This window comes from Xiphophorus hellerii, chromosome 17 (assembly GCF_003331165.1).
Source record: "Xiphophorus hellerii strain 12219 chromosome 17, Xiphophorus_hellerii-4.1, whole genome shotgun sequence".
Lineage (NCBI taxonomy): Eukaryota > Metazoa > Chordata > Actinopteri > Cyprinodontiformes > Poeciliidae > Xiphophorus > Xiphophorus hellerii.
The window spans coordinates 17,221,718-17,503,439 of record NC_045688.1 but is presented as its reverse complement, the minus strand read 5'-3'; the positions used below and the strand labels follow the sequence as shown (position 1 = coordinate 17,503,439).

The 281,722-nt window shown below is 40.7% G+C and overlaps 8 protein-coding genes across 19 annotated transcripts; 3 read left to right on the top strand and 5 right to left on the bottom strand.

The window, feature by feature from the left end:
• Positions 1-9,354: 9,354 nt before the first annotated feature.
• On the bottom strand, positions 9,355-75,613 carry ano2b (anoctamin 2b). 2 transcript variants are annotated; one of them, XM_032589541.1, is made up of 25 exons: positions 75,266-75,613; positions 72,202-72,591; positions 62,063-62,161; positions 60,768-60,919; positions 57,320-57,374; positions 56,667-56,718; positions 53,942-53,997; positions 53,397-53,444; positions 51,706-51,770; positions 50,019-50,153; positions 49,354-49,514; positions 48,301-48,383; positions 47,999-48,091; positions 46,811-46,894; positions 42,270-42,344; positions 41,958-42,159; positions 40,381-40,492; positions 40,040-40,097; positions 39,852-39,952; positions 34,173-34,315; positions 29,044-29,196; positions 28,353-28,405; positions 26,218-26,396; positions 12,475-12,580; positions 9,355-11,327 (listed from the first exon to the last, which is right to left on the bottom strand). In XM_032589541.1, exons 1-25 carry the CDS (start codon positions 75,296-75,298, stop codon positions 10,971-10,973), a joined length of 3,045 nt encoding a protein of 1,014 aa, XP_032445432.1. In that variant the 5' UTR covers positions 75,299-75,613; the 3' UTR covers positions 9,355-10,970. The 2 variants fall into 2 exon arrangements, with proteins under 2 accessions (XP_032445432.1, XP_032445433.1); XM_032589542.1 differs by lacking the exon at positions 46,811-46,894 and having other exon boundaries at positions 75,266-75,612.
• Positions 75,614-86,759: 11,146 nt separating this feature from the next.
• On the bottom strand, positions 86,760-104,117 carry pik3cg (phosphatidylinositol-4,5-bisphosphate 3-kinase, catalytic subunit gamma). 2 transcript variants are annotated; one of them, XM_032589540.1, is made up of 24 exons: positions 103,903-104,117; positions 102,082-102,301; positions 101,816-101,987; positions 100,630-100,892; positions 100,027-100,113; positions 99,834-99,934; positions 99,570-99,739; positions 99,304-99,491; positions 98,281-98,388; positions 98,101-98,182; positions 96,993-97,422; positions 96,819-96,917; positions 96,603-96,738; positions 93,874-93,939; positions 93,202-93,345; positions 92,900-92,981; positions 91,841-91,944; positions 91,594-91,740; positions 91,423-91,513; positions 90,506-90,636; positions 89,764-89,875; positions 89,518-89,675; positions 89,339-89,420; positions 86,760-88,374 (listed from the first exon to the last, which is right to left on the bottom strand). In XM_032589540.1, the coding sequence occupies exons 2-24, from the start codon at positions 102,292-102,294 to the stop codon at positions 88,175-88,177; spliced, it is 3,366 nt and encodes a 1,121-aa protein (XP_032445431.1). In that variant the 5' UTR covers positions 102,295-102,301; positions 103,903-104,117; the 3' UTR covers positions 86,760-88,174. The 2 variants fall into 2 exon arrangements, with proteins under 2 accessions (XP_032445431.1, XP_032445430.1); XM_032589539.1 differs by having other exon boundaries at positions 102,082-102,297.
• Positions 104,118-104,930: 813 nt separating this feature from the next.
• On the top strand, positions 104,931-114,343 carry LOC116736804 (HMG box-containing protein 1-like). 2 transcript variants are annotated; one of them, XM_032589585.1, is made up of 13 exons: positions 104,931-105,045; positions 105,871-105,968; positions 106,702-106,806; positions 106,913-107,093; positions 108,589-108,712; positions 108,808-108,919; positions 109,197-109,306; positions 109,788-109,944; positions 110,022-110,166; positions 110,321-110,439; positions 110,559-110,733; positions 111,059-111,200; positions 111,301-114,343. In XM_032589585.1, the coding sequence occupies exons 2-13, from the start codon at positions 105,878-105,880 to the stop codon at positions 111,322-111,324; spliced, it is 1,485 nt and encodes a 494-aa protein (XP_032445476.1). In that variant the 5' UTR covers positions 104,931-105,045; positions 105,871-105,877; the 3' UTR covers positions 111,325-114,343. The 2 variants fall into 2 exon arrangements, with proteins under 2 accessions (XP_032445476.1, XP_032445477.1); XM_032589586.1 differs by lacking the exon at positions 104,931-105,045 and adding an exon at positions 105,059-105,668.
• Positions 114,344-116,862: 2,519 nt separating this feature from the next.
• Positions 116,863-175,531, bottom strand: ptprz1b (protein tyrosine phosphatase receptor type Z1b). 2 transcript variants are annotated; one of them, XM_032589531.1, is made up of 32 exons: positions 175,141-175,531; positions 153,525-153,593; positions 141,243-141,422; positions 138,331-138,482; positions 138,164-138,259; positions 138,010-138,076; positions 137,232-137,389; positions 136,556-136,706; positions 135,551-135,735; positions 134,748-134,874; positions 134,615-134,667; positions 133,919-134,422; positions 133,597-133,774; positions 132,567-132,794; positions 129,259-129,403; positions 129,090-129,181; positions 128,928-129,013; positions 127,448-127,468; positions 127,120-127,216; positions 126,963-127,045; positions 125,563-125,697; positions 125,350-125,481; positions 125,092-125,249; positions 124,877-125,012; positions 124,042-124,188; positions 123,870-123,963; positions 123,435-123,508; positions 122,675-122,803; positions 122,445-122,597; positions 122,224-122,366; positions 122,016-122,151; positions 116,863-121,213 (listed from the first exon to the last, which is right to left on the bottom strand). In XM_032589531.1, exons 1-32 carry the CDS (start codon positions 175,202-175,204, stop codon positions 121,070-121,072), a joined length of 4,317 nt encoding a protein of 1,438 aa, XP_032445422.1. In that variant the 5' UTR covers positions 175,205-175,531; the 3' UTR covers positions 116,863-121,069. The 2 variants fall into 2 exon arrangements, with proteins under 2 accessions (XP_032445422.1, XP_032445423.1); XM_032589532.1 differs by lacking the exon at positions 127,448-127,468 and having other exon boundaries at positions 175,141-175,530.
• A 7,926-nt stretch (positions 175,532-183,457) lies between these two features.
• coa6 (cytochrome c oxidase assembly factor 6) lies at positions 183,458-186,240 on the top strand. Its single transcript, XM_032589622.1, has 3 exons — positions 183,458-183,635; positions 183,851-184,004; positions 185,027-186,240. The coding sequence occupies exons 2-3, from the start codon at positions 183,861-183,863 to the stop codon at positions 185,123-185,125; spliced, it is 243 nt and encodes an 80-aa protein (XP_032445513.1). The 5' UTR covers positions 183,458-183,635; positions 183,851-183,860; the 3' UTR covers positions 185,126-186,240.
• Positions 186,241-188,985: 2,745 nt separating this feature from the next.
• Positions 188,986-223,445, bottom strand: slc13a4 (solute carrier family 13 member 4). Of its 2 annotated transcripts, none has more exons than XM_032589571.1 (16): positions 214,969-215,091; positions 205,141-205,269; positions 201,982-202,118; positions 201,147-201,322; positions 200,372-200,435; positions 199,398-199,437; positions 198,311-198,397; positions 198,026-198,210; positions 194,934-195,053; positions 194,674-194,775; positions 193,848-193,949; positions 193,605-193,714; positions 193,290-193,411; positions 192,959-193,120; positions 189,478-189,615; positions 188,986-189,299 (listed from the first exon to the last, which is right to left on the bottom strand). In XM_032589571.1, the coding sequence occupies exons 1-16, from the start codon at positions 215,089-215,091 to the stop codon at positions 189,162-189,164; spliced, it is 1,935 nt and encodes a 644-aa protein (XP_032445462.1). In that variant the 3' UTR covers positions 188,986-189,161. The 2 variants fall into 2 exon arrangements, with proteins under 2 accessions (XP_032445462.1, XP_032445464.1); XM_032589573.1 differs by lacking the exon at positions 214,969-215,091 and adding an exon at positions 222,680-223,445 and having other exon boundaries at positions 189,162-189,299.
• On the top strand, positions 214,502-256,301 carry LOC116736808 (sushi domain-containing protein 3). Of its 6 annotated transcripts, none has more exons than XM_032589594.1 (6): positions 214,502-214,575; positions 232,279-232,790; positions 253,160-253,351; positions 253,503-253,656; positions 253,730-253,915; positions 254,723-256,301. In XM_032589594.1, the coding sequence occupies exons 2-6, from the start codon at positions 232,496-232,498 to the stop codon at positions 255,057-255,059; spliced, it is 1,164 nt and encodes a 387-aa protein (XP_032445485.1). In that variant the 5' UTR covers positions 214,502-214,575; positions 232,279-232,495; the 3' UTR covers positions 255,060-256,301. The 6 variants fall into 6 exon arrangements, with proteins under 6 accessions (XP_032445485.1, XP_032445487.1, XP_032445486.1 ...); XM_032589596.1 differs by having other exon boundaries at positions 214,507-214,575; positions 232,425-232,790; XM_032589595.1 differs by lacking the exon at positions 214,502-214,575 and adding an exon at positions 215,062-215,172 and having other exon boundaries at positions 232,425-232,790.
• A 3,968-nt stretch (positions 256,302-260,269) lies between these two features.
• On the bottom strand, positions 260,270-277,858 carry LOC116736796 (aryl hydrocarbon receptor nuclear translocator-like protein 2). Of its 2 annotated transcripts, none has more exons than XM_032589574.1 (17): positions 277,661-277,858; positions 270,441-270,555; positions 270,262-270,300; positions 270,144-270,185; positions 269,826-269,983; positions 269,667-269,749; positions 267,945-268,037; positions 267,252-267,369; positions 267,017-267,166; positions 265,681-265,918; positions 265,123-265,229; positions 264,854-265,004; positions 264,717-264,772; positions 264,414-264,525; positions 263,242-263,320; positions 263,032-263,134; positions 260,270-262,419 (listed from the first exon to the last, which is right to left on the bottom strand). In XM_032589574.1, exons 1-17 carry the CDS (start codon positions 277,788-277,790, stop codon positions 262,271-262,273), a joined length of 1,923 nt encoding a protein of 640 aa, XP_032445465.1. In that variant the 5' UTR covers positions 277,791-277,858; the 3' UTR covers positions 260,270-262,270. The 2 variants fall into 2 exon arrangements, with proteins under 2 accessions (XP_032445465.1, XP_032445466.1); XM_032589575.1 differs by having other exon boundaries at positions 270,459-270,555; positions 277,661-277,857.
• Between the last annotated feature and the right edge of the window lie 3,864 nt (positions 277,859-281,722).

Here is a 281,722-nt window from a genome sequence, read left to right as displayed (position 1 = left end):
GCAATTATCAAATAATAATATAATTTGTGAGAAGCAAGTAACCAACTTTTTTTTTTTTTTTGCCTAAAATATCTTTTTGAAAGTAAATAGGTGGTGATTTTTTTCCCCTCCAAAATCACTTTTGGCAAAATGACTTAGTCTGTTATTTTAGGAAGGCGACAATAATCCATACAGGTCTTAGCAAATATTTTATTTTCTAGTTGTTGGTTGTCCCTCCCTTTCTGCTATCCTGGGCGACTGCCCGTATGGCCCACATTAAAAACCACCACTGGTCACAGAAACCTACTTGAATAAAATAAAACTGGTCAATTAATGTAGACCGTTCCCAGCATTACTAAGTAGCTCGGGATATCCATCTACGTAACTATGGCAATAGAGCCATGAAAAAAATGATCTTAAAACTATGGGACCATAAAGCATATGGAGCATTACCTGTGTTTTTTTTTTTCTCCTGTCCTAATTCTGCTCTTTTCCTTTTTGCTTGGAAAATCTCTAAATAAGACATGAGAGCGGACGGCAGATCTGTCATACCAAATCAAAACTCCATGCTCATCCATCAGGAGACGGAATCAGCCCTGACAGAAGCCAGGCATTCTGATAGGGTGTGTGTGTGTGTGGGTGCACGTGTGTGTGTGTGTTTCTGGGATGGGAATGCTTTGACCTTGTTTGTCTGTAAATACATTCTGGGATCCCAGGAGGCACGATGTTGGAAGCAGTAACTCCTGAACACACACACCCACACCCACATGAGATTCACACATTTGACCTTTAATCCATGAATTATAAAAAACCATAATCACATTTCAATTCAGTTCAAATCACCTGAAAATTGATGCTATTAGAATAAGTTTGATCTATTTTAGCAAAGAGAATTGGAGAATTTCTTGTCCATCCGTTTTGGAATTGTTTTCTACTCTGTGTTGGTTTGTTACATAAAATGTCCATAACAAAAACTGAAGTTTGTGATCTGTGTTCTCTGGTTATCTAGAGCTAAACATCCTTTAAAATAAAATCCCTTAACTTCTCAGCTCTCCCGTTTCGTCCTTTAGGAATTCCAGAGGAAGGTGTTGGCGGAGGAGGAGGGGATGGAGGGCGCCGCCGTCCACCAGCTTGTTACCAGGATGTAGACGATTCCCAGGTCACCGGAGCGAAGGAGTGAAGAGTTTCTTTAAGAGTCATAGCTGTAACTGTATGATGTAAGCATAAGGTTAGAAATTACAAGTTTCCGTACAGCGTTCCATTGATGAGACATGGAGCCATTTTATTCACATTATACTGAAAATTAAAGATGTGGCAACAGATCGAGTTCACGAGGTTTTTGAGCTTTCAAAATACAGCAAACGAAACGCTTTATATGTTTATGTGTTTTCCAGGCACATAATTCCATTTTATAGCATAATAAACTAACTATGTTACCTTCAGCTGCTACAAAAAATACTGTGTATATCAAACACAACTTAAAAGAAATTTGACTTCATAATTTAACTTCTTGAAATTGGGCCTCTGTCTCTTTAAGAAGCTCCTGCTCTTTCAGAAACTCCGCCTTCAGGAAGTCATCACATTATGGCTCCTCTATTAACCCTTTTGCAACGTTTTTGCCAGCGTTGCACTGAGAAGCAGCTCCTATAATGAGCTCAGCGGATGACTTTGCTAATTGCTGCTGGCTAGTCTGAAGGAGCTGAGTGGAGGAGTCGCTGGGAGGGCAGAAGCTTGGAAACTGCAGATCAGAGGAGGAGCTTCGTACTCGAAGGCGGAGCGAGGTCCAACCAGGCGTTTTGCACAGCCGAATGGTTGCCATGGAGATTAAAAGGATTTCTTAAACATGCGTGAAAGAATCAAAGCAACGCTCCAGATATGTTTTTGATGAGGGAATAACAATACAACATGATGGAAAGCGTAAAAAATGTCATTCTTTACAACTGGATTGACCCAGTCCGAACAACAGCTGTTCAACAGCCACTTCCTTTCTTACTTCAGAATAAAAGTCTCAGAAATAGATAGAGGACGTCTATTGCTTTTTTGTGTCCATCTTGTCTTCCATGTGTCTGTACGTCCTTTCCTTTCTTCCTAAAATACTTCCTTCCATCCTTACTTCTGTTTCCTCTGTCCCTGATAAAACGGATAGTCTTTCTTTCCTTCCTTGTATCCTTCCTCCCTTCATTACTTGAGCCCTTCCTCCTTGCCTGTGTTAGTTCCAGTTCTCACATTAAAAAAAAAAAAAAACAATAATGGCAGAAATATCTACCCTATATGTTTATCTATATTTTGTGTATCATTGTGTATTTCAAAAGAAGAGTAAAGAACTCAGGATGAGTTTGGAAAAGAGGAACGTTTAAATGAATCGTGGGTCCAAACCCTCGGCTTGTCCCACAGCGTGATTAAAGTGTCAGCGGTTCATGTTTCTTAACCTCAATTTAATGTCAAAATCAAAGATGAGATAAAAAGTCTCAGTGAATTAGAAGAGGAGTTCTGATCAGGCTGGTTTATCAGATTGAAAGTGGCTTTTGAAAATAATATACTACCATTTATAGGGCCACACTAAGAACACTAACCACACTAAAAGAAAATTCAAGAACAAACTCATAGCCGGGAATAAAGTCATAATGGTCCTTTATTTCATGTATCAATTGTCTTATCCACGTAATCTTCATGGCTTTATGCTCCTTATTTTGACTGTATTCTTGTACAATGATGCTAGTTTTTTTTTTTAGCATTGATCACCACAAACAAATTCCTTGTAGATGCCATAACCCTAACGAGGTTTTCAGGGCCTTTTACGGCGTAACACAGCCTGACGTGTTCTTCACCGTGATCAACTGTGGAAACATGCAGTTTTTTCCCCAACATATCCACGCTTCGTCTCACAACAAACCAACCAAAATATTCGTTTTATCAGTAGGAAAACCTCAACCCCAGTCTGAACGACCACGAAATCTAAAAGTAATAATAATAAAAAAAACATTTCAGGGTTATCTGTCTTTGTTTTATTTCAGTTTTTAGTGTTCAAAGATGAGCCTAACCTAAGTTTAGAAAGAAAATCATTTTTGGAAGAGTTCTAGAAAGACTGAGTAACCCACGCACCCTGGTTTCATACTTCCAAAAGTTAATGTATTTTGCACAGATGGATGGACAGCAGGTGTGTCCCCAGCTGGGCTCCCTATACTGCAGAGCGTGGGTGTTGAAGTTCCTGCTTTGTCTGCACTTCCTTTATTGTAGAAAACGTGCAAACACACATACAGAAGCACTTTTTCACCTGTACATCTGCGTGGATGTTTTATGTGCGGAGTGTAGCTGAGTGCGTTTAAGGTGTGACCTGGTCATGAATCCAACTGACATGTGAAAGAACTCGTATCGGTGCGGCAGAAAACGTTAAGTGGTGTACAGCAAGGTCAAGTGTGCCAAGAGAAGTTACAGGAATATTGGACCAAATAGGATTATGCAAAAAATAGAAAGTGACTTGGAGAAGACTGTTACACATTTTGTAGAGATTAAAAATCGGTTTTAAGTGATTGGTCAGCTCCAGAGTAAACCCACTTATGAACATGAGTTAGCCATGGGGAGCCGTTTTGTAACGTTACACACACAGGCTAAAAACATTTAGCTAGCACAGAGCTAAATATTTAGGCTAGACTTAAATCTTTCTCTTGTTTGCTTAATATTTAACTTCAAACAAAATTTTTAGTTAAGCTAAATATTTAGCAAGCTCACGGTTAATATTAGGTTAGAATTAAATAGACTGTAAACTAGATACTGAGCTTTTTTTATTAAATATTTAGCTAGTAAGTTGAATTTTTAGTTAAGCTAAATACTTAGCTAGCTCAGAGCTAACTATTTAAGTGAGAGTTAAATATGCTGTTTGTATAGATATTTTTGTCAAACAATTAGCTTCCTCGCTAATTATGTAGCTTCAAATTAACTGCCTGGTTAGCAAAATATTTTTTCACTAAATATTTAGCTAGTAAGCAAAAATTTTTAGTTAAGCTTAAAAATTCAGCTAAATATTAGGATAGATCTAAATATTTCAATTGTAAACTAGATATTAAGCCTTTTCATTTAAATATTGAGCTATCAAGCTAAATGTATTCATTCCGCTAATTATATATTTAATTTGGAGCTAAATAAACCTCTGCTGGGCCGTTTTAGGACCCGGTTGAATTTGATTGTAAAGAATGTAGGTTGGAGTTTAGGATTTCCGGCTCCATCACATGGTTATAGTAGCTCTATGTTTTTGCCACTCATTCTCTGGAATGATATCAGCTTCACTTAATTAATTAATTAGACACACGTGTTGGTGAACATGTACAAGCTCTTCTCGAGTCGGTTGTGACGTGGATATTAACGTGAATATTAATGCGTGATCTATGCTGAGTGAACAGCTACGCTACGCCGCCAGTCACAGAGTTCACGGATGATTTCAAAAAATATCTAAACCAGTCATTGTAGATGTGGGGATTCATATAGGATTCTGTTTTTCATGTTCAGGTTGATTCTTTTATTTCAGCAGGAAGCAGTCTGGGTGAACCCGTTTGGTTTTCCAGAGTTAAAGAGGAGTTTGGATGAAACGAATCTGGGCAGGCCAGGAATTAGCCGGAGGCAGGAAACAATGGCAGGGAACAGTACAGATGGATGACGTTTCACTTTCTGACGCTCATCTTTCTAATCAGGCTCATTTAGGAGTAGGCTTCTGTTCCCAAACAGATAGAAAATACAATCATTTCAATTTAAAAAGCCATGTAAAGTTTAATAAACCTATTCTGCAGAATGCTTTAAATATTATGCAAGGGTCTGGGATTGTGTTTTTTTTTATTATTAACAAATAAACACTAACAGCCACTTTTCTACAGTCCAACAGAGGCCAATGTGAACACTGTGCTGTGTTAACATATACAGTAAGTCGACCAGCAGCAGCAGGTCCTTCCACCACCACGTAATGAAAAGCTGTTAGCTTTACCCTTTAGCCTCGTCTGTCTGCAGAATATTTTTCCCAAAATGTTTGCAGGTCAGGATGTTTGTTTGGAATTGGGCTTTGTTTTGCTCGGCGGTGGTTTTGGTGCTGGATGCGGTTATTGTCCACTGTGTTAAATCATGAACACTGACCATAACGGAGGCGAGCTTCAGATGTTGCTCTGGATTTTTCCGTTCTTGGGTGATTCACTCAATGTTCCCTTTGAGTAATTTTGATTGGCTGACCACTCCTGGGAAAAGTTCCCCACTGTTCCACTATTTCTCCCTCAGTGGATATTTGTGGTGGAAATAGCTTTGCAATTCCTTCCAGACTGACGGCTGTCAGGGACTTTAGTTTCTCACGTATTTTAGAATTTCCTCCTATTGAGACACAATAACTGCCTTTCCACTGAGCATATATTTGCACAAATTGGAATTACGAAAATATATTCACTTAGTGGGAGCATGTTAATTAAAAAAATATATATTTATTTTTGATACGTTTCTGTGCTAGGATGCGGTGGCTTTTCGGCCATATTGAATTTTGTGGATTTTGCAAAACTGCAATGGAAACACTTTGTCTTTTGAGAGGAAGACAACAGGAAGTGGCTGGAGGACGATGCTGCTGCATGTTTTTCAATGACGCATCACTTGAACAAAGTTATTCACATGCGACTTTAATTGCTTCTTCTTTTAAACACGTCAGTTGCTAAATTGTGTTGATTTTCTTTGACGTTAGCGACAGAGTTTTACGCACATCGGTAAATGGAAACGCAGCCACTGACTCACCGGTGAACACAAGTTTTGTTCTTTTAAAAAACAAAAACCAATTGTTTGGAAACGTGAATTTGGAAAGCTGGGAAAATACTTTCTCGTGTGTTGCCGTTTATGAAAGATTCCCTCTCGCTCACTGCTTCCACTTCCTGTATCTCTACTCCCAAGTAATCCCGTTTCTCCGAATTGTGTTTTCAAACAGGACAGATCAGGATCACTTATCGGCTTGAAGTCTGTCGGTGTCTCATGTAATACGATAAATATTCACATGCCTTCAGTCACTGACAGGGTGGGACTAAACGTTCGAACAGCCCAGGTGACTCTTTCAAATCTTCGAATAGCTGATGGATATCAGAACGGAAAAGAAAACTGCTGTACATCCAGATGTAGTTTACAAGGACATACCAGCAGTTCCTGGGACATGACATCTCCTTCATTAGTGCATGGCAGTGTTCCTCCTACAGAGCAGTAAATGTCAGGAATGCGAGTCCCAGAATGCCACTTTCAGGATGTCGGTTTGCTCAACCGCCGTGGCAGCTGGGTGGCGGTTAAAAGCGTCCCGCTGTAAAAGCAAGTAGCTCGCGATGCGATGCTGTAGCTGCGGAGTTCCGCATGTCGCGTTCACATCTGGAACCGAATCGCACACGGAGGCCGCGGCTTGAATTTATGATGGTTTCACTCTCGTTTTCAGACGAGGAAGCAGAAACCTCGAAGACTCAGAGAGAAATGAAAACATTGTCCTTTATCAGGGGGGGAAAAAAACATCATGTTCAGAAGTTTATTTGACGGTTGAAAAAAAAAATGCAACAAATCTTTCCATATTGTTGGAAAGATTGATCAGATTGTGGTTTTGAGTTTTACCCGATAATTTGAGCTATTAAGAGGTAACCTTATAAATATTAAATTACCCAATAAATGTTTGTATTTTTCAACATCTCCATAAAAAAAGGAACATAAGAGAAGGGAAAAAAATGCACTTGAATCCATTTAAACAAATCTGTATTTAGGAATTTGTACACCAGCTTAGGTAAGGATCAACAACAGAAACTTATATAACAAATATACCTTTTATCACAATTTCCTAAAGTAAGATTTCAATACATGGAAAGATAACAGTCTGTGACTGAGTCCTGTCTGGACAGACGCATGTTGTCTTCAGTTGGAAATAAGGAACAGTTACCAAGGCGCGAGGGACAGAATCGAAGGTTTTTACAGCATTTCGGCAGTTTGTGGAGTTAAGGACGACCCGCAATCACTTCCTCATCCACACTCCAACTACTTTTTCCTTCTTTCATTTGCCCTTACCTCCCTTTTAAACTCCAGTGAGGACATTTTGAGCTGGTACACTGTGGTGGTAAAAACGTCTATCTTCTTTGTTTGTCTTCAGCTCACTTTGAACCCGATGAAACAAGCTGTCGCTCGGTGTTTGAGATGTCCCCGTGTTGGTTTGAGTCATTGTGAAAGCTGACATGAAGTCTAATTTACAAGTATATGTATGTTGGAGTAATCTTTAAGAGTTAACAACCATAAACTAATGGAATGAATGGAAGCTGGTCCCTTGTTTGGAAAAAGTCAACATTATCACAGCACCAGCACTTCTAGCGTAAAATCATCCAATCAACTAAAGAGTTTGACCCCCCAAAAAAGTCACTTTTATGGAGAAATGACCTGGACCATTGTTTTAGGAAGGTGATAATATTTGACTTTATTTTTTCTTTTAGAAACCCCATCTGTTTTTTCTCTAATAGACCAAAAACATGCAGGTTAGGTTTATAGGTGATTCTTAGTTAGTCTTACCTTGTGCTTTGAACAACAACGAATGCCCTTAAACTTACATTCTCAGGGATCGGGGACGTCTCAACACTCACTGACAAAAATCTTGAGCACTTGGAAGGACTGGTCTGAGTCGGACACAATTTTCAAGAGAGATTAAAGTCTCCCACAAACTCGGGCATACAGTGCGTACGCTGTGAGCCGTGCAGACTACGCTTTTTGCTATTCTTCTCACATGAAATGAATTGCATGACTTGTGTCACACCAAATATATGGGCTGTCCTCAAGGCCAAAAGGGGTGCTGAACCCAGACATAATGGGCTTGACGTATGAGAGGGGATGTCGTTTCCTCTCTATTCATTTCCTAAGGAACCTGCGCGATAAGGCGTCAACCACTTGCTCTCCTCCAGCCAAGCGACCAACGAAATCCGTGCGTGTTAAATTTCAAGCTCATACACGTAGAAGAGCAAATGCGGGCTAGCATCGCGACACGAGGAAGTTGGGAAAATGTTGGCGCCGCTGAGGTTGCTATCGTGTCCCGTGTGTCGGGTTCACCCCAAATGATGGAAAGCTGTCACGTTATGTGCGGTTCGTCGCTAACCATGTGTCGAGCCCATTAGGCTGTTGCTGTATCCGTACAGCAAACCCTCTCATCCATTTGGTCCAAGATCCTAGGTATTGTAATACTCCTCTACAGGATCCAATTCAATGTATTTCCGGACCTTCATCTGGGCGTTCACGCTTGGTTGTCGATGAGCATGTTCTCCACAATAATGATCCTTTTAGATAGCAGTAGCAGTGGAAAGTTCATCTTTGTTTAAATATTGGTTATAGAGCTAATCACCTGGTCGTAAAACGAGCCTACTTCAACATAACATCGGACAATTAGCTTTAACATTACTCCATGGACAAACAGTACGGTAGGTTTCTCACGAATACTGAGTACAGCAGAACGTTTCACAGACTTACAAAACTTAATAGAAATTGTTCAGAAAACGTCTGCTCTGTCGCAGCTTGTAGAATACCTAATCATAAAGCTTAGCAATAAAAACACTCTTGCAACGGCTCCAAAAGGCCTCGTGGACTGAACGCTGACGAGCGTCGCTGCCGTTCCGAAAAGCTTTCCCTTCACAATAGCTGCGGTATCTCTAGCGCTTACAGCTAAACTACGGCTTAGATTTCAGTTCCACTTTAACATACAACAACTATATTGTGTCATGTTTTTCTTCTCAAAACCACTGCTGTAAAAAATTTAGTTTATGGTTTGCTAGAGAACTCTTACTAAAAGCAACAGATGAACAGTGCCTTGCTAGTCTTTAAATGCCTTATGCTGTTCTACACTTGACATGTTAGAACCACCACCTTCAGAGTGCTTTAATGTGGTTTTATATGATAGACCAACACAGCGTAAGGTCATTTATGAAGTGAAAGAAATATAATATTTAAGTATAAAAAGAAAAATCACTCTCTAGATGTTGAGACACACCTTACAAGCCTTGCAGATAGATGGTTCTTTGGATAGTTTTGCTGGAGACAAACTATCTATTGTCTTGTCCTTGCAGGATCATGAGGGGGTCATCTTCAGCGGTCATTGGGGCAGAAGATGGAGTCCCCCTTAGATCAGTCTGGTCATTGCTTTCCAAAGCAATTCCACTCAATTCTCATCTCCCTTCAGTGTTTCTCCGATTGAGCTCGAATTATACAGATGAATTTCACTCGGGCCAATCAGCGAACAGAAGGACTTATGGACAAAGTTGATTTTAGAACTAGATTCTGCTTCTATAGGGCTGAAGCTTGGCAAATGAGGAAGTGGCAGCGGAGGAAGTGAACGACGCATCGAGCAATTAAAGTCGGAGCGAGACGAATGTTTAAGACATTTTATGCTGGCAAAGATGTCTTGGCATTACTCCCCACGGAGTTGTTTACAGCGCACACAATTTCCGGTAAGCTTGATCAAGCTAGAGCATTACATATATGTCACAGCCAAATGATAGCGACTGGGTAAAATGAGATCCAGTTGCTTAAAACTCCTCCAGCAAAGCTATTGTTTCCCAACAGTCGAGAGCCCAGACTCTCTGGACAAAGCGAAGTCCAGAACTAGGGCTGGCTTTTACCAGGCGAGTTCCCAGTACATCTCAGCGCAACACAAATGCACAGAACAAGGGAACCATGGACGCCCACACTCATACCTAAGGACAATTTAGATAAACTGATTAACTGAAGAGTTATGTTTCTGGACTGTGTGAGGAAGTAGGAGTACCCGGAGAGAATCTATGCTTGAACTGCGAGAGCATGCAAACTCAATGCAGAAAAACGTCTTCTTGCTCCAAGGAAACACAACAATGTGTCCTTTTCTTTCTTCCACTTCACGATCATGAACTGCTTTGTGTTGTTCTATCACATAAGATCCTAATAGACATTCAAATTTGTGGATGCGATGTGACAAAATGTGAAAAAAAACTCGAGGGGTGCGAATTCTTGGAAGAACCTGTGAAGCGTCTCTGAAGAATCGAAGACTTTGAAGTTCACCAACGCAACATAAAGGTCATCGGTCAGAACCCTGATCCAGGAGAACTCCACTGCTTCATTATAAAGGAATGTGGATGTAGTTTTTCTTTAATTTAGCATAAACACAGTGAGTGTAGTTCAGCTCTGTCTCATTCACAGGTGGCCGTCCTCGTGCATTATTGTCATGGTGAGTACAGCAAAAGTTCCTTATGGCTCAGAAGAGATTTTCAGCCTCACAGATCATGGAGTTCTGATACTACAGCTTAGAAGGAGGTGAACGGCACCAGAGTGTGCCATATTGGCATTTTCCCATTCCATCAGTACCTAGAGCGGGGCGGAAAGAACCAACCAGCAGCCGTCATCACCGGTCACGATCGGTTGGGTAAACCGCTTTTAAAGTTTTTTCTAATTTATAAAGAGAATTAAAAACAGTCCAGAAAATGTGGAATGTCATGAGAGCTACAAAATCTGTAAACAAAAATACACAAAGTAGGAAAATCACAGATCAGACAGCCCTAAAGTTTAAGCCACGATGTTCGTCAGTCTGTTGGTGGGTTAGTGTTTCCTATCGAAGCAGCCCGTCAGTTTGCAGTTCTTCCAGGGTCCTGATCACTTATTCGACCTAATATAGTAATTATTGCTTCTCTACGCTATGAAGCTCATGTGCCTCACTAAATAGTTTGTACGGAAAAAAATGACAACACTTTGTCAGGTGAACAGTCGTGCGAGTCGGAACAGCACACTCACACAGCCGTTCGTTCAGGGCTGACCGTTAAAGAGCCATACACTGAGGCCAGCAAGGACCAGTTTATACTTCTGCAGGAGACCTGTGATGACTTCACCACCGCACTACCGTGTCACACACACCAGGACACAAACGATACAGGTAACACACAGGAAAGGGCCGAGTTCGTTGGCTTACAGGCCCCGTTTAAGCTTAATCCACCCCGCCCCGATCGGGACGGAACGCGTCACACCGCCGTGTGCTTTGAGTTTGCGTTTTCTTTCCTGGGCAACGAAGACATCTTGTCGCTGAACTGACTGAAGCTGGCGGCCCTGCACCTCGCCCTCGGCCCCCCTCCGTCTCCGGCCGTGGGGCCCGAGGGCAGGGTGCTGTATTTGCCCAGAACGGGGAAGGCCTGGCCCGCCGTGGGCGACTGGCTGTTGGGCTTGACGAAGAGGCTCTGGATGAGCTGGAATTTCTCCTTCTCCTCCTGCAGAAACAGATCCACCAGGAGCTTCTTTTCCCGTTTGAGCTGCTCCACGATGGTCTTGGGGACGTCTGGGATCACCCAGGCAACCATGAGGCTGAGGAACATCACCAAGTTCTGGGAGGGAGAGGGAAGCATGGGTTAACATACAGTTGAAATGAGGTATTTACATAAACTGAACCTTTTTTCCTCATTAGCTGCGTTTCCATTGCAAATGTGCGCAAGACCTTGTCAATATTCCGCTAGTGTCGAAAGACCACAATTTGCAATTGTGTCACTGTTACATAAGAAACACAATTAAATCAAAGATGAATAAGTTTGTTCGCATGACAAGAAATGAAAAGCTGGAAGTCGTTGGCCTCATTCTCCAACCACTTCCTGTCGTTGTCTTCTTCGTGGTTTCTGCCAGCAGTAACGTCCGGTTGTTGATCATGTGACTCGTTTGATGCAAAAACAGTGTTTCCATTTCAGTTTTGCAAAGTAATCCAATTTCTATAGAAAACCCACCTCATCCTTGTGTCAAAACTTTTTAGCGAAAAATGTGAGTTCTCTTTAAAGGAAACATTGGCATGCTGGGTAAGGTCGCTCTGTTTCATTCTTAGAAGTTTTCTCTTATGGAAATTGTGTGATTTGGAATCAACAGCAGCCTTTTTATAAAACCCAGAATTGATGAAAGGATCTACAATTTCCATAGTAATTTCGCACACAGACGGTTGTTTACGGTAGGTAAGCTAATGGTGCACATCATGCTAACCGCTAACATAAGATGCTAAAGACAGTTTTATTCAACTCAATTCAATTAAAAATACTTCATTGATCCTGAGGGAAAATTAAATGTTGTTGCATCTCAAATTAATTCAAAATTCTTCAGAGTTATTATAGATCCGTAGACATATTTACACCCTGGTGACTTGGCTCTCATACACACAGTGTGACGTCGCCTCTGCAGATGGAAAGCCAGAAAAACAATGAGTCTTAAAGTGAAATTGGAGACTGTATCTCCATCTTGAAGTCCTGTAATAGTTTGGCAGAAAAAAAGTAAGCAGCCAAATATGTGCGAAAAGCATTCTAGAGTAATAAATCCACAACATTTAGCCTAACATTTGGTCGCCACATGTTTGCGTACCAGACAACAAAAGCTGTTTACTGTCTGTCTGAGATCATTTAGTGCATACGAGCACATTGTGAGCACATTAGCTATACGTGTTCTCTGAATTATTGCTGCGTGAATGGCAGGCATTAGGGGAACACAACAAACCCATACCTGGAACAAAATGACAAAGGCCAGTCTTGCAGACAGGACGGACCAGTACTGCTTGGAGAACTGGTACGCATCAGAAGACCAGGGGGGCTCCCTGTAGTCCTTGTACCTAAAACAAGAAACACAAACAAGTAGTACCTTTGTGTTTTTAAAACCCAGAGGGAAAGTAAGGTAGTAAATAAAATGAATAGAGCAGGAAACCCCAAACAGGCCACCGTCCTGTAAGACGTCTGGGCTCTAAACGCAGCCAACTTTATTTGCATTCTTCTCTTTCGTTTTCCTTGTTGTAAAATCATCTTCACGGTGCAGGCGAAAATAAACAGTAGACGACCTGAAGCGCATGCCAAGAAAGAGCCAACGCGCTCAGAGTGAAGAAGGGGGGGAAAAAAAGGGTGGAAAGGAAAAGAAGACGTCTGACGCCGACGGAGAGAGAGAAGAAAGAAATTCAAAGTAAAATGCTGCTTATCCACTTTAAGAAGATAAGAATAGTCAAAACTTTAAATCTAGAGATTACTATCTCTAGATTTAAAGAGATAGTAATCTCTTTAAACCTCTAGTAATCTCTAGATTACTAATCTAGAGATAGTAATCTAGAGATTACTATCTCTAGATTTCTCAATGGAATGCTTTCACTTTGAACACAAACATCTATGAGTTTTATGTCACTTATCCAAACACTTATCATGAAGTATTTACATTTCATGCAATGAAAAATGATTAAACAGGAACAAAAGACAAAACAGAGTAGTCGAGTGAAAACTGTATTTATAGCTCCAACAGGCTGTTCATCAGCTGACCAAAAGTTTAAGCTCCAGTCGGTTCATCTCTGCTGAGGACACAGCAGTTCAATGAAGAGAACTTTATCAATGGCAAAGGGAAATTTAACGTTGTAATTTCAACTAGGTTACTTGGTTCAAGCTACACGATAACCGGAGTGTAGTTGGCCGGTCGGTTAGACTCATGAGAGGAAATCTGAGGGACAAATACAGACTGGGCGGAAACAGAAAACCTGTTAGTTAGCACAGGTAAGCTAACACAGGACTGCTAAAACCACATGCTGCAAGCTAGCACGTTACATCTGAAAACAGACATATTGTGAAAAAAATAAGCCTGTTATTGGATCAGATTGGACTAGGACAGCTATAAACTAAAGGTAACGTCCTGAACACCTTCAGGACATTTGGAGCTGACGCCAAAGCTAGAGGTTTTTGAAATCTGAAATGCCGACTCATCTACTGCAAAAACACTAAATCTTACCAAGTATTTGTTTGGTCTAGTTTCTAGTGCAAATATCTTCGGAAACTTCTTTTTCTTTTTTATTAATACTCAGGAATTATTGACTTAAAACAAGCTCCTATATCTTGCTAAAAACTTACTTCTAAGTTAGTGTTGTTGCATTTCAAGTGCACTAAGATATTTGTAGTAGAAATTGACACGAATGCTTGGTAAGATTTTGTGTTTTTGCAATGTACCAATATTTTAATAGGAGCAGCACCAAATCAGTCCCTCGGCATGATGCTACCACCACCATGCTAGATAGTTGGTACAGCATTCTTGGTTTTTACCTCAAACTGCTTGAACTAGTGACCTTGGAATTAACAGCGTTTTAGAAACAGGCACCAATAACTTTCACTAACTGATGCAAACATATAATTCTATATGTTGACTTGATTTTCTCATTGTTTTGAGAGTCGCTTATTAAAATATTTAGGTAAATGTATGTATGTGGTTAAGCCTGTTAGCTTAATTTTGAGCCTATGTGATTATCAAAAAACCCCCCAATAAATTCAAACTTGTGCAGCCAGTTCTTGTTTGTTTTTATGTTCTTTTTAATCGCCGCACTGTTATGTTTACACATTAAAATATAAAACTGTCCAAAATAAGTCGAACCAGTAATAAATCAATGTGCATAACTGACCTGAGATATGTACAAGAGCTTTCGTTAGTGAAGACGAGGGTAAAAACAATCGCAATCATAAAAACATTAAGAAAGTAAGTTTATGTATGTATGAATGATGGCTGGAGAAGTAGAAACAAAACGTCTAGACTGTGTTTTAACAAATATGTCTAAAAGTATCTGTCCTTCCCCGTGAGATGTGGAATAAAAGATGCATTTTTCCTTCCAAGGCCAACCTTGGCACAGCTCGGCTCATTGTGAACCATAAGAGAATCTTTGAGCAACGAATCGTCTCGGAGTAATCAATACACAGAGGTTTCAGTGGTTATGAAACAAAGGCTGGCATTGTAAACCCATTGCTTTCTACAGAGCAAACTGTTCAGCCAGCATTAAGTTAAATTACTGCGTTTGGGATACAAGGAGAGGCAACAAAGGAAGCAGTTAAGACCAAGAAAATCAATCACAGAGAACAAATCCAAACTGTCTCACAATCAGCCAAAAATCACTTGGAAGGATAAAAATGAAAAGCATGAAAATGCAACAGTTGATATATTGTTTGTTTACAGATAGTCAGCCAAGAGAATCAGTGAAAAATAGAATTAGAGTACTAAGTGTAATTAATCCTTTTTAGGCATTTTTTCTCTGAATAGACGTGGATTTAAGTGTAGCAGGTGGTGTGTGTCTGTGTAATGATGGAGGGGTGTGGCCTAAAGGCCCCAACATACTCGGGCGCACTTCAGTCCGCGTGGACTCGAAGCGGACGTCCGCCGGACATTGTCCGCGCAAGGATAGATTTTTATGACCGCGTACTCGGTGTCGCACATTAAACCACCCGGTGGAAACAGTGTTCACATCGAACTGGTTTTCATGTGACACCGGGCTGATAAGGTTGAGAATAGGGGTTATATGAGTTCGTGTTGTTTCAAAGTTGACATCAATATGATAACAGTCAATATAAAGTTGCCACGGGGACGTGATAGGCACGTCAGCGAAAATGCTTAACAGCAACAGGCTTTATATATTCACGCAAATATTGACATGGTGAATTATGCAGAATTATAAGAACAATTGAGTGAAATAAAGGAATTTGCACGAGAGAATTTTAGGTAATCAGTACGCTAGAGTATGAAGACCTAACCGTCCGCGGACAGTAGGCCTGAGTATGTGGGGGCTTTGAGGAGGTCAACACTCTATATTAAGGTGTGTGTAATTATTAGGCAGCTTCTTTTCTTCAGGCAAAACGAGCCAAAAGAAAGATTTAGTTGAGACTTAAGAGTCAAAAACGATCAAAAGTTTCTCTGAGGGATGTAGAACTCTTTAAATCGCTGAGTTAATTGGGGAAACTTATCGAGAAAAAAAAAAAGACACAAACAAACTGCCAAGGATTTGAGAAGAATCAAGTGTGAAGCTACCAGAAGCCATTAACATTCTAGTTCTGTCATATTCCAGAGCTGCCACCTACCTGGAATACAAGATGTTCAGAGCTCAGAGACATGACCAAGGTAAGAAGGGCTGAAACCCAACCACCACCAAACAAGACAAAAAGTATCTATAGACAGATTTAATGTCTTTTTTTTAATGATTTATTGGATGATACAATGAAAGTGACTCCTGACGGACCAGAAGAAGCAACTAAAGCCCCTTCACTATTGTCAAGGGCCACAGTAGGTGGTTAACATCCGATTCAGTCCTAACCAAGTTGGTTGTGTCTCCATTGGCAAAGTGTCCGTTACCATGAGGACGTGAATATGGGCGGGGATGTGGGCGGGACCATGAGAGAGCAGGAGCATTGGTTGGTGGCATTTTACGTGTACCCTTGGTCGACCAATTTGACGCTGGATGCGTTCTTCCGCCATAATTATTAACAAGGTCTGGATCTCGAGGAGATATCGATTTTCAGCGCGTCATCTTGTCAACTACTGCAGTCTCGTTGTGGAATCCACACGCCAATCAGTGAACGCAGTCTGCACCAATCACGCAAAAGTCTTGCGCGCGTCTCCAAGACTTTTATCACGTCTTGGAGAGGTTCCTAAAAACGTAGAAGAGCCACTCAATGTACGGAAATGTAGATGAATCTGACTGAGACTGACGGAGGAAGAGCCAGTTAGAGCCACGTCTGTGGAGAAGGGCTTTAGATGTACACACACTCGTTTACTACGAGACTGATTCATCACCGGTCTGTTGCGACCTGGCCGCAACGGACTGTTTCATACTCTCACTCTGTTCTTCTCAATAAACTTGTATAATCTATTTTTGTAACTCACTGTTTTACACTGGCAGGATTTGAATTAAATGTTAAAATGTAAAATTATGTTTCCAATCATTTTTATTGCTACTCAAGTTTCCTGTCAAGCCAAGTCAGGAAAAAAAAAAAAAAGGACTACTTTCCCTTTTAAGGATTAACGACTGTCAAACATTTCAGCTTACATCACAGAGCTCCTGCATTTCTTCTGTCATCCATCAATCACGTTTCTCAAATGTATTAAATCAAGAGCATATTCTCTCCAAAACAAACCCCAAAAAAGGTTGTGCGGCCCGACATGAAGCGCCATCAGGTTTAGACAAAGTCGCTCACGACGCAAACAATTTAAAGACTCTTTAGGCGAGAGTCGGCTGTGGTGACAGGAACACAGGAAGCGGCGGAGCTCACCAGTTAACCACGTCACATTAATGTGAGCGCTCGGATCACGGTGCAGCGTAGAGCGTCGCTCACATGTACACACCCTGCCATGCAAAAATTCCTCTGAAGATAAAACACTCTGAGTGAGGCGTCTCACTGAGGCCGACATGAAGGGGACGCAGCTAACAGAGAGGAGGATGAACACTAAGCGTGTGTGTGAGAGGGGGTGTGTGTGTGTGTCGTAGCAGGGTCTTATGATGGCTGACTCCTTCTCCTTATACAGTCATAAATGAGGAATGTTTCTTGAGACTGAGCTCCTCTCCCCTCTTTTTCTCCTTTAATCTATTCATCTTTCACTGGACAATATTTTACAGTGTTTTACTCGAAGGTCGGCTTCTAATGTGACCTGGACTTCACTTCCTGTCGTTCTCCTAGCATTTCAAGCTAATCTATCTCAACTGAATTAAAGAGGAAATGCATATGTTTCTGTTATTAAAAAAATGATAGGACTATCTGTGTGTTTTTCGCAATCACAGAGGTTTTCCACAGCAACTGGGGCGTCTCACTCCGTATTGTTTCATAAGACGAATCAGTGAGACGTTGGGTTTTGTAGTTATCTCTTTTGAACATGCTTGTTTAAAAGTTGGGTTTTTTTTTATAAAGACAGCTAACTCAAAAGGAGTGGTGGGCACCGCTAACTAAAAAGCTAGTTATGCTAATCCTGACACGCTGATCATAAATATTAGCTCCGCTAACAGTAAAGAAATACGCCAACACGGCATTTGGTGTGTGTTAAAGCTAAAGCGCTAACTTCAATTTAAATTCCATCTGCCCGAAAAAGACTACAATCAATTTAAGTTTGACGTAATTTACAAGTTCTAAAATGTCCTCAGATGTTGTATTTATGTCTATACTTTGTTCTCTGGCGCCCGTGTTTCATTTTGGACCTGCATCTTTTTTTTTTTTGTTTGAAATTCAATTGGGGGAACGAATGTGAATGTGAACAAATAGACTAACTGAGGAATTCTTGAGGAGTCAAAAAGTATCTGATGTCTTATTTTTATGATTTATTGGCTGATACAATGAAAGTGACCAGAAGAAGCAACTAAAGCCCCTCCTCTATTGTCAAGAGAAGGGGCTTTAGTCCTCAACACGCCTCAACACAGATGTTGACTTTTATTCAACTAAAAGTTCACAAAAAACGCCAGATGCTAAACAAAATAATTAGCTGTGCTATTAGCGTTTTAGCCTATTAGCGGAAGTGTCCCCGCTACCTGTGGAATGCAATGTCATTTCATAAACTACAGTGATGTGAAGAATTAGGACGCCCCACAACAGCTTAAATTATGCATCATCTGTTATATTATTTCAATCTTTCTATCTGAGATTTTTGATTTGAAAGGCTGAAGCACATTGCATAGCTAAGATCTGCAGCTCGGTTGTTGGAGCTCATCTCTTAGCTAAGTATTCAATCTGTTGCCATTGTAATGAATATTGTAAAAAAAAAAAAAAAAAATGTGTGTCTGCTTTATGTTATTTTACAGTTCTCTCTTAGTATATGAGTTGACATACAAATTACAGAAACATTTCTTAGAATGTAAAGAATTCTTCATAAGATAAAGAAAATTACAGACAATCCTGACCATCCTTTGTATGAAATTGTCACATAATAATAAGTGTCTTCAGTCAGAGGCCTCTTCAGAACTGCTGTAGTACAGACTTCAACAGCAGATCCTTCCTGCCCACAGCCATCAGCGTCTGCAACAACTCTTTCAAGATAATTGTATAATAAGAGTAACAACATTTACTTTCCCTCTGGGATTAATAAAGTACTGTTTTGATTTGAACTGAATTGAAATGTGATTATGGTTTTTTATAATTCATGGATTAAAGGTCAAATGTGTGAATCTCATGTGGGTGTGCGGGTGTGTGTGTTCAGGAGTTACTGCTTCCAACATCGTGCCTCCTGGGATCCCAGAATGTATTTACAGACAAACAAGGGTCAAAGCATTCCCATCCCAGAAACACACACACACACGTGCACCCACACACACACACACCCTATCAGAATGCCTGGCTTCTGTCAGGGCTGATTCCGTCTCCTGATGGATGAGCATGGAGTTTTGATTTGGTATGACAGATCTGCCGTCCGCTCTCATGTCTTATTTAGAGATTTTCCAAGCAAAAAAGGAAAAGAGCAGAATTAGGACAGGAGAAAAAAAAAAACACAGGTAATGCTCCATACTGCTTTATGGTCCCATAGTTTTTAAGATCATTTTTTTCATGGCTCTATTGCCATAGTTACGTAGATGGATAATCCCGAGCTACTTAGTAATGCTGGGAACGGTCTACATTAATTGACCAGTTTTATTTTATTCAAGTAGGTTTCTGTGACCAGTGGTGGTTTTTAATGTGGGCCATACGGGCAGTCGCCCAGGATAGCAGAAAGGGGAGGGACAACCAACAACTAGAAAATAAAATATTTGCTAAGACCTGTATGGATTATTGTCGCCTTCCTAAAATAACAGACTAAGTCATTTTTGCCAAAAGTGATTTTGGAGGGGAAAAAAATCACCACCTATTTACTTTCAAAAGATATTTTAGGCAAAAAAAAAAAAAAAGTTGGTTACTTGCTTCTCACAAATTATTATTATTATTTGATAATTGCATTTTAATCAGTTTGGGGGCCTCATGAAAACTTGGTTGTTGTTTTTTCTGTTTATTTAGCAAATTTTCAAACTCAGACATTTACAAATTTCTTTCTTGAAAAAAAAAAACATTTTTTTGAGATTAACCTAAAAGCTTATGAGTTTTGTTCTAGCAATTTTCCACTTTTCAAACTCAGACGTTTCTAAGTTTTTCTTAGAAAATTTGAGAGATTCTTTTGACGGAAATGCCCTCCTCTTGTTTTTCTAACTACAATACGCTGTCGTAATTTCTGGTGCTTCTTCTGCTTCGTTTGTGTCACCTTACTTGATGCCCCATGGCGCCTATACTGAGATCCAGGTTTTGAGGCCTTGTTGATGTAAGCCTAGTTCTCTAGTGGTGATTTTCAACAATGTCGTGCTTCCTCTCTCATCTCAGCAGTGATTTGTAAAACATAAATGTAACTCTAAGTGAACACAAGGTTCAAATTGAAGGAAGTTGCATGCGAGTTTGCGGATTAATTCCAAAAGCCTTCTTACAAGTGTTTTTGTGGATAATGAAAAAGGCAGACATCCATTTTCTGCCAGTCTCAGATAATGCAAATCAGCAACAACAACAATAAAGCATGTGGTTTTAGAAAGAGGAAAACGGGTTAACATCTGACTGCTTGGGTTTTTGAACGTGAAAAAGGGGTAAATAACTCACGTCAAAATGTCACATACGCGGAAATAATTTAGCAAGTCGAGCAAAATCCAAAATCTGCGGTATGATGCCTACTGGATTCCCTCTTATTAGTTCTGCGGTAATAATTTTCTGAGCAGAGCTCATCTCTGCAGCTCATGAGATGAAGAGTAAATATTTTCGCCTGATGCACAAAGAACAGATGTCCAATAATAAACCTCCCAATAATCCTTCACAGAGCTGCTTGGCCCTCGGTTGACTTCAGGGCGATAAGAACATAAACACAGGCAGCCTGATGTCAGAGCAGCGAACTTTACACAATGATTTATAGACGTCGACGAAGCCAGAAGAAGAACCTTCATGAAGGACTTTGTATTGTGTCTGTCACCCTGTATCTGCTGGAGAAGCTTTTGTTGAAAACAGGAAGCAGTTCATAAGTAACAGCTCTATCTCAGTTGCTTGCCAAAAACACACAGTCATTTGCAAAAATTTTCTAATAGGACCCACCATGCTTTAAACCAGTGGTCCCCAACCCCTGGGCCGCGGACCGGTACCGGTCCGTGGACCAATTGGTGCCGGGCCGCGCAAGAAGTAATTAAATATTTCCGTTTTATGTATTATTTGAGTCTGGAGCATCTTTTATTTTGAAAATCCTTTAGCCGGATTCTCTCGGTTACGTCTTGCGCCAACATTGAGCCACAAGCAGCAACATGAGTAAGAAACAGATCAGATGTATTTGGAAAGTTTCTTTGTGAAGAAAAAGGCCCAGAGAAGAGACAGGAGGATGGATTTATCCCGGTAGGTGATTCCCACAGTCCAACCCCGCTCTGCATGATATGGTGACCGGCTCGTTAATGAAGCTTCAAACTGCTTCTCCACTAGAGACCAGGCGCCCTGTGCATCAGCAACACTTTGGGTGTCATTGTCTTTCATCATTCCCAGATGGGACCGTCTCGTTGCAGAGAAACAAGCTCAGGGCTCCATTAGTCGTTATCGTGAGTTAAAATTTTCATGAAAGTAAAATGTTCGTTTTTGTGGCCCATCTGTATCTTATTTTGAGGGGATGTGTAAATGTTACCATAGCGACCAGAGTCAGAGAGCGTTAGGGCAGTGGTCGAGACGAGAGGAGAGGAGTAGAGCTTGTGAGTTTTAGGTCTGGTTCACACGGCACGATTTAAGGATTGTGGGCCGATTTTCCAAACCTCTGTGACCACAGAGCCGATAAAAGTCCAACAGGTTCGATCGGTTGGTGTGTCCAGCCACACGGCAGGAGCAACACACCACAAGAACCGATTCCACTCACGAACATCCCGGTTCCTGAAGACAATCCAGTAAAAACCCCCAACATAAAATACGTGAATTTAGAGTAAACAAACACGGATGACGATGTAGAAACAGCAGTGATAGTTTGTGGATTCATTTTAAGCAAAAAAAGACGTAACAAAAAGAAAAGGCGTTTGATAAAAGACAGCGGGAGCAGCCGCTCTATTTGCTGCACTATGATTTGGAGGAGAGTTATGTTTTTTCGTAGTTAACATTTTAACTGACTAAACATAACCACTTGAATATGTCTGACTTTGAATCGGGCAAATTCAACACACCACCAAAAAACACACCACACACTGCAGGACGCTGTAAGATTGTCGTAAAGGGAAAATCGGGGCAGCAAAAAAAAAAAAAAGGCTTTAGCGGGAACACCAACATGCAGAAGCATTATCTGACGGTATCCTCCCCCTCCACCCTGGGCCGCAGCAAAATTGTCAAGTCTTGACCGGTCCGCGGTAATAAGATGGTTGGGGACCACTGCTTTAAACTATTTGTGTAGCAGTATTTTTGATACTTGACAAAACAAAACAAAAAAAAAGGGCAAAAATGCCTGTTCGTAATCCACCAAACAGAGAAATGTATTCTTTCGTTCGAGGCAGTGGGAAGCAGAACAACGTTCTTTCTGGTCAGGACGTTTCGCACTTTATGAGAACTCCAGTGTAAAACTCTTGGGAAGCCTTCAAACGTCCTACTTCATAAATCCCAGAAGATCTGTCGGACACGGCGCGCGAGAGAAAACAGAAATTTATGTCTCAAGTAACAAGCTGAAAGAACTCCTAAACACAGCTACAAGACCAAAACGATGTTTTTCTCTTTTGTGTTGGTTTTTACAGCATCTGAATGCTGTAAAATCATCGCAAAAATACTGAGGCTTGCTAACTGTTAGCCACTAGTGACATTAACTCTTAAGAGATGTCTTTGTCTAGACATTTTGTGCACTTTGGCTCTTTATTTTCTTGGTTGGGTCTACTGTTTTCAGTGGTTCTGAGATGTAGTTTTTAAGCTTTGCCTCTAATACTAGCAAAGTTTCCATATAATATTAGAACAGAAGGTGGAGGAATATTAAAATCCTTAGCTTCTTGTAAATGGAGAAGATGGGCGATGCTATCTCGGTATGCTATTGCTAAGCTAGCTCACTTGAAGATACTTGAGTACAAACTGAGCACAAAACCTTCTAAAACACAAACCACACGGCAAATGTTTGTTACGATTGTAAAATAGCTCAAAGACAGAGTGTTGATAGATGAGCTTAACTAAGTTTGTACCGTACACAGACGCACTAACAGTTTGTCAGTAATTTAGAAAGTAGCTCTAAGCTAATCAGGATGAACGTCACCTACAGATTCATTACCACCAACTAAAACTTGTAGTGAAGAATTACAAGTACAGAGCTCTCTTTAAGCTGAGCCCACACAAACACACACGGAGCGGTTAATTGGGTCTAAAATGTACACGTGCACATTTGTAATCTATTTTAACTAACTCAAATTAAGTAACTGGCTGTTTGAGTGACGCCCACGGCTTATAGAGCACTCCATGCTTAGCTCCGTGATTCAGATGACGACTTTAAGTATTCTTTTTCCAAGAAGACCTACTTCTAGTCAGGCTTCTCGTATTCACCATAATTCACATTTCTACTCCTTTATTCTTACAACATTTTTCCCTATCTTCTGTGGGAGTGCTGCAAAGGACAGTATAATTGTGAAGTTAAAGGAAAAATGATAAACAGTTCTCAACGTTATTTAGAAAAACCTTCGGCACTGAATTCAAGCCACGAGAAGCTTCTTTCTACTTTGTGCCAACCGTCACGTAAAAATCACGTAAAATGTCACGTGAAATCCCAGAATAATACAAAACGTTGGAGCTCTGACGACAACATTACTGAAGAGATGTGCGGTCCACTGATGCGGAAATGATTATTTAGTCTGTCATACTGCTGCTTTTAAATCTGATTAAAAATTGAAACGGTTCTGTCACACCGGCTATCTTTTTAAAACCACCCAGAGTGGCTACGCTCCTCCTCTGCTCTCTGCCACGCCGGTATCTTTCCATCGTACTTAATCTCTTCCTCGTTATAAAAGAAGCCTAGTTTCTTTGCCTTCTTATCTGATCATTTCATCAATGCTGTCAGCCCCCTCGCCCTTCCTTTCTACTCAGCTTGACACTACCATGCATCCATTCATTCGCCTGTCCTGTGACATATATTCATCCATACAACCACAATCACAACATCAACGTGGGACGACAAAAGGGATATAAAAAGACATTAACTCCATGGAGTTTTTGACATCAAGAGCTGGATGACTGGCTCTTGAACCAAGAAACAGCTGCTGTACACAGAGATGAACATGTTGGACACAAAAAAACCCCTTCTTGGGACATTTGCTACCAATTTCACGCCTAATAACCGTTACAGGCGTAAAGCGTCTCGTCATACTTTTGGCGTGACGCATCAAGGCGCTCCAGCACAAAGATGGTATTCTTGCTTCGCCAACTTATGTAACTGCAGGTCGGCCTTGGCTGTCTGTGGCCGCTATCATCCGTGACCTTTCCCACTACAGTGCTTTATTTTAACATTCTAAAGGAGATTCTTGCCATTGGCACCAGCAAAAATGCGTGGAATATACAATGGTGGACTGTATTTGGCAGTCATTGACATTATTGAATTCAAAAAGCTGTACTGTTGGCAGTAAGGTGTTTTCAACCTTAAACCTTTTCTGTTTCATATGTAGAAGGTGCTTGTTACATCTGCAGTTGATGTAAAGTTGTCGGTAGCTGAAAAGAAAACCGAGGAATCAGTGGAAAGTTGCTAGAAGTCACTTTTTAAGTCGAAGAAGCAACTATGGTGAAAACCCCCCCCCCGATAAACCCGGTGTGTATTTTCCGCAAAAGGGTCTAGACCATATTTAGATGCCAAGGCTAAACTCCATGTTTTTTGGAACTACCTGTGGTGCTGGCCAGGAATTGTGCGCAAGAGATTCGATTGGCAGCAGACTGCGTTCCTCGATTGGCTCATGGATTTACGTGATTGGATGATCTAAGGCGGCACTTATAGCTCGTTGCAACTGGACGGAGCAACTCGCAACGAACAATTATAGCGAGAGATTTTTCAGAAACTGGCCGCCCAAAGTTACAGACGCAAAATGACATCTTCAAGAGTCTCGACCACAGATCCTGTGTGCTCACGTTCCCACATTCCCGCCCAAGTTCCTATAAGTATTCACACCCACATAGTGAGGGATACGCTGCCAGTGGAGAGGCACCCAACGTGGCTGGAACTGAATAATAAATGAGACTTAACAATGGAGAGGGGGCTTCAGCAAATTAAATTAGTAGACATTCCGGTTGAGTTTTAGAAGTTTAGGTTCCAACACTTACAGGATTATAACTGTAACTGCAGCTTTAGAAATAGTGAAGTACAGCTTCTATATAAAACACAATACACATCACATTCCAAAAATATGCCGTTGTTATTTTCTCCCAAGCAGCTCACACCGGCAGCATCGGGTCTGTGGCCAACACTAAGACTATTGAGAAAAGTTATGGTGGTTAAAAAAACAAACAAAAGTGTCATAATCTTGTTTTTATGGAATTGCATATTCTAATTTCCTGGAGTTCTGTTACCACAGACATTTTTAAGTCATTTTGATAACATTTCCATCCCCCACCTGTTGCTGCGCACTGCTTGTCGGCTGCCTGAATGAAGGGTTGACGTTGTTCCCTCACTTTTCAGAAACCTCAATAAAACTCAAACTGATATGAGCTAAAGGAGGACAAACCACTTTCATTAAAGTGACACCGATTTAAAACTCCAGTAAACAAACTACAAAGGCTACAAAGTCATGTAAGCAGTGGTTTGCATCTAGCTGGCAGAGAAGCTAACAATGCTAATTACCAAGCTAATAGCAGATTGTTGTACTTATTTTACGTTCCAAAGAGCAGAATTGCAAATAAATAAATAAAAAGTATATTTAATGCAATAAACATTTGAAAACTAAATAAATGCATGTTTATTTTATTGACTGCATCTGCAACTCAAAATTAAAGTACAATGAATAAGTGCTTTAGATAATATTTGAAATCCAGTTAAACCAGCTAGACAACTCAGCATCTGCACAAAGCTGTTCTGGACTGCAGATTATGATGATTGCCCTTTAAATACACCAGAATACACATAAATTTGCAAGATTTTCCTTGCTTTTAGTATGACTTTTAGGTTTTCTTCACAGAATGACTTGGAGGTTCCTTGTGACACATAACTGTCTCTCTGAATAAAGTCGCTTCCAAATACTAAGAAAAGGTTCCTCCCTCGACCGAAACAAGATAATTACATTTTCAACATGTCATCACATTCATTCATCCATCGTCTACTCCTCATTATTTGAGAATGGCTAATAATCATGTTATGAACTGACCTATTTCTAATATTTATTTTTGCCGAAGGTACAATACAAGTAAAGATCTTTGTCATACATGTAAAGAGTGTTTTGTTTCTGAACGGCAAACATTGTAACGACTGGGAGTATTTGATAAGACACAAGAGGCCTGAGTGTTTTTTTTGTGGTGGGATTCGTACCGGCAGACAGTGATGTCTCCTTGGTCCGAGCTGTGTGGCGCGGTGCCAGGCTTGAAATTGGAAACGTTGAAGAAGGAGAGCGTGTGGTCGATGAATCCGTGCATGGTGCCCGTCTGGCTGTACATGTACTGGTAGACGAGCCGAGGGACGAAGTCTGACGTGAAGGAGATCACAAAGGCCTAACCAGAGAAAAAAAACTGAGTCAGACTATTTCATTTTTTATGGGATTATTCCTTTAAAATCTTAAATCAATCTTGAAGTTGGCACCGGCACCCTACTGGACCCAAACATACCAAACTATCTGTAGTGATTCCTTTGCTAGTAGCTCCATTTTGACAAAATTTGTATGAAAAAAAATATAATGGAGTATGGAGGTTCTTTGTTTTGTCTGGATTGAATTTGATCTGTGGCTGGTTTTGTGCGTCAGTCATGGAAAAGGTCGAGAACTTTTAAAGTTACGATACGGACAAAGCTATCCACAACAGAGCCAATGTGAAAGTATGATAGAGACTAAAACACGTTGGTGTCCAGAAGATGTCCAAAAAGTCCTCCAGTTGAAAACATTGACTAGACATCATCTTGTCTAGACCAGCTGGGTTTCCATAACAGATCTGTGCAAAATGTTGTCAATATTCTGCTAATGTAAAAAAAAAACTCACTTTTGCAATGGCTGTGTTTCTGTTAAAAAAGAAACGCAATGAAAAATCACATATGAATAAGTTTGTTCACGTGGCAAGTCATTAAAAAACATGCCGTGTCGTCATCCTCTAGCCACTTCTGGTCGTCTTCTTTACGTTTTGCACCAGTGGCGACATTCGGTTGTTGATCACATGACTCCTGCGATGCAGTTTTGCCAAATAAACCAAAAGAAATCCACCTCATCCTAACGGAAAACTTTTTATTGGAAAAATTAGAGGGGTTTTTTTTTTTTTCAAAGTTGTCGTGTTTCTATTAAATTTATTTTCGATGTCAAATCACGCAATTTTATGGTCAATGGAAGCGCAGCCACTGTCTTGTTTGAACTGGGCCACTTCAAGTGAAGGCCAGTCAACTTCTTGATGGTGGGCAGTTTCTCTTTGCCAGTCCAAAAGAGGTGTTCTTGCAGCCCTCTCTAATTTATGCAATGCTCAAAGCAATAGGAAACTTAAGACACTTATTGAAGATTTATGAAGGAGAATAGTACATTTACACAACCTGGAAAAGTCTTCTGCACAAATTAGCTGCCGACAATAAAAAAGGAAACGGGCTCCAAAACTAAAACCTTCACACTTAAATAAAATTTGCTGAAGCCTAAATGGACTTTGAATGTAGACGGATGACCTGCGTTCCCTTTCCACTGCATTCCATCTCCTTGTTTTTACAGCGCTATGAAGGAGTGCAGTCCTTTCGTCCATCTCTCCACCTTATTCAAACTCCTGTCCTTTGATTTGGAACCCTTCAGAAATCTCTTCAGTATTAAAGTAAACAGAAAAGGATTTGGTTGGTTGGACAATCCCCAGCCCAAAGCTGACCTCACCAGTTTTACATTTCTGAACGCTTCAGCAGGAGAGCATCATATATTAAATGGTGACTAGCTGACTCACACTTTCAGAAGTTAGCTATTGTATGGTCCCACTTGTGAATTCCAAGGCAAATGCATTTTTCTCCAATCTGAGCTCAATATTTGGCCACAAAGTTGTTTTTTTTTTATGTTTTTAGAATCCGTAAAAATCACCATCAACTAACAAATCCAAAGTCCACTAATAAAAGGACTTTGGATTTAGTTCTTCAGGATATTTTACCTTTCGATCATTAAGCTTCTTAATTTCACCATCTTTGTTTATCAAAAAGGGGGGGAAAAAAACTCATTGGCTGAAGAAGCGATGACTAAGAATATTTACCAGCAGGTCATGTGGGAAAACAGAGAGATTCCTCCCAAGTTCTTATTATTTAATTACATCGCATAATTGTGTTTGAAAATAATTTGTTTAACCTGGAGACTGGACGAACTGGGAAGGAATGCGAGCTGAATGCTAATAGCATTAAGCTAAAGTATGATTATGTGATAGAGATGTTGCTTCCGGAGCTTCAGAGGGAGGTTTCAACTGTAATAAACTAACTGTTAATAAAAATACTGCAGTTATGTTCATACTTACATTTATTATTACTGACAGTTTGCCCATTCCGCTCAAAATGTTGTACCATATGCCTGGAGAAGAGAGAGAGAGAAGCAGCAGAAGAAGAACAGTGGCGTTAGCTTTACAGCAGCGTGATCGTCGTTTAGAGTATTTTCATTCAGGTGAAATCATTTCTAAGTTGTTTGCGAGAATGTTCTTGGTTTCTCTGAGTGTGTGCCTGCTAAACTTTGAGAGATATTTCTGCTAAAGTGGGGTTGTGTGAAGTATTAATGAGTAGTAAGTAGGTCAGCCGCGCTCGGAGGAGGTTCTCACGCGCAGGCGGAGGTTTAGTCTCGGTTACGTGGAACTGGGCCAAATGTTAGAGATGTTATGAAAATGTTGAAATAATACAAACTAAAACTGATACGAAAAACTGACGCAACGAAAAACTCAAGAGGTTCATTTTGCTTACAAGCCAAAACATTTCTCTCTTTGGAGGCTACAAAGAGTGTGTGTGAACAGTAGCTTTCAAGTATCGCCACAGACTGGAATTGGATTTAGGACTGGCCTTTGACTAGGCTGTTCTATGACAAAAATATACTTTAAGCTGAATTATTCCCATCAGATCGTCAGTTCCCGAAACTGACGGTCTGATGGGAGTTTATGTTTGACTCCAATTTTTTTTTCTTATACGTTGGTACCAGTCTGTTAGTAAGTTGGATGAGCTTACCGATGTCTTTAGCCCGTGCAGTGACTGGCCTGCGTAACTCTGTGACGAACTTCCTGGCATCCAGCCTGATCTCAATGACGTTGTTCAACAGGGCAAAGAGCGGGGCCAGGGGGAACGACGCCACGAACAGAGACACAAAACCAAACTGGATAACTGTGGAGAGACGCAGAACAAAACAAAACAATAATTATTTGCTTCTGTTAAAACAGTTTAAAACTAATTCACTGTGTTATGGGAAAGACAGTTGTAGATCCATGAAACTTTTATTCCACTGGAGAAAACACGCAAAGAAAGAATTTAAAATGAAAACACTGAAACAAAATGGGAGGAATCATTTTCTAAAACATGCTGCTTCGTCATATTTTTCATAAATGCAACATTATGGATTTTCTGCAGTCTCTGGTCCTGAAATTCTTTTAAGCTGAAATAGATCTTTAGAGATTAGCACCAAATTAGAATTATGAATTTCATTCAGATACAATTCACACACACACACACACACCCCTCATGAACATGTTTAGGATGCCACTCATCGTCATATTCAATAAATCAGAATGTGTCCTGATGAGGCTCATAACCTTTTGAGAAATTGACAACATTTAAGCAGGTATTAAAAATATTTTTTTATTTAAAAAAAAAAATTAAATCATTTTTGTATTCAAAATATTACTTTCATTAGTCTGAAGTAACATTTCAACTTTAAATGAATTCTGATTTTTAAATTATAATAATTAACAGGCATAAAGGCATTTCAACATCCATCTGTATGCAATGAATCTATATAATGTGTGAAAATGTTCCTGAAATAAATTAACTTTTCAATAAAGTACTAATTTGTTGAACAGAAAAAGTAAAAGCTTCATTTCTATTTTAACATGATTTCTTTCTAGATGTGAACGATTCCGTTTTTGTTTTGTTTTTTTTAAGGAAAAACATTCAGCTGTAAATTAAAATAACTCGGCGTTGGATCTGTGATTCTTTTCTGCTACAAAGTGAAACAAGTGAATGTTTTGTTTCCTCCGAGTTCTCCCTCAAAGAGCAAAAAAAGATTGGATCTTTCTTGCCAGTGATTGGAGAATATTGCTGGTAAATATCAGGTGCTAGATTTCACCATGATAAACGTGAATATTTAGCATCTGCTGCCAACGGGGGAAGCATGTCTGATCAATGAGAACGTTGTGTCTCTCTCGGCTGATTAACGATCGGTTCGCCTCCGTCTTAAGAATGCCCAGAAGGAAACCCGAGACAGACGCAGCAGTCGGACAGCCGGGGCCCCCCCGACGCGTTGCTGCGACCGGAGCGCTGGAACCTAAGCAGTGTGGGAACGGGGATTTCCAGCGAGCCGGAGACTGACGGCTTCACCTCGGGACACCACGCCGAGACAAAGAGCGGCCGGGAAGAGAATACGGCAGCGGCGCAGCGAGCGCTACGGGGCAGGCTCAGAGTAACCTCGCCGTCTACCTGAGCCGAGGTCGCCGGGTCCGGCCCAGCCACACAAAGGCGGCGCAGGAACAGACAGGCCCCACGTAGAAAAACGACTGTTGCAAACGGCAACAGTCCGCTCATAGTCATGACTGTCAGAGAGAGAAGGCGTGTGTGTGTGTGTGTGTGTGTGTTTTCCATGCGGAGCGCAGACATTTCTGACATTCTGCGATGCGCCCCGAGGCAGATTTCCTCCCACCCTGCTGTGTCAAACAAAATCTCCCTTTTCAACACATAAAATTGACTTTTCAAGCTGTAAAATTTTTAATGCAATTAAAAGACCCAAACGTTTGCCCCATACCTCCACGTTCCCATGTTACAAAACGCCTCGCCACGTTTTTGCACGTTGTAGTTCGGAGAATAAAAACAAAACAACAACAACACCATTTACATTTAGATGTTTCTGCTGTCCTGCTGCTGAACTTCGACCCCCATCAGCATGGAGAAAAGCATCAAAGATATCAACCTGTGGTGGCATCTTTTTTTTTTAACGTGACAGCGTGGAACCGTCAGCCACCGCTCTGTTTTAACGTCTTTCAACTAAATCAAACGTCTTCATCCTGCCCGGCTGTTGAATGAAGAAGTCATTCTCCATCTTGAAATGTTATAGAGGATTTATGTTGTTGAAAACATTCCTTCAGTCCACTGAGGTCACAGCATGTTAGCTGAGTTGAGGTCTGGACTTTGACTGTTAGAGTGTAGCAACTTCATTCATTTCTTGGTTGGTTGTTCTGTTGCCGTGTTCGTTATCATTGTCCTTCTAATGACTGAACTACAGTTGACCCCTCAATATTCACAGGTTTGTGTCCACAGCTGTCAAGAAATAGATCAAATCCACAAATACTTGAGATACCCTTAAAAAACACCTATAACCACGACAGGATAGTCAGGGGTCATTGTACAAAAAAAAGAAGAAGTAAATTTTACCCCCAAAAAACTCAGAAATATTAGGATTAACCTAGAAAAAATGTTCTAGAAAAAAAAAAAGCAAGAACATTTCTGAATTTGAAAAGTCAAAAAAAGTTGCTCAGAAATTTTTAGATTAATCTCAGAAATTGTCGAGGAAAAAACTTGGAAATTTCTGAGTTTCAAAACGTGACATTTTTCAATTTTGGAAACAGAGATGTCCGAGTTTGTTCTAGTTTACCTGACTATCAGGTAAGAAGACTCCCTAATTTGGCCTTCGTTCTTACTTACTTCATTGCTGGTGTTTTGGGGTTCATTTAACTGCAACTCCGTCACAGTTGTCAAGTCTTCAAGTGAACCCAGTACGAGGTGCATCATTTTTCAAAAATCCGTTTCTATTTACTCTTTAACAGCATAGGCTGAATTTTATTTACAGCATTCTTTACGAACAATATGAAAACTCATAACATTACAGCAATCAAGCTGGGCAGCATTTTTAAACGTCTCCTCTGGTATTTCTGACATTTCATCTTTGATGAAATGAGGCGTTCTCATGGTAACCCTTCCAAACAAGTTATACTCCTCTAGGCTGTTTCTGAGGAAACAGCAGCTGCAGGTATAGAAACAGTAAAGCTTGGTCCAAACTGAGTCACATAGCAGAACAACAGAATAGCAGATTCTCTACAACAGAAAGTCTTAAAAAATGTAAAAAAATAAAATAAAATCATGTGAAAGTCTGATCGTAAGAATAAAACTGTCCAAAATCTATAACCTTCAACCTCAATAAACTGAAGCAATGTTAGCTGAAACTCCTCCACAAACAGAGACTGATAAGTTCCCAGAGAAGACAAATACTTCCTCTGATCCTCCTAAAGTCTTTGGTTGCATGTTGTTACTTGTAATGCTGTTAACTTATGAGATTTGGATACTTGTTGACAGATCGCAATAGTTTCTTGGCTTCTGTTCAAAACACAGACACATAAAAAAGTGTTTACCCTTTGACGGATTTCCTTTTTTATATATTTTTTTGGGGCTTTTGTTTAGCTCTTAAGTGTTTCAGATTAAAAATGTTTTAATATCAGACAAAAACATCCAGACCAAATACGGAATAAGGTTTAAAATGATGCCTTCATCTTGGAAAGTGAAAACTTTCACTGCGTTAACTGTAATTACCAACGTCGTTAAATCAACAATGAGATAGGAAAGCTGAGCTAATCTTTATTAGCCTCTAACCACACCTGTTCATTCCAGAAATTACTTAAATAGAACCTGTCTGACGACATGAAGCAGGATCAAAGATCTCATCTCATGGAACACCATTTAAAAGAAATTAATTTCTAATCAATTCTAAAAGATTTGGACTTCAGTGAAACCACAATGAAAATAAATTTGCTTAATGGAGCAGAATTATATAAAATGGACCTTTTTTTTAGCTTTACCATCATGTTATGATGTCATTTTCTCATCAGAAACATACCTGGAGTGTTGCCTTCATTCTTTCATACATGTTTGAGAAATCCTTAATCTCCCGTGGCAACCATTCATCTGTGCAAAAATGCCTGGGAGGACATAGCCCCGCCTTCGAGACAAAGCTCCTCATCTGAGCTCCTTCAGACTAGTCAGCAGCAATTAGCAAACACCTGGTGGAACTGCACATCTGCTGAACATTTCACATGTCAGTGAAACGCTGGTAAAAACGTTAAAGGGTTAATAGAGGAGCCATGTTGTGATGACTTCCTGAAGGCGGCGTTTCAGAAAGATCAGCAGCTTCTTAAAGAGACAGAAGCCCAATTGTAAGGTCTTTATAAATGGAATCATGAGATGGAAACTGCTTTGTTATGTTTGTTGTTTGCACTTTATATATTGTTAGTTTATTTGTCTTTGCCCACTATCCGTGTGCTGCTGCCTTTCTCAACCAGGTCACCTTTGTGGAAGAAAATCTTAATCTCCATTACTTTCTTTTTTTTAATCTGCTTATATAAAGGTGTAGTAACAATAAACTGTTAAAATTCAACATTCGTTTGATCATTATTTGAGTGTGGCAAACGATCAAAAATAGAAAGTGTCAAAACACTTTTCACCGAAACTATTTTTAGGTCTGTCCTGAACAAAAAGTTGAGATTCTTTTCAAATGACAGCAAAAAACCCATTTTTACTATTTAACAACAAGACCATGAGGGTGAAATCTAACATTAGAGAGATGTTAAGTCATTTGTCTCAATGAACATGTATCCATCGGAGAAAGGAAAGCTTTTATCTGCCTGTGTTTATGCGCTGCGGTTTCTGGCTGACATGGACACACTGTGGTTCGGTGTAAACACCGAGCGTATCTGCTCACTTAGAGCTTCCAGAAAGCAGCACATATACGTGGTTGAGTATCTATTACCGTTTTCTCTCTTTCTTTTTTTTTTCTTTTTGAAGATTTCACCATTTGCTTAGTGAAATGAGATCCAAACAACTTCCATCAGTTTCAAAGAGCGGTTCCCATCCAAACAATTCCAGAACATCCTGGATCCATAAGCTCTTCGGTCCGACGGCGTGTGTTTACGAGCGAGGTGGGGGTGGGGAGGGGGGTGGAGAGGGTGCGCGTGTGTGTGTGGAGGAGGTCGGATTATGTAAGAGTCCTCTGTGATCTTCAGGGAAACTCAATTAAAATGATTGTTGGTTTCTCATTGTCCCCGAGGCAGTTTCCTCTCTCTCTGTGTGTGTGTGTGCGTGTGTGTGTGTGAATGCAGACTCACTCATCTCCATGTACTCTGGTGTGAGGCCTTCAAACGGAGCCAGAGCGTAGTCCAGGTTCCACTGCTTGGGAGGCCGCTCCTCGTCCTTCTCCTTCTGAGTCGTCTCCTTCTCCTTCAGCGCGTGGATCAGCTTCTTCAACTTCCTGTTCAGATTGAGCCAACGACATAGAGAACTGTTCAACGCAAGTGTTAAAACTATGCCGCTTTGCAGGGATTCTGCGTTTCCCTGTGAGGTTTAAGTATTTCTGACTGTTTGTAGACCACACAGTTAGATGGAAATTCTCATAAAAGAGTCAAGCTAGCATCATCTTGGATCTTAAAGACGTTGCCATCTTAAAAAAGAAAAGTTCAATGACAAAAAGTCTGGTACTTGTAAAGCGAATGTTATGTAAAGTGTTTTATGAGAAGTGATGTTTGCACGAAATATAGTAGCTTAGGACGTTTCCTGCGGCAACCAAATGAGTCAAGCAGTTCAGTTTCTCTTAAAACGGGTTTTTGCTTGGTGAAATGTGGCCTGAATGAAGCTGCTGTGTGTCTTTGTATTCCAATGGTGTCAGGAGATACAGCTCTGGAAAAAATTTATAGACCACTTAAAATGATCGGTTTCTCTGACTTTACTTTTTATAAGTATATGTTTGAGTAAAATGAACATTGTTCTTTTATCCTATGAACTACTGACAACACGTCTCCCAAATTCCAAGCAAAACTTTCGTATTTATTTGCAGAAAATGAGAAATGGTCAAAATAACGAAGAAGATGCAGCGCTTTCAGACCTCAACTAATGCAAAGAAAACACGCTAATATTCATTTGGAAACAACAATACTAATGTTTGAATGCAGGAAGAGTTCAGAAATCAATATTTGGTGGAAAAACCAGGAGGTTTTCAATGTGGTCCACTGCAGTGGGCTCTTAGTAGTTTTTTTCCCAGAGCTATATGTGGCATGTAGGATGTGCAATCTAATCTTTGTCTAAGCAAGGCTGCCGCAAAATGTTTGAATGTATCGGAAAAGTCCTGTGTAATGAGAACGGCACCTTTGTGGCGTAATATATGTTGCAGTTATAGCTAATGACATCACCAGATCTCATGCGAGACTATGCAGAAGCTCTAACTGCACTGACACTGATTGATTGATTACATTATCTTGAAACTTTGCAGTGGTCAAATATTTCATTAAGGTCTGAACTTAACAAACGTTTACATTCTTTTCAAGTGACTGTAAAAACGTATCTTTACATTTTGTCGAGAAGCTGAGAGTGAAAGCGATTAAAAGTTAGTTATGCAACTATGAAGTTAGTTGTGCTAACCCTGAAGCACTAAGCATGAACAGAATGTTCCGCTAACATTACAGCGCTACACGGAAGCTAATGCTAGTGCGCTAATCCTATAAAATCGCCGCGTTAGTGAGAATTGCCTCACATTGATTTACCTTTACAATTTGACAACGAGAAGCTACGAGTGAAAATGAAATAAAATGAGAGTAATTTAGTTGTGCATACCACTAACTCAAACGTTAGCTCTGTTAACCCTTAAAGCCCTACACGAACACAGATTTAACGGAGACTAATGCTAACACGCTAAATCGGTAAAATCAACCATATTAGTGAGGATTACCTCACATTGATTCACCTCTACCATTTCGACCAATTGGTAACAATCCCAAGCTGTAAATGGCAAATTGAACTTTAAGACCAAAATGGTCGAGCCATTTTTAATTTCTGAAAATGAACAGGTATGTCCCTGCAAATATTAATTCAGTCTCTACATCCGACAAAAATGCTACCTTTCCTCGTCACGACACACAATCAATATGCTAAAGCTCATAGACACGACAGGGCCTGATGGTACTTCCTTTCTTCACATTTTGACACAATGTTTTAGTAATAAAAAGCCGTGACGGTTTGTTTTCCCTGATACTTTCAGCAGCCTTGGCATTACGCATTTTAACAGAATGAAAATAAGGCACAAAACTCATAAGGTCAGAAAACATTCAGTGCTGTTGTAAGATTCTGACATGTTCCTAGTGGATTGAACCTATCCTGCAAGATACTAAGAAAAATTTGTATTCAAATTTATGAACATTAATTGACTCAAAAAGCAGAGACGTAACAGGAAAACATGTAACGTGTGTTTTTGCTCAAGTCAACATTGTCAACATGCTGCATTAACTGTAAAACGACATTATTTTCAGTGAATCATAGCAGGTCTGCAGCACTCTGTCATGAGCTAAGTCTAAATGTTTACAGCGCCTCAGAAGCAAACATCTCAGTGGAATCCCATCGCTCTAACAACCAGAGGCTGACTGCTTCTAAAGGCAAGTTACGGCAGGAAGACTGGCTCATATCAGACATGCAAACCTGAATCAGTGCAAAAGAAATTAGCAGGGGAAACGGAGACGGGGGGTTTCATTACTTCTGATTCTTCCGATTTGAACGGCGCAAACAGTAGAGACGTGTTCTCTCTGAGTGTGAAGACATATCAATAATCCCTGTGCAAAGTCACACAAGTCTGACATTGTGTGCAGGCTGTATGGTGGGTGTGTGGTTGGGTGTTTGTATCAATTTGAAACTTGTAAAACCTGTAGTGAACGTGGAAAAATGTGTGGTTGTTCTTTTTACAGTGCATACATAAACAATCAATCTATATCCCTCACAGAGGAGGAGGAGAAACTGAGGCTCTGTGAGGATCATTTCATCTGTTTTCTCATTCATCAGACTGTGGCGGTTTTAAGTTAGTCCATCTCAGAGCCATGTTGGTTCTCAGAAGGACGTCACTGTGAATATTCCACAGAAATGTATCCTCTGGGAGGATACATAGGCCTGGCCTAGCAACCATATGTTGCCTTGAGAATACACTCTCCCTTATTTGTGTTCTGTGAAGGGAATCTGTTGTTAGAAGCTGTCAAACCAAGACGTTCAGTTAAAAGATTTCAACTCGCAAAGTAATTTGTGTTGCTTAAAAACTTTGTATTTCTGGCTTTTATGGTGACTGCATTGTTTAACTTTATAGATTATTAAGATGCAGATTTTTACTTGCATTTGGACATCTAAAACTGACATTATACCTCCAAGGAAACATGTATTCATAGTGTTATATTGTTTTTGCCAAATGTCTCATCTCAATGTCCCAGCCGAAAGCTAGACTCACTGACGAAGGAAACATTTTTTCAGTCTTCCAGTCTTAGACAATCTGTTCCAAGGTGTGTATTTCAAGTGTTGATGTAAGAGAAACATTCTTTCATAATTGTTCAATTTAGCAACAGGACGCTCAAGCTCAAAATTCTGCCCTCGAGCTAAAATAGACCTAGTTTGCATCCTTCTCCTCTAGCTCACTCTTTGCCATCAGTTTGGCTTTGTCTTGCAGAAGGTTGGGTAATAGTCTTGATTGTTGGAAGGCCTGACCTTGGTGACCTTAGATAGGGTCTCGGTCTTGACAGGTCTGGTCTCGGTCCTAGAAAGTTCAGTCTTGGTCATAGAAGGTCTGCTCTTGTTTTTGGGAAGTTTGGTCATAGTCTTTATCTTGGAAGGTCAGGTATTGGTCTTGATTTATCAAAGGTCCAGTGTCTTGGTGTTGGTAGATTGGTCTTAGAAGGTCCGTTCTTGATCCTGGAAGGTCCGGTCTTGGACTTGGTCTGGAAGGTCAGATCTTGGAAGATCCGGTCTTGATCTTGGAAGGTCTGGTTGTGATCTTGATCTTGGAATGTTGAGTATTGGTCTTGGAAGGTCTGGTTTTTGAAGGTTTGGTTTTGCTCTGAGCCTTGGAGGGTGCCGTCTTAGTTTTGGTCTCAGAAGAACTGGCCTTGACTTTGTGACTGTTTAGCAGGTCAACTAACTCTAAACATCATCCAAAACACACAATCCTTTTGTTGAAACACAATAGTACTAGCATCATCTTGTGGAGCTTTCATCAGTGGCTCAAATATTAGAGCATTTGAATTTTGGATCTTTGGCTTCCCAAACCCTAAGTGCTTATACGTTACAACATGTCAGTCCTAAAAATTCAAGTGGACAAGACATTGTGTTCAAGTCCGAGCTCTAATCAGACAAGAAGTGACCACCATTAATTAGAATTTGGTGGAGATGATATGAACCACATCAGAGTAAAATCAAAGTTCTGAACAAGATCCCAGTAAATACTCTAGAATAAATCAAAAGATTTTGAACATTTTATAGCCAGAGGACACATTTTTCAGCCTCAAAACATTTGGCCATGACTTCACAGGCTTGCTGAGTAGCTTAACTGTAACCCCTGAATTCCTCTTAAACCAGAACTCTGATGTTGAGTTCCTCAGTAAACCACTGGATGCCTACCAGGCGTCAACACTTTGAAGCATATGAATGTGACACAGACCACTTGACGGAACGTAGTAAGTCGTGTTGCGTGTGTCACGGCTCGTTGACCACGCGTACTAGAACTTTTGATGAGGCCAATCAAACAGGTCACAGGGTCATAGCAACAGTAACAACGCTGCCTCAGGCCAGGTGCTGTTATAAACAAAGCTGACCTCTGACCCTTTGGATCTGCTTGTAAAAACAGAGCTATAATTAGACAAAATGGTGCACCTCCGTTCTGACCCAGAGGAAATGTTATTAGAAGGAATCTTGTGCAATACTGTGATCGAGCATGGGTGAGTGAGTGGGAGCTTCATGGTAAGTGCACAGAAACAACAGAGACATTGTTGTGTTACAGTCAGAAACACAATTTTACTCTGAATACCACAAAATAAAACAAAGTGCCTTCAGGAGAGCAGCCAAGAGGCCAAAGGTACAGAGCTGTTCCATCTTCTCCTTTTGTAGAACAAGCATTAGAATCTAATGTTCGCAGAGGAACTGAGATGTTCTGTTTCACTGGGAAAACAGTCGGAAGGTTTTTGAGTTCAAGTCCAGATTGTTGGCAAAACACTGAACCCCAAGTCGTCCACCGGAATACGTTTTGGTGTATGGGGACTTACCTTCTGGGACAAAAGGTCAACATGACTACGCTATTGAAATTCAGATGATTTACTGTAAAGAGCGGCCAGAAGAAAGCCATCATTGAAAGAAAAGCAAATTAAGTCTTGTTTGCAGAAAAATAGCTGAAAATGCACAGCACCCTCAACATGCAACAATGATAATAACATGACGTGGGTGGCAGGATGCTTTTCGTCTGCAGCCACGGAAGATGTTTAGCTCTAATGGGAAAATGTATGAAGCTGCATACAGTGGAATCCTGCACTTAGATAGAAAAATCCCTTCAAGCAGGACAAACAACAGGATCCTAAACACACACCACTTCAGTTTAGTGCTTGAAGTCAAAGTATCTTCGTGTGTTAGAGTGGTTGCAGTCAAAGTACCGACCTAAATCCAACTGAGAATATGTGGAAGGACTTGGAAACTGTTGTTCACACACTGTCTTCATTAAAGCTGACAAAGTTTGAGCCACTTTGCAAATGTAAACTGCAAAAAAGCAGATGGATGGCTGGATCATTTTCCTTACATTTAAAAGTTATCCACTACTTCGCAATGAAACGCATTAAAGTTTGTAGTTGTAAAGTGACAAAATGTAAAAACGGTCCGTTAGTGTGAATACTTCTGCATAGGTTTTGTCTCACAGCTACCCTCTTTGCTGGTTTAGACCGTCAGACTTCTAAGTCTCGGATCCAATGATGCAGCAGAAAGCAAAAAGAAAGCGGTCGACTCACGGGATCCCGATTTCGAAGATGTTGTTCTGGATCAGCTGCTTGCCCAGCATGATGATGCTGAGCTGAATGCACAACTCGATGAGGCAGCCTCCTGGTGCGCACTAAGGGAAACACAGAGGGTCGGTTCCAGAACCGTGCAGGATCCTCGTATACTTGACCTTCTTAGCTAAGGTTTTACAGGAACAAACCTCCTCCATGCGATAATCATTGAAGACGTACACATAACTTCCAGGTCGACCCGCAAACCTACAGCAGCAAACAAAAGATAACATTCATGGAGTAAAGTTTTTGTTGTTTTACCAAAATTAATGAATCATTTCTTTTATTTGCAGATGTTTAAGAAATAGGACATATTTCTTGTTTAAGAAAAGACTCTTCTTGGCATGACATAAATATTTAAAAATCAAAGACAGGCCTTTTTTTTTTTCTTTATTAATAATTTATGTTTTTGCATGAATACACGGTTCCCACAGCTCAACATCATGTCACACTACACACAGGAACGTGCGCATGAGGACTCGTGTCTTACCGTCCCTTGAAGAAAGCCACATAAAATATGGGAGCGTATGCGTTCATAAACTTGAGCAGGAAGGCCTTAAGGATGAGGCGCTCTTCGAAGTTGGTTTCCGTTTTAGGAATCTCTGAAAATAAAAAGTTAATATTACTGTTTGTGTAAAGTTTTAGGAGGACAGTACTTTAGTATGCACATTGACTTTTGAAGATAAAACTTGACCCCAAATCATATTTTTATTTTATTTGTGAATAAAGCTTTTTAGCCCCATCTGCCTCACTCGTCTTTGGAGAACAGTTTTAATTCACCAACATTAGGGAGGTTTTTAAGCCGGAGCTGCTGGTTTAGGGTCACTCTTAACCTTTCAGAGGTGAACTTGGATGCAGCACACACATCAGTGGAAGTAGGTTAGCGTACTGGCACTTCTCTTTTTGATTCCACACACACACCCACACACGCGCGAGCGCACCCCCTCTTTACACGCCTGAATTCTGCCTCTATTTCTGGGGTTGGGAATATCGATGTGAATGTCGTAGAAACCTCTGGGGACGACTGGTGAGAGAGCTGGAGCATGAAAACATCAAAGTTTTATCACACTGTCCAAGAAGAAGAAGAGGACGGGAGAAAAAACGACATTTCTCTCAAATATGCAGACACATGCTCACTGTGTAAAACAAATGTTTAAAAACATATTTTGCAGTGTGCGTGTGTGTGTTAAGATTTTTTTAAACTAGTCCCTCTGGGGCTCAAGTTCAGTTGGCCACCCCTTCAAACTTACATTTTTTACTCTTAAAAAATGTCAGAGTTTATTAGTCTCTGTAGAGAAGTCATTTCAAGAATTACTGCAATCAGCAGCAAGAAAACCGACCCCCTCCCAAGCATAAGTTAAGTAAATTGTGTGTTATTTCCTGAAAATCTTGTATCGCGCCCTAATATTTATTTTGATCCTGATTCCCACTTGTGCCAATTATGCCTCCTACTCAAGTAAAAATAACTAAAAATACGCAATATATTGGATATATTGTCACCAACATCGGTATTGGCTGATATTAGTCATTTTTTAACATATTGGTATCAGCCCGATAAATAAAACTCAGTTTAAGTCAGCAGTGTGGTCCATTCTTAAGGCGTCAAAAGGTAAATCATATTGTTATATGATATTGGTAAATACTGGTTATCGGCCATAACAGCAATATTAAAATCGGAAGCATGTAGAAGCAGACTTATACAGTGTTTTCTTGTTTTCTCCTCTACTCTCATCTCCTTCATTCCCTTTAAACCTTTTTCTCCACCTTTCTCAATTTTTTCCCCCCGTTTTTTTCTGTGTCTGTGCCCATTATGTTCAAAATAAACTCAAAGGAATTTTTTATGTTCAGGTTTTATATATATATATATATATATATATATATATATATATATATATATATCAAGTACGGTATATGGAAAGCTGTAATGCTCCACCTAGACAGCCATATTTGTGTGATTCTTCTGAGTTGCCCTGATTTTAAACATGTAGGATTTTTGTGTCCTGCATAACTGAGAATTTACACCAATGAAAACGGCTTTAGATGTGAGGTCAGCGGCTCTTTCCGTACCTAGCTCAGTCAGCCACAGTGCCACGGCGCCATAGATTTCATCCAGGATCAGGATGACCACGAGGTTGATGATGACAGCGGTGGCCGTCACGGTCACCCGGACATTGGACTTGGTCTCGGGGTCCGGGCTCATCGCCATCAAGGCCGAGACCGTGATGCGGTAGACGATTACGCCGAAAACTGCAGAAAACGTCAGTCCAAACTGACAGCAAAGCGAGAAGTAAATGCTTTGATAATTAATTAGTTAACGTACGATGAATACTAAGGAAGTGTATTGTAGACAGCACAGCACAGCACTTGCACTCGACTTGCCATGAAAAGGATAGAGGAAATGTTCATGAAGTATCCAGGGAGACGGTCTTTCCACGTCAACTTCTCGGCGACCGTCTGAGTGAAAAGACGAGAGGGAGACAGAGCAGAGAAAAGAGTGAGAGAGTTCCCAGTTTGGCAAGCAATGGGTCAAGGTTGTTCAACTTCACTGGAAGATCAGGAGTGAAGAAAACAAAAAAAAACACAGCTCAAAGGAAGAAGAATCAGACCAACAAGCGCAGACCTCTATTTGCTGAATCGGCGCTAGATAAGCGGAAGGTAAAGGAAGGATGGAAGAAAGGTCAAGGGGTGTAAATAAAATGTACTTACTGGAGTTATGGTAAATATAGAACTAAATAAAGACGTAGTTCTAATAAAAAGTAACTTCAAAAGAGATAATGAGGAAAAAAATGACAGAAACAGGAGAGAAAAGTCTCAACTGAGCCTCTATTGCCATTACAGAATGTTCTCATATTTGCAGGATTTGGGGATAATTTCTTTAAAACAAACAAAAAAGTCCTAATTTGTTTCAAGTCAACTCAACTTATGTGACCTGATTCACATCATGGAGTAATTTCACATATTTAATAATATATATAATAATAAGCAGGAATAGCAAGCAAGTGGCGATCACTCCTAATGCAACGCCGCCATCTAGTGAACATAAAGGGACAGTACAACCCGCACTTGAAGCTGCCTGGATGTCACTCAGAAGAGAGCATCCTCACACGGACGTAAACAGCTATATTGAATTTGAATGGAAACTGGAAGTTCAAGCTTTTGCTTTTTTTTTTATCCTCAAGCCACAACCAAGAGAAACTGGCACAAGAGGACAAAGTCAAAAGAGAGGAAAGACAAATTTATAGTCTGAGTGTGTGTGAGCATGTGTGTGTGGTGGGGACAGCCATCAGCGGGGGAGGTAGTAAATTAGGTCAGGTGTTATATTTGGCTTGTGGAGTCCACTGAGGAGAGCCCGACAAAGCTCTCATGCCAGGAGACCCAGGGACAGCTTTTTATTTTCTCTGTTATTAGCTGTCTTTCTGACTAGCCTGCTCCTGCGCTGCCTTTTATGCAAAACAGGAAGTCAAAATAAACATTTCCTTCATCATGTAAACACTAAACAATTGCTTTATTTCATCCTGAGACCTAACAGAAATCTGCTAATCTTCATTGGGGGTTTGGGGGAGTTTTTGGGGGGCAGATTTGTTTCATCTACCACTCCGGCATGTCAAATTTTGAACCAATAGCCGCTCTCACAAGCGCACAAACGCATATCAAAATGCTTGGGCTTTGAGAGTATAACATTTTTTTTATGCATAATTTTGAAAGTCTAAAAAGAAAATTTAGAGAGTTTAAGTTATGAATCAAACTGGTGTGGAACAAAAAAAGCGAACTCTACACCTACAAAACCTCGGTCTCGGCTCGGTTGAAGTGAACTCCGCTGCGGTTTGAATGCATATGTGAACGCCGAGATAACCAGAGACTGCTCCAAAAGCAGGAAGTGGACTACAGCACAGGGAATTCTGGGCAAATACAACCAAAAACAAACAAGTCTAGCACTAGCGGGAGAAATGACTGGTGGTGTTTCACCAAAGACAAAAGAGAAATCCTACAAGCGCTAAAATCTGACGCCACTCCATTTTGTTTACATTTCCTGAAGTAGAAAGTTGTGCTCAGTGTCTTCTCCAGAGGTTTTTGTGTCGTTTCCTTCAGTAGTTCTTTGTGCAGCACCACCACAGATGGGGGGATGAAAATGTTTTTCAAGTAGTTTGGCTCATTTCACTCAGTGAAGTGTGGAAGTAAAACGTACCAGCTAATAAATTAACAAGTATTACAATTTTGCTCCCAAATCAAACCAAGTCCACCAGACTATCAGGTCTGAAAACACCCTGTACATCTAGAATGGTGAACTTTAATCCCTTCTGCTCACTAAAATGAGCAAAAGTGAATTGGAATGAAAAAATTGCCCCACTGTCTTAAACATAATACTGTCTTTAGATGAGTTGGACTGACCCCAAAAATAGATGGCTGGCTTTATTTGTACTGAGTGCTGAAAATGTTCTGCACTGATTCCACAAAGCGGTGAAACATGCAGCTCTGTCTGACTTTTGAAAGCTAATTTGGTTTGAACCTATAACACAATTTTTGTGTCTCAGGTAATAAAGCCAAGGGCTGCTAAGTGTGCGTGAGAGGGAGAGTTGTGTGTCGCCATAGTGACGGTCACTAATCTTACCCCTGGCTTCCTGCCCAGCATGCATCACTCCCACTCAGGCGCTCTCCCTCTGTTTTTCTTCCTACCTCCACTTCCCCAAGCCTCTCAGTCTCTTGTGCTTTGTGTTTCTTTGTCTTGTATCTCTCTCTGTTTTTTTTTTTGTTTTATTTTGTACACAAATAAGCATTGACTGACAAGCTGTAAGGTGATATACTGTATGTTCACAAAGTGGCAAGTTGAATAACCTTTGAAAAAAGCTTGAGTCCCAATTACAGCATTCAGAAAAATTATATTTAACCTTCTTGCCATTAATTAATTTATATTAGCACTTGATTTTATGTTTACTTTTAACCTTTGTTTAATTTTATTGTCTTCATTTAATCGATTTAAATTGAAATTAGTTAACAGCTAGCTTGTTGTATTAGCAATTAGCTCGATTAGCATGGTTAGAACTGCTAGCAATAAACACGAGTCTTGTGGTTTAGCTATTCCCAGGTAATAGAGACCTTCATACTAATAGAATCTCTATCAGAACTCTGACAACATTTTCTAGTTCAGAACATACCATAAAAACACAGACTGAATAAACAAAAGCATAAAATATAGACAGGTTCGCTGTAAAGTATTTTGCTAACGGCAGAACTATGTCAATTCACCTCTTTTGACTTATGCTTACCCGAATATCACTCAAGTGGGTCCAAACTAATGAGGTTGATGGCTTTTTTGTGTGAGGAAAAAACGACTAAACTTAGCTACTTTGAAAAGAAGCTGAACGATTAGCATCTGCTGAAGCTAAGCTCTCTAGTGCAGTGGTTCCGAACCCCCGGGCCGCGGACCGGTACCGCGTAATAAACATTACTAGTAGTAAGTAATAGTAATAAACATTTCCACATATCACTTCCGATGTCCACCGAACTCTCAGTTGCCATGTCAACTGTTTGAGGTTCCTCTCCGTTCTTACGTTACCGCGCTTTCTGATTGGCTACCTGTCACGTTCAACAGGCTGCGATAAAAGGGCCAAGACAATGTTGAATATGGCCGATTTTAGATCGGGCATATTCAACACACCACCACGTAACACGCCACACACTGCAGGACGTTGTAAGATTGTCGTAAAGGGAAAATTGGGGCAACCCCCCACCAAAAAAACAAAACAAACAACAGCAAAAAATAAGGCTTATCTGACGGTCTCCACCTCCCCCCACCCGGGCCGCAGGAAAATGACCAAATCTTGACCGGTCTGCAGTAATAAAAAGGTTGGGAAAAAGGTTGCCTGCTCTAGTGTAGCAGCTTGACTGAAAAACCTGATGGTTTAAGCAACTTCCTGTTACCAAAAATAGCTAACTCTGAGTCCCCAACCAATAATAAGAACCTAGCATGACTTGGTAGCCTCTACGAAAAATATTTCTTAATTCTGGTTAGCAGCCAGAATATACTGAAATGTAGATGCGCCAACCAGTTTTGTGGCTTTCAGTTTATGGGTGGGTGATGTGGACTTAAAATTTTACCATGATATTTTAAGATGCTATTGTGATAATAAAGATGATGATAAAAAACTATATTACCTCTTTGCAGTTTTCTTTTTTTTTCTTTTACCAACAACAGACCAAAAAACTAACAGAACTATTCCTCTTGAAAAAAAGAGCTTAAAATTTTAAACAGACTTCTTCAGCACATGAAAAATGTGAATCTTATCACTGAGCCACACAAAGTCACTGTATTAAATCAAATTTTGAAATGTTGTTGATAATGTAGATACAGTGAGTTTTTTGTGGTTTTGAAACATTAACTGGAAGTTACTATTGTCATGATAAATTAAAAAAAATTCCAGAATATACAATGTGATTATTGCCCACCCCTACTTTCAATCTCAGTTGGGATTTTTGTCCAGTTTTGACTTGCAAATTCAGATTTTTTTCTTATTTCTGATTACAGAACTGATATTTTAAACTGCCTCGTAAGTGAGCAAGTTGCCTGTGGGCAGTTATCAAAGTGTGGGTAGCTTCAATAACAACTGACAACATCAGGCTACATGTGTGCTGCCTTATGTGTTGCATGAAAATAAAAAAAAACTAAGTTTGAAAACTCAAAAGGATAAATAGGAAATTTAGGACCATCAGCAGGATGGGTTAACCAAATAATAAATGAAAAAAAGCAAAAGGAAACAGATACCTGAGCAGATGAAACCACAGCAGCCAGAGGATGGGACAGGAAGAGAAGAACAGAGAGACAGCAGCCTGCTGGAAAGGAAACGAAGGGAGAGGAAAATGGGGAAAAGGAGGGAAAAGAAGGAAGGCATGCTAAGGAGAAAAGAGGAGAGAGGGAGGGTTACCGGTACTCCTGCAGCCATGGCAGACAGCAGTTTTTGTCTCCATCTGTCCTTCCCTGTCACTGTCCCGTCCTCCTGCTTCTCTGGCTACGAGACAGAGGGACGAGTCACAAACACACACATATGGCTTCGCATCAGCCGCTGGGGCCAGGTTTGAGCCGCAGGGCATCCCCTATTCATCCTAACCCTAACCCACACCCATAAACTATAGAAGTGGGCAAGTCAAAATTATGAAAATAAATTTGATTAATGGAAACGCGACAACTTCAAAAACAAAACTCTGGTTTTTCGCTTGAAGGTTCTTGCACTGGGATGTGGTGGTTTTTCAAACGTGTCAAACTCGATGTATGTTGCAAATCGGCCATACAGTAGAAACCCATTTTTTCGCATCACACGAGTTACGTGATCAACAGCCGGATGTTGCTGCTGCCGGAAACGACAAAGAAGACAACAGGGAGTGGTAGGAGGATGATGGTTTGTTTTTGTTTTTTCCAGGCAATGTGCAGCTGGCTCCACCAGAGACCTCACAGCGTCACACAGTTCAGAAAAAGCTGTGTGTCATTCCAACCTGTTGAATCCATAGCTCTTATGTAAAATGTCTGACTACAATTTGCCCAAAACAACAAATACCAAAGTAGGCGAGGCTTGTTGCTCCAACTTGAATAAGACACCAACGTCTCTTCTGATTGGCTGATAGATGATGAGCCCTAATTATGGCTTCTTGGCCTCTTTAACACTCGAGTTAGGTTTCCTTTAAAGGGATCATTAAGGAAACCAAATAGCAAGCAGACAAGTTGAAGTGTATTTGTGAAGGGGAAAGAAAATTCCATTAAAGCATATTCTTGTGTTAGAAATGGTTTAGTCAAACCCCAGACCTGAAAGACCTGCAGCTCTATTCGCGTCAAAATGGCGATTTTTATAAAGTATTGAATGAGAAGTGGCATAATAAAACACCAGCTTGGTCGTTTTCTGAAAGCAACTGGTTGGACTTTTATTTGGTGGTGTGAGAGTAAAGGGGACTCATGCAAAGGAACGCGGAACTTGAGAGCTGCTAGAAATCACAGAGGATTTTCCTTTCACTTTGCAATTATGCGCTGGTTTGTGTCTATCATAAGGTACTTGAAAAAATGGGGCTGTAACGAGAAAAAAAAAAATTTAATTCTTTTTCCGATCATGTTTTAAAGTTCCTACCTCGTTCTTTTTCTTCTTCTTTTTCTTCTTCTGCTGCCGCTTCCTCTGTCGCTTCTCCAGGAGGATAGTCTCGTATTTTGGCCGGGGATGTTCCTGACAACAAAACGGGAGCTGGTTTACGGAACAACATTCCCATGATGCATCTGTGCAGCTGATTTAGTGCTTAGTAAAAAGTCGCACACATGACTCCCTGTTCTCATCAATTATCCCTGTAGATCTGAGCTGATCTGTATGGGAACGTCTACGTCTGAGTTTCTAGATGGTTTGGTGTTTTTTTTCTTTGTTTGGTTTTTTTTTTTTACCTCATCCTCCTCGATTCCTGTCAGATCCCAGCTGAAACTCAGGCTGATCTGTCGCCGTTTCCACTGCTCCAGGAACAACACAGCTGCACACGCACACACACACACACGCACACACACAGAGAAATTCAGTCAATCATTCTATCAAAAACTCTGCTGCCTACAAACTAAAAAACAGGATTTTACTGCTAAAAAAACAGAAAAATATGGGGGAAAAAACTCAACTTTTTATTAAGCCCAAAAGTTTTCATACCCCTAGCAAATTTAGATTTAATTTTATTATGACTGAAGCAAAAAGTTTGTTTCCAGACCACTCAAAAGATATTGAAACATTGTTAAAGTTTGGTATTTTATTTAGGTTCTAAAATGGCAGATAATTTTTTTTTTACATCATTTTCAATACTAAATGGAGAGATATTTATTATTTCTTACAGATGTTGACCAACTTTCTGTAGCTTTTCCAGTCACTCTGGCTAAACAGAAAATAACTTATCCAATATGTGCTTTCCATCGGATCTGCAGAGTAAATAAAATAAAATAAAATCTGAACACATCGGTTTGGCAAAACCAAAACATCGCCCACTTTCATTTTAGTTCCATCAGAACACTATATGTATCACCAAAAATGTAAGTTCTTCTCCCTGAGTCTCTCTGCAAACAGCAACCTGAGTTTTTATATCATGGCTTCTTCCTTTCTGAGTGGCATTTCAGCCCCTGTGGGTGCAGAGCGTTTTTCCTGGAGGATAACGACACCCACACAGCAATCTTAGCTTATGTAAACCTCTGATTTTTTTTTAAAAAAGGTGTATTTTCAAACAGTAAATGTAAATATCTGACTTTAACTGTACATTTTTATTGTGTGCGGGGTTTTTTTTCGTTTTTTTTTTTTACTCCTGAAACTTTACTCCCGTGCCGATTTAGCTTGTCGCCACAGGCGTCCGCCTCCGCTTGAGGCGAGAGAGGATGTAAGATATTTATGAGCACCTTCACGTTCACCCAACCTGTCCTCTTTCGTCTCCCTCTCACTCACACTCCCACACAAACCCAAAACCTCACCCCACAGAGACATGAAGATGGCGAAGAAGACGGTGGCGGGGTTATCGAAGAGGTGCGAAGCCCTGGCCGTGCCGCAGGCCGTGCTGAGGTGCCAGTAGTCGCAGGCGCCGTCGCACAGCGGACACATGGTGAAGTTGAGACGCTCGTTGCACATCTCCAAACTGCAAAGAGGGAGGAAAGGAAGGGCGTAAACTTCAACCTGCCGATAGGCGTCCCAACGCTTATTGTGCGCAGCATGAAAACGAAACCGTGATTACAATCCCCGCAAAAAAAAAAAAAAAAGACTTTAACAGATGCTCATGTCTGTTACATGTGCGTACAAGAAATGAATGGGACTTTTAACTCCTGACTACCACACAAGCTTTTGTACTTTGACCCTGTTCATAGTCGGTGTGGGCTGAATCCATGACACTCGCGCACACACTGCCAGCCGTACCTTCTGTGTGCCTCCCACACAGCCGTGACTAAAGCCAGATACAGCAGGTATCTGGGCAATCCCTGTCTAGTGGAGTGTGTGAGTGTGGCTCGTGAACATGAGCGCTCGCTGAAAAGAGATCCCTCATTTTCAGACTCTTCCTGTGTTTTACGGCAAGCCTCCATCCCGCTCCGTTTTACACGTTCGACTAAAATCTGCGAGAGAACGACTCGAGGTTTTCGCGGTGTACCTGGGGATGTTGGTGTCCACCGTCGCCACGCCGTATCCAAACACGATGATTCCCACAATGGAGGCCGGGATGAGCAGCTGGGTGTAAACACCGAGCCAGGCAAAATACAGGCCGATCTTCTCCCCAAAGTACTTCCTGCGGAAAAACAGGATAGGCTCACGTGAGACGGGGATGAGTTTGCAAACCTCTGCATTCCTATAAATGTACTATTTGTCTAAATGGAAGGAAAATTAACTTCTCCTCTTGTTACCCTTCATCCAAAAGGCTTCCTCAGTTCATGAGTGAGAATTATCCCAGTACCTGAGCGTTTTGTTTTCGGTTTAGAACTGTTCACCAAGGAGTCAGCTTATTGAGACGAGGCTCAACGCTTCATCTATATCTCAGACAGGAAACACTCTTTGGAAGAGAACGATATTCACATTTTGGACAGGGAAGACCGGTGGTTTGGAAGAGCACTTAGAAAAAAAATCTACATGAAGCAAAAAAAACAACAAAAACCAAGAGTAAAACGAGGAGGTGATCTACGGTTTAATCTTTCTACAGTGCAGGACAAATCAAGAATAAATCATGCTCTGTTAATACTTCTGTTTTTCTTCTACATGGAGGAATGTTGTTTGAATTTGCTAGTCGGATCTTTGTCTGTCAGTGTTTATAGCGATAAAAGTGCACATGCGAGCAACACTGCTGGTCAAAACCAGAGCAGGAAGTAAATATATCAAAAAGATTTCAGGTTTTTGTATCAAAATGTTTGTAACAATCACTCTTTCAGATAAGCTAGATTAGCAACAGAGCGCTTTTAAATCCTAGGGTAGGGTGTCTGTTTGTTGGGTTTCCAAGCTGCTGCTTAATGCATAGACAGTCAGTAGCTGTGATTCCATTACAAATATTCATCAAAACCTTATCAATATTCCGCTAATGTCGAAAGAACACAATTTTGCAATTAAATAAAAAACGGACTTAAAGTTTGTTTGTAGTTTTGATAAGTCATTAAAAAAACACGTCACACCATCATCCTCCCTACTACTTCCTGTCGTCTTCTTCTTCATGGTTTGCACAAAGCTTTTTTCATGTGATGTAAAAAAAAAAAAAAAGTGCTTCCATTTCAATTTTGCCAAATGAGCCACTTTCAGTATGGCCAAAAAAAAAACAAAACACACTCACATAAAAAAACACCTCATCCAAGAGCCATAACTTTTGATAATAAAACAAGTGTTTTCGAAATTAGCGCATTTCCATCAAGTGGATTTATTTTCGAAATGTCGAATTGCGCAATTACACGGTCAACGGGAACACAGCTAAAGAAATGTTTGACTTATAAACTCGCATTTGAACTAAAAAGATTGTTACATCTGAGTTTCCCATGAAAAATATCGACGTTGCCGTTAGCTGCTTTTTTTTTCTTTTTTTTACGCATCTCCAGATTGTAGCTTTAAAAATAAATAGAATAAGTCACAAACCTGAACTCAGTTGGAAAAAAAAGTCAAAATGTATGAGGAATAGCCAGTTAGCTAGTTGTTGAGAAAACATTAATTATGCATTTCTGAGTATGATTAAATATCAACTGACTGACTGAAGTACTTTCTATAACCATAGAAACGGTGGTAGTTAGACAATCCACCTCCTAGTTGGTAGGATGAGCTGAAACCTGTTCAGAGGTGTAGCCGGCTCTTCTGTTTTGCAACATTACCTGACCAGATCAATGGGCTGGTACTTGTAGAAGGCCGAGTATTTTGCCCACTCTTCGAAGAGAACCTGACAGCACGCACACACACCCACACACAGAGAGAGAGAGAGAGAGAGAGAGAGAGAGAGAGAGAGAGAGAAACATTCAGAGTCAAGTCAATGTGGGTGTATGTTGTCAAAAAAATTTTTTTTTATTTTTATTTTTTCGGAGGCACAGCTGATACGGAGGCAGGCGCCTCCTGATTGGCCGAGCTGGGCCTCGGAGGAGCTGCGGTGTAAGTAACTCCATCCTGAAGACGAGTGAAACCCGGTACGGTGGGAGGAAGACGGCCCGACAGAAACACGGTGTCGGGTTCGAGTGCATCCACCGCACGCGGAGCGCCAGAAACGCTTTGTGTTGACGCCCAGAAACGCAGAGAGAGAAGTGAAGCTACTGTCACTCTGGCTTTGTGATTACTTCTCCGTTCCTCCAAGCAGACATTGCAAGTGTTTCAAAATATTCCAGGTTTATCCACTTAGTGATGTTATTCCTTATTGCAGCATCTAGGAGACGCATTCTGGCTTTAACCATTGCAAACCTTGAACTGATCAAACCATTTTGCCATTTTTCTCGTAGCCACAAAGTTCAACGTATTTGACGAGTTTTCGCTTTTCCCTGACATTTCTGATAAAGCTCAGTAGGATTCAGGTCTGGGATTTGATTAGGCCATTTGATCTGAGACATTTGTTTGGAGTTGTGGTTGCGTGGCCTCCAAACCAGTAAAGACCAGAGTTAGCCGTCTTCTCTACCTAGGCCAAAAACATCAATAAAGTAGATCATAACTTTTCTTTTGTGCTGCATCTATCGGATATTTTTTTAAATATACAAAGTATGTAAAATATCTCTGCTCTCTGGGCTATCCTTCATTTTTATTTTTTAATTAGTTTTATTTAACCAGGTCAGTTGATTGAGAACAAATTCAACACCGATATGTTCAGAAAGCATTAGAACAGAACATGAGAAAACAGAGAAAAAACTGAATTAGTGTCATATTAATACTGACTAAACATGCTATAATACATCTTATGAGTCATGAGTTTAAAAGCAGGTACATTAATCATTCGTTCTTCTTTACAATCAGCTTCATAGCACAAAAAACTGTTAAATAAATGTTAAATTCTGAAACCGAGGCAGAAATCTAAGACATAATGCCGGCTGGGTTGAAATGAAAGCCCTTGTAGCAACTGAAAAAGGTTTTGTTTATCCTAATTTACATTCCCATCCCTGCTTGTTCTGTTATGTTGTGGTTTACTTTGGACAGATTTATTTACCGCGGGTTTATTTCCAGTCTGGACTTTCAACAGTCAACAGACCGTCTCTCTCTCTCTCTCCGCCTCGGAGGAACGTTTGCTCGCCTTAAACTCCAATCTGTGCCGGTGTTAGGCAGATGGGACGACGTACGAATGCGAACGAAAGGAGAACAGAACCGCCGTTGTTCGGAAACGCCCGTGTGTTCCGTCGACCGAGGCTTAAATGTCCGCCGGGGCCGGGATTCGAGCTGCGAGCGGCCGACCGCGGGCCCCAGCCGGGGTCGCGTTCGACGTCGAAGTTTAGCGTCTCTTTTACGGGCAGATGAAACAGGGGAGGAGGAGGGAAACGGAGGGTTAAGCCAAACTGAACGAAAAGGCAGAGCTGTGAAAGCGGAGCGGCAGCACCTGTCTGTCGGTGCGTTCCTCCAGGGGTCCAGTGACCTTAAAGTCGCCCTGCGGAGCAAAAGGACAAGCATGAGGAAACACCAGAACACCGTAAATAGAACTAATCACACTTAAAAGCTCAAATGATTGTTAATGGGAAAAAAAAATCTATATGAATAAACATCAACATGAAGGAAGGAAATCTGCCAAATGCAAATACAAAAAATGTAAACTGATAGTTTATTTTACAAGAAATGCAATCAGGAGAAATGATAAATTTTTTACAAGAAAAAATTGGAATATATGTTGACTTTTATAATAATATTCCTTTTAGATACTTGTTGAAAATGTCACAACATAGTGACAGTTTAATATGAGACAGATAATCTGTGAAAAAAAAAAAAAGTATCTTCTCTGCCTTCACGGCAAAATCACAAAATCCCACCCGGCAGTTTCTGCTGCCAATCTCAGAACGCTTGAAATGAGAGAAAACTGAATTACATGTGGTTTTTCAGCAAGATATAGAAAATTGTTTTTGAAGTCAGTACTTCACGGCTCACACTTACGTCATGAAGAGGGAAGGCGGCGTCATATACGCCTTTGGCTATCAAAGTGCTGATGCCTGGAAAAGACAGGAGGGGCGTCGGTGAGGTCAGGTCACATCACGTCTCGCGTTTTGTTTCAAATGGAGCAGGTTTTAAATCAGAAACTCAGACCACTGGTCAGAGTGAAAGAACAGATAGTAAAGCAGTTCTGTTAACTGAGCTTTTCAGACGCGGTCCGATGAATGGCCCGGTCCATAAATGTAAATGTCAACCTATGTCGACAAGTTCGACACGTCTTTATATTTTGAATTTTGCAACCTTTTATTCCAAACTCTGAAGAGCTTACGAAGAAGACTTGTTGTATTTTATTGGGTTTTGTGAGCTGATGCATGTAGAAATGATTGTGTCAGAAGGGCATATTTTACCGCATCACATGTATCGGAGATTTGTGAATTGAACTGAACTGAAATCACATTGTGACATACCTTGTGATATCTGCAAACATTGTAATGTCGTCTAAACAACACAATTTAATGTTGCATAATAGCGATTGAGACCGCTAGTCTAAGAGTTTATATCTCAACTTTAGTAACACAAATTTCGGTATATTTGGTTGGAATTTTATGTGATAAACATCCACAAGGCAGTACAAATTACAATTCTGCTAATGTTAAAGCGCTAAACCAACACTGTATTTAGCAGATGCTAATGCTAAAGTGCTAACTTCAATTCAGGTTATTTCTGCCCTTGAAAGACTGCAACTGTCAATCACCAATTTCATTTTAACATCATAATTTATATGTTCTACATCGCTTTAAGATATTGTTTCTGTGTGTCGTTTGTTTGAAATAAAGTTATTTGGGGGGGGTGGGGGGAGAGTACATGAGGTGAGGAAACAGAACTGAAGCACCCACTTCAAAATAAGAGCCTGAATGTACAACTAAATACATGAAGATAACCTAAATTTTGACACAGACTTTGAACTTTATCAAACTGAGAGTGTACAAAAACAGTCAGGTAAGATAGAACTTCAGAATTGATTTGGACAACTTAATTTAGGGGAAGCTCAGCGCACTAAACGTTTTCAAAGTTGGCAAAAGAGCTAACACGCTTAACAAAAAATCAGCTCTGCTATTAGCACATTACCGGGTTAGCAGGAATGTTCCCACCTCTGACTACTTGTTACTAAAATGATAGATATGTTTTTTTGGGATAATGTTTGATATTTTTTTGTCGTTTTCTTCTGTGCAAAATATTTCAAACTCGGTAGATTAGGTGAGAACATATATTTTCACGTTTTACTGCATATTACTTATAAGATTTAGATGAAGATTTAGACGGTCTGGGTGTTGACAAAGATGTTCTATTACATGAATATGTGTTGATCTAAATATTCCATTATAGGTCAGGCTAAATCCAAAGCAAAATCAATACAGTCCAAAGACACTGTAAGTTTTATTAGTCCATGGTAGGAGATTCGTTATCAAGCAGAGAACACCTGTGTGGTTAACAAACACCACACCCAGGAAACACCCATCCTCACGCATGAGCACACACTCAGCCAGCCAGAAACAACCGCATCTCCCAGGGGCCCCTGCTTCCAATCTTTAGCTGACCTAGGAAGTGTGACCCACTTGTGGAGGAGATGGTTCAGAGCAACAGAGTGTGTGTGTGTTGCTGCGCCGAGGAAGGAAGGGAATAGAGGAAAAGCAAGGTCAGAGAGAGAGAGATGAAGCTCTGTTTTCTCTACCGTTCCTCCCCTGCAGCTCTGTGAGAACCTGCTGGCTGAGGCCGTCTGCTGCCATGGGCCAGCCAACCAGACATATGGGGGACACTGGACATGAAAAGGGTGTCAGCTCATCTCCACAGAGGAACCACGGCTCGCACAAAGTACGTCAACGCCACGTCATGTCATACATGCAGCTAACCCGCTTCCTAGCACGGCTGCTTGGGAGAGCTGGTGCTTTTTCCTGCTTTGCTAGCAACAGCAAACATTAACGGCAAGGTAATATTATTATATTTATAATTATCACAGTCCTGATATTGGTGGAACATCTAAGGAGCTGCTGTGTTTCTGTGGAGAGTCAAACAAAACTGAGGTGTTGGTACCGAGCAACTGTTTGCGTAGAAATATTCAGGGAGAAATATTCCCAGCTAACCTAGCCTAGCTCTAGATGCAGCTAAATGGAATAAATACTGAGGTATTTCATTAAGTGATAGACCAACACAAAGTAGGGGATGCATTTTAGGTAAAGGGAAAATGAGAAAGTTGACTTTAGGAAAATGGTGGTGGCAGCATCATGCTGAGGGAATGCTTTTGTTTCAGATTGAATACACTGAATCTGGATGGATGGATGGAGGTGAAAAGTAAAATAAAAATCAGAATCTAAATAGTGCGTGGTATATTTTTTGCAGTAATTACTTTAGAAAAATAGTGGTGGCAGCATCATGATGTGGGGATGCAGGAGCAGGGAAGCTGGTCGTGTTGGTCTGTCACACTAAACACCCAGTTTGTGGTTGTGATGCAACGACATCACAAGACAGTTTGTCTGCTTTGGGTTCATTTGGTTTTACTCAAATATCAACTTTCGGGTACCCAAGACTTTATCTTTCTTCACAAAGGTTTTTTTTTTAATTCTGCTTTGTGGCAGAAAACTACTCTAAATTCTAGCAAAGTGGTGGAGTTCTCATTAAGCGTTTTGCTACCAAAGGAAAGTAACATCATCTGTCAGTCCAGCTTCCTCACCTACAGTTTGACATGTTCGTACACACACCGTCCGCCTCAGGATCTCATAGACCTGGAAAAGATTTCAAGTTTGGAAATAAATAAAGAGCTAGTCATTGTGGATAATCGAAAAATAGAACGTGGCAACAGAGGAGTACATTTCTGACAAAAGCTCTACAATTTCTAGACTAATTTAATGCATTTCAGGGGAAAAACTTGAATATTTTCCAACGTGAGAAGAAAAAGATTACAATTTTCCGTGACTGAAGGCATACATTTACAAACTACGTTTTAAATATTTTAAAATCAGAAATTGAAAAAAAAAAAAAAAACACCTTAAAAATAAACAAATTTGCACGAATTCCCATAAAGCACTTTTCATGTAAATTTTTGATTTTACATCACAGAACATTTTAGTCGGAATATCTCAAGTTGATGCCTTCAATCATGGAAAACTGCTTCTTTTTCATGCAAATGCACAACTTTTCAAATTAGGGTATATGTTTATAAAAATCTAAATATGTGAAATTAATCTAGAAATTTCTACATTTTTTGTGGAACATTTACTCCTCCGTTCTCCACATATTTCTTTTTCCTTTACTTCACTCTTTATACTCCATCACAGGTTAATAAATGGTTATAACACATGGTGAACTCATTAAAGACACACTTACTATTCTGCCTCTTGTGGCGTTGTCAAAGAACGTGTCCTTAGATGTGATGTTGTACCTGAAGTAAACACAGCCGGTAGATAAAAGCCATCAGGTTATTGTGGATGACTGTCTTTGTACTGAAATCATCCGAATCAAGTGATGAGAGTTTATGTAGGAGGAGTGAATGTACTGTGCCAATCTGAGGGGAACCATTTTCATTTCACAACTAAGGAACAATAAAAAGAAAAGGAAAAAAAAAGCTGTCAAACGGTTAAACCTCATGTAAAAACATTCATAGAATTTCTCCGTGCCTTTTAATCCCGTTTTGACAAGCCCAAATTAGAAGTCAGAAAGAAAGAAAAAAAGATAAGGTGCCATTACCTTCGTCTGAAACTGTATTTAGTCAGTCAAGAGCAAAGGTAGCTGTGCTTGAAAAACTTATAGATCCGTAAAAACACCACACCAGAACCTGTCGAGTCTGAAGTGATTTATTTAAATCATTCTCTGTCCACAAATCTGGAAAAGAGTTGGAGTTGTGAAGCTTAAAGTAAACCTGATTTAGACTCCAAATCATGTTTTGATGCATTTTTTAAGATCCCTGTCCTGTTGGAGCTTCCAGTTGTGTCCAAATGGAGTTTAGGAAACGGGAAGTAATCGTTTGTCTTCGTTTCTTCATCCGCTCTGGACATCGGTGACAGCAGCTACATTTAGATACGGTTGCTAACTGTTAAAATGTGGCGATGTTCCACCTACTGGTTTGGAACGAACCAAGCAGGCTACGCTAAGCGTCATTTCGTCAGATGTTGACGCAATGCACGGCTGTAACAAAACAGGAAGTGCAGGGTGCTAACTATCATGGATCAGTCATTTGCTACATCAAATGCTGCCATCTCCCCTTTAGCATTTTAACTCATTTCGGAAAAACTCCAAGCGTTCATGTAAAAAATTATTTTGCGAAACTGAGTAAGTTATTTTGAAGTTTGCCGTTTCCTTTAACCTTCTTTAACGTGGTACTTTACAAAGTGCATTAAAAAAGACAAACGCAAAAAAGTTTACGTGGATTTTAGCTTTTCCGAAAAAGAGTTAATACTCCACAGGGGAGATGGAGTCAGATTTTCCGAATGAGTTATGACGTAGCTAACCTTCCCGGCCCAAACCTCCAGGATAGGCTGGAGCACTCCATCTTTAAATTAGCAACTTCTACTTCCTGTTTATTAAAGTCATTTGTAGCGTCAACATCAGACAAAATTGCACTTTGTGTAGCCTGGTTGATTCAACCCAAACCAGTAGATGGAAACAGGCCTAATTTGTACTTACTTTTTTGCGACATTTTAAAAGTTCAAATGACAATTGGATGGAAACAGAGCCAGTGACATTGTAACATTGTCCTCCTTACAGAGGCGTTAGGGTTAGGCTAAAAGTGTCCTAATTAACTCGTTTTCATCTGAGACCAAATGACTTCAATTTGGACCTACCTAGATGCTCCAAAATTATTCTGAAACATGCAAGAAAGTTGGTTTTAGAAATGGATAAGGGAAGCTAACATTCTCCCAAATGCCTCCTCTCAGCCTCATTGAAAACGTGGACTATGCTTAAAAACTCATCAAAGTTCTCCTTGAAACCTGAGAAATGAACTGACCCCAACCTATTTTTGTCAAGAGCAGCAGTCAAATATTTACGGTGGCCCTGAGGTGCACACCACTACAACATTAACGAAAGCATTACAACATTAACGAAAACGAAAAGGGTATGTCCCAGTTGGAGACCTGAGAAATCGCTGATTGGACAATAGGTATGAATACGTATACGCTGAGTCCTACTTACGTCACCGCCATCTTGAAAGTGGCAGTGGAGAAAACCTGCTGTGTGGACTAGCTTCAACGGTTTTACTGTACAAAGTGGACCCACTGCCTTTACGTTACGTTTTTTAATTCATATCTTGAAATAGCAAATGCACATTGAATTATGGAACTGTGTTAATATGTTCATGAATACATCACTGTAAAGGTACTGTATGTGTGTGTGTCCATCAATAAAAACGATTTATCAGAATCAGTTGTATCAAATGTCATTATTCTGCCCCAAAACAATGAAATAATCACATCAAAACGTTTGAAACGTCGTCCTTTGTTGTTTTTTTTCATTCCCATATAATAATGTGTGAGCGATTGTGTCAGTGGCATTCATTAACTTGAAATATTTTGCAGAACGGCACTTTACAAAGTTCGGTCCATTTACTTGTATTAGCTTGCTGGTAGATAAGCTACTTTCAATATGGCGGACGCTACAACGTATCGCAACAACGGGCGACCTGCTTAAGCGATAACCTCCGGTTCAAAAGCGCTGTTGTCCAATCAGCAATCTCTCAAGTCTCCAACTGGGACATACCCTTTCCATTTTCGTTAATGTTGCAGTGGTTTGCACCTCAGGGCCACCGTAAATATCCAATCAGATATAAAATACGTCCACAGCAAATTCAAACCTGTGCAGAGACGGAGGAAACGCAGAGAGGAGTTGATTTACCAAAAGGACGACCTGAAACAAAGCTCGTCCTGAATACTTTATTGGAACAAGTGTCCAGGTTGATGCTCAGGTTGCTTGTTCACTCAGTAACCTCAACCCTTGACCTCTGGCTGCTCAAGCTTCCTCACAGCAGTCACTAGATACAACTATCAGAAACGGTCGGAGTAGATGTTTTGTCACTTCTGCTGATTCCATTGGATTTAGGGGAGAAAGTAGCAACCAGGTGTTGCTAAGGAGACGAAGAGATGAATCCAAACGTGGCGATGTTTGGTTATAAGCAGAGGTGGGTAGAGTAGCGAAAAATTATACTCAAGTGAAAGTGACACTACTTCAACATGTTTTCACTCAAGTAAAAGTAAAAAGTAGCCGATCGAGACATGACTCAACTGAGTAACTGATCAATTTATCAATCATTTAATATTTAAAAATTACATCATCAAACGGACCAAAATATAAAGTTAAGTGGAAATTTTGGTATTTTAAGGACCAAAATTACAATAATTCATATAAGTAAGAAAAAAATAACAGAATCAGGCAAAACCAGTCAAGAAAACCAGTTTCTTGACTGGTTTGGAGAGTCAAGACAATCATAGTTTCCTATGTTTTTTGTTGTTTTTTTTTCAATAAAAAAAACATAGGAAACTTTAGTAAAAGCTGCCTGTGTGTCTCTGTATCTGGTGAATTTTTGGTTAAAACATGTTTGTGTTTCATTCAGTGGGTAGAGAATCCAGACATGCTGCTCAAGTAAGAGTAGAAATACTTCATAACGAAATTACTCGAGTAAAAAAGTAAAAAGTAAAACGTAGTAAAAAATACTCCTAAAAGTTACTCAAGTAAATGTAGCTCAGTAAATGTAACTAATACTATGCAACTGTGGCTATATGACAAACAAAACATAGCAGATGGATGGATGGATGGATGGGCGGACAATTGGACAGAGACTTACATGTGCAGTTTGTCTCTGGAGAAGCAGTGGGACAGGAACTTGGTGCTGCCGTGGTCCTGGTGTGGTACTTTGGGCTCAAAGGGCTGGTTCAGTTTCCGCCACACTGAGCTCATACTGGACCCAAAACCACTTTCCTCTTTGAGTTCGTAACTCTGAGAAAAACCAAGACGACAGACACGCTGGTCACTCAGCGTTGGACACTAGAAGTACTTGAGCGGAATCGTCCTTTATCAGACAGTTTCTTTCTAGTTTCTTTGGGGGGTTTTTATGGATCGGATTCTAAAATTGCTCTCACATTTTCTGCCATAAAACATAACTGCAGCTCAATTATCTTTAAGCATAAGAATGCTTTTAACAACACGTCACCTACATCGACAGCGCTTCGCAAAAGTATTTAAACGCAAGTTACAATCGAAATGTTGGATGTATTTTAATGGGATTTTATGTGACAAACTAACACAAATCAGTACATTTAAGTAATGTTTTTTCAATCCAGTTTATTTATAAGGCTCCATTTCACAACAAAGGTCGATTCGAGGAACTTTAGAAAAAAATAATCTAAATTTGATCATATACATAATCCTTGTCACCAATCAGTGCGTTAAGTTTAGTTCATTATTCAAATTAGAAAGTTTACTGCAGTCATTGCCTCATGGTGAAGCTCTCAAGTCTTTCGCAGCTCCTAAACATTGTGTTCCCAAAACAAGGCGTTATTTATTAATGATGTACTGCAGAAAGGGATCCTCTCAGAATAATGCTGCCACCGCCATGTTTCACTATAGAGACGGTGTGTTAAGGCTGACGTGCAACATTTGTTCACGTTTGGTATTTTCTTCAACACGTTTGAAGTCTCTTCTATGTGACTTGTGGCTAACTATAAATAGATAGGAATATTAAATATAAAATAATATAATCTAAAATATAAATACAATATATCCCAACATAAATCAGAACTTGGCTGTGTTAGTTAGATGCCTGCTGTGTTCCTGGATGCTCTTGTTGATGCTAATGGATTCTATTTAGTTCAACTTTTTTAACTTTACATAATTACATTTATTTTAAATAAAAGATTTCAACTGAACTTAATCATGTATCATTCTCCAGTTATGCACTTCTTTCTCTGTCAGTCGCATAAATTCCAGTTGAAATATGTGAAGGTTTGTGCCTGAAATGTGACAAAATGTGAAAATCATGACTGTACAACACTTCATGTGAGGTCTGGAAGTTCATTTCGTGTTCGTCGGTTTCGCGTTTTTAGAATCCGGTCTGCGTCAAGAGGTGTACCTGAGTCTCACCTGCTTGGTGGGAACTTTAATCTTGAGAAACTCGGCCTCTCTACACAACACGGGCCACGGTGCGTGGATCCGAGTGAAGCTGGGCCCGTGGGTCTTCGTCTGCCAAGCCGACAGGGAACAAAGAAAAGAGAAGAAGACGTTTCACGTTTGAATTGAGCTGAAAAAGAAACTGGACAGGAACAAAAAAAAAAGAAAAAAAATGTCCCCAGACACATTGGAGCTGAAACTCCCCCCCACACCCACAAAAGACAGTTGATTCCTCGCAAATATTTGTGTGCATGTACTTTTGTGTTCTGTGAAGTATAATACCAGCCTGCTTGGCTGAAACCAACTGCTGCTCAGAAATGGCTTAACGGACCATCTGTCAATGCTGCTTCGCCTTCCAAAATAGCAGACTTTGTTTTAGCAAGAGGCCTAAATACAAAACGCAATGCACTTCAAGTTCCTGCTGCTCCAAGTTCATGTCTGACCACTGAAGCTTCGGCTGAGAGGGATTCTTCAGGAGGTGGAAGCAGGTAATATCTTACCTGCAGGACAAAACTCTCTGGGCAACTTTATTTAGATCAGCTGGTGCTGAAAGCTGAAGCATGAACAGCAACTCCACGAAGATACTGGGATGAGATCAGTTATGACAATATTTCATTGTCCTATACATAACGTATGCTTTAACTGAACTGAACAGAACTAAATTGAACTGAGCTGAATTAAACTGAACTAAACTGAATTGACTGGAACTGAACTGATCTGAAGTTCAGTATTGAATTGAATGGAATTGATCTGAACTGAACTCGACTGAACCGAACTGAATTGATATGAAATGAATTAAATTGAACTGAACTGAATTAAACTGAATTAAATTGAACTGGACTGAATTAAATTGAACTAAACTGAATTAAACTGAATTAAATTGAACTGGACTGAATTAAATTGAACTAAACTGAATTAAACTGAATTAAATTGAACTGGATTGAATTAAATTGAACTAAACTGAATTAAACTGAATTAAATTGAACTGGACTGAATTAAATTGAACTAAACTGAATTAAATTGAACTGGACTGAATTAAATTGAATTAAATTGAACTAAACTGAATTAAATTGAACTGGATTGAATTGCCGTCTTTGCTCTGACCCACTCCAACTCTTTGGCGGACCAAACTTGCCCAGCAATTGTTCCTCTAGTATTTATGACTGACAGCTGTGGCCAAGCCGCCTGAGGCTGTTGTCTGTTGCAGTCCGCTCCTCACACATTTTTATTTAGCTTCTTCTTCTGCTAATGAATAACTGTCTGTCCCACACAGTCATTATAATAAGACGCATTAACAAAAGGTGACAATTATTTGCCTAAAATAGGACCACAGAGGTGCATGATTGAATAGCGGCGCTCCGCCGTGGGGTATAGATATATAATGAGAGAGTGTGGTGTGCATTCGCTGCATTCAGTGCTGAAAGTTTATCCTGTAAAATCTACGCCGCTGCTTTAATGGTCTTGGTTGTGAGCCTAAGCAGAAATGAAAGTCAGCAGGGGCAGTGGGGGACGGCGGCCAGGTAACCTTAGCCTTCTCAGACCCCCTCCAGCTTCTGTAGAAGGGGCCGAGTGATAGGAGAGGAGAAAGGTGGCATGGCCCACAATGGAAATCTGAGCCGGGTTCTTTTCTCCTCTCAGGACTCCTTCTCTGCTGAGATCTTTCACCTCCCCAAACTCTGCTTTCTGCTGCTTTCACGACTGACTGACTGCTTGTCTCTCCTCCTCTGACCTTCCCTTAACATCTCTCTCACTTACACCCATGTTCTCTTTTGTCCCACATGGGGAGCCTGCTCACTTTGCTCTCCCTTCATATAAAATCACCTATATGGATCATTTCAGTACAAGGAATCTCTCAGGCCTCTAAAAGCACAGAAACCCTGATCTATGGCGGATGGAGACCACAGATCAAACTAAAAACTGTTATTTTGTGAATGCTTGGAGTCTGCTATTTGCGTTGATGCCTGCACTTTGCTATTTTGAGAAGTGTGTTATTGTGCTCTAACCAATCTGTAACCAGTAGCAACCAATTTCTGCCTCCTGCCAAAGCTAGAACTGAAAGAAAGGTACATTTTGTGCATGTGCCTGTTCTTCACCACCACACAAAACACAACTGAGACGAATGTTGTGAAAGTTGGACAAGAATTTGAGAATGACCAAAGGAAAGAAACTTCTGGAATCAAGTTGTTTTTTGGAATAAAGTTTGATTTGACACTTTTCTTCCCCTTGGATTGAGTCAAAAGTTTTGACTAAAAACAAAATGTCACAAACATTTTTAATATTAATATAATTTAATATTTAATATTTCTTGTATTACAACCGTCCAACCACTCCCTCAAAAGCCCCCCCCCACAATTCAAAACACAGTCCTGCCTTATTTCTACGGTGGCCCAGACAGGTCATCAACATGCTAAAGCATCAACACAATAGCAAAATCCAAACAAAAATAGAATTTATGGAAAGTATAAAAAGCCTTGCAAGCATAACCTGAGTATGCCATGCTAACTTCCACTTTAGCATAGCATAACCTTGCATAGCTTTTGTTGTACCATAGCTTCTATCTTAGCATAACTTCTGTTTTAGTGCTACTTCTATACTAGCATAACTTTCATATTAGCATTCCATCCACTTTAGCGTGATCTCTGTTTTAGCATAACTTCCATCTTAGTACAACAAACCCTTTAAAGTAGCTTCCAGTGTGGCTTTTGCTGCTGTGGCTTTTTAATTTATTTATTTTTTGTCCTTTTGGGCTGCCGTATATTTCACTGCAGTTAGGCTGCCAGTTATCTGGGTTATGTCTCTACCTGTTTGGCACATCCAGAGCCTGAGATCTTTGTCCTTTCTTTATTGCAAAGTTTCTCAATCTCAGTCAGACTGGAAGGAGAGTATCTGTTAAGGTCCATACTTGTTAGCAAAACATCTTTAATTAGAGTTAATGGTTTTCACAATAAATCCCAATTGTCAACAGAACCAACTACTTAAACTATTGATCTGGACCCAATTCTAGAGTTGCATGTGAATTACATACAACTCATGCACGTGAATTCACAAACGTTATAGAGAACGTATGCGAATGTGGTCAAGTTTAAAAGCTCTTTAGTCAGTCAGCACAAATCAATATATAAATTAAATTCTTTTGCTCCTCACAAAAAGACTTGCAGCTTCAATTTAACCCACTGGTACCACTGTACATTTATAGAGTCCGAACCTCTAGTCGGGAGCGGACTCATTTGCTCGTTCCTCTTTTAAATCTGAAAATTAGGCAACGGGAAATGAATTATTGATGTTCCTTAACTTGGTTCCTTCTTCCCATTTCCTAACTATTTTCTCCCATCATTTCTTACCACCTGCCTAATCAGCTTTCATCTCGCCCGGCTCGGCTCTGCCGTTCACCCTCGTTTTCCTTTTTCTTGGTCGCTCCGTCAAAAAGGGGAGGATATAAATACCCTTACCCTGGAGAAGGTTAATTAGCGTCATGATTTCCAATTATCTCTTCATCTCTGTGGAGGGAGGACCGGGGGGGTAACTAGGCCGCAGCCAGGGATGTGGAAGTGTTTTTTTATCGAGTATGACAAGGTGATCAGCTTCTGTGTGTGTGTGGGGGGGTGTGTGTGTGTGTGGAGACTGGGTTGGATGTTGTACGATGTGATTTTGGAAGTTGTTGTTAAACAGCATTTCTTGCAACTGCCCTGCATTAGCGGTGTACAGTGTTGGGTCATTTGTAAGGGAACATTTTCCAGTGCTGGAGCCAATGGCTACCTGTGGAGTTACTGTTTTGATTCACTGTGGGATGCTTTGGTAACTGCCTGATGTACTATGGCTTTAATGTTAATCCTGAAACTTGTGGACCCTTGTGCAAACTGGCATTGGGTCAGTAAACAATGTATATCCCAGTGGTCTGATGTTGGAACCAAAAGGTTCATGAGGAGAACCCTGCAAAACATAACTCTTAAAGGGGCGGTATTAAAAAAAAAATAAAATTTTTAAGCTTAATATCATGTTATGATTGTATTTCCTCATCAAAATCATACCTGTAATGTTGCCTTGAAGGTCTCATGTATGTTTGAGAAATCATTGAATCTCCCGTGGCAACCAGTCAGGGAAGCCTGAACACTTGCTCAAGCAACGTGCCACATATTTACCCAAAGCTCCTCCAGACTAGCGGCAGCAGCAATTAGCAAACACCTAGTGGAATTGCGTGTCTCCTGAGCTGCTAAACAGCATCATGGAGAAGCATTGTTGGTAATGACATGATGACGGGAGTGTCGGAAAGGGTTGAAGCTTCTTAAAAAGTCAGACAAATTTTAAGGTGTCAAATATCATTTAATTGTTCACTGAATGTAACAAACAGTTCTTAAAAACATATGACATTAAAGCTGCAATATGCAACTTTCATTTAAAAATATATGTATATTTTGTACATATTATTTTGTTAAAATTATCATTATGTTGCGACAGTACAATTAAAGACAAATGATCGGTGAAAAAAAGAGCTCCTCTGCTTCTCCCAGTACTAACTGCAGAAATACACCAATCACAGCCAGGAGGAGGATCTTAGCGTTGCCAATCACTCTTATGCTCAACCCTTCCCTTTTGCTCTCTGCTAAGCTATCGCTGGTTCACCACAACATAATTTTCCACCAATGCTAAGGCCAGTTAGCAGGGCCACTAATACAGTTCTCCAGTAATGGTAAGTTGTTGCTTTGCCATTAGCACATTCCACATTGTACAGGAGGTTGATTGACAACACTAAGCCCCTCCTCCTGGCTCTGATTGGTTGTTTTTGGTCAGGAACACTGCATTTCTTCAAACAGTAATAGCAGCTCAGGGAGAAGGTGGACAAGATAGATTTTTTCACAGATTATCTGTCTCATACCAAACTGTCGTCACATATTGACAGTTTGAATATGAAAAAAAATACATATTTATGTAAAAAGTTACATACTGCAGCTTTAACGTTAGCCTGGAAACAGTCCAGACAGCCCGGGGTTAATCAGGCGTTCTTGTTTGGCTGCTTTACTGTTCCACCCTGGGTCAGTTAAGGCCAACCACGGCATCAGTACTGTCCTTAAATATCCAGACTGAAGATTAGTGAGCTGAGCTCCTAGTTCAGGTGTTACATAACGCCATTTTCTGAATAAATTTGCACCCTTGCATTGTGGTTAAAAAGGAACATGTTGTTCTGTAAAGCAGTAGTTTTGTGACTAAAGCATCTTATGATTACGTCTATTTCAATCATCTCTTTGCACTTTCACTGAATTCTCTTGTTCATATTAAATAAAAACAAAGAATCAGCATGCCGAGGTGACGCACTCTACCTGCCTGCATCAACAACAACAGCTGTGCTACTGAGGAGTCAAAGAAAATTTTACGTTTAGTGCCTGATAACTGGTCTCTATAAGCAAAATGGAGGAAGTGCATACACATACGATGATAGCAGGAAAGTATTGTGTACTGTGTAGGATTCACTCCCCTGACTAGCATATGCTGTACTAGCATGTACTTCCTACGATTAAATATAAAAATGTTTTTCTTTTGATTTGTGTTGATCTACTAAGGGAAAGATTAGCACCTGGTTGATCAGTTTATTAATTTCACTTCTAAATTTTGCTCCCTCCCTCCCCCGCCTCATCACTCTCTCAACAGAGGAGCCATGTTGTGATAACTTCTTCAAAGCAGACTTTCAGAAGGAGCAGGAGCTTCTTAAAGAGACACAGGCCCAATTTCAAGGTGTTCAATTACAAAGTCACAATTCTTTTGTCATATTGCATATATAGAATTTTTATAACAATTGAAGCTAACTGATTGTGCTATAAAATGGCACTATGTCCCAGGAAAATACATAATACTGCCCCTCTAAGACTAATGAATTTTAGACTTTTCCCTCAAACTTTACACATTAAAGCGCTTCACGCATTTATCATTACCCTTGGAAAAGATGTATAAAAAGCATTGAAAATAAACCTAGATTATATTGCAATAACATATTCTCATAGTGAAATATATAGAAACATCTGACCTTAAATAATAGGAAAATGTACACTTATGGCACAAAGAACCGGCTGAACATCCAATATAAGTTTTTGTTTGCTATAAAATACATTATTTATTTTTATCCTTTTATTCACAAAAACAGTCACAGTTTTTAAGGGTAATCCAATCACTTTCTTTACAGAAACAAAAGAACCTAAGATTAGACATCATTTATTAGCTATTATTAATTATATACAGTCCTACTTGACTAGTTAAACATTTTATGAACAACGAGTCCCAGCAAACATTTCCTCTTTACTTGTTCTGTTTCTAGTCCCAACAGGTTGGACTTATTAACCTCAATTTGAGCCACAAGCATTCAATTAAAGTCCAAGCTCCACTTCTTAATTATTTAATTAACTTTCATCTGTAGGAGGACGCTCCTGGGAGAGCAGAGGTCATCGTGTTAATCCACAGGTTCTGTCAACAAGTGGTGCCGGCTGGTTTTTCAGTATCCGTATTAATCCGGAGTGAAACACACTACACAACCGAAAAGCCGACTTGTTTCATTTAAGCAAACAATAATGCAGGCAAGTAAACAAACATTGAGGTTACTTGCTCAGCTTTATTTCTCTGATGTTATGTCATCATTAATAATCTGAAAAATTCACCTTATTCTGTTTTTCCGTCATTTACTCACTTCCTGGAGATATGACCAAATGAATAAAAAGTTGACAACTTACTACTGTAGGTTTATCTTTTACAAACTCACACGTTTAAGTTCAACATCCATTCTTTTTGTGAGCATTCTTTGACGTAAAGTAGAAGTTAGTAGACGCGACTAAAGGCAGCTCAAATGTTTTACAGCGTGTTACTAAGCTAACGGTTTTTAACTTCATAAGCCAGTTTAAACTTAAAGCGTGTTACTAAGCGAGCAGTTGTTGAGTTAAATATCAAAAAAAAAAATTTATTGTTTTGTGAAGAATGAGACAATCCTTACCCACCAGCCAGTAGCTGCTAAAGGCGTTAGCCACCAGCTTCAGGATGGCTAACACCTTTGGGTTATATCAGGATTAAGAAAGTTTCTTTTAGGTGATTTAACTGGTAACATTTTAGTTACCAGGTAGGTAGAATAAAAAACAGTATGCCAGATAAAATGCTATTATTTTTTTTAGGAATGAGACAATCCTGAACTGCTAACCACTAGCTGCTAATCACGTTAAAAGTTAGCATTATCCTTGGAGCTTCCTGTTTAATTTTTAAGTCGATCTACATTACTCATTAATAATAATGTGTGTTTTTCTGCCTTGGGATGTGTCTTTACACCTCCGCTACAAAGAAAGACTTGTTTCTTTTGTAATAGTTCTAATTTATTAATTTATTAACCTCAATTTGAGGCAAAGACATTCAATTAAACTGCAGTTGATATTTCAAATTCCTTGTTTTTGTGTTAATCCGATTTTAGAATCATTAAACCACACAGTTGTGACCCAGCTCTATGATTAACCTTAATCCCTCGGAACTAAAATGGTTATTAAAATGCATCTAATCCAAACATAAGCTAAGCAGACAGCAGCTAATGCTCTGTGTGATGTAAATATATTTACTATTGGTTTGTTGGTTTCCACTAATTATATTTGAGTGGACAGGAGCAAGATATATTAATGCAATAGTGAAGCACCCTCCACATTTATTGACACACTCCCTAATAAAGATACCTAAAAAGCCTTTACTTAAAATTAGAATTAATATCAGTAGGAATACCAAAACTTAAGAAGAATACAAACTTTAATTTAATAGAGTAGGGAGGGATCTTTAAAAAGTAGACGCTTGCAAAAGTCCAGTAAAATAAATGGAACTCAAATGATTTTTTTAAATCACTTCTTGTTTCCCCGGAGGACAAATATGACGCGACACATTTATTTTAAGATTTCTCAAAAATAGGGAAGACAAGATTGCCTAGCATTGCTAATCACCTCAATTCGCTCATATTTGCAGTCATAGCAAGACTTCAAATACGGCTGGATGAGGACACAACTATTCCTGTTTATAAAAAACAGTAAGTAGGCAGATAAGGGATGTAAAAAGGCAAATCAAAAGCAGAGAGGAGCAAGTGAAACTACAGCAGTTAGCGCCATCAGCTAACCTAGTCATTGGCGTTCTATGCAAATTCACTTGATTCTCATCTCCTTTCGATAGGATTTCTCCCATTGAGCTGGATTTCTCCGGCTGAACTTCAACCGAGCCAGAAAGCAAGCAGAAAGAAAAATCGTGAATGATGACATTGATTTTCTACCTTGTTTTTATAATTGTCTTCCTCTCTAAGGTTGTAGTTTGGCAATGTCAGCGGAGAAAGTTAACAAAGCCATTCAGTCTGTCTTGGCTCTAATATTGAGTAATTAAAATCGGAGAAAGAGCAACGTTTAAGACATTTTACCGCTGGCATCGTCGTCGCAGCCCGACTCCTCACAAGGTTGTTTACAGAGCATCCAATAAGTATAAACAGCAGGAACACGGATAAATAAACATGAGACTAAATTTGTAATGCTACCTTTCCCATATGCAAATGAAAGACATTAGAATGAAAGTATTCCTTTACTGTGAATGACAGACCTAATCTAAACCTCAATCCATGAGATGAGATAAGGAGCCATTAGTCAGTCAGCTTATCTTCTACTGGCTTTGGTTCCATAGCAGCCATGTCAACAGTCTGATTAATACCACCCTGGGGAGTACACACACTCCCAACTGGCTGCTGGCCAACACCGGCATACTTCTAGACATGCACACACTTATATTTGTTTAGCAGCACAGGTATGAAATGCTAATGCTAAGGGAGTTACTCTTAATTTTTCTACATGACTCACTTTTGAGTGCAGAGGTGGTCCATTTACACTCAACCTTCACAAGAAGTGTGTTTGTGTTATTTACCGTTTGTTCCAAGTTAGGGCATAGAGACACACAAAATGGACCACAGGGAAGGCGATCTTGTCAAAATAAGATTATCCGTTTCAGGCCTGAGTAAGTTAATCGACAGTACGAGGTCCGAACAGCAGCTGTGTTGGCTGAAATTACAATCTGCCCCGTATCATCACCGTCAGCCCAGATTTCATCGCATTAAAAGCTATTTACACTCATGTGAAAAATGTTAGAGCACCCAAGTGAGAGTGAACACCATTAATGAGATCCAAAGAGCTCAAGTGGAGGACATTCAAAACAACTACCAACATGCTCAGGTCCATCTATCCAAGCAACTTCACCATGAAACCAAACTGCAAAATGGTAAAGGAAGTCATTAGCACTCTAAATTGTCATTACGGAACCCACAGCAGTCTCTGGAAAGCTTCTATGATCAGACACAGACTGCCCAGGTTGATCTTCAATAGAGCTTCCATGAGGTGACAAAAAACCGACTGCAGATGCAAAAAACCCTTCAAACATATCCCAGCTCAGAGCGATTAGCAAGAGAGACATTCATCAGACCAACATCATGTATGGTCAGGATACGCCTTTACCTGTATTTGGTTGAAACCTTAGACCTATAAAAACCAGAACTGCTCTGGTAGACAAAAAACCTCTAAACTTGACCCAAAAATAATGTCTTCAGCACATTTTGTAATCAGCATAATCTGACTAAATGTTGCAAATGGATGAACGTGACGCAGAAAAACCAAACATCTGGTTTCAGGCTTCAAGAACTGATGTGGCAAGAAGACTGTTGCTCTAACCACATGAGAGGATTGGTTGGTGAGGTTCTATAAAGTTTTCATTGGCAACAGTTGCCGACAAGACCTGGAAAGCACAGGACCATGCCATGCATGGTGTTGCACATCAAGGATGGTACAGTCCGCTGGTCCCTAATCCAGGGGTTAATCCATTACTATTCTAAGTAGAGGGAGGTTGATGTTGATGCTGATGTTAGTTCACCCAATGTTGAGTCATCCAATAGTTTTGGAAAACACATTCTGAAGGAATAAGTTTAGGTTACGTCAAATGGAACACAATTTGGTTGCCACTCTAGGAACAGTTTCAGATGCAAGACAGGAGTGTCAACACAACAATAACACAGGAAGGGACAGAAGAACAAGAATCTTTCCAAGAGATTCTCAAAATCCAAAACCGGACATTAGCAGGACACCCACCTCTCCGTCTCTCTCCACTTCTAGACCAGCCTCCAGGAGGCTGGCCTCAAACTCTTGTCTGATCAGGTGCATCTCGTGGTCGGCGGCCTCCATCGGCTCGGTGCCCCTCGCCATGCCGAGCTCCATGAACACCTCCCCGACGCTCGCCGCCTCCTCCCTGCGGAGGCCGGCTCCTCGTCCGGCCGCTGCGCCAGAGGAGCCCGACGGCGGAGGGAAGTTGCCGTTTGACACGATGGACAGCTGATCCTGCGAAACCGAGGCAGTGCCGGTGCATCGCAGGGAGCCGTGCCGCCGGGGATGAAAAACCAGAACGTAGTCCACTTTCCGCAGGCCATCGCAGAAGTACAGACCTTCGCTGCTGGCTTGAGGGCTTGAAGGTGCGTCTACAACCTGTGAAAAGACGCGTCAGAGCCTCAGTAAAGCCAGTCCCAAGCTATCATTCCGTCAGGATGTAGTTGTAATGAGGCGTGCAAGTCAAACACAAATTGTTCAAAAATAGAAAAACCAAACCTTTAGGCTTCGGGGGAGTTATGTAATAACTGAACAAACTTAAACATTTGATGCTGTGTCAGCACAGGCAGACACAAGTGGCTTTTGGCAGATCCTCAAAAACAATGAAGTGAGAACCTTCAGCAACAGAGTGGGCAGTTAGCTCACCTTTGCCTGTTTTAGTCTTTATTTAGACAGGGGGAAGTATAGAGGGAGACTAAACGTGGAAGCAGCAAGAGGTATAAATTTACAGACACCAGCCTGATGTAAGGATTTTTACTTAGTCACAGGGTTGTAGAGGAATATATCCCTGGATTGTTGGACTATGGAATGATTAATGAAGGAAAATTTAAAAACTACCCTATTGGTTGAAATTATTACTATTGTTCCAACTGGGCTATATAGACATTGAATTTAATGCGTTCTTGCAAGTCTAGTTGTATTTTTTTAGTTTGCCTATTAGGTCTCCAGGGGTGAGGTTAAGTTTTCTGAGCTCCCTAATTTTATTTGACAAAAAAAATGTAATAAAATGAAATTGATGATTTTTGTTTCTTTTTAGGTGTGGAGTTCTGAAAGAATGTTGTGAGCAACCAAAATTGTATCTACGCTGATGTTAGCTTTTGTGTGTGCGTTAAAGTCTACACACTTTTTTTACACACACAAAAATAAATGCGGGAAGATGTGAAACGGTGTGTGAGCGTTCTGTGGATTACAAACTCCTAATTCAAACTTGTTCATGTAAACAGTTGAGGTTGCTGATAGAAAGAAAATGTAAGCGACTTTATTTGTTATAGAAAGTTCAATAGAACTATTTAAAAGAAAGTCAATTCTTAATATTTTAATGACCAAGTAACTGGAAATATGAGTTTAATGTCGAGCTGATTTAGCTATAAGTTAAAGAAACTAGATTTGCAGTATAATGTAAGAATTAAAGATGGTTCCTGCACAGTTTTGGTCTGGATAAAAATAAATGTCACCCACATACATTTGGATCTAAAGTTGGGCATTCCTCTTGGCAGCCAAGAAGTTCAAATTTCAAATTTAAATGCAATGCATTTAAAAAAAAACAACAACATATATGTATGTTAATGAGCTCTGCCCACTGAGCCGAAAACTGCCATCTGTGCAGGATGCATGCTGCCACCATAATTGAGCTCCTGAAATTTTCCCAGAGGCCTTATGTTTGTTTGACGCTTCTGTTCCCTCTTTCTGGAAATATGTAAAGCAGACTTCTGAGAAGAGTCCCACTAGGACTGATCTAGCCGTTACCAAGAAAGCTTATGAGGCACAGATGTTTGTCTTAGTCAAAGCTTAAGGAGCTCTCAGGGGAATTTGGAGATGGGTCCCCCGGGGCTCCCCAAAGGCCCCCATAATGATCCACAGCAGGACTTTGTTTTATTACGTCATAAATGGTCTGTAGTAACCATGGGTTTGTTGGTTAGTATTCTCATGAATATAAAACCGGAACAAAGGAAAGTGAGGAAAGTAAGAAGTATCCCCATCCAGCGCTTAGCATGAAACTGACATCATTCTTGCGTCAGATCATGGTAATACAGGTTTAATAAAAGTTCTTTTATTTATTTTTAGCTTTAGCCTCTCATCTGCCGTGTAGCACAAAGAATTTGGGAAAGTTTGGAACCTTTTGGAAGACTTTGACCCAATGTAGGAATGTGTACAGTCTAGAAAATAGAGAGAAATCTACAACTTCAACAAAACAATTTAATCAACTCCAGAGCCACAAGTGGCTCCTTGGCTCTCTTAAAAATAAACGATGAAATTTTACCCCTTTTCTTTTGTTTTGTAAAAAAAAAACAAAAAAAAAAACATTGCCCCCCCTCCCTCGACCCCGGCCTCCTGGTGAATTTGGTCTAGAACCACCTCTGGTTCTGCTGCGAATATAAATGCAACAGCAATTGGAGCAACATAATAGATCACAAAAATATCGTCACCTATGTAGAATAGTGGCTTAAGTCTCATATTGCCAGAAGTGATTAGAAAAAATCTCCACCTTTCTTTCGAAAAGATGTTTTAGAGAAAAAAAAATTACTTTTGGCAAAAAATGACCAGGTGTCAATGCATAAAACATAAATAAACACATCTGCGAAATATCGACGTAAAGACGTTCTACATTGAAAATTTGCATTATCAGCAGAAATTTCTGTTTGTACAGTTTTTTGTTGTTGTTGTTTTTTTATTACCGGAACCCAAAAATCCTGGATCAGAGCATGTCTTTATGCTTACTCTTAGTTCCAGTCAATGTTCCTATTTATTTCGGTATTTAATTTACACCCACGTTAATAAATACATTAATGGACTTTTTGCTAGTTATTTAGTATTTTGTTTGGAGGCGGAGGGGACCGTTTCACAGCGCTGAAACCACAACCACGAACTACAATGTGAAAAGGACTTTTTAAAGGGAAACTATCAGAAGGCGACAAGGAGTGAAAACAGATAGATTAAAAGTACAGCTGCTGGTGTTTATTTTTTATATATTTTTTTTTTAACTCCAATAAAAGCAGCTCAAACAGGAAGCGGAGGAGTGGGTCGCTGGATGCGGGAGAACCCCGTTGCTTACCGGGATCTTGTCCTCGCTCGGGGAGACCTGCATGCTGTTGCGCTTCTTCAAATACACACAGAGTGGGAGAAAGAGGACAAGAAGAAGAAGAAGAAGAAGAAGAAGAAGTAGTAGTAGTAGTAGCAGACCGGGATTGAAAGTTGCCGGGTTTTGCAGTAAAACGCAGCGGAATTCATCACCCCCGCCGGTTTCCCCATCGCCCCCCGCCCCGTTAAACACCGGAGCTCGGCCCGGTTCGTCCCCCGTCCAGCAGCAGGAGCCCCGGCCCCTGCGCTCCGGCTCTCATCGCTTTGTGCTTTAAGCGGGATGCGTCAGGTGCTGTGAGCCTGGTCTCGTGCTGCTCCGCGCTCTTCTACGCAACTGGGTGATGTGGAGGCTGCCTCGCGCACCGACGGCGCTCTACACACTGCAAAAAAAAAAAAAAAAACACACACAAAAAAAAAAACACCACCTCATCTCAAACGATCGGGTCGATTTAGCGTTGGTGAAAAAAAAAAAAAAAAAAACTAATCCAAACGCAATTAGATTTTTGTTTTTATAGTAAAAAAAAAAAAAAAACCCCACAACTAATAGGAGAAACTTTCATGTTACTACCACTTTCTCCTGCCTAGTGTAAATAAAAGAAGAGGTGGATTGTTTTTTGCAGTGTGCAGAAATGCCTCCTTTCGCCGCTCTGTGATGTAATTAGCCGATATTCGTGTTTTCCCAGTAAAACTCGATAAAGCTGAAAAATGTCGACTTTAAATGCGTTTAAACTATATAAATCCCCAATTATAGTCATTCCAATCATTCATTAAGTGAAACAGTGATTCGCAGAAGTATTCAATGCTTTTGCAGCAAGTTTATGGAGGTTTTAACTGCGACCTTTGTTCTTTTCTAATCTTTTGTAGCAGATAGGTCTGCTAGCTTGTTAGCGCCTGACCCTACATATTGCAAATACAGGTTCAGTTGTGTTTTTTTATTTTATGTCAGGGTTTCACTAAAGTGCCGAAATGAAATACAAAAATATAAAACTATGTTGTAGAACTAGCCATCGAGATTTTTACTGCTATTTCCTTTTCTAATCCTCTGCAGCAGCTGGCTGTTTTATAGCGCTAATGCTAGCTTGTTTAGAGACGGCAAAAACGAGCAAAAATTGAGGTTCAGTTGCATTGTTTTTATGTCGGCCCTTTACTACTAGAATATTACCAACATAAAACAAAATATACATAACTACCTTGTAAAACTAGCTTTTCCAGCAGGGAGTCATTGAGGTTTAAAATTCATATTTTTCGTCTTTGTTAATCTTCTGTAGCAGCTGGCTGTGTTGTAGTGCTATCTTGTATAGAAACAACAAAAGCAAGCAGAAATTCAGGTTCAGTTGTGTTATTTTTTTTTATTTCAGGGTATTTCTAGTAGTTAAATAAAAAAAAAAAAACTAGCTAGAAACAAGAGTTCATTGAGGTTAAAACTACTTCTCTTCTAACTTCTTGTAGAAGCTTGCAACGTTTCAGTGTCAATGAAATTATTCGTGTTTTTATCTTGCCGCACTTAAATATTTCAGATAACCAAAAACTTTTCTTTTTTTTTTTTTAATCAGGCATAGATAATCCATTTATATAAAAATGGAGTTTTCAAATAATGATTTAATTTATGAAGTAATATAACCTCCCGCACTAATGAATATTCAAAACAGAAATAACCACTTGCCTGTGTACTGCAGATTTAATTTGTACTGCAGAAACAGAGTAGACTCATTAAATGAAATTCATTCCCAATATTCTAAACAAAGTCTCTGTAAGGTCCCATTAATATCAGCCATCACCATAAACTAGCTTAAATCTCGCATCAACTTCCTTCTGTTTCTTATAAGACCTGCTTTATTATCAAGTAGACTTGTTTACATAGATCCAGAGCATCAGCACCAAAAACTTATACCTCCATCATTATCACAGTCATATCTCCATTGTTCCTAATGAGACATCTCTTGCCATCTCATTAAATGCTGCAATGAAATGAAATGCATTGCAAACACAGGAAATATTTCATCATTAGCTCAGTTTAAGAGGGTCCTCATATTTCTGCATGAGCTACAGTCTCACCCGAACAGTGGCTGCGTTTTCCGTTACAAATTTGCACAAAACTTTTGTCAGCGGTCCGCTAATATGGGGGGAAAAAATATAATTTTGCAATTGTGGTGTTCCCATGAAATAAGACGCGCAATTAAAATCACACATCAACAAGTTTGCTTGGCGCCCCGGGCGAAACGCCATGAAGTTGTTGACCCCGTAGAGCACAGGTGTCAAACTCCAGTCCTCAAGGGCCGCTGTCCTGCAGTTTTTAGATGTGCCACAGGTACAAAACACTGGAATGAAATTATTTAATTACCTCCTCCTTGTGTAGATCAGTTCTCCAGACCCTTGCAATGACCTAATTATTCTATTCAGGTGTGGTGCAGCAGAGGCACATCTAAAAGTAGCAGGACAGCGGCCCTTGAGGACTGGAGTTTGACACCCCTGCCGTAGAGGGTCGTTGATAATGTGACTCATGATGCGGGAAAATGTTTCAATTGCAGTTTTGTGAAATAAACCAATTTTGATAGGACGGGGGAGAAAAAAAAAAAAGAAAAACACCTCATCCTAGCAGGAAAACGTTTTATTAAAAAGCAAGGTTTTTTATTTGATTTTTTTAAATTAGCATGTTTCCATTAAGCGAATTTACTTTCGAAATGTCAAATTGCGCAACCACATGGTGAAAGTATAAACTCAGCTGGTGTAAACAGTGACAGCTTAAGCTCCAGGCTGCCGTTACCTGCAGTAAACTCTGAGACTCCTCGGCTGTGGCCTCCTCCCGGTGACCCTGAGGCTCCAGGACGCTGCAGGGCATGGGCCTCAGCCCGGTGCCGGGGAAGTCCCGGGTCAGGAGGCACGGGGCGTCGCTGTGGATGGACGAGGACTCGCTGAGCGCAGTGGACACCCGGCTGAACCCCGCACCGTTGGGCCACGGCTCTGGAAGACATTTTATTCAGAAAGTGAGTGGTCGTACATAACTGTACGGTTCTGGTGAGAATCTGGGACATGATAGCCAGAACATTGAAGTCAGTAGCAAATATATACAATATAAACATAAATATGGTGATATTTACATTATTGAATCAATTAGATTTATATATATATTAAACATAGAAGGAAAAAAGATTCATTTATTTTTCAACAAGAATACATTTTGACATAGTTTACCTTAACATTCACACAGACACAGAATCAAAAGCTAACTTTCCATCAACCTGCAGAACATTGAAGCACCACAAAGAGAAAAACTCAGTCAAGTTATTCAGGAAAAGCAACGGTGAAAGTCGCTTACATTCAAGAAGAATGTGAAAAGTAGTTTCTAAGAAAGAAAGAAGAATTTAAGGGGAAAAAAAGACAAAGAAATGTTTAGAAGGCGAGTTTTTCACATCCAAGTATAGGCTGCAAACCGCTCAACTGGTGACAAAAGAAAAAACATAAAAATCTACAGAATGATTACGAAAAACGCAAAAATATCAAACTAAGACTTTAAGTGACTGAAGTGTATAAACATATAGCCCTAAAAAGGCAAACCAGCATCTGTGATCAGCAGGAGGATGGCCTGTGTTAGTGCGGAGCTTTGCCTCAGAGACGCGGTGTCGGCCCTCGTGATCCCCCGGCTTCATTTCCAGCTGATGCTAAGTGTTGCTCGGTGCTACAGATATGCTAAGTGGCTGGATGAAAGCTCCGCTTCCCACTGAGCAAATTGTTACGTGTGTCAGTCAGTGACAAAGCCAGTCTGAAAGCACAATGAAAAGGAAAAGCCCACTTCTCCGTTTTTCCTCGAATAACTAGAGAGAGAGAGAGAGAGAAACCATGACATACACAGCAAGTATTTTCACCTTTTGGACCGATAAAGCAGAGCGCCATTCAGTCCAGCGTCAATTACTGCAAATAGTTCCTGCGTTTTCATTGTATATGTGCGCAAAACCTTTTCGATATTCCGCTAATGTCGGAAAAAATACAATTTCGCACTTACGGTGTTTCTATTAAATAAGCAACGCAATTCAAATCACATGTGAACACGTTTGTTAACGCGATAAGTCACTTTAAAAACATGCAGCGCCGACATTCTCCTACTACTTTCTTCTTCGTGGTTTGTGCCAGTGGCCGTCCGGCGGTTGGTCATGTGACTCGTGTGACGTGGAAAAAAAGTGTTTCCGTTGCAGTTTTGTGAAATAAATCAATTTCGATACGGCCGGAAAAAAACCCTCATCCAATACTTTTTATTGAAAAATTATGGGGTTTTTTTGTTGTTGTTTTTAAATTAGCGCGTTTCTATTAAGCAAATTTATTTTCTAAATTTCAAATTTCACAATTATGTGGGCGATGGAAACGCAGCCGCCTGCCAAACATGACCGTGTAGCTAAACTGTAAGACAAGCAGTGTGTGGTAAGATAATGCTTCGTGCTAACTCTGCCGACGTCGTCATCTCGCGCGGACGGAATCTATTGCCATAGAAACACCAAAACGGCCTTGTTTACAATTAGCCCCAAACCACGCAGGGAGCACGTGTAGCGCAGATCAAAACTCCAAAAAGTATTAGGTGAGGAGAAAAACTAACTCTGCACATCCACGCGATGAAACACAGTGAATAAATACTTGGGAGTTTTTTGTTCTGGCGTGACGAAACGTGGAATATTTCAACGCTTCCTTCCACGAACTTCCTGGTTGAGGTTTTACTGTATGTACAGTAGAGGCGAACATCAATAGAAGACTTGTTGCTGAGTGTTTAGAGACGCCTCCTCTCCTCCTGCTTCCCTGGAGGATTCTAAGCAACAAAACAGATATTCCTCCATCTTTGTCTGATTGCCATGCTGTCAGAAACAGATTGCTATTTTTCCTCTCTCTTTTTGTAATAAGGTTACCGCATTTGTGTGTGTGTAGTTATTTTAGGGCTACAGACAGCTGTCGCCATAGTAACGCACCAGGCCACGAGCGGCGCTCTCATTTCAGCACCACGGACAGCTCTCTTCATGTATTCTGTATTTTTTATTTTTTTTCCTTCTTTTTTTGAAAATGATTCTAATCCATTTGTTGCTCGCTTGCGACAACGAAGCCGGCCTTGAGGTCAAGGGTCGTACTTGTGTTTCTAAAACATTCAAAGGCAACAGACTGACATGCACGCGGTCACTCGGTTACTGGGAGGTCGCCATGTTGCCTCTGGTGGGAAGAGGGGGGGTTGGTGGGCTTGGTGGCTGATTGAGGTAATCCCAAAAGTCTAAATATAAAAGAGGACACCCGTAAAACTGGAGTTCCCATTGAAACCAGTTTCCTTTAAAGAGGCAGCCATTATGAAACGCTGGTAAAAAAAATGTTGTTAAAGGGTTTATAGAGGAGCCATGCTGTGATGAAATCTTGAAGGCAGAGTTTCATAAAGAGCAGGGACTTCTTAAAGAGACAGAGGCCCAATTTCAAGACGTTGTATTATGAAGTCAAATTTCTTTAAAGTCATATTCAGTACATCACCACCTTACTAAAATAAGTAATTTCTTTTGCCAAAAGTAATTTTTTATTTTTTTTTTATTTTTTTTGACAAAATCATCCTTTGGCAATAAAGACATGGTGATTTTTTTTTTTTTCTGTAAAAATCGGTTTTGGGGAAAAGAAAAAAGACCAAAATAAAGATGTAGGCCTTTAATTTAGTAAGGTGATGGTATATTGCATTTGTATAACAACTGAAGTTAACAGTTACTTGATTGTGCTATATGTGCTATAATACGGTGCTATATATGTGCCACATATATAGCACCACAATGCTTTCCATTATTTAATGGAAAGCACATTAAATAAAAGCTAATAATAACATTAGGTTCTGGAATTGAAAAGGTACCAGATTTCTCTTAAGTGTGCCTCATTTGGCTTTCCATCCGACTCTGAAAAAAAAAAAAAATCTCTCTCTCTATTTTCACACTTGATTGTAATGGCAGAGACAAAGGCCACCTTCCAGGGAGCAGATAATGTGCAGCGGCAGCAGCGTGGCACAAAGCCTCCATGCTGACGCTTTTATCACATGCTGTCTCACTTGATTGTATGGAAACTTCAGCCAGAGGCCTGTTTGTCTTTGGTTTTCGTGTTATTAACTGCTGAGCAGAGAGAACACTAATGCGCTACAGCTGCACGCATCTTCATGTGACCGCAGGTTTCGAGGCTGTAGTCATGCAGCGTCGAGATGTGGAGGCATTTATGAGTGTTTGCTTGAACATAGCTGTGAATTTAGAGCCTGCATATGTTCATTTTTGACTGGTTGTGGAATCCAGATATTGTCTGAAATTAAGATTTTTTCTCCACCTCCCCCCCCCCTCGTTTTAAGTCAGTTTGGATGACGACATTTTTTTGACTTTTTACAAATTCAGAGGTGAATTTTCTCAGTCTTCAAATTGTACAAGTAAGGTCAAAGGTTCAGAATATTGATTAACCGATGCCTTAAAATAAATTGCTAGAATTTTGGTCCGACTGAGTCAGATTTCAAGGTCAACTTGCTTGCACGCCCTTTCAGTTCGGCTCACATGGAAATAATGTTGGAAATATGATGGTTTTGTTTATTTCATAACTTTTCTTGAAGAATTTTTTTTTGGGTTAGAGTCATTGTGGTTTTTGGGGGGTTGTTTGTATACGAGCTACATCTCAGTGCAGCGCAGGTAAAAACGTTATTAAAGGGTTAATGGAGGTGCCATGTTGTGATGACTTCCTGAAGGCGGAGTTTCAGAAAGAGCAGGAGCTTCTTAAAGTGACACAGGCCCAAAAGACGAAGTCAATTTTTTTTTAAGTCATATTTCTTATATATAATTTTTATAACAACTGAAGGTAACAGTTAGCTGATTCTACTATAAAACGGCACTATGTGCCTGGAAAACACATAATACTGCCCAATCAAAAAAAAACAAAAAAAAACTAGTGAGTTATATGTTCTGTTTAACCAATTAAAATGAACATTTCAGAAATCTCAGGTTGCTCGCCTGGTTTCCAGTTGAGCATGGATCACTGGGCTACCAGAGTGAACTGATTTGTTCTCAAATCAGTTCACCAACAAGGCATGCTGGTATGTCAAAGTCTGAAGGAAACTAAACAGCTCTACACCTTAGCTGCTGATGCCTGCCCCAAACCCCCATAGGGTCTGCTGACACCCAGCAGTATCCATCTTTTGTTGTGTGGAGGTGCAGGAAGGGACAGACGGGACAGGCCACACAAAAGAGAGAGAAGAACGTTTCCTATTGGTTACTCACCTGCACAGGTGGATGATGGCGACCGGCGGAGAGCCATGTCACCTCGACTCCGACTGACTTCCTGTTTCCTGTGATGGACCGGTCAGTCGGCCATGCTGCCTGCCTGTGAGGAGCAACAACAACAACAACAATCCTCAGCTCAGTGGAAGCTTAGCTCTTCCAGGATAAGAGTCTTTCCCAAACGGCCGGTGGGAATCGCACAATCTCTGCACCTCTCTGCTTATTGTGCACACTTACTTAAAGTCACTGCACCGCGGACTCATGGGTAGGAGAGCGGGGCGGCTGATTGGGCGCTCGGCTGAGGAATTACAGGAGCCAAGCAGAGATTATTGGGCCTTCTAACGTTCATTAATTATTGGACCGTCTGTTTAGGCTTAGCCGCAAACCTGCGAGGTCTTAAAGGTCGGCTTTATGGAGCTTAAGACAAGGAAAGAGTCATCACGGCACAGATTACAACCAAAGAGTATTTCTCCCAAAAATAGGAGATGAGGTGGAGCAAATTTGTAAATATGAGGTCAAAGTGTCGAGGTTTTGAAAGAGATGACAAGAAATGAGCAGTTTAGCTCCTTTACATTTGGAAATCTTCAGCCAATTGATTCCGGTATTACTTAAAAGAATATCAGGAGGAAAATGTAACGTCTAAACCAAAACAATAACAAAAAAAGTATTTTAGGGGACATATCTTAAGGTGTGGTGGTGGCAGCATCATGGTATGGGCTCAAAGTTGATGGGATTTGTGGATGTACAACACAATAAACATGCAGGAGCCTTACAACACCAAAAGGATTCTTACACAACTTAATTTTCTTCTTTCACTTGGAGTCGACCAACTATTTAGATCTAGTTGGTCGATCTAAATAGGCTCTGCATGTTGAACAACTCTACCTGGAATATCATTAACTTCCACTAGGGGGCGGAATAGCTTATGCCAGAACACGATATTTCTCTGGTTAAGGTTCCAGGAAGAGGCACAGGTCCAGTTTGGGATATGGGAATAATCAATAGTCTTTCCTCATTGATTATGAAAGCATTCATTCAGAAAGATCACACAAAGAGAACACAGGGCATTGGCCTTGGCAAAAAATATCCTCTCCAATTAGTAATCCTTTAGGATGACGGTTACAACCGCAGTCTCATGCCAATCCAAGCTCCACAAATAGCGCCGCCTACTCTGCAACTTCTCAGGCTAAACACAAAGTAGGGTTTAAATAGTCAGAGTGATGTCAGGTTGGTGGTTTTGCATATCCAGAATTACATTCGATGTCTAGTTGGTCGTTCTAGTTGGAGCTTCTTTGTGTTATATTTCACTGGATGATTTTTCCACTTTCCTGTTTTGGGTCAATCATGTAATTCGCAGGCCCTCATTTTAAATATATACCAATAGTAATGTTAGCTATTTAAATCAGACCGTTAACTCCGGCCAAACCTCTACAACTGTCAATTAAATTGTCCAGACAACACGCTGTACATTTCTACCTCTAATGAGGTAATTAATGAAATAAATTCAACACAGTCTGATGTGTTTGTGCACTCTGTTTCCCACCAATCTAATTGCCTGGCAACCTTCCTGGGTGACTAATTGTCCTACCCAATGGTAACTGATGCTAAATACAGATAGAGTGTAAGAGCCAGCGTCAGGTTACACACACACACACCCGCGCACGCACACCCGCACACAAACATACACCCGTGAGCCTTTGCTTCCTGTCAGTAAAGATATCTAATGTGGCACACACACACCTTCACCCTTTGTCTTCGGTTACTGTGGGTACAGTCGTGTTGAGGGTGTTAAATATTAAATGGTTGTAATGAAAACGCCTAGGTGTTGTAATCGGGGAAACTGCTAAGAGGTCAAGTTCAGACTGAAGGCTGCCCACTGGTCATGTTGTCCATTTTGTTCTGCACGCTGGCTTTTTGTGGTTGCTGCTTCTCAAGTTCTTCACAGGCAGGAGACACCTTGAAACTTTATCAGACTAAAACCACAAGACAACGTTGGATTTCATTGGGATTTTGTGTAATAAAGACCAACGTAGAGAGGTACATAGTGGAAGACATAAGATTGAACAAATAACCTTGTTTCAGTCATAAAGACTCCTGGCTAGCTCGCCATCTTTTAAGATGGCAAGCTAGCCAGGAGTCACTGTAGCAAAGCAATCTCGAATCATGACACTTCTACCTCTGTGCTTCATTGTTAGTATATGTTGCCTTGGTTCAACAAACTGTCCTGGTGTTCAGATAACTCGATTTCAGACTCATCTGTCCAAGAAACATTATTCAAATTGTAGAAAAAAACCTGGAAACGTGACTTTGGAAACTCAGAAATTTCCACGTTTTTTTTCTCTAAAATGTCTGAGCTCAATCTCAATATTTCTAAAGTCTTTTTCTAGCAAATTTTTGACTTTGAGTTAAAAAATTTCCTGTTTTTTTTTTTTTTTTTTTAGAAAATTTCTGAGATTTTCTTTGACGGAAATTTGCTCAAATTTTTATATCTACAATGGTCCTAATATGCTATTGTACATTTCTGACAAAGTTTTAGAATAATAATAAAAAAGAAACTGGTAGTAGCAACATGGAGGCAACTGTGAGCGTGGTGTTCCTTACGGACGGAATCATGAAAATGTCCGTCTTCTCTGCAAACCTCCACCAAGGGACGCTCTAGCTCGTCCGCCACATTTTTCCGCAGGGAACCTTTTGTGTAGTAGATACTTCAATGAAAATTTCAGAGGTACAGAGTGCAGAACGTTCCGTCCTCGCAGGAGTCAGTTACTGAAATGATGTAATTTGACCTTGCGGACGCCTCAGTGATAAATAGTTTGTTCTTTATGCCCAAATATATGTGCACATCATACACATTTTTCTTTTTTTTTTTAAATTATCCTACTGGGTTGCACAGTTGTTTTGTCCTTAGTGTGTCATTTTTAATATCTGTAGGCTACTGTATTATTTTCTTTTGCTGTAAAATTAACTGTTTTGCCTCTTATTCCTATTTTTATATGGCTAACTTTTGTGTGAATGTGCATGTTTCCACTTCTCTTTAACCTCGTGCTGGAATAGCTAAATTCACCCACTGTGGGACACTAAAAGACATTTTGTTCAACATCAGCAGTAGCTAACTTCTTCTAACGTTTTTCAGAGTAAACCTACATGGAAAGAATGGATGTTGTTTTGAATGACTGCTTTCTGTACAGCGAAATGTGTGATTTGAAATGTCTTTATGCTATTCTGAATCTTTTTTTTTTGTATTAAATCCTTCAAATTGAAGTAAGATGCACTTTGTTGTCCCCCCTTCCACTGTAATGTTGAGAAAAAGAGCATTAAATGTGTATTTACGCTATTTGGGCCACTTAAGACACCCACCATAAACAGAGTGAATCCCACCCACACATATAACAGCCTTTATGTACAACAAACTGTATACATTCAGGCACCTTGCTGCCTCTCAAGGACAATAACCCCTGGCCTGGATTCACTAATTACGCCCTCTAACCTCTTAGTAACCCTTCAGAGAAGCGAGGTCAGGACAAATGGCCTCTGCTGGAAAAAGTAGCTGGAAAATCCCACCCACACACCCACTAACGCAGGGCCGAGTGATTTCCCTCGTCGTCTGATCTGGTTCAAGCCTTCCTAAAGGGGAACAAAATGGAACAGAGAAACGGAGTGAATCGATTGCGGATGCTCCAGTTCCCTCCAGTTTCTTCCAGCTGCCTCCCACACCAACCTCACAGGCCCGTGACAGCGCAGGGAGTTCTCCTGTGGAAAGCTACGGCGCATGTCTGCTGGAGGAGAAGAGAAAATACAAGAGGATTCCTGAAAATCTACTGGAAGTCACGTTAAGGCCATATTATAGATGCGTGTTTTTTTTTTGCTTGTTTGTTTTTTAAAGTGTCTAAGGTGAAAACGCCACAGATTCTGAGCGAACCATCAGGTCATTTAAGTGAAAGTGAAAAGGCACTTAAAGCTGTCTAACCACTTACACCCTCGCTGCATGCTGCCGGATTGATAGAAAACATCTATTGTTCTCAGCGCGGGGCCCTCACACACACCCACTCTCTGTTGAGAACTCAGAGGAAGAAAACACAAGCAGCAAAATCTGGAGAAACGCAAAGAAAAGTAAGAAAGAAAAAAAGTGACTTTACATGGAGCCGGGCTTTTGGTGAGTCGAGGTGAGCTGGTTGCAGGGCTCCATCTGGTGGATAAAGCTCATAATGACACTCTGAGATGCACTCTTGATTCTTCATCTTTATTTGCTAAACATGTTCAAGCTTTTTCCAAGAAGCAACCCGACTCTTTCCAGTGTGTTTTAAAGGAAACTCAAACACAAATACTGGTTTTAAAGAGGCAGTGTTATGTAAAATCAACGTTTAAGATTTACATGATGTCATAATCAAAGCATACAGGGAGTATTGCTTTGATTCTTTCATGCATGTTTGAGAAACCCTTTCGTCTCCGGTGGCAACGATTTGGGGTAAACGCTTGGTCTCACCAAGTGCTGCCTTTTCCACTAAGCTCTCCATGACTCCCCCTTTCAGCTCCTTCAGACTAGCCAGCAGCAATTAGCAAACATCTGGTAGAACTGTGCATCTGTTGAGCTCACTGTACAAACTACTTCTCAGTGAAACATTCAGAATGGCTGTAAACGACTTAATGGAGAAACGTTGTGATGACTTCCTGAGGGCGGAGTTTAGGAAAGAGCAGGAGCTTCTTAAAGAGACAGAGGTCCGATTTCAAGGCGTTAAAATTCCAAAGTCAAATTTCTTTTAAGTTTTGTTTGATGTATACAAATGAAGGCAAGATAAACTGCATTTTCATTCATCATATATCATATCACTTGATCAAGTTTTGGCGCTAGGATGCGTTGCAGTTTTTTGGTTTCAGAAAACTGCAACGGAAACACTTTTTTCCCCCATCACAGGAGTCACATGATCAACAACTGGATGTTGAATCTGGTGCAAACAACAAAGAAGAAGAACACGACAGGAAGTAGCTGGAGGATAGCTCGGTGGTGTTTTTTTAATGACTTGAACAAATTTATTCACTTGGGATTTTGATTGCGTTTCTTATTTAATGGTAGCACTACAATTGCGAAATTGTGTTATTTTGACAAAGTTTTGAGCACTTCTGCAATGGAAACGCGGCTACAGTTACTTGATTGTGCTATAAAATGGCACTATGTGCCTTGTAAAATACATAACACCGCCCCTTTAAGACAGATATTTACTCTGCACCTCAGATCTTAAAGAAGCTCATGCTTCTGAGAGTTGAGAGCCAAAAAGTTTATGCATTTTGGAGAGACGGGGAATGTTTCTCATAAGAACAAAAAAAAACCAACAAAAAATACAATACAATAAAATGTACAATTTTACTCATTTGAAAGCTGCACCGATTATTGATCTCATGTGGAAACTGGTTTAAAAAAAGCTCTAGGAATGTTCGTTTATGCGAATGTGGTCTCGACTTGGTCTTTAAAGTGCGATATAAACCGTCTCTCTTTGGCTTTTTGCTTTAATAACGATCAAAATTAGTATCTACCATGTTAATTCAACGAAAAAAATATATATATATATGTATATAAAAAAGGGAAAAGCTCTGAAACAATAAGGAAGGGTAGCTGTAGCCGTCTGAGGAGGAAGTGCCGTCTACGTGGAGCGTTTCTCCACGCCCTGCTTGATCCCCAGCACCAGGTGGACGAACCAGTTGATCTGAACCATCCAGCCTTTCTCCCGGCAGATCTCGATCTGGTCCAGCAGGTGGCGCTGCGCCTCGTCCTCGCTGCGGCCGACCGTCAGCGCCTCACGGATGTACTCTATGTCCTCCTTGCTGGTCAGCTGCGGCATCCCTGAATGTCAAAGAAACGACTTTGATTTGAGTCTTGAAAAACGTTTGGAAAAAAAAGAAAACGATGGCGCGTTTGTTGTTTGGATGTTCAAAAGTATTCACACATTTTCAACTTTTTCGCTTTTTTGTTCCAGTCACAAATTTCAATGTGTTTCTTTTTGGAACTCTATATGACAGGTACTGCATAACTGTAGACACTTTTATTCTGATTCGACAAATAAATCACAGACCTTGCCACACTTTTCAGATTTTCATTTAAAGTGTAGAAGTCTGTGTTTGGATTTGTCACTTAAAGCTCCTGTACTGTAAAACTCAATCATTTTTCATGCATTTTCAAAAAGTTTTCCAACCTTTCCAGCACCACTATGGAGATAAAAACAATATAAATATTTTTAAAAATTCCCTTTATTATATAATTTATTGTTGTTAATAATGATTTTTGTTGTGGTAGTATTTCACATGCTGCGATGAGGTAAACTAAAAAAGAAAATAGCAAAATTTTATATTTTTAAATGTCAAAATTAACAAGAACAAAAAAACAACAAAAATTCCTATAACTTCAATGTGTAAAATGTAAGACAATCAATAAGTTATTGAGCAATTAGCATTAATAAATATTAAATATAATAAACAAATCCTGTAAAGGTAAATGACCCTCCTGCTCAAATTAAATGCTAACACACAATATACTGTACAAAGAAAGTAACAAAAAATAAATAAAATTTCCTTGCTGAGTTTTCTGGCACTTAGTGAATAGAAATAATTTGGGTAATTCTAATCAACCAAAAACAAGCAAACTGTAGTCTGATTTAAGTTCAGACAGTGAGAAAAACATATGGATTTTATTAGGTGTATGAAAATATCTGGTTTCAATTGTAGGTAAGGTTTTCTAAATTTAGGCCTGTAATGAAGCGTTAGCTTGCACTCTATGACAAACCTGTGGCGTGAAAAGGTTTGCGGCTTACCGGTCATCAGCATCATGGAGAACAGGATGATGAGCAGGTTGGTGTGATGGCGGAGAGCGAGGTAAGCCTTCACACACACATCCTGCAACGGCGTGGGAAAATGAAGAGCGGTCATTTTGTTTCTGACTGGATCCGCAATAAAAAAAATTTAAAAAACCCAAAACAAACAAGTCTCGCACCTGGAACTTCTGGAAGTGGGGGCTGCTCTTCTTCCCCGACGTTCCCATGACGTACAGGAAGTCCGGCGTGAGCACGAAGGGAACCCACTCCTTGCTGATTCCCATGAAGCTCTTGTAGTTCCCCAGGATGTGACCGAAGTCGATGTGGAACAGGTTCCCTGCAGAAAACCGTCGGCGCGTCCTTTCAGCTGCCCGCATTTTGACCATTTTTGTAAATGTATTGTTATGTTTAAACAGACAGACTACCCGACTCTGTGATCATGATGTTGTCATTGTGGCGATCTCCGATTCCAAGGACGTAGGTGGCCACGCAGTACCCGCCACAGGAATACAGGAACCTCTCCACAGCCTGCTGGAACTACACACACACACACACACACACACACACACACACACAAAGCTTGAAAACATGCAGTCACATGCTGATGTTGCATGTTATGCCAGCTGTGTGTGTCGTGTCCTTACTTCCTTCCTCTCAGGAATTAAAGGTACTTCCTACTTCCTGCTATTTGGTAAACAAACTTGCAGCAGGAAACAAAGCAACGCTCTGATTACATAACGCTACTGGTCAGTCCCTCCAGGATGTTGCCATGTTTTTTTGTGATCGTTGTTCCCTGAAACGACTGATTTTGTGCCATTTTTTTCAAAATGTTGTGTTAAAGTCACAGTAATTTTTAAGCTTTTTGTTGGATTGCAAACACAAAACTGAATGTTTTATTAGAATTTTTTATTCTTGGGGGGTAAAACAGCATACTGCATAAATAGTAAATGCAAGAAAAAATTTATACTCTCTTTAAAATAATAATTTACTTTTTGATTTTTATTTCAAAGCACATTTTCAGCAGTTGGAGGACTAGAACGGTTTAGTATTTGACTCTTGTTTACTTCTATGATGGAAGGTATCCATTTACTTATATTTGCTCAGTAGTGTCCCTGCTGGTGGTTTTGTGTTGTGCAGAAACGTCCAGTTTGTGTTTGTGAAGGGCACCTTTTCCTCGCTGACACACTTGTCCCGCAGCCACTGGTAGAGGATTTCATCCTTGAAGGCACCGGTGCTTCCGACGACGCTCTGCTGGATGGTAGCGATTGTGGTGGCGTCTTTAACGATCTCAATCATTCCTACAGGGACGATAGAGGCAGAACGGAAAGTCATGGCAACAGAAGACCAGCTGCAGGCTAACCCTACACAGAGGATTCTGCTCTATTGGAGGGAATCTGGCCGTCACTTTGTGGCCATCAGTTCAAATTCGCTTGTGTTCTGCAATATGAAAATGATCTGAAAAAAGAAAATCTAAAAAAAGTCTCTGAAACTGCAAGTGGCTCTGTGGACATTCCATAATGGCTCAACATGACTTTGGCTACAATTTACAAGTTTTTAAATGTTTTTCAGTTTTCTTCCTGCAACATTTGCACTAAATTCCCACAAGGAATGACACTAAAGTAGCAGCAATATGTGTTTAGATCTGTTTACCTGGAATCTAAGTGATTAAAAAGAAAAAAATCTGTCTTCTTCTTTGTTTACCTTTATTTTAAGTACTACATATAGAGATAAAATGTCTAAAGTAGATATTTATCTAAAATGTTTTTTGTTTTCAAACGCTCATGTGACATTTGCGGTTCTAAACGAGTTTCAATTGGCTGTCTTGAGACGCTGTAAAGGCTGCAAACCCCTGGTCTAGTCAAAGTCTAGACTTAAATCCGACTGAGATGAAGCAGAAGGTTGAAAAACTCTCCAATGTGTCTGGATTAAAGGGATTCTGCAAAGAGGAGGGGGACAACGTTCCTCATCTGATAGCAGACATTAGATGGATTTATCCAGTTTATTGTTTTGTGGCAATAAAGTTTGAAAAAAAAGGCGAGGGGGTGTTTTGTAGCATAGATAAAGCATATAAGAGTGTAGCGGACCGATCTTGTTGCCGGTGGAGATGCAGCCGTACGGCAGGAGGCACAGATCCAGAGACTCCGTCTCCCAGATGGACTCCATGATGAGCAGAATCTGACAGGAGGAGCGGAGACGTGAGCGGACTTCCTGGAACCTCTGGCTGTGTGAACTTGTACGTCTGGCTGCCTACCCACCTGCAGGATGAGCATGTCCTGTCGCAGGTCATCCCCGTCCTTGAAGATGATGCCCACGGGGTCTTTGGACAGCGTGGTGGGGTCGGCGCGTTTGAACTGCAGCCACAGCGGCTTCTTCTTGGACGCCATCACCTTGCACTGCTCAATCTGCGCGTGCACACCAAACGATTCGACGTTGGTCCTTATGGGTGCAGATGTGTGTGCGCGTGGGTGTGCGCGTGGGTGTGCGCGCGTGTGTGTGTCTCACCAGCAGAGTCCCAGCTCTCAGCCCGGGATCGTAAGGGACTCGGAAACTCTCCGGAAGGCCCGACAACTGCAAGGTCTCCAGTTTCTGACGCAGCTGGATCACAACTGACAATCACACAGCACACGCACGCTTAGCTTCACAGGAAGTCTCACACTTGAAGTGACATTTTATGTGACAGAGCAACACAACGTAGAGCGTATAGAGACGTTTCAACATGACGTCACATGCGCAAGATCCCACCCCCCAGCTCCCTACTGGGGCAAAAAACAGTTCGCTGACAATGGCTAGCTTTGGTTTTAGCTGTTATCAATGTAACGCGCAAAATCTTAAATGTAGACTTGATATATAAAATAATATTTGCTACTAATTGTCAACACTCCGACAACTAGAAAACAAGGTCAGGAAAAAGTTTTAATCTGAAACAAAAGTAGCAAAGGAAAAGGAAGAAGGTCATGCTAGCTTGACTTTGACAATCTTAACATGTAGATGAGCTGCAGAATTCAGTGTTTAGAATTCAGTTAAAACAAATAAATAAATAAAAAAAGACGGCCCACACACCAACTCTCTCACAGATCATCAGGGGTTTAAATTTGCTCATCAACACAGCGATCACTTATTAATAATCACAAAATAAACATCAAGACTGAAAACAAACCTGTAACAGACTTAATGTTCTGTTCAATGTGTGGGAAATGTTTGCCTATTGCTGTTGAATCCTGATACACAAGTGGAGCTGTTGTCAGTTAGTTGCTATGGAAACAGGTCTGTGTGTAGCGTAGCCGACACAGAGAGCGAGAAAAAAGGTAGATTAGAACGGTGGATAAGATTGGTTTCTCATGCAAGTATCGGCCAATCGCCAATCTCCCAAATTTAACTGAATTTTAACAGATTTTTGTGTTGTTGTTTTATCAATTAAAGATCCAGCAAAATACATTAAAGTTTATTGTGATGCTGGCAAAACTTTACTGGAACTTTAAGGAAGATTTAGTAAAAAAAATCTCGCTTCTAAATTTGTGAGAAGCGATTTCAGAGCCACATGACTGAAGCCGTTCTCCTCACCTTGCTGTGTGACGTCATATTTGTCGGCAGACATGGCTTTCATCTCACGCGTGACTTTCTGAAGGGCCTCCGTCATCTCCACCTGGAGAGAGTCAAGTTTGTTAAAAACTATACTCTGTATCCAAAGGGTTAAAAAAAAAACCAACTAAAAACTGCAACAGGTGGCTCTACCAGAAAAGGATGAGAAACAAGAAGCTTTCAGAAACGGAATACTCCAAATGACTTTTTTTTTTTTAAATCATAACACTCTGCTGACTGAGGATCGATTGTGATTATTGTCTGTAGAGGGGGAGACTCTTCACCTGCTTCCTGAAGTCCTGCAGCATGTTCTCCCCGCAGCCTCTGAGGTAGGCCTCCAGCAGCACGGCGTACCTCTGCTGGTAGTGCATGGACTGGGCAATCTCACTCCGCAGGAACCAGAACAGAAAATGGCCGATGCGCTTACTCTGTGGAGAGGAAGAAATGATTAGAAATGTCTGAAAAAAAAAAAAAACAGGGGAAATACAAGTTTATTTAAGGCTAGGTGTTGATTTTACACTGGAAATATCATAGGGGTTTTTTATATCCCATTTACATTTTCACTTCCTTGTAACTCTCTACAACCAAAGTACATGGGTCCTGAAGTCTGGTGGTTCACTTAGATGCAGCTTTGATAACATACTTTTTTTCTTTTTCTCCTTAATATGTTATAACAGGGATGCACTAATTGCAGTTTTCTAGCCAATCATCAATCTTTAAAAAGCCTGACTTGCTGATTCTGATTTTTTTTTTTTTTTTTTGTCTGGAAAAACGAGACAGTGGCTGATTTTCAGACCTTTGCAGAGGAAGATAAGATCAGAGAAGAAGATCAGTCTCACATGTGTCGGCCGATTTACGTCTCCCAGAATGAAGGAGATTGTGGCCGATTTATCCAGTTCTAATACTATCCAGTTATAGAAATGTAAACACAGGAGCACTCTTGTTGTTGAGCTTACCCTCAATGCTCTCTTCAGCAGGAACCTGACCAGGGCGCTGTCATGGTACGGCTCAAACTTCACCGCCTGCAGGAGAAGACAGACACACAAACATGTCTGCCTGTCACAATGCACTGGTTTTCTTTTATTCACATATATATGGTCAGTAATTACCATATTATGGGCAACTGTAACCATAGAAACTACGCCAAAACACCCAACATAGAGAGCTTTAAACCAGCTAAGACTAAATTGAGACAGATTATTTTTAGGTTTTGATCATCCAAATAAACTGCTGTTCCCTTTAAAGACAGACGACAGAAACCAGAAACTTAATTCACAGTTGGAAAAAAAAAAGTTGATTATATCAGTAAAAATGTTTCTAAACTGCCAAGAGTTATACTGTTTGCAGACACACGTGTATTTTGTGGTAAAAAGAATTTAAATCAACAACTACACAACAACGGAAGAAGAGACTGATGAAAGTTAAAGAACTAGTTTGACATAATTAATAGGCCTGAAAACCTAAAGAGCTGTTTTAGGCCCTCAAAGGTTGTAACAGATTATGGTTTTTGTTAGAAAATTAACAAGGCTTTAAAAACAATTGAAATCATCCGTCAATAACAGCCTTCAGCAGAGGAAAGTTAAATCAAGAGACTTAACCAGTATATCCTGAAAACAAATCTCTCCAAGAAAAGCATAAACAAGCTTTTAGCTTGTCAGAAAGAACGGATACAGAAATGCATTTCTGCATTATTTGGACACCAGAGCAGAGGATGTGCTTGGCAGTCCGGGAAAATAACCTTATACCTGCTGTGAAGCACAGAAGTGGAAGTATCATGGTTTGGGGACGCTTGATGAAACACAAGCTGCTGTTGTGTTCTGGGTTTTTTTTTCCTGTTTTGGCGTTCAGCAGTAATAAAGCCACTTTCTGTTGTCTAAAAATAAATTTTAAAAAAGATGACGAGAGCTGAATATGTAAACATTGCTCTTGAACAGACTGAATATTTCCTAGCATTTCTATAACTTTCCACATTAGTAAGAACAAAACAAGTGAAACAAAGTTCATATCCATCTAACCCTCCTGTGCTCTATAGCAAACATAAAAGTTTCTTATCAGTGATAAACAACCGCAGCTCATAAAGAGGCTGGATTATTATGTCATAAAAGCCATCCTGTTGACTTTCAACCAGGAAGTGGCATCATTTCCACACAGGGCCACAACCTGCACCCAGTAAGTGTTGAGTATCGTCTCTGTTGAGCTGTTAGCAAGTCATGATAGCTGTTAGTCAGAAGATACTTTAGTTTTTTTGGTTTTTTTGCGAGACTGACTGCTACTACTTTATTCAGGACAAATAAAGTATTTCTGAACTGAAACAAATTTGACTGAAGCAATGAAGGAAGTGAAAACACAGAGCCTATTGTGCTCACCTGGGGGAATCTGTGGGGTGAGCTATGGATGCAAGGTCAAATAAAGGGAGCAGTTTGAGCTGAAATTCCACCTCTTGAACGGCTTCCTTACGAAACTTGTAGTAATGGGGAAGATAAATGCTTTCCTTCACTGTAAAACGTACTTATTTTCCACATTCCAACGACTGTGTTTTCACTCCCGTTCTGTTATTCAGCGGTTAATCTAAGATTAGACTTTGCGGCATTCGAAAACAGATCAGACGGAATGACGCGAGCGCTGCCTGCTGAGTCACTCCCACACATTTACAGAGCGCTTCATCCCTCAATATTAATATTTATATAAACATTCAGTACTAATCCTCCACCGGCGATTAAAATGCACAGCATGCAGAGATGAAGTCTCATTTTCCTATCCAAGCAAAGGGCCCTTTGTTGGCCTCAGATGACGCTTGTTGCTCATGCAAAGCTGAGCGCAGAGTCAACTATGGAAACACACCAAGGAGAAGCGTGAGGCGTGAGTCAGCTGTTTCCACTGGCTGGTGAGCTGGAACCGAGACATGAGGAGCCTTCAGTGAAATGAGCAGCAGCTCAGTTAGTCCAATTATTAACTCTGACCAGAACCGGATTCTGAATTCATATTTCAGACACACCCGTCTGTGAAACACCAGCACTAACAGTAACCCGGTATGCACAGCAGCTGCTGCTTTCACCGAATTGGTTTAATGATTATGGATTGATTATTATTAGTGCAAATGGCTACCTATGTGGTGTTGTACCCAGAATAGGGTCCAAACATGTTGAAACTCTAGAACTTTTAAAAGGTAAAATACAAAACTGAGGCAAAAAGAGAGAATGAGGGAATAAAAGGTAGACAGAATGAAAGAATAAATATAAGAAAGAAAAGAGGCGGAAAGGGAAGAAGGACAATAAGAAAGAAAATAAAAGACGAAGGAGGAGAGCGAGGAAGGAAATCGGGGTGGAAGGAAGGAAGAAAGGAAGGGAAGAAGTAAGGAAGAAAATAAGGAAAGAGTGAAGAAAAGAAAGAAGGAAGTGAGGAAGAAAACATGTATCAAAGAAAGGAAAGGAGGGAGGGAAAAGGCATCAAGGATCACACCTTTGATCCCAATAGACTTGCTCTATGTAGAACACTGACAGATGAACAGAAACTAATTTCCTCTGAAAAAGTGTCGGGACCTAAAGTACCACAAAGCTCCTTCATTTCCTAAAGTTTAGACTCTAATGGGTTTTCAAACATCACATATTTCAAACTGTCCACCTGCAGCCTCAGGTTAGCTGTAACGCCTGTTAGCAGATAAACACAAACACGAGATATGACCCACCTGGACGAGCTGGAGGAGATACCGGAGGACGTCATCGTCCTCCAGCGTCTCCAGCTTCCGCACCGCCATGGATCGGACCTGGGCATCCGAGTAGTGGCAGTCTAGTAACTGCATCGCCAGACCAACATCCAGACCACTGAGGAGCAGCAACGTGCCAGCAGGTCAACACAACATCGTCACTACAAACAGAAATGTGTACCGCGGCGTCGGCTTTACCTGGTGTCCCAGGCATTGCTGCGATCCAACAGGCAGTGAGTAGCCAGGACGTCTTCCTGTTTCCCCCATTTGACTGAGCCCAGCAACTTCGGGTAAGCCCTAAGCAAGATTAATGATTAAATTAAGCAAAAAAGTAATATATAGCATAATGTGATTGGGAAGTAAAACAAATACCTCGGATCACGCATGCACTCATGCCTGAAGTGCCACAGCAGCTCTTTGTCCTCTGGACTCAGGGGATGTAAGGGATCGGTGGACACAATCGCCTCAAACTGCTTCTTCAGGTGGTTGGGCATTTCTCTCTGTCCTCTCTCCCCTCCGTCGCCCTCCTCACCGCCGGCCCCACAGTCCCTGCCCACTTCCCTGCTCTTGGGCAGCACCACCGGGTAGCAGTACTTGTCCAACAAGATGGCGATGGCCATGGAGGAGGCCTTGTCCGGGTTGGTGGCCGACGTGAGCTTGTCCGCGTTGATGCTGCTGCTGCTCTCCTCGCTCTTTTCGGGCATCTTCCACATGTGGAGGATGAACTCGCCTTGGCGGAGGAGGGAGCGGTGGTCGATCAGGAGCAGGTTGACGTAGTACAGGAGGCGGTTCTTGGTCTTTCCTGAAAGACAGACAAAGAGGCGCGATGATAGAGGGTTCTCTTGTTGATGGCGGCAAATGCCACTGATCGCAAATGATGGAATGGCGACACCTGAAGAGCGTGTATTGCTGGAAGATGAGGACGTCCTGGGACCTTTGTTTCAATATTCTTTGCTAATGAAGTACAGTGTGAAGCAACTTAAGCAAAGGAAGAAAGACACAGAATGCTTTTTCTGGCTGCGGACTGTGGTAGCAAGGACAAGCTAGCACCAAGTTATCTGGGCCTACCTTGCCAAGTAACCGCTCGGCAATCAGTTTGGTAAAAATACTGATTTGTCAATGCGTGATAGTTCATTTTCCAATTTGGAAAAGCCTGTGAATGGATTAAATCTCCTGTTGAGCCATGGTGAGAAACACTGCCAGGAGCAGCTCGTACAGTCACTCCATCAGCTCTGTGTCATCTAAAAGATTTCTTCATCTTGAGTTTATCTGCTGTTGGCAAATAACTATCGGTAGGCATTAAATTGTACATCTTTATAACATAAATCAGCCGATCACAAGCAAAATCAGCTGTTCAGACACATAGATGTTTCCCCAAAAACACATCTCGTTTGTCCGAGACTAAAATGGCCATAGTGCGCTGTTCTAAATTTAATAGCTTGACTCATTTGCGATCAGTGCTGTTGTAACTGGATATTACCTTCAAGAGTGGAGCTTCCTGCTGTGTTGTCGTGGTAGGAGCTTTTGGAGTTGGGGGTTTGGGGTTGCTTCCCGCAGATCACCTGGATTTAGTTAGAGTGTTTCAGAGCTAGCCAAGCGACCCTATTTTAACCAAACACGACAAAATCTACAAAACAGTAGTGAAGGTAACCAGATGTACCTGCAGGTTGAGGCGTGCCCCTTTAGGTAGGTCCTTGATCTTTATGTTAAACTCCAGCCAGCAGTTCCACAGCACTTCTTCATTAAACGTCTTGGAAGTTGTTCTTTCCTAAAAGAGTTCATTGATGTCATTTAGGGTTTTAACGCAGTCACTGCTCATAACTTCAAAAAAAACCGGAATGGTCCCTTTAAGAGTCAGCTGCCTTACATCCAGGATTCAAATGATGTTCACAGGAATCGGAGGACAATGTTGGCCTGTATTCATGCTGTCAGCCGTAGCGTTTATTGTCTTCACACCGCATCCGAAATGAATAAGCTGATCATGCAAATTCAGAATAGTTTAACAGGATTGTTGGTGGCTTATGGTTTCCAGGGAAGACACAGCAGGAAACTGTGTGTGTACTTGACTTTTGTCACAGCAGCAGGTTGTTGGTATATGGAGAATGCCTGTGTATTCATAACATATTATAGCCAATGTATTTTGTGGTGATTTTGTGTGATGATTCTGATCACTAGCCATACACAATTCCATTCGATTCTCATCTCCTTTCAGTGCTCTGTCTAGAATTTCTCCCACTGACCTGGATTCCTCCAATAGAATTTCAATTGGGCCAATCAGCAAATCAGAAGTTCTGAATGATGACATTGATTTCCTGCTCTGTTTTGGAATAATAATCTGCGTTCAGCACACAAAATTTCTCGTAATTATACCGTTGAATGTAAATCACAACCAAATGTTAGTGACTGGGTAAAAATTAAAACTTCGACACAGTCAACCTCTCAATAGCCGAGGGTCCAGACCCTCTGGATGAAGCAAAGTGTAGAACAAAAAGCTGTTTACATTTTTTCTAAACCAGGCTAGTGATGAACAAACACAATCTAGTAGATAATTTTCTTTGTAAAAACATCCTTCCACATTTGTGTTGGTCACATGAATTCCTAGTGAAGTACTTTGAGTTATGTGGTAAAATGTGAAAACGTCTCTCTAGTGTGTATGGAAGTCTCATCATTCAATGTGTCCAACCTGAGCCAGAAGCTGCTGCCCATGGAAGATGCTGGCCTCGATGAAGACTGTAAGCTCTGGGACTTTGGGGAGCGTAGGGATGTCGATTCCAAGCACTTTGACTCTGAACTTCCTGTTGCAGTCCCACATGGAGATGGTGAACACTCGCTCATGGTCTTTCTCAGCAATGGTCAGCTGTTCGTGGGTGCCTGCGATAAACCTCTAGAGTTTAATTCGGCTCATATTTGAGTAGAAATAAACAAACCGCGGCGTTTAAAAATGGCAACCTGCGACTCCTGTGCAGTCATCCACTTGGGCCCAGTCCTCCCGCTGGACCAGATCCAGCTCCGGATCAGGCGGAGTCTCCAGAACCAGGTGGATCTCCTCGCCGTTCTTGAGGGACTGACGGATCCAGTTGAAGCTCTGCAGGGCTTTCTCTCCATACAAATACTCCTCTCTTAGTGTGAGGCAGAAACAACAATAACCAACTCCAACCTGACCACACCGACCCCAACGGGAAGTTTCCCAGGGAGTTTCCACACATTGCATACCTGCCACACACACGCAATACAAAGTCCTCGTCGCTCAAGTGTTCAGGGATTCCCAACAAAACCCTTTTATTGGCCGTTTTTGCAAAGAAGCTCGCCAATACCTAAAAAACAGGGGAAAGATAGAAACGCTACAGGAAATGGTATTTTTACCAAACAGGAAGAGGTGCATGGTTCATGTGCTATATTTATCAACCTGTGAAGGCGTATCATCAATGGAGACTTTGATAGTCTGGCTGGAGGTGCTGACATGGATCACAACCAGGATGTAACCATTATTAACCTGGAGATTAAGGCACAATTTTGTTTGTCAGTAGTTCAGGAGGAAATGTGAAGAAAATCATTGATATTAGATATGACATGTTCCTAAATCACCAAGAATCATTGATTCTGAAGGAAAACGCATTCTGACTGCCTGAGAAGCATTCACGCAGGGTGCAGGACGAGCGACGCACATTACAAACTAGTTCACAGCAGCACCACTCGAAGCTGGAGGCTGCCCACATGAAACAGGAGAATGAGATCGAGTCGTGCTGCAGCAGCGCTGCTTTAAAGGTGTCACCACAAATCGCAGCGGCAGGTCATGAGTGAGCCTTCCTCCTTCATAGTGGGCAAGGAGTGGGAAGTGAGCACTTCTTAGCTGACGGAGGTGGTTGGTTGGTCGGTTGGAAAATATTATTACATTTGCAGTTGAAGAATCCAAAACAAATTTTATCTGTAGTGTTCTAAACTCTTTTTTTCCTCTCAATAATCACGGGTGGTCAGTCGGGTGAAGAAGGGGTTCTGGAAGAGAACGCACCTTGGAGAGGAGGTGTTCGGGCAGCGGCTTCCGGGTGACCCAGGGGTCCATGGAGTAAAGGTTGGCGTCCCGGTCCGACAGCTCGATGCGTCGCGGCGTCAGCAGCTTCCTGCGGGTGAATTCCAGCTCGTCGTCGTGGACGTTGCTAACGTCAGTCACGTCGTAGCCAATCAGGTAGTTGAGGTAGCGCTGGTACTGCTGGGACTCGTCTGTGGGCTGCGGGCGCGGCGCCAGCTGGATTCGACCCACGTCTCTCTTTAGAGCTATTGATACGCAAAAAACAAGACACCTGAAGTTCCTGCCGGCACAGTTTGGTTGTCATACAGTAGGATTTTGTGAAGTAGTTCAAAGAAGCTACATATGCTAAGCTAAAGCCAACAATGTCCCAAACAAATCACAATTGGTATCAAAACCTTCACAAAATCTTTTTTTTTTTTTACCTGCTACAAAAATGTTCACACAGTCAAGGATGGACTCTATTGGACTTTGTGGTCTTAAATAGACAGTTACTCATGTTTGGATGTTTGAGGAGAGAAACCAGTCCTTCGATTTTTATGAGGCATTACGCGCTATGCTGTAAAGCGCAGCGCATAATAAATAATGCAACTTTTGTCTTTAAGTTTTGCTTACACACAATTTCTACGGAGTTGTACCGATATATCTACAAGCTGTGTTAAAAATGAAAGAGGGAGAAAACACTCAACACAGAGAGCCCTTGTGTTGACTGAAAATATATGGCAGAATGTAGCTCTTCTTTTGTTCCTATTCTGGAAACGATATGCAGTTCCATATTAGAAGAGCCCCTTTATTGTGCAAAGAAAGGGGAAAAAATGTGTTTAAAACACGTTTTTATTCTGTGGCTTTTAACACACGTTGAAAGTTTTGCTCTTATTTCTGCTAATGTTTTATTGTTTCTATTGTTTGTTTTTTTTGTCCTTTGCGTATCTTGAATGTTTATTGCAGCTATTGCTGCTTTAAAGAACTTTATAAGTAAAATAGTAAACAGCAGTTAGTTTGTTTTTCCCAGGAGAATCTTTCCATCGTCCTCCAACATGGCTGCTGGCTACTGCAGGTGGGACATTGTACTCCATACAGTAAGAATACATGTTAAGAACAAATCTCTGTTTTTTTTCCCCACTAACAGTTATGATAGAAATAGCTTCTGGCTCCAAGAGGCAACCAGTACCTCTCCAGTAGCGAATGCAGTCCAGCGTTTGGAAGACCTGGTGCTTGTCGTAGATCTCACACACAGTGCCTTTCTTCTGATAGAGGAGGATGCAGTGATCAGGACAGAAGCGCTGGTAGAAGTCGGGACAGAGGTTCAAAGACACCGCCTTCATCCAAACTTGGGCTTTCACCTGGAAAAACGACAAACGGGCGAAACATGTTTCATCCGTTCGCTGGAGTTAAAGTGGAAGAAAAGAAACAAAGAAACCCCTGCGCATCCCCAACCTGTTCCACAGTCCAGTTCCCGGCCACCTCCAGCAGCAGAGAGTCGGGGCTGCTCCCGCCCCGCGCCGCTGTGGGCAGCACAAACTCAACGCTGATCTGATCCATGGAGGCGGAGGAGGCAGAGGTGATGGCTTTCTTCCTCCTCCTCCTGCGGCTGTCTTCCCGTGCCACTTCGCGCTCTTCGTCGCTCACCTGGATCTGCTGCCTGTCCATTGCCTAGCTTGGACACAACGCACGCTGTTAATCATTACCTGTAATCATGCAAACACCTTGTTGCCACGGGACGCAACGAGCCGATCTGTCTGTGGCCACAATCTGGACTCCGAGTGGCAGGTCGACTGGAGCGAGCAACGGCGAACACTCAAATGATTGTTCAGGCACGGCGACAGAAATTGTTGGAGCAAAGCTTCGAGTTTTGCGGTTGAAGGTAGCATTCGCTGCAGGCGATCCCACGCGAGGGTCTCCTCTCTGTCAGCTGGAACCTTCCAAACAACTCTCTCACACACACACCAATATGTGTTTTCGTATCAAAAAGGCAGCGAGCCAACCCACAGTCATAATATTTCCACCACCATGCTCCCACTAATGTTGTGAGTTAAACAAGAGTCTGGTGAATGCGGCCAGAGGATTCTACAGTGCCTTCAAACCGCTGGAAACACGGCCGGGGTTTAAGGAGGAGCGGCAAAAGCAAATGAGGAGGATTAGCGGAGCTTATGAACAACTAATGATGTCATCCAGAGTATAATAACGTGGAATGCGCTCTGTTGAGCTGTTTCATCATGACAGTCATGAAACTGTCAGATAGCAACATCCTTCAGTCAGAAGCCTCTTTAGATGCATTGCAAGGCTGACTGCTACCAGAGAGCAGGACTTTTAGGGACATGTGCAACAACAACAACAAACGATTGTTTGTGCTAACACCATTCAATCCCATCCAGACTGTAACGTAGATGAAGTTCTCACTAAGATCGACTCTTAAGTTTTTACTAGAATGTCTTGTGGATTTATTTTTGTCTTGAATCTGTTAATGGGGACAAAGGTGATCATAAATGATGCAGTGATGAATGCATGCATTTTTTACACTTTTTTAGAAAGGTTAAAAAAAGGGAATTATTTTAGGAGGTTTTCACAGGTACTTGATCTGAAACTTGAATGTATTTTTATAGTTTTGAGAGTTTGATGCATAGATCATCCAATGAGCCAAAAATATCATGTCTGGTAATATGCAAATATGGTGAAAGCTTAGTGAGTTTTCTTCAGGTTTTTACTCCATTAAAAAAAAGGGGGGGGGGGGGGGGGGGGGGGGGGGTTACTATAAACAACTGCTTGGTTTGTATTGGAGAAAATTTAAATAAACCGTAACTTCGGCAACATGTTTTGTCCGTAATGACTTTATTTTTGACAGAAATAATCAATTCGCTCAGTGGAGCCCTGAATGACTCGTCCCAAAACTGCTCAAGCTACAACAAACGCGAAGAAGTCGGTGGAGTTTCCCTTCTGCTTCTTTCTGCATCAGCAGAGGAAGCTTTGAAAAGCAGGAAGCAAAAGTCAAACAGCGTGGATGGACTAGAACAGCTCTCTGTCAGCTGTTATGGGTCCGACGCACTTTTAAGTGTGGACTGGAGGACTACAGCAGCTAAGAGTAACAGCGCAGAGAGGTAAAAAATAAGGGATAAAACAAAGAGAGAGAGAGAGAGAGAGAAACGCAGCCACCATAAGAGTGAGATACAGCAGCAGGTTGTGGTGTAACGGTACAGCAGGAAGCAGAGAGGCGCGTGTGGCTTTACGCACACAAACATAACGCTTTTAATAAGGACTCACCGAGGAACGCAGAAGGCGACCAACCCCGGAGCTGTCGACGAAGAATTCGGCATTTATGCTAAATGACGAGCTCCGGAAACAGTGAATAAAATCAGGGTTTTCTGGAGTTTGTACTCAGGAACTACTGGGGTGGAAATGCTGCGCCTCCACAAGTCCACCAGAACTTGTCAAAAACTCGCCCGCTAAGTTTTCTCTAAACTGAACAGCAACCCGCAACTTCCGCTTTGTCTTCAAACTAAAACACCGCTGTACAGGAAGTGAATCACACTGCGCGTGCACGTTTGAAGAAGCTGGGACTATAACTTCATTCCTCAAGTGATTAAACTAACTAATGACATTAATTTAAAAAAAAAAATTAATACTGACGGTAAATATATTTTATCACTTTAAAACAATGCACCTTTTAAAACAATAACAATAATACTATTACTGCTAATAATAATAATAATACATTTTCTAAATCTTAATAATTAGGTATTAACCTGGCATTATCTTGTCTTGTACTGCTTGATAATATTCGTGATGCTGAGTACTTTAAATGTGAGTTTACCTCCCCCTTGTGGCCGCGTAAAGTATAGCTGAAACAATTTGGAGATTTCCATCTAAAGATTTTTTTTCTCCGTCTTACAACATATTGTATTATATCTGTATATATATTAAATATATTTCTATTTTTCATTTTTGTTTCTGGATTGGTGTTTATTTTCGGTGCATCACTGACAAGTTTGGGAATAAATAAGATGCATGGTGTAAATGTTGCACACTGCCACTGAATAGTGCCCAACTACGACCAGTAGAGGGCAGTAAAAACTCGCCTCCCTCCAGGACAAGACTAAACTGTATTCTTGACACGAACATTGGAGTTTTTGTGGCCTGGTCTCTACGGCAACGTATTAAAGCCAATGGGTGCACCGAATATGACCAAATAGCATATATAAAAGAGCGAAGTGTTTAGTCATTCTTACTTTAACCATCTTTTATCAAAACCAACCCAACCCATATGTTTTAGAGAGCGCAAGCTCACACTTGGCTGGCCAATGAGAAACGCCAACACCAAAGATTGACACCATGAAGGACCAATTGGATAACTAGAACATTATGTTTACAACGACCCCCCCTTCTCCCTACAAGGCGACTGTTTTGGTGAGTTGAGAAAAGTTCATTGAAGTCTTTGACGGCTTTTAAATCGCTGAATTTGAGAAGACGCAACAGAGTCGAGCATATATATGTCTAAACTCGGAACGGGAGTAAGAACACGAAGCTGTCAGCGCCCGTTTTTTGCTGTAAATGCGGTTTCGCAGCTCGCTCCCGTAAAGCTTTCATTGTTGACGTTGTTTTGTTGTACTGCGCTTTACGCAATAGGACGTCTTAGCCATTTCACTCGGCCTAGTCTTTTTTTTTTTTCACCTTCCGAAAATCACTGTCGACCTGAGTTAGTCTGTCTGCCTCGGTTCCGAATGTAACGCCTTTGTTCTTGTTCTTTTATCGACGTTTCACTGTACTTTCCTTTGAAGTTGTACGAAACGTAAAGACGTCGACATATGTGGCGTTTTTTTGTTTGTTTTTTTTGACAACGGGCAGAATTCCGCCATTCTGCTCGTCTAAATGCCTTTATCCGAGTTTATTACATTGGTTTCCACTTGTTATTTAAAGTGTATGTTCTCCGTCCTTCTCTGTACTGAATGAATGGACTTTAAATGCGCACGCGCGCTGGACCTGAACGTTTATAAACAAGGCATCGTCACAGGACAATAGTGATATAATAGGTAAAAGTGAAACAAGTTCGATTTTGTTCTGAAAGTGAACAATCAGTGCACAATGAGGTGATTTATGTTGTTGTAAATGTATATTGATGTGGCTCTAATGTCACTTAAACCGTAAATAAACACTAAGACTGATGCCATTATAGCTTTATGTGGTTGATTAAAGCAAATCCATTATAAACATGTTATAACCTCTGTGTTTCAGTTACATCATGGTTTGGGAGGTGAAAAATCCACCTCTTCCATCAAGCGACTCCCATGATTGCAACATGCAACAGGCTGACCATCAGACTCAATACACAGGTAGCTAACCAATTAGCAGTTTATTGCATTTTGAGTCAGTGTCAAAAGCACAGTATTTATTCTTACAAAAATGTGCTTTATTTCAAACAATGAACATTAAAAAAAAAAAAAAAAAGATTTCGAACACAACACAATAAGTAATAGCAGATTATATTAAGTAAAAAAAATAATAATTTAATGTTAAAGAAATATTCCTGCATATCAGTCAAACTTTATTTTGAAGAAGCTGGTTAAATAACACAACTGGGCAAATTAAAAAGGAAAATTTGGGGGGTGTGCCGACGATATTTGCCGCATGTCTTCCCCCTTTCCTGTCAGCCTACTTTCTTATATGAAAGTAAAGCCCACAAAAGACCCCCTGGAGGGGTACAAAAAAAAAATGTTAAAAAGGAAAATTTGTCAAATTTAAAGGCAATATGAATAAAAATTCTAGAACTAGAATGAAGATAATTCTAGACTAACACTATCAATTTAAAAAATGAAGAATAAACAAAGTTATTGGGTTTTTTTATATGATGAAATCTAAAGTAAAGTAAAGTAAAGTAAAAGGTGACTTGGATACAATTACTAAATTTCAAGTAAAAACCAGGCTGGAAGTATCCATTTTTAATCTGCTTTTAAAAACATCAACGCTGAAGACCATCTGGAAGGAAACCAGTGAGAAAGAGACTCATTAATACTCAGTTCCATGAGTCGCTCTAATCCTCAGCTTTCTTTTCACTGTTCCCTTCAGGAAGAATGAGCGCTGACGGGGACCAGGCTCATGATCCGCTACGCTGTGACGAACACTTCCTCTCCTCCCCCGGAATCCCCACCAGCGACAGCTTCATGGAATATGGTAGCTAACGTATAAACAGCGACATAGCTGCTTCTTTTTTTTTTGTTGTTCTTGTTGGGGGGTTTTTTGTGTGTGTGTAATTCAAATGCGTGGCTTGCTCTCCCAGACGACCTGCCAGACCTCCAGGAGGTTCGGGAGGAACTAACGGCGGCGCCCGTTTACCAGGTGGAGCTTGGTGTGTCGCACCAGGAGCGGCCTCAGCCTCCAGAGACGCTCTGGCTCACACAGCTGGCTCACATCGCCACGGGGCCCCAGAGCCCACTTCTACAGGACCTGCCTCACAGCAGGTCGGCGCTCAGCTCCACACCAGAAATAGGAACTTATTCCACGAGTAGCAACACACCTGAACCACAATGGGAGCACTAATAGAGCTTATGATCATTAATTCTTCAGGCAGTCAACCACTATCACGACAGCCAGTTGCATTGTGCACTGCTCTCATCAAGTACGGCAAGCCTTTCATGCCAAATGGTGGAACTTTTCCAATCTGTATGCTAAATCAATGATGTGAAAATAGGCATTTGATAAGTTATCCACACTTAATCAATGGCACTTTCTGAGTGTCAAAACGTTTTATGATATGCAGCTGAACAGTGAGCAGCAATTTATACACGCCGTAAAAAAGTGAATAGAGTATTTTTTGGCACTCTTAATGGGGCATTTAAAACACAAGCTGGTATGGTGTTCCGGCAAAGGCAGGGTCTTTGCAGGTTTCACCAACGCAAATATAAGACTTCTATCATTAATGAAATTTAAGACCTGTATCATGAGAAAAATGTTCAAAAAAAAGTCACATTTTACATAGTAGTAGAACTATGTAAAATGTTTTGCCTAGTTTGCCAACCCGTACTTTACATAGTATGGGTTGGAAAGAGAAGTGAGCCGATGGTACCGACATTTGTCGTCAAGTCAGCTGGCAATAATTTACGCTTACCAATGATAAATGCAACAAAAAGCTAACTAGCTAGCTGGCAAGGGTTTATTAGCAGTTTGTTAGCGGTAGCCTCAACTGCCTTGAGTTAAAGAACACAATGAAGAGGTTGTCACGCAACAAACTGTTGACGGAGAGAAAGTCTAATAACAAAAATAAACTATGTGGAATATGAGATGAAATAGTCTCACCATGACGAAATTTAAGACCTGCGATTAATATATTTAAGGCTAATGTACTTTTAATTTTTTTTTATTTACGACATTTTAAGACCTTAATTTTAGAGACATTAATTTAAGACTTTTTAAGGCTGCACGTAAACCCTGAAAAGGTTTTAGCCTACTTTAACAGTGTAACAACTGAATCTGCTAGATTTATATAATTTCTTAGGAAAAATTGAAGTATTTGCTACTGATGTCTTACCGTAACCACAGATAATATATTTTTCAGTCACCTTTTGGCAGGAAAATTAAAATTCAGCAGGTCTAATAACGGATTGGCTCTATGACATGATCTTCTTGCGTGTTGCCTGATCCTGAACTGTGCAACATATTTCATGACCCAGTTTGTGGGTGTAAGCAGTGAGACTTTTGGGAAAGTTCTGCAGACATATTGAGTGTCTTAAAGATCACATTGAGAAACTGACCTTCTGATTTTTGTTATTCTATTGTAGAACGTTTTTTTTTTTTTTTTTAAAGCTCAATCCACCTCAAGCAGATGGAACATCCTCCAATGTATGGTGGCACTTTAGATTTAGTAGATTCTTTGGAGAATATCTTTTAAAACACAATAACTACATCATGTGAATCAAAGCACTGTTGTTCTTAGACTGTGTGGTTGGACATTTTTAGCTCCTCTGCGGTCTGCATCCCCAGCACCAGCAGTGATCTACACACCTACGCCCGTCCTCCACCTACTCTCCCGATCAGCTCGTCGCCCTCTAGAGTTCACAGCAGGGAGCGACATCGCAGCAGGGTAAAGCCAAGCTTTACTTATGTTTTATAATAGAAATCCGTATTCTTTGTTGTGACTGGTGCTAATTGTGCCTGATGGCGGTTTTGTATTTGCAGACGAGCAGCGAGTGTGGCTCTGCCGTGTCAACCAGGTCCTCCCTGTCTGATGATGAGGACATGGGCTGGAGTTTCTCCTGTCCACCCACAGTCTGGCACTGCTTTCTAAAAGGTAGATCTGTGAACAGAACAATCCTGGGGGGGAGGAGCGTGATCTTCAAAAGGATTTAAAGTTTAACCCAAGGAAGTTGGGACTGAAAATGTCTGGAGTTAGGAAAAAGTAATTAGGTATTCTACATTTGATTTCCCCTTTTCCTTCCTGCGATTGTGTCAGTGACTGTGATGTTCCTGTATGTGCACAGTTATAGTGCAAGTGAGCACACAAACAAACTTGCGTTTCCCTGAACTAAAGTGATACAAGTTGAACGTTTTTGCTCCTCTCCAATCAGGAACTCGCCTGCGTTTTCACAGAGGCTCATGTATGGACTGGCAGGACGTTGAGGACATGGGGTCTGGTGACGAACACCGTGCCGATGAGGAGCGCTCAAGATTCCTGAAGGTACAACAGCTGCCATAGGCACCTCTCTGAACTGTTATTAACTCCATTATCTTCAGGTTTTTCTGCCAGTACATCGAATTAGATGCAGAGAGAAGTTCGGACAATTAAGCCATTATTTAGTACCTCGTTTCCACTGAGAGATATGGAATGCAATTTTATAGTCCAGCATATTCAGGATGAAATCTCCATGTCTGACATTGTGTCGTACTACAAACATCGGTAAAAGCACTTCTATGTCTAGTTCTCGTATCAGCGCTTTTTAGTCCCCTAATCAATAGACCATATGTGATGGCAGTAGCTCCACCCTAGCTGTACCTAGTCCTATGGATTTACAACTGAAGTGGACCCAGGTGTGGTATGGTTTGGTTGTATGAGCCACTTTTACAATGCAAACAAACTAGTGTACCAAACCTTTTCACCCACGCCGTACCTGTCAGTAGAAACAAGGCACAAAATGCATGGAACATCTTGTCTTGTACAGAGTTATGGCTCTGAGGGCCTGCAGCTGGTTGAGCACGAAGAAACTGTGTCCTGTGGTCAGGCCGTCTTGCAGCTAACCTTTGACCCCGGCGTATTCGGACATACGCCAATCACGGCCCGGTGCCAACTGGATCACCCTTTCTACGTCAAAAACAAAGGTACCAGCGCGGGTGACGAACAGTACCAGTGGTGTCTACCAAGGACATCATTATTCAAGCTCTTTCCCTTCTCTCAGGATGGTCCTCGTTTTACCCAAGCTTGACTGTGGTGCATTATGGGATACCCTGCTATGAAATGGAAGTGGGCGACATGTGCCTGCCTCCTGGACACCGGGATGCTAAGCATACGGATGATTCGCTAGTGTTTGACACATTTAGAAGGTAAAGCAGACTTTTATATTTTGGGATATTGCAGTCTACTTTTGGGGTGAACATCTTCTGTGAGTTTAAAGGGGCTTTGGAAGGAGTAGTAAAACAACATTCTGCTACCTAGCATTAGCATTGACTTTCTTCTGAAAGTGTGCTTCTTTTGCAGTTATGACTTCACTCCTCTGGACTCCTCCGCTGTTTACCTGCTGAGCAGCATGGCCAGACGCCGACATGCCTCACAGTCCAGCGGGGGCGCCGTTTCTCCCGACAGAGACACAATGCGAGGTCTTGTAATTCTTAATGTTTTCAGATTAGGCCCAGCTCTTAACTCAGACATGCTAATATAATGATTTCTGTCACACAATGTAATGAGAAACTGCTTACTCTACTCCGACACACTCCAGATAGCCACAGTCCCAGCCATTCCCTCTCCAAACATCCAAAGCCAGCTAAAGCTAAAGCGCAAGCTAGCAGCAGTGCCTCGCCCAGTAAGTGCAAGCGGCCAATGAATGCCTTCATGCTGTTCGCCAAGAAGTTCAGAGTGGAGTACACGCAGATGTATCCCGGCAAGGATAACAGGTGGGCAGAGCCACATGACTTTATTTTAACATTGAGACTCACAAAAATTCTTATGCCTGCAGACTTCACCCTCAGCCTGGTATTTTCTGGGTTTCTTTGCATTTCATTGAGGGGTATCAGAACAAAAGGGCGAGGGGTGATTGCGGTGGTCTGTCACTACACTTTTCAGATTTTTATTTGGAAAAACAAAATAAAATAAATTCCCTTCTACGTTCTACTCCGTGCCGGTCCTAATAAAATACATTCAAGTTTGTGGCGGCAACATGCGAAAGCTCCAAGTTAAGAGATGCTCTGAATAGGTGCCGCATGTTGGTCTGTGCCGCAGAGCGATCAGCGTCCTCCTGGGCGAGCAGTGGAAGAAAATGCGAAGCGAGGAACGCCGCATGTTCACCCAGCAGGCCAAGGCGCTCGCCGACGAGCAGAAGAGGCTCAACCCCGATTGCTGGAAGCGCAAAAGAACTAACTCTGTAAGGCCACTCCCATGCTCACAGCGCCACCTACTGCTTGGCTTGACCTGCGTCTGATTCACCTCTTGTGGTTTTATTTTTTATTTTTCTCCCCCAACAGGGCTGTCAAGGAAATCAAAGCTGAACTGACGAAGCATGTGGGAGTACACACGCAGTCGGAGAAAAAAAAAGGATTCAGTACCACGTCCTGCGTTGAGCTTACGTGTTTATGAGATTTCCACCGATCTCAGAACAAAGTAAACACTCACAGCTGCTCTTGCCTCAAAGCATGTTTTTAAAAAAAAGAAGTTATTGTTCCTACCGATGGGTGTGGTGTCTCCCCGAGCCGCAGGTTCGAACTCTGAGTGGCGTTCGTCAATTCACAAAATGTGATCTTATGAAAACAGAGAGACTGTGGGTATTCTCAGCGTCTCTCTTTATGCTTGAACCAGGTGGAGGTTGTGGTGCTGTAGCATTTTAGCCAAAGCAGTGTAGCCAATTTCTCTCAAATCTACGCCATAAAATAGGATATATGCAATTTATTTTCTTGCCTGTACTATTTGTATTTAAACTATGTTTCATTGCACACAATTATATGATATGTATTTAGTGTTAGCTTATTTTAGCCTTGGTTTAATGCAACTTTAGTGCATAATGTTCATCTACTAAACAAATTTACACCAAATGTAGCGTCAATTCATTAATTGACAGCTCGAGACTTTTAGTCCAAGGTTCTGCTGGAGAGTTGGAAGCAGTTAATATCTTACCCACAACAGATAACAAACTCCATTTAGTGTGAGACAACATTAGCTGATCTCAGAGGCTAATGCTAATGTCTAGTCTAAGAGGGGCCAAAACGAAGGCCTTAGAAGAACTCCAATCTCAAAAAGGCCTTGAACATGTAATCTGTCTTTCCACTGATTGGCTGTTTAAAGAACCCGGTTATTATTATTTACACTGATTCTTGGTCTTGGATGCGGTGCGCCACTTATTATCGTCCTACACGAAACACAGCAATTTGGCTGACAGTGAACATGTGATATAAAACGGAAGAAACAGTAAAAATATTACAGTTTTTTTTTTTTAATGGAAAGTTATTGTATTGTAGTGTTCATTTTTGAAAGTCCATTTTAAATGAGCTTTAGACATAGCATTTTGACTAAAAAGTGGTGAATTTTAGTCATATTCAGGCCATTTTAGTTTGACTGTAGCATTAGTCAACTAAATCTTACCATAAATGTCATGAGTGAAGTCATAGAGGAATGCGTTATTAAGGACCTCTGACGTATTTGGGAGCATCAATTCTTTACCCCGAGGCGAAATATTTAATCTGGATTGAATTCACTTGGTGAACTTTGCCATACACAGACAGCCCTCCTCTCCTCCAGCTGTTAGCTTTAGCCTCCAGTACCAAGAAATTCAACTTTCAACTAAAGAAGGACACCAAGAGGTAAGACAGTAACTGCTCATAACGCTTCAACAGAACCTCACATCAACAACCCTGAGCTGTCTCCTTTAGGTTCTCATATAAAAGGCAACGTGTGTAGTTTTTTTTGTTTTTTTTTTATGTAAATGAGCAACAGTTCTGTTTGAACTCGACAAACATTACGAAGCACATCTTTGAGAACACATAGAGTTCATTTCTCTTTTCACCAAACATCTGCACAGCCAGACTATAAAGCCACACCTCAAACACAAAAGTGCAGAAAATGGCACCAAATCCTACAGGGGACCTTCAAAAGAAACGCTTTACTTGTCTCTGGCTTTTATTTTGATAGAGGGAACAGAAGGTTGAATTTCCTAAAGGAAGTGAAACCAAAAATTCATTTGACTTGATCGCCTCAGTGGTTAACTGAATATGGTCGCAAAATGTGCCTTTGGTTTTAATCCACAGGGCCAGATTTGTGTTTAAAGGTCATTTGTGTAAAATAGAAGCCAGATCAACTTAAGCAGTTCTTCATTAGGATTTGTTGATCATGTAGGATCTGTTTGGGGTATTTTGCCCCTCCACAGATAGTGTTTAATCTTTTATTTTGAAATGTTCCAACCAAAATCGCAGTGACGCCTCCCATTTACATCAAGTCCATCTTCAACCTTTTAGCTCTATTCTGTTTGAATTCCTGTGAGTGATTTTTGTAGTTTGTATATTTCTAGTCACCGTCAGGAAATTACAGTGAACTCTTTGCATAAGGCATAAAAAGCAACAACTGGATTTACATGCCCTCTTTAAAGAATCTCTTTTACAGAAATTGGTTGCTCCAGTGAAACCAGAGGCCGGTTCCTATTTACATTAGCTTTGCCTGAATTTGCAATTTAAAGAAAATGAATCTAAATAAAGGAACAAACATAAAATAACATATTCACCCGTTAGCCCAGCTGGGCTTAACTCATGATAGAATTAAATATATTTTTTAAATCTTAAGAAATTTGATCTAATTTGGAAAAAATAAATAAAAATCTTTAGAGTGTACCTTTTTTATACTTTGAAAACCTAGTTATGCAATGGTAGGGAAGTGAAAAGCTAGCGTTAGCATGCTTTCTACTTTATTCACAGTACAAACCCAGGTGTATATTTTAATCGAAACAGACTTATTGTTTAAAACTAAGAGTATATATATATTTTTTTACTTTACCTCTTACCTTTTAGAAGGCATTTTAAAGTTGGGTTAACTTCAGCAACATTTGTCATTTCAAATAAGCGTAGTTTTTCTTGGCAGCTAAAGCTAACAGCTAATCAGATTGGGCCAAGACGGAAGCAGATTTTCACTCTTCAGTCAAACAGCGCTTCCTCCACAGAATCTTATAAATCTTTTAAGATGACATTTTTTATATAAGCATGATAAGCGAATGCCGTTTTACTTTTTTATGTAATTTGAGTGCTATGTGAAAGTCTGGCGCACCTATTTATTGTAGCCGAGACAAAACTCATTTTAATTGGCTGGTTTTATCGTCACTGTCTCTTGCTTTCGGCTGTAAGCTGGTTGAGCTGCGTTTGTGTTCCGTAGAATAGGCGGCCTGTCAGTCGATGCCTCCACCTGCGCTTCATCTTTCATCTTCTCCATTTCTCCGTCACTCAGTGGCTTTTTTCTCTTAATTTTCCGCTTTAATCACTTTCACTTTCTCAATAGCTGTCTCTGTCCAGGATGCCATTCTGTTTATATTTGTAAAAAAATTAATAAAAATAAAAAAATATTATATATATATATATATATATATATATATATATATATATATATAAGAATAATTTAGAAATAATTTAGAAAATAGAATAATTGTGTACAAGTTCTAAAAATAAGACATTTGCTTTCGAATACATTTCGTCCTGTACCTTTTATTATTGTATAATGACAAAAACTTTTTTTGCTAGAGCAACTTTTTATACACATAGGCAATTCAGACTCTCTTAAAAACCTGCATCAAAAATAGCATTTATTAAACCATAAGTCTTAAAATATTTTTCACTTGATAGGAACTCCTTTAGAGGGTGTATGTAAATCCACTGCCCGCGCAGAGGGTCACGGCATTCATCCTCTCGCCGCACAGTAAGGGTCATTTCTTAATGCACTTTATCTTCCGAGACTGCTACAGTATGTATCATGGCAAATATTAAGATTGTTATATTAAAAAAAAACTATATTTTTGTGGTTTGAATTCATCTTTAGCTTCTTGTGTTGGATTATCTCACGTTTTGTTCACGTCACGTACAGCTCAATCAGGGGGAGATGACGTCATGTAATTCATGAGTAAAAATAAAAAAGCATGATAAACCTACCGTTTGTGGCTGGGTTTTTTTTGTGTGTGTTTAAGACGAGGAGTTCCAGAAACTTTGTATTTTAAATCAGCTGAACAGTATTTCACACCTTTGATTGCAATGGAAAATTTTAAGTACAACACAACCGTTGTTTATCTAAAAAACTATTACTGGTTAGTCGACTTCCAATCAGCTCCAAATCCAAATCAGCTTTTATTTATTAAAGTTGCCAAAATATAGCATTTTGAAAGAAAATAATCCGGTTCTTATAACCGAGAATCGGTATTTGTTGCTTAAAAATGCGCTACTACTAATTTATAGTGTAGTGACGCCAAACAGGCTTCATTAGAAATAAGCACGAGCTGCTATTCGTGAGGCTGCAGCTCACGCCTCTAACAAACTGGCACTGTTAGTGACTTCTAACTTCCCTCTGCACCCTCCACACTTCCGGTCCTGGTGCTCCCGCTCCACCGAACCCCCGCCCACATGTGAGCGGGAGCCAGCAGAGTCAGACAGGGGAAGCCCATAACGCTACATATAACAAAAAGGATCACAATGCAACTTATAACAAATACAAATAACCATATGGACCCCAGCAGAACTAAAACACAGAATCGTTACAATATTTAAAAAAAAAAAAAAAACAGTGGAAAGACCCATTTAAAAAAAATTCAATATTCGTTAAAAAGTTGTGGCGCTAGGATGAGGGTGGAGGGGCTTGGTCGTATTTAGCTTGGTTTGTTTCGCAGAAGTTCAAAGGAACCATTTTTTCTCCCGCATCACACAGTCACATGATGAACAGCCGGATGCTGCCACTGGCTCAATCCACGAAGAAGACGACGACAGGAAGTAAAAATTGCGGACGATGGCACGGTATGTTTAATAAGTTTATTCGTATGTATTTTAATTGGATTTCTTATTTATTGGAAACACCACAATTGCAAAATCGCTTGTTCGACGTCAGCGGAATATTGACAAAGTTTTGCTCACATTTGCACTGCAAACGCAGCTGGTGTAGATTAAGACCCTGTTTACACGACAACAATACAACGAAAGTTGTATCGTTTTTAAAAAAAAAAAAAAAAAATTAAACATTTTGTTCCATTTCTTTTAACACATTTACATGAAGGCATTCTAATTATAATCTTTGTTTACAGTAACGGTACACATCGAAAAGGTGTAATGCCCTCGCCACGCCACTAGTTGGTGCTAGTTTGTTTGTTTAAACTAAGTGCGCGGTATTTAAAAAAAAAAAAAGAAAAGTTGTACTTGAAAGCACGTCGATTCGCGTTTCCCCATCAGATACAATTTCCCCAGATATTGGGGGAAAACACGCCATGATATTGGAAAAAAGTGGGATAACTTCGCTGAAACACGTTGTTTGAGCTTTCACGTTCATAGGAACCTTTGTGTTGTAATGTGTTTGGGGGCGGAGCAGAATAAAAGAGTACTTGCTAAGATGGAGACGTCTCACGCGTGCTTCCGTGTAGCCTCAAGATTTTATGAAATATACATATCGCAGAACAGAACAGTTATGATCGCTGAACAAGCACACGTGTATTTTGCCACCTGGGCGGTGAAGAGACGCTGAGGGAGCCGCATCTGATGGGGAAACACGAATTGTAGTAACACCAGCATCGTCAGTAGTTTCTTCTTCTGTGGATTGTAGAAAGCTGCTATGTTTTGCGTCATACAATTCATGAGCCATTTATTCTGTTTACAAGACAACAGACACCGGTACTTTTTAGAACCATCGCAGTCTGGAACCCGTTCTCAAACTGTGCCGTTGTTAGTGAAAACATTCGGTGATTTCGTGTAAATGTGCAGTACAAACACAACAAAACTCTTCCATTTTCACCAGAAATTGTCGTAAACTGACAATAAACTGAGTAAACTGACAATATGCAAGACAGAAATAAATCAGAGTCAAAACTTTTGAAACAAATCTTTTTAATTTTATGGTTTTGACATAAACACTTCCCCAGTTTTTAGCTGGAGGTCAAAGGTAAAAGACACAAAGCTGCTACAATAATCGAGAGGGATAAAAACAAACTCCAGAACATTCAATTAAAACTATAGTCATAATCAATATTTCCAGGCTAAGTTCATCAAATAGAATCCACAAGTCTGCTCTTGGAAATGGCTAGAAAAATCAGCTTGTATAGTAAAATAGAAAACTATATAAAGGTACAGTATAAACATACAGTAATTTGGCCTTGAAAGGGGTATTTACATGCAGAAGGTGAAACGGATCAGGATCACAGTCTGCTGAGCTCGAAGTCACATCAGTGACTTTCCTGCATCTTTACAAAACTGCAACAGTCGTAGCAGGTTACCGAGGGAACGGCTGGAATTAGTTGTTTTTTTATTTTATTTTTTTTTGTTGCTTATGTTGAAGAGAAAATATAAAAATTGGTCTCAGGTTCTCGCTGCTGCTTGGATTTCTTTCTGAGCGTTCGGCAGGCGGAGTCGCAGCAGAGCACGTGTTGAAACGAACCACAAGAGGTTTAATGTACAGTAATGGGATTTACAGAAGGCACTGGCAAGGAGACAAAGTAAGCAAAAAAAACAAAGTGCAGCTGATCTCATATCCGCCGCGTCACGATTTCTGCTCTTATCTGCATCTCATTTCTACAGCATCAGTCTGCTAACCCTACAGAGAAAAACAGATTAGCAAAAGAACAAAATAAATAAATTCCCCCAATCAAATCAATTCAAAATCTTTTCCACGTTTAATATAATATAAAGACATCGTGTGTGGGAAAAACTGAAGGAAATGCCATGAAAGGCTTTTTGCTTCTCTAACTCTTAACTAAATCAACAAAACTGAAGAAACTGCACTAGTTTAAGTTTTTCTAAGAAAATCACAAAAACCTGGATGTCTATAATAATGTTCTCCATGTAAAGTTGAATCATTTTAATGCCACCTGGTTTGGGGAATTTCAAAGATTTTTTTTAAACAACTAAAATATTTTTCTTTATTTTTTCAAAGACTAGAAAAACACATTGGACATAAGTTTGGTTACCGACTTGTGTAAGTGTTCAAACCCTTAACACACCAGCAGGTGGCAGGAGCACGTTTTGATTTAGTCCAGCATTCGGTCAAATATGGAAAAACTGTGATGGGAGAAATTATGAAAAGTTTTACATTTCTGTCAGTTTTGAACCTAATTTTCTGTATCACTTCAGAAAACAAAAAAAAAATATATGTATAACAAAAGAATGACTTCATAGGGGGAAAAAAAATGCTTTGGACCAAGCAAGAGCATAGAACTATATCTGACAGAAACCATTTGTGTTGCCATGGGTTGCCAAGTCAACATTTGATTGATAGACATCAAATTAAAATGTGCTTCAGGACAGGAAAGGTGGAAAAAGCTTTGAGTTTGTTTCTCATCATCTCATTTAAAAAAAAAAATTATAACCAGGATTTTTAACAGGGGGGATCTATTCTCTGTATATCCACTTTAGATAGAACAGGTAAGGTACTAAAGCTGTTTTTGGTTACCAATCTGTGACTAACCTCTTTATCAAACAATAATGAATCACCATTTAAAAAGAAACCATCCTGTTTAGATGTAAATTCTGCGGCTGTTAAGAGTTAGCGACGCATTTGCATTCTGCAGTTTTTAAGCGCAGTTCAAAGGTCAGGTCGGACAATACAATTCTCATTTAGACTCTTCTCACGTTGTAACTCCTGATCTCATATGTTTTCACGAGAGCTTTAAATGACGCCACAGTGGGACCTGAAATAACCGAAACGCCTTTGAATTCTTCAGATGTTGGGCAAACGTCATGGCTTCACTTTGATTCGTCCGTTTCATGATCCTCAGTAGATGGCATAAGGAGAACCAAAGAGAAAAAGCTATTCGTAAATGAGGAACCAAAAGTTTAAGAATATTATATATCCTTGTGGAACTTCAATAAGTATGTGTCTTATATCAGTAGCGTCTGAAGAGACATGGCTTTAGCAGCTTTTGGTTCTCTAGCAAACATCATGGAACACCTCAGATGTTTTTAGACATTGATCAATTCTGTGTCCTGAACATTGTTACTGAGACACCATACATATACCCCATACATTTGCATCATTGCTATAGAATTTGCATCAACAGGATTACCTAATCTCATGCTCCACAATGCAGGCGCTCTGTCTACACTGACGAATAGTCATTCACCACCGCATCCTGAATGTCTGAAATGGTTCCAACAGCAGGGCAGCCTGGCCCCCTTTTTCTTGATGATTCAGACTAAGTTTGGTCAGGCGACCATTAAATGTGGGGGGTGGGACAGAGACTGACATGGAGGCAAAACGTTACTCACTTCAGCCCCTTCTCCATTTGCGTGGCTTACCCGGTTCTTTGCCAGTCAGACATAGCCAGATTCATCTACATTTGCAGATCCTGCGGCATTTGTTTTTTGGAACCACTTCCGGAATGGTATAGCGCAGGGGTGTCAAACTCCAGTCCTTAAGGGCCGAAATACTACAACTTTTAAATGTGCCTCTGCTGCGCCACACCTCAATAGAATAATTAGGTCATTAGCAAAGCTCTGGAGAACTGATCTACACAAGGAGGAGGTAATGAAGCCATTTCATTCCAGTGTTTTGTACCTGTGGCACATCTAAAAACTGCAGGACAGCAGCCCTTGAGGCCTGGAGTTTGACACCTGTGGTATAGCAGGTCCTAGTTTGGTATTCTGTGCGAATGACTTGATTGACAACAGGTTTCATCTGTTGACTGGCCAGTGGATTTACATCAGCAAACCCTTCTCAACCACCATTTTGAATCAGACTAATGGTCCTTGTCTCATCAACAAGGATGAGACCATAGTTGTTGGCGAGATGGTCAGACCTTGAGGTCCAAATGTTTTTAGCAATTTTGACGGAAGAGAACACAGCGTCAACTGTTCAGTTGATCCTGCAAGAAATATATCTGGAGATTTTGGAGAAACTGGCCACTCAAGGGTATAAATGACATCGCAGGAGTGTCGACCACAACTACTGTACACTCACGGCCCACCTACTTTCCCACCTACGTAATGAGGAACACGATGCCAATGGAGAAGGACCCAACTTTGGTTAGAACATAACCAGATATTAACCAGCTAGTGAGATTTGACAATGCAGAAGGGGCTTTTGTCTTTCCGCAGTAGCACATCGACGATTTCACACCCTTTATCCCAATACAGACGGGCTATACACAACAAAATACCAGCACCGACGCTTCAATTCTTCATGTTTAGACCAACGTAAAGCCCTTTTTTTTTTAGCAATGCAAAAACACTCAGCAGCATAAAAAACAGCCGCCTTAACATTTAGAGAATTCAAACAGCATGGCTTCCTTTTAGATACTTTCATATCTCACGCCAACAAAGTAAGGTGTAAATACACCCAGAGGGAATGCTAACAGATTGTTTGGTTAATCCTGTGAGCAAAATAAAGTTTAACTGTAGGTGCGTTCACAGAGCATGATGCCACTGCAGACCTTTTTATGATGTTTTTTAAAACGTGTATATTAGGCCTCTGTTAATTCAAGTTTGACTGAAACTATAATTGATGTTTTGGCTAATTGCCACTAAACATTACAACTCTCTCATAACCTTTGACCTGCATTGTATCTTCGAAACATGTTAATGCTATAATCAGAACTTTTGGAATACTTTTGTATTTTATCTGCCACATGGGATGACTTTTTTTTCTGTTGCTTTCAAGGCATAAGCATAACCAAAATATAAACATTTCAACCTATCAATTTATTATCCACGATTATTAATAGAAACTTTAGGGTTAAAGTTAACAACAAAATCAGTAAAGTCATCACTTCCCATTGGTGCTTGGGGAAACGTGGGATGCTCATCAGATGATGAACTGCAGTGTTCCGATAATATTTCAGATGATGAAATATGTAAAAATAAAAGATTTTAATAAATGAGCACTTTAAATAGCAAACAGCTTTGTAGATGTTGCTGTATTTCAATCTCCCTGTGATGAGCTTTACTGCTTTTGAAAGACAGCTGAAGAATATTACAATAAATTGTTAAATTTGACCAAGTGGACATTAAAGCATTATGTTGCTCACTTTCCACAGTCATGAACGGCCCAGGCATAACATCCCAGCATGTGGGAGTTTGGGCGGGGCTACATGAGCGACTCCAGGCTCTCTGTGGCGTTGGACTGGCCCAGCGGTACCGACCCGTTCGTCTCCGGGCTCTGCAGGGCTCTCTGGTCCTCCTGGCTGCTCACCAGGCTCAGCATGGCTCGGTACAGATACTGGTACTGCTCCTGTGAGTTGAGTCGGGAAGAATCACAGCTTCGTATGTACAATGTATTACATTAATTTTTAGATTTATTTATTTTGGATACAAACATGTACATTCCATAAGTTGTTTATGTTCTGGTATCAGTAAAGTTTAGGATAGCTCTATGGTCTATATCAGTCTTTCTCAAACTGTGGTCCCCAGTCCACTGATGGTCCGCGGCTGCCCCCTAGTGGTCCACAATGTACTGCATGTAAATGACAGTTTATTTACTGTGACGTTAGCTCAAAGTGCGACGCTACAGTTAGCTTACAAAAGGATTGTGTTTAAAAATAATAATGGATAATTGGCTTAAGGCAATTTATAGCACAGCAGATACAGAAAACCACTAATGCAACAATTCAGTCATATAAAAATCTATTGTCTCTTTATGTTAAATAAAAAAAATTCCTTATTATTTAAATACCCAATGCTCACTGACAGGGGGGAGGCGCTCTTGATACTATCTCGAAATTTCGAGATAGTGTCTCGAAATTTAAATAGTATCTCAAAAAAGAAATAATTTAAGAGATTTTTTTTTTTTTTTTTTTTACCAGAGTGGTGGAAACAGGCTTCCATAATAATCAACTTGACTTTAAGAGAAAAAGAAAAAAAAATCACAAACTGATACTAGGTTATTCTCAGTTTAACTGTAATTTGTAATTTTTTTTTGTTATTGTTGTTTTTAGAAAGTTCAATTTTAAATTTTTTGAAACTTTAATACAGGAATGAGTTGCTCAAGTGAAATTCAATGCTCTTCCTCAACTCATCGCTGATCCAGTACTTACAATGTCATTGAAAACCCCAGGTCTCATGAGGTTGGTCATCCGTGCCACCATGTAGACATCCACCGCTCCCTCCTCCTCCAGCTGGCTGAACAGGGTGCTGAGGGCACAGAACAGCCCCGACGTAGCTCCTCCCAACCTGCACACAAGCACACATTTAGTTCCTTAACGGAATTCGACCGTTTAGGAATCCTCTCCGTGTTTTACTCACGGATCGTGAACGACTACGGGTGCCTGTGAGTGTCTGCTGCGCTCTCTGACGATGCTGATGAGGTCGAAGCTGTTTCTGATGGGACTGTCTGGGTTAGGCCAGCAGAGGGTGCTGTACTGACGTACATGTAAGATGCAATCGTTCTACGGGGAGGCATGGACACTGCATCAGGAATCATTCTGTTGGAGGATTTGATAGTAATGTGTGTGAGAGTCTATCACCTGAGAAGACTGCATTGTAAAATCCTGCACAAAAACCCTCTCATCATTGGTCAGATGTACAAGCTCCTCCCCCGTGTGAGACACAGTGAATGTATCAAATCTCAGTGGCAGGTCTTTACTAGGCCAGTGGACACAGCAGTCCCTCTTTTCATTCTAGAAAATAAAAAACGAATGCAGCTGCATTAATGGAACTCATATAGTCCAAAAGGCAGAGTGTGAGCAGGTCGTACCTGATTGTTTGTGTCCGGCAGACAGATAACTGTGTGTGTGTTGTGCTCCCAGATCATTCTCCAGAAATCCTCCATAGTGCTGCTCAGAGGAGTCTGACTCACTATGAAATCTTTACAGCAGTGGTGTCCCTGTAAAAACAGGAGCTGTAACACTGAAGAACTCCGGAGGGTTTTAAAAACAGCAACCAACAGAGAGACATTTAGAGAAACACGAGGGCTTTACTGACATTTAGAGGTCAAAATGCAGATGCCTACGGTGCGGTATTATGGCCAAAATTAAAACTAATGCACACTCAGCGGTGGCTACTCCCTTGTCATAGGCAGCTATATCTTTTCTGAAGCTAGCTATTGATCTGATTTGTGATCGGCCAACACTGGTAACTGAGTGACTGGCGCTGGCAGATCAGAAAGAGAGGACTCATTTGCGTTAGCATTGGAGAGCCTAATGATTAGCATACTGAGGCTAGTCACCCACTGGATTGCCTACTTCCTGTGTTCATTAGCATTGGATAGGCTGGTGTTAGCATAGGCTCAGTTACCACTGAGATGGAGAAATGCCAGATGTTAAGTTTGTAATATTATAGAATGTAAATATTAGTACAATCCTGTTTTACACCAACTGATCCGCAGTAGGATGATGTCACCTCTACTCCTAGTACCAAAGCAGAACTACCATTGCTACTCATACTGCAACTCTTCAGAATAATCCTCCTAAATATTACACATGACAGTGTTAAAGTAACAGTAAAAAGTCACTTACCGTTACATAGGAGGCATTGATGTAGCCAGTGGAGTTGGATTCTGAGGCCCCCAGAGAGACTCTTGATCTCTCCACTAGACAATAAGAGAAACATAAGTTCACAAGAAACCAAAACGTTGTTTTGCTTAATTGATCTTTTACATTATTTTGACATGTATCCACTTTGAACACCATCATAGCTGCCAACTCTCACTGTTCTGCAGTGAGACTGAAACTTGTCCTTCAGGTTTCACTCTGCCCAGATCAATCTCACTCTACATAAGCAAACTGTCAACCATGCAAAACATGGATTCTACACTGCTGTTTGGTCTCACAGATCCCACCTGGGCTTCTGTTCTTTTCCCAATGGTACATCATAAATATCACCATATTACATCCAACTATGGTTACTGGAAAATGAGGCGGTACACATGGGTTCTTTTAAGTCTAGTTTACCAGGCATCAGCGCTCTTGCTCTGTTCCTCTCAGCATTGCCATCCTTCAGGGCAGTGCTGTAGTCTGCGTACTTTGCCTGGCGCTGACTTATCAGCTGAAAGGTCGAGAGGAACGGTGAGCTTCAAAAAGATCACTTAGAACCGATGGAAGAGGAATCAAATGAAGGCCCCACCTTGAACTGTTTATCCATGCGCGTTCTTCCTGTGGCACTTGGGATCAGGAGGTCAGAGACGTAATTGTGGAGAAGGTCAGAAGTGACTGACGTGTCCCGACTTAGGATGGCCTCCACCAGAGTGTCATGGATGAACACATACTGCTCCTGGAAAATATGGAGGAACAATGAAACTGAAGGTTTAGAACTTTGTTGTAATGGGCAGCTTGGGTTAAAACCTTAACGCTAAGTTTTAAATTGCAGACATTTACCCCAACAAAGGATGACCTTTGGGTAAGCTGACATTCTCAGACTAAGTCCCTCCGTCACACTATTGCCCGTCACCCAAGTGTGTGTTTACACCTGACAGATTTGGTCTGAGCAGATTATTTCCCCTATTGGTCCGGTGCAGGCGTTAATACACTCAAGCATATCCCGGTGTGGATCAAACAACCAAAATCATCTGAAAAAGTGGGTCAAGGTCCGTTGCACACAAACTCTCCGGTTGGCTTCTGTTGTGCAGACAGACCTGCATCAGTACGAACCAACTCCATGAAACATGGACTGCCGTTACTAGGGATCATGCATTAGCCATTCAGTGTTGCTAACACTACTATTGCATGGATTGCCCTGAACAAACGAGCAGACCAAAGCTGGATTCCCTAACCCTCTGGTGTAAATACACCTTTAATCTCACTCTAAGCTATGCTGTGTGCACTGATGAAGGCCCACTCACCTCGGCATTTTGGATGTTTGAAACTGAAAGTGAAACTGACGGTTTTCATTCATAGGTAGGAAAGAGCATGACAGATGCTTAATATTAAGGGATTATCTAGTGGAGTTTGACTGATTTTACCTCCGTCTGAACCAGGAAGTTCCTCTGTGTCCGGACGTGTTTTAGGAAGCCCAGTACGTTTACCATTCCCTGATCTTGGATCTGCTGCAGCATGCTGTCTATCACTATGTAGGTTCCTGTTCTTCCTACGCCAGCGCTGAAACAGACAGATGAAAAGAAGATGCCAGATTTGCTGTAATGTTGTTGATAACATAAGAAATGGTGTTTAGCTCTACCTGCAGTGAACCAGGACGGGTCCCATCTCCTGCGTCCGGGCCCGAGACGACGCCCTGATGAAGGACAGCAGAGGCAGAGTGTACTCTGGGACACCCATGTCCGGCCACTGGGTGTAGTGGTAATGCAGGACCGTGTGCTCCACTCTCTTCTGTGGCACCTGGACGAACAAATGATATCAACTATTTAACACTAAAACATTGCAAAGCTTCAGGCTCTCTGTGTGGTAAACAGAGATAAGAAATGTGTATATGAAGTACCTTATTAGCTGTATCCCTGACTGTGAATGTCCGGAGTGTGTAGTACGCTAGAGTCTTGGTGCTTCTCAGAGCCACCTGGTAAGCACCGTACTCCTCCTGGTTCTCTTCCGGCCAGTACTGGTCACATTTTGTCTGCAGAGGAAGGAGGAGGCATGAAATCCTGACCCGGCACTGATCTTGGTGGAGACCTTCAGTGTTTGTGTTGGGTCTTACACGTCCTTTCTCCTTCAGATTGGTGATCATGACAATAACTCCAACGTTCTGCTGCCAGATCATCCTCCAGAAGTCCTCCCGGCTGGCTTTCAATGGCCCCTGAGCCGCAATGTAGGCCCTCGTTCGCTCATAACCCTGCAAACGCAGCAGCAGTCTGACCGTTTAGCTAGTGGTAGCGTCAGCTGTGACCCTAACCCCAACCCAAGGACCCCCCTGTTCTCTGCAGACTTTCTGGCTTTCAGATTGACAGTAAGGGTTCCTACACCTTTTTTTAAAAAAATAGAAAATACAGACTTTTTCAAAACTCAACTTTCCTTAGATTTTACTGTCATTAAGAAATAAAATACTGAACTTAACCATGAAATTATGAGATATTCTTATACAATGGCCAGTCTTGAAATATGGGCACCTGGATAAACAAAAACAGAAAGGAAAAAAAACAAGAAAGAAAAGAACATGTAAGGATGTAAGGAAGGGAAGAAGGGCATAAATCAGGGGTGGCCAACTCCAGGCCTCGAGGGCCGGTCTCCTGCAACTTTTAGATGCGTCTCTACTTCAACACACCTGAGTCAAATAATGAGGTCATTAGCAGGACTCTGGAGAACTTGACTGCACTTAGGAGGTGATTCAGCTGTCGGATTCAAGTGTGTTGGACCAGGGAGACATCTAAGAGTTGCAGGACACCGGCCCTCGAGGACCAGGATTGCCCACCTCTGGCATAAATAAAGAGAAAGTTAAGAAGGGACACAAGGAAGCAAAAGAAAACTATTAAGGGTTTGATGAACTGTCTTCCTCTTCTTGTTAAAGAAGAAAAAGAAAAAAGGATGGAAGGGCACAATGGAGGAGAAATTACAGAGGTCAGGAAAGAAAGACAGGACAGCAAGAAGAAAGGTAGAACAAAGAAATACAAAAAGAAAGGACAGAAGAAATCCAGAAAAAAACATGATTTCAGATTTGAAAATCACAGTGAATATAAAAAAAGTAAAATTCACGTGGTACACACTTTTTTTACAAAAAGCCACAGGTATTCATGTGGATTTGGAACGTTTCATGTGTTGTTATTCTGCACGACACAATAGAAACGGGTAAAAGCTAAAAAAAAAAAAAAAAACGGCTTTTCTAAACCTTGAAGCAGAACCAAATAACAGTCTTTATGTCCGCATAAATCAGTGGTGCCCAAAGTGGGTCCTCGAGGGCCGGCATCCTGCATGTTTTAGTTCTCTCCTTGGTTTAACACACCTGGATCAAATGATGGCTCGTTAGAAGGCCTAAGAAGAACACTGACATGCTGAAAAGGTTGTTGGTACCACCAGAGAGAGAACTAAAACACGCAGGATGCCGGCCCTCGAGGACCCACTTTGGGCACCCCTGGTATAAATACTTAGAAGAAAATCACTCACATCGACAAAGTTAGCGTTGATGTAGTCCCCACACTTCCCATTTCTGTCCAAACTGTTGGAGAGCTTTACTCTGCTGTGGTCATCTGGGAAAGGAGAAACAGGCGGTTAGCTGACGCTCTGCCTAAATGCTGACTGATTGCACTAAGCAAACACATACAGGCCAGGATGTTAATGTAGCGGTTCTTGTTTTTGTTGTCGGGGTGATTTGAGCTGTCGGCGGTGATGCCCATGTCGACTGTACACGCCTGCACCTCCTGAAGCACAACACAACCAACGAGAAGCGGGCTCAGCTGAGCAGAGCAAATGTCAATGTAGACACAAACAGAGTGAGCCTGCTCTCAGCTAGCTGAAGAAGAACGGATGTAAAACTCCGTTGACTCAGGGAGTCAAATCAGGGATGCTAAAGTAAGCTGATACTTTGCCTTTCCTTCCCAGAACAACAAAACAAGCCCTTCTGCAGCAGAGGGATGGAGGGGGGGTCTTACCTCATACGACTCTTTCACAATCTAATGGAGGGTGGTGAGGATGCGGAAAGCACGACGATGGTGGTGGAGATGGTGAAAGGAGAGTGGGGCAGAGGGACAAGACGACAGACAAGGAGTCAGTGCAGGTCCTGAAATGTAGGGTTCAGATCCACACAGAGCTGAGGCGCCTAGTGGGAGTGGGGGGCAGACCATCCCACCTGAGCCGCCGCCTGCAAGCTAGCAGCTACGTTAGCGACGATGTAACATTATTCTATGGGGCGGGTGAAACGAGGCCTGGGCCTCCTAATAATTGAAGGGGTAGACTATTTGGAAGACAGTAACACAATGGGAGGGAGACATGGGGCACCAATCAGTGCCTTGCAAATGCATTCATTCAACCTGGAGGTTTCTCACCAAGCTACAGCCACAAACTTCAATGTATTGGTATGTTATTCGGAGATGAAAGGGAAATATTTTGACATAGAAATGTACAGGATTTATACTCCAATGATCTTTCCCAGGACTGATGAAAAATAACATTAAAATGAACCAAACCCTTTGAAAAACCTGTTCCACCACCTTTGCCTGTGGTGGCGCTGCACCAAGAACTATAAAGAAACGACACAAAAAACTTCTGAAGAAGAGAGAGAGCACAAATTACTTCGTCACAAAATGTCAACCAATGGAGTGGCGTCAGAATTTAGCAGTTGTAAGATTTAACTTCTTTCTTTGGAAAAGATAACAAGGTATTTTTGCCACTAGCGATAGATATGCGCGTTTGCTTTGGTTGTATTTACCCACAATACCTCCACCTCCTGTTTTTAGAGTGCTCTCTAGTCAGCTTGGCATCCACATTAGCATTTGAAACAAACAAGAGTTCACTTCAACCAAACCAAGACTTTGGTTTGCTTTTTTGGTTTGCATCAGAGTTTGATTGCGCTTTCACACCTCTGCAAACGGACCGGAGTTTGATTAAAGTGGACTAAACAGGAGCTGAATCCGCTTTAATGATGGAAACTTTATTTGGTTTCACCAGATTTAGGTGTAACAGAGTTAAGGGGGTTCAACCTACATTTATAAAAACTGCTTTGAATTCACAATTATGCCCTACTTTCTATAACATAAAATAACAATAACAGACAGAAGTTTGTGGTTGGAACATGAAAAAAATTAGAAATTTAGGGTAATAATAGTTTTGCAAGGCACTGAACACGTCAAAGAATCAAATCTGCATGTGTGTGTGAGCGGATCATGTGTGGAGATGTGTCATTGATTCATACTGAAAACCACAATCAGGGAGTTTTCTCTAAACGCAAAATATTATCAGGCTGCCAAAAAAAAAAAAAGAACTTCTCTGTGAGTTAAAGCATATCTTTCTGCACACAAAGTCAAATTAAATTCTAAAAGCTCATGATGTTAAAAAGAAACATGGATGCGCATTAGGGAGCTGTGACAAATCATTCCACCCATTTTCCTTTCATGTGGATTTAATGTGACACACCTCAAACTCCCTGGAGAAGGTATTGGTGCTGTGGAGCTCCAGGACATGCTTCACAAACTGCTTCACCGTCAGCGGCTCGTGGCAATCTGCAACACGAGACTCTCAGTTTGTCTCAGTGCTTAACGAGGTGAAGAGCGAGAAAAAGCCCTCTGAGTGGCCTACCTGTGGAAAGCAGCAGGGGCGTGGAGGGAACAGACAGGACTTTAGGTGACGCGGGGTCATCCGGGTAGAAATTGGCTGCCTGGAAACAGTTTCTGGAACCAGAGACGCCAAATTGCTCGTGAAAAGGTGATCAGGCACGATGTAGAATGGGCAGGTTGTGTGTTTGTACCTCCAGTAGATGAGTATACCCACTAGCACCAGCAGACAGAGAGTGGTGAGAGTGGAGACGACAGCCAGAGGAACGACTGTCCTGTTGTCCTTCTCCACGCCTTCAACCAGCCCCACCCGAGACTCATGGCTGCTGTTGCTGCCCTCTGAAACAGAGAAGGAAGTCCTACATACTCATGTTGCACATCAGAAGGGTTTAGTACTGCTACCTAGAAGACGAGAATGCAGCATTTTGAAGACTCATGTCAGCTTCTTAAAGAAGCTAAAATTAATTTTAGAAGTGTGAGCTTCTTAAAGAAGCTTCTTAAAGAAGCTAACACTCTAAAAAAAATAATTTTCAAGCTACATTTCTTTTAAATTTGAAACCTCATAGATACAATCAGCCTTCAATCCAAAGGGGGCGACAAAGTACCACATAGAAACAAGTTAAAGAGCAGGAGGAACTCATCGTCCAAAATGGGTCAAATCAAACAACTCCCAAACACAAAATGGTGTCATATTTTATTACTTTAGACCTTGAACTTCTATGTAAAGGTCATAAAGCTTACTAAAGGATGTAGGAAGAATTTTGTGAGGATTTAGAAAAAGAAAACGGTGCTGCAACAAAAATCTGACCATGGTGACACTAAGGTCCAATATATGTTTTAGTGTGAATTGCAATTACAATGACCGTCACTTTGAATATGAAGCACAAAGAAATGTGAGTTAATCTATGACAATATGTGGTTTCTTTTCTTTAAAAATATCAAACTAAGGAGACATTACAGCTTCTTCCTTTTTATTTCAGACTACACAGCACTAGCATTTTGCCTTTCTTCAGCCTCACTCTGAATAAATATTTCAACTGAAAATATATGTTTTTACTGTTTTAAGTCTTTTTATTCTTAGCTGTTATCACGCTCATTAATTTGTTATTCATTTTGTGTGATTCTTACCAGAGACAGACTAATGGTGCACTCCGTTTGTAATCAGCAGTCTGAGTTTAAAGTCTACAAAAAAGTCTGGGAAAGACCTCTGAGGCTGGAATCCTGGCTTTCTCGCCAACTCAGATCTCTAGGGGGAGTCTGAATCTCTGATTCGCTCATTGAAGTCAAGAAATTCAATGCAAAAGACAGAGATAGTAACAGTAACTACATTTCTCCTTCAGACCTAATTAAGTCTGATGGGTGAAATACTCTCATCTTCTAAACTTAAAATGCTTTGTAGTAAAGTTTTGCATTTACTACTACACTTTTCTAAACCTTTCTCTAAAGAGACAAATTCAAACATTGTGTCTGTTACCTCCCTTTTGTTCCAGTTTTCCTTCTTGAGTGTCAGTGAACCTGAGCAAAGGGAAAAGATCCTTCAACACGGAACTTCCTGCAGTCTGAAACGACCCAGTCACATTTGAGAAATGCTCCAAAGAGTCTTTAGCAGCACTTCCATGACCAGCTCCTTCTGCAAGTTCTTCCTTTTCAGTATATCCCTCTGTTGTATCAACACTAGACCTCAGTCCAAACCCTGGGCTTTCCAGAGTTGTGTTGTGATCCTCTTTGTCATTCCCAACATAAAGGTTCTGGTCATTAGTCACAAACCATGCTTGGCCTGGTGTCGATGCGTCTTCCCTTGATGTCAGCTGATGACTGACTGCTCTTTCAGATCCTAATATTTCATTTCTGATGTGTGTTCTGTTTCCCTTGGTCGCGAATCTGTTTTTGCGTACAGCTTTGAAACGTTCCTGATCGCCATCGTCTTGCTTTGGCTTTACATGATCACTGGCAGTCGCCTGTTCTCCAGAACCACTACCATCCTCAGCCCCACTGCCACTCCCACTACACACCCTCCCTCTGTGTTCAGGGTTCTCTTTGCCTTCAAGACTTCCACTGTTTCCCTCTTCAATTCCCTCTCCGCTCATCTCATTTTCCTTCTCACTGCCCAGTTTCCTACTTACCCCGCTTTTAACTCTTGCTGCAAATATTTTACTTTGAGGCACTGAGCTGTTTTCTCGAGTATAATTCACATTGACGCTAACAGGAGAACTTGAGAATGTTGAAAATTTAGGTTGAGCTTCGGCAACTTCATCCGTTTCTCCACTCAACATGTTGCTGTCATGACCAGAGCCCGATCCACTCTCCTCTGTTGAACCCAAACCTCCAGAATCAAGTAAAGACATACTTAAATTAGCATAAAGCTCATCCTCATTTGTATCTGCACTGGATCCCTCTTCATTGTTGTGAATCAGCTCTGACAATTCAACAATGTCTTGACTCCTGATGCCAGTCAGAGAATTGTTCTGACTGATTTCTTCGTGTTGGGTTGTCTTTGCTAGCTGGGCGATGGCTGATCCATAATTAGACAGCAAAAAGAGAGAGTTAGTGGTGTTTACCAGATCTTGGGAACTCAAAATAGTAGAGATTGGTAGCTGGTCTAAATTTGGCTGTGAAGAGTTCAACAAGTATTCCAGGAGGGCAAGAGAGAGATGGGAACTGTTGGTGAATTTGGTGAGAGGTGTGAGAGGTAAAGGTGTAGAGAGTTCCCCATCAGAGACAGACAGTGTAGGGTTTATGTTCATCTCTGTCAGGGAGTTGAATGACTCTATGAAGCCAGAAAACTGGTCAACTGTTGAATCTTCAGTCCTGGATATTGATGTATCTGCTGCAAGAAAAGCCAAAACAGAGGAATCCTTTTTCAAATGTTACCTTTTTGAAATAAGAAATGTATTTGAAGAATGGGTTTTACCAGTGCACAATAGGCAAGCCAAGGAATTTCTGCTTGAAAGTGAAGAAATGCCAGAAATCCTTAAGAGTTGAGACAAAGCAAGGTAGCAAAACAAGAACCCACTAGAGAGCGCTGCTGAGCTACAGAAAAGAACACAGATGTAGAACAAGCCCCCAGCAGTAGATGTCAATCACCAAGCTTGAGTGAGGTTCAAGTAGATTATTATGAGGAAGAAAAGTTGGACCTCTTCGAGAAACGTGCGGCGCGATTTATCAAAGAGTCAAGCAGATTTCATTCAGAGCCACTTAGGAAAACGAGAAGCCCCTAATTATCACCCCAATCACAATCAACATCTTATTCCTCATGGCTGCCACTGGAGTCCTCCCCATCATGTCCCTCTGATCACAGGGCACAGCACTGATTAGATGCACAGTTGTAGGTCATTAAAGGCAGAAATAAAAGCACCCATTGCAATCTCATCCCGCTGTTTGCCCATCGATACATTTGCTGTTGAGTAAAATCCCTCAAAATGAAGATTAATAGCCATTTATAAAAGGAATAGGATAGCTTAATGGGATGTGGGACTTTCCCAGAGAAAGTTTTATGTCTTACCATTGAACAGGGGCTGAGTGGTGTGCATCAGCCCTCTGAGCAAAGAGGAGGTGGTGAAGGATTTATAGAAGGAGTCGGACAGAGTGTTGCCCCCTGTTGCCGTGTTTTCTGTTATCCACTCTGACGTTGGGCTGGCTGAATCTGAGGTAAAGGATGTTTGCAGAGGTTCGCTTACAGCGGCTCCACTCTCTTCGGGGTTCATCGTCGAGTCTTCGTGCACTTTGTTACCTGTGGACAGAACGTGCATGAAAATGATGTAATACAATGGAACAAGATGGGACACCAATAAGGCATTAGAAAATAAAATTAGCTAGGCAACCCAAAGAATACCAACCATCTTTGCAGGATCTGATTATTACATACACCCTGAGATCTTGTTCATCAATACCACGCAGAGATTTGGAGACACAGGAGCAGCAGCGGTTCTGATGGAGTCAAACTCTCATTGAAACACTCTCAAGTCACTCCGTCCATCCTTACAATCACAATCTTACGCTTTACTCTGAATCCCTCCAGGATGAATGAACTTCTCACTCTGTCTTTAAGGGACAGTCCAGACACCCTGCGGAAGAAACTTATTTCGGCTGCTTGTATCAAGCATGTACCAAAAGCTTGTGGTGACCAAGCTTTTGGTCACCACCCAAAGCTTGTGACCTCAAATAAGGAGCCTTAAGTGTCGAGTGTCTACACCTAGGTGTCTAATACCTAGCTTTAAGTGTTCAGCCTCTATCTCTAACCCTAAACGAAGTATGAAACACACTTTTTTTCTTTTTTTTTATATTTTTTTTTCTCCGAAGAGTTTTTGCGGCGCTAGTGGCTCGTATTTTTTCCACAGTAGGCAGACAGGAAGGAGGGTGAGGAGAAGACATGCGGCAAAGGTCGTCGGGACCGGGAGTCGAACCCGCGACGTCTGCGTCGAGGACTAAGGCCTCCAAACATGGGGCGTGCTAACCCCCTGCGCCACCACAGCACGCCCCATGAAACACACTTTTGAGTGATCACAAAGATGGAAACCAAAATTAAATCTCACCTGGAACCACAGAAGGAGATCCTGTTGGAGGGTAGGTGATGACTCCTAGAGGAGAGCCGGTGACTGTGTCTTCATAGAAGACATCTGTGACCTTAATATCCTCCTCTGGGTGGGTGAACAGCTCAGACTTAGTGGGGGGATTTTCACTAGCCTGTTCTGGTAGATCAGGATCCAATGGCTGTAACATGAAGACATGGTGGACATGAACCCACAGTTAGAGAAAATGTCTAGATTGAGAGACAAAATAGTGAAATCTTTTATCATCTCAGACCTGTTTTAGCACTCAGAGCATTTGATGATTGGTAACAAAGTACATCCTGACCTGAGGTGACAGGATTGACAACGACGCCTCTTCTGTGATTTGCTGACGAATTGCAGGTGACACCGTTGTCCGAGCAACTGGAAACAAAAGGCCTGGCTCCTCAGTTATCCGGTTAACCCAAATGGCACTGGTGCTGTCAAAACTTGGACTTGTGACAGGTGAGTTCGCTGGGATCAGCTGATCGTCCTCTATCCAGTTCTGGTTGCTACCATGAGGGATCAACCTATTTGAGCTTGCTTTCTCTCTCATGTTCTCGTCCGGCAGAGCTTCTTGTAGGTTGACGGACTCGGACGGCGTCTTTGGCGTTAACTGTTTGCCGGTCTGGACCGGAGTGTGTTGGTTTATTTGGGTTTGATCTGTGGGCTTTTTCTGATGTTGGGTAGGTTGGTTCTGGTAGACTCTTGTCTGGTCAGCGGGGACCTCCTCCACTGGACTGTGGTCTTCTGAAGCCACGTCCAGGTGATTCTGGTTGTCTGGCCTCTTCGGTCCAGTTACAGTCGATCCCTACAGGGACAGAACTTTGTTTGCTTCAACATCCTTTAGAATGGCCTTCAGATGCTCCATTATTAGCTACTGCCAACTCAGTGACACTCGTTTGCATAATAATTTGCGGACGTGACTAATTACACTGCAGATGAGAACAAAGCAGATACAGAAATTCAGCCCAGTTGCAGCAAAGCTAACAGACTGTCCTACCTCCCTGTGGCTGTCAGCCTCCTTTGTCACGGTGTCGGCGCTGGAATCACTTTCTGGAAGGACAGGGATAGAATAAACACTCCTGACCGTAGTGAGAGCGACAGGTAAAAAGAGCTCCTGTGTCGGTTCGTACCGGGTTCTTCTAACGGCATGTCGACTATAATCTGATCACTCCAGCGTCCTTTGAGCCCGTTGGTGCAAATAGCCACCACCTGAACCACGTAGCTGCTATTAGCTAGCAGGCTGGAGATAATGGCACCCTGAAAAAAAAGAAAGAAAAGAAAATCACACAATTTGGTCAAAATTAATCATTGTTAAAGCTCTTCTGCAAGACACAAAACAAGCTTTTTCTTTACTCATGCCACACATTTCCACTTGAGTTGAAGTTAGTGCTTTGTGCAGGTCAGTCAATAAAGTTCCCTATGTTCTCCTCCAGGTAGTTGGGTTCCTCACAAGGAGAGCCATATGTTTTAGGTCACGACTTCTTCCATCTTAAAAAGATTCCCAGTGGCGGGTGGCCAGTGGAGGCCGTGTACTTTGGATTATAAGCAATGTCTCTGTTGTCACAGAGCTCTAGTTTCACCTCATCTGATCAAAAGACATGATTCCAGTTTGCAGGGTTTTTAAAGCCGTCTCTTTGATGGTTTTGTTTCAATTGGTTCGCAGTTCCTTCTTGTGAAGAGCTCCAGTCACTGTCTATCATCTGTCTTTTTCAGATGATAATTCCTAACTTGAGTTATTAGCCCATTTCACAAAACACTTCATGGAAATGACTGATAAGACAAAGGTAACAGGGTATTGAAGCTATTTTCATAAATTTTCCGTTGACGTGTCAGATGTAGCGGTGAGGTCGGCAGATAATGGAGTAAAAACATCAGCTGTAATTACAGTTACTACTTTTAACACTATGTAACACTATAGAAAGCTCCCTCCTACCACATCTTGGTCTCCGTCGGTCCTGTACTCCTGTTTGTTCTGATCCCTGCCCTGAAGCCTCTGGTAGGTGACGGTGTACCAGTCGATGGTGGTGTCGAACACCGCGCGGGGGCGCTCCCACGTCACCACGATGGTGGTGTCGTTCTGAGCGTCAGCCTGGACGTTTTGCGGCTCCAAGCTGCATGCTGGAAACAGCAGAAATGAATATGTTCTCTTAAAACCTTGAATAATTGTGTGAATCTTCAAAATGTGGAAATAAATAGCTGACACCACCATTAATAAAACATCCTTATACCAACAATGTTTTCAGAGGTAATATGAGGTTAAGTGACTTGATAAAAAAAAAATACGGAACTTAGTTTTAAAAAGCCCAGTTTCAGAGTAAGTGTCACATTGAGTATGTGCTACAGGTGTGTGTGTAGGCGTGTGTGCGCGCGTGTGTGTGTGGATTCATGAATTTGTTACAAGTAAAAAGAGCCTTTTATGAATATCTGAATATGTTATTTCAATTTCTAAAAGAGCTGCAAAATAAATTGCCTATCCGCTCATTGGAGCAGTAACAGTATGCTACAAAGTGGCAATGCTAAAGATCCACTTTGCTACTTGGTCGACTTTATGAAGGTGGAGAGTGTCGAGGACTTTTTATGATCCAAAAAGCAGCTGACCTTAAAGGACACAGAGCTAAACACAGAGAATTCTGAAAATTTATCCCCAAAATGTTCAGAATTCAAAGTGGTGAAAAGCTCCAACTTATTTTTATGCTACAAAATGATGATATGCTGCTTCTACTGGGAGTTTGAAGTGCTGTCGGTTTCCCAGTTTTGGTGCTGGACTGTCATAGATCTGAAAATCTACCAATCACTGAACAGGAAAGCATACTATGATGTGACTTTTTTTAAATCTAGGATAAAGCAATTAGAAATATTATGAAGTGACAAAAAATATTAAATTAGTGCTGTTTGTGTGAGGTAAATTAGAAAACTTTGAAATTAGGTGATGACATACTGGGTGTGGGTACATCCTCCACTCCGGTGTAGGAGGCAAACACCTGGCCCATAAACTGCTGCTGCTGCTCCCTGAAGTTGTTCTGCAGGTAATCCGTGAGCATCACAAACCCGGCCTGCTCCATGGTCATCACCTCGCAAAACACCTCCAGCTGATGGGAGAGAAATGTAAGTAATTTATCAAAGTTTCCATTTTTTTTTCATCAACCACCAGGTTTTTTAAGAATGTTACGTAAACTTTGAAGTCACTAATTATTACAATAAATATCATAAAAATATTCTAACTCCACATAATTTCATTATGGTATTTTAAAAAGTCCCATTTATATTTATTGTTAGTTCTGGTGGCTGTTATTTTTATGATCCCTTAATAAATCCGAATAACTCTGAGACCTCCTGATGTTAAATATTATTGGCTGTACTCTACTATTTTTACAGTTTACTAAACAGATTATGAAAAAATCTTTCACACTATGACTCAACAAAGTCGCACTAAAGTTAGCAAACTCTTGGTGTCAACTTGTCACGTCATTGCTTACAATGCAATAAAAAAATGCAACAAGTGTAAGAAAACACTTCTCATCCCACTTTAAAAAATGTCAGATATTTGGTTATTACATACATTATTTAAGTTTGTCCTTCCTAAAACTACAAAAAACATTTTGAGAGTGACTGACCTGTGCTTCTGATATGTGCGCCGTGTGTTTAAAGACGATCCATTCTACAGATTCAGAGCAGGGAGGAGTGGTCAGCGAGCCGTTGTAGATGTAGTACTTATCGGTGACGTTGGGCAGGAGGGAGCTCAAGGTGATAGCGTCCACTGATCCACTCTTACCTGGGGAAATTAATCACTGGAGTCAAACCTCAAGTCTTCCAATTCTGCTGTCTAGTCTGTTTATAACACAGAATTTCTGTAGGTAATTCATTCAAATCATTATTCTTATCAGAAGAGTCAATGCTACATTAAAAAATATATCAACTAGTGATGCATGATATGTCGGCACTGACATTGATAACAGCCGAAATGATTCATTTTTTTTTTAACATATTGGTATCGGTCCGATAAATAACATTTGGGCGATATCAATATCAACAGTAGAACAACAAAGGCAGTCAACAAATAAAATTGATTAAAAAAAACAAATACCACTAGAATTACCAGATACATTTGGATTATCTACACATAAAAAGTCTCCTATGTTACTCATATACTGTTTGAGTAAAAGGGCAGATAAACCTTTTACTCAAAAGATCATCCATAGAGCTACTGTAGATGATAGCTCTGTGGATGATAGCATCCATAGAGCCTGGATAATATCCAGCCTCTAAAGCAGCAAGTACAGATTAAAAGGAAGTGGACACAAGATAAAGCTATAAGCTGTATGTGTTTTATTGTAAAATATTTGCCATCTTCATCTTTTGTAACAAGCTCAGACTTTTCATGTAGTGACCTACCATATCTGCTCACACCACTGACTGCTTCCACTATAGGACTGAAGTTTCCATTGTCCTCCAGGCTCACCTGGAAATGAAAGAAAGATCGTATTGTTGCTTTATTTGAGGCGAGGTACAGAAACAGGTAGGGGGTTCCACAGTCAGGTCGCCTCACCTCAAAGAGAACGGCCAAGGCAGCCACCCTTCCTCCATTCTCCATTGCGTCGTCTAAAGTTTGAAATTCATTGGGATTGTAACAGTAAATCTGCACCTGCAACACAGTCAGAGTCAACGTTAACGTTAACGTCAGAGAAGAAAACGTGGCGTGCTGCTGACACTTACCTCCAGAGGGTATTTCATCCCGTTCAAGCTGTGTTCAGACCCATCTGACGTTGCATTGCAGCGCCCCCAATGGAAGCTGAGTCTGGATACACGAAACCTGGAACTCAGCCCTCCTCCACTTACAAAGAAGTCCCCTCCCAGGTTGATGACCACTAAAATGTTCATAAAAACAAACGCTTAAGCAGAACAAAACTTCATCTTAATGAAAATAAATTTACTTTGGCTCCTTAATGGTTCATGAAACAAACCAGCAAGCCCCAATCAAACCGAGTCTACTGGATTACCAAGTGTGAAAACACCCTGAGATTCCCAAAGTACCTTCCTCTACACATGTACACCCTGAAATCCAAATAAAGACCACTGCAGAGTCTGAATTGCAGCAGAAATGACCATAACAGTGTGAGCAGTTGAGCTGGTGTGTAGATTTTTCACATCATAAGCCAAGATATATTTTCACACCACTAGAAGTTCACTTGTGCTGAAACTTTTAAACGTTCAGTGATGCTTAATCAACGTGCCGTGCATCCTGACAGATTTTTATTCCACTAACACCCCGACAGAGCCGTTACATAAAATGTAGTCTTTGTGTGTCTCTCATGAGAGATATTTAGCTCTGGGAGCTATATCTGGGAGTCAGAGCGAAGAGAAGTTGCCTTTATGCGTGTTGTTCATGCAGCCGACTGCACTCATGGTGTTGAAGCAGCATTAAATGTGCCACTCTGGGACTATTTGCTGGGAGAAGATCTTCTTTTCCCACCGAAGCAATCGTTATAGGTTAGCATGCCCATGACGGTGTGAATAAATCGATGAACTAAGCTAATAGCAAGTAGTTCTCACAAGCTTCTATCATTAAAAACTCTCAGATGTTAAGAAATCAATATGAAAGTAATTGACACACACGCAAAAATATGTCGCATGAGCTCCTAATTTTGCAGATGCCATTTATGCAACACATGCGCCACTTCTACACAACTTCTCAGATATTGAAGCAACAGCCAATTGATAACAGTACTTAACGTCATGTTGTTTTGACTGATGAAGATTTACTCACATCAGCATACAGAACGCTTGAAACTGAAGGCGTGTACTTTCTGATTAATTTGAATTTATTTTAAATTTGAAGTTTCATTTTCAGACAATGAGATTTGACGTCATTGCAAAAGTAATCTAGCCGTTCCTGAATGCAACACTGAAATCCACACCCTTGATCCCAAAGGACACACTAATTAGAACAGCTGCCAGGACATTTTTATATATTTTTACAGTTTATTTTACCAGATAAGTTGGTTGACAACTGTTCAGAAAGCATCAAAATGAAAAGACTCATTCACCAAAATCCCCTTCATAACACTTGCCTTTCAATACACCAGCATGTACAACAAGATATGAAGCGGTGTAACAGCAGTTTATAGGCTGAGTCGGTATTTCAAAAGCAAATCTTTTACAATTACACACCAGTTGAGTCTAAAACTGTTCCCTCAAGTCAAATATTAAGATTCTAAAACCTACTCTGCTTTTATGAAGGGTGTCCTAACGTTTTATGAACACTTTAGTTTATATGGATATAGAATTATGACTAGTTTATCATACAAGCTGTGTGTGACTTCTGCCATTTCCACTTTCATACCACTAACGTACAACGCTCACACAGAGGCACAACACGGCTTGCAGCTCAGGCAGTATTGCAGAGATGGAGAGGATAGAGTAGCTCAGACAGCTTTCATCTGTTTATCACTTCAGACATCACTTCACGTCTCTTCACATCGTCCATGCTCCCCCACTCGCTTTCCTCCCTCCTGCTCTTTTCTAGCGACTCCTCTCTTCATCGCTGCCTCTCAGCACCGATCTTTTCTCTTTTCATTACATGATCCCTCAGTTGTTGCCGTCTCTCTCATTGCTCTTCTTGCAATTACATAGTCTCTTTCACTTCTTGTTTCTTTCCCAACAGCTCACTGTGTCATTAATCTTGGAGCTGTGGATCGTTTTTTTTTCTTTTTCTTTTTTTTGAGGGGGCTTATAAAAACTTAATCCTTCCACCGCTCAGGATTACCAAGTCTTGCTTTACACAATCATTATATCAAAAATATTCCCACATATTTCCACGGTGTTAAAGCTGCAGTATGTCATTTTTATTAAAAAATGTGTTTTTGACATATTTGTTAAAACTGTCACTATGTTGTGACAGTATAGACAAATAATCTGTGAAGAGATCGACCTCCTTCTTGCCGAGCTATTATTGCCATTTGAAGAAATGCACCGCTCCCAACCAAAAACAACCAATCAGAGCCAGGAGAAGGGGCTTAGCGCTGTCAATCAATCTCATGTATTCGCTGCTAAATGTGATAAAGGTGGAGAACAGAATAGAATACCTTCAACAGTCCCCCCTGGAGGGAAATTGACAAATCAGTACAGCAAGTCCGAAAGAACAAAAATAAAAACATAAGACATGGGTAGATAGGTGCCTGAGGCTGCAGCCATGGGAGGCGCTACCCTTTCGTGACAACTTAACGCTACAGGAAAACTATTAATTCTACATAATTGGTGGCTATGATAATTAGCCTCAGCATTTGTAACAGGATCTCCTAGCTGCAGTGTGGCATAGAGCATAGAGAGGAGGTGATTGGCAGCACTAAGACCCTCCTTCTGGCTCTGACTGGTTTATTTGTAGTTAGTTCACAGATTATGTCTCATACCGTACTGCCGCGACATATAAATAATTTCAAGAAATATTTAAAAAACTATTTTCTATTAAAGTTACACACTGCACCTTTAAGTACGGTGCTTGCACAGAAAAAAAAAATCAAGTTGTGGAGACACTGGCTTCACTAGGATACACAAGTTTGAGGATGTGCTTAAAATTTTTTTTCGTTTTGGTATTTTATGCTTATGAAAGAAGGCGGTTTTAAACATACCAGTTTTCCCATTGTTTTGGATGGTGGTGGACTCCGATGTGGGTATGTGCCAGCCCTCTAGCTGCAGGTTCTGGAACTGCATCCTGACCTGGGTAAACATCTCGTCGATGTCCACGGGAGACTGCCGGGCGCCATTACAGGATGGGTAACTCTTCCCCCAGTTCTGCTGGTTCAGGCTACCTATAGGTAGGTATGAAAACTAGCTTAGTACTGCTAAAAAAAAATGTAAAAAATAATTTAAAAAAGCAATGCAAGTCCACTCACATTTGAGTTCAAAATTATTCATACCTCCGGTAGATTTTAGGTTTAAAGTAATCTTTTTCATTTTATCAACATGCTTCCTTTGACAAGAAAATGTGTTATGATACTGGCAGAATCTGAGCTAAAGATTAGGATGATGGCATCCTTAAGCCTCAAGTAGTCTAACAACACATCATGACCTGATCTAAAGAAAATCAATAACATCAATCAGTATGAAAAGGGTTACAAAGCTTTTTTTTTTTTGTTGTATCAGAATTATTGTCTGAGTGCCAACAATTCTTGAGAGATTTACTTTCACAAGTGAAGCATTAAGGCTTGTATACATTAAAAAATATATATTAGGAATTTTTTTGTGTGTATTTCAAATGTAATGGACACAGATACAGAAAAGAAATGGAGAAAAGAAAGGTAGAAAGCTGTAGAAAAGATTTAAAGGGAAAGTAGATAAGAGGAGAGAAAGAAGCATAGAGAGACTACAAGTCAATACCCTAAAAGTCTGAGAGAAAAAACCATTTAAGATATATTTAGTGGCAGCTGCAACTCAATATAGAGTGAGTACAAAACCATTTAGGAACAGAGACTTTGGGATTCCAGAGAACCACAGTGGGAATCATTATCCACAGATGAAGACATGGAAAAGTGGGGAATTTTTTAGTGTCCAGCCTAAAATTACTCCAAGAAAGCAGTGATTATTCATCCATTAGATCCTGAAAAAAACAAGCTCAACATGAGAAGCACTGCCAGCATCAGATAAGTGTTCATGATTCAACAATAAGAAAAGATACTGGGCAAAAACAGCAGTGAGGGTGAAAAACAACCAAAAATAACACAAGGATCTGTTTAAAGAGTTCCCCAGACGATTTGACGTTTGGAAAAATATTATGTGGACTGACGAAACAAAACTAGAACTTTTTGGAAGACTGTAGAAAGATTTTTGAGTTTTTACTGCAGAGGAATAGAGTTTTCATTGCGATTATATGATTTGGTACAACATTAAAAAGTACAAAGCTGTAGTGAAAACGCCTAATTCTTTCCATTGCTTGAATTAGGGAAAAAAAGGGTCTTTTATCAGTAGTTTGAGTATGTGCCCACTCACACGCACCACCTATGCTCACAGCAAAGTTGTACAGAAAAGAATCCGAGGCCGATGAGCCGCTCAGTGAAGTGGCAGGGGGATAGTCTCTGAACATTTTTTTTTTTATGTTTATGACTAAATGAGCTTTTGGCTGAATAATCTTCTACATGTATGTCTTTGTTTTATTTTTTCAAAACGGTGCAGCGTGGATTGTGCTGGAAGTCACTGATGCGGTGTTGGTGTGTGTGTTTTTCTGTTTTATAAGGATGCTTTTCACATGAATTATGTAAGAGAGGATGAACACACGAAAACATGGAGACAAACAAAACTCAAAGCCAAACCAGCAGCAGCACAACATTCAGTCAGAGGGCCGTAACATGAAAGACAAAGCCAGAGCGCTTCTTTATATGTTAAAGCTTCATTAAAAATGAACCTTATGTGAAATGCAACAACAACAACAAAAAGCAGCAACTTGTAAATAAAATATGAGAACATGTCAATATTGTAGGCTCTTGGCTGAAATTCCAGACAGCGATTGTGTGTGTTTGTGTGAATTTATTCATGATAGCGCGCCTGATCTGCACCTGCATTCAGTCACATGATCACAGCTGTCTGCTGGATGCGTATGGTTTCGTTTATTATGTCTACACATTCGTGTTTGTAGGATTGACACTTCTTTGAGATGTTTGACGCATATCTTGCACGGTAAGGCATGTTTCAGTTCACCTCAGCACCTCAGTGAGATCAGGAAATGGGCATTGACTAGGCCTTTACAGTGTACTGACTCTCAGACTCTCAGTTCTTTGTTGAATTTACTGGTACATTTTGGGTCTTTGTCTTACTGCAAGATCCAGTTCTACTAAAGGTTCAGTCTGGTCCATTGTACAAGCGACCCTTACAATCGGCTTGTACGACACCATACCTGGTCCCCCTTCAATTGTAGGTCTATAGGACAATGGTATGGTACGGTTAGGGTGGAGCTACTGCTACACAACACAGTCTATTGATTGTGGGACAGAAAAACACCATTGCTTGACTCATGAGATGTACTAGTGCATCACGTTCGTCGTCGCACTAGTATGACGCAACGTTAGATGTGTGGGTTTAACCTCAACTGGTGGTGGAAACACTCTCCTGAATTTAACAGAATCCTAACCTCCTACAATCTTCTCTTTGAAGGCAGATCTGACCATGATGTTCACATTCACTTCAACAGCTCCTAATAGCTGTCAGTATGTTGAAAATAAAGAGAAAGAGCACAAATATAGAGTGGGAACAACATCAGCCTATAAAGCAGCTGAGCCAACATCTCTTTCACCCTCCTCTTTACTGGACAGGCTCAAATTAAGCACTGCTTATAATAAAAGCAACAACCTCAACCTTTTCTCTGCCTAAACTCGCATTTCTCGCAATATTTATTCAGGTTTTCTGTTAGGGAACAAAGCCGTCCAGAATTCCAGCTGCAATAAAAGACTTCCACGTGTCCGTCTCCACTTGTGCTCTGCGTAAAATAAACACGCGAGCCGCGCGCACGTGCTGCGGCGCGTGAGGGGCAAAATGTCAGGAGGGTGTCAGCGGTCAATAAGCTACATCTCACCCCAACAGCTGTATCTGTTAGCATCACCTCAGGCACACACACATACGCGCGCGGGTACCCAAACATCCGCACACACCGAGCGACTCCGCTGACATAACGCTGCCATGACAACAAGTAGCTGACAGTTTGAAGACAGGAATAAAAAGGAAAAGAAAAAAACCCCAAAGCCCGACTTGGATGTCACTGAAGACTGCTGTGCTCGTTTAAAAGCCGCACCGCCTTGCCTCGCGCGCGCTCCAGCTCGCGCTGGGAGAAAAATGGGGATGATTCAGAGAGGAAATTACTTTTCAGGTCTCTTAAGTTCCGTGTGCTATTCAAGCGCGGTCAGACAAAGAAGTATGTAGATGTGTCACCAGCGCTTCTCCAAATCAGACCTTCTTTTTTTTATCTTACATTCAGAACATTAGAATATTATGAGCCCTCCTTTTTATTTTTCAGGCCTTTGTTCTATATGAATGTTAAAAGCAGGTCAGATGAGGCTACAAATGATCTCATTTTAAACCACAATAATCTGTAATTTACTAAATCTTTGGTATTATTATTGTTGGACTTAACTTAGAAGATCTCCAAAGTTAATAATTGCACATACTGATTAATGTAAATATCCGCAGGGATTACCTAAGATGCTAAAGGTTCTTAAAGAGAGCAGGTCTGGGCTTTGACTAGGCAAAACCAAAAAGGAAATGTTTTTGTTTATGAATGCAACAAGAAATTGTCATTTTAGGTGTTTTTCCTGTATTTTTTAATGCAAAATCTGCTTTTAATATTTATGGCAGACTTTTAAAAGTAGTCTCAAACTATGCTACCCATTCTTCATTTTTCCATCTATACTTATAGAAACGGCTAACCTCATTCAACAAAATCGTTCTTTTTTCCTTTTGGCATAGAAGATTCATTTTGTTCTAAAATCTGAAAGTAGAAAGAAGTTTTTGTTTAGTTTTAATAGCATGACGTTTTATGTACATGTTTAGAAAATGATTCGTTGCTGCTCTATAGGTGAGTTTTGTTTTAAAGCGTGATAGCTCTGGCTGTGTGTTTAGGATTATTGTCAAGTTGGAAGGTGAACAAGCCTCTGACAAGTTTTCCCCCAATTATCTTCTCATGAAAAAATATATGAAATCTCCCAATTTTTTGTTCTTGTTTAAAAACAAAAAACAAAAAAAAAACTCCTGTCCTCTCCCCCATGGCATGATCCTGCCACTATTAGTGGCGCTCCGATAAATCAAACCCCATTTCCTTCATTATGAAATTGGGATCAGCTCAGGCTTTTTAAAAATCGGTGATCGGCCAGAAAACTGCAATCGGTGCACCCAAAGCCACTACCGTGTTTCACAATCAGAATGGTGAAATTTTGTAAAGATCAAAAAGAAAATGAATTTTTCTGTCTTTTAACAATGATCATGCATTAAAATGAAGAAAATATTTTCTTCTGATGTGACCGCGATTGCTCTTTTTATCCTTGACACCCTTATCCTTTCAGGCCTGGGTGGAGGGGGGTCAGAGGCAACAAAAGAGAATGAGGGGAGTGAGGAGGACAAAGAGGGAGAGACAAGGTGATGAAGGAAAATATTACAAAAAAACCTCCAGAGGAAGGAACGTAGTGTAGGAAATGTCACATTTGCTCCAGAGCTGCAAGCAATGCAAATACACACACACGACCCATGTGTGTTTTCTACCACTTAGAGCTGACGTCACCCTCTGCGTCTCCGCTCTGCTGAGTGAGCTAACTGCTCAGAAAACAGGGGAGATTGTTCGATTGAATAATGCAGGGCTCGGAGGGTTTTTTGGGGTCCTGTCGGCTCCTGTTTGCTTCACAGTTGGCAAAAAATAGCTGAATATGTATTAAATATTCAAATGAGAGGCTGCTGGTGTTGTCTTAATGGCGCTTTCTGAATCTGCAATATTGCCGCTGCATTCACAGGAGACCGTTATTTTTCATATTCCATTCAGCCTTACTCTTCAGTTAACTCATGGCTTCTTTTCACAGTGAGAAAAAAAAAGAAAAAAAAATCTAACAAAAATAATTTTAAAACATGAGCTGGAAGTAAGCTGGAAAATCATTTACATTATTGTTTATTTTTTACTTTATGACTTGCAGTTTCCCCATATAGAACTACATTTCCCAGGAAGACATCGACCCTTATCATTTAGGTTTTCCTTCACACACACCCGACTGCCACAGTGTGACATAGTGACACAAAGGAGAGAGTTAGAGAGAATCCAAGATAAGAAATGAATCTATTATGGATAATAGAGAGGCTTCACACGCAGAGAAACGGGCACATGATTCATTCAGAAGATCTAATACAGAGACAAGCTGTCACACACAACAGCAGCCACCTCATCTATCAATCAAACGCTCTGATTTTTAGAGGGAAAGAGAGGCCCCGTGTGTTTGTCAGGAGATCTTAGGGGCCCTGAAACATCTAATCAGAACTAAGATCCGTCAGAGTCAGCTTTATTTGCTAAGTTTGTGCTGTTTTATGTGACTATAAATAGATATAAGAAGAGAAAGTTGAGTTAGTGCACACATGCTAAAGTCGAAATAGTTTATGTCCAGGATGTGTGGGGTCTGCCTGTACTTATAATGGCTGAATTTCACACGATGGAAGACTGTGTCTGGATTTTTAAGGCTTATTATTTTTTGTTCTTTAAGCTGTTGTTTAATTAGCAAATAAAAAACTGGAAGTGTTGTTTAAATGGAAGTTTAGAAGCACAGCAGTAGTGAAAAATAGTAAAAAACTGAAAGTCAAAGTTGTTTTAGACAAAAGCAGTCACTCATTGCACATTTTATTTTATCGGTCTACATATAAAAAGTAGAGCTGGGCGATATGGATTTGGAATTTTATCACAATATTTTGTAGTACTATTCCAATAATAATAAAAATGATGTTAAAAAGACTATTTATTTCTTCTTTTTTTGCATACCATAGCGGAATAAACATAAATACTGCTCTTGAAAAACATCAAGATTTAAAATAACCACATACATGAAGAAGTGTGGTTTAAGTCATTAGGATGCAAAAAAGAGTCTTCATTCAATCATACTGTCAAATTTATTGATATTTTTGATGCTCTCGTGAAAAAAAATGGGAGAAATAGTAAAAATAAGTTTTTAGTCCATTTTTTTAACATTACATAAAATTTATTGTGTTATTAATTAATCAAAAATGATTATCACAACATGACATTTTTCACAAAAAATGATAAATGATTCACTAAATGCCCACCTCCACTATAAATTCAAAATGTTATTTATGTATTGTTTGTCATAAGGGAGTCAACCCATAACCAAAGCTCAATTCCGTTTAAGTATATTAGCCAAGTTTACAGCGAGGGGAAATAAATAGGCCCAGTTACCAAAAGAAGTCCTTATAAAGCTGAACTGTGCGTACACACACCAGCACACAGCAGTCACTAAGCGCCCACCTTTTGGAGAAAATGCTGCAACTCTTTCACCGTTAAATATCCAATGTTTGGGGCGTGCTGTGGTGTCGTAGGGGGTTAGCGCGCCCTGCGTTTGGAGGCCTTGGTCCTCGACGCGGACGTCGCGGGTTGGACTCCCGGTCCCGGCGACCTTTGCCGCATGTCTTCCTCACCCTCTTTCCTGTCTGCCTATTGTCGCAAAAAATACGAGCCACTAGCGCCGCAAAAACTCTTCGGAGAAAAAAATATATATATCCAATGTTTGCTCCTGGAACATACAGTGTAAACCTTTCAATCACGGCCCAAAACAGAGCGCAGTTGATTTCTATTAAATATTTACCCTCCAGTAGTGTGAAAACATGGTGTTTCAAAGATACCACGTGTTTGGAGTCCAAGGTAGTCGGTGCATGTTGCAAACCTTTCTGCTAGGCACTTGAGATGTGAAAAAATGAGCTCTCCTATAATGTTTAACCGCTAATGTCCTCACAGTCCACACCATCTCATGTGGCGGCCATTGTCATTAGCTCTGCAACACGCTGATGAAGACTGGACAAGAAGCAGGGAGCACATAGCCTCTATTTGTGGATGAAGAAAGACACCTCTGCGTGACACCTCTCGACTCCCCGAAGGCTTCCAGAGGCGGCTGCACAGACTGAGCAGCAACTGGAGCAGAAGAGCAGCCAGAACAGAGTATTTGGTGACTAAGACGGCAGTTGAGAACATTGTGGGTGGTGTACTGAAGGATAAAGAGAGATGAAACGCACAGGAGGCTGGATGAGAGGAGCCTACTTATATAGAGCAAGCAACTCCTTCTCCTCATCTTGTTCTGGAAACACCACAGCAAGAGATTTTTAGCTCTCAGATTTTAAAATAACACTGAAAGACGACATAAAGGTGGTGATGCGGTCCACCTGCTTCTGGCCAAATGCATGTAAAGCCATGAAGTGGTGATGGTGGTGATTGCATGGGAAAACAGCATCCAATTTGATACTTGATCAGTTGGGTTCTGAAGAGTAATGTGGCGTTATAGTCCTGGTGTAAAGCAGTTAGCAAACTTTCTCAACGAGAGAAAAAAAAGGTCCTAAATAAGAATGGAAGAGAACCATTGTAAAGTAAAGTGACCCGCTTCCTTTTTGACAAGAGGAAATGGTAAACGTTTTGTTCATAGGGTTAGCAGTTGATGCTTGTTCACGATGCCAGCGGTCCGAAGGCGGACCATAAAGTCAGAGCCTGTATGTCAAGTAAAATTGGATCGGAGTAAAGTGTCAAACACAAGAGATGTATTTGTGAAATGCAAAATTATGTAATTCCTAAATGTGAAGGGAAAGTGTATTCCTTCATCAGCCAGCTGAATGATAAAGCCTGAAGATGTTCCATAAGAACTGAGAAATTTGGCCACAACAAGAACAATGTTTGCTGTGGCCACAACATTTCATCCTTCAGGAGAAGTTCAAGAACAGAACTCCTTGTACAAAGTGGCAGGAGAAATGTTGATGAAATGCACTTCCATCTTCGACCACGACATTTATAAACTTCAAACAGATCAAAACAGAGGTCTGGCTAGATGATGTGTTGAGAACAATGAGGATTTGGTTTAAAATCTTCTACAAGCTACTGGTTTCAAACTAACTCCCAGGTGTGTAACTCTCAAGTCCTATTGAGGGCAAAATGTTTCCAAATGGTTTTTGGATCTATGTCAGGTCACCAATGTATTTCCTGCTTTGAAGATTGTCGACTTAAAAAGAAAAAAAAGAAAGAAAAAAACGCAACTTGCATGAATCACTTCCACGTCTGCCAGAGCCCACCTCTTTCCAATCACATCGCTTCAGATGTGAAGGAATACGTAGCGCAAGCAAAGCACACGGGGGTGGGAGTTATGCATAATTAAAACCTGAAGGTGTGTGGGTGGGTGTGTGTTCCATAGACAAAGCGCAACTGAAGCCCGCATGTCCCCCGGCTACGGTTTGGTGGGTAGAAGAGGAGAAACAGATGACAGGAGGAAAAAGAAACAAAAACAGGTAGACAGATGACAAAACATGCGGCAATTATCTAGTAATAAATTCAACATTTGGATTCAGAATGCTCGTATTTGGCTCAGACTGCTCAGAATGTTCTGAAGTGGCATAATCTGTCATGCTGCATAATCTTCCTTTGGTTCATGATACATTTATGAAAACTGTAGCGGGGGGAAAAAATTAATAATGAAAAAAACAACAATTTATCAGAAATAAGAAAAAAAAACATACTTGCAAATTCTTTTGATTAATCACAGTGTGAGAACTCTGGAATATTCCTTTGGGAACTTCCCAGTAAATTTGCCTGGCAGGGGAAACTCTGGGTTAACGGGATTCACAACAACACGCGCACCAACAGATTGGGCCCTAAGGGGTACCTTCCAGGCACAAGGATCCCAGGGACTCCCTGGAGACAAGGCACAGAGTAATAATGATGGAAACACAGAACATTAAAAAAACTTCCTGTCTTGCTATACAAAAATAGCAATGCTATAAAAGAAAAATCAAATGGGAGTGTAGCTCTTCAAAGGACGTTTTGAATGTCCTGCGTGTTAGATTTATAAAAAACTTTTCCTTTTTTTTCCCACCGTAACAAGCTTTGTCTGGATTACCAGAAGATTATTATTTCATGTTGAACCAAATAAAAACATAAAAGCATTAATAATTTAAAATGAATCCACTTGGGGAAACATGGAAGTCGGATTTTTTTTTTTTCTCAAGAGCGAGAGATGTCCCAGAAGAGCTGGTATGGAAGAAAAGGTATGTTTGGGTTTCTTTTCTTTTCTGAAGCTTAAAGCATGAATAAATCTTAATGATATTTTGAAATTCTTACGGACTTTCAGGTTTTCGTTTAGGTTGGATTTATGTTGATAATTTTGCATTTAAATTTAGAATTTGTTTTGTTGAATGAATCTTCTCTATATTTTTGACTTAACTGTTTTTTTTCACTCAATATGGTAGAAATGCATTTTAGTTTCTGTCCAACAACAAGGTTAAACTTTTCCTGTTTTAAGTCAATTGGGATCAACAAAAGAATTTCTATTTGAAACATGCCAAAACAAACATCTTTTGTTTGTTTTTCTTTGTTCAAATCTTTTCAAATTCAAAAATTCACATACATTTCATTGGTTTTTGGCGATTAAAATTGCCTTTTAAACACGTTTTGTACAATCTTCTCCCAACAGTTTGCTGGGACTTTGGCCCATTTGTTGCAACAGAACTGAATTTGGGGATTGTGTTTTTAGACTGCCTTGCTCGAGCACACACACCTTTTTAGCTTAATCTTAATGTTAGTGTGCGTTCACACCAGCCCTGTTTAGTATGCTTTAATCAAACTCCAGTTTGTTTGTCTAGTAGGTCCAGTTCGTTTGGGAAGGTGTGAATGCGTAATCAAACTTTGATAGGAACCAGTAACGCGAACTCTGGTCCCCCTACAAAAGTAAGTCTCAGTTTGATTGACATGAACTCTAGCACAGTTTGAATACATATGTGAATGCCAAGTGAACCGTAGAACAGTAGACCTCTCCAAAAAGCAAGAAGCAGAATACAGTGCAGGGCATTCTGGGTAAATACAACTAAAACAAACATAAGAGTCTAGCGCTAGCGGCAGAAATGTCTCGAGGTCTTTTGCCAAAGACAGAAGAGAAATCCCTCAACGATAGAAATCTCACACCACTCCATTTATGTTTACATTTTATGAAGATAGAAGTTGCGTTCACTTCTTCTTCAGAGGTTTTTATGTCATTTCCTTTATTGGTTCTCGGTGCAGCGCCACCACAGGCGAGGAGGAGAACAGCTGGCAGAGTGAAAGTGAACCACATCAGCTGAAAATGTAACAGCTGGTGTGGGCAATTTTGGTGCCCAATCAAACATAGTTTAACCGCTCTGAAAACAATTTTAGTGTGCATATGCTTCTAAATTTAAAGGTAAAAACTTCTGTGAGAAATTCCCTTAATGTCAAACAAAACAAATCTGCCTTTCTTACATGGCAGGTTGATAAGTAGTTGTGTAAGCACATTTAATGAGAGGTATGTAGTCATTTAAACCTGTTGCAGTAAATCTAAGCGAACAGCCATGGTTTGTTGGAGGCGAGTTCATTGTAAAGGCCTATAGGGATTTGGATGTATCCTGTCTTGAAAGTTCTCAGACTCTCACTCTCTCTCGTTCTGCTGGCCGTCTCTCTTTCATTCGCTTCCCCCCGGTCCCCCCTTTACTTCTGATACTTCTGACCTAACTAAAAACGCGGTGCGCTGTGCCTCACAATGAAGTGTGGTCCTTTCAAATGTTAATGCTTTTACTCTCGGCTCAGAGCACCGCACAAGGCGAGAAACAGAGCTGGACACAAAAACAAGCTTGTGTACACATGCACGCTTTTGCACACACACACACACACGCACACGCACACCCACCCACCCCCACCCCCACACCCACACACACACACACACACAGTGGTAGCTACAGTTACAGTGAATCTCAATGAACTACCAGAGGAACTCATTTGTGTTGATGAACTTCCATATCCAACACAGAGAAAAGGAAAATGTGTATCCACTTCACTTCTGCTGCTGACAGGTTGTTCATTATTCGTGTCAGTGTATCACACACCAAAAAAAAAGCCATTACAATATGACAAACAAGGTGAAGGTGGCAGACAAATTGATTGCAAAGCTCTGACAAGACGACAGAGCAATCTGAAGGATGAAATGCAGGTGCACCTATTGAGATTCAGTCTTTGTCACGTATAACAGCAGTAATGGGTAGAAAATGGATTAAAGCTTTGGCTTTGTATTCATCCAAGGTTGGAAGTAAGGGGGTAGGTCAATAATTGAGCATAAACCCCATTGAATTTTGCTCAAATGAACATGTAGAAATAGGTTTTGTTCTGTTGTAATTTGGCTTGGTGTCTAATGGTTCCTAAGTATTTCACAATTCTCGTATTGATTATCATCATTTGGAGGTAATGCACTGAAAATACTGTGCTACATCATTTGACAAACAGCAGCTCTTCCCATTAATATTCACAGTGAAATCTGCTGAGAGGGAGCTTTAGAAAAGGTTTTCACTTTGCTGTCACTCTAAGTGATCAAACCGATGATGTAATTGTAACTAATCAACTAAACGAAACGGTTTGCTTTTATAATTCCAGGTGAGATCTATTAGCAGCAGTGGAAATCATCGTACATCTTAGCATTTTACAGCTAATGTGATCCGTGGAGGTGAAGGTTAATAACCCTAATAGCTCTTGTTTTACCCTGCTGATGGCCGGCGGGTCTCTCCTGAGCAGTAAAACTCTAATCGCTCCCTGAGGGGTCCTTACTGCCTGTCTGCGTCCACTCTTTGTTTCTGTCTGATCGTAGCTTAACTCTGCAGGGGCTCCGTGCTGAGTTAGCTCAAGTCACCGAACCATATGGTCCGAGGCAGATCAACCTTTTCCTGCGGGAGAGGCTAATGGATAATATCTGCAATTCATCAGATATTCATATTGCTGTGGCGTTTGCGTCTAATACGGGCTCTGCAGCTGCAGAATGAGTGATAAGTGATTATTTCTGGGAAAACTGATTAAGTTTTATGGCATCAGAATTTTTAAAAAGTAGTTGGTTTAAGATAAGCCGGCTGTAGAAGCACTAAACTGGAAAACAAAATTCCACTTGCAGCCACTAAACAAGTAAAACATCAAAAGAAGGGCATGTTGAGGTGGCGTAGGGGATAGCGTGACCCACGTTTGGAGGCCTTGAGTCCTCAACGCGGCCGTCGCGGGTTCGATTCCGGGCCCGCCGATATTTTACGCATGTCTTCTCCCCTCCCTCCCCCTTTCCTGTCAGCCTACTTTCATATAAGGGATACTGGAGCCCACAAAAGACCCCCTGGAGGGGAGAAAAATAACAAAACATCAAAAGAATCAAACAGACCTGAGTAGGACCAGTTCATTTCTTCTGGGAGTTTCTCCAGGCCTTGGGCCGGCGGCTCCACCGCCAGAACTATCAAAAACAAGACAGAAATGTTATTGTAGCAGATATGTTTAACAAACAAGTATTGGTTTGTATTATACTCAACTATGGAGTTTTCCAAAAACTTCTACAGAACAAATAATCACCCACTGCTTTCCAATATTCACATTTTCTCTCATTTGGCGTCCAAGTGCAAGTTTGTTACAGCAGATTTGCATGAATAAACTTAAGAAAGAAATAGAATCTATATCAAATTTAAATAAAAAAAACAACAAGAACACTTTTTTTTACACTTGTGATTGAACTGTGGCACAGTGGGAAGTGTAGTCAACTCGCAGTTTTAAAGTTGTGGGTTCAATTCCAGCTCCCTACCTGCCATCTCAACGTGCCCCAAGTTGCCGACCGATCTTTGAGTCAGGGTGTTTTTTAGTGACAAAAGTATTCACACCCCTTGAACTTTCATATGTTTTGTCACATTATAGCCACATACATTAATGTATTTGATTAGAATTTATTGTGAAAGACCAACACAAAGTGGAATACAAATGTGAAGTTGAAAGAAAACTTTTTTTTACTAATAAAAACCTGAAAATGAATCCTTTTGTAAGTCACTGTAGTTATGGATTTTTTAAAAATAAATGATTAAAATCTATTGTGTAGCAATTAATAGCTTATAGTCAATAGAATATATTAGGCATAACATGTAATAAGTGGGGAGAATTGAACTAAAAGTTGCCTTGCTGTGTTATGGTAAGCTTATTTATATGTATAGAGTTGAACATAAAAAAAATAATCAGTTGGCAACATTTTAAATGGAACTGCAAAAAAGCAACACACACACACACACACACACACACACACAAAGGAGAAATACCAAAATGATACATTTTCTCTTTCTTTGATCTTTCAAAGCGTAACTCTGAAAAAGAAAGAAAGAAAAAAAACAGAATAGATGAAAGGGTCAGAGTCAGAGTTAGGTCCCAGTAACATCCCAACAACAACATGTGGCACAGACACACTGTGAATAATCCTATAGTTACAGTATTTGTGTAAACATCATAAATTACTGCACGGGTGACACACCGTATGCCCCACTGCATTTACTTTCACAGTTCAGTCACGAGTCCTCCATCACGTCACTGAGGTTACTATGGAACGGCTTGTAAAGTATTATTGGCCTTTGTGTGCAGATTTCTCATATTCAGCTTCAGCCCCGCCTCTATTTTCAGAGTAGCCATTTTTGTGTTTAAGCTACTTAACTCTGATCCATGAAGCACCAGCAGAAAAAAACAGAGATAAAAAACACCCATAGCTTGACAGATTGGGCAATTTTCACAGTCTAACATAAGGACAAAATCTGCTCCATTCCTACAGTAAAAAAAATATATATATACAGTATAAATATATATATATATATATACAATACAGACCAAAAGTTTGGACACACTTTCTCATTGAATTCAATGAGAAGGTGTGCCCAAACTTTTGGTCTGTACTGTATATATAAATATATATATATATATAAATATCCTGAAATATTAACTTTTAACACCAGATATTGTGTAGGTAGCACTAATATTGTTAGGCTCCTTGCTATAGAAACTCTACCTAAACAAAGAATGATCATTCTCTTCTTTCTATTTTTACTAAAAGCTGACTTTCATTTTGTTTCCATTTGGTAACAATAGCAAGTGTTTTTGTCAAGATTTGTCGCGTGAACAAACTTGTTCCAGTTATTTCAATTGTGAAATTGTGGGGGTTTTTTGCATTAGCAGAATACTGCCAAATTTTTGTGCACATCTGTAATGGAAAAGTAGCTACAGATACAGTTTTTGCTAAAACATTTTGTGGGCAAAAAAAACAAACCATCTACTCAGAGGAAGAGGAGAAGAAGGGAAGAACTGAAAAGAAAGGTTATCTTTCACAAATAATTAAAAAAAGCATTCTAAGATGAAAGCAGAAATTTCAACACAGTTTTTTGTCTAGCGCAGAAAAAAAGACATCAAAACTGCTCCGTTTTGATGGACACTGGGTCATTCAGGTACGTTTACATTTTAAGCGGTGACAAGCTGGTATTAGGGGTTTAAGACGCTCATACAGCAGCCATCAGTCATCTAAAAGGCAAAAGAAAGAGAAGCCGTGGGGGCTCTGTGTTTTAAAGCGAGCAGAGGAAAGTGAAGGGCCTTTATTGCTGCAGGTTGGCCATGCATGAAGCCCAACGCTGAATCACTTCATGATTTCACCCATCTACACAGCACCTGCTTTCCAACACTTTTCAGGGCTTGATATCAAAAGGTTTACAAGACAGAATTTTCTGTAGAAAACCACCATCAGGAAAAAAGTCAAAATCTTCAGTTTTCTTCCTACGAACTTGATGTATAGCTCCAATTCCATTACAAATGTGAGCAATTTATTTTCTAAATATCAAATTGTGCACTGATACAGTCAATGAAAACACAGCTTATGTTGTATTGTAATGTATTGCAGGTAAACATAACAAATGCTAATATGTCCCTTCAGAATTCCATAGACACGGTCCAGGAGGTTGAACTATATCAGTCCAGGATGGCTGATGTTTGCTCCTTTTGCTTACAAATGTGTACAGATGGAGATTTTACTTACGCAATTTTTAAAATGCACTGTACAAAGCTCACCGTTTGCAACAGATTGTTGCATATGCAGTCCTTCCTATTAATCTTAGCTTAGCAGGACGTTTTTCGGTAATGGAAAGATTACGACATTACTGAAGTTTATTCAAGGTCAAAAGTAAAAATGAGTCTAGGATTAGCCATCCAATCACTGAGGCAGAATGCTAGTAGGTTTAAGATTTTAGGAAGAACTCTATCAAACACTCCAAATATTCCATTCATGCTGGAAGGCTAGACGGTTCAAACCCAGGAAGAAAAATACCTGTGCCAACCAGATTGTTTTTCTTCTTCTTTTGCAAAACTAGAAAAAAATTCTCCAAGATTCCCAAGATGTTGATGAGTCCTTACTGGGAGTTCTGGGTGTTCCCCCTGGTGTCCTCCTGAGATGTGCCTAGAAAGGAAGGCCCTCATCAGGCACCTCAATGGACTGCTGTTTAAGCAAGGTTTATGTTTTCTATTAACCCAAAACAGAAAAACATAATTATTTGATTCTTTCTTGCAAGTTATGCATGTTTTGCAAATCATCCAGTCTATTGCACCCCCACCATAAACCCTATAGAGGAAGCTCTTCATATCCAGGATCCTGTTCTTTGTGACATGATCTACATTTCTTGACCATAGAGGAAAGCTGGAATTAAAGACCATATATTACATGGAGATTCCCTCTTTAATTCAGCTGTTTTTTCATCACAGCAGACCACAGTATCACAGCCTTACCCTTGACAACATCCATCTCTTGCTCCATCCTACCCACAATCACTCATGAACAGGAAGAGGTATTAAATTCCTAAGGCAATGACTGACCCCAACCAGCAGGAGGCAATCTATGTTTGTCTGCTGTCCTCAGACTTAGAAAATCTGATTCTCATTCCAGCAACAATAAAAAAAATGCATCATTTAAAAGAAGAGATCTAAAGAAAATAAATAAATCTGGGCAAGCGGAAGCATTGAAACTCAAGCAAGAACACAGAGAAACCATTTGCTTGCTTCAAAGTTAACCTCAAACAAGCCTTTTCATAAATCTTACCCAGTCCAGCCATGGTTATGATTACAGACAAGGGTAGTAAAACCACTGAATTCTGACACTGGACAGAGGAGGATCATAATTTAGTCCAGATTCCAGACCAGAATAATAAATGTCTCTGTTCCAAAGATCATTGTTCTGACCAGAAATTAGAGTCAACATGGAAGTCAAAATGGTCACTTTAAGAATTGCCTCAATGGAAAAAGGTCTCTTTGAGATGCCAGAGAAAGTATCAGTGACTGAAGTTTTGTCCAGCTGTATAGTCAACAGAAGTCGAAATAACTTTCTCAATTTTGCCACGAAGTTTTTGCGCTAGCTTTAGGTGGTTTTTGGCTTTACTAAAAAAGAAGAGTTAATGTGCAAAAGGGGAGATGGAAACACATTTGCCAAATAAGTTCTGACATAGCACACTTTCTTGTCTACGCCTTACCAGAGGCACAAAACTCAGACAACTTCAAAGTCCAAAGTCCAAAGTTCCAGCATGGATGGGAGAACTATAGTCTCAAGTGGCAGGCGAGAGGCACTCCAGACTGGGATGGGAGTGATGTATAGATGAAATACTGTATGTGCTCCATGCTAGTTAGCAACCTCTACTTCCTGTTTATTACAGCCATGACAAAATCACGCTTTGCGTAGGCTGGTTGATTCACTCCGAATCAGTAGAAGGAAACGCGCCTTGTTTTCCTTTTGTTTTTTCTTTTTGTGACATTTCAAAAGTTCATGTAGAATTTGTGTGACAGTTGGATGGATAGCTAAATCATAGCTATTGTAGCGCACCACTGTCCTTCCTCACCCTGTTACTGCACACTTCCAGTCAACAGACTGATTAACGTCTGCTCCATTTTTACCATGCTAACACCAAACACAGTTTTTTCTACTGCCGAGTCACCTAAGCAAATGTCCCTAGTAAACTAATAAACCAGCCAGTATTAGCTTGTTGTACTCTGAAATGCTACATAATAGCATAGCATAAAAGAGATAAAACTCCTTGCAATCTAAATGTTTTCTTGAAAGATATTTAATTTTTTTATATAAATTAAATAATGGTATAGATTGTTGTGTTGTTAGCATGAAGCTGCTCATCATACACTTCTCTCACATTGACCAATGCTAAGTAAAGAAGCACTATTTTTGTCTAAAGAACTTTCGACTGGAAGCCAAATTGAACCATCAAAACCTTTCGCCGCTTCCCGATCTTCAAAAACATGGCATCAATCTAACCAACTGTCATCACATAATAAGTAGCACTTTCTTAGTTTTTTTTAGGTCACAACTTATAAAAATAACTACACTGAAATCTCTTGAGTGAAAGTAACCCTACACAGCAGCTGCAGTCAGTGACAAACACACAACATCCGCCTCACATAAAACGTGACACCTGTTGGCCGCCAAACCACCAACACACACTCCCGCAGGCGCGGGCCTTCAGAGGCCAGACGATAACTTATATAGCCTTCAGCTGTGTGTGGAGTGTCAGCCGGGTAAATTACCACACTTGACCTCTCTCACACTTAGCGTTTCTCTGGATTTATCCCACTGCGTCTGCTTAAGCATAGAACGTTCTGACTGTGCTGTTGACACGATGAGCTTCAGGCGCTTATTTCTGTTCATTTTAATGATTATGGCAAACAGTTAGACCAACAACTCAGTGTTCCAGAAAATGATGTTGCATGAGATTGATATATAAAACCATATACTGAAATATTTATGCTATGGCCTATGCAATCAAGGGGAATACTGCTAACTTAACAGTTTTCCAGCAGAGTCACTTCAGCCTCTGCAGGCAGGGGGTTTTAAAGCGTGCAACGTGTGAGAAGCCTAAAAAAAAAGTAACTGCTGACGAAGCAGGTTGAATAGTTAAATACAGAGGGCTGTATCTAAGTATAAGACTGGAAAGTTGAGTGGAAGGAAAAAGTGTGACAAAAAACGCACACAAGCAACAGGGATGATCACAGTCTAAATAGGATTGTGAAGGAAAGAAAACATTCAAGAGATGAAATTGGACTAGATTCAGTATTTTTTTTTATATAATTCATTTTTGGCTGGTGCTAGTGGACTTTTACCTTTTTCCTGACTATAAATAGACAGGAAAGGGTGCAGGTAGAAAGTACCGAGGTCAGGAGTCAAACCCAGGACAACCACAATGAGGATTATCGACTCTACTTACCGAAACAAGCAACTAATGATTATTTGATTATCGATTATTCTAAAGATTAATCAATTAACTGCATAAATAAATGGCACATTCTGCAATTTTTTTATTCAGCAATTAAAGCTTTTTTATACAATATTAGAAATACATCAAAAGATGCAAATAATCAAATACTCAAATTCCTTTTCAAATACAAAAACAAGCATTTTATTGCCAAAAATGCATAAACGTAAGATTCGTTTTGTGTAGCAAAAAGATGCATCTGCAGCTAAAACATACTTCCAACATCAACGTGTGAGAAGCTCAGCCATTGTGTTTAACACCCATACAGTGGAGTAAATGGTGCTTAATATGAGATTTTTTTATTTTTATTTTTTTTACTGAATTTAAACCAGGTTAAGCTAAAACTGGCACTTGAGTTCTGGGTTAAACAGATCAACAGACAAAGGTGATTGTTTATCTTAAACCCAAAATGTAGATATTTTTTGTACAGTTTTTTTTTTTTTGGGAAACTTGTCTGACCGTTGTGTTCTTTCAGCAGACGGCCTTTTTTAAAAGTCTATATACTCCAGTCAGCAATCAATCAATAACTAATTTAGTTAATAATTATTAATCATGATTAATCGATTGATGCTCCCTGGATTCAGTGTTTGAAACATGTCACAGAATATAGTCGGCCAGAGACAATCGAAGCCAGTCTATCTATAAGCTTTATGAAGGAACATTTTAAGCTTAGTCTAGAATGCAGCAGTATTCAGCTTCTATGCACCTCTGATCTGGAACAAACTTGAAGAAAACTGCAAATCAGCCAAAACACTGAGCTCCTTTAAATCAATTCTGTTTAGAGTTGATTTTGAACCATAATAAATGGAACACTGATGATATTTTTGATGATTTTAATGATGGCACTAAACAAAATAATGTCTGCTATTCGTTTTCACAGCTGTTGACTACGTTATGTGTTCATGTTTTTTTAATGTTTTCATGATGTAAAGCACTTTGAATTGCTGTGCTACAACCATACAGTTACCAAAAAAGTATTAATAAATAGTTCTTATTGTCTCATTATCACAGTAGTACGACATCCTGCTGCATCTCAGATGATGGAGGGATGAAGAAAAGCTGAGAGCGACAGAGTTTCCCCGTCACTGAGATTAGGCTCCATGTTAACTAGGAGGATTGTGTTTCTGGGTGCAGGACAAACCGAGCTTTGTGTCGGCGGCATTAACGCTGCAACAGAAACTTTTATCAGGTCAGACTTTAACTGGAAGCAGTGACTGTGTCAGGTGAGTGCGCGTGTGTGGGTGTGTGTGGGTGTCTATATTAGTGCGTGTGAAGCATCTTGTTCTCCAGTAGTTTTAAAAAGCGGCAAGGGAAGACTTGTGAGAAAGTTTTATTGTGAGTTTGACCAAGACAATACGGGGACTTGTGTTGGAGGTGGTAATGTGGATGAACAGCTGACACACACCCATGCACACGCCCTCACAGTGTCAAGTAACCCTCTATATATCCAACCAGAAGCTAATACCTAATCACAAATTCCTCTACAGTTATTTGGCTCCACTAAATTCACATAAAACTCTTTTAAAGCAAATGTATTTCCCAAATGTCAAATTGTGCAGTTAGAAACACAGCTGCAGATCTTATCCACCAATCTTATCTACTTCCACAAAGGTCTGAAAGGTCGCTGAACTTGCTAAGTTGGCCACAGTGGGTGACTCCTATTAAACTCACATATGCAGGTGTGACCTGGTTTGTGTGTCTGTCAGTCAGAAGGAGAGAATATCAACACCAGAAATTGGTGACAGACAAAAAATTACAATCAGCAGGTCAGGCTTTTTAAAGATTGGTGATCTGCTGGAAAACTCCAATCGGTGCACAGCTGAAATTAATAATACAGGCACAGAATCCACCCCCCTCCCCCATTGTGATAGGGATATTTTTACAGATTGTGGGAACACTTCCTGCTGTAAATATGATGTCACAGTGGTAGCACTGTGAGAGGACAGACAAGACAACAGCATGGATACAAAGAGTTTAGTATCCTGAATGGGGCCGATGTTCAGCTTCAGACCTAGTTGTGGAACTAAATGTGTCAGAGGCCTCTTTTTGTTCACTGTAAATGTTTCAGCAAAGCTCTGCTGTTTCCCCCACAACTGCACTTCAGAAATCTCAAATCTAGGTGAAAGCCCGGAGTTGCAGAGAGGTTTTCGCCACATTTTAGCCTGAAGCTTGCATGTCTCCAATGAGCTGTGAGTAGTACAGACCCTGCGGGGGGCTGACCTCAAATTTCTGCTTCTAGTTAAAGCTCGGGCGAATAGAGGGCTGGGGGGAGTTGCTGTAAAATGAAGCTATGAATAACTGCTGAACGGATACACACGTTCAGAATCACACTGAGGGACTCGCAGCGAGACGAGCGGGCGAGTTTGTGTCCGTTTGATGTGTGCGGTTAATGTTTCAGCCCCGCTCCCGCTTTCTGATTGGTGGCGAGTCGTCGGTGGGCGGACGCGCCGCAGATAGGTTTATCCGCAGAGAATTTGTCATGGCACACGTCCAGCCAAGTTGTGTGCGCGTGTGTATGCGTGTGTGAGTGAGAGGCTCACTAATCTGCAAGCCTAGTTAGGGCAGTAAGATGCTACATTTCCATCTGCTTGGCACAAATTGAGAAAATACTATGTGTGTGTGCGATTAGTAATCCGCTAGCCGTTCAGTGGAGCAGGGATGCAAGCTAATACCTAAGCTCCTGGTTTAAAAAGAAAAAAGATCTTTTTGAAGATTTCCTCAGATTTAAATGGAAAGGTCCATCCTTAACCAGGAGATCTTAAGGTCAGCTGTAGAAGAAGAAAAAACAGGATGTGAAAAGAACATCCACTGCTCTTTATAAAAAAGATGCACAGTTCAGTCACAAAGTGACTCACAGATTTGCGGTTTTGGTTTCTACCCAAAGTGTTTCAGATCAACAAAGACATTATTTTGTGGTCTTGTAATCTACAGTACTTCATGCTGTCAGAGAGATTATATTTCAATGGTTTCTTGAGTTTACAGGTTTATAAACCATCATTTAAAAAACAAAGGCTGGAACAATTAATCATTATTGAAATAATAGTCAGCTAATTTAGGAATTGATTGTTACATGTATACAAATGCAAAAAAAAGGCCATTAGCTGAAAAGAACATAATCAGAGAAGTAATTACGCCTAAACTGTACAATATATACGTTTATATACATTTTGGAATCAAGATAAAAACCTTAATTACTTTTGTCTGTATTGTTTTACCCAAAACTCCTCAAGTAGCATAGTTTTAGCTTCACCTATTTCCAATCCACTGAAGGAATGCTTTGTTATTGCATTCTAGGCACCAAAATATTTATTTGGTGCCTAGATGCAAATAAACCATTTATTTATTTGCATCTTTTCATGTATTTTTTAATGTTGTATGTAAAAAGCTAAATCGGTTAGATTAAAAGTGTAGAATGTTAAAAATGTTTATCCAATTAACTGCCAGAATAATTTATTACTAAACTAATCATTAGTTGCTGCTCTAAAAACAACACATCATATTTACTCTGATTGTGTTTGATATTAAAATTTGACAATTTGACAAAGTATGAAAAGTATAAACAGGAAATCCATGAGAGGGCTCTTTTACAGCATCAGCTTAACATGCTGTCCATCAGCTGTGTTTCCATGACAACTTGCATCTCCCCCTCCAATCCCCCCTCCCCCCACAATGGCGTGTAGAAGCCTCAGACTTCCTGTCAGCTTCTTACTCTGACTCTTTCCATCACCATGGATACAGAACCATCCCCATCCCGTCGCTGTTTTCCACCTCGGGTCATGCCCTCTGTTTCTCACTATTGTGGACGCACACAGACACGCACACCCTGGAACAATAAGACAAAGACACATGTATGCACTCACAGGCCTGAGTCTGAGTCTGAAGGAGGCGGGGTTAGCTTCAGAGGGGGGGTGGATCAAGATTCTGACCACTCTCTGGTCACACTCGCAGCCCGTTAATGAACTTTCCCAGAAGGAGAAGAAGCTTTATGCTGACTTCTGCTCTGTTCCCTCCGTGACCAGGACGAAGAAAAACTTCCTCCATCAAACCAAACTGGTTCTGCCTGCTGCTAAATCTCAGTGTTGCTGTAAATGATTATTTTGGGGTTGTTTTTCTCTCTTTCTGCAGGTGTAGAAGCAGACATGACTCATATTTCCTTGTATTTCTATGTTTTTTTCTCTCTACTCTTAAACCTTTCTCACTTTTTTCTTTTCCCTTATTTCTTTTCCACCACCTTTTCCATTACATTTGCAGTAAAACCCAAAGCAGTTTCTACTAAAGTTTTATACAACTGGAGGATCATGAGGCGTAACGTTTCACTCGTAAAAATTAATTTGTTGGGCCTCACAATTCTGAATGTCACACTGCTGGAGAAGACATCTTTAAAAATGTTGAAAAAGTAGGACAACTGTGAAATATCCTAGAGCAATCACCACAAGTCCAACTTATTCATTTCATAAAGCCTGTGTGGCATAAATTCTGTTGTTTATTCCCTTCAGCCAGAGTCCACAGCCGGTCAGGATGGCCATCTGTGAGAAGTACAAAAATTGGAAGCTGGGGGGACTGTGCTTACTGCAAGTGTGCCAAATGCTCATGCACCTGGATTAACCTTTGAGTCAAACAGCTGTGCCAAAAATAAACCCCACAAAACCAAGAATGTGCAGAAGGGAAACAATACAGACAGTTGCTTCGGGGTCAAACTCTGTGAGAAGAACAGATACCCTCAACACAGTTGAGAGACCAAAATGGCAAAAGTGTGGCACCATGAATCTCTTAAGTCTGAATGAATGGACATGAGATGTTACTTACGTAATTGTAAGCATCAATTATAAATCGTCATAGATTATAAATGTAGGAAAGACGTCTTTATGTTGACTATAGAATTGGTATACAGAGAAGTTCATGGCAAAACACCCAAATCTTCAGCCAAAGCATCAGCTTATCACCACCATGCTGGACATTATGAGATGTGCGTGCTGCATTTGGTTTTCAGAAAACATGCCACTGTGCATCATGGGCAAATATCTTTTCTTTGGTTTCCTCTGTCCAAAGAACATGGTTCCAGAAATCTTGTGGCTCCTTCAAACAAAACTTTGATAATCTAACTGGTGCTGCCATTTTGTTTTTAAAGAACAAAAGGGCAAACAAGCCACACTTATCCGGATGTTTATTTATTATACTATACGTACTAACTGGTCTCTGCAGAGTGTGGGAGACTTAGTTTCTTTGTGAAAGTGCCTATGATCACCGGAAGGTCTGATATTTGGCAAATATAATGGAGGACTCACTTTTGTAGTTATAGATGTTTAAAGTTTTTTTCTTTTTCTCACCGTACAGTAAAGGAAATTAAATTATTAGATCGCCTTATAAACTTTCCTACATTGAGTTGGAACAATTGCTTTTACTGATGACTTTCCCTACATACAAGTCTAGTCTGAATCTAGTTTAGAAAGAAAAGACTTAAAAAATTAAGACATTGTAAGATTCTTTTAAGAATGACATCATTAGGAGCTACTGTTAGTCTTAGAGTTCTTTAAGAATGCCAGTCGAGATCATTTACCAATCTGCCCTCATGTGTATAATCCTACAAGTACAGCTGGCTGCCCACTCTTACAATGATTCACCAGGAAAGAGGAAAGGGACTGAGTCCACAAGAGTGAAGAGCAAGTGAAAAGTCTCATGGGTTTTGTCGTTGATGACAAAAACATAAAAAAGAAAATTCAACATCTGAATTCTACACCTAAATCAACAATGTTGGCAAAACCAGAAAATCCACGTTTATCTACATTAGTGACAGCACATTTCTGTTGCTAGGCAAAGGATTGGCATGTCAGTTGGCCACATCATTACCATGCCACAAAAGGAGCCTGGGAACCTCTCCCAACACTCAGCAACCATGAGGTGGGTAAACCCTGAACAGGTTGCCAACAAGCACACACACGAGACGGGCAACCATTCACACACACTCTTACCTGAATGCAGTACAACCAACCTAGCATGCAGGATTAGGGGCTGTGGCACAAATTCAGAGCAGCACACAGAAAAGCAACAGCTGAGATTTTAAACTAGCAGAACTGCAGCTGTGATTCAGCACTGATACCTAAAATTCAATTGTGCAACTTTGAATCTGTCCAACATATAGCCAGAGCTACAACGAACAGCACACTCACGTATCAGGACCACGACTTGACATTTTTAGTAGAGATGCGCCAATACAATATAAATAACTGTATCGGTTCTGATATTGAAAATAATTCTAGATCGGGTATCGTTGACAATGTGCCAGATCCATAAGGGCAGATCTATTCAGTTTAATTCTATGCTTTGTGCTCTGAACAACATCATGATTAATTATTGACTTTACATTATATTTAGAATTCCTAATTTCTGAACCATTTGAAAGAAGGCTTGTTGCAATTTATTTTTACATGTTCGACCAAGGTAGTTGTTTTTGTCAGTTCACCAAGCTTGTGAAGCTGTTAGTGTACTTAAGTGTGCTGTACTGGTGCAGAGTTATGAAATAAATATCTGTATGTCAGTACATTTATGTCTGTGTTTGAAAAAAGAAACATATTAAGTCAATTCAGCCAATTTTGGTATAAGATCAGCTGATACTAAACTTCAGATATCAGTTTCTGTATCAGAAGTGAAAAAGTGGATCGATGCATCCCTAACTTTTAGCAATATAATATTTTGTAAAGCTTATATGTGCCTTCTACTTTACAATTATGTCCTACTTTGTGTTTTTCTGTCACAAAATCTTGATAACACACAAAGTGGAAAAGTTCAGTCTGGCCCAACAATTAAACTGCAGTGTTAAGTTCAAAGTTCACTAACAGTAGTAGAGCTGTTGAAGGAGTCTTTGAACATTAGAGGACAATGATGGTATTCTTTAGAAATCCTGGATTTTGACATATGCACTGAAGTCTCCACTGACCATCATCTGGGTAGATTAAAAGGTAGTGAAGTTGTCTCAATCCTTGGTGCCAAAGGGAAGAAAAAAAACAACAGTAGCTTTTTTATGTGAGCCCAGTCAGACACAGACAGCCATTGTCAGCTAATGGAACTTCAGACAGGCTTCCTCATCTGGAGAGAGCGCTGGCATTTGATGATTGAACATCGGAGCGCTGGTCTTAGCGACTTAGTTTCACTCTTCTGCTCCTTTTCACCTTTTGTTCTCTGGTATCCTGCCATCATTCTTTTCTACTGAAAACTTTCTGCTCCCCATGCCTAGCTGCTTCCTTTATGTAAATGTTAAATGTATTTGGTTTCTTCGTTAATCCCTCGTCTCAGTGCACAACCGAGTAGTTTCACTAGTTATTCAAACTAAATGAAATTCTTACAGGAATTGCCACAAAACTGATACTATTTGATTATAAAAACTTTATTATAGGTGCTATAAGTAGAGGTGTAGTCAGGGGAGGGTTTTTATGTTGACCATATGGGCAGTTGCCCAGGGTAGCTATAGAAGGGGGGCAAACAAAGAGCAAATAAAAAAAATGTCTGATAAAGTGATGAGGTGGCAACCTGGATGCTGGTGAGAATTAGGATACCAAAAGTTAGTCAGACCCAACTGTAAATGAAAATTGATTTCACTATCTTTTCATTGGGCGGGGTTGCCCGTCACATTATTCATACAAGAAGCACCACATCCATCAGCTCTGACAATATTAAGCACACAGAATCTTTTTCAAAAAAATGTTGGCAATATTCTTGGGAAACGTAATTTTATTTGAAATTAGAGATAATCAAAAGCAGTCTAGATTCAAACAAAACAAATCTGTAAACTAGTGCTTTAAGTCCTGAAGGAAATGCTAATGTTAGCATTGTTAGTGGCAAGCAGTTTGTCTGTTGCATTCCTACAGTGCTGGCATTGCTTTGTTTTGCATCAAGCAGTGGCAGTTGTTGCATCAGTTGAGCCCAGAGTGTGGATCCGTTCTTCTGCAGCACTTATAGATATTTTATATTTCATAGGTAGAGTAAAGATTTCTCAAACCAGTAGTAGATCACCAATATTTCAGTTGCACTTGGCATGCAGACTGTTTTTACAAACATTTGAGAAATAATGTATACTGTATAAAATGGTGTTGTTGTTTTTTAATCAGATTTTTTATTATCACAATATTACCAAAAAAAGAAAAAGCGAGATAAAATTCTAAGTCCTTATCGCCATTTTGAGGCATATTGGGAAAATGCAATAGTGTCACTATACAGAAACAAACATGTTTCTATGCATCTTTAAAAGCCAGTAGTTTGCATAAAACTGGTATTCAGATCCCTGTATACATTAACCCAAATTTTCTGGGTGAATAAGTGGGTCCTGGCAATGTTTCAGTTACTCACAACAACCACCCAGTTGCCTGAAGCAACGCATTATTTATACGTTTTTACCTGATGAAAACCTGCAGATAAAAAGCAGCAATATGACTTGATGCAAAGAAGGAAATGGTGCATACAGTGTGAGTCGTTATCCACTGTTGACTCCATGCTGGTTAAAAGGGTTGATTTATAGTGGAGGTTAATGCAGGATTAACCTTTCAGCAGATCAAAAGCTGAAAATATGACCCTGATTTAATATTTTAATATGAAAACTGTGTTAGAATGATTGAATTCCGAGATGCGTTTCCTAAAACTTTATCTATGCCTGGCAACATTCATATGTTTAGATCTTATATTCATCGTGAGGACAGGCAAAATGTTCGGCTTTGATTCTGGGCAGCTCTTTTTACAGCAGGTGATTGACTGGTTCATATTGTATAAGAATCTAAAAAATCTGTAAATATGGTGTTCAGAGTTCTGGTCGACTTGATAATCACATGTGAAATTAGCCTTTTAAAAAGGTTATTGTGATTTTTTTAACTATGCTGAGAAACTTAATGTAAAAGAGAGATCAATTTAATAATTACCATAAAGTAAATTTTTTAACCTGGTGTTTACTTTTCAGGCACTTTGTAAAGAGAAATTTAGTTTCATTTAATTTAGTTTTATTCCCAACATTTACCTTTAAACAGAACCTCTGGTGATTAAGTCATGATCATCTGTTTGAGTATTTAAAAAAAATCCAAACATCTAATTTACATTTTTCTATTGATATTTGACATTTGATCAAAAAATGTGATCTAAGAAACACAGCAATTGCGAAAAACTCACATGTTTTTGGTAAAACGTTTCTGCGTTAGGATGACGTTGTTTTTCAGCCATATCAAGATTTCTTTTTCGCAAAACTGCAAAGGAAATACTTTATTCTCATCACAAAAGTCACGCTAGTTTGCATGTGGCAGCAACGCAACACAAGGAGTCTCGCAGCATCATACAGTAAGCCAAATGTTTCATGCAAGTGTTTTCATACATTGCCGCCATGATTTTTAATGAACTAGTCCTTGTACTTTTTTAACCCAACAGAAGTCTTAGCATGACGCTTACAGGACGAGCACAGCGGATGTCACGGTCAGACAATATGAAAGCAAAAGGGTTGTCCTGTCAGACTGTCAGTTCCCGAAACCCGAATAAAAAAACTTATAAAAGCGCACAGGGTAAAAAGCTCCCAATAGACCCTGCCTATAAAACTGTGGGAGAATTGAACTGTGGGACCTACCCAGGACATATGAAAAGAACCTTTATTGCCATTTAAACAACTATTTTTCTCCTTTGCCACACTTTTCTGACGTTGCTAAAAGAATCTACCGTTACAGTAGCGAGATCGGGGTTTCACAGAGTCTGCTTCACTGTCCAGGTGCCTCAGCATCAAGAAGATCAAGACATCCTCATGGCACAGAACAGCTTTAAAATAGCCGTGACCGTATGCTAAAATAGCCATGACCGTATGCCGCTAAAGTTAGACCAGACCACAGCTTAGTGGATTAAAGAATGAGAGTGTTTATGAATATAACCCTTTAGATGGAGAGGTCAGATGAAAAAGTGACAGTGAGAAAAGCGAGAAAGTGGGGGGAAAAGAAGATAAAGTATCAAAGAAGAAAGCAGGCAATCAATTATTCAGTGTAACATCTGTGTTTTTTAGCAACGCTAACTCTGTGGTAACCATCCCACTGGATTCACTGTTCATCTTCAATGTATGTAATCGAGTGCAGTTTGAACACAGACGTTTCTATGTAGTGCAAATCGCTAAATCTTTCTGACCCTCAGAAGAGTTTCAATATAGCCAAGTTTAGAATAAAACTTTCTGTATTCTTGTGTCTTCCTCTTCAAAGCCAACATTAAGGCGGCTTTAGGAAAACTATCTGAATCAATCATGTTGGGATGATTTGTTATCGCTTTGATGTTAGGTAGGTTGTGTAAAAGAAGCTCCAAACCTGAGTTTTATTCCCCAGCAGGAGACATTCCTCCTCAGTAGAAAGCATTTCAACAAATAGCAAATATCCTCAGGTGGCACCAGGGTGGAGTATTCACTCAGGATAGAAGCGATACAAATGCAGAGTTTTGCAACTACACACTGGGAATGACAGTCAAGAATGGGGAGCGACGATATAGATCATACAAAATGGAACAATTCGTCTCAGCACAAATTCATTTGCTGGAAGATCACCTACTGTATTCATTTCTTTCTAACATATTGTGAAGATTCTATGCCTTTCTTAGGCCTAGTCCACGTGTAGCGCAATATCTTGGTTTTATGCGTTTCTGCCTTTTATCCACTCAAAAGCTCAGTTTAGTAACACTTATGTATAAAAACTCAGACCGAAGTGAATATTTGAGAAAAAGTGTACATGAGAAATTACAGTCTGCGTCCAATATGTGTCAATATCCATGTACTTGCTCTGACAAGACTCCCAATCGACATCGTCCACATTAAGTCCCATTACAACAAATTCAGGTTTGTGGATCTGATATGACAAAATGCATTAGAATAGCTCATGAGGGCATTTAAGAAGAGCCGGAGAAGTAAACACCAACAGAAATCCTAACCACTCAGACCAGTGAAATGCCATTTCATTCAAGTATAATTATAAAGTGGTTGTAAGGCAACCTTCCAGCTGGATGTGAACTCCCATACCCTGGTGATTTGTATCTGACTGCAAGTTATGTCATTGCTCTTCCACTAAATTCATGGATGTACTCCCTCTGCTTTGCTATGGGGCCCCAGAAGCATGTGTCACTATTTTGTAGCCAATTAATTTTGCACCATCCGGCATCCTGTTATGTCGACCGGACGAGCCCCCTCTAGATCGAGTGCTCAGCCAGATGGCATCCCACCAGCAGAACATATGATTGCTGATGTCACATTGAACCTGACATAATGTTTGGTGGCACTTTGCCCAGATTTCCCTCAGTGAAACGAAGAGGGCATCTTTTATCTTGTAAGAACTGTCACTGGACGGCTATTTATGAGTGTCTACTTTACAAAAACTACGTCCACCAACAGCATATACAGTACTTGCAAGTTGCCAATGTGGTACTTGTCCAACAAGCTAATATCCAGTGTCTAATGTTGGCCCAAACACTAAAGTTAAACTAATCAGAATATCTCTACATCTAGCTGCTGGCTTTTATGGGCTTAGTATTTTAAGAAGAAACATGATGCCTTTTATTCACAACATAACAAAATTCAAAGGTTTTTAAGACGACTGTGGTGCTCTTTAGTCTGAACATAATAAGGTTAGAATAACACACAACACCAAAGACCACTTCTGTCTGTAAGGCTACTTTCTCTACTGATAGATAAAGAGAACTTGTGTGGACACTCAATATCACTGAACCACCCTTAAAGAGAATCCACAATACCAATTCTTACAACAGAATGAATTTTCTGGGCTTTTCTGGAACCACACCAATAACTTATATGGTTTGAATTATCAGCAGCCATGTCGACATTTTTAAGTATCGCATTTGAATAGGTTAATGGAACGACAAAATTCTAAATCATTTTCCCAATTTTGCAAAAATGTGTTTACAATCGCTTGAGGTGGTTTTTGACTTTTCAGGAAAAGAAATTAAGGCACTAAAGGGGAGATGGGAACACATTTGTCAAATAAGTTCTGACGTAGCAACTGGCTTCTGTGGCAGAGTGTAACTGAGCTACCCGCGGTGTGACATGCTAAACTGTGGAAATTTGTACAACATCTTTTCATCAAAGAATAAGTAAGATAATAAATTTTTTTTTAAAACATTTCTAGATCTACCCAAAGCTGCTGCCTCAGTAAGCTATGCCAAAGTCTGTTCCCGAAATTCTAATTTTCGCCTCTAAAAAATATCTTGAAGACCATAAACTGTGGATTATTTGCTGACAATTTGCACTGACAAATATAAGTTCTGACATGGCAAACATTTACCTTTAGTCCATCTAACTATGAACTTTATATACGTTTTTGGTCCTTTTTGTTCTCTTTTTTTAAGAACTCAAGCTATAAAAGCCTACATGTCCAAGTACAAATATTTTGTCAATGTTATAAAGTACAGAATTTTGAAAATATATTTTTTTAAATGCACAAGCACCAATAGGTAAAAGACACTGTCATGGCAACACCTTTCAGGAGCGAGCACTTTCCTGCATCAGCAAGCAGAAGCAGTTATCAATGGAAGCCATTGATGCTTCTGCTTGCTGACGTTTATTTCTAATCAACTAAAGTAATATGAGATTGAGACTTTGTATCCACAACTCACAAATCCAAAACCTAATCAATCAATATTGCAGCATTTGGTCTTAAATGAACTCATTTGTACTTTGATAGGTTTTGGGCTATGGAAAGAAGTCCTAACTCTCCTGATAGTCTTTTTTCTGCCTTTTGCCTTTTATTTAGAGGCTTCCACTTAGTATTCATACATATCTCAACTGGTGGGATTTAACACACGCAGTTATAAGTAGAAAGCATCAAATGCAATCATATTGTGCAGGCTAAGTGGGATAAATGGAAGGCTGGTGTCTGCTCTTAACATTAGAGGAAAGTACCGCATAGACAACAACCATGCTGAGCTCAAGAAGATTAGCTTCAAATCTGAACGCAGTTGGATTCAAAGAACTCAAAACTCTGGGAGGGGGGAATTGGGGGAGGGGGGTTAATACTGAATATTAAAAGTAAAATTTTGCAGAAAAACAGGAAAGCATGTCATGATCTTGCTCCCCTGCTGAACTGCAGATACCATCAGATTGACGGGCATCGTCTGCTAGAGCTACAGAGATCCGTGGAGTGTAGATGGAACCATGCTGAAGAGCATATGTCTCGGTGAGAGAGGCACATGCTGATTGGTGGAAACAAGGCCAGAGATGGCAGCCATAACATCACAGCAATTTATATGTATGTAGCAGAGTGTGAGAAGGTAGGGCGTGAAAATGTGTTCCTTTTGAGTCCAGGCTTACTGGAAGACAGGCGGCGTTTTCAGAAGTACTTATCGGGTTCATTTCGTTTCAATAGAGAGAGAGCAAACATGACATAGAGAAAAAGGATTAAAAGACAGTGAATTAAGGATGTGTGCGGTTGTAGTGATGCATCTTTTAACTCATTCCATCTCTCACCGTTGGTATATTTCTACCGTATATTGCAGTTCTTTTGGGTTTTGTTTCTATTGGTTTCCTCTGAGTAAAACATGATCACAGAAGAATCATGTCAACGCAAGTTGAGGACATGGAAAAAGCCTAATCTGGGCTTCCGAGGCAGAACGTCATAGTCTTCATCTTCTGGCGCTCCTTAAAAGAAATGCCAAATTAAATCAAATAACCTCGTTAGGAGGGAGTGGTAAGTATGTTAGCGTCCTCATGTTGATTTCTCCCAGTTCTAATCAAACTATCAAAGCTTTTCGGATGGTGAAAAAACTTGAGAGTGAGGCGTTTCCAAACTGATTTTAAATTCTGTGGGAAAAAATTATAGAAAGGTAATTATAGCTGAAGCAACAAACCAATCAGTGGTTAACCAGAATCACTCAGCTTTTCACTTGAAGAGTGACTGGACTATCAAATGTTAAAAACAGCGTAAAGTGAGTCCAGGTTTGCTATGATGCGTTGCACAAATTGGGATTATGAAAATAAATCCACTTGATGGAAAGATACCAATTGCAGAAAAAAAACCTCAGGTTTTTTTTTCTTTTATAAAAAGTCTTTCTCACAAAACTACAGAGGAATCACTTTTTTGCATCACATGAGTGACATGATCAACAACCGGATGCTACTACCGATGGAAAAGACAAAGACGGCAGGAAGTGGTAGGAGGACGAGGGCGTGGCATGATTTTTAATGACTTATCACATGTACAAACTTATTCACATGTGATTTTAATTGAGTTTCTTCTTTAGTGAAAACGCCACAATTGTGAAATTTAGTTTTTTCGACATTGGCGATAATGCCTTGCAAATATATTGCAATTAAAAACCACGAGCGTTGGATTGTTCATTGACAATTTGCAGTGTCAATATTTTTCTGTGATATGTAAAAAAGTTAGCACTGATTGGTCATTGAGCATCTTGTTTGGTCTAACCACCGGAAGAAGCTTTAGGGATGCTATTTGGGTAATTCAAACACAACTTCTTAATATTTTTCGAATATTTTCAGATGTTTTCTTATGCTTTCCGGCGTCTCATGATAATCCTTAATAACTATACGATAACCCTTAATCTTTTCTAATAATTTCAGTTCAATTCTGCCGGTTTTCAGAGCAGACTCGCTGTCCAAACCAAAATCTTTTGCATTTTGGAAAAAGAAAAAAAAAATAAAAATCACAATGATTATTGATTATTTCAGCAGATTGTTGTAGCAATACTGACGGATTGTGACTTCAAGCCACGTTCATTACAAATGAATCACCATCATCATCAAAATTATTACCCCCAGGCATATTATTGCCATCTTCAGAAGCTTTAACCGAAACACCAGCGGTGTAAAATATGTAAATGTCAGCAGTCACAACAATATCCACTATTATATGAACAAATCTGCTGCAGATGAGTACATTGTCCATATTTCAAAAATGTCCTGTCCTAGACCCTCCACTCAAAAGTTCTCACAGGCATTTATAACTTGAGGTAATTTGTCCATTTTCTATCTGAGTAGAAATTAGACTACTAGAAATTAACACCCACCTTGTCACCTGTTACCAAATCCAGTCCTCTCTTCAGACTTAACCAGTAATAGTTCATACAGACAAAAAGTATCCAGGTGGAACAAAAAGAGCAATTTGTTAGAGAAACGCACATTTGTTCTTATTTATTTTTAGATTTCTTTTTTTTTTCTTTTTCTTTTCCATACATAATATTTGAGGCAACTAAGATTACAGTGAGCATCTCAAGTCCTGCACATGGTCCCTCTGCAGAACATCGCATTTTTGTTTTGGTCATTCACAGTGTTTGTTCAAAAATACTGACCCCAGAGACTTTCATTTGCATGACGGACTGCAGAGGAAAATATTATTTCAGCAGGGAATTAAAAAGAAAAAAATTATATATATATATATATATATATATATATATATATATATATATATATATATATATATATATATATATATATATATATATCCCTGCATAAAAACAGCCCCGTTGCTCATTCTAATGAGGCTGAACTAAAATCCACAAAGCGACTCTTTACCACCGATTGCATAATCTCAAAAGTGCGATGGGTGTCCGTGGGAATTCATTAGACGCGCGCAGCTCCAAATGAAGCGCGTTCATATCGTCACATGTCAGTCAGAAGACGTTTAAACCCTTCTTTCTATCCCCTCTTTTCTCTACCGCAACAGTTCATTCTCTTACCCATGTGGCTGATTAGAAGCAGCTGGCAGATGCAAACATCGGTTCTCGGAGCCGTAGAGTACATGGTGTCGACGAGCTCAACGTCAAAAGCCGGGAGGAAAAGAAAAAAAATGTTTTCCGTTTGTTTAAAAAAAATAATAAAAAATTAAAATTATCGGATGCGCTAAGAGGTCATCGTTGAGCCCGTCCTCTTGTGTGTGGGACGGACTCGATACAGACTGGCTCAGCTCGGCTTGGTTCTGCTGGGTTGGTTTAAGGAGAGCGGGCTCGCGCGCCGCCTGGTTGGTTGGTTGGCTGGACGGTTGCGGACTCGCGCGCTCTTCACGTATATCGCATTAAGGAGACGGAAAGCGCGCGCGCCGCCCACTGCCTTGAACGGAAATCAGTGAATCGCTCCTATAATGTGCGTCTGATCTTCCTGGAGGGACCCAGTTATCTGCAGCGGCTGGGACTCACTGGCTGCCTGTCATAAATACAGTTGATATTATATCATACAGGTTGATCGTTACACTTCTTGTTTTTTTTTTTTAGCATTTTAACCCATGGCAATATGTTAACATTTCTGGAGTATTATTTGCGAGAACATAAAAAGAACCCTAACAATGATGTATGTAGGTTAAAAATGAGTAAAGCGGCAGCATTTAAAATCTCAAAATTGCATTTCTCACCATTTATAATCAAAGGCTGTGACCTAAAAAATTTGAACTCTTTATATACAGTATATATATATATACAGTGTTGTATAAAGTACTGAAATCTCAGAGTCAAGTAAAAGTAGAAGTACCTCTCCAAAATACGACTTTGGTAAAAGTCGAAGTCACTGACTGAAATGTTACTTGAGTTAAAGTCTTAAAGTATCTGAAACTTCTTGTACTTAAGTATGGAAAGTACTGTAAAAATGGATGTACTCAAGTAATGTAATGAAAAGTACAAGTAAAAAGTAAAACAAGGCAAATGCAGTTTGAATGACATTTTTTATATTTTGGTAAACTTGTCAAATACACTTAAAATAATGTACACAACCAAGTGCAGGCAAAATTAAACCTGCTAATAGATATACCTGCAGGCATCATTTAGTTAAGAAAATTAGGTGCTTTACCTATAGCACAAGGTTAACTTAACCTGCTTTACAACTGAACCAGCTTCTTAGTATACCCTCCAGGACAAAAAATACAAAGTTTTTGTAAGCCTTAAGTTTTCCCTTCAAGTAAGGTCAGTGCTGAAAGTGAGAAAAATAAATAGTACAGAAAATGCGGCCAACATGAAGAAAAAGAGCTGTTACGATTACTCTACTTCACAAATCAGTGAATCAGTCAATCCTATAGTCAGTAGGTGGTGCACACAACTGGTCATTATGCAAAAGAAAAAAAACCCCAGAAAACTTTGGAGCGGGGGGGGGGGGAAGTGCTGCCCGCACTGACGCGGCTCAGGGATTATGTGACACGCAGCGCAGTGCCCTACAATGCACTGTAAACTATGTAATGTGTTTTGAGGCAATTGACCAAAATCCCGGACAATTTTTAAATTCCCCCCGGACATCTTTTTAGGTCTGAAAAGTAGGACATGTCCGGGAAAAAGAGGACGTCTGGTCACCCTATCACCAGCTGGTGGTTCCCCTGGAGCCGTGTCCGACGTAGTTGCAGTCGTTGTGGTCTCCGTCTCCTCCTCCATGTGGCTGCTGCTGATTGCGAGACTTGCTTTGTGTTTAATGGGAGAAGCGAAACAGGTGTTTCCTATTGGAGGTGATGAACAAGACCAGGCAAGCAGGCTACCGACTTTGTTCGGTAGCCTACTTGCTACTTGCTAATCAGTAGGTGGGGTCAAAACACTTGCGTTTCTCTCTCTCGCTTTTTTGTAACGAGTAACTAAACCACACATTGAAAATGTATCGGAGTAAAAGTACGCAATTAAGTTCGGAAATATAGTGAAGTAAAAGTGAAAGTCATCAAAAATGTTCATACTCGAGGAAAGTATGAAGTACTCCAAAATATACTTAAGTAAAGTAGTGAAGTATTTTTACTTCGTTACTATACAACACTGTATATGTATATATATATATATATATATATATATATATATATATATATATATATATGGTAATGGAAAATGGTAATGGCGAACCAACCAGACATTGTTGTAGTGGATAAACAACAGAGGAAAGCCGTTGTGATAGATGTAGCAATACCAAGCGACTACAACATCAGGAAAAAGGAGCACGAGAAACTAGAGAAATACCAGGGCCTCAGGGAGGAACTGGAGAGGGCCTGGAAGGTGAAGACCACAGTGGTGCCTGTGGTCATCGGGGCCCTCGGGGCAGTCACCCCCAAACTGGACCAATGGCTACAACAGATCCCAGGAACAACATCAGACATCTCAGTCCAGAAATGTGCAATCCTTGGCACAGCCAAGATACTGCGCAGAACCCTCAAGCTCCCAGGCCTCTGGTAGAGGACCCGAGCTCAGAGGATAAGAACCACCCGCGGTGGGTGAGAAGGGAATTTTTTATATATAGGAATTAAGCTTTCAGAAAATGTTATTTAATAAATGCTTAATTTTTTTCTGACGATAAGATAAATATTAATCATCTGGTTGACTACCAATAATCCTTTATACTGCCAGTAAAAAGTCTATTCTGCACTATAGAAACATGTATAGATTAGCTATAACAGCAGTGATAAAAGGACAATGTTGAATAAAGCCAAACGGTAGGTACTCTAGTTGAGCATTAAGAAAGGAACAAACTTGGAATAAAATTCTGAAACGCAAATTGAGCTTTCAGAATTTTTTCTGAAATGTGCATCATTTTGGTGATGTTATGTTTGTTTAGTTGTTGACTGTATGGTGTTTTCCTTATAACTTTGTAAGTTAGTGTTTTTATGATATAAAGGACTTTGAACTGCTGTACTGCTGAAATGTGCTATACAAATAAAATTGACTTGATTGATAGAAATTTCAGTTCCACTTTATTTTAACTACATTAACATAAAACGTGACACAAAAAAGTGTGCACCCTTTTTCTTTTAGCATTTTCGTCATGCGTTTTTGCTCCAAAAAGATGGGGCTCATGTATCAATCAATTAATCAGTCAAGTTTATTTGTATAGCACATTTCAGCAACAAGGTAGTTCAAAGTCCTTTACATCATAAAAACACAAAAATAAAAAATAAAAATGGAAGAAAACACATACAGTGACCAATTGAAAAACCAGTAACAAACATTACATTTTGTGTGCCATGATCAAAATCCTCAATTCACATCAGATCCATTGGACAATGTTCCAACTCAAAAAGCCTTGATTTAAAGGATCAGAAGCACCTGCTAATAGTCTACTAGTGAAGGAGTGGAGGAAGAGCCCGTTAAAGCCAGGCCTGTGGAGAAGGAGCTTTTGAGAACTAAGATTGGCTGAAGTTTCCTTCCAGGACAGCCGTGATTTGGGCTCCATCCGTCTTCACATCAACTCCAACAAGTTTTCACCACCATGTGGAGGTGGGAGGTTCACGGTTACAAGTAGTGTCGGTCTTCAGCGCACCTAATGTTCTGCACGAAGGTCAAAAGGTTTCATTTCATGTCTCCCCTGACCGGAGCACGTTCTTCCACAAGTCTGCTGCTTCTGCTGCCTGGCTTGTGGGAAATCGAGAAACGTAAAAGTAAGAAACCTTCTTGATCCATCTTTTATTTAGAAAGCGCAGCATTGTAATTTTCCACAGAACCAAACAAAGATGGCATCAGTGCCCCAGGGCAAGTAGAAGAGCCATGGAGGAATGGTAATACGACTTCAAAGATACCTTCAAACTGTGAACCGTCTGAAAAACTGAAACAGTACCACATAATGATGCAGGAATGTGAGCCAAGAGAACCTGAATCAATGTGGGCTTTTTGTGATGAGAGTGAGATTTGGCAGCGGCTGGACTTCAGGATTCCCATGGAGTACACAGTTGTGGGTTGCCGGGTGTTGGGGTGTGCATGTGTGTGTCTTGTGAGAGAGAGAGAGAGAGAGAGAGAGAGAGACAGAGAGAGGGAGCGCGTTTCCACAAGCAATCAACAGGTTTCACTAGTGCAACAGGGCCACGGCTGATGGGAGCTTGGAAGTGTGTGTGTGTGGAGGGGGGTGGGGGGTGCGTGGGCGGGGGTGGGCATGTGAGAGTGTGTGTGTGGGGCAAGCCTCGGTCGCACAATGACACAAGGCTCCCATTACTCTGTGTGCATCAATTAGCATACATTAAAAGAGATAATCCCCTTGAATTCACGCAGGAGCCTTGTCTCATTTGTTGGACCAACATTTTTTTTCAGACGCTTGTCTGACAATATCCTCTCTGGTTCTCTGCTTCCGGGTGTAAGGCGGCGGCCCCCGAATGCACGTTTGTGGCTCATGAAAGGGATTGTGGCTCGTACAGTAACATGTTGATGGCAGCGATGGAGTGTGTACGGACGTGAACCGATGAGAAAACTCTTTGAAAGTCTGCAACGCCTTGCTTGTCTAACATTTCGTAATGTTAGACAAGAAAACCTTGTCTAACATGATAAGGTTACACAAGGTTTATGGAATCTTATGTGATATTCCAATTAAAGTGGTTTATAATCCCAAAGAATGGCATGCATTGTCTGTTTCTCATTGCTGATACCTCAACTTCCCTTCCCTGCAATCGCTGACTTGCTCCCTCCTTCTTGATGTGCTTGGTTTTTGATCACCAGTGGCAAGCCTTTTTGACAATTTGGGCAAAACATAAAAAAGTTCAAGACGTATGAGAAGGCTTTTTGTTAAATGAAAGACCCGTTGAAAGCTTATGACGGTTAGAGTGGACGCTGAGTTGGGATGAAGGAACATATCATGTTGCCGTCTCCAAGTTGCCTTTACATCTCGTTGTGGCAGAAATCTGATTGTCTTTTTTCTGAGCTCTCAGGCTGCCATAGATTATGGATGCTGTGTTGCCGCTGTCTGTTCTCTCTCTGATTGTGCAATCAAACCACAACTGGAACATGGTCAATAACTCGATGGTTCTCATTTGAGCTACCTGCAGTGAGCTTTCGAATAAGTCGGGTCTGGATTGTCAGTATTTAGTGTCTTAAGATATCTCTTACTTTTCAAGGTGGTCAAGAATATAGAAATAGTGCAAAATTCTCTTTGCATCTGTGTGATCCTATGCATATTTGTATATGTTGAACCCCTGGTGAAAGGACAATACAGTGGTATTGACCTCCAACGGTGCCAATCGGAGGTCGGTATCCTGGACACCACTGGGCTGACAAACACTGGTCGATGTGTGTGTGTGTGTGTGTGTTTATTGGTGAGAGTGGTGCTGTTGGCAGGTCAATGGCTGCTGTGGAGCAACACCTCTCATTAGTCCAGAACATATGTGGCATTCAGATCAATACTGCAGCTAATTATTGCATACAGTGTGTACGCTTGAACGGTGGCAAACATAACGTGGGCCAATATTTCAGAATTTTAAATGGGCAGTACTATGTAAAATTTTTTTTTTTTTTTAGCTTTAAATCATGTTATAATGTTATTCCCTCATCAAAAACATACCTGGAGTGTTGCTTTAACTCTTTCATCCTTCAATCTCCATGGCAACCATTCAGCTCTGGTGGACCTAGCTCCACCTTCGAGACACAGCTCCTACCATGGATCTGGAGTTTCCAGTCTTCTGAGCTTCTGCCTTACAAACCAGTGATTCCCCACTCAGCTCCTTCAGACTAGCCATCGGCAATTAGCAAACACCTGGTGGCATCCATTGAGCTCATTGTGGAAGTGTAACTCTGGTAAAAATGTTAAAGTGTTACTAGAGGCGCCATGTTGTGATGACTTCCTGAAGGTGGAGTGTCAGAAAGAGCAAGAGTTCTTAAAGAGACATAGGCCCAATTTCAAGATGCTAAATCACAAAGTGAAACTTCTAGTAAGTCAAATTTGATACATACAGTATTTTTATAACAACCAAAGGCAACACAGTTACTTGATTGTGCTGTAAAATGCCACTATGTATCTGGAAAACACATAATACTGCCCCTTTAACGTAGACAGAACTGAGGTTTGTGTAAGACATTGCTGAAAAGTTTGCATTTCTAGCCATATTAGGATTTTACATGGACTTCCATTCATTTTATTAATTCCACTTGTACCTGACAAAAACACTTTTCTTAATCCCAACCATCCAAATTGGGGTCTGCCATATTAGGAACAGACTCATGATTAGGCCCTCAGAGCCTATCGGTTTTCAGTAGCTTAGTAAAAATGCCAGAAAAAGAGGCAACATAGATGAGTCCACATGCACACACGCATAAATTCACATCCCTAAGTGTGTGTTGGATCTGTAGTTTCAGTGGTGGGTCTCCTTTGACTTCTCAAGATTGTACTAATTACAAATCCAAAAGCTTTGAGCGAGGGAGCTGGTCCCTAAATGTCAGGCTCAGTCATAGGGGCCCCTTTGAGGAATAGACGCTGGAGCACAAACACCCTGACCTCACCAGGCAGCCACTAATGGCATGGCCCCCATCTTTCTTCCTGAGAACATTAGGTGGTTTTGTGTTTCAGAGATTATTCATCCTCTGGGTTTGTCTCGTTGGGGTCTTTAACCCCTGGTAAAGATGGGACTGCTAAGCAGACCCCACCTTAAGCACAGCTAAGTCATCTGAGTTGGGGATTTGTCCTACAAATGTCCCACACCTCAGTCTCAAAGGATCTGCTCAAAGAACGGGAAATTAAGGGTCTGCTTGTAACATCTTGACCTGTAGCTAACTCACACTTTCCTCAGGCATGCCTCCTACATTTTCATGAATACATCATGTGCTTATGCTCCATTACTATATCAACAGATTATGAATATGAGATTATATGGCATTTGCGTTGTTGGAGGAAATGCATGGAAAGTGACGGCAGGCTGCAGTATTTGGATGAAAATGTTTAATGGTGGATCAACCATGACGTCTGTGTTAATCACTTCTCTTCAGCCAACAGTCTGTGTCTATGTAAAATGTCAGATGAAAGACTTAAAACAGCTAGCATTGTTGTGCAAGAATATTGTGCGACAGAGCAGAGAGTGATACAGGACTTGTGCAAGGACAGTTGGACAGTGGTGAGGTGTGCAGTGGGAGCAACGCAATATCCCAAAGGAGGAGTAGGAGTACGTCACGGATGATCATTGACCTCTTTCTTCTTCTTTGCAACTTGGATTTCAGTTAAAAAGATTTCACTTGAAGGGAAGATAAAGAAGTAGTTTGGGCTTCAAAATATTAGGTCTTAAATTTCTGCATATGTGTGCAACTAATCTGTAGGGAGGTCAGCAGACGGGGCGAGGCATAAATAGAAAATGAGTTCTGCTCCTGAAGAAACCAGAGGAACACTGTCAAATCTTTCAAACACACACAGACCCAGCCCTACATGAGGCAAAACACACTCTTCTGAGAAGTGGGTGAGGGCCTCCTCCCTGCATTTGTGTGTGTGCGCGCGCGTGTGTGGGTTTTTTATTCCCTTCTGACAGTGGAAGCCCACAGACAGAGATGGATTGCTGCTAGGCTCCATGGCAACCAGTGGGGCTATTCTCAATCACTGCAGATGAAGGAGGGACCAAAGGAGTTAATCAGCAACGCACATTTTCACTCTGCCTTCACGCACTGTCTTATTATGCAGACATGTGTGGTTATTAAAACTTTGCTCTGCCTTCACATTGTTATTGCGTGAAAATGTGTTCCTCTTCTAGCTTGATTCCTGTTGGTTAACTTTAACTCTCTTTCACATCTGGAGAAGACACGTGGAAATGGTTTTTATTTCACAAAGAGTCCCTCTGTTTAAAATCAAACCTTATAAAGTCTGTTTCTTAACTGTAAATGTTGATTTTAAACATTTTTGTTTTCCAGCGAATCAAGAAAACGTGTGCCTCAGCAACCTGAGAGTCTAACTATTCACCGGTTCATCTCTCATTGTTACTTTTTTAAATATTAATTTGACTGTGGTTCCACTTCGCTCTCAATGAAGACAATTTAAATTTAAATATATCCAAAAAAGGGTGAGAAAACCCATACATATTATATAATGCTTTTACAAAAGTGAGAAACAAGGTTGAATTAGCTGAAATGATTGCACAACGACAACATTTTGGTGAGTATTACGGTAATAAAGTAGTCCATGAAATAGAACTATCCTGAAATTAAGTGTTTTCATTAAAAAAAATAGTTAAATTAAATCCATTTTTTTTCCAAAGACAATTTAACAATTTTCATGTTCCGTGTTCAAGTTTGTTGTACAACAGCGACATCACCTGGCCCAACCACGTAATTGCATGTACACGTCATTACCGCGCGACGAGGAAGTGCTGTTGTTGTCGCGCTTGTCCTTCACGTCCTCCATCCCCTTCATGTCGTTACAAAAGTGTACCTACCATACGTTGTTTTTGAAGCTAAGCTGTGGTAAATGTCTTTTTTAATGGAGTGACGAGGGGAAGAGAAGAAGTGGGTCGGAACCGCGAAGTCGTCTTTTTATTTGTTTACCTTTTTATTCGGTAAGTAACGGCGAAGTTAAATTGACAGCTGACAGTTTACTCTGTTATTACTTACTAATTAGTCAGCGGTGTAAGGGAAAAAAATTTCAAAGTATATTTCATCAGAACGTAGTTTAAAAATGCATTCGAATTATGAAAGGAAGCTGTTTTTCAACAATTTACCCACCAACCAGCAGCTCTTTCTGAAGCATAGATTCTCCTAATCTCTCCTGCAGGTGATCAGGAATGGCGGCTCCAAACTCAGAGCAGAGGAAGGCCTGCTGGGACGCCAGGGATCAACTCTGGCAATGTTTGGACGACAACAACGACAAGATTCAATCCTGCCAGCAGGTCCAGGGAGACTTCGAGGCCAAATGTCCAGCTCAGTGGGTAAAGTACCTCGTTTTTAATCACCTGCTGTGCTCGTTGAAGCAGAGATGCTCGAAAACTCAGGAAATGTAACATTTCTTTAAAAATAAAACTAATCTGCACATCTGTTTCTCATTTTAAGTTGTTAAGAGATGAATTAGTAGTTGTCAGATAAAGTCCACTTCTAGATTACTTCTTTTTTTTTTTTTGGTCGCACCTGATTGTTTCAGATCGGTAGCTGTCTGCTCTTTCCAACACTTTCTCTAAATTCTGATCTTAAATCGCTGACTAATGTTTTGCGAAATTTAAACTCCAATATATTAAAACTTTGGTATAGGTTGCTGCTGTAACTGGCCCCGCCCCTTTAAGACAGCTGGGTCTCTCATTGGATGTAAGATTAGGTTCTTTTTTAAAATATCCTGGCTTTAAATTTGGGACCCGTCTGTTGGAAGCCGCCATGTTTTATGTAGCATTATGCTAAATCAAGAATAAGCTGACTTGGCAGCAGAAACTGTAAAAAAAAGTATTAGGACTAGGCTAAGAAATAAACAATTACAAGAATAAAGTCATGTTACGAGAATATAGTCAGTCTTATGAGAATAAAGTTGTACTATGGGACTTTAATCTCATTATTTCGACTTTACTTGTGTACTATGACTTTGTTGTACAATTTTCTTGTAATTAAGAAAAAAAGTTCTTAGCCTGGCCCTAATACTCATGGAGCTTAACCATATTTAAAGTTATTAAAAACTGCCAATTTCAAACCAAACTTCATTAAGGTATGTTGGTGTGAATCATTTATCTTTGAATGGACAGATGGATCAGAAATCTGTGAGATCCAAGTTGATCACAATTTGAATCGCTTTCTGTGCAAAAGACTCAAATTACACTTCGACAAAAGTTCGGACACCGGATATGCCGAAGGTCAAACACACAGAATGACTTCCTGTTTACTCAAGTCATCAAGGTGTAAAGCGATGCAGAATTAGGGCTTGTGTTTCGTCTCTTTAATTCACCCCTCTCCCCCCATCTCTTCTCGGCAGGTGAAATATTTCACCAAGAGGAGAGACTTCCTGAAGTACAAAGAGAAGATGCAGACAGAAGGCTTCACACCTGCTGGGGGCCCACAAGTAAACTCCTAACTCCTACCAAACAGGAACTCTGGAGACTGACTTTTAATCACATGAACTCCTGAGTGGAGTTTTCATCGTGAATACAAAAACACCTCACCTTTACCGTTATTTATGTGACAAGGTTTGAATCCTAAGAATTGCACAACCTGGCAAGTTATTGGACATTGTTCCTTAGAATTACTTAAATAATGTCTTTTTCTTTTTTTCTTCTACAAATTGGTCTTAATGGAAAATCAAGATCAGTGGAATCCACCCAGAAGTGGCTGTGCAGTTTGTATAACCGGATCAGCTGTTTCTGTCGCAGAGCATTCTAGATTCTGGATTATGGCCACTCTGAAAAAACATCAACATTCACTACAGTTTTGGAATAAACCAAACCAACAGGGTGATTTTGATGGCTTTTATTGTCGCACATGTATATTGTTTTCCAACTCTAGCGTAATATGAATACCCTTTCAGGATAAAACAGCTGATTTGAGAATGTTACAGGTAATTAGAAACGGGCAAAAAGAAACAAAACAAAAAACACATTGTGTTTATATTACAAATCAGTGTGTATTTACAAAGGAGTGTGGCCTCCGGGTCAAAGGTCTTCAATGAAACCATTGCTAGAAACAGGGTTCTTACATTCTGGAGTTTGATAAAAGTTCTTGGTGTCAAATGTATCTGTCAGTCTGTCCACCCGTTTGTAAGGCCGCCCCTCTGTCCGGTCAGTCCAACTGTCCATTCGTCCTACTTTTCATACACCGATCAATCCACTCATCACTATGTCCAGTCCATCTCGTAATCCAACAATTCCTCTTTCGGTCACTCATCTCCCAATCTGGCCATTTATCCATCAATCATCCCTCCGCTCCAGTGCTCCAGTCATTACCTTTTTACATTTAGAAGTTTCCATAGCTTGATCTTTGGAAGTACCACATTTTGAAATGAACCTCATCAAGAATTTCTTTGGAGATGAAATTTTGACCCTGTAAATGTGTAGGAACCCTGTAGAAATCTACAAACCACAAAGAAAACTGTAGACTTCTAACAGGGGTCTAAGGCCTCTGTCAGTACAAAACAGTCACAAATTACATCTCAATTTTGTATTTTCTGTGAAAATATAAAACATATCTTTTGCATTTCTGCTCAGTACAATGGAGGTTTTTGTGTAAACCTTTTCGACTTTGACACCATAAGAGTTATTGTGATTTGATGAGTGGATTGAACTATTGCACAATACAGTCCCGTACTCAGTTTTCAGTCAACCAGAGCTTGAATGGACTCTGCTGCCTCACATAAATTCTTCTCTTGCCCATAATCCAGTCATGTACTTCCTACACCTCAAAAAAAACGGAGCTAATCCAACAACCGAATACTTCTCCCTGCGACCTTAAGGACATTGAGATATGACGACAAGAGACAAAAATATATATATAAAAAAGCAAAGTTTCAAGATTATTTTTAGTAAAGAATAAAGGGTCACTACTGGAAATACATTCTTGTCGTAAGCAGAGTAAACAATGTGCAAGATTTAAGAAAGTAAGCCGTGAACAGAGGTTTTCCAACATCACAGCAAGGCACCAATGAGCTTATAAGGTTTGAATCCAGGTTTAAAACAGGCAGCCAACATTTTAGCATTACAGGCTTGATACAGAAAAGGCATTTCAAGACGTTTTGAATAAAACAGGCGGCAAAAACAAATTTGGTATTTGGTGCAAAGCTCCAAATCAGCTTTAGAACCTTTGCAAAAAATGATTGGTCCCATGATAGGAAGCCCTGGTTTGTGTGGCGAATTAGATTTTATCCAAATGAAGAAAAACATTTGGTTATATGTACAGTAGGCTGACTACACTCACTGGGAAAACAGTCGAGATCCAAGTCAAGCACTCAGAAGACATAATTTGCTCAAATTAGTGATGGTCAAAACAGGGGTCAACTACCTTTACATTTCCGCCTTGAGTCCAGCTAAATAAAACTCAAGAGCTGCAAGTGTAACAGATCTTTAGAGAAAAAGACACCTTATAATTTTTGAAAAACATTATGTTTGATACTACTCCAGGTTTAATGCGATGCTCCGGAGTTGCGCAGCAGATGTCACCGTCAATAGCAGGGAAGTGGAAGGTTTGTCCTGTCAGACCGTCAATTCCCAAAACGAGACACACGCACAAAAACAAAAAAAACTTGTAAAAGTGCATTCTTAGTGTGTCCCTTAAGACTGTGGGGACCACAGTGAAATTTTTTTGTTGTTGTTTTAAGATAAAGAGAAAGAAGAAAAAAAGTGTTTCCAAAAGGAGAATTGACAAAATATTATGGCTATTTTTAATGTCATTCTGTTGTGAAAATTTAGTGCTGCGAAAAAAACGAAAACGATTAAAGCCTCATTTAAAACAATATACAGTAAATCTATATATGTATTTTTTTTTTTTAATTAAAAAGTTGTTTCTTTATTATTTTTACCCAAAGTATTAAGAGCCATTGTGGAAGGTCCAAATAACCACTTTTGACTCCAGAGCCTCAGGTTGCAGGGCCCTGAGTGGATAAGTGGCAGCGTCACAATCTGAGCGATGGTGAGTGAAGATCACTGGAGTAGGAATGAAAAAAAATGTAGTACAATTTCTGAAGGTTAAGTCCAATAATAACAGCTCCAGGTTTTCGGATTGTCCATCGAAAGCAGCATCTCCAACTCTCAGTACATTTGGACTACAAAAGATAACCAAATGCTTATTTTATGTAGGTTGTTTTTTCTTTTAAACTTCATAGTTAGCATCACTCTCCAGCAGCTTAGGTCATTTTGAGTTGAGTGTTTGCAATCATCGGTGTTAATTTAGTCTGTTAAACTTGTTGCTAGCTTCTCAGATATATTTGCTAGCATTGCAGCTGCAGTACTGCTAGTAGCAGGACTGTTTGAAGTTAAAAATCTCAATACAGCTAAGACAAAAGTTCTTGAAGATCTTCAACATGAAAGGCTAACAAGTAATCAATTCCGAACTTTAAAAAAAAAAAAGATTTTAACCTCGTTAAAGAGCTTGCAGTACCTTCTTTAGTTGTAAAAACACATGAATCAGAATGCTGGTGTGTTGTCAGTTCAGACTTGACTAGCCTGCATCATAATTTCATCAAGGTAAAAACTGTTGCTTTAGTTACATCTGTACACCAGACACAGATGATGCCTTGTAGATCCATTAACGTTAGCTTAAGCTAACAGTTGAACATTCTACCCCACTGCCTGCAGCACCATCAGCTTTTGCGTACAAATTATGTTCTCTTCTAGATGTACCAGAGTGTAAAAGTCAAACTAATTACATACCCGCCACAGTATTACACCAGTTTCTTCTGGGTTCTTCCTCTTTACTGTTTTAATCAGTGAGTGTATTGATACAGTACAGCCACAGTAGAAACCTCGCTTTAACCAGTTGACCAGTGCGCTACGCTACCATGCACACCTAGGTAAAGCATAAAAGAGGTTTCTAACAAGTGGCTAGTTAGCTTATTTCTATTGTAACGTTTACTACAAGAGTACAAAGAATACATTAAGACATTTTATTCATGGTGAATTTGTAAAAAAAAAAAAAAAAACATAACAAAAAAAGACAATAAAACCTCTCAGTTCTGTTGTATATTTGAAATATCAATACAATATGAGCACTTCATTTGTCTCAATTAGCTTTCTAATTTGTATTGCTTCATTGAAAGAATCAGTGTATTTGTAGCAACGGAGGTAAAGTTAATTTGTTGAAGTTCGGTTTTCCCCCAGAGCGACCACAATATGGCCAACTTAAACTGAAGCTAATATTCTAGCTAAGCTAGCTTTCCACCATTTTCTCGTCTTTCTTTCCGTAAGGCCGGTTCTCTCAGTCTCTTTCTGGGGAAGACGATCCTTTTGACTCCGTCATGTTTTTTCTTTTTTTCTGTCTTCATCATAAAAACTCTTCTTTTCTAATTTTACCCCCTGCCTCAACTCCTTTCTATTGGCTGTACACCAGACACAGATGATGCCTTGTAGACCCATTAACGTTAGCTTAGGCTAACAGTTGAACGTTGAATCTTAGCTCGGCGTTGGTTATAAGCCTCCGGTGACGTTTCTGGCCACTGCCCAGGTGGGGAACTCGGTCAGGTTGAAAAGCGGGACGCCCCAAGTGGTGATGGCTAACATAACCACCGCCACGCCGATCAGGTTCACTCCAAACCCTGCTTTCACCTGGATGGGAAGATTAAAGAACACACATAAACTGACCTGAAATGACTGGGGAGAAAAAAAAAGTACAGGAACATTCAGTTCTAAAAGAAAACAAAACATTATTCTTTGATTTTAGACAAAACGAATCTGAAGCCGTTTGATGCTGCAGGTGCACTAAGAGTGTGTGTTAGAGACCTACCATGTCGCTGATCTTCACGTGGCCGTAACTGAAGACGATGGCGTTGGGGGGGTTCCCCACTGGAAGCATGACCCCAAATGACACACACATGGTGGACGGGATCAGAGTGTGGAGGGGGTTGATGAGCAGGGTCTCCGACTGGACCGTGGGGTGAAGAACAATACGGATACAGTCAGGGAACATTACAAGGGGGGAACGGGGGAGAGTGGCTGTTGGTTGGAGATCAAATGGAGGGAAGGAGGAGGAGGCAAGATGACGATAACACAATGATTGAAAAATTATTTAAGAATCGAGATGGAACAAAATTTTACATGAGAGCAAGCTTTTGTATTTTAAGTTCATTTCACCACAGCACTTATGAGAGTTCTACAAATCTCTGGTATTCCATCCACCCATTTTCTTCCGCTCATCTGGGGTCGGGTCGTGGGGGTAGCAGCTTCAGAAGGGAGGCCCAGACTTCCCTCTCCCCAGCCACTTGTTCCAGCTCCTCCGGGGGAATCCCAACGCGTTCCCAGGCCAGCTGAGAGACATAGTCCCTCCAGCGTGTCCTGGGTCTTTCCCCGGGGCCTCCTCCCAGTGGAACGTGCCCAGAACACCTCACCAGGGAGGCGTCCAGGAGGCATCCTGACCAGATGCCCAAGCCACCTCAACTGGCTCCTCTCGATGTGAAGGAGCAGTGGCTCTACTCTGAGTCCCTCTCGGATGACTGAGCTTCTCACCCTATCTCTAAGGGAGAGCCCAGACACCCTACGGAGAAAACCCATTTCGGCCACTTGTATCCGCGATCTCGTTCTTTCGGTCATGACCCAAAGCTCATGACCATAGATGAGGGTGGGAACGTAGATCGACCGGTAAATCGAGAGCTTTGCTTTTTGGCTCAGCTCTCTCTTCACCACGACAGACCGGTATAGCGCCCGCTTGACGGCAGACGCTGCACCAATCCGCCTGTCGACCTCTCGCTCCATTCTTCCCTCATTCGTGAACAAGATCCCAAGATACTTGAACTCCTCCACTTGGGGCAGGACATTGGAGAGCTCAACCCAGAGTCCCCAGGCTCAGCTTCCTCAATGGAAGACATGTTGGTGGGATTGAGGAGGTCTTCGAAGTATTCTGCCCACCGGCCCACAACGTCCCGAGTTGAGGTCAGCAGCACACCATCCCCACTACAAACAGTGGTGGTGCCGCACTGCTTCCCCCCTCTGAGACGCCGGATGGTGGACCAGAATCGCCTCGAAGCCGTACGGAAGTCTTTCTCCATGGCCTCTCCAAACTCCTCCCACGCCCAAGCTTTTGCCTCAGCAACCAACCGAGCCGCATGCCGCTTCACCCGCTGGTACCCATCAGCTGCTTCCGGAGTCGCACAGGCCAAAAAGGCCCAATAGGACTCCTTCTTCAGCCTGACTGCATCCTTCACCAAAGGTGTCCATCAATGGGTTCGACTGTTGCCGCCGCGACAGGTACCTTGCGGCCACAGCTCAGATAAGCCGCCTCGATAATGGAGACATGGAACATGGTCCACTCAGACTCAATGTTCCCCACTTCCCCCGGAACGTGTTCGAAGTTCTGCCGGAGATGGAAGTTAAAGCTCCGTCTCACAGGGGATTCGGCCAGACTTTCCCAGCAGACCCTCACAACACGTTTTAGGCCAGGTCTGACCGGCCTCCTCCCCCACCACCGGAGCCAACTCACCACCAGGTAGTGGTCAGTGGACAGCTCCGCACCTCTCTTCACCCGAGTGTCGAAGACATACGGCCGCAGATCCGATGAAACGATGATAAAGTCGATCATTGAACTGCGGCCTAGTGTGTCTTGGTGCCAAGTGCATATTTGGACACCCTTATGCTTGAACATGGTGATCTCTGGTATTGTTTATTTAAATGCATGATGGTCGAGTTTTACTGAGCATTATCTAGTGCAACCAAGCATGTAATCTGTAATAAAAAAAACTAACATTTCATCATCTATGTTGTGTTTTCTGTATCATTTCTTTGGGGGGTATACCTAGGCTAGCTAGTTTGCTAGCTCAGCTGTGTCTCATTTGTGCATAAAGCCATCAGTCGAAGCATTGCTGTCTTTGACAACTATTACTCTGTACTAGACAAAGCTAGCTTGTTAGCTTAGCTGCATCTCCTTTGTGTATTAAGCCATCAGTTCTCATCACTCCGTGCTAGTGTGTTAGCAGTGTCTCTTCTCCAGATAAATCCATCAATAGAGCTCCTAGTGCCGCTACCATGAATGTTTTTTCATGGAAAGTACTCCTGACCCAGCAGTTCGACGTTTAGCAGTGTTGCTCTTTCCTAAATAAGGGTACCAATATTAATACCAACATATTAAGTATATGTGCCATTTGATTTTCTTCCCCAAAAAAGTAACCCAAACGGCTCGGCGTTTCCATTACAAATCTCCACAAAACTTTGTCAATATTCCGCTAATGTTGAAAAAAAACTATTTCACAATTACTGTATTCTACATTGAATTTTAAAAAAAATGCTATAAAATCACACATGAATACGTTGGTTCACGCAATAAGTCATCCTCCAACTACTTTCTGTCATCTGCTTCATGGGTTCCTCCAATGGCAACATCCGGTTGTTGATCATGTGGGACGAAAAAAGTGTTTCGACTGTCGTTTTGCGAAATAAACAAATTTCAATATGGTCTAAAAACCACCTCATCTTAGAGCCAAAACTTTGACTTTGTTTCTAACTGGTTCTTGAACTTCTTTATCTGAACATTTAGCACTTTGTGAAGTTTTGAGCCTACTTCTTGGTGTCAGACAAGTTCTATTAAACCGAGTTTATGATTCTACAGAACAGGCAGTGATCAGATAATACATTTTTTCAGTGGTCTGAAGCATTTGACTCTGTGACTAAACAAACAAACAAAAAGAAATCTGTAATGGGGCAAACATTTTTTGCTGCTTTGTAAACTGTAACAACATCTACCTAAGGTCCTGTTTTATTGGAAAACAAGCATTTCTTTTCTATAATTGGCACATTTTCATTTATTTTCAAAATGTCAAATTGCACAATTATACTGCCAATAGAAACGCAGCTAATGTTTAGCTGTGTCTCTTTCCCAGTTGACAATGTTGACAGAACTATCACCCATATTAACTTTGTTTACTCTACAGACAGTACTCCTAACGTAGCAGTTCTACATTTAGCCGTGTTTCTTTTCATTATCGCCGAAAGTTAAGGACTTCATGCAGGGGCGTCAAACTCCAGTCCTCAAGGGTCGGTGTCCTGCAACTTTTAGATGTGCCTCTGCTGCACCACACCTGAATAGAATAATTAGGTCATTAAGGCTCTGGAGAACTGATCTACACAAGGAGGAGGTAATGAAGCCATTTCATTCCAGTGTTTTGTACCTGTGGCACATCTAAAAACTGCAGGACAGTGACTGGAGGACTGGAGTTTGAGACCTGTGACTTAATGCAAGATTTTCAATGTATGCAAAGTGGAGGACCTGACATACGTACCAGAGCTGACAGGATGGGCAGGAAGACTGTAAGAGTTGCTGGGTTGGAGGCAAACTCTGTGACCGCCGACACCAGGAGGCAGGCCAGCAGGGTGACGGCCCAGGGCGGAAGGCCACTCATGGGCTCCAGCTGCCTGCCGATCCACACAGACAGGCCCGACACCTGCAGGTTACGGTTTATTAATCCCACAAATACAAATCTGACCAATCGGGAAAATTTTTTTTTTTATGGAAACACCAGGCTGACCGACAGGCAGAACTACATGATTTGTTTGGGAAGAGTTTGTACATGTTGTTGTGTTGCCGCATCAGCAGAGATGCGTGTGTTTTACCTTGCAGCCGGCCGCGAGCGCGTATCCTCCTCCGACCAGGATCACGATCTCCCACGGCATCAGCCTCTGGAAATCTTTCCAAGTGATCATGGGGGCGAGAGGGTCGGGGTCTGAACTGTCTTCTGAAGGTTAAAAAAAATAAAAACAAAACACAAACAATACATAAAGCTGATTACCTTGGGGGGTTTTTTGGACTTATTTGTGTAATTCATTGCTTCTTTGGGAAATTCTTGGTAAGTTTTACTGCGTGATTTACAACTGGTAAAATAAATAAATAAATAAAAAATGTGTTTTTGCTGTTCCACTGGAACCGACCCGAGTTACTGCAGCTGGGTGAGGATGATGAGAAGGGACGTCTGGCGGGGATGAGGAAGAGCAGGAAGCCCAGGAGGACAGACACGGTTGCATCGGTCCTGTAGCCCTTCCTGGAGACAAAGACAAACAAAAGTCCATCATGTCCCGCGACGGTGCCATATTGGATCATTTCTGCCGCGGACGGCGGGGCCGCCGAGCACAGGACCACAGAGGTGTTGTTTTGCGACGTCCGGAGCCGCTTACTTCTCAAAGAGCGACGTCCAGCCGGGCACGAAGCCGGGCTCTCTGGTGAACCACAGCAAAGTCATCAGGATGAAGAAAATCCCCGTCACCACCTCGGGGTAGCTGCAATGCAACCACAAAAAGGCACGTCACCAACTGTCGCAACTGTTGTGGGCATCGCAGCCACGTCTGGGTGCAACCTCGGACAAGCTGGATGCAGTAAAGTTTTAACTCCTCCATTTCTAAATTTGTGACCTTTACAACTAGAAAACTGACTAAATATCTTGCTGTATCATTTTATGAAAGGGCAACACAAAACAGTGTAAAAAATAAAATAAGATAAAATGCAGCACTTTATCTTAGTTAGAATTACCAAAATTATTTCTATTTGCCAAGTGCCAGAAAACTGCCAGTTTTTAGAAAATTTGTTGCTTTTATTGAATTCAAACGCTTGCATACATTTGGTTAGTGTCAGGGATAATGTGTACCCCTGTCTACAATCTGTAAAATGTTTGACTTGTGTCAAACCTATCAGGTTTCTCTCCACAAACGTCTCGACAGGTTAACTGACGCATCTGAGTTAGCTGTGTTTTGAGGTCACACCTGAAGCCAACTGCTTTCTCGTTTCTTGTCATTTTTGTAATTTTAAGTCGGCTAAAACAAGAAAGGTTTGGTTGGAATTAACTTCTGATAGGTGCAGCAAGACTTGAGAATTGAGGTTAAAAAAAAAACAATTAACTTTAACATTCTGAGCTCATTTGTGTCGATGCGTCACTTAAGAAAAAATCCCAATAAAAAACACAGCAGTTTTTCCAGACTACACTCCGACACGAGCCTCTCCAGTCACCTGATGGGGCCCAGCTTGGCGTACTCCTCCTGGATCCGCTGCTCAGACATCGTTTCTCTCCTGGTTTTGCGCTTCTTACTCAGCGAACACGTCTCTCTGAAGCTGAGCACAGAGACGGCAGCGGCCTGAGTTACACACCAACGGATTGCCGTAATGACAAGATGCGAGCGTGAGCAACACTAATAATTACACACCTGGATGTGTGTGACCGAGAGCAGAAAAACAAAAAAAGAAAAAAAGAAAGAAAGAAGTGCGCTCACTTGCAGCCGAGGAAGAGGAAGTGCAGCCAGAGCCAGGTGAGGACCAGCATGATGATGGCTATGGGGAAGCTGAAGATGAACCAGGTGCCAAAGTTGATCACCTTCGCCTCCGGATAGCGACTGGAAAAGGGAAAAATCCAGACAGAGAGACGGGGAGGGAACATGTAGCGTTTTAAAAGGACAGACGAGAACAAGCAGGTGTGTCGCATTTCAGCTGATATGAATGAAAAACAACAATCAAACCCCAAACCGTTTCCGAACCGCGTCACGGCCTCACGCCTGCTGTTTGTCTCACAAATCTGAGCACCAACAGGTGGAGTCGGTGTGAGAGTCACTGAAAACCCGCAGACTCAACCGGATTTATTTCACTGAAACCAAAACTTCAGTCGGATTCAAACAAATCTGATTCTGCCAAGTGGCAATGCTACCTGCGGTTAATAATGTTTTTAGCGTCTTCGCTTACAGTCAAGTCCAGACAAGGACAAAAATGGTCTTAAAATAGGGCCGGAGCTATTTTGATTCATTAAGCACTAAACTTTTTTGCGGGTTTCTCGTACATCCGTAAATCTGACGCACAAACGGCATCCGCTAATAGCGAGAGACGTTTCTCTTGGTCCACTGTGGCTGAATGTTTGCTTTTAAAAACAACATAATTGGATGCTAAAAAAAGCTTCTGTCGTGCTAAAAGGAATTAGCCTAGCAGCGAAGATATTAGCACCTCAATGCTAAATGTGTAGCTAGCACAGACATCCAAAACGCTAGGAATGTCCAAAGTCCACATTCCTAAAGAAGTTCCATGAATGATCAGGAGTTCCTGAAACACTTCCTGATCACTTGGCACCAATCAGACGGCTGAAGAACCAAAATAGCAAATTCAAATCACGAAATCTCAGTGGTTGAGCTCATTTATTCAATAAATCAACTGCAAAAAGGGGTTTTGAATTGAAAATGTTGCTTATTTTGTTTATATAGTTTGAGTAAAATGCGATTAATTACAGAGCCTGAAATTAACTCAAAAATTTGTAGCAGAGCAGCCAATTATATACTTTTTAAAAAATGTGTCCTATCTTCTCAGCTTAGGAAAAAGCATGGTGGGTCTGGATGCATTACAGAGTTGGAGGGTAATTTTTTTTTACAAACTGAGTGACATCGTTAAATTGATGGCACAATAGGAAATGGCATCTGGTTCCAGCCAACAAAGCGGATGAAACAATACAAACACGGCACTGAACATCACAAAAAAAAAAAAACACCTGGGCACATGGTGGTGGCAGCATCATACTCTGGGGTTGCTTTTCTTCGAATGTACCTTAGATTTTTAATCAAGGTTTTCTCAATAGCTTCGGCATTAGAGAGCTGAAAATAAAGGTGGGTCTTATTTTCCTGTGAATCCAGACGAGAGACGTCCTCACAGTCTGAACCTTTGGAAGGCAAAGAGTGTCTGAATATGACTAACTCAATAAAGTTTTAGTTTAGGCATTTCTGCAACCACGTTGTTTTATTTCGTTTTGGTCACAGAAAACGGGACTTGCATACTTTTGAGAGCAACTGCACTCTCTACGCGTCCACCACGAGTCTTGTTTTTAAGCAAAGAGTTAACTTTCTCAAAAGATTCTCGTTCCCGGAAATATACTCTTAGGATTACCTCTGCCACACACACACACGCACGCACGCACGCACGCACGCACGCACGCACGCACACCCAACTGTGCGGAGAATAAAAAGCATGACCTTTGCCCACTGAGCTGTGACATGAAGGAGGCCATTCTGTGGGGCTTAAAAACACTGGCTGAAGAAAATCGGCTCTATTAGGACTGTACAGGCTGATTAGTTAGATTTAAGACCCTTCCAGGCCCCCAGGATCTGATTTCACACAGAGTGTTAAATCACAGCAACGTGGTTGCCAAAACTAGCCGCACATGTGTTCGAAACCAAATGGAAAGATGGTCATTATGAGCTGCCGTCACAGTAACAGCTTCTATGTTTGTTTAGCTTCCATGCTGTTTGAAGTATCAGGAAATTTTGAATGAAAATCTGTTGGCATCAGAATAAAAAATATTATCGTTTTGCTCTCTCAACAGAATGAATTAGAAAAAAAACAAAAACATTTACCTAAAAAAAAAAAAAAAAGTCTTATAATTCATACTTAAAGCAGTTTTTTTTTTAAATACCGATTTAAAAATGTGCAACTTCAGAGAAATTTTTTAGTTTTACAAAGTTCTCCATTACATCCCTGTCGCACTACTGCATATCTGCCTTGCCGCACTCTCCCCCAAAATACTGTAGCGAGTACACAACACAACAACAATCACTTTACTCTGTTTAATTCAGCTAATCATTATCTTTATATTGAATTGCATTGATTTTTTTTTTTTTATTTCCAGCCGTTTACTTGATCCACTTATATTTAAAAATTAACTAATGAGGCTAGGAAGTTGAGGAAAGTAATGCACGACACAGCAGAATCCCGTGAATTCCACACCACTGATCCCAGTATACGGCACTTTGCTGCTCCACAAAAATCAGCTTCGTTAATTTTGTGTTGGCAAAAAATCCCAGATAACAGGGGTTTTGTTTTCTCAAAACAACAGGACCGCCCTCCATAAAAACAACACAGACAGCGACTAAGCTGTACTAAGACGGTAATACTGTTGTTGCACATTTAGAATAAAGGCTTTCTATAAACCTCATGGTGTATTTTAAATGTGTTCGGTTCAATGTAGAATCATTAAATTCACCGCTTTACAAACTTAAGTTTTTGAACTACACATGTTAAAATCAGAATTTATTTTTAAAAAAAGAACAAAAAGAAAAATCAAAACCTGCTATTGGGCTAACGTGACAAACATTAAGCTAAGTAGATCTTTTGAGGTTAAGAGTAAAAATCCCCCACACCTGTTACCAGTTAAATAGCTCGTATCGAAGAAAATCAATGCTCATTTTCAGGGGGTTTTTTTCCACGTAAAGCTCCATTGTTGATTTCTGAAACCTCCACTCGCTGGCAGACAGTGGTCTAAGGTTCTTATAGCGGAGACTAAAACGCATGACCTTTGCCCACTGAATATGAAGCCGTAAACAGAACATGGACCTACGTGTTGAACTGCTCGGCGAAGATGAGGTTGGTGGACGTCCCGGTGATGGTGATCAGTCCTCCGATGGTCGCTGCGTAGGTGATGCTGAGCGACAGGCATTTGCAGATCATGTGGTCCCTCTTCGTGGGGTACTGGGAGTCTCTCCTGGCTCGCACTCGCTTCACGTTTGGGATCTCTATGGCAACCTAAAGAGGAATCACGGGAACGCGTCGACTGAATTCAACACTATAGCTGGCGGGGAGCCGCCGAGAGAGAGTTTAAAGCGACGGCGCTTTGTTCCCCGACCTGCGGCAGGTGTCCGTTGGTTTGTCGAACAAAAGTCTTGTTCAAGACGGGCTGAAGACCGAAACCGTTCAGCTCACCCGCCTGACCCTACGGGGCAAAAGGAGAAAGACAGATTTGACAGGTTTATGTTTTGTTATTATTTGCATCTTTTTATCCATTGACCATTTCATATTTCCCACGTTTTATCGCATTTCAACCACAAACTTTACGGGATAGGTGAACACAAAGGTCATTGGGAGGTGAAAGGGAAAAGGATGAGTAGGTGGTTTGTAAATTTGCATCCTAATAGAAGACTGGAGCTTATTTGCATTCAGTCACTTTTGCTCTAAAACCCCAAAATAAAATCCGGGTCAGCCTATTTTGGGACAGAAGTCACCTAATTAGCAGATGGTGTATCTGTGTGTGTTTTATAAGAAAGTTTAGTGAGGAAAAAAAACAACCTTATACTGTATGTCACAATAATTTTTTATTTATTTTTTTAAATCAATCTTTACCGTGAAATATGGCTGGTGGCAACATCACGATGTATGGAGGAATTTACTTAAATTGTCGATGGCTGGTTGTATACAATGTAAGTTTTTTTCTTCTAAAGTTTTGCCTTCAGGGCCAGAGCCGGCCCAAGCAGCAAGCAAACTAAGCTGCTGCTTAGGGCCTCCTATAAATACTTGAATTCTAACACAAACTATAGATCTAAAAGTCTTAGATTTGTTTATTGAGAATGGGAATACTGTTAGAACACACACACACACACATATATATATAAATAACAGTTGGACATTTTACCATAAGAATTAAAGGAAATGGGAAGTTTGCTTTGCAAAAATGAACAATAATTTTCGTTGTAAAATTCTTGCGTTGCCAGTTACAATCTAAACTCAGGATTTTTGGTGGTGATGTTGTTAATAGATAGAGGGGCCCCACATCAACTTCTGCATGAGGCCCCCCACACCCCCTGGGCCCGCTCCTGTTTGGGCCAGTAATTTAAATACATGCTTTTTACGTTTGTGGTTGTAATACAAGAAAAACGTCTAAAAGCTATTAAACATTTTTTTCAGTGCTCTTCACCTCAGCACAAACTGTATCTTACCTCAGTGAAGGAACAGAGATCCTGTTTGGAGCGTTCGTTCCTCGAAAGGAGAAAAAAGAGAAATGTAAATCTTAATCAGATTCACAAACTAAATGCAAAGACAAAATGATGCAAATGCAAAAAAAATCTGTCAAATTTACTACACACTTAAGAACTGTTTCATGATGAAGACAATAAAAGTTTGGAAAACACATAAAATATGAACGAACGTACAGAAATGTGATTTAATTTCTTTTTATGTTCACATTTAAACATGGATCAAGTTTCAACGTATTAAACATGAGAAGACGCATGGAGGGGGGGGGGGGGGGGGACTTGAATGCATGTCGATAGTTAATTATGAGACGAGAGCAAACTAATATTGATTAAAGTAAATTTCGCCATTAAAGATGTAATAAGTGACTAATAACATTTCAGAATAGGAACCAAAATATGCAGTAAGTCAATATATAATATAATATAATATAATATAATATAATATAATATAATATAATATAATATAATATAATATAATATGTTAGTATTCTGTCTACAAAGGGTAAGAAAATTGACTTCTTTAGAGAGATAAAATGTCTTGTAAAAGAAATTTTATAAAAGTAACAGGAATTATTTGTTAAAGTAATTGTGAAAAATATTTGGTATGATTGTCAAACACACAGCAGAATATGGTAAATCTATGTGTTTAAACAGGAATATAAATAGATATAAAAAATAAATAAATTATGATGGAAAATTTGGCTGTAAACAAAAGGGGACTTTTGCTTACAGCCATTATTGGTACACCTTCAATAATCTAAATAGGAAAAATAATCCAAATTGTAAGCCTCTAGTATCCACCACACAATATTAATTTTTGCTATAACTGAACCTAAATAAAACCTTGTAGAAATTCAAATGTATTAGCATAAAGATGTTGAAAGCGAAAGAAGAAAGACGAAGAGAGGAACATGTAAAACCAGACTCTGCACACATACTGTTCATTTTGATAGAGCAGCTCTAGCTGGTTCTTGTCCAGGTTCTCCTCTTTGGTTGAAACAGCTGCAATATGACAGAAAAAAAATGATCAAAAGGTCATCATGTTTACTTTCACACAGCTACAAAAAAACAAAAAGAAACTGTTTGCCTGTCCTGAAAGAATTCTTCTGATTTGCTTTTCTTCACACCTGAGTGACAATGTTTCATCATTAAATGTCAGACAAAGATAACCAGGGTTATTTTCATTCAAAGATACATTTTCAATTGAGGATGTCATCAATTGCTGTCAATTGGGGTAAAGTTGTTTTAGAAAACGGTTTCCCCCCCAAAAAACAAAACACTTTACTCCAAGAAGTGAAGAATCAGAAAACCATAGAAACTGTCCAGTTCACTTCCTGCTTTTGGTCTCAGGTCCACTTGGCATTCATGTATGTATTCGAACCACAATACAGTTCACTTTAACCGAACTGAGACCTGCGATTGTAAGCAGACTAGAGTTAATGTTTTTGATCTGCGTCAGAGTTCAATTGTGCATTCACACCTCGGCAAACGAACCGGACCTTCTGGAAAAATGAGCTAGAGTTTGACTAAGGCAGACTAAACGGGGCTCATTTTTTTGAAAAGCGATTCCAGTACTCGCTCAGATTAGCTTTGCAAAATATTAAAATGAACTTGAAGATCTAAAACATCAGTCAAAGCTTAAGAAATTTGTCAGGGGTAAAACTGTTTCACTGCGCTACACGCAGTGATGCGGAAACAAAAACGTGGACCCACCGCTGTCCTCCTCTGGAGCGTCGCCGGTCTCCGAGTCGTGGTGGGAGTCGGCCAGGCCGGTGCAGATGAGCTGCTGCAGGACGGCCTCGGCTATGGGCATCACCATGGCGGTGGTGGACGTGTTGCTGAGCCACATTGACAGGAAGACCGTGCAGCACATGAAGCCCAGCACCAACCTGAGCCGCAAGGTAAAATCATATCCTGTTTTGTTTTTTATTATTTAGATGAACATATGGGACTTTCCCAAATGTTTTACTTATAGGTGCAGTATTGTGTGTTTTCCAGCCACACTGTGGCATTTTATAGCACAATCAAATAACCATCTTCCTACCTTCAGTTATTGTAAAACGCTATGTACTCAAACATGACTTAAATGCAATTTCACTTTGTTATTTAACAGCTTGAAATTGGGCCTCTGTCTCTTTAAAAACTCCTGCTCTTTTTGAAGCTCCGCCTTCAGGAAGTCATCACAACATGACTCCTCTATTAACCCTTTAACACAATTTTTACCAGTGCTGCACTGAGAAGTAGTTCATATAATGAGCTCAGCGGATGTGAAGTTCCACCAAGTGTTTGCTAATTGCTACTGGCTAGTTGCTCTGTGAGACGGAGGCTAGGAAGCTTGGAAACTGCAGCTCAGAGGAGGAGCGTTGTCTTGAAGGCGGAGCTAGGTCCAACCAGGTGTTTTGCACAGCTGAATGAGAAATCCTTTCATCTCCCAGGGCAAACACTTCAGTTATACTTTTGATGAAGGAACAACTTTATAACATGATGTAAAGCTAACAAAATGTAACATAATACTGCCCCTTTAAAAAATCGAAGGTATATTACTCACATGCCAGGTTTTGCCCCTGCGATCATCACCATGCGCAGCGCGATGCGTTTGTGCAGGTTCCATTTCTCTATGGAGGCGGCCAGGCAGATGACTCCCATCAGCAGCAGAGTGGTGTCCTTACAGTACTCTGCCGCTACCTAAACACACACAAACATAACGAATAGTCATGTTAGTACCCAAAACAGACACTATTGAAACTGAATTATGGCCCAAAATTGCATTTCCCTCCCTTGTTGGGGTCGTCAGTTACAATTTACTGTTGTCCTTGTTAATCTGCTCCACTTCCCACCCACTGTGTTCATGGCACCCGGCGCTGTGTTAGCGCACATCGTCTAACCTCTCCCCTAATAAAACCAGACGGATTTTCTCCAGTCGCGCTGCATCAAATCACATGTCTGTTCTGTTCACTACAAGCGGTACCAGTAGCACCGATCTTCACAGGGCATATGTAAATATAAAAAATAAAAACAAGAAAAAACAAGGTACACCCCCTCTGAAGTGGAGGCATTTGATGTGAGGTGCATAAAAAAAACGTACTTGTAGGGCAAGTACTATAAGAAAACATGGCTGAGCATCGAAGCTAGATAGCTAGCTAGCTAGGCAGCGACTAGTTAGCTAGTTGCCGCCAAGCTAACTGGTTGTTTCACAGTTTTTCTACAAATTTGGATCCATTCTACTTTAAAATCTAAAACAGACTAATCCAACCTGAACTGAACAGAGGACTTTAATGTGACTAAAACTCCTGCGGCCAAAGTATTTACCTCAGCTAAAGAGCTGAATGTTAACAGTGAGGAGACAAAAAGACCAACTGCTCTTGATTAGCTATCTTAAAACAGTGTTTGAGGAGGCACATTTATGGTTTTAAAATGTGTGACTAAACATCCTGAACTGGTTTATGTTTCTGATAACTTGAAATACAGATAAAAAGCTAAAGTTCTGCTTTCACAATGGTGATTTTTATCCTATGAAAGTTGGAGGTGAAACAGCGCTCTGCTAAGAACTCCATTAGAAATACTAACATGAAGTGGTTTCTAGATGAGAAAAGGACAAAAAAAACAAACAAATCAAAAACAATGCAAAAACAAAAAATAAATCAACCTGAGGCCAGATCAAGAGCAGAATGAGTCTTGTACTCGCAGAGAGGATCTGGCAACTTTACATATTTATTTTACTAATCTGGCACAATTTCAATAAAATTCAAAAAGACTGTATTCATCTCAGAGGGGAATTAAATGTTATTGTAAGAAGGATTTCCTGCAGCACACAGTATTACAGCGGTATGGAAGAAGCCTCTGACTGAAAACACTTTTGTTGTTTAATTCTTCACAAAATTCATCCAGATGTTCCACAGTCGTACCCAAATCAGAAATAACTTTGTTTTTTTTTGTTTGTTTTTGTTTTTTAGCATCTTTAAGTCCTTCGTTCTGATATTGCTGCCACAACAAACTTAAAGAACATATACAGCCTCTTGCTAGAGGGAAATTAACAGGTATACTGGTTAGCTTAATATTGACGTGGCTGCAATATGGCAAAAGAGAGAATCTACCCAATTTTGAATTAGCATTAAACTAATAGGACTGATGTACACTGAAAAAGTGAAGCAAGAATCCAATTGAAACAGAACAAAAGAATTGTAAAAGGTCAGAAAGGATTATAATGTATTCTCTCCATGTTCTCGCTGTACTTTTAATACGGCTCTCTAAACCGTAGAAACCTCCAACAACGAGGTCAAGGTTTCCGCTAATGCTACTCCCATCAGCTGCAGCTAACAGCAGGTAAAGCTCAAACGTAGAGGACAATAACAGACTTGAAATGTTGCATAAATCTCTGCTGGCGTATTTTTAGAAAATACTTGAAAGAGATTACAGTGTTGCAGATTCTTCACCGCCTGGACAAGAGCCAGCCCGGCCACACGAGGCGTTCGGATCAAAGTTTATGTTCGGCTAATGAGGATCGTGAAGAGCAAAGGAAAGTTGGTATGAGAACAACTAACATGATCATCTTTCACTATTTGTCCCGTGTTTATGTAACTAAGGTAGGTTAGTTAGTTAGTTAGTTAGTTAGTTAGATAGATAGATAGATAGATAGATAGATAGATAGATAGATAGATAGATAGATAGATAGATAGATAGATAGATAGATAGATAGATAGATAGATAGATAGATAGATAGATAGATAGATAGATAGATAGATAGACTGACTCTAAGTCAGATAGATAAATATGAAAATTCAGTGCATGTAATTGCACTGAATTGTTGGAACATAAAAAAACCTTTCACCAAAATTCTTTCTGATCTGGTTTCATTAAGAACACTGGAAAAACCAAACAGCTGCACATTCATATCAAATCAATTAATTTCTTAATTGTGTGATACCTCTCTTCCGTTCAAGTGTCTTAACTCTCTTCCTAGTGTCCATCCTTCCTTCCTAGTGTCCTACCTTCCCTCCTATTCTTCTTACATGCTTCCTAGAGTTCTTCACTTCCTAAAGTCACTCCTTTCCTCCTAGTGTCTTTCATATTGCCTTTCCTTCCTTCCCAAATTCTCTTCTTCAGGAAGTCAACTATATATTTAACTGCCTAGTAAAATAGGCAGTAAAAGAAGGAAGTGCTCTTCTTTCCTTCTCCCTTAGCGTCCTTCCTTTCCTCCTTCCTAGTGTTCTTCCTTGCTTTCTAGTGTCCTTCATATTGTCTTTCCTTCCTTCCTAAAGCCCTTTCTACCTAGAGTTCTTCATAAAGTGCTTCAGTCCTTCAAAGTGTGGTTCCTTCATTTCTAGTGACGTTGGTCGTGTTCTTCCTTCCTTGTGTCCTATCTTTCTTCCTGAAGTCCCTTCTTCCATCCTAGTGTCAGTTTCCTTCCTTCCTTTCTTCCCCCCCCCCCCCCCCCCCCGTCACGCCAGCCTGCGGTTTTACTGGCCCGCCCACAATGGAAATATCTGCCAAAAAACTCATTGTGTGAACTTATGTATTAAGCTGAATATTAAGAACTGAGAGCTCTGGAAGACTGAGGGTTGACATTTTCTTTTCCACAAAAGCCTGAGAGAAAAGAAGCTCCAGCTGGTTGTGTGTGTGTGTGTGTGTGTGTGTGTGTGTGTGCGTGTGGGTGTGGGGGTGTGTGTGTGTGTGTGTGTGTGTGTGTGGGGGGGATCTTTAGCCTCACCTCGCTGGACTTGAGAACGCCAAAGAGAGGATAGAGGAATGCCGGGACCAGGGCAGCGGCCCCCAGGGGGACGGCCTCCGACACCCAGTAGACTGCTGTCACCATCAACACATACGCACAGCAAGCTTCCTGTGAACCAGAAAACAATCCATTAGATCCGTAGAATGTAGAAACAGCAGTTATTGTAATGTTAAGCAATAAGAGTGGAGAAATCAGAGTTCCTCATCCAAGCTGTAGATTATTTAAAATTATTTCATTCTAATATTACAGATGCCAACATGCAGGCTTCTCATAGGCTAGCACTTGGTTGAAACATTAGCATGGATGTTAGCAGGCTCTTCAGCCCTAAAAACTGACTCCAAGTCTCATATTTTTAAGACGTCAGGATTACTAATTACTCCCATCGATCTTGCAGAAGACAGTTGTTATTCATTAAATAAATAATAACATCTGAAGTAAATGCTATATTTAGTGTTAAACATGGGCAGTCACATGCTTTGGAAGCTTGAAGTTTTATGTAAGAGAAGCATTGAGTCTAATATCTTGATGTGGGTCAGTTAATCTTAAATTAATAAACTCAGGGGAGGAGGAATTAGCTACCGGACTCAGGCGTGGGGCATGTCCAGACCAGTTTCAATCTTACACCTTCTCTAAGCACTGACTCCGAAAGAAATCACAGCATAAATCACCTGTTAGGAACAAGACAACTTTTGAAAAGTTCAGTTCAGAAATCTAGGTATAAATCACGCTAATGCTCAACATGTTAGGTGAGGATCAAAAAAAGATATTTCCAAGTGATATTTCCAATCTGTAACATACAGAAGCATGGTAGTAGACTCGTTATGGTCTGGGTTCGCTTTGGGATGCACCAATTGGCAAGAATTATCTGCTGTTGTTCCTTGATCATCGCCAAGCTTCAGTTCCTGTCCTTTCCAACACTACAGGTCTTTAATACATACAGCCTTGGAACGCTAAGGGCAAACCTCACTAAGAGATTTTCTACAACCAAGTACCTACAGAGTAAATGGTAACTGGCCTGTACTCACACAGTGCTTTATCAAGCCTAGAGGACCCCAAAGCATGTCACTGTACAGTCATTCACACATTCATGCTGATGGTGGTGAGCTACTGGGCAGTAGTCATAGCTGCCCTGGGGCAGTGCGGCAGTAAGACAGGTAGCCAAAACCCATCAAAGACGTCTATCATGAGAGACCCTGGCAGCGTAACAGCCAGGTCAAGCTAGAAGAATTGAGTCACTGACATCAAGACAATAAAGCCTCCAATGCCTATAGGGTTTGACCCTACGTCTAGCACCCCAAGACTGTAGTTAGGAACTGACGAGTGTCTCAGCCTCCATCAAGTACAAAGATCCCAGAGTACACAAAAAGAGATGGTAATGAACTAATGTACTGCAGGAAGATGTCTGAGAGCAACTGTTAGTGAAGATATGCCTTTTATGGCACATTGCTGACAATGACAAGATCTGCCTGTCCAGCTTACAAAGACTCGGCACAGAACAGAGATCAAAATCTACCACACCAGTAAGCCCACAAATCCAGACCACACAAAGACGCAACTGAGACAATCCAGGACATAAAAGCAGGATAAGTAAGGTGCTGTCAGACAAAGGGTCAAGGGAACTTCATAACCAGATGGCTGGAAAGGAGGACCAGACCTGCATGAGCATCGGCTGGAGCCGCCACAGTGAAAGTTGTGGACTTCACCATGAGTGGCTGAGAATGGGAGTGGCTAAGACTTCCTGATCAAAGCAATAATCTATTGGGTGTTGAGGGAGTGCCCGATTTAAAGAGGGTAGTAATGGTAGACATAGTGATCCAAAGCAAAGACATCATCATAAACAAGGTACATGAGAAGCTTGAGAATATCAAAGACTCTGTGTGGAAATATTAGTTAGAGAGTCAGTGGAGCCCAAACTGGGAGAATGGCATCAGCAGAACCCAGGAGTGACCTCTGAGCTCTCTGTCCAGAAGGCTACAGTCCAACGATACTACGCAGAAAGTTTCAGGCCTCTGTTAAGGGACCTGAAGTGGAACAAAGCGAATGCACAGCAGTTCCCTTCAGTCACAGACAAATTCACAGACGGTACTAAGATATTGTTTCCCAACCATGTTCCCTGGTGAACACCATCCTGCAAGGTCTGCTTCACTATTTAGGCTGTTCTGGTGCTACATAACCAACTTCTATAAACACCTAACTGAAAAATGTAAATGGACTAAAAAAAACAACAACAACCTCAAAGCAAAACATAAAACTTTGAGGAAAGACAGGTAGAAAGACCACAAGGTGAAAAAATGGCAAAAGGAAGAAATAAAAAAGATGGAGGTAGAAAGGAAAGACAATAAAAGTGGAAAGAAATCAAAAAAGGACAAAAAAAAATGAAGGACCAGGAAGATTTTAAACAACTTAGGAAGGAGAAGAAGGACCAGAAAGAAAGGAAGGAATGACGGAAAGAAGTAAGGAAGAGAGAACTGGAGGAAGAGCACAAAGAAGTAACTTGTATACTAAAGGACAAAAGGAAGGAGGAAAGACTCATGGAAAGTAGATAAGGAAGGAACATAACTCTTAGACAAAGGGTATTGAAATAAAGTTTTAAAAAATTTAATTTTCATGCACTAAGCTCTCTTTCCACACTTTGCTTTATTTATTTTCATGTTCTAGATCTAGAAAATAATAAACTCAAATTCCAGACATTCAGACTGCAAAGGAAGCATCAATCACTCTTACATCCAAAACATTTTTACACGCCTGACCGACTGTAGGGCTCCAACCGACCGTCCAGATGGCAAACAGCCACTTCCTTTACAGCATTTTCAAAACCCACCATAACCAGGGCTGCAGTCGGTCTGACTTCCTTTAGATTTCCTCGTGTTTCACTTCAAACTTTCTCTGAGCCGGGCGGCGCGGTGACACAGTGTGCTTCCGCAGGCGGCATTAGCCCCGCAAAGACTTAGCTTTAACCGTCACCACCATCAAGGATTAGGATAATGTGAGCTTGTTCTGAGATTTCAGGGAGCTTTTCAACAACCACCCATTATCAGAGAGTTCTGTTCTTTTTAAGTAATTATGAAAAGTGTTAAAAACATCTGGTAAGCCCGATTAGCTGTTAAAAATGGCTGTAATCTGACCGTTAATGTTTGGGAAATTAGCCAAAGTCGGGCGGCGGTTTCTTTCGCCGTTCTTCGCTTCATTCATTTATACGCTAAATACATTTTTAAAAAACATCGTTACAGTTCACAACATTTTTAATTTCTAAAAGATCGTCTGAAACCAAATCCATACTTATTCACATCCCTTCACATTTCTTACTGACACACTTAAAAGCATTTTATTAGGATTTTAGGTTCTAGAGTGCCATGTGGTTACAAACTGGAAGGAAAATGGAACATGGTTTTAAGAAACAAACAGCTAAAAAGTGTCATAAACTTGTTTCCAACCCTAAAAAACAACTTTTTTTCTGTTTTTTTTTTACACTGTAGTTTAGCCCCTTTATTACAATAAAGGGGCTAAACACAAACAAACGCCACACTTTTCAGATTTTATTGCTAAAAATGTATATTATGTTGTTCCTCTTCACAAATATCAACCAGGACTGCAAATGTGGTCAACCTAAGAAATATTCTGACAAAATGATTATCGATCTATCTCCGAGCCATCTGCAGAGTTCAGGAATCTAAAATCTCTCCTGTCGATTTTTAGCCTTAAAAGAGCTCAGGTGATCTCCGGGCGTTAGAAGAAAAATTAGCTGAAAACAAAACAAGGAGATTTGGAGCTCAGAAGCGTCCTCGCGCGCAAATGTGCAACTAAACTGTAAATCGCTTTTAAAAGCAGCCCAGACTTACAAAGACTTTGTTTTTGGCAGCGCTCCTCTCTTTTGTTCCGAGTCTTGACACGTGAATCAGGAAGAAATGTTCAAAGAGGAAAGGAAAGATGCCACACACACACAAAAACACATAGAAAATGGAAACAGACACAGGAGGTTGATTAGCAGTCACTGATAATTGATTATTGGCCCCGATTACTGATCTACGATCTTCTATTATCATTTAGTTGATCTGCTTTAGTGTCCTGACACATCTCAGTATAAAGTCTGATTACAGCAAAGGTTAGATACAGGTTAATGAATAGAAAGTCGCTTTCAGCTTAAAATTCTTAGTCCTACGAAGATAAAAAGATAAATTTATCAATACAATTTTCCTTAAAGCAAACTTTTCAGACAGGACATGATTTGTAGCTTAAAATTCCACAACTCTGATCCCGATATACATGTCCTTTTCAAAAAGGAAGAGCATCAATAGGGATGTATTTCAAAGACGAGACGAGATTTCATCTTCCATGAAATCCTCTAGCTTCCTCACGTTGAACACACTTTTCAACACGGCAGACAGAAAGTAGCTATAAATGGTTTCCCTGCTAACAAAAACTGTTTTTTTGGAATGCAGCCTATAACCTTGAAAAGGGTGGAGGGTGTTCTCCGAAAACTACATCAAACCAAACTATTCCCATGTGAACATCCCATTGATTATCTCATCAGCCAACTGGATGACAGTCGGCTGATGAGGAAATAGGAACAAAGGAAAACACACATTGGTTTAAAGGCCTGCGAGTGATGAAATCGAGGATACACTGTTTCAGTCTGCGTGCGAAACCAGATAAGAAGACGCCTGACAAAAGATAGCAGGCAAGCTCACGTTGAAAGGCCAAACACTTAAGATATCACTGAGACTGGACTTTTGAGATGAAAAGTAGTGGAGGTTATACTACATCAGGGTAGCTTCCTTTGTTTAATGAAATACTGGAGCCATCCAGTCTGATATTTTCACATTTTTAGTCCTAGACTTGAGAAAGCACAGAGAGCGCAGACATGCCAATAATCCACACAAATGCTTTCCTGGTGCTACACCAAACTGAAGACCCTAATTTAGGGAATCAACACCATTCTGGATTTTAAAAAAACAAACATATACATATTTTCCTCTTTTTTAAAAGAATTTGCCATTATGAAATTTGTGGGACATTTTTTTACAGTACTATTAAACCTGATTTATGCTGACCACACCGCACACCTCTGAAACTTTGCAAACACCCGGATGGTTCTGTGCGGAAAAACATGGCAGACGAGAAACAGCTTCTATTGGTGGAAGTTCGCAAAGACAGACATCTTCCCATAAAGACCACCACACCGTGTTACTACTAACAGCTATGTTTTTTTTTATTAACTTTTTTTTAACTTCTAAACATGTTGCACAGAGTTCTACATTTGCCATACACTGCCCCCCCAGAGTCTATCAGAATATGGGCTAAAATGAAACGAGCCACGCAGGACATAAATACTTATTTGCTTTTTCGTGCGGAATGTACTGTACATGTGTGTCGAGCAGATATCAACATTTAGGTGACAATTAAATACATTTAAACGCAAAACGAGGACCATGAAGTTTTAAACGATTTCAATGCGCTAGCTTAATGAGGCTCACTGGAATTGGTGTGTGCTGTAAGCCACACTGTGGGGAGGAGGGTGAAGACATCTTTACCAGCAATAAAATGTCTTCAGCATCCCTCTCACTCCAAATTTGACTTCTCCGTATTTGGAAGCGTGGCCGACGCGGCCTGAATGGCTTCATTCACTTCCTCCACTGCCATTACCAAACTACGACACTATTCAGGCAGACTGCAATTCTAAAACGACATGAAAAATTGACATCACTGTTTACAACTTATCCTTCTGACCCGGTTGAAATTTAGCCGGAGAAATCCCCGATGGAGCGCTAAAGAGAGATGAGAACCGAGCGGAACTGAGCAGGAAGGCGACGGCTAGGCTAGGTTAGCCAACCTCGCTCGGCTTGAAAAGGCGTTGGAGAAGACTCTACTGCTTTTAAAATGGTTTGTGTGGCAGAGTTTTTGATCATGCAAAACTATTATTTAAAAGAGTAAGTGACAGAATGGCAGAAAAGACAGGAATGATATATAAAAACTGTGACGATACTGCAACGGCTAACGTTAGAAGCTACAAACGCCGAAGTTGCCGTTTTTAAAATGGACTGAATTTGTTCTGTTTCGCTTTACAACCCGAAATACTTAGACCATGCTCGAATGGGTTTATTCTACAGTGAAAACAGAAAAGTAAAACAACAATTTGAAATCTATAACATCTCATTTGTATGTTTCAGAAAATGGAATGTTAGCAATGCCGTGTTGGCATTTGGACCAGTCAGGTTGTACAAACCCACGAATTGCAACATTTAGAGTGGTGAAGCCTGTACTGCATTATTTTTACACTAATAACAAAGCCTTAAAAAAAGGTTTGGGATTTACAGAACTTATTTATGAAAACAAAAAAATAAATAAAATAAAATAAATTGGACTTTGTTTTAAAAAAAATTCTGCTAAAAGTCTTGTTTCGAGTCATTTTCTCAACACCAATAATGTGTTGAGAATTATTGGTATAGAATAGGATGATTCTATTTCTCATAGAATCATCCTATTCTATGAGAAATATACATCATCCCTATATTTATTTAACTTTAAATATAGGATTACATTAAAGTTAAGCAGGCCACAACTAATGTCTAACATCTGATGACACAAAAATCGAGCATCAAGTGCTTGTTCTTTGATTCTGTGTCTCTTTGACCTGCCCTGTCTGCATCCTACAGATGTTCTGTTCTTCTGCAGCTGGACACAGTACCACTCCAAACACACACACACACACAGAGGAAGGATCGTTCTGAACCACTGTCGCATTCCTGACGCAGTCTGAGGTCCCCGCTGTCGTAACGAAGCCATGTGGGGGCCAAAATCCAGCATGGAGGTGGGTTGATTATGTAACTTAATTGCGCGGATTGTTTCTCCCCCAGCCCCCTTTGTCATGAAGTTGTTGGGGTTTTTTTCAACTTTGTGCTTTAATGGCCACATCCTGCAGCCGTCACTCGAGCCAAGCATCCAACGCCGCTGACGTAACAACATGGACGTTGGGCAATAAAGTTCGACAACCAGGACACCTGCTGTACAGTATAGTAGACCCCTTAAACTGTACAAAGCCTTAATGTGGACTCATCTACTCTCACCAGCAGAATCTCACTGTAAAAAAAAAAAAGAAAAAAAAAAAGAGTACTTTCATCTAACGAGGGGAGAAAAATCTTATGTTAAGAAGAAACAGTTTTTAACTTCAGCAGTCCCTTAAAATTATTGATAAACCATATTTTCAAATGTTGCTTTACTCTCTAATTTAATTAGAGCTACTACACTCTTCAAAATGGGAAAGACTCCAAACATGCAACACCAGCAGGCAGCTGTGTAAAACACGACCAACACGGAACATGCAGAGTCCAGGGTTTCCCTCGGTGTATTCTAAGCCTGGAGGGCCACCAGGCTTCACTTGACCATAACCACCGGGCTTAGCAGGTTTTCTGGGGTAAAACCCTGCAGACAGTGGATGAGAAGAAGGGAATAAAAATCTGCAAAGGTTTCTGTTAGTCACTGAGTGACATCGTGATTCTTCATAACCAGCCATAGATGCTATTTATGCCAAATTATTTCAAAGACAAAAAACCTGGAAACATGTTTGACCACATGCTCAGTGCTTTGGCAGATTATTTTGACATTTTTTTCAGTTTGAGCAGCAGGAAGTGATGAGCAGTTATTTTTTTTGTTTGTTTGTTTTTTTAAACAGTGAACTTTACGTGTAATTATTACGACAGAGTTCTAACATTTTAAACCAAAAAGCCAGAAAATATTTGGGGGGCATGACCCATCCGGACAAGGCGAGAAGACAAACAACTGAAAACGTAGTCAAACCCAGTCGTTGTCGCCATGGCAACATTTTCTTTTTAATCTAGATAGTTTGCCTTGACTTCATTTTAGATCATCTGTGCAGCAAGATAAGTAAAATAAATTTCATACAGAAATATAAAGTCATATTTTATGTAAAATGCAGTATCTGCAATAACTATGCTAACTTAATGCAGCTGTTGGTTTACTTCCAGTAAGGTTTTTTTTTTATGCAACTGCATCTGGATCCGCATAACTGGCTGAACTACAGCATGAAAGCCGAAATATATCAACCCTACAACCGAATGTGCATCATGATCACCACAAACTGTGACAATCCTTTGTGCATTTTAAGATTTTTTTCAGTTCACCTTCCCGTTCCTGCTCTTCTATTAATTCAGATTTACTCCATACTTGGACTTTAAGTTGTTCTAATTAAAACCGGTTTGACATGAACTCCGTCATGGACAGCCGGCGGTGACGTGATCATTTGAAGAAAATTGGAAATATAGTTGCGCAAAATATTCTTAAAGTTCCTAAATTACAATTCAATAAAATAGTCATGGAAATTAATTTAAATTTTAATCGCATATATAAATGTATATTTATTTATGTCCTGCTCAAAAGTACATGATGAAATAATTGCTTTCTATTGGATGGATGGATGGATGGATGGATGGATGTGGATGGATGGATGGATGGATGGATGGATGTGGATGGATGGATGGATGGATGTGGATGGATGGATGGATGTGGATGGATGGATGGATGGATGGCTGGATGTATGTATGGATGGATGGATGGATAGATGGATGCTTTTGTTGCTGAAAAAGAAATCACCAACAAATCTATTTTGAAATAAAGAAATTCTTGACTATGTTTTCAGGAAAACATATTTGTCATTTTTGTCATAAAATCTCTTGAGTTTCTCTTCTGTGGAACAATAAAGGCCATTTCTAACAGATAGATTAAATAACTGTCTTTTATAAGCATCAACATCAGATCTACATATAAAAGACCCAGAGTTACATACAACATTTCCTCAACAAAGTCCAGTTCAAATCCAATAACACAGCCCAGTTCTAACACAGTGCAGTAATGTATGGAAAAGTTTGTCTAAACTCTGGAAGCTGGTTAATGTTATCAGAAATTCCCTTTGATTGAATTTCTCATCGTTTCAGATAAACGACTTTCATGACAGCGAGGAGTTTTTCTGTTCCAAACGGTCTGCAGTAGGAGTCAGCATCAGTCAGAACTCCTTACTGAATCGACCCATTTTTAACCAAACCAGAACAAAGTCTGAAAATCTGTCAGGAATTTTTAACAAGAATTCTTCTTTATTTAAAAAGAAGAAAAGGCAAATATTTGCCTAAATAAGCTCAAGTTTTTGCTCAGAACTGATCTCCATCTCATCACCATGTGGCGATGTCTCCCCTCAACACACACACACACACACACAAAACTCATCAGCTGAGGAGTGGGACAGCGCAGGACAAACAGAGGGACAGTGTGCCTTTTGATTGATTCTCTTTCTCTCTCTCTCTCTCTCTCACACACACACACACACACACCCACACAAACGGAGCTCCCATCAGGACTGTGGAGCCATGTCCAGCCACCAGGAGGAACACACACAGGCAGCAGCAGGTAGTTATCAAATCCTAGATTAAGGATTTATTGAGACTTTTAATAACCTAAACCAGCTTAAACTTAATTCCACAGGAATTTGCAACATGTTACATTCCTCAACTTTAATATTCTCATGTGTTACTAATTCTGATCAGTCATTCAGTGTATATATTAAACCTTCATCCACTTATGGTCACCTTCCTAATTTAAATCACCATTTTTTTTTTCCTTTCCAGAAGATGTTTTAGGCCAAAAAAAAAAAAAAAGTTAATTAATAAACACTTTTGGCACAAAATGCCTTACGCCACTATTTTAGGAAGGCGACGATATGCAAACGCACGCTTTTATTTTGAAAAGCCCCACATGTTTGGATGCTTTTGAGGGTAAAGTGGTGCACCGAGCTGTACTCACGCTGGTGGGGTGGACCAGCGGCAGCGGCAGCAGCGACAGCGGGATGAACACCACCACGATCAGTTTCCTGGCCCTCCACAGCTTCCTGAACACGTCCATCCTGGCTGCGGCCTCCAGCCTCATGGGGCACCCGGAACTCTGGCTCGGAGCGGACACGGGTCGGCGGGAAACCGGGCGTGAGGGAATAACCAGCCGGCCGACGAGGTGAGCCTGGGTCCACCTGAGGGAGCGCAAAGTTCTGGTTCGGCTGTGCGCATTTACGCACAAGAACCCAGGCGGCAGCGGCAGCGGCTGGTCCTGCGTGTTTCCACAGTGAGGTGAGGTGAGAGGAGAGGGCCAGTCAAGTTACTCCAGCTTTCCTTCCTTGGGTCTGGCGCTCAGGTGAAGCTGCGGGAGTTTTTATCGGGCTGCATAGGTATGCTAATTAGCTTCCATGTTGCCCCACCTTCATTGGCTGAGACCTCACCAATCAGGGTGGCTGGAAAGGTTTGATGAAGGCAGTGTGCAAGATCTCCAGATTAATTAGGCTAATGCAGATGGACGCTACTTTAGGATTACATTAACATGTTTTTTTTTTTTACAATTATAACTTAAAGGGAAAATGTTAGGTATAACACGTGTTTTTTTTCCTCTTTCATTTTAATATTGTTATAACATTGTGACTTTTTACTCCACTTATTAAGATCCACTTATTAAACTTTGCTAAATACAGCAAGATTAAAAAAAAAAAAAAAGAACGTTCTTGTTTTTGTTGCTAAGAGGAATCTAAAAACATTTGAATAACCAACAAAATATAAGAACAAAAAACTTAGTTTAAAATAGTTACTAAACCAACTATATCTTATATTGCCCCCCCCCCCCCCTCACTTATAATAATTTGTTGTTTTTTACTTTTTTTCATAAAATATTACATGTCACATTTATTGCTGGGCAGGCAAAATGAATTTATACCAAAATTATTTTTTGCATTTTCAAAGATACATGATTTTAACTTGCAGTTGAAGAGGTTTGGACACCACTGACCAAGATTGTTGTATTTTTACAAGTTAAGTTTGTTTGAATGATTTATATTTGAAGTTCAAAGTGGCTTTAAGCTCTGCTGCAGAACTGAGAAGTTCGTCAGATTGTGAGATGTGTTGACAGTTTTAGCAAAGAAGGGACTTGTTGAAGTTTTTTGTACGTTGGGCAAAAAAAAGATCTTTGATTACGATATAGATAGTCCAAGAAATCTGAGAAGTTATTCAGACAAAGCAAACGCCGAAGATTACAAACTTTCAGCCTGGAGGCAGAGAACTGAAATAAATTCTTCCTTAGAACGAAAATGCAGCTACATTTAAGATTTGATGCTGTTTTGTCGCAGAATACCTCAGTTATACGGTGGCATCTGTGTTTGACGGATGGTCAAAATACATTTTATACAGTTATTTTATTGAAAAACATTTGGACTAACAATCAGAAATAAGTTCAGTGTTTTCACATTCAATGGTGACATCAAGAGCCCACATTTAAAGAATGTGGGCTCCAGTCACATATGTAATCATTTTTATTACATGACATTGGATTTTTTATTTTTTTTTTAAGATTTAATAAAAAATGAAACTACATACATCAGCAGGTATGAAGTGATGCATTGTAGGTTTAATTCGTCCCCGATACCAATAACTCTGTGTTGTATAACTTCACAATTTTCAAATATTTTTAATAAATATTGCTAAATTCATAACAATCCTAAATTAATACAACTCACATGATTTGGCATTTTATTGTACAGTACAATATTTGTGAAATACACATTCAAGGAAAAAAACGGAAAATAAAAATCTTTAGTTGCGCCCCGTAAAATTGCCGCCCTGGGCTAGCGCCCTGTCAGCCCTTTATAAAGTCTGACCCAGGCAGCAGAGCAAAGGAAGCAGTCAGAGTGGATGGGAAAATGAATGGAGATAAATGCTGAGTTTGTTCTATTTTGATTTGATCGATTGATAAGTTTTCTGTTGCTTTGGAACAGAAAACCTCCAAAGCTAATCTGCTAATGGCAGAATTCGTCTGCCATTAGCAGATGAATCCCTAATGGCAACAATAACACATCTTTAAAAATAAGGAAAAACACACATAATATCCAACCACGGGAGCAGAAAATCTATTCTAACCTGTTCTCCAAAACCAGAGAGAAATCTCGCCTCAAAATGCAGGATTGTATCCAGTGGAACAGTACTGCTCTCTGGTGGATAAACAGCGTCAGTGCAGGAAGGTACGTTTTTTTCCAGACAACTTCCCAGTCTAATGTTCCTGCTGGCAGTTAAAAACTTTCATCAAATTCATCTCAACGAAATTTGCTTTGTTATTTATTTACTTATTTCTTTATCTTCTGGACTATTGGTGCTCTAGGAAAGCGAGTTTTACTTCCAGTTTTGACTTCTAAAAATATGGAGAGAAAGACAGGAATATGAATATTCAAAAAGTCATCCCAAGTTTATTTCTTTCTACAAACGATTAGACATTTGTTTCTGAACTTTTAGGTTTGTGTGTTACAGGTTACATTTCAAATAACTAAAGCAAAAGACGCCAATAGAATATCACAAAAACGCTTAGTATTTCAGGCAGTAAAAATATTTTATTATACAGATTTATTTCAACTCTAGTGAAATATTTCAAGCCTTTATTCTGTATAATTTTGTTGATTATGGCTTGTAGAAAATGAAAACCCACAATACAACATCTCAGACAAGTAGAATAGTGTGAAAAAGGTTTAACGTTGAGTGGAAGGAAAAGGTGTGTATCAGCAACAGGGACAACCACAACAACCACAAGAAAAATCCATTCAAGAGATTCACATCTAGAGACGAGGAATGGAACTACAGATGTGGCATTCCTCGTCTCAAGCCTCTCCTGAATCCGAGACTGTCAGAAGTGATTTACCTCCTGGGCTGAGGAGACTTCTTAGTCTAGAAAGGAACAAGTGGAGAGGTTAGAAAAGTCCCCCGCCTTCCTCTACATGTGTTACCCCACGTCTGGCTGTCTAGGTCTAATCTGATGCAGCTGATTGCCTTCCAAATCAGTGTCAAAGCTGCATGGAGTCACTCAAAGCCAGGATCTTCACCCAAATCCTCAGACGGCCGATTAACAGACAGTTCTGTGTTTGGTATTCAAGATGTTAGAGACTACAACAGCAGCCTCTGGTTCTAAAATCTTCTTCCATTTCTCCATCACACTTGTCTCTTCACAAGCATTTCTGAAGAGAGATCTCCAATGCATCGATCGACCGTTGGGACAGCATGTCTTTTATTACGTTTGCGATCAACAAACAGCTCTCAAGAACACCTAATGTGGTATTTTCTTGCTGAGGATGCTTTCCCAGGAGCTCCTCTGATTTGCATCAGGCCACTACCCGCTGGCCTTCCAATCCTTTCCATCATCCTGACCTCATCATCCTGAGGCTTTGTCACAGCGGGAGTCGCAGTCAGCCGCTTTAGACCCAGGCGGTGTGCAGAAAGCAAGTTTTTAAGGCTGTATTCAATCAAAGGAAATTTTTTTCCCCTGTCTACAGACCCCAGCTGTGAAGCAGCAAGACCCTGAGATCTCCTTAATGTTCCTGTAATTAAAGGTTTAGTGAGAGTAATGGGTGGACTTGGTTTGACCTGACGTTGAGGCAGATTTGAGCAAGGAAGTCTCGATCGAGGCATGGAATCGAGATGAAGCTGGAAATGACTCAACTTTTCTCGCATTAATCCCAAAGATTCAACCGCTCTTCACAATTTAACACATGATTAATCCTAGGATTATTATCTCAGAAAATGTTTTCACTACCAAGGCAGAAAGAAATCTATTGGTGGAACAACGTGGACATTCATCACATTGAATGAACCTTGACCTGTACTAGGTTTAGCAGTGCCGAATCGTCCTCATGGGTGAATTTTTTCACCTAGCAGTCTTCTTGGCCCTAATGTTCCAATCACTGTGGAACCAAATAGACCTGGACTCACCAGGCGACAGCTTTTAGGATTTGTGTCATTGTCCAGTCTGTCCCAGAGACAGAGAAAGTCCTGTCTTGACCACCTTTTATAAATTAGTGAAGAAGTATATCACAATATTGTTTCACTGAATGTTAGTGAAACTTAACATGGGGATGTGAGGGAGTCCACTGAGACTATTTCCCATCTTGGAAAGTCTTAAGACGTCAATTTTGACATTAGAAAACGTCTGATGTTTGTGAGAACAAACTGTGCAGCCAAACATTTTTCCATCACCCCAAAATCAAGAACATGTCTTTAAAAGGACAGTTGGCTTAAATCTCACCAGAAAAGACTTTGAAAGTAAACTCAGAAATGCATTGTTTTCCACATTTTATCCATTTAATACACTTGATTTTCTGCCAGTTCACTGGAGCACTGAGTAAATCGAGAAAGGTGTTGATGTAGCTCAGTTGTACCCAAAGTCATATTCCAGGTTTACTTTGAAATAAGGTAACCTTACGAGGCATCACTTTCAGTTCTCTATTCTGTCTCCACTTGGAACTGCTTTCCAAATTCAAACGTGTGTAAATATTTTTGACTTATTGTCAAAACTATACTTTTCTGATTTTCATTAAGTAGAATCGAAGGTGATCGTCTGCAAAGAAAAGCGCTTTTCTGGGGAAAATTAGCAGACAGGATTTCTTTTTTTTTATATTAAGTTCAAATGAAATTGAACGTTGGATTTGAACATTGCAGTGTCATAGACGAAATAAAGAACAAATATCTCTCCTTAGTTTTAAAGAAGAGCTAGCATACTACTTAATGCTAATACGAATGGCAAAGGTTTGAATACTCCAAGAGATGACTACTCTTTGCCCAGAGATTAGAAAAGTTGCATTTCCATACTAGTAAAAGACAATAAATAAATAAAAAGGCATTTAATACAATAAAAGTATATCGTTTTTTTTGTTTCAAAACAAAAAACTTATTACTGTCTCAAAGAAACTTATTCTGCTAGTAAGTGACCATGTCCTTTTTATTCGGTTTTATAAGTTATGTCAGTACTGATTCAACAAGAAATCAAAATACACATTTAATTTAGTTTATTGAGCCTTAGCAACAAAACGAAAGCCAGATCTACCTCAAATCCTTCACTTTCTTTATAAACACAGGCAGAAAGAAGCTTGCAGACAGATTAGCAGAATATCAAACACATGAGCATATGCAGTGCAGTCAGTGGCTTTTTGGATTATGTAACGGTATTCAGCAGGTTCTAAGATGTCACACAGAGGTTTAGGCTGATATTGTCAGAGCGGCAGATTGCTGTTGTGAACATCCAGGCAGATAAACTGCTGATATTAGTCATTCTGGCTCCTCTGTGCAAACTTATCGCTTTACTGCTCATCATGACAGATTGAGTGTGTTTCTTCGCCTGGTCAGTAAGATCAGAAGACTGTCTGACGTTTTGAGTGCAGAACATGATTTGACATGAATTGTTCTGAAAGTGAGTGTTTCACTTGGAAATACATCTGGTCTTTGATTTTTATTTTATTTTATTTTTAAAGCTGTTTTTCTCAAGGTGAATGCCAAAACTTCGGCATCGCATTTGAAATATTAACTCCATTTCTACAGAAACAAAATGCAGACCAGCTGTTAACGTTACACTTTATGAGCTTCTCTTCGTTCCACGACTTATTTCTGATTTACATTGATGTTTGTACTTGACGTTTAAACAAAGGTGTGTAGAATTATTCTATCCATGAGGGATGCACTGATAGACGATATTTCCAGATATCAAATATATTCTTTATTTTCCCCCCCAACACTTTGGACACTGTGTAAAAATCCCTGAAACACAAACAGCAACAATAACAACTGTTGTTCCCATTGACCCAATTTTACTTATCGGACCAATACCAATAAAAATAATGATCAACATCGGCCGATACCGATGTATTGTGTATCCCTTAAATCCATAGAAGCCTACACATTTCTGTTTAGAAAGTAGGATTTTGTGGTGTAAAAAATAAAATGCATTAATCATGAATCATTTTAGAACTTGGACAGGACAGGGATGTCTGTGAATCCGGGAGGAAGGTTAGTTCCTCCAAGCAGTGGGTTAGTTTGTGCGTCAGCTCAGGAAAACAGACCTTGCACCTGCAGCTGAAGAGGGAAGAGCTGAACAGGTTCTTGGGGAAAGGTTATTGTGTGACGATTTGGGCGGGGTAGTCTCTTGATTAAAACTGTTGTTGGGGGTAAAATCTCTGATCACTTCGGGCGTTTTGCTGTCAGAAGTGTGACCCCTAAGATATTCAATTCAATATGAGTAATTTTACCTCGCTGACTCTTTGTGCTGGTTTAATCCTTCACATACGAATCTAGGGGAGGTTTACTGATCTTAGCAACATTCAATAGTTCTAGTTATGTAAGACTAATGCGCAGGGCCGGATTTAGGAGGATGGGGGCCCCTGGGCTAGAGTCAAAAAAAAAAAAATATATATATATATATATATATATATATATATATATATATATATATATATATATATTTTTGTATGTGTTTTGTTTTAGAGGATGAGCAGAAAATGACCGAACAGTAAGTTTTGACAACTTACAACTTTAATAAGCCAGTTGTCACAAACTACAAACAACTCTGAACTCTTTTCTAGAAAGACTAAACCACATGTTGGGGTTGAAACTAGAATATGATGCTTGCATCACAAAATAAAATCACTGAATAGTTATTGTTGCCTGGACTTCAACACAAACTATAAAACAGATTGAGTGCAAGAAAGTGCAATGCTCAAATATACTTTTACAAAGCAAAGCGAGTAAAACAATATTTATACAAATATCCCCAGCATTTACGAGTCCATATAAGTACAAGTGGAATATATCAAAACTCAAACTTTTTCTTTGGTTTTAAAGTTCTTGGTAAATAGTGGAGGAAATAAATGTCAAAAAAGTGCTTCTCTGCCAGTCAGACGGAACATGGATATAAACAATATCTTCTGGAAAAAAGAGATCAGGCATACTGTAGTTTTCAGAGAATATCCTGACCCAGGTAAGTCCAAAGTGCTGCCCTCTGAAGGATTTTTTACAGCCCCCGGTTCTCAATAAAAGCAAATGAACAATTTTCATCTTCTAGACCAAGGTTTTTACAGAGAACATCTTGAAAAACACGAAGAACAAAATACAGATTTCCATTTATTAATGACACTTTTGCATTCAACTTCTTTGTAGGAACTCGAACCACAAACACGACCTACATTTACTCAAGAAGAAGAAAGATATGAGGGTTTCCCTGAACCTGCATTTCCATATTTCTCTATGTGAGACTTCAGAAAAGGATCAAACTCGCTGATTAACTCCAGTATTCCCAGATAATTCCCCATTATCAGTTCTTCCAAATTTGTCACTGGCTCCTCTCAGAGCCAGTCCCCTCTCTGCTAAAAACTTGACAACAGACACAACTCTTCTCAACCCTTCAGTCCAATATGAACACTCTGATTCAAATTGTTTCTGCAGTTCTGTGTCTATCCTCCCGCTGGCTGCTGCAAGTGAAACATATGTCAGCGTTGCTTTTCTACGATGTTCGCTGTTTTCGTGCTCTCTCATGCGTTCAGTTTCGTGCTTCCAGTCACTGAAACCAGTTTCAAAGTTTGACTGAGTATTAGCATTGCTGAAAATGCGGCATGCAAAATAAAACGCAGCTCCGGTGGATGGAGAGTAGAGCAGCCACGGTCTTTCGATGTACTCACCATTTAACATCTTGCGTTTAAAGTGAGATTTGGAGAAGTGACGCTTTTGATGCTTGTCCACCCGTCCTGATGCTCGAAAGCCAACATTCATATTTTGACAGCTCTCCGGTCCTCGCTCAGCCCAGTAAGCTCGCACGGACTCGTCAATTTCCCCCCAATGCGCCGGATCGGTACTGGACGGATCCACAGTCGCCTTTCCATCTGCGGAAGAAAATCCCGCTTCCACCGACTCTGACTCCACAGACGCCAGTCCAGCCACCGACTCAGTCACGGTTAAAGGTTCTGGCTGGATCTTAGTGCCGGTGTTAGCATAGCTAAGGGTTCGAGTAGCGGGGGATGATGATGTTTCTGCTCCATCTCCGCTAACAGGTTGAAAAAAGCCTGTCAGTTTAGGCATTTTGTTTGGCGCGATGCTCTTTTTCTTTTCTCTTCCTTCTTTTCTGCGCTCCGCTGTCATATTTTCTGTTGTCCGCCATTGTAAAATAATATTCCCTTGACGCTCCTCCTCCCCAATGCGTAAGATGCGTCAAAAGTGGACCAATAACAAGCAAGCATTCAAGATGGACGTTTGCCAGAACAAATTGGAACATTTTTCATCGGTGCTGGCAAAATCATCGTAGTCATTGATTAATTTCTGACACTATCCATTCACAAAAATATAAAACATCCTTCGGGGCCCCCGAAATGCCGGGGCCCCGGGCTGCAGCCCCGGTAAGCCCCTGCTAAAATCCGGCCCAGCCGACAGGACTCGCTATGAAGCCCTGGAGGTCAGCCTGGAGACCAACGGGACTTGCCACGAACCCCTGGAGGTCAGCCTGGAGACCGACAGGACTCGCTATGACTGCCCCGGAGCCTGACAGGACTCGTTACGAAGCTCTGGAGGTCAGCCGGGAGACCAACGGGACTTGCCACGAACCCCTGGAGGCAGGCTGCGAGACCGACAGGACTCGCTATGAAGCCCTGGAGGTCAGCCTGGAGACCGACAGGACTCGTTACGAAGCTCTGGAGGCAGGTCGCGAGACCAACAGGACTCGCTACTAATCCCTGAGGTCAGCCCGGAAACCAACAAGACTTGTTATGAAACCCCGAAGGCAGTCCGGGAGACCGACAGGACTCGTTACGAAGCCCTGGAGGTCAGCCTGGAGACCAACGGGGCTCGCTACAAAGCCCTGGAGGCAGGCCGGGAGACTGACAGGACTCGTTACGAAGCTCTGGAGGCAGGCCAGGAGACACTGCTGGCCCCAAGCATCTCATCTGACGCCTAACTAAAATAAAAACAAAACTAGAGTTCATAATATAACTCTATGATCTGGCGACAAAGGAGACCAGAATTCGATGGCCTCAAGTTCCCGTGGCACCGCAGTCCTGCGGGCCTCAAACTCTCCTGCCAACATCTTTCAAGCGTTAAGCTCTTCCGCCATCAACCCCCAAGTGTCAAGCTTCCCCTGACACCGCAGTCCTGTTGTCCTCAAGCTTTTCTGCCATCGATAAAAGCTTGGAGCCCTCATGACACTTCTTTATTTAGAACTTCAATCTTTCATACCAATACCTGAGAGTGTCAATACACATTTTCAGAAGTTTATTGGAGAAGCCTCCGATCACACGACTCAATACAGGCGGCTGCACCTGTGGCTGGTCTGAAACTGATTGAATGTCTTCGTGGGTTTCCTCTGATGGCTGCTGGTTCAGCTGTTCCATTCTGACCCTCAGGCAATGGCTCAGCTCTACCACTTTAAGCTGCAGGTCAGTGCTCATATTCTCAAAGATGGTGCTTTTCTCCTCCAGGGCGGCTTTTTCCATCTCCAAGGCTGTGATTATTTCCTCCAATGCAGTGCTTTTTTGATTCAGTGCTGTGATCCTCTGCTTCAGGTTGGTGTTTACCTGCTCCAAGTAGGTGCATCTCTGCTCAAAGGAGGTTCTTCTCTGCTCATAGTAGACGTTTTCCGACTCCAAGATGATGTTTATCTGTCTGAAAACTGAGTTTTCCTTCTTCAGGACTTTTTTTCTCTTTTCCAAGGCTGTGTTTTTCTGCAGCAGGGTGGTGTTTTCCTGCTTCAGGGCGATGTTGTCCTGCTCCAGGGTGTTCATTTTTGTCTCAATCGAGGGTCTTTCCTGCTTGAATAAAGTGTTTTCCTTCTCCAAGATGGTGTTCACCTGGTTGAAAAAGAAGTTTTCCTCCTTCAGGTCATTGTTTTCCTTTGCCAAGGCAGTGTATTTCCGCCCCAGGGTGGTGATTTTCTGCTGCAGAGCAGTCTTTTCCGTCTCCAGGGTGGTGTTCTCCTGCTTCAGGTTATTTTTTTCCTTTTCTAAGGCAGTCTTTTGCTTCTCCAGGACAGTGTTTTTCAGATCCATGTCGGTGGTTTTCTGCTCCAGTATGTCGTTATCCTCCTTTAAAGCTCTGTTTATGTCGAGCAGTTTTTTTAATTCCTCATCTTTCTCCTGAAGCAGCTTGTCTTTATCATGTGTAGCTTTTTCCATGTTGACAACTTTTATCTTCAGCTCCTCGTAGCTCAGCTCCTTCTGAGTCTCTCTAGCTGAAGTCTGTTGGTCAGAATCAGAACACGACGCTTTACTGCTCTGATTCATTGTTAATCTGTTTAGTCTGAACAAATCCAAAAGCTGTTCCTTTATTATTATCTTGAAATGCTTTCGTTGTCAATCTCTAGTTCGGATACAATCCTTCTACTTCCTCTCTCTCTTTCTTCTGCAATGGTTGTGACCGTAGAGTTCAAGAGTGCTGCGTTGTGATGCAAAGTGTGCATCACTCTTTGTGACATCAATTTGTGTGATGTCACAAATTGATGTCACTACCTCAGCAGAACAACTAGAAAACTGCTGAAGTTTGAATAAAAACAAACTTTATGGCTGAATGCAGCTCAGCTTAGCTGATGGCTATAGAAGACAGTTGAGCTGGTAACATATCACCAAGGCTTAAATCCACACTTGGGAGACAGCGGCTCTTGAGGACAATGGACTGGCACAGCAGGGTGCGAGGGCCAACGGTCAAACGGAAACATTGTGCCCAAAAACAGAAAAAGGGGAAACGGGCGGGCCGGTTGACCCAGCTGATGCATATAGGAAGCCACCAAGTCCGACTCTCTTTCTGGCCATTACCCGCTCACTGGATAAGAAAATGGACAACCTCTCTCTAGCTAAGCAAGGTTGGTGGAATCAAATAATGTTCTCACTCTTTGGTAACCTAGCAACTCACTCATTCTTTGGTTACCTAGCAACAGCCTGTTGAGTCACTTTCGCAGCTTTCAGCCTTACCATAATTAGACTATTTCTGTGTTTAAAATCCTTTTAATTAGTTATTATTTAGGATTATTTTCTGAGAAATTGAGTTTGATTAGTTTGAATGTAATCACTGAAATTCGTGGTTTGGGTAATGTTATCATTAGCCGAATCTATATGAGTTACAACAACATTTAATTTCCCTTTGGGATCAGTAAAGTTGAATTTTGAAGGCAAAATTTTACCAAGTATTTTTTTTTTTGTCCAGTTTCTAGTGAAAATATCTTAGTACGCTTAAAATAAGACAAAACTGACCAATAAGCGACTTTTAAGCAAGACATAGAAGCTTGTTTAAGTAAATAATTCCTTAAAATTGCTGAAGAATTATTAGTTCCATTGACAGAATATGATACTTAAAACAAAACATTTTTCTCCAGTTATAAGTGAAATAATCTGCCAATGGAACTAGTATTTTTTCCATCAATATTAAGGAATTAAAACAAGCTCCTATATCTTCCTGAAAAGTTACTCATAATTTAGTTGTGTCTTATCTTAAATGTACTAAGATGTTTGCAGAACAAACTGGACCAAAACTACTTGGTGAGATTTTGTGTTTGTGCAGTGAGGGAGCTGAAAACAATCGGAACTCATTTTTATTTCCTAAAGATGTGAAAAATGATGCGAAATTCTGCACTAAAATAGAGCGTACTGAAGTTCATAGTTATAATGTGTTTGGATTTGTATTAATATGATTAATATGTCAGTTATTAATTGGAAGAACAAACACCCAAACAACCATGTCTTATTGACGAAGAGAGGAGTTAACATAGTTAAAGAGTTTGTGAAAAAACAATTAAGTCCCATGTCATGGAGGGGGAACACATTTTGTCAAGTGGCTAAAATATATGGTTCCCCCCCCAAGTAAGTTTGATAAATAAAGAGTAAATATTACTAAATTCACAGGATTTGTTGCTGATGAAGAGAGGACTAAGAACAGTTAAAGAGATTGTGAGAAAAATAATGATCTCCCATGTTGTGTGTGGGGAACAGGTGATTTCAGGCAGCTGAAATATGTGGTAAAATAGCGTAAACAGAGAAAATAGCACTTTTATTGTGATTAGTTTTAGTTGTTGCTTAATGTAAGTGGTGTCTGAATAACAGTCAGTAAATGGATACATTTTAATTTACAATTTTTTTTTCAGAGCAGTTTATGTGTCTGAGGGGTTTTGATGGCATGCAATGATAAAAAGTATTTTTTTTTAAAATATTTTGTGATAACTGCTATGAAATGGCAGTAAAGTATTTTTTATTTGCATAAGACTTTCATTTTCATTGGAACTTCCGATAAAAAGTGTCTTTAATACAGAAATGTCATGTCGAAAATTAAAAGACGAATAAGGATGGGAAACCTTTTTATTGTAGTTACTTCCACCCTGTGACCAGCAGGTGGCATTATCAGTCGAAAATCAAATCCCAAAGCATCGCTTCAAGAAATGTGCAGAAAATGATAAGCAATGACAATTGTTTTTTTTGTTGAAAAAAACAACATTTTATTAAAGAAGTTTACGTTACTTTACGAGCTACCCAATGAATTTACAGAACCAGCCGGCGTTCAAGTCCTGACCCCAATTCAGTCAGGTTACCCTCATCAGAGAAATGTCCGCACCTTACCAAAGTTTACCTGCTCTGATGGGGGGGCAGGGAGAAAATGTGACTATTACCAAAAACCTGAAATATGTCCTCCACCTGCAGAAGTAAAAGATTTGTCACCGAACGGCAGTGCTGTCGAACACGTACCGATCGGCACCAAATGAACTGTTACTTTTGAAATATTGAAGAGAGACATGAGTCGTTGAAGCAGGTTTTTAAACCATCCCTGATGTTGGATCACGGCTCCCTCACTTCGTGATCTACATCCGAGACTCGTCTTGAGTAAATGTAGCGGACCCAACCTTAATGCTCGATCATCACACCTGGAACAGACGTGCTTCTGAAAAATAAGCTGTAAAAGTAAACGTCTTCTGACAAATACTTATTTAGACATTGATTTTTAAAAAAAAATTTTTTTAATGTAGAAATATGTACAATTTAGAAATAGGAAATAGTGACGAGATGCGAGGTTGTTTTTGTTTTGACGATTGTATTTAATGATAAGTCTCTGAGAAGGAAGGAACATTTACAGTTTAGAATGAAAAGGAACAAAACACATTTAAAATACTAATTAAGTCATTTCAGATTCCTTATTTTTTTGAAAACTATAAATAAATAAGTTATGAAGACTATTCAATGGATTAATTCTGCGCTTAGGTTCTCGGTAAATCCGAGGGTGCATCACTTGTGTGTCTTAGATCTCATATGATTGTGAACAAGCTAAACTGGCAGAGTATTCAGCTTTTATAAGGGCATACATCACTTTTTTTTTTTAATTGACAAGAATTTCATTGTTCGGCTGTTTACTTCCATGTTTTGTGCACAGATCAAATTCTTCCGTCAGTACAGACACTACGCTATCATCCACATAGACAATCGGTTCCTATTTTGAACGAATTATTCAAAAGACTGTTAACTTGAGAAAAACATTCGTAAAGGACCAATCTGTCTTGAAAAAGGAAAAAAAAAAAACATTAGAAGAGCTGATTGTAATTGATGTTTCACACTTTATATATCTTATTTGCTTTAACTCTGTAAATATGATATACGCCCTTTTGAGAGAAAGCGAAACATACACTGCCTGGCCAAAACTAAAAGTCGCCACCAAAAAATGGTCACACTCTCTAATATTTTGTTGGACCGCCTTTAGCTTTGATTACAGCCCGCATTCACTGTGGCATTGTTTCAATAAGCTTCTGCAGTCACAAGATTTATTTCCATCCAGTGTTGCATTAATCTTTCACCAAGATCTTGTATTGATGATGGGAGAGTCTGACCACTGCGCAAAGCCTTCTCCAGCACATCCCAAAGATTCTCAATGGGGTTAAGGTCTGGACTCTGTGGTGGCCAATCCATGTGTGAAAAAGATGTCTCATGCTCCCTGAACCACTCTTTCACAATGTGAGCCCCATGAATCCCGGCATTGTCATCTTGGAATATGCCCGTTCCATTTGGGAAGACAAAATCCATTGATGGAATAACCTGGTCATTCAGTATATTCAGGTAGTCAGCTGACCTCATTCTTTGGGCACACAATGTTGCTGAACCTAGACCTGACCAACTGCAGCAACCCCAGATCATAGCACTGCCCCCACAGGCTTGTACAGTAGGCACTAGGCATGATGGGTGCATCACTTCACCTGCCTCTCTTCTTACCCTGATGCGCCCATCACTCTGGAACAGAGTAAATCTGGACTCATCAGACCACATGACCCTCTTCCATTCCTCCAGAGTCCAATCTTTATGCTCCCTAGCAAACTGAAGCCTTTTTTTCTGGTTAGCCTTACTGATTAGAGGTTTTCTTACGGCTACACAGCTGTTCAATCCCAACCCCTTGAGTTCCCTTCGCATTGTGCGTGTGGAAATGCTTTTGCGTTCACAATTAAACATACTCCTGAGTTCTGCTGTTGTTTCTCTTCGATTTGACCAAACGTTTAAGTAATCGCCGATCACGATCATTCAGGATTTTTTTCCGACCACATTTCTTCCTGGAAGACGATGCTTCCCCACCATCCTTCCAGTTTTTAATGATGCGTTGGACGGTTCTTAACCCAATTCTAGTAGTTTCTGCAATCTCTTTAGATGTTTTCTCTGCTTGATGCATGCCAATGATTTGACCCTTCTTAAACAGACTAACGTCTTTTCCACGACCACAGGATGTGTGTTTTGCCATGGTTGTTTAAGAAATGAGGAGTTACTCATTGCAACAACAAAAACAACAAAAAGAGAACACAATGCTTCACCTGAAATATGACGGTGGCAGCATCAGGATCTGGGGTTACTTTTATTCTGAAGGAGTTCAGAATAAATTGAATGAAATCATGAGCAGTTCTAAACACTAATCAGCTTTGACCCTTGACCTTCAGCTGTCTAACAGGAACCTGGAGATGAGGAGGAAGTTTGGTTTTAGTCCTAACTTCATAAATCCAAAAGGTGACTCCACCAGACGTGCTGTGAGGCTTTGGACTGGCCTAACCAAAGTCCAGAGTTAAATCTGACAGAACAGCTGTGGAGCTCAGAGTTTCTCTCAATCTGGTAGATTTTGGGGAACTTTTGCTGTTGGGACTTGGGAGATATTGGCGAGTCAAGATGCTAGGTAGCCTCCTGAGCAAAGAAAACTCCTGGAAGTGATTCGAAAAGGTGCTTCAGCAAAGAGTCCCTTGATGTGCACAATTACGCAGCCAGGCTTCTGCAGCTTTTTAATTTTTCATATTCTCCCCCAGAACAGTGGTTTTTTAGCTAAAAAGAACAGGAGACATGTCACAAAATGATTTATTATTATTATCTATTGTATATCATAGCAATTTTACAGGGTTACTTCGATTTTTTTAATTATTATTATTTTAGAAATCTTTTGTTAAAGTAAACAAAAGTAAGACATGTTTCAGACTTAGCAGGCAGATATGAAAACATTCAAGAGGCTGTCATTTGATGGCTTAAAATAACTTTCCACTTTGTCCACTTTGGAAAGGCAGTGGCTGTAAATAATGCAGTTTGCACCAGCAGAGCTTTCCTCATCCCCATATCTACAGGCCCAGCATTAGACTAACATTTTGTTGTTTCAAGCGGCTAGCTCTCCTTCCATCTGCATATGTTTTCAAATCTGCTGTTTTCTTTTCTTTTCTATTTTTTTTAATTATTATTAAAATGGTCTTTTTTTTCCTTCTGCTCGTGTTGACACCATGTTTGCTCCTCTCTCCCTCGCCGACAGCATCTTTTCCCGTCCGTCGCATCTTCTATTTTTGGTCCGAGACGCATAAATTATTCACAATTTTTGCACGGACTTCCCGGCCGGAAAGCTATCAACGCGAGCTTTTGTGGGTCATCGCATTACACCTGAACATCCACCCCTGGCACTCACCAGGCTCACACGAAGGAAAGAAACGGCTCCAGTGGAATCGCGTGCCAGGAAGGCGCCGTAGTCACGTTGTTCACCGCACCGATGAAACAAAATGAAAACCCGGACGGTTTGATAAGCTTGTGATCATACATTAATTTACATCACCTTAAAGACAGAACACCCCAATGCAGTTCTCGTCACCTGGTTTTCACCGGCTACGTTAATTACACAAATTCACACACTGCCGATTCCACCTTTTCACTATTTGGTGAAAAAACAAATCTGAAGTGAAAATGGAAAGTGTCGGGTTAAATTAAGCGCGCCACTAAAACGACAAAAGATGCTTATAAAATGAGTGAAATGTTTGAATTTGAAAGAGATGTGCTGAAGCTACACGCTAACTGTAAACCTTTTAAAAAACATTAATTAAATGTTTATGAGTGCTTTTAGGCATGAAAAACTGGGAATGTCAGCCATCATTCCGATTAAAGTAAAACTATCTAACTAGCTAGCTACCTAGCTACAAGATCCATCTGTTAAGTAGCCAACTGCAGGCTGGGCAGGAGCAGACAGCCTGACTATTTAACTAGCTGAAATAAACTTGTTAGCTTGTTTGTTGCTCTTTAAAGAGCAGAGCGGCAAAAAGGTTTGCGCTCTAAGATTTTTAAAACTGCAAAAGTTAGTGTAGCTAGTGTTAAAGAATTTGAACGATTAGCCATGACTTGTGGAGCCACGAAAAATGGCAAATTCTGTCATGACCTCAAACATACGTTGATGCACAGAGCGGCCTAGCTAGGGTTTAGGGCTTCACGTAGAGCCAGGCTAGCTTGCTTAGCTTCTTCACATTTGCAAACTGCCTTTTTGGATGTTCTTTCATAAGATTATGTCAGGATTGTATTTGGAAACAGAAACTGACTCAGACTTTTCAACCACAAACACCTCATGTTAAGTGGCTTTCAGCTGCTGTTTTCATTGTCAAACCTCCTTCCACCAAGTGAGATTGCGCCTTCAGGTTGCTGTTGAGGAAGCTAACATCTTCTCAGTCTGCAATCTTCCCTTACAAGCAGCAGTCTGCACTCGGCTCTGAGAAACAGGTTTCAAGGGTAGACAAGGGACCAGGAATATCTGGACTTAAGGCTGCATGAGTTACAGCTCAGCAAATGAGTTTGTTACGCAACAGCTCAGTCAGCCCAGCTGGAGACCAGGGGGAGAGAGTAAGCCAGCTGAGCGAATGAGTGAGCCCAGGGACAGAGAGTAGAAGGCTGGAGAGAGAATAACAGCGAGTGAGCAGAGAGCGGGGCAGAATACAGCTGGATGCGGCTCGTACGCGGACGTGCTTTCCGTCTCTCACATCCCTTCTCTCTCTGTCATGCAGTGCGGCGAGATGATGGGGGGAAACACAGTTTGCTTCTGTCCACAAAGGGTTTGAAGTGAAGGGCATCAAGAAAAATAAAGAAAAAGAGGATAAGAAGAAAGCAACCAACATCCCCCCAGTGAAGGATTTTTCCTTTTTGTTTGCAGCCAGACTATGAGGCTGTGAGTTCGGGTCCTCGTCCCGCTTGCAGAGTTCTTCTTCTTCACCACCTGACACCATGCCACTGAGGGACAGATGGAGGAGCGGAGGCAGCTGCCTCTGGATGCTGCTGCTCCTGCCCATGCTCTGCTGTCTGGTTCTGGCACAGGGCTCCACGCCGAGCCCAGAGGACAGCCGGTCCATCACTGCCGCGATGCTGCCGGAGGACTGGACCAACACCATGGTGCCACTGCAGCCGGACCTGCAGACCGTAGCCCAAACACCCACAGAGGAGCCGGCGGAGGCGCCGACGGAAGACCAGACGGAGGCGCCGACGGAGATGCAGACTCAGGTCTTCACCAACAACTACACAGGTTGGGTCTTCCACTAGTCAGCCACTTGTGTAGTGTTTTCTGCAATTTTTTTTTCTTCTTCAAACTTGGTTTAAGTTTATTTTAAAATGTGTTGTGACTTTTGACTCTCACACTAAAACGATGGTCTTGGTGTGGCAAAGCCCGGCGTTAACCTGAAGCAGTCCGCAGTCACAGTGATGCCACCTGGGAAAATCAAGTTCTCATTGGGGAGTTCAGCAAATGCAAAACTTTCCACAACTGAAAAAAAACACTACATGAAATATAAATACACATTTATACATTTGGCTGAAACATTTAAACTAATTCTCATCAGAACAACACCGACTGTTTCCAGTGCTCTGCAGAGCGGTCTGTCCTCTACAATCTTGCTCATACAAACATCCACTTTCCTCCATAAGGACTATCACCTCATCCTTAGTTTTTACTCATTTTTAAAATATCCGCATCTTTTTAAGGGTGCATTATCACAAGCCCTGTTTAGACAACTTTAATCAAACTCTAGTTCGTTTGTCTTGAATTCCGGTTTGTTTGGTGAGGTGTGAATGTGCAATCCAACTCTGATGGGGACCAAAAAAGCTAACTGGTCCGCCTGCAAATGTAAGTTTCTGTTTGGTTGAAGTGAACTCTGGTGCGGTTTGAATGCGCAATGTGAACGTCAAGCTGACCAGAGACCGCTTCAAAAGAAGGAAGCAGGCTGTAGCGCAGGGCATTCTGGGTAAATACAACCGAAACAAACGCGCAAGTCTAGCGCTACATGGAGAAATGGCTTGTGGTCTTTCGCCAAAGATGAAAGAGAAATCCTACAGCCACTAAAATCTGACGCCACTCTTATTTCTGTTTGTATTTTGTGAAGAAGGAAGTTGCGTTCGGCGTCTTCTTCAGACGTTTTAGTGTTGTTTCCTTCAGTGGTTCTTGGTGCAGCGCCACCACAGCCCAGGGGGTGAACAGATTTTTTTATAGGGTTTGGTTCATTTGACACAGTGCAGTGTGAAATTGAACAAATATTACAATTTTGGTCCCCAATCGAACCGAATCTACCGACTATCATGTGCAAAAAAACACCCCAACAACCAACTTCCACCATAAACCTGAAAAGCCGAGCTACTCTCTAACATCTGGTTAATGCTAGCCATTTCTGGAATTAAGAACGATTACAACCCCCCAAACATCCCCCACACACACATATGTAATCCTGTCATCTTAATTTTGACCCTGAAAACAGATGACGAATAAAGACGTATCAAAATTATTATAAAGGGAAACACAAATCAAAGTTTTATATGAAACCCGAACATTTTTTAGAACCAAACAGTGAATCTAACTTGAAACGGTACTCCACAAACACTGATATCTTTAAAAACGACACAAAAAATGTCTCAGAAGTATATACCGGCTAATACAACTTTTGTCCGTGCAAAAAAAAAAAAAAAAGTGTAACTGACTATTTTAAGAGAGTTAAACATCTATTCTGCTTTTTAATGCCATGATGATGTTTTTAGAGAATCGAACAGCTTTTAATCAAAACCCAACAGCTAAACAAATTGTTAGTATAGTGGTGAGTATCCCCGCCTGTCACGCGGGAGACCGGGGTTCGATTCCCCGACGGGGAGTGAAGTTTGTTTCAGGTCCCTCTTGATCTCAACGGGGTTTGATTAAATAAAGGAATATTTAATTTCACCATCAGGTTGATATTTCACATGTAAGAGCACTTGCTGATCTGCTAACTGGGACAGCAATGAGTGGGAATGGCGTGCCATCAGACCTGAGTGCTTCTTAGTTCTTAATGAGGTTCTTTCTTAGTTTTAGAGCTGAAAGTGTTCAGGAGGTACGTTGGAGGTGAGGCGCCGGAGTTCGCGTGCTTGTTGTCAGCGGCGGTGTGCTTCAGGTGGAAAACAATTCATTAAAACTGGAGCTGTTCAGGCTGAAGGGAACGCTGCAGCGCCGCTCGCATGACTTCACTTCCACTGGAGCATGAGCTTCCACTCTCCTTCCTTCCTTCTTTCCTTCCTTCCTTCCTTCCTTCCTTCTCCCAACGCGCGTCTCTCTTTCTCTGTCAATGCGTCACCTTCTCGTTTTTCCTCCTTTTCCGTCATTTCGTCTTCTGTCCTGTTTTTTTTTTTTTTTTCCCGTGGCCACGTCGTCACGTGTTTAAGTGAACTGCCCAAAGCGGATACATTTTTTTTATTTTTTAAAGCGGGGACTCTCACGTGCTCGGTACACACTCGTTCACTCACAAACACAAGAAACGGACGCTCAGGCCGCAGAAATCTTCTTAAAGGTTTAGAGAGTAAACACGGTTGCTTATTTCATAATGGCAGCTTTCTGTCTAACCGAGCCAAAGTAAGCACTTTATGCTTTAACAGCACGCGCGCAAAGAGATCAGCTGGCTTGCCACATTTGCACCACGTGCGTGCTCGAGCTTCGGCTGTGAGGTCATTTCCGAACATTTAAAATCCCGAAGCTGTGATTAACATCACAGCGTTCGTCGGACGGTAAAAACTACTTTGCTTTGTTCAGATTTCATTTGCTTCGTTTTGAAGCTGTTCTTTGGCTTTAGAGTCGGATTGCAGCAGCAACGCTGGGTTTATGTTTGGGACTTTTTTTTTTGTGGTCATTTTTAAATTGGCTTCCTGTACAGAACAATTAATTCCAATTAAATGGGCTGTCAGAAAGGCTTTTTCACCACTGGACCCCAGGGATTCTGGAACAAATGAAAGACAGTCAGAGCTATTTCCCAAGGAGTGGGAAAACTTTCCCTAATAGGCCTATATTTATTATTTTTTAAAAGTAATCACAGGGTCACGCAGTACTATTTACACAACTTGGACTCATTTTTTTGTGGTGGCTTTTTGTCTGCGTGTTGTTATAGTTTACAAAGCGGTGAAGAATATTTGCTCTGTTACAGATTTCTTTTATTTTTGTTTAGCCACATCAGATTTGAATGCTTCACGCCACTGAAAAATTGTATTATCTGATTACTGCCTGTTCAGTAGAATCATGACATTTGCTAAATGGAACTTGTCTGACAACATGATGGCGGCTCAAAACTTCAAAAAGTGGCAAATGTTTCAGATAAAGTAGAAACAAAGTTAAAAGTTTTGGTGCTAGGATGAGGTGTTTTTTTTTTGTTTGTTTGGTTTTTTTTTTTTTTTGGCCGCATCAAAATTAGTGTATTCTGAAAAGTTGCAATGGAAACGCTTAACTTTACATAAGTCATGTGATCAACAACCAGATTTTAACACTGGTGGAAATGACGAAGAAGACGACAGGAAGTGGTAGGAGAGCGATGAGTCAGCATGTTTTAATGACTCATTGTGTGAACAAACTTATTCACATGTGAATTTAATTGTGTCCCTTATTTAATGGAAACACAGAAAGTGCGAAATTGTGCTTTGTGCCGACAAAGTTTTGCGCATGCTTGCAATGGAAATGCAGCAGCTGTTGTTCAGTGGAACCGACAGAACTGGATACAAACTCTCGTATTGGTAGATCGTTGAGAAACCTCCTTCACTCTGAGGCAGAATCCAGAACTTCACGCGGCATCAAAGTTCATTTTTCCAGTTTGGAATGCAGACTTTCACAATTTTTGGAGAAAATGGATCATAAGTCTGGGCGAAGCCATGATTCTCAGTCACAAAACAATGAAAGTCTCCCTCCAGTCAGCCTATTCCCCTACCAGGGGGAATAGATTGCTGTAGAGTGCGGTAGAGAAAGGTTAGGTCTGTTGTGAATAAAGCAAAGCTGTCAATGTACCGGACTCTCTAAATTCTGACGTTCACCTATATTCCCAAGAGTTGGATCATGACCAAAAGAACCAGATCTCATATATAAGCAGCTATAATGCGCTTCTTTCATTGGGTGGATCCTTACAGATAAGCGAGTTCCTTCACCCAGGTAAGTCTTGGCGCAGAGTTACTTCTTCTCAGCATCAAAATGGGTCAGGTGATGATGCTATCTTGGGCTCCTCCCTGTGGAAGTTTTCCAGTACATAAGGCAGACCCAAAACTTCATGGAGAGACAATGAACGGATGGACGGACAGGCGGCTGGATGGATGGATGGACTGGGATTCTTCAGGTAACACCTGTTCTAACTCGAATAAATCAAATGAATGACTTATTAACAGGCCTTAGTAAAAATTCATAGAGTAGGGCGTGCCGTGGTGGCGTAGGGGTTAGCGCGACCCGTATTTGGAGGCCTTGAGTCCTCGACGCGGCCGTCGCGGGTTCGACTCCCGGACCCGACGACATTTGCCGCATGTCTTCCCCCCTCTCCTTCCCTGTTTCCTGTCAGCCTACTGTGATTTAAGGGACACTAGAGCCCACAAAAAGACCCCCTGGAGGGGTAAAAAAAAAAAAATTCATAGAGTTCCAGGAAGTAATTTCTCTAAAAGTTTCTTGTGGATGCCTGGTTGGTAAAACCCTCGCTTGGTGTTGGTTTGCTTGGTGTCCTGGTGTTCCAGATTAGTAGCAGGCGACCTTCTGATAAGTAGTGTTTATTTCAGCTTTAGAGATGCGCTAAGCTGCGACATTAACACGGTAACACAACCTATTGACCTCAACAGTGTAGGCGAGAGGTAATGTTAGTGCTAATCCCCACATGAGGCCTCTCACTGACTGAACTATCTTTAATCTGTCCTGCCAGCAGTTCACTCATCTCATCTCATCTTTTACTTTTTTTAAAATTTTATTTCAGAACTAGGTTTCCTTAAACTTGATTTTTCTGTTTCCAGATATTAGTCACCCAACTCCTTTGCTGATTCTAGATTCTAGGCATAGCAAGGTTCCCTGTTGCTGCTGTTAAAAGCTGAATAATTTAACAGTACCATAAATACTGACCAAAAAAAAAAAAAAAAGAATTCAGATTTAGACTCATCCGCATGACAGTAAGCTGCTTATTCTTCGCTCTGAGTCCAGTAGGATGTTTGGCCAAAAGACTTGCATGTGGAAGCTAACCCTTTACCGGGGTTTCAGTCAAATGAGTTTATGCATAAAGCCAATTAGCCTTCTCTATTTCAGTTTTTTTCTAGTACTACCAATCCTGCTGACATGTTAACACACAGCAGAACGGATTTTCTCTCTGGAAGCAGATGTATGTTAAAGCCAATTACCTTTGTCCATTCAAGGTTTTCTATTCTTGGTGCTGATGCAAGACTTTGTGCTTGAGTTTCACCTTAGCGTCCAAAACAAGGACTGTGGACCACAAGTTTTGTTGCAACATAACTGGGAATGTATATTTAAAAAAAACAAACAACAACAAGAAAACAGCTTCTCAAAACCTATCAGGAGTTTAATTCTTCGATTTTTACCCTTTTGTTGCTTTTACAAATCAATCTGTGTGTGCAATTGGTTTCAATCGGGCAGCATCACCTTGTTGACTTCAAATAATTTCTGTGTAGCTCTAGCTAGATGTTATGGGTTATTGTCTTGCTGGAAAATAAATGTTCTCTTAAAGCTGTAACTGTAGCCAGAAACACTAATAGTGTGACAACACGCGTCTGGTTTACATTCAGACTATGTGGAGGCACGACGAGGGCCCGTCGTGGCATCAGATGCGTCAAGCTGATCCAATGCGTCCGATAAATAAGCCGGCAACAGAAAACAACGGCTAGAGAGATTTTGACGCACCCTCGACACACCTCCACAAGGACTTTAGATGTAAACCAGACACACCTGATGCGTAAAACACTGTAGAGCAACATGTCAAGCATCTGCATTCAAAGTGCATACGGGTCGAACTTCAAGCGTCAGACACGTTTTTGGCGTGTGTGATGCGTTTGGTGTGAACACACCATAATGAACCAGTGAACGGACCTTCCAGAACCAGCGGTCTCTATATATTAGACACAGACACATAAACTGCTCTGAAAAAAAATTGTAAATTAAAATGTATCCATTTACTGACTGTTATTCAGACAACACTTACATTAAGCAACAACTAAAACTAATCACAATAAAAGTGCTATTTTCTCTGTTTACGCTATTTTACCACATATTTCAGCTGCCTGAAATCACCTGTTCCCCACACACAACATGGGAGATAATTATTTTTCTCACAATCTCTTTAACTGTTCTTAGTCCTCTCTTCATCAGCAACAAATCCTGTGAATTTAGTAATATTTACTCTTTATTTATCAAACTTACTTGGGGGGGAACCATATATTTTAGCCACTTGACAAAATGTGTTCCCCCTCCATGACATGGGACTTAATTGTTTTTTCACAAACTCTTTAACTATGTTGATTCCTCTCTTCGTCAATAAGACATGGTTGTTCGGGTGTTTGTTCTTCCAATTAATAACTGACATATTAATCATATTAATACAAATCCAAACACATTATAACTATGAACTTCAGTACGCTCTATTTTAGTGCAGAATTTCGCATCATTTTTCACATCTTTAGGAAATAAAAATGAGTTCCGATTGTTTTCAGCTCCCTCACTGCACAAACACAAAATCTCACCAAGTAGTTTTGGTCCAGTTTGTTGTGCAAACATCTTAGTACATTTAAGATAAGACACAACTAAATTATGAGTAGCTTTTCAGGAAGATATAGGAGCTTGTTTTAATTCCTTAATATGGATGGAAAAAATATTAGTTCCATTGGCAGATTATTTCACTTATAACTGGAGAAAAATGTTTTGTTTTAAGTATCATATTCTGTCAATGGAACTAATAATTCTTCAGCAATTTTAAGGAATTATTTACTTAAACAAGCTTCTATGTCTTGCTTAAAAGTCGCTTATTGGTCAGTTTTGTCTTATTTTAAGCGTACTAAGATATTTTCATTAGAAACTGGACAAAAAAAAAAATACTTGGTAAAATTTTGCCTTCAAAATTCAACTTTACTGATCCCAAAGGGAAATTAAATGTTGTTGTAACTCATATAGATTGGGTTAATGATAACATTACCCAAACCACAAATTTCAGTGATTACATTCAAACTAATCAAACTCAATTTCTCAGAAAATAATCCTAAATAATAACTAATTAAAACGGCTTTTAAACACAGAAATAGTCTAATTATGGTAAGGCTGAACGCTGCGAAAGTGACTCAACAGGCTGTTGCTAGGTAACCAAAGAATGAGTGAGTTGCTAGGTAACCAAAGAGTGAGAACATTATTTGATTCCACCAACCTTGCTTAGCTAGAGAGAGGTTGTCCATTTTCATATCCAGTGAGCGGATAATGGCCAGAAAGAGAGTCGGACTTGGTGGCTTCCTATATGCATCAGCTGGGTCAACCGGCCCGCCCGTTTCCCCTTTTTCTGTTTTTGGGCACAATGTTTCCGTTTGACCGTTGGCCCTCGCACCCAGCTGTGCCAGTCCATTGTCCTCAAGAGCCGCTGTCTCCCAAGTGCGGATTTAAGCCTTGGTGATATGTTACCAGCTCAACTGTCTCCTGTAGCCATCAGCTAAGCCGAGCTGCATTCAGCCATAAAGTTCGTTTTTATTCAAACTTCAGCAGTTTTCTAGTTGTTCTGCTGAGGTAGTGACATCAATTTGTGACATCAATTTGTGACATCACACAAATTGATGTCACAAAGAGTGATGCACACTTTGCATCACAACGCTGCACTCTTGAACTCTACGGTCACAACCATTGCAGAAAGGAGAGAGAGAGGAAGTAGAAGGATTGTATCCGAACAAGAGATTGACAACGAAAGCATTTCAAGATAATAATAAAGGAATAACTTTTGGATTTGTTCAGACTAAACAGATTAACAATGAATCAGAGCAGTAAAGCGTCGTGTTCTGATTCTGACCAACAGACTTCAGCTAGAGAGACTCAGAAGGAGCTGAGCTACGAGGAGCTGAAGATAAAAGTTGTCAACATGGAAAAAGCTACACATGATAAAGACAAGCTGCTTCAGGCGAAAGATGAGGAATTAAAAAAACTGCTCGACATAAACAGAGCTTTAAAGGAGGATAACGACATACTGGAGCAGAAAACCACTGACTTGGATCTGAAAAACACTGTCCTGGAGAAGGAAAAGACTGCCTTAGAAAAGGAAAAAAATAACCTGAAGCAGGAGAACACCACCCTGGAGACGGAAAAGACTGCTCTGCAGCAGAAAATCACCACCCTGGGGCGGAAATACACTGCCTTGGCCAAGGAAAACAATGACCTGAAGGAGGAAAACTTCTTTTTCAACCAGGTGAACACCATCTTGGAGAAGGAAAATACCTTATTCAAGCAGGAAAGACCCTCAATTGAGACGAAAATGAACACCCTGGAGCAGGACAACATCGCCCTGAAGCAGGAAAACACCACCCTGCTGCAGAAAAACACAGCCTTGGAAAAGAGAAAAAAAGTCCTGAAGAAGGAAAACTCAGTTTTCAGACAGGTAAACATCATCTTGGAGTCGGAAAACGTCTACTATGAGCAGAGAAGAACCTCCTTTGAGCAGAGATGCACCTACTTGGAGCAGGTAAACACCAACCTGAAGCAGAGGATCACAGCTCTGAATCAAAAAAGCACTGCATTGGAGGAAATAATCACAGCCTTGGAGATGGAAAAAGCCGCCCTGGAGGAGAAAAGCACCATCTTTGAGAATATGAGCACTGACCTGCAGCTTAAAGTGGTAGAGCTGAGCCATTGCCTGAGGGTCAGAATGGAACAGCTGAACCAGCAGCCATCAGAGGAAACCCACGAAGACATCCAATCAGTTTCAGACCAGCCGCCTGTATTGAGTCGTGTGATCGGAGGCTTCTCCAATAAACTTCTGAAAATGTGTATTGACACTCTCAGGTATTGGTATGAAAGATTGAAGTTCTAAATAAAGAAGTGTCATGAGGGCTCCAAGCTTTAATCGATGGCAGAAAAGCTTGAGGACAACAGGACTGCGGTGTCAGGGGAAGCTTGACACTTGGGGGTTGATGGCGGAAGAGCTTAACGCTTGAAAGATGTTGGCAGGAGAGTTTGAGGCCCGCAGGACTGCGGTGCCACGGGAACTTGAGGACATCGAATTCTGGTCTCCTTTGTCGCCAGATCATAGAGTTATATTATGAACTCTAGTTTTGTTTTTATTTTAGTTAGGCGTCAGATGAGATGCTTGGGGCCAGCAGTGTCTCCTGGCCTGCCTCCAGGGCTTTGTAGCGAGCCCCGTTGGTCTCCAGGCTGACCTCCAGGGCTTCGTAACGAGTCCTGTCGGTCTCCCGGACTGCCTTCGGGGTTTCATAACAAGTCTTGTTGGTTTCCGGGCTGACCTCAGGGATTAGTAGCGAGTCCTGTTGGTCTCGCGACCTGCCTCCAGAGCTTCGTAACGAGTCCTGTCGGTCTCCCGGACTGCCTTCGGGGTTTCATAACAAGTCTTGTTGGTTTCCGGGCTGACCTCAGGGATTAGTAGCGAGTCCTGTTGGTCTCGCGACCTGCCTCCAGGGCTTCATAGCGAGTCCTGTCGGTCTCGCAGCCTGCCTCCAGGGGTTCGTGGCAAGTCCCGTTGGTCTCCAGGCTGACCTCCAGGGCTTCATAGCGAGTCCTGTCGGCTGGGCCGGATTTTAGCAGGGGCTTACCGGGGCTGCAGCCCGGGGCCCCGGCATTTCGGGGGCCCCGAAGGATGTTTTATATTTTTGTGAATGGATAGTGTCAGAATTTAATCAATGACTACGATGATTTCGACAGCACCGATAAAAAATGTTCCAATTTGTTCTGGCAAACGTCCATCTTGAATGCTTGCTTGTTATTGGTCCACTTTTGACGCATCTTACGCATTGGGGAGGAGGAGCGTCAAGGGAATATTAGTTTACAATGGCGGACAACAGAAAATATGACAGCGGAGCGCAGAAAAGAAGGAAGAGAAAAGAAAAAGAGCATCGCGCCAAACAAAATGCCTAAACTGACAGGCTTTTTTCAACCTGTTAGCGGAGATGGAGCAGAAACATCATCATCCCCCGCTACTCGAACCCTTAGCTATGCTAACACCGGCACTAAGATCCAGCCAGAACCTTTAACCGTGACTGAGTCGGTGGCTGGACTGGCGTCTGTGGAGTCAGAGTCGGTGGAAGCGGGATCTTCTTCCGCAGATGGAAAGACGACTGTGGATCCGTCCAGTACCGATCCGGCGCATTGGGGGGAAATTGACGAGTCCGTGCGAGCTTACTGGGCTGAGCGAGGACCGGAGAGCTGTCAAAATATGAATGTTGGCTTTCGAGCATCAGGACGGGTGGACAAGCATCAAAAGCGTCACTTCTCCAAATCTCACTTTAAACGCAAGATGTTAAATGGTGAGTACATCGAAAGACCGTGGCTGCTCTACTCTCCATCCACCGGAGCTGCGTTTTGTTTTGCATGCCGCATTTTCAGCAATGCTAATACTCAGTCAAACTTTGAGACTGGTTTCAGTGACTGGAAGCACGCAACTGAACGCATGAGAGAGCATGAAAACAGCGAACATCATAGAAAAGCAACGCTGACATATGTTTCACTTGCAGCAGCCAGCGGGAGGATAGACACAGAACTGCAGAAACAATTTGAATCTGAGTGTTCATATTGGACTGAAGGGTTGAGAAGAGTTGTGTCTGTTGTCAAGTTTTTAGCAGAGAGGGGACTGGCTCTGAGAGGAGCCAGTGACAAATTTGGAAGAACTGATAATGGGAATTATCTGGGAATACTGGAGTTAATCAGCGAGTTTGATCCTTTTCTGAAGTCTCACATAGAGAAATATGGAAATGCAGGTTCAGGGAAACCCTCACATCTTTCTTCCCAAACATGTGAGGAATTTATTCAGCTGATGGGTGATCGTGTTCTATCAGAAATAGTGAGTGAAGTAAAAATGGCAAAGTTTCAAACTTTTCAGGGTTGAGTATTGTTTTCTTATTTGGTTTGCGTTTCAGTAAATGTAGGTCGTGTTTGTGGTTCGAGTTCCTACAGAGAAGTTGAATGCAAAAGTGTCATTAATAAATGGAAATCTGTATTTTGTTCTTCGTGTTTTTCAAGATGTTCTCTGTAAAAACCTTGGTCTAGAAGATGAAAATTGTTCATCTGCTTTTATTGAGAACCGGGGGCTGTAAAAAATCCTTCAGAGGGCAGCACTTTGGACTTACCTGGGTCAGGATATTCTCTGAAAACTACAGTATGCCTGATCTCTTTTTTCCAGAAGATATTGTTTATATCCATGTTCTGTCTGACTGGCAGAGAAGCACTTTTTTGACATTTATTTCCTCCACTATTTACCAAGAACTTTAAAACCAAAGAAAAAGTTTGAGTTTTGATATATTCCACTTGTACTTATATGGACTTGTAAATGCTGGAGATATTTGTAGAAATATTGTTTTACTCGCTTTGCTTTGTAAAAGTATATTTGAGCATTGCACTTTCTTGCACTCAATCTGTTTTATAGTTTGTGTTGAAGTCCAGGCAACAATAACTATTCAGTGATTTTATTTTGTGATGCAAGCATCATATTCTAGTTTCAACCCCAACATGTGGTTTAGTCTTTCTAGAAAAGAGTTCAGAGTTGTTTGTAGTTTGTGACAACTGGCTTATTAAAGTTGTAAGTTGTCAAAACTTACTGTTCGGTCATTTTCTGCTCATCCTCTAAAACAAAACACATACAATATATATATATATATATATATATATATATATATATATATATTTTTTTTTTGACTCTAGCCCAGGGGCCCCCATCCTGACTCCAGCCCAGGGGCCCCATCCTCCTAAATCCGGCCCTGCTCACTGCACTCAAATGATTTCCACTCTGCTCATCTTGAGACTAGCACCAGTTAGTTGGACCTCTGTCAAATTAGGTCAGTCACTTTAAAGGGGGTGACTGTTTATGCAACCCCTTATTTTATGTTAGATGTTATGTTTTTAGTTGCCATATTGTTGTAGAAATCAGTTTTCGCTATGATACTTGAGTTATTTTTATTTAAAAAAAAGCCCAATTTTGTTAATCCTGGTTGATTTGTAAAGGCAACAAAAGGGTAAAACATCCACGGGGGTGAAATACTTTTTTGTAGGCGTTGTAACTGAACTTTAACCATAAGCTTAAATTGTGAAGTTATACAAAGCTAATTACCCTATGGATGAACCGAAAGCATGGATGGACAGGTTTTCCTTTGTCCATGTCCCAACCGGAAACGCTCATAATCTGGAAAGGATTTTTCAACTGTGGCAGCTTAAAGGGTTGTCGAGCCTCTGAGAGATGTGGAAAATTTACAGCAATATCCTCTGGCACACCACAGAGCAGGCGATGTTACTTAGACAGGAAGCTGCAGCAGCCAATACAGTCTCTTTGACAGGAGAAATCCTGATCCTGTAGGGTTTGCAAAACTGGCAAACCCTGCAGGATCAGGATTTTTTCCAACAAGAATCATAAGTAGGGTTTAGTTAGTGGCCTCTAGTCCAGAACTTGTGATCTGTGGTGACAAGTTTACTGAATTGTGAGTTTTTAAGTTGGTAGCAATTTCTCATCCCTATAAATAACCTTTACAGCAAAAAAAGAAAAAGAAAAAAATCCAACTTTCCTACCCCCTTTAAACGACAGCGTTGGGATTTCTGCCGGCCTGAATGGCGGGTAGAATTTCTTCGGACATAAACACACATATGTAAATGCCCCAACAGTGCCGGAGGTATTTATGTCAGCAGCTCACACTGGCGTCACTTCAGGTCCCCGCCGGCTTGGAGAGCTTCGGACAAAGACGTCCCTCTGTCTGCTGTCTGTCAATCCAATATAGCCGTTGGCAGTGACTCTGCTTCGTTATTACCTTCCCACAGTTTAAAAGTGGCTCCTGAACAAAGACACTTAGTGAGGGACTGAAATGAGCCTTGCCCCTCCTCACTTTGGTGAGGCAGCGAGAAATTAAATGAATTGCAGGAGCCAGGAAGGTAAAGATGTGGCACGGTTAAACTTGCGTAGAAAGTTGTATACTAACATGCCACAGTTCAGGTTGATGGACTGTATAAGACACATTTGCCACAATTATTGCATCAACCCTCAATCCATGTTTCTGTTACATGGAAACATTGATTTTTATTCATGATATTCAGACAGGAAACAGGCAGCAACGTGTTAAGGTTAGCAATCTAACCCCAGATAGCTGGTTCATGGACTAATAGCCTCTGAACATGTGGGTCTCACTCTACCACCATGCCAGCAATGTCACCTTGTATGACATTTTAAGTGAAACTTTAAAGGTTGGTCTATTAGTGCAGTAAAAGTCGATTTAGTCAGTTCAACAATGTTCCGTGAGTTTTCCATTGGTAGATCAAGGTTTTCAGTGCGTTTCCAAAACCTTAGAAATGGCTTTGGAACCCTTTGAAGACAGATTGATATCAATGACTTTGTTTTGGGGCCATAATGTGTCCAAAAACACATCTTTTATTCTACTTTATATTTTGTCAGGCAGGTTCTGTTAAAGTGGAATCTTCGTTCTACAAGTGTGGCAGCAAAAAGCTAATGAAACTGAAACAAAAAATGCCTTTAATATTCACTATAAGTTTATTATTTAACCAGGGAGACCATTACTGTTTTGCTTCTCCTGCAACTTGAATATGTTTTTTTCCCCCCTTTTCCTGATGCATTTTTTTTGACTGATCTGTTAAAAATTAATTCACAAGCCAACGAGTAAGCATTTCCGTCTGCAACTGCGATGAAGGCTAATCACTGGCTGGAAACAAGATGGTCGTGTCTAATTGGGCATGTGAAATAAGCGCTGGCGTATGAGTCTTGTCAACATTGCAGTTACGTTTCCACAAATTAGTAGTTGCCATGGAGATTAATATTAATGTTTTTGGAGATGGGCACTTTGGAGGTAGGTTCCTCACTATGTGGATGTGAATATGGGTGGAAACATGGGCTGGAATGTGGGAACGTGGGTGGGCCAAGAACGAGGAGGAGCTGTACTGTAGTTGACATTCCTGGCTAGTTTACACTAGTTCCTCCGAAGTCTCTCAGAATATTTGATCGTTGCGGGTTTTCCAAGTCCAGTTGACGCTGTATGTGCTCTTCCGCCACAATTGACGAAAACGTTTGGACCTCAAAGTTCGACCACGGAATAGTCAACTTGCAGCTCAACTTTTCGCCAGTATGGTCTCGCTGAAAATGGTGGTTGAGGTGTTAACGTAAATCCACGGGCCAATCAACGAATGCAGTCTGCTGCCAATCAAATGGCTTGTATGCAGTACCCGGCTTGGTTCGGCTTGTGCCACCCCTGAGGTGGTTCCAAAAAATGGGGGAGGAACTGCGCAGGATGGAGACAAATCTGGCCCGGGTTGACTGGAGAAGAACAGGTTAAAGCCACACCCGTGGAACACACACTCTGTTATCAAGTCCTGGACTAGAGGGGACTTTGGTTTGCTTGCAAAATATAACCTTAGAGGTTTTCCTGGGTGAACCTGGCCCATAGTCCCCCTGGTTACACTAATTAAAAGCTCCAGGTCACTTTACACTGTCTGCTGCAACAGTGACGTAGGCTTTTTAGCTTGTGCCCTATTTACCTGGGCAGATTATCTTCTGTCAGTTGAAGCTAAAGCTGTTAGTTAATGGAGAGAGAAAGTACCTTCGTGCCTCTGTGTATGAAAGAATGCTAACGTAAGACGTACATGGTGTGTCTAAATGGTACTGACTTCATGTTCGTAAATGAAAACTCCAGAGGTTGTAGGCAACATACCCAGGGCTTCATGTGTTTGCTTGGGGGACATCTACTACGCAAGCAGAGACAGAGCTGAGGGGATTAGGTAATCAGTTGTGGTACAGCGCGTCAGCGAGTGGCAACCGAAATAGATATGCGGATGGGGAGGACACAGAGGAATGATGTTTGAGGTCAGATCACACAAGAGAGCATCTGGAGCAGAGGGAAAACAAAAGCTGAGGAAGGGACACGTGGAAGGGGCACGTCGGCCGTCAGCCACGAATGCCATCATTCATTAGCTTCAGGTCCAACTTTCAGCATCTGGTAAAGGCTGACTCAGATTATTTGTATTTTGGTGCATTGTTTATTTGGAGTGTTTCAGATCTGTCATGTCCAACTTCGAGACATTTCTAGAAGTCTTTTGAGTTGTGAGTCAGAGAAGGAGGGAATAAAGGTTTTTCAGAATGCATGTGATGGAAGAAGCCACGTGTTTTTAGACTTTAAATTGGTATAAATGTGTTCAGGTTGAACCACGAAGAAGAATGGAATATTCTGTAGTACGTCGCAAAAGTACAGCTTGAACTTTTCTACATTTTAGCAGGTTGCAACCGCAGAATGCAGTGCATGTTTGATTTCTGATAGTCCAGTACAACGTGGTGCGTAATTGGAAAGTAGAATAGAAATTATACTTGCAATACAAACATTTTCATCAATAAAAAGTGTGACATGGATTTGTTTTCAAACACCTTAAGCCCCCGTTTTGCAGAAGCACACAAACCCTCTAGGCAACCTGTTCCCCTCCTCGCCTGTGGTGGCGCTGTTTCTTTTTTGTGTTGAAAGAAACGACACAGAAGCCTCTGAAGAAGACACAGAGTTCACAAAATGTTAAACAGTAAACTGACACTGAAATCCTACAACCAGATGTTATTAGTTGTAGGGTTTCTCTTTTCTCTTTGGTAAAAGACCAAAGCTAGCATTTCTCTCGCTAGCGCTAGACTCGCACGTTTGTTTTGTGTGTTTGCGTTTACCCAGAATGCCCTGTGCTTTCGCTTGCTTCCTGCTTTCCCACTTTCAGTCACGTGTATTCAAATCACACCAGAGTTCATTTCAACCTTATTGAGACTTAGATTTGTAGGCAAATCAGAGTTAGATTACGGATTCAAACCCCCCCAAATTAACCAGATTTTCTAAGCAAACAAATTGGAGTTGGAGTCGGTTGCTCTGAGTTTTATTTAGGAGTATCAGAGTGAAAAGACCTGCACACCAAGAGATTTGGGAAAAGTATGATTTCCCTCCACCACTCTGTTAGCTTGCCTTCTAAAATCCCATTAATGTTTGTAAAAGTTATTGGTAGCAGCTCGGCAAAATGTGGCAAAAAATAAATAAATAAAATAAAATAAAAATCAGGTTCTCCGGGTTTATCTGTGAAAAGTTTGTGGGAACAAGGTCTAATCTTTATTTAATCACATACTAGTCCAAGTGACTCTCCTCACAGAGACAAGTGGGGATAGTCATGAAGAAGAACGCAGCAACGTGAATGTTTGGTTGGCACTACCGGGTTGCCGGGGTCGGATGTGTCGGAGTTGCATTAGTGAAGCAAGAGGATTAGGCAAATAGAGCAAAGAGCTAAGTCAACACACACACACACACACACACGATGCTTGAGCTGATTTCAACCACTTGCTTTTGTCATGGACACACAAATTGGTGTGAAGGAAACGTTCTTTAAATAATATTGGCATGAGTTTTAGTTTTTATTACTGCTGCTCCCCACCAGTAGCTTCAACCCACAGGGAGATTTTGTACCTTTCTCTGGCCACTAAGGTATGGAATTGGGAATGTTCTAATTTATGTGATTAATTATGTTGTTTTTCTTAATCTAAACACAAATTATTTTTAGTGCTTTTCCACCTACAGCCTGTATACGCGTCTCACTCTACTGCTTTTTTCCCTTTTGTTTTAATGAAGTAGGAATGATGATGTTGCAAAAAAAGAAGTCTCCCACATCACTTTTTGTTACATTGCATTTGAGGCTGTAGCAGGAACAAGATGAGCGCCATAGAAGCTCGATTGCCACTGACTGTTTTGACAGTCACTCGCTTCTGGATGCTGGAAATTGAAAGTGAGACTGAGGACATCACTTACTGTGGGGTTATTTTGCATAATAATTACCCAATATTATTATGGGTGATAATAATTTGCACAGTACATAAAATGTACTCATGGAACATTAAAATGTCAACACAGTAACTCAACGGGAAAGCAGCGTACCCATTCACAGTAGGTCATTTTGAATTCCACACCACTGATCCAAGTGTGCACGCACTATTCAGAACAAGCATTCTTCAAAAGTGACACCTGGGGTGCTGTGGTGGCACAGGGGCAAAGCACGACCCACGTATTGAGGCTTTTGTCCTCGTGGCGGTGGTCGCAGGTTCAATTCCCGGCCCGCATGTCTTCCCCCTCTCTCATTACCCTGTTTCCTGTCAAACTACTTCCACATAAAGGCCACTAGAGCCAACTAAACCTTAAAAATAAAAGTGACACCTAGACCTCAAAGATGTGACAAGAGTATTTTTTCACCAAAATCCCCCACATTTCTCCACTTGTAGACCCTAGATGAGTCTTCAGCCTGAGGAGAGATCTCCAGAATCGATTGCCCGGAGCTATCTTGTCCACCTCAAGCTCTGAGGATTTCTACAGCAACTGTAGTCATTTGTAACGCAAAAGAGCAGTTTCCTACACTGAGTTACTGCATCAGGCAACGGTCCAACTCTTTCTGTCTTCCATAGGGTGTGTGTTACTCTGACCCTACCCTAACCATAAGGCACAATATGAGAGTAGCACTCATCAAATTTATAACAAACTTTGAGATGGCTGTAAATACGTGACAAAGAAAATTCCAGCCTTTCCCCCACTAAGTATAGACGAAGTCCAAGTTGCCAGCAGTGCGTATATGAACGTGGGAATCAGTTCTTGAATGTGGCTAGCATTGCTTTGAGTGGTTGGAGAACACAACACAACGCAATCGATTGTCTACTGTTGTATGCCAACAGCTTTAGGTTGTTTTTTTTAACTTGTGTGACTTAAACATGTGGCATGAGACAATTTGTTTTATGTGTCCTCTTTGCAGTCATGACAAAACAGCACTCTGTCATGTTACTTTTTAATAAAAATAGATCAAGGCAAAGCAACAAAAAACACTAAGCACCCCCGTATCGTTTAAGATTTGCTTCTTTTTATTTCTACAGTGACTAAATGATCCGTTTGCTGTATTCTTTGGTTGATGCAACAATCTGGTGGTGGACTTAAATAAAATCCCAAAACAGTAACAATAAATGGGGATTCACTGCACAGTCAGATAAGCAATACATGAGCTCCCCGTTTGCCGAAAAGTGGAACGATAATTTACTCGGATGCATGTCACCTCCTTTCAGTTTAATATCCTGATCTCATTCAGATGCAAATTTCGGTCATTTTTATCCTTTTGGGCAGATTTTAGATACGTCAAACACATGAAAGACAATCCTAGTCTGTTTTCAGCAGCAGGAATTATGGAGGTGACGCACAGACCTACAAAGCACACCCAATTCCTACTGAAGTAATGATATTTTGTGACTGAAAAATCAAAGTGTGGAGAGTCATTCTACAAGTTTACATTTTTCAACTCCGCTCCGCTTTATCTGCCTCGCCAGTTTCTGGCTCTGGACTTCTAGGCGTTCTGTTCCCTAGTTAACTCTGTTACTGTTTGTTACTTGTTACACCATGTAATGCTGCAAACACTTCAAAATCATCAGTCCTAAAAGGTTCTGTCCCAGATACTGGATGTAGGCTAAAGACCCTGGTCGAATTTGATGCAAAAATGATTGATAATCCCCAATGAAATCACTAAAACCAGAGTTAAATGAGGATTTGGCAGACATTGTCTTCATGGTTCACGACAGTCAGTAATGGCATTTCATACCGTGTGTTATCCCAGAGACACAGGTTAGGAAGAGTCCAGAATGCGACGGTTTGCTTAGCGACCATCTACAAATTCTAGTAGGACAAAACACATAAACAAAAAACTTCTAGGTGACCCAAACACTGAGAATCAATACTGAATTTGGAAACTACTCCAGACTAATAAGGTTCCTCAGATTTCATGAGATTTTTATTGACGGCATAGAAAGATGTGGGTCTTTCCAAGATGGTGGTTTGAATTGACGAATTGGCAAGTTGACATGGTGACCAGAAGCAGGACATTTACGCCTAGAAATCTCCGAAGTGAATGCGTTCAAAGCAATTCTGCTAAGAAGACTGGGCCAAAATTCTTCCACAAAGAAGAAAAAGACTCACTTCAAGGTATCGCAAATCCTCAATGGCAGATTGTTCTTGCAAGCGGCGGCGCAGCCAGCTATTATTTTGAGGAGGCAATTACTTTTTTGGGGGCCAGGTTCGCTTGAACAACTTTTTTTCTCATGATAATGAATCTGCATTTTGTATTTACTCCGGCTATCTTTGTCTGATGGTAAAATTGGTTGGGTGATCTAAACAGGAGCAAGGAAAATGAAATAAGAAATATGCAAGGGAACAGAAACAAATCCATTTAAAAAAAAACACAAAAAAAAACTAACAGCCTGCTCATTTTTTCCCAGTGCTCTATCCTGTATCCCTATATGCACGTGTCTGGTGTGTGTGCTTTGACATGACCGCCATCATCTTTGCACAAGATCACGGGATCGTCTCTCTGGCTGTCTCTAGCATTGCAGAAATCCTCCCATCTGTCACTCCTAATCAGCAGAGAGCAGCCTGCATGTTCACAGGGTCTTACAGTGGGATGACATAGGCCCACACACACACACGCACACACACCCACAGATTACATTCATGCTGACACAGTAAGTCATAGAGCGGAATCCTGCTCCCCTCTGGCTATTACTCATTATAGCGACATCTGGAAACACGAAAAAGCCATTAGAACATTTACAATCTGCACAAAACTTCCTTATTTATGATACAATTTATTACTTGTTTTTACAGTATGAATATGACGTGAATTATGTAAATTCGAGCTTTGCAAAATCGTAATGCAATATTGCTACGCAGGCTGGGTCGGCATCAAAAATGGATTTCAATCTACTCATCAGTTCGTCCATTTGTCCATCCAGCAGTCATTGGGCGAGAGGCGGTATCTACAACTTGCATAGATCCTCAGTAATGTGTGTATATCCACTATAATTTTATAGAAATCTTACATATTTTCAAAAGAGGAAGTTGTGGAAATGAGAAAGGAACTAGGACAGTTAATGACAGGTGAGTGGATGCAGTTGGGGAAAGAGGGTGATGGAGGTAAATGAGGAAGTGATTAACAGCTGGGAAGGGTAATAGTGGGATGAGGTGAAGGGAAAAACAACAACAACAAAGAGAACTAAAAGGGATAAAGAAACCTGAACTGAACAGTAAACCGAAAGATACACTAGCCAAAAGAAACAAATCTCAAACGCAATGAGACTAAACTGACACAAGGGATAAACTAAAGAAATAACCAATAAATGATCGTAATATATACATAGATGAAACACCAAGTCCAAGCACTAATACATCATAACCCAGTTTTAAAACGCCCATACTTTCTTTGACATCTTGTCATAATGACTTCCAACCGCAAGAACGGTGGAGGAAATCATTATTACCCATTTTACAGCAATACCTGGTATACCTTGATGGCGCTAGCTGTCCCATCCGCTTTACAGCGTAAAAATAAAAACAAGGGTCCACATGATAATGCTTCGTCTTTGTTTCCCTTTCAATCAGGTATGTCCTGTGTCCCCGTCCTGCCACCTCGTCGGGGCTCCTTCTACGTGGAGAGAGGAACAGGCATGTCGGTGGGCAGTGTGCTGGCCTTCTGGTGCAGAGAGGGATACCAGCTGGTCGGCAGCGACAAAATCTCCTGCCATGTCAAAAATGGCAAAGCGCAGTGGAGCAACTACCTACCCGTCTGCGAAGGTGCATAGATCCACCTTTTAATGGGTTTATGTATACTGTGTTATTAATGGCCAACGTCATTATCTCATGGCTCAGCCTTGAAGTCAGTCCAGTCCAGATGGAAAACAAATGATCGGAAGTGTTATTATAAGCATGCTTTATCCTATAACAGCGATCCCCAGACCAGAGGACCGTGGACTGAGAGTGGCTGTGTTGGCTTCAGTTGTGAGTGGCATCGTCATTTTCGCCATGTCCTTGTCCTTCCTCGTCTGCTGCCTGCAGGAGCGATCTAGCCGGGACCGTGCCAAGAAAGACTGCCGGAGCAGGTGGGCTTGGACGTTTGGCTGAGAGACATGTTGGTTGTTCTCTAGTTAGCTGAAAGACCTTTGTCTTGGTCAGACGCAGAGAGAAGAGATCAGGCCGCCGCAGTGAATGCTGGCTGGAGACGGAAGAGGGAGAGTGGGAAGCCTTCCCTCCACCAAAGATTTTCCACCTGTCCCAAAGGATGGACCCCCGACTGGCACCCGACAGTCCCCTTTACCTGACAGGAGGCCTCAATGGATACGAGAACAGAGGATACCAACGGTAAACCATCTTTACAAACCAAGTCAAAATGATTGTAAAGTTTACATAAAATAATATCCAAACTCAAGATTTTCTACACCTGAACATAGTGTATGATAAACTACTTTATCATACACTACCTTGTTGTCGCACTTACACTCAATACATTTTAGTTTTAGACAAACATAACCTCAGTAAATACAAAAACTGTTTCTTACATACTGTCATCTCTCTAAAACAAGTCATGTGTGCCAAAAGATTATTTAGGGGGGGAAAAAATCACTTTTGGCAATAACTGGTGTAGGCCATTATTTTAGGAAGGAGACAATATGCTAAAATATTAGATTTTACTCTTTGACTGCTAATGGACAAATCTCATTGGCATTTTATGATTTGTTCAAAAAATGTGCTTCTACACTGGAGTTGTACACTAGCTATTACATTCAATCATTATTAGGGACAATGGTTGTGACCATGGTAGGAGTCTATTCCACACTCTGTCACTGAGTCCTTGGACAAGACACTCCACCCACCTTGCCTGCTGATGATGGTCAAAGGGCCTACCTCTATCAATGTGCCCCACAGCAGCTGTAGCTACTATCCAGTAGCTAATGGTAGCTTTCTACCATTAGCAGGTGACAAGCTTGAATTGAGGAATGACTTAATGCAATGTGAAGCGCTTTGGGGTCCTTTGGACTTGATATAGAGCTATGCAAGTACAAGCCATTTACCATTTGAGTCTTGGAACTTTAGACACTTTGAACTCCAATATTGCATTGGCTTGCATTGACTAACAGTGTTCTTCTCGTTGTTCTGTGTCCTGTTCAGGAGTCAGGAGAGTCTGCTGAAGACCTCTCTGCCTGGACTCTACCGTTCTGAGTCCCAGCTGTACCCACACGTCGTCCTCCAGAGGGTTCCTACTCCTACTGCACCCTCTGCTCCTTCCGCTCCATCGGCTCCCCTGTACCTCCACCTTCCCCCGTCTACTTCGGCAGGCTCCTCCCCAGCCCACACCATTACCCAAAGCCAGCCCCGGATCATGGCGCAGTACCCCACGCCAACGTATCCGCCCAACCCCAACACAGCTGTGCCTACTTACCACCACCCAACACCAGCTCCTATTTACCCCAACCCTAACCCACCACCTCAGAGGCCATGGCAGTAGCTTTGTCTTCTGTTGTCCTGCTCTACAGGGTTCTACAGGTTCTAGCTGGCTATGCAGAAGAAGAGCAAAGAAAGAAAAGGCCCGAGTCACATTCTGAAGAAGTCCTTTTAGGTTTTCTTATCCCCGTTTTCTCTGTTGAAAATGCCCTGCTCCAAAGCAGACATGAAGGAAATGCAGCAAACAACAATGTACTCCTTGTTACTGCATGCTTGAAGCACTTTTCCTACCGCCAGCACTTTACCAGTGAACAGTTGAGTTTTCTTAGTTCTACCTGAAATGTTGGTCATCAGCGAAAACTCTGCTTTCTTACAAGGAACACTATCAAGCCAGTAAACAAAGGACCTTGGGTTGGGGTTGTAATTTGTGCACTAACCTCATTTGTAAGAGAAACCTGCCATAGTAGGTGTGTTTAGGCAGCTCTAAGCCATTTAATGTATTTTCTATCATTAACTGCTTTTAAAGAAGATCCCTATCAGCCTTTTTTCAGGTGTTGCTGATCTAATTAAGTTTTAACTAAGTGAAATTATGCTTATGTATTGACTAGAGCTGTGAGTAAGTTAATGAATGCAGGTCTTCTTAATATTCTTGTGCTTTCTGGTCCTATGACTACAACCGGCACTGTGACTGAAATGCTGCTGTTGTTCCAGCCACTAAGCAAATCTATTTTGCACTATTTGTATGGATTTCAAAATGTAGCAAGAGCTTCTCAGCTGATCTTCAACACCAAAACACTTCAGTTAATGTTTTCTCTGTGTGTTATCTTACAAAAGTCAGCACTCGAGTGCTTGACTAACTAGACATTGTGACATTCCCCAACAGGGGGATCGTGATTTGCTTAGATCGGTTATATAGAGCTTTCTTTGAGAACCAGAGTTCAACGAGTAACCTATATATTGAAGATGATCATTTTTAAGATAATCTCTGGCTTTATATAATAAAAGTGGTGTAAAAGATTGCAAATCTATTGTTGATCCATTGTAAACTCTGTTGAGTTTGTGTATAAAGTCTAGCCGTATAGATACAGTCCCTTGCAAAAGTAAACATACAGTCTCTCTTTCAGCCTTCCACATTTTGGGTGGCAGTGAAGTACAATTTCACAACTGTAATACTTTTGGGGTATCTGCTAGCTTTGTGTCTGCCCTTCTGTGCACAAATGCTCCAGCTCAATAGGAATTGGGAAGCAAGCCTAGGATTTAGGTCGGGACTTGACTGATCTAACGAATAAAAGTGCTTTGATCTAAACTGTTCTGTTGTATTTCTGGATGTATGTTCAGGATGATTGTACTGCTGGACGGTGAGCAAGTCTTTTGCAGCCTCTAAAAAGTTTTCTTCCATGATTGCTCTTATACACTTAGCCTCTATCCATCTTTCCTTTAACAGCGACAGATTCCCTGTCGCTGTTAAAGCCGCATGAATCTGGAAATGGTTTGTTCAGGATGTTGTGCGATATTAAACCTCTTCTCCATTGTCAACTTTCAGTCTAGCCGGTTAATGTCTGGTTTGGGTCTAGCCAAATACCTGTTGGCAGTGTGTTCCTCACTATATGGGCAGGAATGTGGGAATGTGAGCGGGCATTAACTCTGGTCAATATGTCGATAATATAATTTTGTCTTTCATTATATTTGTTTGTTACGGGTTGTTCTGAACCATTGACGGAGTAAGCGCTCTTCCGCAAGTACCGCCTATGCCTGTCCAGTGACATAGAACTACGGGCCAATCAACGTGCTACCAAACGAGTCGCTTGCATTCAATACCTGGCATGACCCGGCTAATCCAATCCCTGACACGAATCTGTCTGGAACTGACTGGGAAAGAACCAGTTAAAGCCACGCCCATGGAGAAGAGGCTTTATCAGTCTGACCAGAATAACTTCGTCCATGTTTCCTGTGTCCCCTACAAGAGTTGTGGCGATTACTTCCTTCTTGTCGTTCCTCCATAAAAGTCTGTTTGTGCTGTATTGACTTATAATTATTCTGCTGACAGATTCTCACAGCTGACCTGTGGATGTCTGCAACTCTTCCAGATTTACCACAGGCCTTTCATTAATCATGCTTCTCTACTTAATATTTTCTATGGCAACACATTTCTGCCAAAAACGCTGAGGAGCGAATTAATGGGCTCTTTGCACCTCAGCTTCTGCGTTCGGGAAAAAGCGGCTCAATCTTTTCCGATCTATTGAAAATGACTCTTTACACTGGGTGTTTGCAGGACTTGTCCAAGGTAACAATTAATGATGTACATCGATCCGAAGCCCCAACAAGTAAGCTGGAGAAAGGTTTTAAGATGTACGCCTCGTTATACACTCACAGATACAAAGGTGAGTTTTACTTTCTTTAAACTTTGTGGCTAACATTAGCTTTAGCTTATTCTAGTAGGCAATATTCTTGGACATTTTTCTTGTAAAAACATGCTATTTAAGTATCTAAACATTTTTCATCCATTCTAACGGACAATGTTTTTACCTTATGTTCAAGTATATTATGTGCGTTTATTGTCGTTAGTGTCAGAGACCAAGTAACGGGGATTTTACGGTTCAGGCTTTTTGCTTCTGAAGCCTGAGGAACAACAAGCCCATAGCTTAACAGTAGAGCAGCTCTGGTGTCGGAGTTCTAGTTCAGCTGACGGTTCAGGTTTAAAGTTGTTGCTTTTAGAAAAATATGGCCGTGTTCCTTAAGGTCTCCGTGTTATTTCGCTTTATTAGTTTTGCATGCTTCTTGTGAAGCAGGACGGTGTTTACAGCAGCTCTGGTGCGGTCCAGTCTGGCTCTGGTCTGCTCTCTCGTTCCCATAAACTCTCTTTCAGGCTGAATACAGAAGTGATTCCATGGAAATAACACAGGAGGCTCCTTTACCTTCTTCTTTAGGCTGAAGAAGAAGATCTGGAGTGAAGTGAAGGCTGTAAACTTTGCTGTACAACATTAACTTTAACTGGTAGCGACGAATATTTACAAGCCATCGTCTTCTTAATTCAGGACCGCTTGGAAATCCATGAAAACTTAAAAGCCCATTAAATTAGGACAACAAAGTGCATAAAATTGTTTTATTTGCGTCTGAAATACGACTTTGTCTTTTCTAGCTGTCAAGGACACTCAAAGCGGAAAAAAGAGAGCCGCATTTGCGCATGCGGTTGTGACGTCAGCGCGGCAGGTGCAAAGAGCCCATTAATTAGTAATAATTGTTTTACCACTTGGTGTGCTGCATTCACGGGTCTGTGAATAAGCGTAAATGTCCCTGGTCAGAGCATGCTCTGTTGATTAATAAATGATGCTCTGTTGTGTTTCCTTAATACACTCCTCAGGGTTTTTGGCAGGAATGTGATGCCATATTCTTCTTACCTGGCCAGCCATTTTATTTGCAATTACTAAAAAGCTAAATTTGACACAGGTGGACTTAATTAGATAACTTCTTAAGGCGATTTGTTCCTTTAAATTTCATAATTAGTGTTAGAGTAAAGAGACTAGATGCAAAAGACAACATTTTCTCTGTAAAACTTTTTGCAAAGTCTTGCATTCTTTTTCTTCCACTTTATAGTTATACCCTACATTGCTCTTGGTTTTCACATGAATTCTCAATGAAACATATTAAGGTTTGTGTTTATACCATTATAAATGTGGAAAAGTTCAAGGGGTTTAAATACTTTTGCAAAGCACTGTAGGTAAACTCCATAACCTTAAGCTTTGTTTTGTCCTATTAATAAAAGGTTTCTGTTTATATTGTAGGTTTGTGGTGCCTTTCTATCCTAAAGAAAGATATAAAACTAAAGATCTTAAACAAAAAGATACTAACATTCATGGAAAAACCTCACATAACCTTATATTAAAGCAGAACGTACGGCGCCCACCGTAAGAAAGGCTTACAGTGTTCAATTATGCTGCATAACTGACCAGTACAGTTTTGCGTGGGAACGCAAAAGAAAAAACTTCCCCATGTCCCCTAAGGGGCTCCGTAGAATACAACATACGAACAACCGAACGTATGTATTTTCATCGCAAAATATGTCCAGTCTCCATTAGTGCTCTATTTATATGACACATGCCAACATACAACATGAATCGATGTTGTTTTCGAATTGATGGGAGAATTTCATTTCTGTTGATTTACAGCACAAGCGAGCGACGCGTCATATTTTCAACATTTTGAGGATCCAGTGTGTCACAAACTGCTGTTTGTTTGCTGGTTGGAAATATAAAACAGATTACATCTCGATCCCAAACACTTAGCTTATTTTCTTCCAACCCAGGAATCATATTTGCAAACGTGAATTCAGACGCCATCTTATGACAGATAAAAACAATCTGCAAGACAAGGCACATGAAAATAAACATGCTGACCACATAAAGCATCTGAGTGCTTGACTGGGAAAACAAAACAAACATATTTTTGCTTGCATGGCAAACAAAAGGTAAAAATTCTGCCTGGAAAATACGAGTGAGACTAGTTCAGTGTTTTTCAAAGTGGGGGGCCGTCAGGGGGCGCTGTGGGGCCCTCAGAAAGCTGGAGGGAAAATAACGGGAAAAAATGCCGGATTTTTATTTTTTCTTTTATCTCAATTTTTTCTTCAGAATTTTAGTTTTGTTTTTCAATCTTTGTGTTTAGGTAAAATATAACTTCAAAAAATTATTTAAACGTTATTTCGGAGGCTCATTTTCTGATTGGCTGCCAGTCAAATTGATCAGAGTGCTTGGATGCTCAAGCTAGCGTAGCCTAGCAAGCTAGAAATGGAAAAGTTTCTGACAAGAAAAAGACGAAACGAACCGTCCAGCAGCCCACATAAGAACTGTGTGAATAAAACAATATGTTACATATTTTCTAATAATCAAAAGAGTTCTACTGAAAGTGTGCATTATTTGGAAATAAAGACCTTTTTTGCAACAGAACTATTTGGAGATATTTCATATGTTTTAGTTATATTAGCTCTATCATTATGTTTCATACACACAGAGCTACAGCTAAGTGTTACTGTTTCGCTGCAGCTGGCTTCTACTTACCCTTAAAATTCCACTGACAGAAACGTATAAATGTTTTATAGAAAGCTGGTACAATTTGGCTTTGTTACATAAATAAATGACAGTACTTTCTGTGCTGCGTCATTGTTCATCTGCCTTCATAGTGTCACCTAGATTTATTGGTAAAGATGTGTAAAAAGTCATAAAATAAATTATTTAAGGAAGTTGCATAATCTCACAAATAAAAATTTAGAATATCCCAGCCTTGAATTTAGATACATTTATTTAGTGTGGGGGGCATCCATGTCAAAAAATATAACTGTTTACATCTACGTTCCAGGCAAAGTTATTGAAATCCTTAATAATCCTCTAAAATAAATGCCACTGAAGCATTTTACATTTGATAATAACTTCTAATAAGTAAAATATGACACTTTTTCCGCCCTGTGCGTTTAAACATAACATGACACAAAAAGCTCGTTATGTAAGCTAGCCACTGGCTAACCACCACGGGATTCAACTTACACCTCAACTGGTTGTTTCGGGAGTGATGTCACATAAAAGCATTTTCTGCACAGCCATCACGAATGTAAACATGTGGAGTTTGCTAAGCTTTTCTCGAACTTCAACTGAAACCGTGTGTTTTGGCGAGACAAAGACAAAATCTTTTTTAGAAAATAAAGAGTGAATATGTGGAAGAGCACGTCGGGCCAGGTGTTGAATATGGTGGAGGATCTGGGATGCTGTGGATCAGATTCTCTTCCAAAAGTCCAAGGAACACCGCAAAGAAGCTGTCAAGCTATACTCTGTTATCCAGGTATGTATGCTACTTCTGATGTGCTCCCATTGTGGAATAGTCCATGTCTATTGGGAGCAAGTGTGTGACATTCACAGTGTCTGGCTGTATCAGGATCGGGACGTTATTTTTGGCCCTTATTTCACCGTCTCATTTTCAGTTTGGTTTCTTTAGGCTTTATGTGTGCTCCTGAATGTTAAGATAATTATAACAACTAAATGATTAGCCAAATCAATCAGAAAGTTGGGCATGCCGTCAGTTTCACTTTCAGTTTTAAGTATCGAGATGTCTGCATAACACAGCACGCAATACGTAGTGGCATAAAAAGGGTTAATGTAACAGATTGTGAGCCATAGTTGCATCATTTTTGTAGCAATGGTGGACATGTATATATTTTTATATATATGGTTTTGTGAGCTGGCAAAATCTTCCAACCTGCCCAAAAAATTTGTAGTAGCCAATTTGTGTAGGCTACAAGGTCAAGTGCGTTGTAAGGGTGTGTGTGTCCTAGCTGATCAGTGAGAGAAAAAAAAGTATGGAAAAGGAAATTGATAAAAAAGCGGCAGAATATTTTTCTACAAGCAAGGCAGATATACAAAATCATCTTAACCCTAGCCAATTGGGTTTGTGGCCACAATTGACTGTCCTGTGTTAATAACGTTGGGGTGTATTGTGATGCTTTATTGTTACTCATTTTAGAGTAACAACAAAATTGGTTTCAGAATTTTTATGTGTCACTAAAAACAAACCTCGTGTGGGTGATTGAGTTGGGTGGTTATGACTTTTTAAACACCAAAATCTAGGGGAGCTGGAAGGATAAATATTCTTATTTCGACAATTTCTGAACACAAGTTCGGACAAAACGCCTCCTTTTAGAGAATTATCTCACTTTTACTTGACAGTTTTTTTGCAAATAGGGCTTTAAAAATGCAAATAGAAACAACAACAAAAGAAAGACAATCATCCATGTGATGGAAAACATGACCGTTTTCACCGTGTGCCGGTGATGCGCGACTGTTCAAAGTTTGAGGAGTTGCAATAGCAGCACTGAATTCGTCAGGAGTCTCGTTCTTCTTCTTCTTCCACCTTGATAACTGATGGCAGCAGAGCAAATACTTTGTTCCTTTAGTTTTCTGTAGAAAGTGTTGGTCTAGACCTCCCTTAAGGTGCTAAGGTCTCACTGAGGAAGACTGGCTCACCACTGGCTCCGGGGGCACTTTAACCTCAACATGCTTTGAGCAAGAACCAAGAAACCAACAAGACGATCAGTCACAATATTCTGTCCTCAACTAAGACATGTTGCAACCTTTAGGACAAGTCCAGCGCCTTCACTTGGTTGAGGACAGGCAAGTCTTCAGATAACAGTTTGTTAAACGGTTCACAGGTTCGTGGCATTTGGCAAAAACAAAAAAAAAGGAAAAAAAGGGCACAAGAACTTTAGAGGGGGCGCTGAGAGTCAGAGCTCTCCCTCTAGAAAGGCCAGTGTAAATCTTCAAAGTCCCCCGATTGGCTCATGTTCACGTCCGTCTCCAGCAGGCTCATGATGACCGCCATTGCTGCCTCGTCGCTGGTGAAGCTGCTGAGCCCTGGGACATCCAGGTCCAGCTGGGACAGCTCACCTGGGGGACAGCAAACAGGAAAGAACTTCAGAAACTCTCATCTAAAGCTTTCAGCAATGCTGAGGGCTTTGTTTTCATGTCAAGTTATTGTCCCTGAATCCTGTCTTGTTTACTTGTAAACAAGTACTTGTATGCTTTATTGGGTTTATTTGGGTGCTAATACATCATGTGTTACATTTGAACACAAACTAATACGTGTCAAGTTTCAAATCATGAAGGTGAATTGACGTCCTCTTGAACACGAGATCCAGTATGGCTGCCACCCATCGAAACACAACAATAGTTGCAATAGTAACAATAGTTTACTAATAACAATATTAATAACTAATAACAATAGTTTACTTCCACTTTCAATGGTCTGAATTTTTTAAAGTCAGTACTGAACATCTATTGACAAAAACGTTGCAGTTGTGTTTAAATGCATACAATGTTGAGAAATAAAATATTAGCTTGTACTGCTAATTGTTGCTAGCCTGATTACCCGGCTACTTAAAACAGGTCGCTCAAACTATTAAATACCATTTTCCTTCCATTGGAGTACCAAACATTGATTTTCGCACAATTGTGACCTATTGAAGTTGTGTTTGAAAGTTGCCAACAGACTAAAACTACCTCGACTCTCAGGAGCTCCACTGCTTTCAGCAGCTTCCTTGCTGGAATCAGCCTGGGACTGGGAGGTTGAAGAGCTGCCTGCTTCCTCTTCTCTGCTGGGAGTCTGCAAGAGTCAGAGGCACCTTAAAGCTCAAAGTTAAAGCAAACACACTGTTAATGCTTGGAAATATGCTGTGGTTGACAGTCTGCAGTAGCAGTCAGGCAACTTACACTCCTGCTGGTGAGTAGACATTTCTCCTGGACAGAACCAAATGGACTAGAGGCTCCACTTGATGGGGATGAGTTTGCCCTGTTAAAAATAGACATAAAACTCTGGTGATGTGCGCTTAAGGTATTCAAACCTTGAAGGTTGCAGCATTGAGAACTCTAGGTCTGTTCGACTGGGGACCAGAATTGCAACATTTGTTCCATTTTCAGTGCGGTTCACTTTCACACTGCACTGTGTCAAACCAACCGAAACAGAAAAACCTGTTCTCCTCCTCACCTGTGGTGGCGCTGCACTAAGAACCGCGGCAGGGAATGACACAAGTACATTTTGGAACACTTTCTAAAATGTATTTTAAGTTCTAATTAAAAATATTAGTAAAATTATACTTTGGATAATCCTTTTAAAATGCACTTTGCATGTATTTGTAAACATGTATATTTTGAATGTACATTTAAAGTGTACAAAGGATACCTTTATTTGTTCCAAAAAAGCATGTGATAGTACACTTAGCACACTTCAAATTGTGATTTTCTACATTTTATTTACAATTATAACACACTAAGCACAAAATTCATTGTTTCAAAAAAACTTACATCAAGCATACTGATGTTTAGTCTGGCTTCAAGCATGCTCAAGGACGCTAACATTTTATATACATACTATATTTATTTTTCACAAGGGAACTACCATGAGCCATTTCTCCCACTAGTTTTAGACTTGTGCATTTGTTTTCATTGTATTTACCCAGAATGCCCTGCGCTATAGTCCTCTTCCTGCTTTTGGAGCAGTCTTCAGTCCGCTAGGCGTTCACGCAGGCATTTGAACTGCACCAGAGTTCACTTCGACCGAACCGAGACTGAGGTTTGTAGGCGGCGGACCACAGTTTGCTTTTTTGGTCCGCATCAGAGTTTGATTACGTATTCAGACTTCACCAAGCACGCAGAACTTTCTCGGCAACCAGACTGGAGTTCGATTAAAGCGGACTAAACACGGCTGGTGTGAATGCACCCTAAATCTGCCTTTCTGTCACAACAGTCTTCATGTCTTTCTACATGGCTTATCGCTCGTTTGTATAACTTGTTGGGACTGTTTTGATGGTACCGTCCAATTATTCTCATGGCAGTTTTAAAAATATTAAAATTATTTCTCACGTGTCATACCAAATGCGTTTTACCTGTATGTGTCGCTCAGTTCGTTTGCGATCTGGGTCCCTATGCTGCCTGCGTAGATCATGGTGCCCACACCAGTGGAGAGGCCAGGAATCTCCGGGAGTTGCTGTGCTTCATCTGTTAAAGCAAAGCCTCAAAAATTAAGTATTCATTTCCCTGGATTGTTTTCACTTAATTTTCTGAGGTATATCTACTCAAAGCTTCCTGCTTTTGGGAAGGGACGGAAAACCTATACATGGCTTTATACAAGTGTGAAAGGCAATATCAAGAAAACATCTTGGTTTTACAGTTTTGAATGAAAACCTCACCCTGAGTCGATTTCGAGCTGCCAGCCTCGCTTTCGTCTTTTGTGTGACCAGGCCCCCTGTTGGTGCAGAGCAGCATTGCAGCTTGCAGATCTAATGCATGAAATAGGAACCGAATCTGAGCGGGGAAACACACTTACGAGATCACCCTGTTCGAAGAGACGATGAACTCCACTTCTTTGGTCCACGGATTGGTGAAGCTAAACCACTGACTTTGGAGCGTAACATAGGAGCCGTGTTTTGTTCTGAACTTGTAGCACTGGGTCTCGATTTTCTCTTTGCTTCGAAGAACTGCACAAGACATTGCATTTTATCAAAGAGAACTTCTAAGAACTTCTAAATAATGTGTGAAAACCTTCTTCCAGGCGTTGAAAGTTGGGTTTTCTACAATTATAGTTTGCTCCATCACCTTGCCGGTGCTTCCCTGCCATATGCTGCAGGTCGTCCTGGTGGAAGTACTCGTAACAGGAGGTGCCAAGAACTTCCTGCGGCAAATAACCGATGACTGTCGTGGCTCTGGGTAGGAAACAGAAAGGGTGGAGTTTAACTATTCAGCCATTCTCTGTCTTTCCTACCACCTCCCAAGATTGTGTCCAATACGATGCATTCTAGCAAAAGTTGAACAGCAGCCTCAACATTTCACACCAGAAATTGTTTAAACTTGAATCACTTTACGTTATTGGTGTTGTGTAATTACTTCCCAAAAAAGTGAGAAGAGATTGTCATGTGATGCCATCAAGACGCACAGCTTCTTCTGAGAAACAACGGCAAAGACAGAAAGGATTATCTCCACTGACAGAGGAATCGACGCCACAGCAAGCCTCTGCCATTCCTTTCTCAGCCGAACCGTGGCTTCAGAGCAAACCCGTAACCGACGGCAAGGGTGGTGGTGAAGGGGTTTGTGGGGGGCAGGGGGGAGGACAAGATCAATGGTGCGGATGGACGTAGTTAGAAAGTGGAAACTCACTGTTGATCTACAAAAGTGAACTTGCCGTCGATTGCACAGCGGGTTACAAACTCGGTGGCCTTGACGTTAACGTCTTTAGGGGGCTGGTGGGAGACGTTGGGGTGGAGGCGGCACACCGTCACCAGGCAGTTCAGGCTGGGCGTCTCCTTGTCCGCGGCGTCGCCCTCCGGGTCCAGCTGGCCGCTCGGCCAGGTCCGCATGTACCCAGTGCAGTGGAGGGTGCAGTACCTGTAGGTCTCTGTGGGCAGAAACAACGCGTGAGGCGATGACGCTCAATGTGTTTTAGTGGGAGTTTATGTTTGTTTGTTGGAGAAAGTTGGTGTTTAAGCAGCATCATAAAAGGAACAGAGACTGGACTGTGGGAGGAAGTCAGAGTACCCGGAGAGAACCTACGCATGCACAGGGAGAACATGCAAACTCCATGCAGAAAGACCCCGGGCCGGGAATCAAACCCAGGACCTTCTTGCTGCAAGGCAACAGTGCTACCAACTGCGCCACTGTGTAGCCTGTTCTTATATTTAAGAACGGGCTGCTGTTGTTCTTATATTTAATTGGTTATTTTGTAGATCAATGCCTCTGTTTGCTAGTGTACAATGCTGGTTTTGCATGAAGTAATTGGTGAATTAAAAACAAAAAGAATCCACATGTGCAAAGCTGATGGAGACAAAATGCAGCTGAAAAGGCAGTGAAACGTTGTTGCATGAAGGTTTGGGGTTGAATATAGATTAACAGAACATTTTAAGCTGCGGTGCAGACTAAAAGCATGAGGCACCTGGAAGGTTACTGATTCCCCAATGTAGTGATCACGTTGTACCACAAGGTGGAGTCAGACCTCGAGGCATGTCATTTCAGCAGATCCTGGACCATTTCACTTGTTGGTTGTAAAGCAACCAGATCACCCAGACCTACTTTTAGTCTTTTAAATTGTCTCCTTTTATTTTTAGTGAAAAGAGACAAAAAAAAACCATTTTGTAATATTTAGAGTCACTCACAAAAGTTGAACAAAATAGTTTTGACTGAAGAATATTGGTTGTTTTTTTCCCCTTGTTTATGAACTGATGGAGCCTTTATTTATATCTAGTTCCTCAAACTTTACTAATTCTTTCTTTTGGCAGTTTTTGAACATGTAATCCAAATAATAAATTGGTTAATAGTAGGATCACAAAGTCCTACTACCTCTAACCACTCTGACAGAACCTAACCACATCCTTGTTTTCACCTGTATGAACCAAGGTCTTCTGTTCCTTTTTAGACACTAACTCACCACCAAAAAGAGCAATGCAGTACGGGAGTGCAGCAGAACGGCCATTTCAAAATCTGACAAACTGGAATTCACCTTTCTTCTTAGAAGCGGCGGGCAGCGAGTGCTTGCCTTCGTGCTTCCCTGTGACCCGACTGTGCTTCATGCGGCAGAAGAAGGATCGCCTGGCTCCGGTGGCCAAGTGGGACGGCCTGACGGGGGCTTCGGCCTGGACCTGAAGCCCCGCTGCACAGAGAAGACCACAAGTTCTGACACAAAGCGCCTGATTCCCGTCCGGTTTGCTCTAATTCGGTTTCGCCCGCAGTCTTACTGGAGGCGTCGACGAGGCGCTGCTGGGGGAGCATCTCTGAGGACGAGAGCTGCTCCTTCACCTTGTGGATGTCTTTGGGGTGGATGAAATCGAACAAACTCTGGCCGGTCAGCTCCAACTGGAAGAGAAACGCATGTATTGATGATATTTCTGACTTTAATTTGTAAAACTTATGGTGCGAGTAATTCAGCATTTAATCAGTACATAATCAGTTTAAAGTACGACAAAGACTTACGGCTTTGTTTTAATGATTGAGGGAGTCTAACTCCAAATGAAAGATTATTGAGGGTTTGAAACAGATTGTAAAAGTTTGCATACTCTTTGAATTTTCAATTTTTTTACATTATAACTACAAACTTCAACATATTTTATTGGGAATTTGTGGGACAGAACAACATAAATTAATGTTCTAACATGGCAAAACAAGAAAACGTTCCTATACTATAAATATTTTTTGCATGGTACAGCTGATCACTGCATTTTCATGGGCTCAGTGTAAATTCTAATTTGCATCAGGACTTCACCAAAATACTTTTTGATGATACTTCATCAAAAGGTATTTTGAACATTATACTTTTTGTTGTATTAATTTATGTTGTATCATCAAAAAGTATTTTGTTTTCGTTTTGTTTTGTTTTTTTTAAATCAAGCATAAATATTGACAACAAAATGTGCAGTATGGCCTGAACAAACCTTGCTGAAGTTAAGGATCTTGGAGACAGACTCTGAGATGAACAGGATCTTCGCCCGATCGCACCTTACGACTAACAGGAAGCCATCGGCTGCCTTGACATGAAGACACCAAGAAAATTGAGAAATAAAAAGCCGGTAAAAAAAAAGAAAAAAAAAAAAGAGGAAGTGGACGTGTTGTGGGAAAGTTGAGGCTACAGTTGAGGCATGTGACCGAAGCCATAATCCCAGACTGGGAAAACTGGCTTTAGTAAATCCAAGCTATAACATATGGGATCCCTGTTCTGAGGAGTGTGAGAACAGATGTGTCAAGCTTTTAAAGCTCAAAGGGGGGTTAAAGCCAACGTCGTAAGACAATGGAAGGGGTATGATGCAAGTGGAGAAAACTTATGGAGTGTGGTACACGCTGCTGCACCGCCATTGAAAATAATCTGGTTATGACGATGGTTTAGGAATGTGCAATACATGACTAAAAAAGCAGCAACTCGTGTCTTGTATTAATTTAAAACAAATGCTAACAAAATAAAAAGATCACAAGCATACGTTTGGTGCTTCCAAGAGTACACAACGTACTCTAATGTCAAGACACAAACGCGTAAGCAAATACCTCTGAGAACCATTGAAATCGTTACGTTAATGGCTCCATTTCAACTCGTGAAGATTCATGTAGGTCTTAGGGTGTTTTGACACCTGATAGTCCGGTGTACTCAGTTCAACTGGAGAATAATATTGCAATATTTGTTACATTTTTAGCCGCTGCAGTTCACTTTCACACTGCACTGTGTCAACCAAACCAAACCTTTTGAAAAACATGTTTACCACCTCACCTGCGGTGGCGCTGCACCAATAACCACAGAAAAAAGCAACACAAAAACCTCTGAAGAAGACACTAAGAGTAACTTCCCTCATCCCAAAATGCAAACAACAATGAAGTGGTGTCAGATTTTAGCTGTTGTAGGATTTGTTTTTGGCAAAACACCACAAGCCATTTCTCCATCGAGTGCTAGACTCAAGAGTTTGTTTCGGTTGTGTATACCCAGAATGCCCTGCTCTTTATGCTGCTCTCTGGCTTTGGACCGCTCTCTGGTCCGCCTGGCATTCACATATGCTCTCAAACCACACCAGAGTTCACTTCTATTGAACCTAGACCTAGGTTTGCAGGTGGACAAGAGTTTGCTTCTTTGGTTCACATCAAAGATAGCGTGAACATTCACACCTCCCCAAACAAATCTGACTTTCTAGGCAAACGAACTAAAGTTGGACAAAACAGGGTTTCTGTGAATGCACCCCAAGTTGCATAGTTGGACTGAATGTTTTATAAAACTTGCCAGGAGAAAGCATCAACTCTGAAAGGAACAGAACACATTTTGGCTTTAAAGTTTCTACTGAAAAATTGATAGTTCTAATGGAGCAGTGCAACTTGGGCAGAGAAGACCAAAGTGCAGATATCTGGACATAGCAAACACAAACTCCTAATACCAACTATCCAAAAGTCCAAAATGAACTAAGCAGTTTGCAAAAATATTCCAAAATTAAGTGTAAAGCCATATGTCACATTGCTTAAGCGGAGGCATTCAAGAGTCATACTCTTTGAATGTTATCTAGTTGCCTAGATTTAAGAGCTGATAAGAAGCGGGTGACTTCAATGTGTTGTCCTTGTAAATTGCACCAAGACTTTCCAATAATCAAATCAAATTTTTATGACTTTAGCTTTTAAAATTTTACCCTGAGCAGAAGGTGCCGAAGGTCATCGTGAGGCAGGATGGAAGGCTTGTGCTTGGCATCGGCGAAGGCACCGCTCGCCCCAGCTGCAATCAAACAGAATCCACTTTTAGACCATCTTTACCAACATTTTCAACAGCAGTGCAAACGGTTATGAAGTACCTTTGAGGGCTTTCAGGTGTTGTACAGCTTTCCGTAGAACAGTGAGCTTGTCAAGTTTTCTTGCCCTGGGCTGGCACGCAGGAATCATGGCGGAAAGCTCGTCAATGAGGTTGTTCATTTTGTCCCTCCGTCGTTTTTCAATCTGTCGGTGAGGTTCCCTGTAGGTACATATATCTTTAATGTTTAAATTATGATGATTGTAAAATAAAGTGATAAATTCAGTGAAGAAACGTTTAAGCTCATAGAACTCATTGAAGAGCCATGGACGTCAAAAGTTCCTTAACTACTCAGATGATCCAGACATGAATAAAGGTTCACCTGAAGCATTTCATTTTGACTTGCTGATCCTCTCCCTCAGATCTACAAATAAAATGATCAAAATCAAATTTGATGTATCCTCCATAATCAACATGTAAAGCCTGAAGGCTGTGAGTACCTGCTGAGGTCATCCTCTAAGTTGAAGTTGAGGCTTTGCCTGTGAGATCAGAGACAACGTGAGTCATTTAATACTCCAGAGAGACAATTTGTCCATTGTACAGTGTCACGTTTATGATACTACATAGGAGTAAAAAGACACCAAAGTTGTTTATTGCCACAGACAACACCCGCTCTTACTGTACACAGGTGTCTGACCTCTCCTCCACCTCCCCTTTCCGTTTCCTTGGCAGCTCGACAGATGGCATCGTGGATCCTGCTTGGATTGGCCCCTCCTCCTCTTCTGCAGCTCGATCTAATACGTGAGGACAAGCAGGAATGTAGCAGACTGTGAGTGAACACTGCAGCTTGGAGCCCAAAAAGGGCCCAGGCTGTGACATGGTATCAGGGTAGCAGCAGGACTCAAAACGCAAAGAAAGACAGTTGGGAACTTTGGGCAATGATCTGATGGAAGACCTTGTGTCTTGACATTCATTGGGAAAAAACTTTTCCGGTATCACCTATTTAAACATTGTTGTGTCCTACTAACCATAGCGGTCTCTCATGCCAGTCGACTCTTGGATGTCAAGAAAAAATAAAGAAGAAAAAAATAAGGTACAGTTTTTTGCCTACTGTGGTTCCTATTGAGGTTTATTCCAGGGCGCAGGAAAGGAAGTTAAGACCAACTGTTGAATATAAGATTCAAGAGGGGGAGTCTAGCTTTCATACTGGTTACACTTACTAGGCAAAGACGGTTACAGAAGTTTGATTTTCCAGTTCACATAGGTTTGTAGCATGTCTTTATCGACACGCTGTGTCCCTAAAGACATGCTGTGGGCATTGTTGAGTAAATTTAGATGAGATGAACATATCATTTCTAGAGGATGTCTGGTCTCTAGTTTCCGAAAGCAAAAACTGTGTGCTTGTTCTGGGTACAGAGTCAAATTTGTTCCTTCAGCATGTTCTCCACCAGGGCTGACCCTGAAACTGGTCGTATTACAGGTGTTGACAGACAGGACGTCCAGGTGCAAGTGTGAAGAGGAGGTGTTCTGGTTTGAGAACTTCTGAGTCTCATTATTCAGAGGATACAGTAGAGTTACTGTCTTCAAGCAAGGGCGCCCTGCAGTGACTAATCACTTCAATTAAATAAACAACTTTGTAGTCAGGCAAGTGCCGTTCTCCTAGCAACTGCCAAATCCAGACTTGCCCAATGAACTGCCAAACAGAGAAACATAATTAACCACTCCAGAGAACTGCTCTAGAATCCACTGGTGGTGTGCATTACTAAATACTTACCAATACTTTGAATTTGATGAGGTAAGGCTTGGATACAACTTTTGGCCATTGAAACCTATACCACCAAGCTGTCCAAATGTACTCACTGCACAGTCCAGTTGTGAAATTGCGACACTTGAGAGCGTCCTATTCTGTCATAAACTTGTGTAGAAGTAGATTGTGCCAGAGGGCTGTAAATAATACATCTGTAGCCATGGAAGTGATTGGGTGACTCACTACGTTTGCCAATTTAGGGTAAATTGTCTTCAAAAATGCTCTCATGTTTACTACCCATCTCCCTCCAGCTGTATTTCACTTTAAAAAACAAAAAAACAACTAACTTCACAAGAATCCTGTCATTTCCCTTCACTCTATTATCCTTCAGCTTCCAGCCACATTCCTTCCTCAAACACTCAAACTTAACTGCTTTGCCTCGGTCTTGCTCTAGAGTCATCTGTTTCCAAGCGAACTGTGACACGCCGACTGAACGCTGCCATTCAAAACCTCGAGCTGTGCAGGTTTGGGCTGTTAAATGGCATGTGTGCGTAAATAAGGTTTGTTCTGTGTCTTGCCTAATCCTTATATAACCGCTGGAACACTGACCTACTTACAACTCTCGGGTGGACTCTTTAAATTGTGACATCCACTTACAAAAAAATCAAACCTGCACGTGAGGAACACTTTATAGTGAGATAGCTGACCGCCATAGTGCCTCGGTTGAATTATTGACTGGAGTTTTAATATATTAGGTGATTTAAGAAGATTGCCGTGTTTTTTAATTTAATCCTCCAGCGAGGAAGCAAGGTGTCCTGTCAGACCGTCAGTTCCCGAAACAATCTGTTTTGGAAGCAAGATTGTACGGTTGACTCACTTGCACTTAAGAAATAATTTCAGATCATTCTTAAAATGTACATCAATAAAGTGTAACATATTTATTTATATAAATTACAATACTATTTGTTATAAGAGAACCTTTTTCCTAGACAATGTTGATATTCTCTTAATAAATAATAATTGTCATAATTTAGTTCAAAGATTATAAGCAGAAGACTAGACCCACTGGACTGTTAGCTAGTAGCTACCATCAAAGTGACATCTGGTGGACTCATCACAGACCAAAAAAAATACCTTTATTTTTACAATAATCACGTTTTATGAAAATAACTAAAAGTGTTATCGGACTGAACAATACTATATACCATGTGCTCATGAAAAACTACTTCATTAACCTACCTTTCCTCACCTTTGATTGTTGTGCGTAAATGTACTTGTTTTTTTTTGTTTGCTTTTTTCAGAAGCAGTCTCAAAAAATACGGTCAAGCCGACTTTCTTTATTTTTTGTTATTCCCCTTAAATCATATTCTATTTTTATGACTACAATGTCACACAAAAAGGAAAAAGCAATAAAATCGTACCCTCCCTGGAAATATTTCTTTTTGCACGAGTGCAAATTAGCTCATGGTACAGATCGTGCTTTCAGAACAGATTTTGCAGTGACAGCCACACGAGAACACAAACACACACACACACCTACACACCCACAAAAGCGAACATGAGGTCAGTGCAACCCGATAGACATCACACAGGGTAAAAAAAACTTGCGGAGTCCTACTGACCCTGTCTCTTAAGACCGTGGGAGGACTAAGTAATTGGTTCAGAGCAGCAATCTGAATAAAAATTTATTTTTATTAAGTAATAAATTACTTTGAGATGTCACAGTGACCCCTCCCTGGCTCAAATGACACTTGGGAGTACTCAAGAAGATTTAAACCAGCAGTGGGGGAAAAAGCTGAATTTCATTGACATATTTTCTTTAATCTTTCCGGTGCCGTTTAGTGGGTCACTGATGCACTAGTGGAAACACCAGATCTCTCCTCCACCCACTGCGGATCTCTGCAGCTGATCCAGCACAGCACACTGCGTCCCTCATCAGGGGGTTTTAACACCTTTGTGTCATTCAGCTAAGGCTCTGAGGACTGTTTCGTGCTTTGAATGAACATATATGGGCAACACTGAGTCGCATCAGCAGTGACATTAGCACTGTGGAGAGGCCAGGCCTGCAGGGCGCCATGGTGACGACATACAGGAGGGGAACGACAGGATGAGGCGGAAGCACGGTTTTCTGTTTAATTCCACTTGAATACCTTGAGAGAATTTGCTGGTGGACAATAAACGACCTGATTTGGGTTCAAATGGTGCACAGAGGGGGAAAAAATCCCTTTGAAACACAATGCAGCAACTCACTTTAGAATCAAAAGACCTTGAAAATTTGTCCAAGCTGCTTGACAACTGGCTGCACGTGTCTTTAATTCACTTATTTATGCAAATTCACAAACAAACTTACATAAGGTCCCTGCAGATAAAGAGACCCAGTCACGGGTAGAAATAGTCTCCAGTTTAGGTCAGGATATTCTTCAGAAAAACTCAGAAAAATGAGTTTACTTGAAGCTGTAGAATTATAATTACATACACCTCCTCTCCACACTTGCACCTGGACGTCTACAGTTTCAAGCACACAGCCAAGCTACAGCAGAAATACAGAAAATGGTAGCTTAATATTATAGTACTTTGTAGCCAGGCGTTTTTGTGTGTGTGTGTTTTGAATGCTTATTTTCCCATTTTCTGTCCACAAAGTGATCGTGGTCTTTACAGAAAGTGCTTTGAAATGAGTAAAATGGGCAAGAGGACAAAAACTGTTTCAGGTCTAAAAGACACAATCTACACCAGAAGAACATTATGCAATTCTTCCATGCTAAGAAATCATTTAAAAAAGTTAACTTAAGGTGGTTTTATCATTCGTTCTTAATTGTCATGCCAATTTTGACTGGAATTTTAACATGTTGCATAGAGTAGTCCCTCCATCCATCCATTTTCTGTACACCATTGTCCCAGTGGAGTCGGGAGGGGTGCTGATGCCGATCTCCAGCGAACGTTTCGGGCGAGAGGCGGGGTTGCATATAGTAGTTTGGAGAGAAATTAACCAAGATACGTAAAGCGTTATTTTGTCAGATGTTGACGCTACATGTGGCTGTTATAAACAGAAAGAGGAAGTTGCAAACTAGAATTGACCACACATCAGGAAAAACATATGTGTTTTTCCGATAAACTGCTGAGGAGGTGTGGACTTGTACATTTTTCAGGATTCTGTGCCTCTGGTAGGGCACAGACCCACCAGTGGATGGGAACGTTCGATACATTAAAACTTATTCAGCAAATGTGTTTCAACCCTTTTTAACGCAATGCTTCAAATGTGAAACTTGGAAAAACGTGAATAGAAACACAGTTTAAAATGGGTTTCAATTATTTTATTACAGTATAATCACACACTAAAAATTTGTGGAATATCACCACTTTAATTTGAGTGATAGAGAAAATAGACATTTGGACGCAATCGACATATGACCTAATTTTTTCCCTCAATTATTTGGTTGGACTAGTATTCAGAGTCCCTGGACTTTTTCACATTACACATACAAATCTGAAAAGTCTTCCATGTTTTTGTATTCGCCCATCGCGAGGCAAAGCTTCTCACAACCATGTTTCACTGCAATAACAGCCTTTGGAGATACGTCTAGCAGTTTTTCACATCTAGACACTGAAATTTCTGCCCTTTCCTCCATTTTTCTCCACTTCACAATTTTACACAATTCTAATTGTCTATCATTAAAAGAAATAATAAAAAATACATTTAACTGCACGTGACATGTGAAAGGTTCTCTTGGTTGAAGAATTTTGCGAGGCACTGTACACAGGAAGTGCTAAGCATGACACAATAAGCAGCGTTCTATCATGGGGGCAGCGTAGATGTTGAATGTTTTCTTTCATTTATGCGTTGCTGACGTATTTAGCTTGATGTTTGATTATTGGTAATTTAAGATAACCAGTAAACTAATAGTCTCTCTGCGTTTAGATAACCTTTAGCTATTTGGCACTTAGCTTGCAGGTCAAACCAGTTTGATCAGCCAGTAGTTGAGTCTGCTTCGTTTCTTAGTAATTAGGTTTTTTTGTTAAACGATTTGTTTGAGGTCTTGTTAAGTTGTTGTTAAGGCTTAAGAAATGGGTATTTTTGGCCCTTTGCAATAAATAAAACACACGTTCTAGTTTGAAATTATCACCATTTTCTAATGCCAGATCTGTTTAATCTTTGTTATTATTCATGAATAATAAATTGACAAACTTTTGATAATGTTAAGGTTTAAGGATTCCATGTAAAATGTAAAAGCAGCCAAAGTTTTTGTTATTTTTTATATTCCAGTGCAAAAGACGTTTATTTGCTCTGTTCAGACAGAAAATGGGCGAAAAGAGAGAAAAATACAGCAAACGTCCCACGGTTAGGAATCAAACCCTGGACAGCTGCGTTGAAGAATAATGGCTTCTACAAATTCTGCAAGTTTAAAGTTGTTGTTTTTTAAACGACAAAAAATATGGCTCAAGACTTGGGTTTAGCTGACTTGTACACTCGCTCCTGTTAAGAAAAACCAAGGTTCTCGTGAAACATCAGGAAGAGTTTGAGTTATTCTTAGAGCTGTTATCTATGCATCCAGGAACCGAGACAGCAGTTCCAGAGCCAGGTCTGTTTTAAACATGCTGCGAGACTCGGATGACTCATTATTCTCCAGCCCAGTTTGAGGTCATGATCTGATATCCGTGATGCCTGGAGCTGCTTTTGCACGACTACTACTGAAACTAACACTAGTGAACCTCATTTATGCACAGGACACAATCAAATTAGAACTTCAGTGAAAAAGTTCAGGGGGTGTTCAGACTTGTGCAATTTGTTTAATTTGCGGGTGAAGTTTCAATGTTTGAACAAGGATATGTAGGGGGAATGCAGCTGAAAATGTTAAGTTAAATTATACTTAATTAAAATATAAAAAATAAGCACAGTGTTTTGGGCATTAGTTGCCTTTAGTTCACAGCAATTGGACAAGACACAGGGAGGAGAGAGAAATGGAAAACATGGAGCAAAGAGTCGAAGACAACAGCCCACATATTGTTAAAAAAAAACAAGCACACAGGCTTTTTTTGTGCAGGACAAACAAAAGGAGTTCAGCTTATTTAATTATTTTTGTCTATTTAAATCTTAATTTGCAGACATTTTAAGCTGCTCTGTCATAAATGTAGGGTAGGCGGAATGTGCCTGAGTTTTGTTTACATTTCTAATATGGCTGAAAAAAAAAAAACTCAACTGAACTGAATTTTTTGGAACGGTTCATTTACAAGCATATTTCATTCATTGAGGAAAGGTCACTGTATATTTAAACGACGGGCTTCATTTAAACACTGCTGCTGAGTTTTGATAGGACTTATACCGAATTGAGTTTCGCGTTGTCAGAACGTCACGTAGAATAAACTGATCAAAACCCACTTTCGGGCGGACATTCCTACGCTTGTAAGTATTGTGGCGCTTTCCCGAGTCTTTTCATGCTTGACATTCCTGCACTCGTCCCTGGGCTGATTCAGCGGCTCTCGGCCACCGCAGGAACCAGCTGCCTCCCCCTGCTGCACGGTGCAGGCAGCGCTGCTCTACTGATCTACTGACCCACTTTCGGGAGGAAGCCTGAAAGAGAAACGGTATCTCGTGGAAACACGTGACGCAGAGCAGCTAAGCTCTTGTTGGGGCGGTTCTTGGTGACGGTCGGGTCAAACATGCAGAAAGGCTCACCGCTAGCTTCGAGGATAAAGCTGGAAACACAACAATGATTTAAATTGTAAAACTTTGGGAGGCGCTTTATTTCGTCACAGCGGCGTTGACGTGGTTGCTGCCGGAGCGTTGCCTGGTGAAGGGCTCAACAAAGGCACTTCATGCGCGTGCTTGCCGTTGCTCGAACATTGAATGAACGTGAAGCGCGCGACTAGATAACTCAACAATATAATAACTCAACAATAGTTCAGCCGTGTTCATTTCATACGGGGAGCTACTGTGGCTAAACCCTGACGCTAAGAGGGACACTAAAAGTAGCTGAATTACTCTAAACAATAAACGAGTCGAAACAGACCTTTTAAATATTAAGTATCTCAACATTTAAATGTTTATCGTTAGAAATAGGAAAGACGGTGAAGCAGGAGTTCAACAAAAATAAATACATAAAACTGTAGCGTCAACCCAAAAGTAAAGTACTGACAACCAGAGCATAAGGGCTTACCTGCCGGTTTGTCCACCGTGCTGTCGGAGCCCCCGGTTGACATGCCTGCGGACTGGACCCGGCGCTCCCGGTGAAGGCTACGGAGAGCCGCCGAGCATGTTGAGACACCAGCTGTTGTGGTGTGATGCATAAAAGAGACGGTGGGAAGGAGGGAGCTTCAGATAGCCGGGGTGTTGTATAATTGACTTCATTTTTTTCAACCCCCCCTCCATCACTCTCCTCCTCCTCCTCGCGTAGTTCCTGTTTTTTGTTTTTTTTCTTTTCACAGAACGATGTGAGTGGAGTGGAGAGGTGTAGGGTGGGGTGGGGGTAGAAACGTGAGGGATGAGTGAGAGAGGAACACCCATTTTCAATAGTGGACGGGGAAAGAAGGAGAGAGTTCACGCCGGTCTTATCCTCCATTAGCTACTATACCTACATGGTTCATTCAGGTCCACAGTCGAAAAAGCTGCAACGTTGTGAGGATTTTTTTTTTTTTTTTCAAATGTAATTTAATACAGCCAGTCAGTGAAAAACGACACATTTTTTCCAGTAGTTATTATTGTATGGTTAAGCTGAACAAAATATAACTCTGACTGCAGTTTCGTGTGACAGGTAATAATCCATTTAAAGGGCAATTAAATGGCCTGACAGGAAGCGTGCAGCGAGCGCGCGGCAGTGCTGATAAATTCATTTTTGATTTATGCCGAATAGAGCCCGGTCACTTATTCTTCCCCTCCCCGTGTCGTGCACGTTTCGGTGACCTCAATAAGAGCCTCGAGCTCGTCACCCATCTGACGCCGCTGCAAGCTCTCTCGCTTCCTTCCTATCGGAGCAACGAGAGAAGTGAGGTCTCACTCTGTTTCTTTTTCCAAATCAACTTTCATCCAAAAGTATATATATTATAAATCATGTTTTTTGTTGTTCTGTTGGGGTTTTTTTTTTTTTTAAATCAAACTAAACTATTCATATCCCTGGCCATTTAAGATTGTAAAAATATTTATTTTACTAAATGGCAGTGTAATGACAGAAAAAAATTGTTTCTCAAAATTTGGATCACTCTTTGGAACAGAGGAAGAGGATTATGGGCACTGAAAAAAATTGGCTTTTTTTCTCAGAATTTTGACTTTACTGTCAGAAGTGTTTTTCTTAGAAGATTGCAATCAGGATGATGAGGGGGGGAAAAAGTCTGAATTTCCGTGGCCCTAATCCTCTTCCCTGATGAAGTGAAGATATTCACCTGTTCAGACGCTGATGTGCCAGGGTACCTTTTCTGGTTAGAAATGTGCAATTCAATCTGCTTAATAAAAGAATGAAATGTAAAGATCCTTGCCGAAGCTACTAAGAGGCTGTCATTTTTAGAGTGTAATAAGTCTAGTTCTTTTATATGCTTTTAAAGGCCACTCGTAGAGGAAGACGCAGTTACTTCAAAAGCAACACATGGAGCTAGAGTACAGTTTACAAATCCACCTTATAGGCATGAGACTAAATCTTTTTTAAGTTAAACTGTTGTGCAGATTAACCACCCAAATGTTAGGGTCCATTTAATGAGCCATAGCAACAGTTTTAATTATTTAATGATGGATTGTAGCATACTTTAACTAAATAGATTCTGAAATAATTACATATAACTTTAACATAATGGATTCAACTTTTAATTCACCATCTATATTTGCAATACTGCACTTAAGTATGTTTTCATTTCATTTCAAACATCAATACATTACTTATTTATTTCAGATATAAAAATGTTTTTGACAGTCTGTTGGACTATAATAATTTTAGCTTTCAATAGTCTCAATCTAAGATTGTATCCATGCTAGGCAGGATGTAAAAGTAATTTTTGTTTGTCTGTTTGTGTGCTTTAGCAAACCCAGAAGCACAGTTACACGGGAGTTAAACGTGTTAAAAAGTTTTAATATGGAGGTTTTAGGTCTTTAAATGGGGAAGTACGCAAAACAACCTGCATGGCAGCAAATAACAAAGATTAAATAGATGGTAAACTGATTTTATATAGCAAATTCTACAATATGAAGGATAATGGGGGAGGGCGGAGCAGACGTCGACTATTGTGTGTTTTAGTGAAAACATTTACTTTGAGGAGTTTTGTTCAGGAATATGTATGAGGAGTGATAGGTCCCCACTAGTATCGACGATCTTCGGCGCTCACCTACATAGTGTTATTCGAGACCTTTGCACGAGACTTTACGTAAGAAAGAAGGCTGCACGTGCCAGCGAGAAACGTGCTGACCTATATATTATATAACTCGAGGGTCACGTGGCGGCGGGAGGCTCATTAACCCATTTTATAAAGAGTCCGTGGAGAAAGTGCGGCGATTCCACGCACGCATTCAGCTGCCCATCAGAACAGCGGAGTGGTCAGGTGATACCGAACCAGAGATATTACAAACATATTCTGATGTTTCAGAATAGCAATGCAAGGAGTCAATACCAGTATTTCTTATAGGTTGACATATATAATAAATATTTAACTTATAATTAATATCAATCTATCTACCTACGTATTGAAATCGTCGACATTAACATAATGATTTATGATTAAGGAGTGAAATGTCCTTTATCTTTCCTGATGACAGAGGAATGTTGCCCCGCAAATATTTCAGTGTGGTCATTTAATGACTGATTATGTAAAGGTGAAGAAATTTGATAGTCGGTGTGTAAATATGAGGGAAAACAGCAGTCAACAACTGGAAGACAAAGATAGCGTCCAAGATCTACAATGTTCTTCACATTGAACATTTAACGTTGTCAGCTGCTGTTTTTGAAAAGTTCCTTACATGAAGAACCTTAATGGAATTTTCTCTGCGATTTGCTGTGTTCGAAACACTTTTGAACACAGGGGAGGTTCCCTGAAGGTTACATTTAGCAACTACAATGTGACCTTTGAGGAACCTTTCAGGAATCTTCTCTCTAAAGTAACTTGAATGTAAGTTAAGCAACATTCATGATGTTTCACTCTACGAGCCTCCAGGGAATGTTCAAAAGTTTCAAAAATAACCTTTGGGGATGAATTCCTAAATCAGAAAGTATGTTAATTGCAATATTCATTGTTTGATTTCCTTGTAGTCTTTAGGTAAAGTTCTATGACAATTAGCTTCAACATTTACAGGGACATTTAGAGAACATTCCCTAGATGCCCCAAGAAGATTAGCTTCAACACTATATGACTTTCTGGGAACCTTGAGGGAACCTTCCTAAAGGTTTCCAGAAGGCAGTTGCAACATTGATAGAATGACGCTTCCTAAAGGTTCCCTGATACCTTCAACTTTGACAGTGCAAAATCCAAAATGGGATATTTCAGGAACTTCTGAGAAACATTCCATGAATCGTCACTGAAGGTTAGCTTCAACATTTACAGTTGGACCCTTTCTAAATCTTCACAGAATATCCCCCAAAAGTTCCTTGAAGCCTTGTTGCAACATTGCAGCTTGGGGACCTTTAGGGAACATTCTCCGAAGATACCTAGAGGGTAAATGTGAACTTTCACACCACACATAACCTCCACAGAGGATACCTAAGACTCTTTAAAGATTAAGTTCCACTTTTACAACTGGATCCTTTGGGTACAGTACCTAAAGTTTCACAGAAGATTAGCTTTAAAATTCAGAGTGTAACCTTTTTACTGACTTCAAGGGATTTTAATTGGAGGTTATTGGCGATGATCACAATGTGACACTTCACAAAATGCTCCCTTACTGTCTCTTGAGGTTCCGTGAGAACCAACGTCAAATGTCATACGTTTTATATTATGACCTTCAAAGAAATTTTACTAAAGGTTCCTTAAAGATTAACTACTCCATGATGTGACTCTTTGTTCCTCAAAGCTTTCCTTGAACATTAAGAGAATGTTCTCTGAAGGTTCCTTGAAGTCCTGCTTTAAACATTCAGTGTTACTCTTTAGGAATTTTGGGGGGATATTTTCCTGAAGGTTCCAGAAGGCAACAATCATAGTATTAAAACCTGGAAACCTTCAGGGAAAACTTTGTAAAGGTTCTATGAAGTCTGTTGTCAACTTTCATATTGCATTGTGTTTCTGTGTTTGTAATGATGTAAAGCACTTTG

Bases quoted from the DNA above. Each gene is read 5' to 3' on its own strand.
- ano2b (XM_032589541.1), bottom strand. From the start codon at position 75,298: ATGCAGGTCTCCCCGAGCGAGGACAAGATCCCG. The intron at 72,592-75,265 runs GTAAGCAACGGG...GTCTTTTCACAG, and splicing joins CGAGCGAGGACAAGATCCCG to GTTGTAGACGCACCTTCAAG. The intron at 42,160-42,269 runs GCAAGTCGAGTG...CTTTGCTGTCAG, and splicing joins TTTCCTCTATCCTTTTCATG to TTTGGACTGACGTTTTCTGC.
- pik3cg (XM_032589540.1), bottom strand. From the start codon at position 102,294: ATGGACAGGCAGCAGATCCAGGTGAGCGACGAAGAGCGCGAAGTGGCA. The intron at 93,940-96,602 runs GTGGGTCATATC...CTTCTCCTGCAG, and splicing joins ATCTCCTCCAGCTCGTCCAG to GCGGTGAAGTTTGAGCCGTA. The intron at 92,982-93,201 runs GTGAAGAGTCTC...GACTCTCTCCAG, and splicing joins TGCAGGACTTCAGGAAGCAG to GTGGAGATGACGGAGGCCCT.
- LOC116736804 (XM_032589585.1), top strand. From the start codon at position 105,878: ATGGTTTGGGAGGTGAAAAATCCACCTCTTCCATCAAGCGACTCCCAT. The intron at 109,307-109,787 runs GTACAACAGCTG...TGTCTTGTACAG, and splicing joins AGCGCTCAAGATTCCTGAAG to AGTTATGGCTCTGAGGGCCT. The intron at 110,440-110,558 runs GTCTTGTAATTC...GACACACTCCAG, and splicing joins CGACAGAGACACAATGCGAG to ATAGCCACAGTCCCAGCCAT.
- ptprz1b (XM_032589531.1), bottom strand. From the start codon at position 175,204: ATGTACTCTACGGCTCCGAGAACCGATGTTTGCATCTGCCAGCTGCTT. The intron at 134,423-134,614 runs GTAGGACAGTCT...CTGTCCCTGTAG, and splicing joins AGGCTGACAGCCACAGGGAG to GGATCGACTGTAACTGGACC. The intron at 129,014-129,089 runs GTAGGCCACTCA...CTCGTGTTGCAG, and splicing joins GCCCCTGCTGCTTTCCACAG to ATTGCCACGAGCCGCTGACG.
- coa6 (XM_032589622.1), top strand. From the start codon at position 183,861: ATGGCGGCTCCAAACTCAGAGCAGAGGAAGGCCTGCTGGGACGCCAGG. The intron at 184,005-185,026 runs GTAAAGTACCTC...TCTTCTCGGCAG, and splicing joins CCAAATGTCCAGCTCAGTGG to GTGAAATATTTCACCAAGAG.
- slc13a4 (XM_032589571.1), bottom strand. From the start codon at position 215,091: ATGAGGCTGGAGGCCGCAGCCAGGATGGACGTGTTCAGGAAGCTGTGG. The intron at 200,436-201,146 runs GTGGGTCCACGT...GTCATATTGCAG, and splicing joins CGCTCCAGAGGAGGACAGCG to CTGTTTCAACCAAAGAGGAG. The intron at 189,616-192,958 runs GTACGTATGTCA...CCCACGGTCCAG, and splicing joins TGCCCATCCTGTCAGCTCTG to TCGGAGACCCTGCTCATCAA.
- LOC116736808 (XM_032589590.1), top strand. From the start codon at position 242,557: ATGACAGCGGAGCGCAGAAAAGAAGGAAGAGAAAAGAAAAAGAGCATC. The intron at 253,352-253,502 runs GTGCATAGATCC...ATCCTATAACAG, and splicing joins CTACCTACCCGTCTGCGAAG to CGATCCCCAGACCAGAGGAC. The intron at 253,657-253,729 runs GTGGGCTTGGAC...TGTCTTGGTCAG, and splicing joins AAGAAAGACTGCCGGAGCAG to ACGCAGAGAGAAGAGATCAG.
- LOC116736796 (XM_032589574.1), bottom strand. From the start codon at position 277,790: ATGCATCACACCACAACAGCTGGTGTCTCAACATGCTCGGCGGCTCTC. The intron at 263,321-264,413 runs GTAAAACGCATT...TATTTTTAACAG, and splicing joins GAACTGAGCGACACATACAG to GGCAAACTCATCCCCATCAA. The intron at 262,420-263,031 runs GTAGTTTTAGTC...GCTGTCCCCCAG, and splicing joins TGGAGCTCCTGAGAGTCGAG to GTGAGCTGTCCCAGCTGGAC.